Source organism: Bos grunniens, chromosome 1 (genome assembly GCF_055505025.1).
Source record: "Bos grunniens cultivar Pamir isolate PY7600 chromosome 1, Bosgru_T2T1.0, whole genome shotgun sequence".
NCBI classification, from domain to species: domain Eukaryota; kingdom Metazoa; phylum Chordata; class Mammalia; order Artiodactyla; family Bovidae; genus Bos; species Bos grunniens.
Window position 1 is genome coordinate 8,918,414 of NC_141165.1, and position 271,812 is coordinate 9,190,225.

General features: G+C 45.9%; 5 protein-coding genes, 1 long non-coding RNA gene and 1 pseudogene across 30 annotated transcripts; 2 read left to right on the top strand and 5 right to left on the bottom strand.

The window, feature by feature from the left end:
* Window positions 1–7,877: 7,877 nt before the first annotated feature.
* On the bottom strand, window positions 7,878–33,968 carry CHAF1B (chromatin assembly factor 1 subunit B). 6 transcript variants are annotated; one of them, XM_086412829.1, is made up of 14 exons: window positions 33,902–33,968; window positions 33,063–33,277; window positions 32,034–32,166; window positions 31,211–31,328; window positions 30,102–30,205; window positions 25,795–25,891; window positions 23,901–23,985; window positions 22,505–22,598; window positions 14,752–14,821; window positions 14,559–14,650; window positions 10,954–11,101; window positions 9,768–10,199; window positions 9,089–9,183; window positions 7,878–8,211 (listed from the first exon to the last, which is right to left on the bottom strand). In XM_086412829.1, exons 2-14 carry the CDS (start codon window positions 33,186–33,188, stop codon window positions 8,111–8,113), a joined length of 1,695 nt encoding a protein of 564 aa, XP_086268955.1. In that variant the 5' UTR covers window positions 33,189–33,277; window positions 33,902–33,968; the 3' UTR covers window positions 7,878–8,110. The 6 variants fall into 6 exon arrangements, with proteins under 6 accessions (XP_086268955.1, XP_086268824.1, XP_086269016.1 ...); XM_086412698.1 differs by having other exon boundaries at window positions 14,526–14,650; XM_086412890.1 differs by having other exon boundaries at window positions 33,362–33,968.
* Window positions 33,969–42,472: 8,504 nt separating this feature from the next.
* On the bottom strand, window positions 42,473–86,584 carry MORC3 (MORC family CW-type zinc finger 3). 5 transcript variants are annotated; one of them, XM_086412394.1, is made up of 17 exons: window positions 86,520–86,584; window positions 73,630–73,702; window positions 70,956–71,088; window positions 69,800–70,014; window positions 69,119–69,266; window positions 67,519–67,666; window positions 65,371–65,499; window positions 65,036–65,158; window positions 61,834–61,931; window positions 60,377–60,478; window positions 58,658–58,780; window positions 58,476–58,550; window positions 57,563–57,608; window positions 56,228–56,394; window positions 51,935–52,823; window positions 48,535–48,692; window positions 42,473–45,646 (listed from the first exon to the last, which is right to left on the bottom strand). In XM_086412394.1, exons 1-17 carry the CDS (start codon window positions 86,556–86,558, stop codon window positions 45,493–45,495), a joined length of 2,820 nt encoding a protein of 939 aa, XP_086268520.1. In that variant the 5' UTR covers window positions 86,559–86,584; the 3' UTR covers window positions 42,473–45,492. The 5 variants fall into 5 exon arrangements, 3 of the variants coding, with proteins under 3 accessions (XP_086268520.1, XP_086268600.1, XP_086268673.1); XM_086412474.1 differs by lacking the exon at window positions 86,520–86,584 and adding an exon at window positions 85,626–85,768; XR_015167835.1 differs by lacking the exon at window positions 57,563–57,608.
* LOC147378929 (uncharacterized) lies at window positions 85,997–89,010 on the top strand. Its single transcript, XM_086413147.1, has 3 exons — window positions 85,997–86,713; window positions 86,893–87,071; window positions 88,080–89,010. Exon 1 carries the CDS (start codon window positions 86,003–86,005, stop codon window positions 86,525–86,527), a length of 525 nt encoding a protein of 174 aa, XP_086269273.1. The 5' UTR covers window positions 85,997–86,002; the 3' UTR covers window positions 86,528–86,713; window positions 86,893–87,071; window positions 88,080–89,010.
* An 11,532-nt stretch (window positions 89,011–100,542) lies between these two features.
* DOP1B (DOP1 leucine zipper like protein B) lies at window positions 100,543–233,366 on the bottom strand. Of its 11 annotated transcripts, XM_086413334.1 has the most exons (38): window positions 233,013–233,366; window positions 226,997–227,166; window positions 226,542–226,706; window positions 196,088–196,269; window positions 195,400–195,570; window positions 189,400–189,589; window positions 187,988–188,086; window positions 187,537–187,660; window positions 185,198–185,307; window positions 181,562–181,676; window positions 176,359–176,479; window positions 174,304–174,423; window positions 171,871–171,973; window positions 170,489–170,680; window positions 166,939–167,596; window positions 164,001–164,272; window positions 152,234–152,386; window positions 151,085–151,185; window positions 149,696–149,886; window positions 142,890–144,492; window positions 142,061–142,172; window positions 141,053–141,241; window positions 137,722–137,844; window positions 136,157–136,312; window positions 131,337–131,392; window positions 128,523–128,627; window positions 128,345–128,411; window positions 125,857–126,001; window positions 119,302–119,387; window positions 119,001–119,110; window positions 118,709–118,855; window positions 117,074–117,135; window positions 116,435–116,563; window positions 107,547–107,683; window positions 104,364–104,419; window positions 103,922–104,083; window positions 101,980–102,109; window positions 100,543–101,101 (listed from the first exon to the last, which is right to left on the bottom strand). In XM_086413334.1, exons 3-38 carry the CDS (start codon window positions 226,677–226,679, stop codon window positions 100,847–100,849), a joined length of 6,870 nt encoding a protein of 2,289 aa, XP_086269460.1. In that variant the 5' UTR covers window positions 226,680–226,706; window positions 226,997–227,166; window positions 233,013–233,366; the 3' UTR covers window positions 100,543–100,846. The 11 variants fall into 11 exon arrangements, 8 of the variants coding, with proteins under 8 accessions (XP_086269460.1, XP_086269642.1, XP_086269586.1 ...); XR_015168492.1 differs by lacking the exon at window positions 226,997–227,166 and having other exon boundaries at window positions 107,547–107,613; window positions 119,302–119,384; window positions 136,157–136,291; window positions 233,013–233,271; XR_015168486.1 differs by lacking the exon at window positions 226,997–227,166 and having other exon boundaries at window positions 107,547–107,613; window positions 119,302–119,384; window positions 233,013–233,271.
* On the bottom strand, window positions 217,904–226,680 carry LOC147378931 (small ribosomal subunit protein eS24 pseudogene; annotated as a pseudogene). The gene is made up of 2 exons (XR_015168657.1): window positions 226,542–226,680; window positions 217,904–218,432 (listed from the first exon to the last, which is right to left on the bottom strand). The product of XR_015168657.1 is annotated as a small ribosomal subunit protein eS24 pseudogene (transcript).
* Window positions 233,367–242,712: 9,346 nt separating the features above from the next.
* On the bottom strand, window positions 242,713–254,552 carry LOC147378932 (carbonyl reductase [NADPH] 3). Of its 5 annotated transcripts, none has more exons than XM_086414876.1 (3): window positions 252,102–254,552; window positions 250,159–250,266; window positions 242,713–243,199 (listed from the first exon to the last, which is right to left on the bottom strand). In XM_086414876.1, the coding sequence occupies exons 1-3, from the start codon at window positions 252,388–252,390 to the stop codon at window positions 242,763–242,765; spliced, it is 834 nt and encodes a 277-aa protein (XP_086271002.1). In that variant the 5' UTR covers window positions 252,391–254,552; the 3' UTR covers window positions 242,713–242,762. The 5 variants fall into 5 exon arrangements, with proteins under 5 accessions (XP_086271002.1, XP_086271220.1, XP_086271062.1 ...); XM_086415094.1 differs by lacking the exon at window positions 252,102–254,552 and adding an exon at window positions 251,626–252,015; XM_086414936.1 differs by lacking the exon at window positions 252,102–254,552 and adding an exon at window positions 250,628–251,038.
* On the top strand, window positions 253,876–256,745 carry LOC147378933 (uncharacterized). Its single transcript, XR_015169758.1, has 2 exons — window positions 253,876–253,956; window positions 256,632–256,745. It is a non-coding gene; the product is annotated as an uncharacterized LOC147378933 (long non-coding RNA).
* The last annotated feature ends 15,067 nt before the right edge of the window (window positions 256,746–271,812 follow it).

Genomic DNA, 271,812 nt, shown 5'->3' on the forward strand with positions numbered 1-271,812 from the left:
CCCCAGAGCCCATGACCTTCAAACCCTGCGATTGCTGAGAACCTGGGTTCTGCTGGGTCCAGCTGCCACAGGTTAACTCACAGGTGCTTCCGCTTGTACCTCTCATAGTAAACCAGCTCCATGCTATTTTAATAGCTCCTGAATTGCTCTTCGAGGAGCTGTCAGAATATCGTGTAGTCTCATAGATTAGTTATTTGGGTGGAGAGAAGGCATTCTACCTAAATATCTAAGATATATTGAACTAACCATGAATTAGGGACCCAGATCTCCTACTCTCGAGTCCAGTCTGCTGGTCTGCTCGCCAGACCATGAGCATTCTCAATTTCCAAGGTTAGCCAAAACTGGTGGTTGTGGTGGTGAATATTTTTTATGCGAATTTTTTAGGGAAGTGGAGTTGACTTGTAATGTTGTGTTGGCTTCAGATCTACAGAGAGTTGATTCAGTTGTCATTTTTTTTTCAGATTCTTTTCATTATATGGAGCTTCCCCTGTGGCTCAGATAAGAATCTGCCTGCAGTGCAGGAGACCCAGGTTTGATCCCTAATATATAGATATCAAATATAGTTCCCTGAGCTATACAGTAGGCCCTTGTCATTTACGTGATGGCTAATTTTAAGTGTGCATTTAGAGAGTGTTTTGGGGTGAGAGTAACATTTAAATTTGTGAACTCTGAGTAAGTGGATTGTTCTCCCTAACTTGGGGGTGGGGCTCGTCCAATCAGTTGAAGAGCTGAATAGAACAAAAAGTCCAGCCTCACTAAGCAAGAGGGAGCTCTCCCGGGTTTCCACTTGCCAGCCTTTGGACTGGAACTTCAGCATCAGCTTTCCTGGGTCTCTAGGCGGCTGGCCCACACTGCAGATTCGGTACTTGCCAGCCTCCATAATCGTGTGAGCCAATTCTTATAGTGAATCTCTCTCCCTCTCACTTGTGTATTTATACGTATGTATAAATTCACATATTTGTATATTTATATACACATACGTGTGTATAGTTATATACATACATGTGTGTATACTTGTGTACATATATATGTGTGCATATTTACGTGAATGCATGCTCAGTCAACTAAGTCATTTCCAACTCTTTGCGACCCCATGGACTGTAGCGCACCAGGATCCTCTGTCCATAGCATTTTTCAGGCAAGAATACTAGAGTGGGTTGCCATTTCCTTCTCCAGGAGATCTTCCCGACCCGGGAATCGAACCTGCATCTACTGAGTCTCCTGCATTGGTAGGTGGATTCTTTAGCACCAGTGCCACCCGGGAAGCGTGTGTATATTTATATGTACATATATAGAGATACGTGCATATTTATGTATACACACATATCCTATCGTGTACTTGTCCGGAGAACCCTAGTATAGTGATTAAATATGTCCCCAGGGATCACAAAATTTCTCCCCTGAGAAAATGCAAGTCTCAGTTTAAGAGGAAAGTACATGTCCCACTCAATCCTTTCAACCACCGTATGAGGCAAAGGCTGGATTCCTGTTTTACAGATGGGAAAACTGAGGCCTAGGGAGATGACGTAAAACATGCCAAGTCATACAGCAGTTTAGCAGTTGAGCCTGAATGGAAACCCTACCCTTTCTAGACCCAAAGTCCATGCCTGGTCATGCTCCCCCGGACCCTCTTCACACCGCCTCATACACTTGGCAGCCCCATTTGTGGTGAGAACCCCACAGTCACTTGGCTTGCTGGCCTAAGCTCCCCCGCCACCATCTAGGACCACGCCCTTGCCAGCAAGTGGAACGAGGGCTAAAATTGTTAGGTGCTGGCTTGAAGTCTAAAGCCGGAAGGGTTCATGTTGATGTACGGCAGAAACCAACACGGTAATGTAAAGCAATTATCCCCCAATTAAAAATAAATAAATTTAAATTAAAAAGGGGCTTCCCTGGTGACTCAGAAGGTAAAGAACGTGCCTGCAATGCAGGAGACCTGGGTTTGATCCCTGGATTGGGAAGATCTCCTGGAGTAGAAAATGGTAACCCACTCCAGTATTCTTGCCTGGAGAATCCCGTGGACAGAGGAGCCTGGAAAAATTTAAAAAATAAAACTGGAAGGGTCTCGAGTGTCCTAAGCAGAAGCTACCCTCTCACTCAGCTCCCGAGGAAAAGGTTCAGAGCCAAACGCTCCTCCGATCCCAGCACGGTGCCTGCTTACCCCTGAGCCTTTCGGGTCAGTCCCGTCAGCTTGCAGGGAATGTGATAAATAGAATCTCATCTTTGTTTCTGCACTTGTCATATTATTGAACAGGGGATTTTTGCAGAAACTAAAGACTGTGGCCAATGATTTATTATGTAGGTGAATACCGAAGCATTTCTGGTCAGTAACATTTGGGTAACAAAAAGCACATTACTATGGTCAGTATTAACATTTTTCCACAGCAGTAACAAGGTCCAGCTAACAGCTGCATCACATATATGCATCACATATAGCTACACTGTGACTTAATCTCCTTTTGGCAGACACTTTGTTTCCATTTCCAAACATTGTGACGAATCTTTGTGCATGTCTTTGTACAGTTGGGAGGTGTAGTGGATATTACCTTTGCTGCTAATGTAGAGAAATGTCATTATTAAGGCTGTATTTTTTGGTTTAAAAATTTTAAAACCCTTCTGAAGTTAGTGTCTTCAAGCTCATTATACTTTTGGTACGCTGACTATAAGTGCCTTTTCAACCTAACTTACATGTATGTGAAGTTCTCCTGGTGTGCTCTGAGTCAGCATGTGACTTGGATTTATAGAGCTCTTTGAGAAGACAAAATAGCATTTAATTATCTAGAAAGTAATAAACGTGAAAACTAATAGATAATATACTACTTCCATAACAACGGGATTAGAAACCCTTTCAGTGAATATTTGAAATGAGTTAATAAATTTGACAGTGGAGCTAAGACCTGGCAATATCGCCCCCTAGTGGCTTGTTGGAGCGCTCGTCCCACCCGTAACCGAGAGTTGGTTCTCGCTTTGGGGGGCGGCTCCAGCAGCACAGCATTAACTCATTCCTGTAACTTCTGGGTTAGAAGCAGAGTGACACTGGGGCGCGGGGGAAGAGCAAAGTTTTCTTCAGGATTCGGCTTCTTCTTGAGTAGTTGAATATGGAGGTTATGAAATCAGTGAGTCCAAAGAATTTTAATGCCAATCATTGGCATATCATCCGGATTTCACAACGCCTACCCATTCCCTTGGACCACAGGGATATCCAACCAGTCCATCCTAAAGGAGATCAGTCCTGAGTGTTCATTGAAAGGACTGATGTTGAAGCTGAAACTCCAATACTTTGGCCACCTGATGCGAAGGGCTGAGTCATTTGAAGACCCTGATGCTGGGAAAGACTGAAGGTGGGAGAAGGGGACAACAGAGGATGAGATGGCTGGATGGCATCACTGACTCAATGGACATGAGTTTGAGTAAACTCCGGGAGTTGGTGATGGACAGAGAGGCCTGGCGTGCTGCAGTCCATGGGGTCGCAAAGAGTCAGACACGACTGAGCGACTGAACTGAACCGAACTGATCCCATTCTCAATGCCAAGTGAGCTTGAGGCGCCAAGGGAGGCCGAGTTGGTGTTGGGCTCCTCACTGGCAGGGGACTGCATCTGTCCTCACCCCCATCACTCAGAAGCAGCCTGAGCCCAGGGGATGCCCACTGGATGCATCAGAGATGAGCTGAGAAGGGTGTCTTGCTCTTGAGAATGCCTAGAAAGCCTGATCTGCCTCCTTCCTTCCTCGCCCCCTCCTTTATTGTTTTTCCCGCCTTCCCGAGAGGCCTTCCCCACTGAAAGCTTCAACCCACCCTCCACTCAGCTCCCATAACACCCCTCACCTTTCTCTTTTTTCCCTAAGTCATCTTTTTGTATGCACTAGCTTTATGGTTGGTCTCCCCCAGGCAGAACGTAAGCTGCGGGAGGGAGGGCAGAGCTTTGTCTGTTTTGTGCTCGTGTACCCACTGGTGTCTGCATGCTGTGCTGTGCTTAGTTGCTCAGTCGTGTCCAACTCTTTGTGACCCCATAGACTGTAGCCTACCAGGCTCCTCTGTCCACAGGGATTCTCCAGGCAAGAATACTGGAGTGGGTTGCCATGCCCTTCTCCAGGGGATCTTCCCAACCCGGGGCTCGAACCCACATCTCCCACATGGCAGGCGGATTCTTCACCAGCTGAGCTATCAGGGTATCTAGGTATCCAATGAATAGATGAACCAAGTGAGCAGATGAGGACACATGGATTACTTCCATAATCCTCTCCCTTCTCCATCTGTTGCTCTGTCTGGCCAGCAGGGGCTGAAGTTGGCATCCAAGGACACTCATGTCAAGCCTGACAGGAACGTGGACCCCTCCGGGAGAGATGGAACTAAGTAGGCAGCAGAGACTCCGAGCCAGGCAGTACCAGACTCCAGTACCAGCCCAGACTCTAGTACCAGGCTGGGTCAGGGCAGAGAGCACCCTCTAGTGTGAATGAGAGTTCATACTTAGGTGACACCAGGTGTCTATTATTGAAAGTCACTCAGTCATGCAGACTCTTTGCAACCCCATGGACTGTCCATGGGATTCTCCAGGCCAGAATACTGGAGTGGGCAGCCTTTCCCTTCTCCAGGGGAATCTTCCCAATCCAGGGACTGAACCCAGGTCTCCCACATTGCAGGCGGATTCTTTACCAGCTGAGCCACCAGGGAAGCCCTTGTGCCTATGCTACTGCTACTAAGTCACTTCAGTCGTGTCCGATTCTGTGCGACCCCACAGACGGCAGCCCACCAGGCTCCCCCGTCCCTGGGATTCTCCAGGCAAGAACACTGGAGTAGGTTGCCATTTCCTTCTCCAATGCATCAAAGTGAAAAGTGAAATTGAAGTCGCTCATTCCTGTCTGACTCTTAGCGACCCCATGGACTGCAGCCTACCAGGCCCCTCTGTCCATGGGATTTTCCAGGCAAGAGTACTGGAGTGGGGTGCCATTGCCTTCTGCGCTTGTGCCTATGACCCCCATAAAAAAGGAGGAGACTGGATCTGGTTTACCCTCAGCCCTTTAATTCTGTTTCTCCTTTCTGCCCTCCTGCCTTTTCTCTGACCCTTCTCCCCTACCAAAGGACGCATAGTCTTTAGAACTGTGAAGAAACTCCCTCAGATGAAGCGGCTTGTCCGAGGTCCTGCCTCTCCCACACAGACTGACAGACACACACACATCAGGGGAGAGGGAGCTGAGACTGCAATACAGCAAAAATAACCCAAAAGGGGAGATGCAGGAGTGCTGGGAGAGTCTAGGTGGGACTGGGGGCCAGACCCGTTCATCCTGCACCCCTCACTCACCCCCAGGACTCAAGACCTTCGTTACTTAAATGGACACTGACAAATCATTTTGGTAAGAAAGGCCCATAGCATCATGATCATGCAGACAGGGGTGCTTTCAGCAAGGACGACAGTGGCTGGCAGGGGGCAGAAATGAGTCAGAGGACTAGACATTGACTCACCCTCCTGCTCCCTTCCTGCCTCTTCCCCACGGGGGGCCCTGGCCCTGGTGGGCGCCCTGACAGGCCTGGTCACCCAGGCCTGGTGTGACGAAGCCATCACCTCTGCTGCCGGCTTCCCCGAAGGCCTACAGGCCACTCCTCCCCAGACTCCAGGAAACTTGTTATCAAGTTCTCCCAGGCCTCTCTCCACCCAGCAGGCAGCCGGGATTCAGACACAAACCCCACCTGCCTACAGATCAGAACGGCGAGCAGGTCGCTGCACTCAGCAGGGATACAGCAGCAGCTCCCCCACCACCACCTGGGTGGAAGCAGGAGGCTTTGGATCAGGACGTGGGGGTGCTGCTGCTGGGGCTCTTATTGCCGAGTGTGTAATTTATAGTCAGGGTGGCAAACAGGTAATAACTGTGCCTATAAACAAGCACCCTGCCTCCTCCCCATTCCTGCTGTCGCCCCTCTGCTGCGGGTGGTCAGAGAAGCAGACCTGCTCACCAAGGCACGCAGGACCCACAGTGACTCCTGTTTGCATGGGACCAATCCCTACAAAAGATACGTCGCTCCAGCTGCAGGATATTTTTATTTTTTGGCTGAGCTGCCTATCACATGTGATCTTAGTTCCCCGAATAGAGGTTGAACCCGTGCCCTGCCCCTGCATTGGAAGCACGCCGGAGTCTTAGCCATCAGACCGCCAAGGAAGTCCCTAGCTGCAGGAAATTTAAGGTCATTTTTCCTCTGAAGAGCTGATGGCATCTCCCACACATTGTTATCCTTTCGGTTTGGATAGAAGCGCTGCTGTCCCTCAGTGATGGACCAGAGAAACAAGAGAAAGCTTTCCGTGCAGATGCATTTAACCAGCAGAGACTGCCTCCAGGGGAAGCTTCCCTCTCTTGACTTCTCAATCCTGGCTGCGCCTCAGATCGCCAGAGGGGCCTTCAAGAATCCTGAGGTTCGGCTGGCACCCCAGACCAAGAAGGCCAGACTTGGGCCGCAGGACCCGGCCATCAACGTCTGACAGCTCTTTGGGGGACCTCAAGGTGGAACCCTGGTCAAAACAGCTGCTCTTCGACCTCTCAAAACATCTTCGTATTGGATGTGACCCACACTCGTGTTACTATAACTCTTCGTCGATTCACCTGCAAGCTCTCCACGTTGTAAATCACCCCCTTTGCCTCTTTCCCGTGGAGAGGGAGGCGGGCTCTTTTTCCTGATAACTGGGTTGTGGACGGAGGTTCCCAGGTGACTCAGCGGTGAAGAATCTGCCTGATGATGCAGGAGAGGCGGGTTCGGGAAGATGCCCTGGAGCAGGACACACAACCCACTCCAGTATTCTTGCCTGGAGCATCCCATGGCCTGAGGAGGCTGTCAGGGGCTACAGTCCATGGGGTCGCAGAGAGTCGGACACAACTGAGCGCACACATGTGCACAGGCTGTGGATGAGGCAACAAAGAACCAAATTCTTTCCAACTCTCTTGCTTGCTGCTGGCCTGAGCTGAGGAGGGTCGTTCTCCCACCCTCAGGGGCTCCCCGCCAGAGGTGGGATGTGCGGGTCCTGAACTCGCCCTCTGGTCTGGCTCAGAAAGGGCAGGGGGCGCTGGTGCAGCCCCACCCGGGGGCTTCATGCGGGGTGCCGGCCTCAGGCGTCGTGGAAGCAGCTGTTAGCTCCGCTCAGCGTGAGGCAGCCGCACCGGCGCCTGGGGCTGTGCCCGTCGCCACCTCTCAGTCACGTAGCCAGCGTCTCTTGTGCTAAGAGGAGCCTCCAAATGTGTGACGCCCGCTGCAGGGACGGCACATCACACATCTCAGCCCGCAAGGCCCATTTACCCACAGGAGGAAAAGGACCACACCAGCAGCCCAGGTGCTGAGTGAGCAGAAGCACAGGCCACCAAGGATAGGTACTTCTTTTGCTTTGAAAAATCAAGAAGGTAACCTATGTGTTAACCAAACTGCATATACAGTAAAATTGCAACCCTTCCTCTTCCCAAAAATAACAGAAAAAAAAAGATTTTAAAAAGGAAATATGCTGAAACAGTAGCAAGGGTTTCCTTCAGGTGGTGAGATGGATGACTTCCACCTCCAACCCCGTTTTTTCCCCCTAATTCACTCTAGTTTACTATCTTTCTAAAAAGAGCATTATTACCTTTAAAATCTGAAAGCAAACATAACAAACTTCCAAAAGTTAATCAACTATTTAGAAGCTAAGTTGATCAAATAATCCAACACACTAAAACCCAATGGAATAAACCTCAAAGTACTGTCTCCTCTAATTCCGGCTGGAGGAGAGTCCACCGTCAACTGTCTGCGTTTTCATACAAATATTCCAAGGCAGGAGTCACTCATTTTCACATCAGGTAACACTGAAAGTGAAAGGCGCTCAGTCGTATCCAAGTCTTTGCGACCCCACAGATGATACAGGGCTCCCATCTCAGAAACTCAAGAAAAAGAGAATATAATCTATTAAGATGTTCACATCTCCGAGGGAAAAATGTATCCTAAATACAAGAGGAGACATATCTCTGGAGAAGACCAGTCCACGTGTATCTTCCGTTACAGAAATCCATTTCCGACGGACGGTGCTGCTCTCAGCTGCCTTCAGGCCCGCCCCTCCCTGGCACCCGGGTGCCCCAGAGCTAGCTGCCTTCAGGCACAGGACAGGTCTCATTGAGGGTCCATGACTCGGGGTCCTTCTCCATGCTCACCGAGTCGGGGCCGCTTCAGCTCCAGGGGGCTGACCTGAGGGTCTGCAGGCGTCTCTGAGGCTTAAACACACACAAGGTTGGCAGGTGAGTGAAGACGTCTCTAAGTTAAGAGCTGAAGTTTACGAGATAAATTTCGTGTCCAGACAAAGGAACTGGACTGCCTGGCCTGGTCCTTCGTGGATCTGAGGGGGAGATCTGACCCAGCGGTTTGCAGCCAGGGGTGGCTGTGCCCCTCGAGGGACAGTGGGCAGAGTCTGGTGACACTGCAGAATGTCACCAGCAGGGGGAAGGGATGAGAGTGCCCAGGGGTGCTGCTACGCCACCTGCATCCACAGGACAGCCCCACAGCGAGGACTGACACCCACAGCGCCAACAGGGCTGAACTGAGAACCAGCTCTACACCATCTCCCCACCTCAGGTTTAAACGACAAGCCTGGTAAGATGCATCCTTTTTTAAAGCCAGGTTTTATTTATTTTTATTTATATGGCTGTGTGGGGTCTCAGTGGAGACACACAGGATCTAGTTCCCCAACCAGGGATTGAACCCAGACCCCATGCACTGGGAGAGTGGAGTCTTAGCCACTGGACCACCAGGAAGTCCCAAGATGCATCCTTCTTTCTCAGAAGTGACTTAAAGTCACGCACTGTTCATTTCCAAAAGAGACAATATTCTCGTTAATTATATTAGACCAGTAACAGTGTCACTTGAAAGTGAAAGTGTTAAGTCACTCAGTCGTGTCTGACTCTTTGTGACCCCATGGACTGCAGCCCACCAGGCTCCTCTGTCCACGGGATTTTCCAGGCAACAATACTGGAGTAGGTGGCCATTCCCTTCTCCAGGGGATCTTCCCGACCCAGGGATCAAACCTGGGTCTCCCGCATTGCAGGCAGATTCTTTACCAGCTGAGCCACCAGGGAAGCCCACAGTGTCACTTACCTGATTGAATTTCCTCTGTGGAAGGGCTGGAAGTTATAGGGGTTGATATGGAGTTCAGTGGAGAATCTGTCTTTAAGGGTATTAAGTTTATTCTCCTGGATTAAAAAGAGAAGTAAAAGGTCGTGAGCATCACAGAGGTTGACCGTATATGGTACCAAGTTTCCGAGGAAACAAGGAAACCAAGGCCTCCTTACTCAGTAAATAAGGATCATGTACTCAGTTAAATCGTCACATAAATAATAGTCAACCAGTCATCTAAAAGCTTCAAAATCCATGCTTTGTTAATTTCCAATGACACACTAACCACCCTGCTAGGTGCTTCATATAAAGCCTATCGGACGTGGCTTCCAGTATGAAAGCTCTAAGACATGGATGGTTCTTTTTAAAAAAATCCAGTCTCAATTCTCAACAGTTACTTTTTTAAAATTCTAACTGCAAGAAGCTCACAGGAAATTAAGGGGGGACTTTAATATCAAAAAGACTTCAAACACCGTCCCACTCCCCTCCACCACCAGAAGCGAGGTGGACGGAGGTCTGAGCAAGGACAGGGCCCCTCGGACGTCAGGAAACGTTTCTCTGGCCGCCGTGTGGGAGCTCACACAGTACAAGGCGGGGGGCTTTCAGCTCTTGCTGTTTTTCCAACCGCAAGGACGCGTTCTTTCTGCGTCTGCGTGCTTACCGGGGTGTGGGCTTGCTCCAGGCCTGCAGGGTGTTCAGGGTGACCCTCCGGGACGGCTGGGCCTTGGCGTTCTGACCGCTGGGCTGCAGGGGCTTCTCCTTGGGAGGCCCTGCTGGGGAGCCTCTGGCACCAAGAGCGGCCGTGGGGGTGTCCTTGGCCGCCGGGGGGGCCTGAGACTGTTTCGCCTGTGGAGGGGTGGTGGAAGGGCTGCTGGGGTCCTGGACTCTGCCGGTGGGGGTCCCTTCCCCAAGCCTGGGTCCTGGCGAAGATCCAGAGGGGGTCTGACCCTTGGTTTTCTTCGCTGTATCGGGAGTTCGCAGGCTCAGAACCGGCTTCTCTTTCAGGGGGATTCCAAGCTCATCTTTCTCGAACGTCACGAAGGAGCAATAACCGTCTGTGGAAGAGATGGCCAGGAAGGCCCCATCGCTGGACCTTCGTTCCCAAAAAGAAGCAGAAGGGAGGAAGTTTACCGAACGCTGTTGGCCACTCTGGGTGCGCTCATCACCAGGCAGGAAAATGGAAGTGCGAGCACCGTCCCCAGCTTTGTTTGAAGACAAGAGTCGTTGTGGGGAGGGGGCCCGGCTGAGAAAGGGCTAGTGTGACCCCTTCCCCGCCCCCCGCTCCACCCGCCTCGAGCTTCTCAGGGCCCCAGCATCTCTGCCTCGTCATGAACTTCACCAGGGAATCTAGGTGAGACGGCCTCCTCTCGCCCACCAAGATCAGAAGAGGACTAAAAGAAGATCAAGAGTTACAAAGAGCAAGAACCGGGTGTGGGGCGGCCAGGCCCAGGCTGGGCCCCAGCGGGCGGGGAGACGGAGGAAGGCGCCCAGGGTGCTGAGAACCCCAAGCAGGAAGGCCAGGGCGGCGACCCCCCAGGACAGGCCCACTTCTGGGGCCCCCTCTGTGTCTGGGGTTCCTTCCTCCCGGGGGCCTGGCAAGTCCCTGGACGACCAGGGAGCCCAGGCGTCTTCCCTTCAGTTTATGAGAATGAGAAGAATCCACAGGGCGATCCGTGTGGCATCAACACCCACTGAGATGACCACCAGAAGCAGTATTGTAGCAAGTGAGACACAGCTTTCCTTGTTAATACTTTTTTTCAAAAAAAAAAAAGCTGGTAAATAAGAGCCAACCAAGCCAACTGCAGGGCTACCCCAGGGGAGGGTACGTGTCCTCACTGTCCACTCACCAGGAAATATCACTCAGGGTGTGGTAATGGATGTTGGACACGTAACCGAACGGGAACAGCTGCTGGGTGTCGTACAGAAGCACCGAGTCCTCGGAAGCGACGGCGAACACCAGGCGGTACGGCAGGCTGACCAGCTCCATGCCTGGTTCTGGTGACGGGCGAACACAGGGGCAGAGAAGGTCAAACAAGCCAAGCTCTCAGATCAAACACATCTCCACCCCTCCCCCACAAAGCCCCGCCCCTGGGGACATAAGTGACATAATTTCATAAAAGACTAGTTTGCTGTATGCCTTACAGAATTCACTTTTGTCTTATTTTATATATGAATATCAGAATCCAGGGCTTCCCAGGTGGCTCAGATAGTAAAGAATCTGCCTGCAGTGTGGGAGACCAGGCTTTGATCTCTGGGTTGGGAAGATCCCCTGGAGAAGGAAATGGCAACCTACTCCAGTATTCTTGCCTGGAGAATCCCAGGGACAGGGGAGCCTGGTGGGCTGCCATCTATGGGGTCACAGAGTCGGACACGACTGAAGCGACTTAGCAGCAACAGCAGACTAAGATAACAACATCTGGAGAGGACAATGGCACCCCACTCCAGCACTCTTGCCTGGAGAATCCCATGGACAGTGGAGCCCGGTGGGCTACAGTCCATGGGGTCACAAAGAGTTGGGTGTGACTGAGCGACTAACACACATGTAAGAATCAAGGAGAACCATGCATGAACCAATGAGGACACCATGTTCTGATCTGAGACTCACGGGCACCTGAGACCTGAAAAGAAGGGAAGGAAGGTGTGTGGATGAGGCAAGTCACCCTGTGGTCAGCACCTGACGAGGAAAAATCAGGGTCACATAGAAACGCCTTATCAAGGGATGTTTTCATGCTGTCTGCGCTGTGCTAAGTTGCTCAGTCATGGCCGACTTTTTGCGACCCCATGGACTGTAGCCCACCAGACTGCTCTGTCCGTGGGGATTCTCCAGGCAAGAATACTGGAGTGAGTTCCCATTTCCTATTCCAGGGGATCTTCCCAACCCAGGGATTGAACTCAGGTCTCCCGAATTGCAGGCGGATTCTTTACCAGCTGAGCCACCAGGGAAGCCCAGGAGTACTGGAGTGGGTGGCCTATCCCTTCTCCAGAGGATCTTTCCGACCCAGGAATCAAACCGAGATATCCTACATTGCAAGCGGATTCTTTTACCAGCTGAGCTAGCAGGAAAGTCATTCATGTAAAGGTTTAGAAAGTTGAAAATAGCTTCTGCATCTAGCCTTGGAGTAACAGGGACCAACTGACCCTTCCCCTGAAAGAATTAAAATACCTGGCAGAACACTGAAACCAGGGTCCGGGGGACACTGTCCACGAGCCCATGAAGGACAGCAATCTCACAGAGATGGGAAGCAAGAGACCCGAGCCCCGCCACTGCCCCCGCTTTCTGCCTGTAGGTTCCAGGCCCCGCAAAGGTGGAGGAGACCCAGGCAGCGCCCAGCAGACGCCCCGAGCTGGGAGCCAAGAGGCCTGGTGGAGCATGCGGTGGCGGGGCAGAGAGAGAACTGCGGGGGCCTCCAGAGTCTTCAGCCTACGCTGGCAGTAAACACACGTGAGAAAACTATGGGAAAGAAAGAGCCATCCCTAAGGAGGCCAGCAATCAGACAGACAATCAGGAAGTATCTGCAACTGATGCTACGGACAAGGGCTTGATTTCCCAAATACACAAACAGCTCATGCAACTCAACAACAACAACAAAACAACCCTATCAGAAACGGCCAGGAGACCTGAATAGGCATTTCTGCAAAGAAGACATCCAGATGGCCCAGATGAAAAGCTGCTCAACGTCGCTAATTAATAGAGAAATGCAAATCTAAACTACCACCTCACACTGGTCAGAGCGGCAACTGTTAAAAGGCTACAGACAACAAATGCTGAAGCCAGGGAGCACAGCCAAAATTTAGAAAGAAAAAAAAAAGAATGAAAATACACCTGTATCCACTAAGGTAAAATCCCCACAATGTCTAATAAAAAATTATCAGGCACGCCAAGAAGCAGAAAAATATCCATAATGAGGAGAAAAAAAGTCAATCGAAACCAACCCTTTGTACACAAAGCCATTAAAAGAGTTGTTTTAAAAACTGTAGTCCAAAAAAAAAGAAAAAAACACTGTAGTCCACGTGTTCTAGAAGCAAAAGGAAAGCAGATATGCATAAGGAAGAACCAACTTGAACTCTGGAGATGAAAACCACACTGTCACAGGAATACACTGGATGGCACCAAGGGCAGGTGACAGAGAAGAAAAGGTGCGTGAACTCAAAACACGGCTGTAGAAACTATCCAAAATAAAACGCTGGCAGGCAGGGGGCGGAGGTGGGGGAGTCCAGTAACAGAGCATCAGTGAGCCGTGGGTGGCTTCAAGCAGCGGGATACATGTGTGGCTGGAGTCCCTGAAGGAGAGGGGAGAGAGGATGATAGCAGAAAGTCTCTGAAGAAGTAACTGGCGAAGTTCCCCACATCCGGGACTTTCCTGAAGGTCTAGTGCCTTAAATTCTGTGTTCCCAACACCGGGGGCCTGGGATTCAATCCCTGGTCAGGGAACTAGTTCCCTCGTGCCGCAACTAAAGATCCCGTTGCCCACAGCTAAGACTGGGTGAAGTTGCTCAGTCGTGTCTGACTCTTTGCAACCCCATGGACGGTAGCCTACCAGGCTCCTCCGTCCATGGGATTCTCCAGGCAAGAACACTGGAGTGGGTTGCCATTTCCTTCCCCAGGGGATCTTCCCAACCCAGGGATCAAACCCAGGTCTCCTGCACTGCAGGCAGATGCTTTACCATCTGAGTCACCAGGGAAGCCGCTGATCAGGTACAACCAAATAAATAAATATATTCTTTTTAGAAGCTCCTCTAATTTGATGGAAACTATAAACTTGTAGATCTAAGCCAGTCAATGAACCCCAAGCACAGGAAACACAAAGAAAACTGCGGCAGGCACACTGGGATAGGACTACTTACAGCCACCGACAAACAGAAAAATCTTAAAAGCAGCCAGTGGAGGGAAAACAGTTACACAGAAATCCAGTTCATGTATCAGTTTTACTGCACAGGGAACTGATGATGAATGACAGTCAGCCAAGCAGCAGAGAGACAAAGCTCCTACTTTCATTCCTTTACAGATGCTAGTAGCAAAAGAAAAAGAGTGTATTCTAGACAATGCGTAGGCTGACACGTATTTTGATAACATCAATCTTTGCTCCTGCTGCTGCTGCTGCTGCTGCTGCTAAGTCGATTCAGTTGTGTCCGACTCTGTGCGACCCCATAGATGGCAGCCCACCAGGCTCCCCTGTCCCTGGGATTCTCCAGGCAAGAACACTGGAGTGGGTTGCCATTTCCTTCTCCAATGCATGAAAGTGAAAAGTCAAAGTGAAGTCGCTCACTTGTGTCCGACTCTTAGCGACCTCACGGACTGCAGCCTATGAGGCTCCTCCGTCCATGGGATTTTCCAGGCAAGAGTACTGGAGTGGGGTGCCACTGCCTTCTCCATCTTTGCTCCTAAGATTGGTCAAATGGAACTAACCCCCATACTCACCTCTTCCCTCCCTGCCCTGGTCACTTAACACACCTGCTTCTGCCACCGGCCTGAGCTCAAAGTAGACGGGGCAGCAGCGGACAGCGAGCGTCGCCTTCGCAGGACACGGAAGGTGGGCGATGGGCCTGGAAGATGAATTGCGGTTTTGCAAAAAGGCACTGTCACTTAACAAAAGCAAAAAAAAAAAGAATGGGTAAACGTTTCATATATTTCTTTAACTGCCTACCTTTTAAGATTTTTCCTGGAGAAAACGTAAGTCGTGTTTGTCACATTTTCACCGGATTCCACGCACCCAGCTGAAGAAGCAGGAGAGGAAGGTGAGGCCTGTGTTATTATCAGACTGTTCACCAGCAGAGACGCAAGAGCATCAGTTCTGGTTTATATAAGATTCCCCAGAAAGATTATTTCCTGTACAATGTTTGATGTCTGAGGATAAATGCAAACATCTCGTCCCTGTCTGGGCTCAGCCCTTACTGCGGTTCTAGCCACCTGTCACCCCCCTGAGTGTCACCTCCCAAGGGGCTCAGCCACCTGGGAGCCCCTACCAGGCCTGGGCAGGAAGAACAGAAAGCAGGGACCCTGGCCTCAGCGGACCTCTGCTTGGGAATCCAGCTAATCCCTGTGGTGAAGCGCTGTGATCAGACCCTCGGCTTGCTGTCCCCCTCGATTCTGACCCCAGCTGCCACGCAAAGCCTGAGATGCCGGGAGTCGGCATATCGCATATTGAGTGCATATTGCATATTGCATATTGAGTGCAGCACTTTCCACAGCATCATCTTTCAGGATCTGGAATAGCTCAACTGGAATTCTATCACTGCCGGGAGCCAGTGTGAGGAACTCCGCCCATGACAAAGGTCATGAGGAAGGAGGCTCGGCATACGCAAAGGCGGGATCGAGCTTCAGGAGTCCCCCTGGAAATTCTCGAGCATATATCCTCAAAACCACAATCTGCCTACTTTCTGCTTTGTGCCTTCACCTACACCTCTGACTTTACGGGGGGCTGTCCCCCACTACCTCTCTCTGAAAAAAGAGTTAGCTTACAGTTCCAGTTAATAATTCCTGGGTGTGACAGTGTTTAACCTACAAACTCCTTTGGAAATCCTCTAGCCTGCCTGAATAGGTTTTTCCGGCCACATGTGATTGTTCAGAGCCTCCCAACTGTGAGAGGCAGGAGATGTTCTAAACTGTCTAAACACAGATTCCTTTGAGTAGTTAAAAGATTGATTAGAAATTGTATTGGTGAAGGGATTTTCACTTGTTGGGCCAATGTTTGCTGCTAAGTTTCCATATCCCTTACCTGCTGTGTCCCTGGCAGTGTAGTGATTAATATAATTGGTGTAAGTAGTAGCTTTAATGTTTGCAACCTGGGACCCTTGAGTTAATTCTTTTTCATGTTATAGCCCACCACACCTTTGCTCTGTAGGAATGCAACTTTATCTAACGCTTTTGGAGGGTGGCTCCTGACCAATCACCTTTAGAGAAAAATAAGTTTTCTGAAGAAAGGGTCTTAAAATGTTAACAGGCCTCCGGGCCAGAAGATGATGCAAATCACCTAAGCTTTTGCATATGATAAGTCTGCAGGAAGAAAGCCTGGCTTGCTGCATGACTCTATCCCTTCCCCCATTATCCTCTATGCATAACTTAAGGTATAAAAACTACTTTGGAAAATAAAGTGCGGGCCTTGTTCACCGAAACTTGGTCTCACCATGTCGTTCTTTCTCTTACCTTCTGGCTGAATTATTCAGCCTCTTTTCTCCACTGAATTTCCTCACTGAGCTATCCTTATTTCAGCCTCTTTTCTCCACTGAATTTCCTCACTGAGCTATCCTCATTTTATTAGTCTTTATATCCTTAATTAACGTTTAATTAAGCAATTGTTTCCTGATCTTCGCCTATGCCGTCTCTCCTTTGAATACCCTGGATCAGCCGGGGCTTGTCCCCGGCACTGAGACTTGGGTTTCTTCAATCTGCCTGATGGCGCCCTGAGGCTGCCAGGAGACCAGCCCTCTGCTGACATCTCTAGCCCCCGCAGAAGCTGCATTTGCCCTGGGGAGCAGTCCACATCTGAGAGCTCACCTCAAGCTATACTCAAAACCAGGTCAGACCTTGTTGGAGAATGCCAGTCACACACAGCTACTCTTGGGAACATCTCCCTGTTTTATACTAACATTTCCACACACCTATACAACCACACAGTCTTCCACATGACCATTCCATACCCCCAGGGGAGGGCAGCAGACAGACCCAGTGTCTCCCTACCCTCTCCCGCTCACCCATCCTTCCATCCCTAAATAATCCATCTTAACAAACCATTGGGTCACTGCTAATTTCCTCCATGCTCACATAATCATCACAACCAGTTATAACTCAACTGCAGGTATATTATACAGTGGCTTTTTAAAATCTGTTTTACAAAATGAGATGTTATTCACACTTGTGCTCATTACCTGCATGGCACCAATGGATCCTTTCGTTAGTAGCTGCCTGCTGTGCACTGGTATGAAAATACCGTAATTCATCCTCTCTAAGTGAGTACTGCTTTTTGTTTTTTTTTTAACAACTACAAACCATGTTTGCAATAAACACGCTTGGACATATACCCTATGAACTGTTTTCATTTCTTAACGAAGTGAATCTCAGACGACTCAGCAAAGCAGATGCACTGAACGGTTATTAGACTGCTTTCCAGAAAGGCTCTGATAATCCACACTCCCTCCAGCAATAGCCACACCCACACCCTTCAGCCATAGGTATTTTCACTGTTTTTCAGTGTGACATGAATAGAGCCATACCTAACTTATATCAAGGTAACCGGCACTGCCTTGACTGTTGCTGGGTTTCTGAACATTCTCCTGTGTGTGCTGGTATCACATGAAGATCTGCTTTTCTACAAACTGCCTTTTGTATCTGGCTCTCATTTCTCTCTTCCAGATTTTTTCCCTTTGTTTTTCTGTTCTTCTTGCCAATTGGAAGAGCGCTCACATACGGTATCATTTAGCACTTTCTTTCCTGTTCCATGAACATTATTTTCCAGCTCCATCATGACTACTGATATTGTCTACTGCATCTCTTGCCTATAGGCAAGATCTACATTCTACAGCCAAGTAGGTCTGTCATTTAAGAGCTTCTGGGTCTCCAGTCTTTTGCTTGGTCCTTCCCAGTCCTAGAAAGGCCTTCTAGATTTTCTTCTAAGAGTTTTACATTTTCACTTTTTATATTTAAGTACGGAGTTCACCTGAGATTTATTTTTATATATAAGCTAGGAATCCAATTTCATTTTCTTCCATACATCTAGACATTCCAGCATTCTTCACTCACTAACCCATTCTTCCCACTGAAATACCCTCAGGTTACCTACTAAATTTCCTTTTGTCCCAAGATCTATTTCTGGATTCTGCTCTGGTCCACTAATCTATATGCTTATTCCTATACCAATACGGGTACAGAGGAGCCTGGTGAGCTAGTCCATAGGGTGGCAGAGTCGGACATGACTGAAGTGACTGAGCACCCATACCAATACCATACTGATTTGATAACAGTTATTGTTGTTCAGTCACTCAGTTCTGTCCAACTCTTTGTGACCCCACGGACAGCAGCACACCAGAATTCGCTGTTGTTCTTCAATATCTCCCTGAGTTTGCTCAAACTCATGTCCATTGAGTTGGTGATGCCACCCAACCATCTCATTCTCTATCATCCCCTTCTCCCCCTGCCTTCAATCTTTCCCAAGATCAGGGTCTCTTCCAATGAGTCGACTCTGCATCAGGTGGCCAAAGTATTGGAACTTCAGCATCAGTCCTTCCAATGAATATCCAGGATTGATTTCCTTTAGGATTGACTGGTTTGATCTCCTTGCAGTCCAAGGGACTCTCAAGAGTCTTCTCCAACACCACAGTTCAAAAGCATCAATTCTTAAGCATTCAGCTTTCTTTATGGTCCAACTCTCACATCCATGTGACTACTGGAAAAAACCATAGCTTTGACTAGACAGATCTTTGCCAGCAAAATAATCTCTCTGCTTTTTAACGTGCTGTCTAGGTTGGTCATAGCTTTTCATCCAAGGAGTAAGTGTCTTTTAATTTCCTAGCTGCAGTGATCATTCACAGTGATTTTGGAGCCCAGAAAAATGAAGTCTGTCACTGTTTCCATTATTTCCCCAACTATTTGCCATGAAGTGATGGAATCGGATGCCATGATCTTCGTTTTTTAAATGTTGAGTTTTAAGCCAGCTTTCTCATTCTTCTCTTTCACCTTCATCAAGAGGCTCTTTAGTTTCTCTTGGCTTTCTGCCATAAGGGTGGTGTGATCTGCGTATCTGAGGTTATTGATATTTCTCCTCGCAATCTTGATTCCAGCTTGAACTTCATCCAGCCCGGCATTTCACATGATGTACTCTGCATATAAGTGAAATAAGCAAGGTGACAATATACAGCCTTGACGTACTCCTTTCCCAATTTGGAAACCAGTCCATTGTTCTCTGTCTGGTTCTAACTGTTGCTTCTTGACCTGCATAACAGGTTTCCTAGGAGGCAGGTAAGGTGGTCTGGTATTCCCATCTCTTTAAGAATATTCCAGTTTGTTGTGATCCATACAGTCAAAGGCTTTGGCGTAGTCAGTGAAGCAGATGTTTTTCTGGAATCCTTTTGCCTTTTCTATGATCCAATGGATGTTGGCAATTTGATCTCTGGTTCCTCTGCCTTTTCTAAATCCAACTTGAACATCTGGAATTTCTTGTTTCACGTATTGTTGAAGCCTAGCTTGGATAATTTTGAGCATTACTTTACTAGCGTGTGAGATGAGTGCAACTGTATGGCAGTCTGAATATTCTTTGGCATTATCTTCCTTTGGGATTGGAATGAAAACTGACCTTTTCCAGTCCTGTGGCCACTGCTGAGTTTTCCAAATTTGCTGGCATATTGAATGCAGCACTTTCACAGCATCATCTTTTAGGATTTGAAACAGCTCAACTGGAATTCCATCACCTCCACTAGCTTTGTTTGTAGAGATGCTTCCTAAGGCCCACTTGACTTCACATTCCAGGATGTCTGGCTCTAGGTGAGTGATCACATCATTGTGGTTATCTGGGTCATGAAGATCTTTTTTGTATGGTTCTTCTGTGTATTCTTGCCACTTCTTCTTAATATCTTCTGCTTCTGTTACGTCCATACCATTTCTGTCTATTGTACCCTTGTTTGTGTGAAATGCTTCCTTGGTATCTCTCATTTTCTTGAAAAGATCTCTAGTTTTCCCCATTCTATTGTTTTCTCTAATTCTTTGCATTGTTCACTGAGGAAGGCTTTCTTATCTCTCCTTGCTATTCTTTGGAACTCTTCAGATGCGTATATCTTTCAGCATTCAAATAGACATATCTTTCCTTTTCTCCTTTGCCTTTCGCTTCTCTTCTTTTCTCAACTACTTGTAAGTCCTCCTCAGACAACCATTTTGCCTTTTTGCATTTCTTTTTCTTGGGGATGGTTTTGATCACCACCTCTTGTACAATGTTACGAACCTCCATCCATAGTTCTTCAGGCACTCTATCATATCTAATCCCTTGAATCTATTTCTTACTTCCACTGTATAATTGTAAGGGCTGGGATTTAGGTCATACCTGAATGGCCCAGTGGTTTTCCCTACTTTTTTCATTTTAAGTCTGACTTTGGCAATAAGGAGTTCATGATCTGAGCGACAGTCAGCTCCTGGTCTTGTTTTTGCTGACTGTATAGAGCGTCTCCATCTTCAGCTGCAAAGAATATAATCAATCTGATTTCAGTATTAACCATCTGGTGATGCACGTTTATAGTCTTTTCTTGTGTTGCTGGAAAGAGAGTGTTTGCTATGACCAGTGTGTTCTCTTGGCAAAAGTCCGTTAGCCTTTGTCCTGCTTCATTTGGTATCCCAAGATCAAACTTGCCTGTCCCCAGGTGTCTCTTGACTTCCTACTTTTGCATTCTAGTCCCCTATGATGAAAAGCACATCTTTTTTTGCACTATAAAATCTCTGACATTCAGACAAGGAGATGCTGCTCAAGTGTTATTCTTCTTTCATATGTGCTACATTCTCAGTCGCTCAGTCATGTTTGACTCTTTGTGACCCCATAGACTGTAACCTGCCAGGCTCCTCTGTGCATGGAATTTTCCAGGCAAGAATACTGGAGTGGGTTACCATTTCCTTCTCCAGGGGATCTTCCAGACTCCCTGGATGAGGACTCCCAGGATTGAACCTGCATCTCCTGCATTGCAGGTGGATTCTTTACCACTGAGCCACATGGGAAGCTGGTTGCATTATTCTTTGCATTTACTCAACTAAACAAATCTGAGATGTCATCCAATTAAAACAGAAAACCAAAAGAAACAACCAAAAAAACCTTAAATGGGATCCTAAATGGAAAACAATGAGTATGTTAATTTTTAGAACACGAAATATCTATTTGTTCAGAACTTGTTTTATAACCATCAATAAGACTTTCTAGTCTTCTTCATCAAGGCTCTGTGCCTTATTAAATTTTTTCCTATGTAGTCCCATGTCTTCTGGACTTTGCACTATTATGAATGGAACAACTGTCCTTTTCACATTTCTAAGTACTTATTCTAGTGTAGCAGATACAGAATTTATGTATTTTTACAATATTTAGCCACTTTATCAAATTCTTTTTTTGATCCCAATAGTATTTTTTTAATCTCTTGGATTTTCTAGAAACATAATCCTATCACAACGTTTTCTCTCTTCTTTTCCAATCTCTGTCATTGCATTTCCTGCATTTATTAACACCACTGAGAATCGTTAACAGTGACAGTAGAAACCCATCTGGTATCCGATTTGAACTGAAAATGTCTTTAGAGCTGCCCTTTAGAAAAAGGATTTGATACTGAGTTTAGTAAGTAACTTTTAATATACTTAAGCAACTATTTACTCTTGGTCCTGGGACCACCCCCAAGCCAATGTCATTCCCACATGTTCTCTGTTGTCCTTTTACAGTCTGATCCACACGTCTGTGTGATTCACACACTCCTGGGGCCCCCACCCAGCCTGGCTGGAACACGTAGTGGCAAACCTGACCCACGCCTTCCCGTTTGGCTGAGCCCGGGGTTCACATCACTGAATCACACACAGGATGGTACCTGAGCAGTGGAGCGCAGGGGTTGGTCTCTGAGACCACGCTGGCCATAGCACTGTCCTGGCTGATTCTGCTAGGCTCACCCTCTTGCCCTCCTGCAGGCAACGAGCCTGACATGTCCTCACTGATTCTGCTGACCTGTCAGACTTAACCACTACACTGCCACAAGTTATTCCGACCTGACATGTCTGTGTCTAGACCCTGTCACAATAGGATGCTTCATTACTCAGAATAAACACGATAAGGGCACTTTCTCATTAGTTTTAGAACTATGACCTCGGTATACATGTCTAGGGAAAAGGAATTTGTTAAAAAATTTTTTTTAATTGAATTTATCTAAGAGAATACATTTATCACTCTAGTCTAGTGGCTCCCAAATTGTCTGTGTGTTAATACCACTGGGGATCTTTTTGAAATTCCAAAACCCAGACCACACCCTCCAAACCAGTTAAAATACAATCTCTAGCGGGGTGGGACCCAAGTACCAGGACTTTTGGAAGCTCCCTGGAGGTTTTGGAAGTGCTTCCCAGGTCGCGCTAGTGGTAAAGAACCCATCTGCCAATGGAGGAGACCTAAGAGACGTGGGTTCAATCCCTGGGTCAGGAAGACCCCTTGGAGGGCATGGCAACCCACTCCAGTATTCTTTTCTGGAGAATCCTGTGGACAGAGGGGTCTGGCGGGCTACATGGGGTTGCAAAGAGTCAGATACAACTGAAGCGACTTAACAGAGTTCAGTGTGTGGACAAGTTGGGATCAGTGCTTTCATCAGAATTCCCTGAGCTGCAAAAAGCAGCCCAGAATGAGGAGCACAGACCCCAGCACTGCTGCCCTCCTGCCCTCAAATCCAAAGCTTCGTGAAACACACCTGGCGTGAGGAGCAAAGATCCATCAGGAGTGAAACTCAGTCTTCGGAAGAACGACTTCATGCTGTCGTCGTGGAACATCCGGTAACTTCTCGCCTGCAGCACATGAAGTTTACATGTTATCCCGAATCTTCACATTCACAATAAAGGCTTACCAATTCCTATCTCTTCACTACATATTGTCATCTATTACTGACATAATAATAAGTATGAAATTGAAACACATTACAACTCAAATAATCACACAGGACTGCAAAGGCCATCAGTCTTGAACTCATCTCCCACTGTTGGTAAGGAAAGCCGTGTGCGTGTGTGTGTGTATCTACGTGTTTGAAAGTGAAAGTGTAAATTTGTTCAGTTGTGTCTGACTCTGCGACCTGCCGGGCTCTTCTGTCCCTGGGATTCCCCAGGCAAGAATACCGAAGTGGGTCTACGTGTTTGTGTCGTTTAACAATTATTAAATGATATACCTCTGTAAGAACACACCACGCTGTGAACAGTGCTTTGCCTGGGAAATGAGACTGGGAAAAGGCAGGAAGGTAACTAGGAGCCCTTTTGTTTGTTATCTGTGTGTATATATTTAGAATCTCCCACTGAATGAACCCTTTTTAAAAAGAAAACAGGAACCCCATCATCTTCCCAGACAACACTGCTTGAACACCTATGTGGAACAGTTTTTGCTGCCATGCACCTAACACTTTACAAACACTAAGCTTTTAACCCTCCAGACCCAGCCCAGCCCGCAGCTCACTCTGCCTTATTAACCTGCTGCCCAGGACTGCTTTGCAGTCATCCCTCCTCTGCTCCAGTAACCAGCTCGCTCCCTTTCAGCTCCTTGTCTGCCTTAGTACTCCGTCATCTGACATCTCAAGGACCAGGGTGCTACCTTTATTTGCCGCTTCTTCCCAAAGATCAGAACACTTCCCATTCCTGGGTACCAGCCCAGTGGCCCGAGTTGCCCCTCTACCTGCCTGGAAGGTGCTGGACCCACCTGCCTTCCTGTTGCCTAGGGCTGGGATGCTCCTGGTCAGTGGTTCCTGGCCCTCACTGCACATCAGACCTGGGGCCCTGGCTGCCTCCAGCCACGTGAAACGCGTCTCTGGGGGTGAGGCCCAGGCACCTGTACTTTTACATGCTGCCCAGGTGACTCCATAGCTCATGCAGGACTGGAAACCACTGAGCTTCACCACCTACTCTTCCCCTGGCCCCCAGAGGTCCCCACTCCCACTCAGGTCAGCCCAGCACCCCCACACTGAGACTCGGCAGTCTGAGAGGAAGTCACACTGCAGTTCAGGTGTGGGGGCCTGGCCGCCAGGGGCTTAGCCGCAGGATACAGAGGTGCTCACGGCTTCCTGGGTCCCAACTTAAGCACAGGTGGGATGAATGTCAATCCTGTACCTCTCCTTCGGCCCCCACTCCAGACAGCATCTTTGAGACGTTAAAAGCCACACGTTTCTTCTGCGTGCTGTACACCCTCAGGATCCTAAACAAAGAAGACAAGTCTGACCTATCTCTTCTAGTAAGTGAATTACGTTTTCCATAGAAACAATCTAGTACCAGAACTAAAGACTGCTTCAACAACTTGCAGCCTGCAAAACCACTGACCAAAGACTTTCACACTTAACTGAATGACTCGGGCAAATATTAACAATTGAAAGGCTACTGCTAATGAAGGGGGGAAATACGCTGTAATTTCACTTTTTTATGGAATGTTTCAACTTGTCAAGGGAGATGAACTTCGGGTCTTGGACGTGTGGCCCAATGGCCATCTGCACGACTGTTGTGAAGTTGATTTTGTGTGGAAGGGTCTTGGCCTCAGGGATTTGCAAGAGTAAGGAAAACACTAGCAGGTAAACTGGTTGTTGGTAATATATTATTCCCCAAGCCAATCAGACTGTTTCACTCCTGAGTGTTGAATAAAACACATACACCACGGGATTACCCTGGCAGTCCAGTGGTTATAACTCAGCCCTTCCACTGCAGAGGGCATGGGTTCAATCCCTGGTTGGGGAACTAAGATCCCACATGTCACTGGGGCAAAGCCAAAGAATTCCCCCACATATACCAGAAAATAAATGACAACTGAAATGTTAACAGGAGATTCTTCAAAAGATAAACACTAATTCTTCCTTAGTGTTTTCATTCCAGGGTTATCTGAAATCCAGTTTGTTATACTTAAAATTAGCTGTATGTGCTTAGTCACTCAGTTGTGTCTGATTCTGAGACCCCATGGACTGTAGCCCACCAGGCTCCTTTGTCCATGGAATTCTGCAGGCAAGAACATTGGAGTGGGTTGCCATTTCCTACCCCAGGGGATCTTCCCGACCCAGAGATTGAACCTGGGTTTCCTGTACTGCAGGCAGATTCTTAACCATTGGAGTCACCAGGGGAGGCACTTCTCAATTATGGCAGTAATAAACCTAACAAAAGACTTTAGTATAATTTGGCTCTATATGCTCTATATTAAAAATGTCATTATGTACTTTTTTTCTGGTGATAATTTTCAATCTAAAACAAATCTGCAAATGGCTAGAGCAGGACCATTATAAATCTGAGAAGCAAAGCTGAAGAGACGTGAAAAAGGACTGTTATGACTGGTGAGCAATGACTGGTGCCTCCGTTGTTGCTGTTGTTTTTAATTTGGCCACACCAGGCCTTGTTGCAGCTGTAGGATCTAGTTCCCTGACCAGGAATTGAACCCAGGTCCCCTGCAGTGGGAGCACAGAGTCTTAACTACTGGACCACCAGGGAAATCCTCCTGGCTTTTTAAAAAATTCTTTGTTCCAAGAACACAATTAAATTACTGTATTTAATTACACCAGTAAATACAGCAACAGGACCTCTTTGAAACAAGGAGGAAAACAAGACAAAATATCTTCTTTTCAAATTAATTTAAACGGAGTTGTTAAAATCACTGTAGCAGTAAACACTAATCAAAAAAATGAAATAAATATCCAACCTTACCACTAGGTATCTCTTCTTTCCTAAGTCATATTTATAAAAGACTTTTTCTTTAAAAAAGTTCAGATTTAACTCAGAGCCATTTCTGCATTCACTCACCCATTCAATAAAGACTTAAGTACTAACTTTGTGTAAGGCTTTTGTCCTAATCAGTTTCCAATTTCTTACTCTGTTTTAAGAATAACAGTAAAATAAAACGCTTTCTATGAAATCAGGAACAAAAGAATCAAAGCTAGATTGTGGTTTATATTGGTTAAGCTGTAATAAAAATACCTCTGAAGAAAATTTAAAGCTAACAGAGATGAGGACAACTCATCAAATACTAACTTACCTGTCACAGCTCAGGGTAGCAACATATTGACCCAAAGGATCCCAGGTTACTCCTTGTACGTAACTTTTATGTTCATTAAAAATTGAGATCTTCTGGCCTATGGATAAAGCATACAACACATTACTAAAACCCGCTAATGCACAAATGGTATAAACCACAATTTAAGTATTATTCCTTTGCTGTTCCATCATTCAGCACCGGGCGATTGAGCCTCTGTACCAAATCCCACGTCAGGCTCTGGGGTCAAAGATAACTTCACGTGGTGCCCGCTCCCAGGGAGCTCAGAGCTCCCGGTGGCAGCTATGCACACACAATCCCCTTGGAGAGCAAGCTGGAGAGAAAGAATACGAGTGGCAGGGTCAGTGGGAGGGGGGAACAGACCACCACAGGGCACACACAGACACCATGGGGAGGACGAGGGGCAGCCGCAAGAAAGCAGGGGGCAAGGGTGAAGGCGTGAGCTCAGAGTTCAGGTCTCCAGGTAAGGCAGGACATGCGGGGCCAGCGGGGAGAGAAGGCAGCATTCTGAGCAAACCCATGGGGTGAAAGCCAGCTTGGCATTCGGGGAAATGACAGGCAGCTGAGACCGCTGGTGTGTGCAACACCCTCATGTGCGAGAGAAAGGTTCTGGGGGCTCACAGTGCGGCTCGGCGCAACGCTGAGCTGGGAAGTGACCTGCATCTCAAGGATGAAGCTGAGGGTTGAAGAGAGCACGCACAGGAAGTGTCATTAGTAGGAAGGGGACAGGAGACTGGGTGAGAGCCAAGGGTCTGCCCCAAAGCAAGGCGGGCCAGGATGGGAAAGGGCTTTGGGGGAGAAACGTGGAGGATAAAACCAGTCGCACACAAAGACAACCTGGAAGAACCGAGGAGGGGGTTAGGAAGCCTTGGCCAGTCTTTGAGAAACAAAACCCTCTTTTGGGGGGAGCACTCTACACCTGGCCACTCACTCTGGCGATTTCCTCGCCTCTCACTTACTCAATCTTCTGCCAGGGGCACCCGCTCCCCACACCCACCACTGCCCCCTAAAACCGCAGGCCTCGAGGTCGCCAGGGACCTTCGTGTGCACACCACAGATGTCAGAGTAACTGTCCGTCCCCCTCCCCTTCATGAGGCTCTTCTCTGGGAGTCTGCTGAGATTAAGGTGGCTGGGGGTGAAGAAGTAGTTTCAGGAGATCTTCGGAGGTTTGTGGGGGAGGCTATTGAGGAAACAGGGGTGGGACTGGACCTCACAAGCAAAAGGGGCAGGGACCTTGGGACCACCCACCCGCCCCCGGAGGCTGCTGGGGACGCATTTGCAGGGGCTCGGGGTGCAGCGTGTGGGTCTGTGACCAGCTGTGCTCAGCCCGGGACCAGGACCACAGCCGATCCTGGGCTGGGGTTTGTCTTGGTGGGGCAGGTGGACGAAGACGGTCTGTGTTCGTACATGATCCCCTTGGGAAACAAGCTGGACAGGGAGAATACAAGAGGCCGGAGGGGCCGACAGACCAGGAAGCAGAGGGCTCAGTGGACTGCGGGGCTCCTGGAAGGAGACGAGCAAGAAGTGGAGGTGCTGAGGGACCAGCCGCAGATGTGCTGATGTGGGGGGCAGGCCGCCTGGCCTGAGGTGTCCCTATCAGAGCTGTCAGAGGACAGGTCTTCAGAGACAGATGCCCAGCTCTGGGACAGCGGACAGCAGACAAGACAAGTGCGGACCAAGTGGGCATTTTTCAGCTCTGGAGTCAAAATCACTGCAGATGGTGACTGCAGCCATGAAATTAAAAGACACTTGCTCCTTGGAAGAAAAGTTATGACAAACCTAGACAGCATATTAAAAAGCAGAGACATTACTTTGCCAACAAAGGTCCATCTAGTCAAAGCTATGGTTTTTCCAGTGGTCATGTATGGATGTGAGAGTTGGACTGTAAATAAAGCTAAGAGCCAAAGAATTGATGCTTTTGAGCTGTGGTGTTGGAGAAGACTCTTGAGAGTCCCTTGGACTGTAAGGAGATCCAACCAGTCCATCCTAAAGGAGATCAGTCCTGAATATTCATTGGAAGGACTGATGCAGAAGCTGAAACGCCAATACTTTGGCACCTGATGCAAAGAACTGACTCATTTGAAAAGACCCTGATGCTGGTAAGGGTTGAAGGCGGGAGGAGAAGGGGATGACAGAGGATGAGATGGTTGGATGGCCTCACTGGCTCAATGGACATGAGTTTGAGCAAACTGGGAGTTGGTGATGGACAGGGAGGCCCGGCCTGCTGCAGTCTGTGGGGTCACAAAGAGTAGGACAGGACTGAGCGACTGAACTGAACTGAAGGTGATGGGCAGTAGATAGAATCACAGCACGTGCAAATCCACAAATACAAAAACTTACTGACTTTGAATAACCTTGCCCATGTTACACGTTTAAAACAAAGGCTTACAATAAAGTCTCTATTTCCACACTCCTTAAAAACTGTTCCTCCCCCTGCCCCCTTCTCTGTTGTCCCAGGATCAGCATGCCACGTGCTAATAAGTAAAATCAGGTTGCTCTATTGCTCAAAGCCCTTTGGCAGCTCACGATCACACCTAGGATAACCTGAGACCTGACCCGGGTGGCCGGGCCCACCACCACCCTCCAGCCTCAGGTCCTCCTTCCCCCTCCTGCTCCTGCACACCCTCAATTTCCTGTTGCCTGGACACAACAAGCCGTTCCAGCCACAGGGCCTCCACACTTGCTGTTCCCACATGCAGGAACACCGTTCCCCGAAACAATGCACACAGCTCACTCCCCAACTTCATTCCAGTTTCTTTTCAAACTCCACGTGTTCAGAGAAGCCTTCTTGATCACCCGACCACTCTCTGACCCCCTCAGGGCGCTATCACTTCCTAACATTGGATGGACGTTTGCGTACTTATTCACAACCTGCTAGAACTTGACCATCATATTTGGGTATTTTCCAGCACCTGCAAGAGTGCCCAGAGTGCTGGCAGTGTTCAAGGTCATTACAGCTGGTTTCAGAGGTGCTGGATGGAGTGTCCGCAGACACCAAAATATCAAGGTTTGGGAAAAAGAAGATGAGGATGCTGGTCACGCTGGTCCTCCCCTCGGCAGAAATGTCGCGGACTGATTAGAAAGAGTGTGTGTGACACAGAGGAGGCAAGAGAAGCTGCTTCAGTGGACAGCACGGAACTATTAACACAAGAGAGGCTTTTACAGCGTGGACGGAAACTGGGCGGATGCAGCACTGAGACTGCAGAGGATGCCAACAGCCACAGCCTGACCCCTGACCTGGGTATCTGGGCTGGTGGAGAATGACCAGATAAAGGAGAGGAGAGGAAGAGGTTTGGGAGAAAACACCAAGCTTGACTGCAGGACTGCGGCGGGGAAAAGTGGTTAGGCACTGGCCACCACTGCTACTTTCAAATTGTAGTTAACTTCTCACATGTTTACCTCCCACTTCCTCCCACACCCCTCCAAAACAGGTTCTTTCAAAGCAGCAAGGTATCCTTTGCTTTATTTGATGTCCTGAAATGTAAACCTGACCATGAAGTGAAGTGAAAGTCACTCAGTCGTGTCCGAGTCTTTGTGACCCCAAAGACTATACAGTCCATGGTATTCTCCAGGCCTGAATACTGGGGTGGGTAGCCTTTCCCTTCTCCAGGGGGTCTTCCCAACCCAGGGATCAAACCCAGGTCTCCCACATTGCAGGTGAATTCTTTACCAGCTGAGCTACAAGGGAAACCTGATCACAGCTACCACTACATCGAGCAGGCAATGCCCCACTGATGATGATGACCTGATAACCTTCCAAGATCCTCAGGTCCGTGAAGGCTGGGATCAGCCCTGTCCCTCCCCACCTGCTCCCTCGTCATGTCTGCACCCCCAGGCGCTCGGTGTCTACCTTGCTTTGGCATCAGCAACTCATGACTCATAACACCACTGCTAAACCTCATACATTCCGACTGCATCCCTGGCATACGGGGATAATCCCTAAGCTGTCCAGCTAAACTTCTGTTTCAGTTCGCTAAAGAAACTCTTCTGAAGCGTTTCATGGTTCAGCTTTTCAGCCACTTGGAATATTGCTCCCCTAATAATGGGCTTTCCTGGTGGCTCAGACAGCAAAGACCCTGCCTGCAATGCAGAAGACCTGGTTCCAACCCTAGGTCAGGAAGATCCCCTGGAGGAGGAAATGGCAACCCACTTCAGTACTCTTGCCTGGGAAATTCCATGGGTAGAGGAGTCTGGCAGGCTGTAGTACACGGGGTTGCAGAGAATCGGACATGACTGAACGACTAACACTTGCATTTTCCCCCCAACAATAGCAAAAACACATCAGCTACCTTTACTAACGTCCCACATGATGGCCGTGTTGTCCACAGAGGCAGAAGCCATTAAATTCCCGTCAGTTGCCCAGCAAATATCATACACGTCTTCTAAGTGGCCCCTAGAATCCAAAGAGGAAAAAGAAAAGAAAAAGCAATTCTTGTCTTGAGGAGAGGAAAAAAAACAAATGTCAAAAATTTAAAGGCAAACTCAAGGCCCATGCAATGGGATTGTAGAATTCCCACTAGAGCTACATAGCTATATTAGCTGTAGCTATAAAGTACTACCTTCAAGGATACTTGTATCTTTAAAATTGATTCAAGTTTACTAAAGAAAATTTTATAAGAGAAACTAGGAAAACCTATTTTAATGGCTTTTAATGGAAAATCCATTTTAATCCATATTTTTATCTTTTTAAGCCAGGGGTCCCCAACCCCTGGACTGGTACCAGCCCGTGGCCTGTTAGGAACTGAGCTGGCCGGCAGGAGGCTAGGAGGAGGCCTGAGGAGGCAGGAGGAGCCGAGTGAAGCTTCCTGTGTATTTCCAGCCACTCCCTGGCGATCGTATTACTGCCTGAGCCCCGCCTCCTCTCAGGTCAGAGGTGGCTCTGGATTCTCACAGGGCCTCGAGCCCTGATGGTGCTTGAGAGGTACCCAGGTGGTAGGCTCCTTGTGAGAATTTAATGCCTGATGATCCGAGGTGGAGCTCAGGCCATGATGTGAGCTCTGGGGAGTGGCTTGGGGAGGAGGACTGCGGGAGACCATGAAGAATCAACTGCCTGCAGACTCATATGCAAACTCTATCACTGAGCAGCAAGTGACAACTGTATAATTATTTCATTATATATTATAATGTCATAATAATAACAGAAATAAAGTGCACAAAAAATGTAATGCACTTGAATCAGCCTGAAATCACCCCTCACCCCTAGTCTGTGGAAAAACTGTCTTCCACAAAACCTGTCCCTGGTGCCAAAAATATTGGGGGGCTGCTGTTTTAAACTATGCCTGCATTACTGTCTTGCACAAGTAAAAGCTTTAAGTGAGATATGAAAGTCTAAATGCCTATCAGCTGAATGCATTCAGGTCCTAAAGCTAACCCCTCCGCAGGTCCCTCCCAAGGTTACCTCAGGGTTTTTACGACAGTCCAGTTCTCCTTGTTCAGCTGAGCCTCATCCTCGTCCTGAAAAGCAACCTGTTCCGGCTCCTTGTTATCATTCACCTTCCAGAGCAGAATGACAGCATCTGCAGAGTGAGTCGATTAAACGCAAGTCATGCTTTCCTGTGTGGCCTCTTCACTTCTGGATTTTTAGGACATTAAACAATATCTACAATATCTACAGACACTATGGCCATGGGGATTTACCTCTAAGAATTCGGGCAGGAACAGCAAGTTTCCCTTCTGAACAAAACTTTCTACTAATTTACTGTGTTCTTAAATTGTTTTTTTCAGTATCAGATATTTTAAGCTCTATAATGGAAATTTTGGGGTTTTTTTGGGGGTGCATACTGGGTGGCTTATGGGATCTTAGTTTCCTGACCAGCAATGGAACCAGGGCCCCCAGCAGTGGAAGCACTGGGTCCTAACCACTGGACCACCAGGGAATTCCCTCTATAATGGGAATTTTCAAACGTATACAAAAGTACAGAAACTGTTCACTGCAGCCCTGTTTACAATAGCGAGGACAAGGAAGCAACCTAAATGTCCATCAACAGAAGAATGGATAAAGAAGATGTGGTACATAAATCCAATGGAATATTACTGAGCTATAAAAAAAGAATGAAATACTCCCCATAACATATCCCCGTAACTCCCCTAAATTATCTAAATGACAGATTCAGAGGGTCAAGCAACCTCTGAAATGAGAAAGTATATCTAGCTCAAATCTCAGTATTGACTATGAGACATGTGTGTATCTGGTTTCTAAAGATTCAAAGTAAAATACTCACCATCCCCTCCCGATGCTAAAATTTCCCCATTTGGAGAAAAACGTACGACATTGACCGCTTTGGTATGGCGAGCAAGATTGGACAAAAATTCAACGATGGCCTTTCCATCTGGTCCTTTTTCTACCTTCCAGACCTGTTGATACAAAAACACTCATTCAGAGAAACATGTAGTGAGCAGGCTTCATACTGCACCTACTAAAACAACCCTGTACTGATTTTCAGAAAGAAAATTTAGTTTCTGTTTCGAAACGTAAGAGGAAGTAACTCCTATCTGAAACATAAACCTCCTGTGCCACTGCCTCCCACTTCCTCCTTGTGCAAACTCTTCCCCTAGAGGAAACTGGCCTCAGGGTTCTGAAATAATAACATCACCACATCCAGTGACATCAGTCTATGTAACAGGACCCTAGGAAGAAAGTTGCTCTCTATTGCCTCACTGTTGACTCAAGGTCCTGACAAATTATCCATCTGGGCTGGACACACATATACATACACTTTGTTGCTCAGTTGTGTCCGACTCTTTGAGACCCCCATGGACTGTAGTCCACCAGGTTCCTCTGTCCATGGGATTCTCCAGGCCAAAATACTGGAGTGGATTTGCCATTTCCTCTTCCAGGAGATCTTCCCCACCCAGGGATCCAACTGGCACCTCCTGCCTTTAGCAAGCGAATTCTTTACCGCTAGTGCCACCTGGGAAGCCCCTGGGCTAGGTAACTTAGTACAATAATTTGTGATGATTGCCTGCAGTGTGCATGCTCAGTCCTGTCCGACTCTTTGCAACCCCAGACTCCTGTGTCCATGGGATTTCCCAGGGGAAAAAAATACTGCAGTGGGCTGCCATTCCCTCCTCCAGAGGGATCTTCCAGACTCAGAGATCGAACCTGCGTCTCCTGCATTGGCAGATTCTTTACCGCCGAGCCGGCCACCTGGGAAGCCCTGCGTTTAATAGTCATTATAAAAACACAAGAATGGAGAACGCCACTTCAACGTTGCTTCCTGGGCCCTTCCCATTCCCCGTGCCCCACTTACCCTGACAGCCGTGTCCACCCCAGCGGAGGCTAGCCGGTGGATCCTCCCGGCGGCTCCATACTGGAAATCCAGGCTGTACACCGGCTCCTTGTTGTGCCAGGCGATCTCGCAAGTGATGACTTTCATCCTCCGGGGTCTTCAAGGAGCGAAACACAGTTCCTCAGGGGGTGGTGGGGAGTGCCCCCGTTGGTTCTCCAAAGACGGAGGAGAGAGAGCTGCAAATGGTTAGTGATGAGATGAATCTTCGAGCCGAGGACTAGGCACTGAACGCTCAAGCCTGAGCCAGGAGCCCTGCCTACCATTAAAGACGCTGCCCTGGGAGAGGATGTCAGTGCGGCCCTCTGACGCAACCCTCGCAGCTCCTCCTTAAGTGGTTCGCGGAGTCCTCGGCTGTTTTCAGTTTATTCTCCGGGAACGTCCGGAAAAGCAACGAGGGACGGACACCCAGGGAGGGGAAAGCAAGGCCCGGGCCGGGCCAGGCCAAGCTGAGAGGGGGGCGAGCCCAGGGATCAGGGGGTGGGCGCCCCGGGGCGACGGGTACCGGGGGTGAGGGAGGGCCGGGGCCGCGGGGGAAGGGCTGCTCGGCGAGCCGACCGAGGCCGGAGACGAGGGGGCAGCCGGAACCGGACCTGAGACCTGGCTGAGAGGAGGCCGCCGGGGGCACTGAGGCCGGGCCGGGGGCCAGCCGCGCACACGCGCGCTTCTCCGAAGCTCTCCCGGGTCCTTGCGGCTGGCCCTCGGCGAGGGCCGCTCGCCACCCTAACCTGGCCCCTCACCCCTCACCCAGGCCCGGCCTGGAAAGCGTGGGGACGCGAGAGTCCGCGCGGGAGAACCAGTACCTGAAGAGAAACGCTCAGGCCGCTGGGCCACCAGCTCCCGCCGCCGCGCGCGCACCGCTTCCCGCGCGCCGCAGGCCCGGCCTTCTTGTGGGCGGGGCCTCGGGACTCCCCGCCTCCGCGTGGGCGGGGCTCTAAAGACTGAGTGTTCACCTCCTCGTGGGCGGGGCTCCACAGAGGCCCTGTCCCGCCGCGGAGGCGTGACCAGCGCCCTCAGACACTGGGCTGGCTCCCGCCGGTTTATTTCCCTGCGGACCGACGCATCGGTGGAAGAATGAGGGAGTCCAATCACTTCTTCCCTTGTTAATTTAGCAAACATTCTTAGCAAACATTTACTGAGCATCTGCTATATGCTGGACCCTATGCTGGACCTGGATACACAGTGGAGAGCGAAGCTGACACAGACTTCAGTTCAGTTCAGTAGCTCAGTCGTGTCCGACTCTTTGCGACCCTTTGGACGGCCGCACCGCCAGGCCTCGCTGTCCATCACCAACTCCCGGAGCTTACTCAAACTTATGTCCATTGAGTCGGTGATACCATCCAAACATCTCATGCTCTGTCGTCCCCTCTCCTCCGGCCTTCAATCTTTCCCAGCATCAGGGTCTTTTCCAATGAGTCAGTTCTTCGCATCAGGTAGCCAAAGTACTGGAGTTTCAGCTTCAGCATCAGTCCTTCCAATGAATATTCAGGACTGATTTCCTTTAGGATGGACTGGTTGGAACTCCTTGCAGTCCAAGGGACTCTCAAGAGTCTTCTCCAACACCACAGTTCAAAAGCAGACTTACCCTCAGGAGAATTTGCAGTCTGGTAAAACAAAAAGGAGGGCCCTCCTCTAGGACAGGTGGCGACACTGTAACTCTGAGACTCACCCAAGACTACCACGACTTTCACTAGTGCAGTGACTATCTGACAGCTATAACCTGTTTTGGTCACTAGTGTTTCAAAATAAATAAACCACAGAAATGGTCTTCAGGCCTCCTGTCATGTATCCAAATAATTATAATTAAAAAATAAAGTGAAAAGGAGTATGTCAAGGTTGTGTATTGCCACCCTGCTTATTTAACTTATATGCAGAGTACATCATTCGAAATACTGGGCTGGAGGAATCACAAGCTGGAATCCAGATTGCTGGGAGAAATATCAGCAACCTCAGATGTGCAGATGATACCACTCAAATGGCAGAGAGAGAAGAGGAACTAACGAGTCTCTTGATGAGCGTGAAAGAGGAGAGTGGAAAAGCTGGCTTAAAATTCAACGTTCAAAAAACAAAGATTATGGCATCTGGTCCCATAACTTCATGGCAAATAGATGGGGAAAAAGTGGAATCAGTGACAGATTTTATTTTCTTGGTCTCCAAGATCACTGTGGACAGTGACTGCAGGCATGATTAAAAGATGCTTGCTCCTTGGAAGAAAAGCTGTGACCAACCTAGACAGCATATTTAAAAGCAGAGACATCACTTTGCCAACAAATGTCCATATAGTCAAAGATATGCTTTTTCCAGTAGTCGTGTATGGATGTGAGAGTTGGACCATAAAGAAGGCTGAGCGCCGAAGAACTGATTTTTTGAATTGTGGTTGGAGACGACTCTTGAGAGTCCCTTAGACTGCAAGGAGATCCAATCAGTCCATCCTAAAGGAAATCAGTCCTGAATAGTCATTGGAAGGACTGATGCTGAAACTGAAGTTTCAATACTTGGACAACTTGATGCACAGAGCCAACTTATTGGAAAAGACCCTGATGCTGGAATAGATTGATGGCAAAAGAAGGGGGTGACAGAGGATGAAATGGTTGGATGGCATCAACAACTCAATGGACATGAGTCTGAGCAAACTGGGAGATAGTGAAGGACAGGGAAGCCTGGCAGGCAGCAGTCCATGGGGTTGCAGAGTCAGACATGACTTAGCAACTGAACAAAAGCAGCAACAAAATACAGTGAAAAGGAACATGAAAGGAAGAATGTGCTTTTACAGTCCTGAATGTGAGCTTACTTTAGATTTGAAGGATCAAAGAAAGTTTGAAAAGGAGACACTTAAAGTGGGTTTCAAGTGATAAGAGTTTTGGAATGAGCAGCTCTGGGAAATGAGAATTGAAGGTAAAGAAACTCACTGTCAACAATAGAGATACAAAGAGGAAGTGGGACCTGGCCGTGGGAAAGGACGGGTGGATCAATGACCCAGAAGTCTCTGGACATAAACAAGCAGGTCGTGTGGACATGTGTGTTTCATGTGCGAGCATGTGTGCTCAGTTGCTTCAGTTGTGTCTGACTCTTTGTGACCCTATGGACTGTGGCCCACCAGGCTCTTCTGTCCATGGGATTCTCCAGGCAAGAATACTGGAGTGGGTTGCCATGCCCTCTTCAAGGGGTTTCATTTCTCCTTCTAAATTAATTGGAATCCTGATTCCATACATTAGTCTGGGAGCTTGGTTGAAATGACATTGGTCTAGATAAACAGACAATCTCCTTGTGCTGACTGACAGGTTTCTGGGCCTTCAAATCCAAGGGGTTTTGTAAAGCAAGTCCTATCCTGTGCAACCTTGCAGAAGACGGCTTGCCAGCCTCCCCCCGTGACTCTCCCACTCCCCAGCTTTCCCCTCTTCTCTCTCTGGATGTCTTGGCCCTGAATTCAATCAGGTCTCTTGCTCCTTTGGCAAACAAAAATTGGGATTTTGCTTTTTTCTAGATAATTTTGGAGAATTCAAAACTATGTGATTGTTCAGTACCTGGATTGCTTACAGTATACCTCAATTAACAGATGTGCTTATGAACACTTCCTAAAAATAGAATTTAACATTTTAAAGTGAGGTTGTTAATCAGAAGGCAGAAATGGATGTAGCATGGCCTTTTGAAATGGGTTAATTTTCCGAATGTGACATTTTACCTGTGAGTTTCCTGGAAGGCAAGGAAACAAATACCCTGTGATGCAAAGCCTTGATGAAAAGAAATACAAGTTTATCTGAGCAGCCAACTTGTGATGACTTTTTAAAAAATTTTTCTTTTCTGGCATTTTTAGTCAAGAGTTGTCATGGATTCTTACATAAATGCTAGTCAAACGCTTTTAGCCAGTTTCACAAAAGGTATACAAATTGTCTACAAACGATGTCTCATGTTGATGAATACGACTGGATGGTCCTTAAGTCTACAGGAAGCTAGGACAATGTAGTTTTTAGATGTTCTCTTGAGTTATGGCTAGAATTTAGAGGACTTGGGAGTGGGAATGACTAATATGTGCTGTAGATAATCTAGTTGTTTGAAAAGCACAGATAAGAGGAGGGAAAAAAAGGAAGATGCCACTCCTAGGTATGTACCCAAAAGAATTAAAAGCAAAGACAACAATAGATATTTATACAATAGTGTCCATAGCAGCATTCTTAATAGCAAAAAGTGGAACCAACTTAAATGTCCATGGATGGATGAATGGATAAAATATGGTACATCCATACAATGTAGTATCATTCAGCCTTAAAAAGGAATCAAACTGATATTTGCAACAATATAGATGAACCTTAAAAATGTTATGCAAAGTGAAATAAGCCAGACACAAAAGAACAAATACGTTATGATTCCACTTAGATATCTAGAATAAGCAAATTTGTAGAGACAGAAAGCAGAGGCCACCAGGGGACAGGTGGGAATGGGGAGTTATTGTTTACAGGATACAGTTTATTCGAAATGATGAAAAAGTTCTGGAAATGGATGGTGTAGGTAGTTGCCCAATGATATGAATATACTGCATGCCTCTGAATCATACACTTAAAAATGGTATATACTTCCACAATAAAAAATTAGTCAATATTTACAATCACACACACAAATTATTACCAGAGGGATGTTAATGGGAATACAGGTAAAACAAGATTGACCATGAGTTGGAAACTGTTGAAGTGATGGGTGCACATGAGTTCATTGTAACAGTTTTTCTACTTTCCTTTTTATTGGAGTATAGTTGATTTACAATGTTTTTAGTTTCAGGTGTACAGCCAAGTGAATGTTACACATACACCCACTTTTTTAGATTCTTCTCCCCATAGGCCATTACAGAGTACTGAAGAGTTCCCCATGCTATACAGTAAGTCCTTGGTTATCTATTTTATATATAGTGGTGTGTATATATCAATCCCAATCTCCCAATTTATCCCTCCCTCTTCCTTTTACCCCGTTAACCATAAATTTGTTTTCTACATCTATAAATCTATTTGTTCTGCAGATAAGTTCATTTGTATCTTTTTTAGGTTCCACATATAACCAATATCATATATTTGTCTTTCTCTTAGTTCGCAATGACACTCTCTAGGTCCCATCCACATTGCTCTACATGGCATTATTTCATTCTTTTTTTATAGCTCAGTAATATTCCATTGGATTTATGTACCACATCTTCTTTATCCATTCTTCTGTTGATGGACATTTAGGTTGCTTCCATGTCCTCGCTATTGTAAACAGGGCTGCAGTGAACAGTTTCTGTACTTTTGTATACGTTTGAAAATTCCCATTATAGAGGGAATTCCCTGGTGGTCCAGTGGTTAGGACCCAGTGCTTCCACTGCTGGGGGCCCTGGTTCCATTGCTGGTCAGGAAACTAAGATCCCATAAGCCACCCAGTATGCACCCCCCAAAAAACCCCCAAAATTTCCATTATAGAGCTTAAAATATCTGATACTGAAAAAAACAATTTAAGAACACAGTAAACTAGTAGAAAATGAGAAACTACTGGTTAAGTGATTACAGTGAATATTATCATATAGTTTACATAATGTAATTATAGATAATATGTAATGATATACAGTAAGTATTTATTATTGCCCTGCTGCTACTAAGTCGCTTCAGTTGTGTCTGACTCTGTGTGACCCCATAGACGGCAGCCCACCAGGCTCCCCTGTCCCTGGGATTCTCCAGGCAAGAATACTGGAGTGGGCTGCCATTTCCTTCTCCAATGCATGAAAGAGAAAAGTGAAAGGGAAGTCGCTCAGTCTTGTCTCTTAGCGACTCCATGGACCCTCGGTTCAGTCACTTCAGTTCAGTAGCTCAGTCATGTCCGACTCTTTGCGACCCCATGAATCGCAGCACGCCAGGCCTCCCTGTCCATCACCAACTCCCGGAGTTCACTCAAACTCACGTCCATCGAGTCAGTGATGCCATCCAGCCATCTCATCCTCCATCATCCCCTTCTCCTCCTGCCCCCAATCCCTCCCAGCATCGGAGTCTTTTCCAATGAGTCAACTCTTCTCAGGAGGTGGCCAAAGCATTGGAGTTTCAGCTTTAACATCAGTCCTTACAATGAACACCCAGGATTGATCTCCTTTAGAATGGACTGGTTGGATCTCCTTGCAGTCCAAGGGACTCTCAAGAGTCTTCTCCAACATCACAGTTCAAAAGCATCAATTCTTCGGCACTCAGCTTTCTTCACAGTCCAACTCTCACATCCATACATGACCACTGGAAAAACCATAGCCTTGACTAGACAGACCTTTGTTGGCAAAGTAATGTCTCTGCTTTTCAATATGCTATCTAGGTTGGTCATAACTTTCCTTCCAAGGAGTAAGCATCTTTTAATTTCATGGCTGCAGTCACCATCTGCAGTGATTTTGGAGCCTAAAAAAATAAAGTCTGATACTGTTTCCACTGGGACCAGATGCCATGATCTTCGTTTTCTGAATGTTGAGCTTTAAGCCGAACTTTTCATTCTCTTTCACTTTCATCAAGAGGCTTTTCAGTTCCTCTTCGCTTTCTGCCATAAGGGTGGTGTCATTTGCATATCTGAGGTTATTGATATTTCTCCTGGCAATCTTGATTCCAGCTTGTGCTTCTTCCAGCCCAGCGTTTCTCATGATGTACTCTGCATAGAAGTTGAATAAGCAGGGTGACAATATGCAGCCTTGACGTACTCCTTTTCCTATTTGGAACCAGTCTGTTGTTCCATGTCCAGTTCTAACTGTTGCCTCCTGACCTGCATATAGGTTTCTCAAGAGGCAGGTCAGGTGGTCTGGTGTTCCCATCTCTTTCAGAATTTTCCACAGTTTATTGTGATCCACACAAAGGCTTTGGCATAGTCAATAAAGCAGAAATAGATCTTTTTCTGGAACTCTCTTGCTTTTTCGATGATCCAGTGGATACTGGCAATTTGATCTCTGGTTCCTCTGCCTTTTCTAAAACCAGCTTGGACATCTGCAAGTTCATGGTTCACGTATTGCTGAAGCCTGGCTTGGAGAATTTTGAGCATTACTTTACTAGCGTGTGAGATGAGTGCAATTGTACGGTAGTTTGAACATTCTTTGGCATTGCCTTTCTTTGGGATTGGAATGAAAACTGACCTTTTCCAGTCCTGTGGCCACTGCTGAGTTGGACCCTAGACCCCTCTAATTCTATGCCCAGGAAAAGGTCAGACTGTGAGCTACTCAGACAACTCACAAGTTACACAGCAAGTTGGGAAGAGCCCCCTCTAGTGTCTCAGCTGTCTGCACAGAGAGACACTCCACCAAGGGACTCGAAAAAACATGGGACAACTGTCTATTCAAAAAAAGAAGACAAAAAGCTCAAACTTCCTTTCAGTCAGCCCTGGTTCAGATCACAGCAAACACTTTGAAAACCGGCCACATAGTTGAAAACACAGGCCAAAATTTTCAACACTATTTAACAAGAAACCCATAGGTAAGACTGTTGACTCATGTACTCAATACTTTGTGAATATAAAGCACCATTACACTGTTATGAGGATACGAGTTCTGGATAACACCTACCTATTGAAGACACTCAACCTAAGGATTAGCCAGGTTGTGGTACAAAGTTCTTTTGAGTCTATGTATTGTTACCGTAATACTGAGTCCTGACAGCTTTGCAAGAAATTAACACTGAACTTTCAACTTGTTCTATCTGTTTGAAATAGCTAATTAAATTTACTCAGCCCATTCTTAGTAGAATGCTTGTGCAGGAAATTCAACTTGTGATTCACACATTGTAATAGCTAATTCATTCTCTATGACTCCACTCACCTGAAAACTTCACCTGCATTTGAATGGCTTGAATTTACCAGGACTAGACGTCTTCTCTGGTCTTGAATTTCTCTCTAGAGGCCAGTATATGTAAATTAACTTTGTGATCACAAAATTAATCCTGGAAAACAGTATATATTTTCCTCTATGCCAAATGGAAGGATATTAACGGCATTCTTTGTGAGCTGTGACCAATGTCCGAAAGACAAATACTGTTGACCTTTGAACACAGGCTTGAACTGCCTGGGTTCACTTATATGCGGATTTTTTTCAATATACTGAAAATTTGGGGGCGAGATTACAATTTAAAAATACAGTTGAGCTGCACGACCCAGAAATATCTAAAAATTTGAGAAAAAGTTGGAGGAGAGGGCTGAATTAGTTGGCTGGCATCAATATATACTTATTACTAACCAAAAGAGACCTACTGTATAGCACAGGGAACTATACTCAGTATTTTGTAATAACCTATAAGAGAAAAGAATCTAAAAATATACATATATAACTGAATCACTGTGCTGTACTCCTGAAATTAACATGTTGTAAATCATTTATACTTCAGAATTCATATATAACAGTGCATGATTTATTTAATAAGGAAAATTTAGGTATGTCATAAAAGTATAAAATATACATAGATACTATAGGGTGAGTGAAACTTAATATAAAATTAATGTGTTGTTTCCTATTTTATAACTTTGCTCTCAAAGAATTATATTACCATACAGTATGGTAGAACTGCGTATCATCACAGGTAAGTTTCAAAAAAAAAAAAAAATTGCAACATTTCCAATGCTGTATTAAGAATATGACTATAATACTGTATGCCATAAAAATTTGATAATAATTAGTGTACAGAATAGGCTACCAGGAAGCAATTATATCAGTTACACTAGGCTGCCATAAAGCAATCATGTTATTGCTTCTTCATTATCGGTGCATGAATCATTATACCTGTAAATAAATATGAATTCTTCACATTACCTTCCCATTTTCAGTATCTATCACACAAGACAATACTGACGTACACACTGAGATGGTCCATCTTTTTGTAAACAAATGACAAGTTCTGGTAGTACAGTACTTTAAACATTTTCCTTATGACTCTTTCTCTAGCTTACTTTAAGAATACAGTAAATGATCCACATAACATACACTACTTGACTATTCATCAGTAAGTCTTCTGATCAAGTTATTAGTAACTTTGGGGGGTCAAAAGTATGTGGATTTTTTTACTAAATGGGGGTCAGCACCCATAAGGCCACATGCTATTCAAGGGCCAGAAAAACACGACTCCAGTGAGTCTCTCATTCCATCCCAATGAATCTGTGTAACACCGTGCAAAGTAAGATTTAACCAACAGCAGCTTTTCTGAAAGCTTGGAGCCATTTGTGGCCACATTAACAGACACTCAGCTTCTTTAAAAAAATAAACCGAAGAATCCAAAAGAGGTGGCAGAGAGTTATGATGGAGAACACAGAAAAAGGAATTAAAGTGGCCAATAAAACATGAAAACATGTTCAACCTGGGACAAAGAAATGCAAGCTGCCATTTTCCAACATACTATTAGTAAGTTTGATGGAGATAGGAAGAAGCACACTCGTACATTTATTTTTCATAGGAGTTTAAGTACAACGATTTCTGGATGGCAACATTTATTAAAATTAACATACCATATACTCTTTGACCAATCAGTATTCATGACAAGGAATTTACATTCTGGATACGCTTGAAAAAGTATGTGTGGTGGGTATTTATTTTCACAGTAGTGTTTTTTCCAGAAAGAAAGAAAAGGAACACTGGGAGCGTATTCATGTCATTTTAAAATGCTACTAAAGCTGTTCAAAGAGTAATATGGAAATGTTACCAATTACATGGTATAATACCTGTGTAGATTTGATACAAATATATAATCAAATATAAAGATATAAAATTTAATAGAAACTGAATGCATATATATGAATGTGTATATGTATGCAGCTAATATTTTCTGGAAGGACATACAAAAAAATACTGGTCACCTTCAGGGAGGCAGTGGGGAAGTCTTTTCACAGTATACCATTCTGTTGTTATTTATATTTCTAACTTGGGCACCAGCTCTGCTTCCCTTTCCCTGACCTCGTACCCCAGTGAGAAAGTGGCCATGCAGATTCTGGGTTGGTTTCAGGAACCACTTGACTTCAACACTCACACTCATCACTAGAGGGTGTAGCTCAATGGCTCTTGGCTCTGATAGTGCACTGGGAGGCCTTAAAAAAAGTCTTGACAATTGGTTCAACCCTCAAAACTCTTATAGTACGGGGAGCATCCTCACACTGGGATTCCTAAGAACCCCACAAGTGATTCTAAAATGCAGCCAGTGGAGAACCACCAGTACGTATCACCTTTGATTATTCCTCCATGTCAAATAATGACCTAATGGGTCATGCAATAGCACAAGTCAAGTGTCGGAGACTGTGGGCAGTCACCAGCGCCTCCTGCTCACAGTAGGAATTGAGGCCAAATAAAGGCAACAGCGATGTGCCACACTGGCCTTGCTGTGAGAACATTTAGCGTTCGCTGAGTCTGTAGTCTCTGTTGAGGTCTTGTCTGTAGGGACTGTGGGCAATTCTAGTTTACGTCCTCATACTGTTTTTGTTTTAAAGCTTTAAACAAGTGGTTTAAGCGGCACACTCCTCCCACACTAGCCTTTTAAAAAATTTAACAACAACAAAAAAGAAGTAGAGGTACCTCAATATATGCGATGTGGGTCCATGTTGTTCTCTTAAATCTGCTAGCCACATTTTCAGTCTTATCTTGGCAATATTTTCTTAAAGAGTGAATATTAGGTTAAATATAGTCAAAGAATCAACTTAGCAAGCAAGTTTCTCTTACTAATTCTATGATTAATTTTCCCATTAAGCCAGTTAACAGCCATATAATATGGATTTCTGCAAGAATATAGCTGACCAAAAGGAAAGGGAAAATTGCAAATTCCAGAAATAAGTGCTACATAAATATTCACAAACTTAGACATGCTATACACAGCTGCTCTCATTTAGGCAAGGTTTTTTAAAATGATTTATACAAAGAAAGTTTCTTTTTCAGTGTAAAATGCACACACACACTCTCAAGGTGAGCCCAGTCTGAGAATCTTAATGGAAACAAACAATATTAGTCTTCTAAATGTAACTTCTAATGAATATAATGAGCTCAACTTGAGGGTCTTAACAGACACAATCTTAGTTTTCAAAATATAACTTGAATATAGAATTCCTTAAAAGTAATATCTGAAATGTTAGCCATCATATATATTTTTATTTTATTACAAGATTTTTAAATTCTGAGGAGATACAATTGTGACAGAAAACCAGCTTCATACCAAAAATACACTTTCAATTACCTTATCAAGCAAATAAAATTTCACTTATTTGCTTTTTCTAGAAGTTAATGTACAATAAAAATTTAACATTGTACCTGACAGACATGTAATTAAGCATATAAAAGGAACATGTATTCAATGTTCAGAAACAAAAGTAAAAATAAATAGCAATGATAAAACTTTGAAAAAAATAATGCACATTTTAGTTGTGGAAAATACGATTCTTAATTATATACACAGTTATACTTAATAGAAAGCCATCTTTTTATAATTGCACAAAACATGGGACCAATAAAGCATAATTTTTAGGGCATGTAATACTATAATCCTAGGTTGTTTGCTGCTTAACTCCAGGATACAAAACACTTAGGTTTGCAATATAATAAAAAGTATGCAGTACTGCTGGAGAAAGATTGTCTTCCTCAACTCATATTAACCTGTAGTAATTCTACAAAAGGCTGTACAGGAAATTTCACAAAAAGAAATATTAAACAATTATTGTGCCCACTCCATGCGAACTAAGCAGCCAAAAATGGGCTTCAAGGTAAATGTGGTGTGACGTTTAATATTTTTGATACTTTTATACTAAAAATCGTTGCTTTTTTCTGTAAAAAACACTTTGCGTTTGATCATGATTGGCAATCTCAACACACAAAACATCCCGGCAAAAATGGAGTTTCTGCTTTACTTTCTTTTCATGAATAAAATACTTCAGGAAATAAGAATTTATAAAAAAAGAAACATTAATGCTCAATTCACTTCAAACTTATCAGGAATGTTATTCCATTTTAAAAAACCCTGTTTTAAACTTTTCTGTAAGAAAATCAAAGGTAACATTTCCATTTGTATTATGGCACAGCCCCCAAGTCAGAGAAAAATACACTTTAGGGAACCAGAAAAGATTGCACAAAGGTTAGGGGCAACCTGAAAACCTCTTGGTGAAAAACACTTGAGTCCATTAGGGTGATTAAAAAAATATGTGCAGACTTAATTATAAGTATTTACATTTCAAAGCAGAATCATGAGTTAGCTGTGTAGCTGCTCAATATCAATGATTCACAGGCATTTCAAAAGGTGTGATAATGTGTACACAGTATTTGTGTCCACACTTGAATGCATAGAATACAGCAAAGAATATGGTTCTTCAGTCTGTTACCTATCATACTTATAACAAAATTGTTTACATTTTGAAAGCTGTACAACCCGAAGACTGAGCAAATATTTTTCATTATCTCAAATACACTTTAAGTACTACTGATTTCACTCATTTGTTCCACAACTTGTCCTAAGATCTCATCAACTACATCAACATCGTAATTCACTTGCTGAAGATCGAGATCAGGTACAATCATGGCCAGGAGCTGTCCTACGTTAACTCGAAGAGATCGAAGTTTGAGGCTGAAAATACAAATATTACACCTATTAGATGAACATTATAATAATACAGCTTAATATTCACGTAGGGCTTAAAATTTAAGAGAAATATTAAAATGGAATCTCTAGAATGGCACACAAACTAAATGAAAAGCAAAACTTCCTCAAGAGAACTGGATTTAATAATTCACTTAATAATTTATTATTTAACAACTAAATATTTATCTGTTGGTAAATAGAATGTTTCGTAAAACTAGTGGCTCTGTTTGGTTCCAACTAATATAATTTTAATTCGAGACTGGAAAAAATGTGGACTGGTAAATACATAAATAACAAGATGCTATTTACAACTGAAAATCTTGTTATTACCTGGAAAAGAGTATTGATATACTAGTGAGAACACTGGTCTAAGAATAAGACGTAGCTCTTTGAGTTTCAGCTTCCTTCTGAGGAAAGTAAACTCAACTGTTCCCTAAACCATGTTCTGGTTACGGTATGAGATATCTGGTTATGAGATATCCATAGTTGTATAAATGGATTTGTGCTTAACTAAGCTTAATAAACTTTGGGTTAAATAATGTTAAACAAGATCTTTTTTAAATGCAGGATTTCTCTGAACCTATCACATACTAAAGTTCACTATTAATTGTACTATGAATTCATTATAAACACTGGGAAACTCTAGATTAAATGATCATTATCATTCCTTCCTGATTTCCATACATGTAGCTATCTGAATATCAACATTCTGGATTTTAGATACATACCTACAACTATTCAGCAAGTGGTCTTTCCTTGAAGATTGAGTGAAACACATGGATTAAGAGAATGTTACAGTTGTTTCTATTCTGTCTCCTCCAAAGTATAAGAAGCAAAGACTCTGATGCTGGGAGGCATTGGGGGCAGGAGGAGAAGGGGACGACAGAGGATGAGATGGCTGGATGGCATCACTGACTCAATGGACGTAAGTCTCAGTGAACTCCGGGAGTTGGTGATAGACAGGGAGGCCTGGCGTGCTGCGATTCATGGGGTCGCAAAGAGTCAGACATGACTGAGCGACTGATCTGATCTCATCTTTAGTTTAGACACTGATCTTTCTAGGGTAGAAATCTCTGAAGGAACAAGATGCTCATCTTTAGGTTGACAACACACAAAAATGAGATTTTACATTTGGTTTGTGAGCTTATCTTAGGATTCCATTGGATCTTGGATAAAATTTTATACCATTCCCATAACAGTTGCTTTCTGTCCAAGCTTACCCACTCATCTTCAATCAGATGCCTAATTTCTATATAAAAAACAGACAAAGTCCCAGGATGACCCTACAGCCATTTCTGACCTTCCTATCCTTTAAGTCTTTGGACTGTCCTGGCTAACTCCCCTTCTCTACAGGACACATCACAAGACCCTATTTCAGTGTATGTAACGGCACTGAGAGAAAGCACTGTGAGCTCCACATGCAATTTTAAAGAATGTAGCCACATTAAAAACTAAAATGAAGCAATAAATTTAAGTTACATATGAAATATCATTTCATCATATAATCAAAATATTGAGGCGTTTTCTTCTCCTTTTTTTGAATATGAGGGCATCAAAATCCAGCATGTATTTCATATTTAAAGCACATCTCAACTCAGACTAGCTACATGTCAAGTGCCAGTGGCCAAATGTGGCTATACTGTCTTGGAAAGCACAAATCTAAGTGATCATCAATGACTCAAAGTTCAGTGTGCAAGTGGATCATCTGGAAAACTGTTTAAAAGTTTCCAATTCAATAACCCATACTTTGGCCCAAGGATCTGTATTTTACAAGTACTACAGATGTTTGTGGTTAACGTTTTCCGAAACACCAGTTGGGAGTTTATTTTCCGAACTTTTGGCCCCATAGTTATATGTACTATTCTATTCATTCCATTTCCATAAACAGGTTTAGTGAAATCCTTCAAAAACTTAAATGTCAGGTAAGGATGGTAAACTATTTCCCAACAACAGTATGTTTTAGGTACCAAGTCTTATTACATTAGTAGGAAGGGTTATACAATTTTATCCCTTACTGACTTTTCTTTTTTCTTAATGAATATTTTTGAATAATAACCACCAACACTGTCAGAACCCCAAGTCCATTTAATACCTTACTGAGAGTAATCATTCATTTATTGTTTTCTTATTTTCACAGAACTTCTTCCTTATTATCACCTGTAATGGCAATTTTCAGTAATTATGGATTTCCTAAGTTAAAATTGCAGAAGGCATGTAGTTAAATGAGATAGCAAACCATAAATAAGTATTGCCAAGTAAATACAGAAAGAAATCAAGGTAAAAAACTAAGTTTCATGAAATGGACCCTTATCCTCTAGTCACTGCCTAATTCTTTAACATCTGGGATAATTTTCAGTTTCTCACCCCAAAATATTCCTAACCACTCTGACCAATCAAAGCTTTATTCCTTTCAATTCCTATTTTACTTAGGTTCACTAAACTGTTAGTTCCCTGAAGGAAAGGATGATGACATGTACTTCTTTTCGTATCTATCGTAATGCTGGGATAACAGCAGTGAGCAACTTCTTTTGATAGAACAAGCTTTGAGGAGTACTAGGGAGAAGACAATGGCACCCCACTCCAGTACTCTTGCCTGGAAAATCCCATGGATGGAGGAGCCTGGTAGGCTGCAGTCCCTGGGGTCGCGAAGAGTCAGACATGACCGAGTGACTTCACTTTCACTTTCATGCATTGGAGAAGGAAATGGCAACCCACTCCAGTGTTCTTGCCTGGAGAATGCCAGGGACGGGGGAGCCTGGTGGGCTGCCGCCTGTGGGGTTGTGCAGTCGGACACGACTGAAGCGACTTAGCAGCAGCAAATATCATGCTAACCAGAACTGCAGCCCCAGCCAAACTGCCTCATCTCATATTACCTTTCCCCATCAGTGTAATTTACAGACTCCTCGATGTTACTTGAAGTTGATACATCAGCTCCTACTTGTCCACTTGCAGATTTTAATTGTTCAATTTCAGCTTTCAGTTCTTCACACTGCGAACGGATTTGTGATTTTTCCACTTCCAATAATTCAATCTGACAAAAAATTAATTTTATAACTGTAAAATTTTAAAATACTACTATCAAAGTGCAAATTTAAGCTAAGAAATGTACAAAACCCTGCTTGATGAAAATCTCCATCAAAAAATTAAGACACTACCCTAGTGGCTCAGACAGTAAAGAATCTGCCTGCAATCCAAGAGACCTGGTCTGGAAAGAACCCCTGGAGACAGGAATGGCAACCCACTCCAGTATTCTTGCCCAGAGAATTCTATGGACACAAGAGCCTGGCAAGCTACAGTCTACGGGATCGCAAAGAGTCGGATATGACTGAGCGATTAACACTTTCACTTTACACTCAAAAAGAAAACCAAGAAAACGTAGACAAAAAACAGCATGCTATAAATAAAGTTTCACTTGTTTAGTTTCACTTAAAGGAAGACCTACAAGACCTTTTAGAACCAACACCATAAAAGATGTCCTTTTCATCATAGGGCACTGGAATGCAAAAGTAGGAAGTCAAGAGCCTGGAGTAACAGGCAAATTTGGCCTTGGAGTATAAAATGAAGCAGGGAAAAGGCTAATAGAATTTTGCCAAGAGAATGCACTGGTCATAGCAAACACCCTCTTCCAACAACACAAGAGACGACTCTACACATGGACGTCACCAGATGGTCAACACTGAAATCAGATTGATTATATTCTTTGCAGCCGAAGATGGAGAAGCTCTACACATTCAACAAAAACAAGACCGAAAGCTAATTGTGGCTCAAATCACGAACTCCTTATTGCAAAATTCAGACCTGAATTGAAGAAAGTAGGGGAAACCCACTAGACCATTCAGGTACGACCTAAATCAAATCCCTTATGCATATACAATGGAAGTGACAAATAGATTCAAGGGATTAGATCGGATAGACAGAGTGCCTGAAGAACTATGGATGGAGGTTTGTGACATTCTACAGGAGGTGGTGATGAAAACCATCCCCAAGAAAAAGAAATGCAAGAAAGCAAAATGGCTGTCTGAGGAGGCCTTACAAATAGTTGGGAAAAGAGAAGCTAAAGGCAAAGAAGAAAAGGAAAGATATACCCATATGAATGCGGAGTTCCAAAGAATAGCAAGGAGAGATAAGAAAGCCTTCCTCGGTGAACAATGCAAAGAAACAGAGGAAAACAATAGAATGGGAAAGACTAGAGATCTTTTCAAGAAAATAAGAGATATCAAGGGAATATTTCAAGCAAAGATGGGCACAATAAAAGACAGAAACAGTATGGACCTAACAGAAGCAGAAGATATCATGAAGAGGTGGCAAGAAAACAGAACTGTACAAAAAAAGATCCTCACGACCCAGATAATCACAATGTGTGATCACTGACCTAGAGCCAGACATCCTGGAATGTGAAGTCAAGTGGGCCTCAGGAAGCATCACTACAAACAAAGCTAGTAGTGGTGACAGAATTTCAACTGAGGCATTCCAAATCCTCAAAGGTGATGCTGTGAAAGTGCCGCACTCAATATGCCAGCACATTTGGAGAACTCAGCAGTGGCCACAGGACTGGAGAAGGTTAATTTTCATTCCAATCCCAAAGAAGGGCAATGCCAAAGAATGTTCAAACTACTGTACAATTGCACTAATTTCACATGCTAGCAAAGTAATGCTCGAAATCCTTCAAGCTAGGCTTCAAAAGTTTGTGAGCCAAGAACTTTCAGATGTACAAGCTGGATTTAGAAAAGGGAGAGGAACCAGACATCAAACTGCCAACATCCAATGGACCAGAGAAAAAGCAAGAGAATTTCAGAAAAATATTTACTTCTGCTTCACTGACTATGCTAAAGCCTTTGACTGTGTGGATCACAACAAACTGTGGAAAATTCTTAAAGAGGTGGGAATACCAGACAGACTACCTTACCTACCTCCTGAGAAACCTGTATGCAGGTCAAGAAGCAAAGAGTTAAAAACAGACATGAAACAATGGACTGGTTCAAAACTGGAAAAGAAGTACGTCAAGGGTATATATTGTCACCCTGCTTATTTAACTTACATGCAGAGTAATGCAAAATGCCAGGCTGGATGAAACTCAAGACTGCGGGGAGAAATATCACGAAGCTCAGATATGCAGATGAAACCACCCTAATGGCGGAAAACTAAACAGCCTCTTGATGACGGTGAAAAAGGAGAGAGAAAAAGCTGGTTTAAAACTCATCATTCAAAAAACAGAAGATTATGGCATCTGGTCCTGTTACTTCATGGCAAATAGATGGGGAAAAAGTGGAAACAGTGACAGATTTTATTTTCCTGGGCTCCAAAATCACCAGGGATGGTGACTGCAGCCATGAAATTAAAACACACTTTCTTCTTGGAAGAAAGTTATGACAAACCTAGACAGCCTATTAAAAAGCAGAGACATCACTTTGCCAAAAAAGGTCCAAGGAGTCAGAGCTATGGTTTTTCTAGTAGTCACGTACGGATGTAAGAGTTGGCCCATAATGAAGGCTGAGTGCTAAAGAACTGATGCTTTTAAATTGTGGTGCTGGAGAAATCTCTAGAGAGTCCCTTGGACTGCAAGGAGATCCAATCAGTCCACCCTAAAGGAAATCAGTCCTGAATATTCATTGGAAGGACTGATGCTGAAGCTGAAACTCCCATCCTTTGGCCACCTCATGTGAAGAACCGACTCATTTGAAAACACCCTGATGCTGAGAAAGATTGAGGACAGGAGAAGGGGATGATAGAGGATGAGATGGTTGGATAACATCATCAACTTGATGGACATGAGTTTCAGCAAGGTCAGGAGTTGGTGACGGACAGGGAAGCCTGGTGTGCTGCAGTCCATGGGGTCACAAAGAGTCGGACACGACTTAGTGGCTGAACAACAATAACAAACATCATCATCTACCTCATATGGTTATTTTCAAGCTTACAAATAACATGGAACTCCCAGCGTATTAGTAACTGACTGTCTCAGGGCCAATCAGCAGGATGATCCCTTGTGGTACAGCAGGGTCCTGTATATACAGGACATTTACCAGACGTGGTCCCCACCCTTTCAATTCCATCACTGCCCATGCCTTCAAGATGCTGAAAGAACCACAATGACCTTATGCATTTCCAGATGCCCACATCAGGACCACTCCCAGTCGAGAACCAGTGGATTAGCAGGTAGTCGAGAAATGGAAATATTATGCAGCGATTTATTGCAATCTAGCAACTGGGGAGTTAAGGCTGGGATGCCCCTGGACACCTACACCTCTCCTTACGCTGAGGGATAGAACTCACCTCACTTTTATACTGGTCCCTCTCAACACTGCATTTGTCCAGCTGTCTAAACACGTCATCAAGCTGCACAACCATTTCGTCCACCTCACTTTTACTCTCACTACTGGAACACTGACTGCATTCAGCCTTTACATGTTGCAAAGCACTACACTGCTTTTTCAGCCTTTCGATTTCTTCCAAGGCTTGACGATACTGAGACACCACATGGTCTGGACTTTCAGGTTTACCGTTAATACTTTCCAGTAAAAATACAGCATCAGTTTCAGTAGACTGATGGCAAGTTTCCTTCTTCACGTATTTGTTATTCATTTCCAGTATCCTCTGCTGTAACACGTTGATTTGTTCAGTGAACATGTGGCACTGTCTTTTATAATTTTCTTTTTCTTGGGTAACGAGAAGCAGCTCATTTCTTAGTTCATTTAACTGGCAACTAGCGTCACTAGCAGATTTATCAAAGGTTCCCTGGGTTTCATGTGTCTTTCCTTCAGTTTCCACACAGGCTGGCAGTGCGGCTGCGTCATTTCTTACATCTATCGCATCTTCAACAGTCTCTTCCTTTTTAACGACTAAACTTGGCACTTCAGTCTGGGTGGCTGTGGTAGTTCCCTGATCACACTGGGATGTCGAAGTACCTGTGGAGCCAGTCTGGCCACAAGGTTCACTGTCACCCACAGGCTCCACTTCCACACCACTCTGCTCCATGGGGCTCTGCTGCAATTTCACTTCAGTATCGTCATCTCCTGCAGGCTTGGGAGTGCTGTTTTCTTCTAAGATGATGACATCTTCATCATCATCATCATCTTGATGAGAATTTTCAAATACTTGATTACTCAATCTCCGATTCTTTGCATTCAAAATTGAGGAGCGAGTAGGGAGTCTTCGTTTCAGGCTGGAAAAAATTTCATATATGAAATATAGGATTATAAAATGTAGATATGGAAAAAAATAAGATGACCTTGAAGTAATCTATCTTGAATTCTAAGAAATGCCCACGTTCATTTTTTTAAACAATATATTTGCAGAATATTTTGAATATCAAAATATCAAAAGAAAAATATCAATGATTTAATAAAGCAGAGATTATTGTCTCCTTTTACAGATGAGGAAACAAGACTATTAAGACCTCTTCAAAGTACCACATCCTTATACTGCCAATTTATCTCATTTGATGTCTTCTGGCATTTCAATTTAACATCTTGAAACAGAATACCACCACTCACCCCAGGAGTACTGTCTGTAACCTAGAGGTCACTGAATGGCACTGCCATTCCCATCTGTCCATCGTAATTCCATCAACATTCAGGGATCAAAGGTGGGTCACAAGGTAAACCAGCATGCCCTACCCTTTCATGGAAAACAATTTCCCCTGCATTAAAAACTGCCTTGTTTTCTTCATCTGATTAGTTTTCTGTGAATTTATCACCAATTGATCACTTTTTGTCCCACCTAAGAGGGATATTTGTACTGATTTGCCACTTGGGTCTTAGGTGTTAAGACCTCATTTCTCGAGAAAGATCTCCCCTTTCCTTAGGCTTACTCTCTCGTATGGGGGTGGGGCATAATCTTCAATAAGAACTTGAGAAAGGGTACACATGACATAAAAAATGTAAAATATTGCACAGTGAAAATATTCTTTTCACCTCTCAAGTTCACTAATGGTTTGGTTTTTATACAGACTTCCAGGTTGGGAATTACTTTCTCGAAACTCTAAAAGCATCATCCCATCATTATCTTCCAGTCACTGTTCCTGCCACTCTGATTCCTGATCTTTTGAATACAGCCTGCGTTCTCTCTTAAACAAAAAATTCTTTTCCCCAAGTGCTTTAAAACTTCATGATGATATTTCTTCTCTTTCCCCAGACATTACACTGTGGAAATGAAGCCTTTCTTCCATCATTTCCTCCCTTCTCTGATGTCCCATTTTGGAATACCCTTATTCAGGGGTTGGTCCCTCCAGTACCTGTCTTCTGCTTCCTGTCTTCCATTTATCTCCTCCTTCTGGGAGAGTTACCTGTTAAACGTCTGCCCAGCTCTAAGTTAGTTCCGCATGGTCTCTTCTGCTCCCTTTGTTTGAGCTATGTGCCTCTGGGGACCCTCGGCTATATCTCTATTTCGGACTGGAAGCAGTGAGGGCTGGGTGTGGGAGCCCAAGGAAGCCATCATCACCACCTAGGGCCTTCCTCTTGGGAGCCAGGGAGGGGAGGAGGGGAGACAGGCTCCTCACCATTCAGTATTCAAACACTCCCCGACTCCTTCTGCTTCCAAAACAGTGGCAGTGAAAGCTGCTCCAGAGAGTAAGCTCCCTACCTTCTGACAGAGGAAGAGCAGCAGCACTTCTGGCCTTTGCAGGCTGTGAAAAGGCCCAGGGAACTACCCTCCCCTGAACTCTCATAGTAGCCTCCTGGTCTTACCCCCAGTTTCCCACCTTCAGAAATGTCCAGTGCTTCCAAGTTCTGAGACAGTCTAGTGATCCAAGCAGTTGAGCATTTAATTAGAAGTTGCCCTGTTCTTTTTCTTACCAGGCTAATTCCTATTTGTTTGTCAAGACTTAGTTTAGGGACCATCTCCCCATAGACTTTGGCTCTATGAATTTAGGAACAGAGGTTTACAAATGAAAAATCTCGCTCTGTTCTCTTCTACCATTTTGGTGGCTATGTGTGTGCACTCAAGTCGCTTCAGTCCTGTCTGACTCTTTGCGACCCCATGGACTGCAGCCTGCCAGGCTCCTCTGTCCACCGGATTCTCCAGGCAAGAATACTGGAGTGGGTTGTCATACCCTCCTCTAGTGATGGTAGTCACTTTTAAAGATAAATTCTATTACCTTGTCTGTAAACATTACAAAAAATTTACTTTTTTCTTACTTTGTCTGGAACCAGCTTTATGAAGAAAAGCCAAGAATATCATGGAGACTAGTTTAAAAAAATTCACACATGTTCTCAGTTAAGCAGCAATCCAGCCACAAAACAAGATCTCAAAATGCAGGCTATATATAAACAGCAAACTATTTCAAAACATGCCCTCCATGATGTATATATGCATAAAGGCAGTTATTTTGAATCTTTTCTCAACTTTCAAAAATTCTTTTGAAGGCCTTCCCTGGCGGCTCAGTGGTAAAGAATCCACCTGCGAGTACAGGAGACGTGGGTTCAATTCCTAACCCAGGAGGATCCCACATGCCTTGGGGCAGCGGGGCCCACACACAACTGCTGGGTCCACATGCTATGACTACCGAAGCCCGCCAGCCCTGGAGCCTGCTCCACAAGTAGAGGGGCCACTGCACGACGAGAGGCTCGTGCGCCGCAACTAGAGAAAAAGCCCTCGCAGTGGCGAAGACCCAGCACAGACAAAAAGAAATTAACAAATTAAAGAAAAACCTCTCAGAACGTCTGGTATCACTATTTCAGAGAATCTCGTTTCAGTGTTTCTCTTCAAACAACAAATCCACACAGAGTCTGATGCGTTAGTTAACTGGCATCACAGTCTTCACTCTTCACCTGTGTGCCTTCTGTTCACTTTGTCAAGGCAACCTGTGCAGAGTACTGCTTTTAGAATTTCAGGAACCAACCTAGCACCGCCTCCTCATAAAGCATTCCCTGACCATTCCGGTCAAGAGCGCTAACTGTTCACTTCAGGTTATCATACATCTTTCTCTCCTTCTTCATTCCACTCATCCAAGTACATAACATGTCACGGGCTATGCTGAGAACGTATGGGTCACAGCTGACATTATACTGTTGCACTGTGAGCTGCCATTGCTTCGTGTTCTTCTTTACTCAGATACCGATAATCTTAAAAGCAGGAATTTCCTCACTATACAGAACTGCAAAGAAGTGACAATACGATCAATTTCCACAATGAAAAAAAATATTCTTTTAATTGATTTAAACAGTAACATAAGTAGGGTAGAGGTAAGTTTAGACAATAAAAGCAAAATACCTCATCCTTATGGCTTCCCTTGTGGCGCAGCAGTAAAGAATCCGCCTGCCCACCCAGGAGACATGGGTTTGATTCCTGGATCGGGAAGATCCCCTGGTTTAGGAAATGGCAACCCACTCCAGTATCCTTGCCTGAGAAATCCCATGGACAGAAGGAGCCTGGCGCGCTACAATCCATGGGGTTGCAAAAGAGTCGGACATGACTTAGCAACTGAACAAAAACCAACTCATCCGTAAGAATTGTTTAATATGCGTATAAACTACACTTTCTTAGCAGTGCATTATTGCCATAAAAGTGTCAAGTAAAGGCTGTCTCATACTTGTTTCCCAAGTCGAAAAACACATTTTAGCCACTGACCTGTTATTCTCAGGTTCAGACTGGGGTGAACCCCGATGATGATTTATAAGCCTTGTTGAGTAAGTATTTGCTACTTCTGAAAGATGTCCTCGTGGAACACCTTCCTTAACGGGAGTAAAGGTTTGACTTGACACAGGGGTTTTTGGAAACAGGAGTTCGGCATGAATCTGTTGAAGGAAAAAAAAACTGATCTTAAGAAGAGATTTTAAAATGTGTCCTGTCCCAAACACAAAGTACTTTTTCCCCGTTCCCTAAACCAGAGGCACTGAGAACTATCCTAACCACGTGAGCTTGTGCTGTGTACACTGCACCAGGGAGCGACAAAGAGCCAAGTCCAGCCTGCAAGTCAGTCAAGACTGGTTTCGCATTTTTAAACGCATGAACAAAACAAAGAATGAATACGCCACGGAGACTGTATGTGGGGTCCACAGAGCCTAAAATACCACCTGGACTTTTACAGAAAGATCTGTTGACCTCGGATTATATAGAGAGCTTACACAGATACGTAATAAAAACATTTTTCCAAGAGAAAGAAACATAAATATAAAGGAAGATAAAGTCACAAAGACACTGCCTTTAAAAAACCTAAGCCCACTATTCTTTTTCTCCCAGTTCTGTTCTCACTCTCAAACCCTCAGCCTTTATATAAGAAAACATTTCAATGTATTGATAAGCATACATATACCAATGCAGCAGCCCACAACTTCCTATATAAGAAGTACAACTACCTACTTAACACACCAAAAAAAAGCTCACCACCATTAAGCAAGATAGGGCTATGGGATTAAGAGAGGCAAATTACTATATATAAAAGAGACAAGCAATAAGGATATATTATTGAACAGCACAGGAAACTATAGCCATTGTTTTGTAGTCACTTTTATTGGAGTATTATCTGTAAAAATTCTGAATCACATGCTGCACACCAGAAACTAATATTACAAAATAAACTATACTTTCAATTAAAAAAAGAGAGAGAACAGGAGGGAGGGTCAATGATGTAGCTTTGGTCTAAGTCAGTACTAGAATGCAGCCCCCTGGGTGTTCCTATTAATTTTTCCTTGACTGTCTACCTAACGAGAAGATTCTTAAAAGAACATCTGTCTTTCCCCAGATGCCCAACTTAAGAATAAATTGAACCATCTGAGTGAAGTTGTTGGGTTAGGAAGGCAGGGTTGGGAAAGAGGGTAAGAAGTGGGTACAAGAAGAGAGAGAATGTGAACTCAATGAACAAGATTGCTTCAATCTGCTATATAACTCCTAAGTTTAAAGTTGAGTACTAAGTTAATCACCACCCAATCCAGGACACAGCTGTAACATGGAAGGCCTCATTACCCGAGGGGCTGTTTCCAGTTGTCTGATCCTGAACTTTTCCCTGTCTCTTAAAAAAAAAAAGAGAGAGAGAAAAAAGAAAAAGAAAAATGAACAAATTTAAATTTACTTCATTTTCCAGTTGTTTTCCAATGACATACTTGCCACTTCTACTAAGTCACTAAGACAGGTAGGTACACTGAACTCTGCTTCAGTGTCCTTATAATCAGGGCTGAGCCCTAGGCAGGTAGGTGCTTTCTACCTCTTATCTCAGTAACACCCTAATGTCTTCCAATCTTGCTTCAAACTTTATCTTCAAGAATAGTGCACTATAAATCTTCATGAACTCGACCTTCCACGAGCAGTACATAAGCCTAATGTTCCCCGTGGCTCACTGCTGTTCCCAGCTTCTCTCTGCACCTCTATTCTCCATTAGGTCCATTCACATTATTTACTCTGGTTAAGCTGAACAAACCATTGCTCTCCACCCAACAAATCCCATTGCTCTCCACCCAACAAATTCCACCCATCAGGAATTTTCCTGATCCATGTCCCCAGCCAAAGGAATTTATCCTTATGGGCTTCTTCACAGGACAGAGTCAGGCCTTTTACAGGAGTCGTCAACTTCACACTGGTAACGACACACGTTTCACCTTCTCTGTTAAAAGGGCTGTATTCACTTCTGATTCATTGGTGTTTCGCCCAAAAAGACAAAACTATACCACATATGCAAAGTATCTTGTAGACAGGACAGCAATAACCAGCAGGTATCCACAGCATAAACTTAAAAAGCACTTGATGGTATACACTCCACACCTTGGAGTCATCTTTTGTGGCTATACTGCTGTCTCTCAGAGACGCACTGACTGATGCTGCAGACAAAGCACTGCGGATGATCTGGGTTTTATCCTCCCACATACATTAATATAACACTCACTTCTTTTTGTAGGTTTTCTCGTAAGTGGGATGCACCACATCTTCATCTTCAGGTTCTTCTGGAACGTCACAATTTCTAGTCAGAAAAATCACATGGGAATAACACGTCACCAGTGCCTATTCATACATCTTGAACAGTAGTTTCTGCCTTTCCAAAAAAGGGTACTACCAACTATATGGTACCTGAACTGTGGGTCAGGGTTATTGGAGCAATACCATTTTTCTGGAAGTTGATCTATCCCATCTGGTAATTTTCGCCACTTTAGACAGGAATCACATTGAACCCATGTCTGATCAGGACGTTTCCTGTAACAAAATAACAGCTCAATGTTAACATGGAAATACGGACCTAAGTATTAGGGCCTCCTTAGTGGCTCAGACGGTAAAGTGTCTGTCTGCAGTGCAGGAGACCTGGGTTTGACCCCTGGGTTGGGAAGATCCACTGGAGAAGGAAATGGCAGCCCACTTCAGTAATGCCTGGAAAATCCCATGGACCAGGAGCCTGGTAGGTTATCGTCCATGGGGTCACAAAGAGTAGGACATGACTGAACGACTTCACTTTCACCGACCTAAGTACTTCACTGGACTTTCCACTGGACTTTCTCCCGCAAAATTCTATTAATTCTGTCCCTGAAAATTCCGTAACATAACTACTTTGGTGGACAATTAGTTTTTAAAAACAATTCTGGCTACTATTGAAGTGACAGACTAATTTAAACAAAGTGATTTAAATGTCTTGTTTAATAGCACATTATTAATTTTTTTCTATAGTAAGAACTCAAAAACCTAAGAAAATACTACAAATGACTTACTCCGAAATTCATATTAAGTTAGCATCTGTAGTGTCAAATCCAATATACTTCTTAGCACAATAACAACTCAAGTACAGAAAACAGGCAAGTTGTGTTATTGCAGTTTAAGCAATTTTCATAACTGTATTACATTTTACCCTCTACTATAGCATATCTCTGAACAACTTAAATTTGCGTATTTCTTTAGTTCATAAAATAAGGCTTTCACATTTTTATCATTCAAAAATTACTATGATCCTGCAAAGAATTTACGTAGACTCATTTAACATACAAATAATTCACCTTAACGCTAGTAACTTTTAAAATCTAGTTTTAAAAAATACATTTAAATGGTTTTATAGAAACTTCAAACAATCCAAAATTTTATAGAGTAAATATAAACCCCTTGTTTCAGGAGGTTATTATTGCTTACTTCTTTAATCCTGGTAGAAATTTTCTATGCTTATAAAAGTATGCATATGTATGTGGACAATAAAAAACCTACACAATGGAAAAATTAAGACACTGAGTTGCATCCTTTTTGTTTTCCGTTATCTATCTTGGACATCCTTCCATCAGTACACAGAGTTATTATTCATTCAGAGGGCTTATGTGTTTCACTGTGGAGCACTATTATCTTTTCATTCTTACAACTCTACGAGGTAAAGACTATTACTGTTCCCATTTTACAAATGACAAAATAGAAGCTTGTAAGAGGTCAAATAACATGTTCAATGTCACACAGCTACTTAAGCAAGAACTACAATGTAATCTGAAATCTGGCTTTAGGCTCTCGATCCTATTACACAAGACCAGAGATTTTCAAACTATGAGATACAACCTATTAGTGGATCATGAAGTCACTTTAGTGGGTCAAGATGAGCATTTTTAAATAAAATAAGTGTTATCAACACTAATAATACAGGTAAATACTGTTTCAAGAATCTTTTGTGTATAAATGCATATGTTCATCTTACAGTATGCTGATTTGAGCTGTGGGACTTATTTCTTACCATGAATTAGATTCCAAAGTTTATGAACACTGTACAACCGCCAGCCCTCCAATACCATATCCTGATATTAAAGTCAATAATTTTTTAAATGTACTTACTGAATATCAACTGGCAAGTTTAGAGGATATTCTGCATGTTTTTTCACCTTCATTTCATTCCAGTAATCATTCAGCTTATCTCCTAGTGCTGTTATTGTTAACCTCAAAAAGAAGTAAATTATAAAATCAATTCAAGAAAAAAAAATGATAAAGATTAAATCTCTGTCAAACACAAAGAAAGCATAAGCAACCTAGTATTTATTGATCATGTGAACACTAGGGAGTGGGGAGGGCAGAGTGGAAGGTTCTCCAAAATGTTCAGTTAAGTAACACTCAGAGTCATGGCAATCTTCTAAGTATCTTTAAAAGTTCATAGAACGGAGCCAGGGTCACCAGGAATAAGACAGAAAATACTAGTACTTCAGGTCCTCTGCTGAGAAAGTATGCTGCCAACCAACCCACTAACTACTTTCTGAATCTCAACCCGGTGGCCCTTCCGGAGGAGCTCCAGCTGTGCTCTCAGGCCACCCTCTTTGCTCCAGCAGCAGAGACTGTTCCAGCCTACACACACCCCTGGGCAGAGACAGGTTTCCTCTAAGGACAACTCAGCCCCACATCTCCTGCCAACAGCAGGCCATGTCTACAGACAGAGACTGATCGGGCCTTCTGGCAAGCTCCCTGCCACGGCAGGTACTGTGTTCCTGTGTCGGTCACAACCTCTACCGGGATCTGAACCTCTGACTGCTGGGACTGGGAACCCTCTCCTAGTTCCTTTACTGTCTACTCTTTTTCAACCCAGAGGTAACAGTTGTATTTTTGCTCCTGACAGTTCTGGACAAGCTACTGTCCTTTTTAACCCTTTGAGCAATCACCTTCTACTACTGTGGTTAACAGCTCCTTATATTTTCTTTGTTTAAACAACAGAGGTAGCTGTAGTCTCAGGACTATACTCTGAATGATATAGTTACTGATTTTCTCTATCATGTGTTTCCTAATTTGCTGATTCTGCTATTATTCCTTTCCTTCCACTTTATTTGTTCTTTATTTATAAGAAGTTTGCATTCTATTCTGTAATATATGCTCATTAGGACAGCTGTTGGTGGTTCCTAAATTTACAAGTAAAATTGATGATCATATTTACTTTATGGCTTCTAATCCTTCTTAGAAGATAGGAGTATTTCTGTCTAAAGTACAGAGGACTAAACTTTCTTGATGTTCCCATCCAAGATGGAAATTTCTAGATTTTATACTACACAAAAAAATGTTACCAAGAAAGCATGAACTTCTTCTATTTAGTACAAATCTCAGAAATATTTCATTAGTAAAGACAGAGGAGAATATATTTCTATTTGCGATGGAGTAGAATATAATTCCTAGGGTGGAAAACAATGATTACATGTGTTTTCTAGGTAAGCCTCCCACAAAAGAAAAACAAATTTAGCTTAGAAAAAGTTAAGGAAGTATTTCCAAAATAAATTGTAAAAGTCAGTCATCAATCATTTTAATAGGTAACATACCTGTATTCATTAGTATAATCGAAATCTTGTTTATTATGAGTTGGTTTTAGGAAATAGCAGTCTATAATCCCCACTACTCCAACACCCATGTTGTTTGCCTGAAAAAGAAAATGAAATTGGCATTTTAAACATTAGATATGATACTCCTGCACTGCAGGCGGATTCTTTACCACCTGAGCCACAAGGGAAGCGCTTCATGATGCTCAAAACAATTATTCCTTCACCAAAATTTAAGAACTTTATGAAACATTTTCCTATATAATCTCATGATTCTTATGACATTTAGACTGAATAACAGTATCTGGAGTGTAACTTACTTCTGGGGGAGATAATTCCTAAAAATGTAATAGCTTTCCTCCAAAACCACTTCCACTGTCAAGCATTCACTTAAGACAAGTATTATCATTCCCAGTTTTATACAAGGGGAAAAAACCCCTCTCTACTGGGATGCAGTATCTTAGCAGGCAGAAACCACAACTAACTCCTTCCTATATCAGGGCCTAGCAAAGGCTCTGGCACATTAATATTCCATACGTTTGCTAGATAGAAATTAAAGTCATTTATCCAAAGTTACATATTCAGTTGCTAATTGTGATGAAATAAAAACTTTAAATTCAACTGACATAATTTATTTTTTAAACCTGCTAGCTAAAATATTGAACTCAACATATCTGAATCATATTCTGATTATCTATATGTGATCAACATGTGTATTTTATTCGTAAGTGTAGCTGAGTCTAAGTACAATGATAAAAAGTAAAATACTGACACATAAAAAGAAAATTTTCATAGATACAGCTATAGTCAAAACCATAAAAACCTAATCACAATGTGACTCTACTAAAAGCCATCTGTGGTTCCTCATTTCATACAAGTTGTAAATCACAGCACCCTTCACTTATAGTTCTTTTTTTTTTTTTCACTTATAGTTCTTTTCATGTTGTTTCTGGCCTTACCTTCCTCTCTCCCCATTACTGCATTCCCAATTACCATCTGGTCCAAAGTGAAGTGAAAGTCACTCAGTCGTGTCTGACTCTTCGAGACCCCATGGATTATACAGTCTATGGAAGTCTCCAGGCCAGAATACTGGAGTGGATAGCCTATCCCTTCTCCAGGAGATCTTTCTAACCCAGGGATCGAACCCAGGTCTCTCACACTGCAGGGGATTCTTTAACATTGCTGGGTAGATTCTTTAACAGCTGAACCACCAGGGAAGCCCATCTGGTCCAAATAATCCCTTTAAGGTTGCCATTCTCTCAGAAGCCTCTTTCTTTTCCTTTGCAGACCTTCTTTTCTGGACCTAGAAAACTCTTGTTAGACCTTCCAAAACAGTAAATTAACTCAGTCTCCTCTCAATCACCACTTTCTCCAAGAAGCCCATTCTGATGCTCCAAGTGAAAGTGAAAGTTGGTCAGTCATGTCCAACTCTTTGTGACCCCATGGACTATACAGTCCCTGGAATTCTCCAGGCCAGAATACTGGAGTGGATAGCCTATCCCTTCTCCAATGGATCTTCCAGACCCAGGAATCAAACCGGGGTCTCCTGCACTGCAGGCGGATTCTTTACCAACTGAGCTATCAGGGAAGCCTGATGCTCCAAGGAGATACCATATTCCCCTCAGCAAAAAGAGCTCTGGGGGCATGTGTATCTTTTCCTTTTTTTCTGCTGACATCTAGCACGGCAAATCATACCAAATACTTAATAAATTGTTTACTGAATCCAAATACTGGACCAGTTCATCTTCTGGTACAGAAAAACATTAAAAGTTGGCTGTAAAAGCTTATTTCTTTATGAGGTCAAACTTAACCAAAAATAACACAAATTTAGCTGGGCTAGAAAAATGAGCTACACATCTTACTTATGTCAAATTCATTAAAAGAAAAAAAAATGTGGATTTTGTAGCAGACCCTATTGGTTTTTTTGAATCCCAATTTGAAAAACTGAAGTATAGCTGATTAACAACACTATGCTAGTTTCAGGTATATGACACATCCAATATTTTTAATTATACTCCATTTAAAGTTACTATTAAATATTGGCTACATTTCCTCTGCTGTACAATACATCCTTATAGCTTATTTTATACATAGTAGTCTGCCTCTTAATCCCCTGCCTCATCTCTCCCCACCACCCTGTGCCCACTGGTAATCACTAGTTTCTTCTCCATATTTGAGTCTATTTCTGTTTCATCACATTTATTGAGTTGTTTATTTTTTTGATTCCACACGTAAATGATAATACAGTCTTTTGTCTTTTTCTAATACATTTCACTAAGCATAATACTCTTCAGGTCCATCTACACTGTTGCAAAGAATTCAGAGTAAAATAAAATGAGCAGAAAATGAAAATCATGGAACTGGAAAACAAAATATGCCTGGACTTAAAATCTTTTTAACACAGCTGAATTTTAGAATTTAACACTAAATTCGTAGCACACACACATCAAAAAAACCTTTCTGTGGAAACATGTAAAAGATAAACAGACTGACACAGTAGGCAATGTTCATCATCCTAAACTGAACTCTACAAAAATGAAAGTGGTTTAGGAGGAAAATTCTAACATATTTAGGAACTAACTCCAGAAAAGTAAATCACCTATCAGATACTATTTTTTAGGCTACTGCAGCAACAATGAATTAAAATCGATCAATTTTATTCTCATATAAAATAATCCAGGATCCTTATCCAAGTGTAGCGACAAGATATGAATCTGTGCCTGAGAGCCACACTCATCTTTAGATCTAAGGCAAGCTACATATGAGCCCCAATTTCCTCATCTGTAAAACAGAGAAAATGCTCTGTCCTCCTTGTAAGATTATTCAAGACCAAATTAGAAAATAATACACAAGTGCTCTACGGTCAAGCCCCACACCAATGCTGTTAAAAACACTGATATTAGAAGTTGAGGCAAAGGCAGGGGGCTTCCATGGTGGTCCAGTGGCTAAGACTCCGCACTCTCAATGCATGGGGCCTGGGTTCGATCCCTGTTCAGGGACCTGGATCCCACGTGCCGCAACTAAAGATCCTATATGCCACAACGAAGAAATCCCACAACTAAGAAACGGAGCAGCCAAATAAATACATATTTTAAGACAAATAAATAAAAATCATTAGGCAAAAAGCACATTATTTCATGTTTGACCCGAAACATGTTATCCTAACTTTTACAAAAGATTCAGACATTTTCAGATATAAGCTTACCTTTAACTGACATCCAACTTTTTCATAAGCTTTGATGAGTCTATTTCTGTGATACATCATTATTCCGTAATGATCTTTATTTCTGCAATTGAATCCAAAAGTAATTCTCACAGTTTTATTAGTCTTAAATGTTAAGGATTTCTGAACACACCATCTCACTTTCTTTAATTCATCCTCTCTATTTCATAGAGTTCAACGGTGCATAAAAAAGGGCAAAGTTGGACAGCATTAGAATCTGTTGTCAGGATAAAAAGAGAAGTGGGGAAGGGAAATACACTTGATCTCTCTCTCTCTATATATATATACACACAGCATCGTAACAAAGTAAAGGATACTAAAAACTTGGGTCGATAAATATCACGTTCAATGTAGGCAAGACTCTTCGAAACTAGCTGGGTCTTTACTTTCTGTCCACGCAAGATGATCTGCATCCGTGGCTTTAGATATAATATACTGCAGTAAGCCTGCAAAGACACACAACAACTGACTGTCGTTTCTGAATAATTACCAATGCATTTGTTCAACATTACTTAATATGTTTTTAAAAAGAAAGCTACCACAGTGCTTTGACAATAAAATACTAACTCTTCAATAAAATACTACAGACTATAAAGGTGCTGTAGTTAGTATTGGATTACTGTATTAAAAACAAGCTCAATATACTGGAGCCAGTAAAAAGGGTTTACAGAAAACAATCAACTGACCCACATAGATGCTGATAAGTTATGTGGAAAAAAGTTTAAAAAGAGCATGTATGGTATAATCTCATTTTACCAGATGACCAGTGCAAGTCCAATGCATGAAGCAGGGCACTCCAAGTCGGTGCTCTGGGACAAACCAGAGAGGGGGGTGGAGGGGGGGGGAATAAATGTGCACCCGTGGCTGATTCATGTTGATATATGGCAAAAACCAATTAAAATAAATAAATAAATTTGTAAAAAATGTCTATATATACAAAAAAGGACCTATATTTTCTGACTCTGCTGTCAAAACATATATTGTTATTGTAATTTTAAACCATCAATAAATTTTACTTGTGCAGAAATAAGCAAAAATCTAATATAAACAAAGGGGACTATTGTAAGTTTGAAAAGAAAAAGAAATGCAGCAGTATTTAACGGGAGTGGACAGACAACACTTTTTCCATATGGAACTGTAACAATCAGCAGTCATCCAAATGTGCTTTCAATTCTTTTATTTTTTAGTACCCTGACTGGGACCGAACCTGAACAATCAGTTTGAAAGCACCGAGTCCTAACCACTGCGCTGTGAGGGTACATGTGTTTTTAATTCTTAATGCATCAGAGCTTAGATACTTGAGAGTAGTAACCAAACTTAGCATCTTAAAACATGTTAGAATATGATCTCTTGTGCCTGCCTGCAAGCTATCAGAAGTCTCTAAAGGAAATGAAGTGAACAACTCAATAAGGATATATTAATATGAAAAATTCAATACGAAACTAAAATTTGAACATTTCTCTCACTTTTTTCCTCCTGACTCCTGATTTCAAAAGTAGTGTTTTGTCACTTATAAAATTTATTACCGATATTTTAAGACATTTTACTTTGTGGTATACTAAAACTATTCCATCTGCTCTGGCTGTTTCTGGATATTCTTGAGAAAGGCTTTCTTAACCACTAAGATACTTCCCTATCACACTGGGGTAAGGCAAGAAATAGGAACATCTGCCATTGTAATTGCTGAAATCTCAGAACAAGTTACATAGTAAAGCTGTCAATGTTAAATGTTAGCCTTAGCTTGGGTTGTGAGATAATTTTAATACAAAAAAAGGGAATGGGGCAAGTCTCTGGAGGTCTAGTAGTTAGGACTCTGCACTTCCACTGCAGGGGGCACGGAAGGCCTGTAGTTCCTGGCTTGGGAACGAAGATCTGACACGCCATGATGTGGTTGACCAAAAGGGAAAAAGGAGGGGGGCGGGGAGAGTCAGTATTGCATGTCTCACAGTGACTAAGAAACAGTAGTATTATCATATCAACATTATTATATTGAGATATTAATTCTTTCAATCTTAAAAGCATATTTCACTTTAAGGTCAAATCTGACATATATTTACCACAAAATTATATTAATGCACATTTTCTGTAGGCTATATGTAAAATTGCTTTAGAGTACCGATTAATGCATGTATTCTAGAATATTTTAATTTTTAAAAAGGACAATTTGGTATTTTGATTGAATTAACCAATATGGTCACCAGGGCATCTTGATTCAATATTCCCAATTCAAATAATTAATCACACAGTAAAAGAACTTTTACAACCACTGTAGACCTGATGACTTTGCAATTTAAAAACTTTTCTAAGAAAATAAAACAGCCAATGAGCATGACAAATTTAATACACTGTTTCATGTCTGAGACACTTTCATTTAGAGATTTCTGGCAGCATTTATAACACAAGTGGATAATGTAATTTCCATCATTTGATGGTTTTCTCACTTCCACAGAGAGCAGAATACGCACCCTCAGGGAATAGTCACTCTCAGGGGCAATTTGGTCCATCCTTTCCTGCTTCTTGTACCCTTTCTTCCCTGCTGTCTCATCTAAATCTTCTGGGATTCTGATGTCATATTTATCCTTATCAAAATCAAACTCTGTTGCACTTTTGTAGCTGTAAAAAAAGTTTTTAAAGAGCTAAATATTAACTCCACCATAAGAGAAGCAAGCAAGTAACCTTTAGTTAACAAAACAAAGCACAAACAAATACATGGTAAGAGTCAAGATCTGAGGAGTTGGAGGGAGGAAGGAAGACAAGGAGTCCAGGAAGGTGCAGAAACTGTATTTACTCTCATGTTACCAGTGGGAATGTCAAATGAGAGAGCCACATTCTGATAGCATCCTAAAAAACTAAACAAGCAACTGCCATATGATCCAGCAATTACACTCCTGGGCATTTATCCAATAAAATGATGACCATATTCCCACAAAAACCTCTCTGCACTTATTTCACAGCTTTATTTGTAGTAACTGAAAATCGTAAACAACTAGATTGGTAAACACACTGTGGTCCAAGCATACAATGCAATACTACTGCTCAGCTAGAAAAAGGGAGCAAGCAGACACACGCAAGAACCTGAATCTTCAGAAAATTAAGCTGAATGAAAAAAGCCAATCCTAAAAGGTTTCACACTACATGATTCCAGTTATATAATAATATTCTTTAAAATGACAAAGACATAGAAATGGAAAAACATGTTAGCAGTTGGCAGGGATTAAGGAAGGAGTGGGTGTGGATATAAAAGGGTTCTTGAGTTGATGAAAATGTCCTTACTGTATCAATGTCAGTATCAACAGTACTATCTTAGTACAGTGTTCCAAGATGTTACCACTGGGGGGAACCTGGGGAAGGAGTACCTGAGATTTCTTACAACTACACAGGAGTCTGCAAGTACCTCAAAATTCAGTTTAAAAAAAAAAATGGGGGTGAAGATGGGAGGGGTAGGGAAGAAAGGAAGAGAAAAGAAAAAGGGAATGCAAGAGGTCAGAAAAGCATAAGAATTAAAGGATTTTAAGATTATCACTTTTTCGGCTTAACTCCTATTGTTCAACAGATCAATTAGATCTCTCAATATTATACACTCACCCTAAAGTTCATAGCTTCATTTGGAAAGGATTTTATCCTCAGAAACATTTAGCAACACAGAAGTCTCATCTATATTACTTTTCTCAACAGATGCTGAATCATGCTTAGCTTTATGTAATAAACCAAAAGGATTTTTCTAACTTTACCAAGTTGGGACCTGTTGGCTGGGCTTTATCTTGTCATGTCTTTTTTTTTTGAGGAGAGGGATGGTATAACCAAGAGCAAAAAAAAAACAGTGCTATGTAGATAGAGTGGCAGGGCCAGGAAATTTATTTATAATAATATAAAATTATCTCAAATTGAAGCCAAAGAAGCCTCAATGAAACACTCTTGGGAAAAGGTAAATCATTAAATATGCCACAAAATGAGGACCTTCCAATACATTTCTACTCGGTGTAACAATGGATGAACATAATGAAATTACTCCATGCACTTTACTTCCCAAATGGTTAACCAGCTGAGGGTTACCGTTTCATTTACCTTCTGAGATTCCAAATGATGATCCTGGTTCCCTTCTTGCCTATGATAGCATCAAGTTCTGCCAGTAACTGCTGTTCCTTAGAAAATAGAGAATGTTCCAGAATTGCAGCAAGGCTTGCTTTTGATTCTGTTGAATCTAATACCTGTCGTATATCGTAAGTTAAAGACTTAGACCAATAACATTTTTCAATTACAATATGGAAATCAACTCAAACTGAAAAACTACTAAATTATCCTCTAAATTTTAAAATCACAGCGTGATTTCAAATGAACAAGCAGTATGAACAAGTATATTATGACTCCTAACAAATTTAATGATTTCAAATATTTGAATGTTTATACAGAAGACATTTTCCTAAAGATATCTTGTTTTCCATGGTTGTTGGTGAAAATTTCAAGCCAGACCATAAGTCTTACGGACCACAAAAAGACTGAAATAAAAAGGTGAGCTCTGGGAAGCTTAATAAAAATGCAATCACCTTATATTGAGTATTTCCATGGCACAATTCCAACAGAGACCAGAGAGGGACAAACATTTAGCCCAGATGCAGAGTAGAAGCAGTGGATAGGAACAAGAGCTAGAATGGAAGGTATGATTTAAAAACAAGAACCAGAGGAGGCCAAAAGGATGGGATGGTCCAGACCACTTCCTCAGTTTCCATTTCAAAATCAAAAGGATATGTTGTTTGTTGAATGACACAATTGGGACAACAACATGTTCTGCTTTTATGACTTCCAAGTACGTCTGAGACAAGAAACCCACGCTCATGCTTTCTTCATTTTTGGTAAAAACCATTGCATCTTTACCCAAACGCATAGATCCTGACTTGAAGCCATTTCCATACAATCCAACTGGGACATGATCATTCATGGTGACTTTCTCACTGAAGCCAAAGCTAAAAAGAAAAAAGTATAAATTTCATTTATTTTAATTCAAACATTGTTAATATCAAGTAAAATGCCTAAGTTTGAATGTTGGCCCTGTCCTTGCTTGCTGGAAGATCTGTACTGATGTGTTTCCCCATCTTTTAAGTGAAGGAAGCCAAATCCACACTATAGGGATGTAAGGATTGTTGCTGTTTTTAGTCGCTCAGTCATGTCCCACTCTTTGTGACCCCATCGACTAGCCCACCAGGCTCCTCTGTCCATGGGATTTCCCAGGCAAGGATACTGGAGTGGTTGCCACACACACACTAAAACAGGAGTTCATTGCCTGGCACATCCTAACTAGATGGATGAACTAATTTAGGCTTCTGGGACCTTGAGATTTCACCTCTTCCTCCTGATGGGGAGAACCTGCCTTTTCTGGTGGCATACGGAGTGCTGGAGGACAGCAGAAGGGCCTCTGCTCCAAACCCTCCCTCTATCTCAATTCTGTACTATGTATTTTAGCTTCCATGTCAGGTACACCTGGCTTCATCCTGACATCCTATTCTTTGACCCTAGAGCCCAGGGCCTTACGGCTATGCTACTTCCTCATCCTTTGAATCACTTTAAATTTACTAGTTCTCATTCCCCAAAGTGTTAGGTTTTATTGGATATGGTAGCTAAAACTATCTTTCTACTAAAGCACAAACAACAGAGGACAATGTGCCACAACTCTAAAGGGACGGTAGAATTTTAGGTTAAGTTAAGGCATGGGAGGGATGATGAGAATGGCCGGGATTGCCCAATAACGTGACAGCAGTAGAAAATGATGGAAGACAGAGAACAGAGCACACTATGGGTACAACATTTCATGTTTAAAAAGCAGGAACTACAGGCAGTAAGTATGGCGCAGGAAACACTTCAACTAGGCAGCAACAATGATTTGAAGGAGTGTGACGCTTTTACGTACCTTAGCATTTTATGTAATTTGTCTGAAGTCATACCGTTCCCATTATCAGTGAATGTCAGGCATATACAGTCATTTATTACTGTTTTGTCAATCCATATCTGTTTAGCATTCACATCAGGATCATAAGCATTATCTGGGAAACAAAAGTTTGAAAAATTTTGATTTTGGATTTTAAAGAAGAGCAATCCATTTTGAACAACCCTTTATAACCAGCAACAGAATAATATATTTTAAGGAAAATTTAAAAGCTGAAATGTTTCCAAACTCCTAAGATTTGATGACATGAAACTAACCTGTACCATGCTGTATACTGCTCACTGACTCTTAAAGAATTAACTCTATCTAAAGCCCTCCATTTGTTACATGAAGAATGGAGATGGGAACCCACTACACTAAAGAAGTGTAAAGCCAGAAGAATCACTGCAATGAAGAGATGATCAAGACAGGAAGGTCTCTGCCCAAAGAACTAGCCTAGCTATCATAAAGAAAACTGAGAGCTGAGTGTCAACAGCACTTCAAGTTGACACGGAAGGTCCACACAGGATTACTGAATGAATGAGAAAGCAGTATGCTAACGTACACACAGATGTTTACCTACAACACATTTCTTCAAATTTTAGCCCTTTTTAATCTAACATAAGCTTCTGACGACAGGTACATTTTTATCATCTTCGTGAAAGTCACAGTCGCATAGTGGTATCTACTCTGCAACACCATGAACTGTAGCCCACCAGGCTCCTTTGTACATGGAGTTCTCCAGGCAAGAATACTGGAGTTGGTAGCCATTCCTTTCTCCAGGGAATTTTCCCAACCCAGAGCTCAAAGCCGGGTCTCCAGAATTCCAGGCGGGTTCTTTACCATCTGAGCCACCAGGGAAGCCATCTCTGTACACCTCATCATTTAACATCCTTGTCTAGCATACTTGTTTCTCTCAGAACAGTTATTAAGTATTAAGGAATACAGCAAAGAAAAAGGAAAAAAATTTCAACAGTAGCAGTAATAAAATCAACTTATAAACTATCTAAAATCTATCTGAATATTTCTAACTAACTAAAAATACTTTTGAGGTATATTTTGAAGACTTTACTATAATATAAAAAGTGGCTCTCAAACTCTTGTAAGCCTTCAATTAAAACAAAATAAATCTTTTTCATCAACCACTTCAGCATCATTAAAAAAAAACACACACTTAAAATGTGATACACCACAAAGAGCATAACGGCTTTCAGTTGTCCTATCCCAAAACTAGATAAGTACTATGTACGAATGAACAATCCCAGCTGAGTAGTTCCTCTGGGTTGCCATAAAAAAGGAAAAAGAGTGACCATGAATAGCTGCAATGTTATCTCATTTACACTTCAGAGTTTACATCTCAACAGAACATGTTAGGGACTTTGGAAAATCTAACTACACCAAAGAAAAGAAGGAAGTGAAAGCCACTCAGTCATGTCCGACTCTTTGTGACCCAGGGCCTATTATAATCCATGGAATTCTCCAGGCCAGAATACTGGAGTGGGTAGCCTTTCCCTCCTCCAGGGGATTTTCCCAACCCAGGGATCAAACCCAGGTCTCCCACATTGCGGGCAGATTGTTTACCAGCTGAGCCACCAGGGAAGCCCAAGAATACTGGAATGGGTAGCCTATCCCTTCTCCAGAGGATCTTCCCAACCCAGGAATCAAACCTGGGTCTCCTGCATTGCAGGCGGATTCTTTACCAACTGAACTATCAGGAATAAAGAAAAGAAGGGTTCTCAAATTTTCTTTCTTTCCTTATTCTTGGTGCATCCACTTTAGAACCCTTCCTTGACAAATAATCTAAAGTGTATCTAAGAATTCCCAAAAATATAGTTTTCCTTTATTATCTGTTTCTTAAACACATTTAAATCAAACAGTTCATGTGTATGAATTTTACCAAAGAAAAACCATAATGCAAATCCAATCAGGACCTTGCCTCTTTTCTCATGTTCACTAGAACACTTTTAGGACTTCCCTGGAGGTCCAGTGGTTAAGAATCCGCCTTGCAACGCAAGGCACACTGGTTCGATCCCTGGTCGAGGAAGACCCCACATGCCTCAGAGCAGCTAAGCCAGTAGACCACAACTACCGAGCCGATGGAACCTGAGAGCTGCAACTGCTGAGGCCCGTGCACCGAGAGCCTGTGCTCTGCAACGAGAGAAGCCCACACACCGCAAGGAAGAGTAGCCCCTGCTCACCACCTCTAGAGAAAGCCTACGTGCAGCAACAAAGACCCACCACAGCCAAATACATATGTATGTATAAATAAAACCTCCTAATTACTAATAGCAGAAAAGTACTATAAATAATTTCCAACTTTAAACATAATTATCATTTTTTGGCAACAGACCTATTTCTTTTATGATGAGACAAAAAAATATTTTCAACATAAATGCTTCAGGAACTCTGCAAATTAAAATACTTTGCTCTGACAGTAGTATAGGGAAATACTTAAAACAATAGTATACAGGGAAACCTGGGCAACGACCGATCGGAGACTAGTCTGAATGGTTGTGATGCTAGGTAACCTTTACTAATGTTATCACTGACACACTTGGTTTTTTTCAAAAAGCACATCTTCATGTTACTTTTCAATAAAAAGCTTTCTAGAACTTCAATTGCCAGCAGGAGATTATATATGAAACATCAATTTACTTACCTATTAATTCAGCGACTGCACTAAATGGCCAAGTGTGACTTGTAGAATTTGTATGTAAAAACTTCGGGCAAAGCTGAAACAAATCAATGATTCATGTAAATTAATTAAGGTCTCACTTTTGCAAATAGAAGCCAAAATAATCTTCCATCACAGTATTAACACCAAGATCAAGCAAAAATGACTTAACTGCTTGTGCCAGGAGATACCTGGAAGATAAAACCCAGATTCGATTCCTGCAAAATGAGGCTGAAAATCAGCCAGTTTCTCATTAAGATGGGCGACAAACTCCTTGCCTCCTTGGGCCCACCAATCCAGAGTCATATCAGAAAGGGCCCAATTCCAAAGTGCCCCACCCTGCTGGACCTGCCTCAAAATTGAGAGCATTAGTTGCTCAGGTGTGTCCCACTCTCTGAGACCCCATGGGCCCTCCAGGCTCGTCTGTCTATGGGATTCTCCAGGCAAGAATACTGGAGTAGATGGCCATGTCCTCCTCCAGGGGATCTTCCAGATCCAGGGATCGAACCTACATCTCTAATGTCTCCTGCATTGACAGGTGGGTTCTTTACCACTAGAGCCACCTCAAATTTACCATGAGATAAAACTAAGACTTTGTCAAAGGGATATTTTCACCTTTTGTGCATTAAGCTTAATAAACGTATCTATAAAGTCCTCAAACAATGTCAAGTAACAGCTCAAATGCAACAAACATCCTTGACTTCCAGAGATTTTGTCTGATTCATCGTAATAAAGTATGGAAGAGTATGTTAATCATACAGGGCACTCTCTTAATCCTGACTAATGTAGATATCAAATGTGTAAAAATGCACAAATGGTTTAAAAAGGCTGAGGCTTGGATATTTCAATATGCAGAGAATTTTCATGAAATGAGGACTTTTCTGTGTTCATTTTGAACAGATTATCTCATATTTAAGGAAGAAAAAAGAGGCAATTTAAGTGTTTCATGTGAAGAGCCTAGAGATATGACTATAACCAAACATTTGTAGTGTTCAGCTGCTGCCACAAGGTGTCAGAAAAAGCTCTGCTTTTCCTCTGTCCACCCTCGATTTTAGACAATCCTCAAGCATGTTTACCATCAGGTTGAAGTACACATGTGAGAAAAGGTATTCTGTACAAGAGTGGTTTGCAAACTGGAGTATATGGAATTCTGACTTTCTACAGCATTTATCTATGTAATAACGGTGTACAAGGAATTTCAGAACTTCCTAAAACAAAGAGTTTTTACAAAGAAAATCAATTTCCAGACCTTCATCTTCTACAAGAAACCTCCTGTCAATTAGTCCACCCGAGTCCTATCCCAGGCCCTCCTCTTGTGCAACCATCACTTCTCCATTTATAAAAGAACACTCCTCAGCCATTCTAAATTCTACTATGGGGTATGGTCTTGGGGTGTCGGCTACCAAAGGAAAGAATGACTAATCGACACCAGAACCCTTAGAAGAGTTTGTCTTTGTTCTCTATTTTATGAATTTGTTAGGTGTGAAGTCTGGAGTTAGAAATTGGGTATTCTGCAGCAGATGCAGGTTTGATCCCTAGGTTGGGAGGATCCCTTGGAGTAGGAAATGGCAAAAATTCCAGTACTATTGCCTAGAAAATTCCATGGACAGAGAAACCCAGCATGCTACAGTCCACAGGGTTCAGATAGCCGGACACAACTGGGCACAAATGACACTGGGGTGAAGTCTGGAGTTAGAAACTGGGTATTTAGGTCCCTGTTGTAATACTTGGATTTTAGATATCTGGCAGACTGTGTGCAAACTGTCAACTTTCATTTAATGACTTCATTCTACACACCACCTCCAAAAGTTGGTACACATTGTTTCCTGGGTAAGAGTCCCAGTGGAACAAAGCAAAGAAGGCATCAGTGAAAAATGATGAATGCTAAACAGTGGCTTTTGGTGTATTTAAACACAAGCATTATGTATAGCTATTATTAATTCTCATCTCTAAAACAATTAGCTGGAAAGAATAACTCCCTAGAACAGCCAACACACACACACACACACACACCCCCACCCACTCCAGACAGACTATGGAGTATCTGATCACACACACACAGATGATACACACCGATCACACACACACAGAGCCCAATGGAATATCTTTAATTAGACTCATGATCCTGATCTCACACACACAGCCTCTGGAGTATCTTTTAACTAGATGTGTGATCCTGATCCCAGGTAAGCAACTGAACCTTCTGTGCCTCAGGTTTTATCGTCTGTGAAAACGAGGATGATAGTAACAGCAGCTTACCAAGATGTTAGGAGAATTAAATAACTTAATATTTGTAAATACTCAGAAGAACACCTGGGACATAATAAGCATTATAAGTGTGTGTTCTTTTTTTTTTTTTTTAAGGTAAGCATACCGTTAAAGTCCCAGGTGGAGCAGTGGTAAAGAATCCCAGTGCCAAAGCAGGAGATGCAAGAGACATGGGTTCAATCCCTGGGTCAGGAAGATTCTCCTGGAGTAGGAAATGGCAACCCATTCCAGTACTCTTGCCTGGAAAATCTATGGACTGACGAGCCTGGCAGGCTACAGTCCATGGGGTCGCAGAGAGTTGGACACGACTGAGCGACTATGAATGAACTATGAACATACCTTTAAAGGCACAACTGAGCTCACATATAAATAAAGATAATACTCAAGGGCCTCAAGTCAAGAAGAAATTAAAAACAAAAATAAGATTTGAAAATAGGGATACCCTAGGGACTAGAGTGGGGTGCTTAACTGGAATATGAAGGTTTCCATTTTAATGGTGACTGTGGATTGGAAATATGGCAGAGAAGCATGTACTTGAAGGTAGCTGCCCCCTCCTACCTCAATACAAAGGAGGGCAGGGGAAATATGCCCAATGAGAAGCTTGTCTGTTTCGGTCTGCAGTCAAGGTTAAAAAAAAAAAAGTGTACCATAAAGTTCTGTAAAGAGGCACGCCTTCACTTGGGTTAAGTGTTTCCATTTAACCTGCAGAACCACTGTGGAGACACAGCCTCAACCAGACCGCACACGATTCTCTGGGTCATTACTTGGGGAATATCTGAGTACACAGTCTAAAATAACGTTTAAGGAACAATCCGCCAGGAGAAAACATCTGCAGACAAGACACAGAAGTCCTAGTGCACCCCCAACTTCAACATTGGGAGAAAGAAATACCAGCCTATCAAACTGCTGCTGCTGCTCGCTTCAGTTGTGTCCGACTCTGTGAGACCCCATGGGCTGTAGCCTGCCAGGCTCCTCCGTCCATGGGATTTTCTAGGCAGGAGTACTGGAGTGGGTTGCCATGCCCTCCTCCAGGGGATCTTTCCAACCCAGGGATCGAACCTGGGTCTCCTGCATTGCAGGCAGATTCTTTACCACTGAGCCACCAGGGAAGCCGTATAAAATAAGAATCCCTTGAAATAGCTAGACCTTTAAAAAGTAAGACTCCCCTCCAAAAAACACACAAAAAGGGAGATGCAATGAAGACCATATATTTTAAAGAATGAACAGAATTTTTAGAATCAACAAACGGTCCCAAATTTTAAAAATCCTTTAAATATAAGACTTTAAATGTGGACGCCTGAACACACAGACAGTGTTTACCTCGGCTCCCTCTTGGAGCTGCTACCTAACGAAGGAAAGGGAGTGCGGGTGCATAAACACAGGAGAACAAAAAGAACCAAAGCAGTGATTGACAACAGTAGACAAAATAGCAGCTTGGAAACTGGAGAGTACAGAGCAGTGACAACTACTTCAATATCCTGGAAAGAGCTAAACCCAAAGCCTGCAGGAGACGGGAAAACCAACAAGTAGGTCAGAAACCTTGGCAATCCCAGGAAGATTTAGGAAATAAGACTTTTGCTCCTTTGAAGTCAAAGATACTAGATGTCATATGAAAAATGGGAAAGGCTGAAAGTATTTAAAGAAGAAAGATTCCCAGATCCTTTTACCCTGAGCAAGTCCTTCAACTACACTCAGCAAACCATGAAAAGACAAGAGGTCTGTTCTCCGGAGAAACTGATGGCCATGGACTCAGAGAAAACCAAAAACAGGTGGATTAAAAGCAAGCCAGTCAACAGTTCAGAAATAAATAGTCAAATGACTTTCCACAAGGGTGTAAAGACCATTTAATGAGGAAAAGACAGTTTTGCAACAAATAGTGCTGGGAAAACTTGATATCCATAAAAAGAATCAAGTTGTACCCTTGTTGCTGCTCAGTCACTAAGTTGTCTCTGACTCTTTGTGACCCAATGGACTGTAGCACGCCAGGATTCCGATTCCCTATCCTCCACTATTTCCCAGAGTTTGCTCAAGTTCATGTCCATTGTACCGATGATGCCATCCAACTATCTCATCCTTTGCCACCCTCTTCTCCTTTTGCCTTCAACCCCCTTCATGGATCATACCCCTCTCGTGGCGAAGGGGCTTACATAACTCAGTGAAGCTACGAGTCATGCTGTGGAGGGTCACCCAAAACAGACGGGTCACAGAGGAGAGTTCTGACAAAACACAGTCCACTGGAGGAGGGAATGGCAAACCACTCCAGTATTCTTGCCACAAGAATCCCCTGGACAGTACAAAAAGTCATACCCTTCCCCTACACCATAAACAAAAATCAACTCAAAATGAATCAAAGACCTTACCTTCAGGGCTGAAACTCTAGAATCTTTAGAAGAAAACACAGAGGAAACATTTTATGACATTGGGTTTGGCAATGATTTTGACATGACACCAAAAGCACAAGAAACAAAAGAAAAAATAAATTGAATTGTACTAAAATTTAAAACTTCTCTACATCAAGTGACACATTCTACAGAGTGAAAAGGCAACCTACAGAACAGAGGAAAAAACCCAGCAAATCAAGTAGTATGCAAAATATATAAAGAATTCTCACAACTCAATAACAAGAAGACAATCAACAGATTTAAAAATGGGCAAAGGCCTCAAGATATTTCTCCAAAGATGCTCAATATCTCTAATCATTAAGGAAATGAAAATCAAAACTACAATGAGATACCACCTCACACTCAAAGGCATGATCATTATTAAAAACAACAACAAAAAACCCCACAACAACAAAAACAGAAAATAACAAGTATTGGAGAGGCTGTAAGGCAACTGGAATTCCTGTGCACCCGACCACAGGACTAGAAAAGGTCAGTTTTCATTCCAGTCCCAAAGAAAGGCAATGCCAAAGAATGTTCAAACTACTGCACAATTGCACTCATCTCACAAGCTAACAAAGTAATACCCAAAATTTTCCAATCCAGGTTTCAATAGTATATGAACTGTGAACTTCTAGATACTCAAGCTGGATTTAGAAAAGGCAGAAGAACCAGAGATCAAATTGCCAACATCCACTGGATCACAGAAAAACAAAGGAATTCCAGAAAAACATCTGCTTCATTGACTATGTGAAAGCCTTTGTGTGGGTCACAACAAACTGTAGAAAATTCTTAAAGAGATGGGAATATCAGACAGACCATCTTACCTGCCTCCTGAGAAATCTGTATGCAGGTTAAGAAGCAACAGTTAGAACTGGACATAGAACAACAGACTGGTTATTGGGAAAAGAGTATGTCAAGACTGAAAATTGTCACCTTGGTTATTTAACTTATCACAAGCTGGAATCACGATTGCCAGGAGATACATCAACAACCTCCAACATGCAGATGATACCATTCTAACACAGAAAGCGAGGACAACTAAAGAGCCTCTTGCTGAGGGTGAAAGAGGAGAGCAAAAAAGCTGGCTTAGAACTGAACATTCAAAAAACTAAAATCATGGCATGTAGTCACATCACTTCATGGCAGATAGGCAAACAACGGAAACAGAGACAAACTTTATTTTCTTGGGCTCCAAAATCACTGCAGGCAGTGACTGCAGCCATGAAATTAAAAGATGCTTGCTCCTTGGAAGAAAAGCTATGACAAACCTAGATAGCGTATTAAAAAGCAAAGACATCACTCTGCTGACAAAAGTCCGTACAGTCAAAGCTATAGTTTTTCTAGTAGTCATGTACAGATGTGAGAATTGGACCAAAAAGAAGGCTGAGTGCCAAAGAATTGATGTTTTTGAAATGTGGTGTTGAGAAGACTCTTGAGAGTCCCTTGGAGAGCAAGGAGATCAAACCAGTCAATCCTAAAGAAAATCAACCCTGAATATTCACTGAAACGACTGAAGCTGAAACTCCAATACTCTGGCCACCTGATGCACAAAGCCGACTCACTGGAAAAGACCCTGATGCCAGGAAAGATTGAGGGCAGGAGAAGGGGACGACAGAAAGTTTAGATGGTTGGATGGCATTACCAACTCAGTGGACATGAGTGTGAACCAACTCCGGGAGATAGTGAAGGACAGGGAAACCTGGTATGCTTCAGTCTATGGAGTCAAAAGGAGTCGGACACGACTTAGCGATTGAACAACAAAAATGGTGAAGCCAGTGTGGAAAACAATATGGAAGGTCCTCAAAAAATTAAATGTAGATTTACCATATGATCTAGGAATTTGACTTCTAGGTATAAACTGAAAAGAACTGAAAGCAGGGTCTTTTTCCCCTTAACTGAAATACAGTTGATTTACAATGCTGTGATAGTCTCAGGTATACAGCAAGGTGATTCTGTCTTATATGTATTTCAAAGTGATTTTACATGTATACATATATATACACACACACATATACACTTTTTCAGATTCTTCTCCAGTATACGTTATTATAAGATATTAAATATAGCTCCCTGTGCTGCTGTACAGTAGGTAGGTCCTTACTGTTTGTTTATTTTGTGTAAAGTAGTGAGAGGAGGGTCCTGAAGAGATATTTGCACACCTGTGATCAGAGCAGCATTATCCTAACAGCCAAAGTGAAAGCAACACAAATACCGACTGATGAACAAATGAATAAATGTGGCACACTTGAATATACAGCGGAATGTTGTTCAGCCTTAAAAGGGAAGGAAACTTTAGCACACGCTACAACATGCATGAACCTCGAGGACGTTATGCCGAGTGGAATAAGTTAACCATAAAGAGACAAATGATGTATGATTCCACTTATATGATGTACCCATAGATGTCAAATTCACAGAAGGTAAAATGGTGGCTGCCAGGAGCTGGTGCAAAGTGGAACGAAGAGTTATTTTTTCATGGGTTCAGAGTTTTAGTTTTGCAAGATGAAGGGTTCTGGAGACTGGCTGTACAACAATGTGGATGTACAAAACACTACTGAGCTACAGGCTTAAAATGGTTAGGACAGTAAATTTTATGTTATGTGTAGTTTACCACAATAATAAACAAAAACCAGGTGAGCAAACTGAACAACGTGACACTCCCATCTCCTGTCCCCTGCTGAGCTACCAGAAGAGCCAGCAGCCAGGATTATCTATGCCATGGCTGGAGACCAGATGCAGAATTCCCCTCTGGGAAAAAGGAATGATTTCTAAAATTTTTATTTGGCTCTTTTACAATTGTACCATGCTACTCTGAACAGCATTTTCCCCCCTCACTTAAAAAAAAATTATTTTAAAAGTTATTTTATTGTTGTTTAGTCGCTAAGTCGTGTCCGACATTTTTGCAACCCTGCAGACTGTAGCCTGCCAGGGTCCTGGGTCCATGGAATTTTCCATGCAAGACTACTGAAGTAGGTTGCCATTTCCTTCTCCATGGGATCTTCCTGACCCAGGGATCAAACCCAGGTCTCCTGCACTGGTGCACAATTGCTCAGTCATATCCGAATCTCTGCAATACCATGGACCGTAGCCCACCAGGCTCCTGTGTCCATGGAATTTTCCAGGCAAGAATACTGGAGTGGGTTGCCATTTCCTTCTGCTGGGATCTTCCTGACCCAGGGATAGAACCTGAATCTCCTAAGCCACATGGGAAGACAGATTTGGGGAATGATAATTCCTTGCTTTTTGACTGCTTTTTTCCCCGCCCCCGTTGTCCTATTGAACTCCTGCATTGGTAGGTGGATTCATTATCACTGAGCCACCAGGGAAGCCCCAAAGTTATTCTGCTGCTGCTGCTGCTGCTAAGTCGCTTCAGTCGTGTCTGACTCTGTGCAACCCCACAGACCAGACGGCAGCCCACCAGGCTCCACCATCCCTGGGATTCTCCAGGCAAGTACGCTGGAGTGGGTTGCCATTTCCTTCTCCAATGCATGAATGTGAAAAGTTAAAGTGAAGTCGCTCAGTCATGTCTGACTCTTAGTGACCCCATGGACTGCAGCCTACCAGGCTCCTCTGTCCATGAGATTTTCCAGGCAAGAGTATTGGAGTGGGGTGCCACTGCCTTCTCCAAAAGTTATTCGAAACATCCTTATTTTCTGGTCTAACATTTTTATTATCTAGGATCAACAGACTCTGACACAGAGTACTCCAACGACAAGCTGGCTCTTCCTACCTGATCACCCAATACTGAAACCCACCAAACGACAAGCTCTATTCAGGTATGAACATCCAGCTTTTAGTGTCTCATCTGGAAACATAAGCACACTTGAGAATGTTAAAATTAGAATAAAAAACAACACACAGTAAAAAGAACATAAAGAAGACAGAGGCAATGCAGTGAACAAAAGAAAACTTCAAAAATACTATGAATAATACAGCCAGTGACAAGAATAAATATTTTGTTGAGTTTTTTAAAGATATTCGGAGAATAAGACAATGTTTCTAATAATTAAATTCATGGTAAAAGGTAGGAGATCAAATGGAGAAAATGTTTTTAAAGATATTCGGAGAACAAGACAATGTTTCTAATAATTAAATTCATGGTAAAAGGTAGATCAAATGGAGAAAACGTTTTTAAAGATATTTGGAGAATAAGACAATGTTTCTAATATACATGGTATAAGGTAGGAAATCAAATGGAGAAAATCTCCCCAAAAGAAAAGAAAAGGCAGTGAGAAAACAAAATGAACAAAAACAGAAAAACAGACAGGAAATTGCTGTCAAAAATCTGAGAAAATTTCCCTGATATTATTACAGGTTTATAGCCTAAGTACTAGAACAATGTATTGCAGGCGTGCTTAGTCACGCAGTTGTGTCTGACTCCTTGAGACCCCATGGACTGTAGCCCAGCCAGCTCCTCTGTCCATGGGGATTCTCCAGGCAAGAATCTGGAGTGGGTAGCCACGCCCTTTTCCAGGGGATCTCCCCAGCCCAGGGATGGAACCCAGGTCTCCCTCATTGCAGGTGGATTCTTTACCATCTCAGTCACCAGGGGAAGCCCAGTATAATGCATAGGACTCTATTAAACAATAAAGCATGCCTTGAAAATTCTGACAAGAAATCACTTCTAATCTAGAATTTCAAGCCCAGCCAGATTATATGTAAAGAAAAAGCAAGGGTAGCATAAACGTATTTCCAAGAAAAGACACATAAATGTTCTTCCCATGTACTCTGTTCTCAAGAAGCTACATCTGTTTTTGGAAAAACGGACAGGCTTCACTGTTAACAGTAACAAAGACAGCAAATATTTACTGAGTATTTATGGCAATCAGAGGACTGTTATAAGACTTTTATGTGTATTGGCTCAGTTTTTAAAGCAGCCCTTTTAGGTGGTAAGATGATTATTCTCTCTTCAGGTCACACATCCAGTTATCTGTCAGACTTTGAACCCAGGCACGTGGGCTCCAGAACCCATGCTCTCAGTCACTAAGCTATTGGTGGCGGCCAAGAGTAAACCCCAGAAGAGGAATATGTGATAGCAAGGAGAAACAAAGAAAAGGGGAAGGAGATGTCCATAAAAATGATAAAGGGAAGTCCCCAACTCACAACTGAGCCAGCAAAAATGACAAAATTTGGGTGTGCTTGAACACATCTGGAAAAAATTTTCCAGTTGTCTGAAAGTTTGGATGAAAGAGTAATCAGTACAGAGAAAAACTAAGCAAACAAATACAAATCAATTACTAACTTCAAGGAAAACACAAAGCTATACAGCAAAGAAAAAGCAATCACAGTTTTGGCTGGCTCATTTCTGAATAATGCTAAGAGTGATAATAAATCATATGGTAATTCAACCAAAAGAAAAAGTGAACTGAAGAGTGTGCGTATGTGTCACTTAAATCTATAGCAGGATTTCTGGAAAACAACAAAATGGTATCAGCATTTACTTAGAATCATGGAGGCAAAAAGCAAAACTTTAAGTTTCTGTCACTCTGCATTCCATTTCAGAATTTACAGACCTAATGATTTTTTTAAATTTGCACACATTATGGGTGTCACTTTATGTTCTATGATTTTTGACAAATCCATAAACAACATCTGAGAGCTATACCAAAGGGATGATCAAACCTTCAAAAATGAAACTATTTATGGGAACGGAAATATCTATTTCACATAATTTTCATGTTACGAAACATTATTCTTTGATCTTTTTTTCCCCCAACCATTTAAGGATCTTGTAGCCATACAGAAACAGGTGGCAGGCTGGATTTGGCCCATAAACTGCAGTTTGCCAACTCCTGTCCTAAAGCAACAGACCACTTGGAATACAGTCCACAAGCTGCAGATAGATTTCCAACAGTGAGCTTCAAAACAGTCCGTATTTGCCACAAAACAAAGATGTAGCACATGGGCAGCTGCTGCACCCGGAGAACCAGCTAACCGCAGTGCCAGTCTCTCAAGATGGTACTGACCCTTATCTTTGCTCTCTTTGTCTTCTCAATCCTGAAGAGACAGAGACAGCAACTTGGGAGGGGTTGGGGAGTGGGGAAGAGAATCCAAGTACAGAAACAGCAAGGGAAAGAAAACAAAAACAAAAACAACCCAGTTCACTTTTCCTCACCAGTTTTCTGGACCAAAATTTGGCCCAATCTGAGGGAAGGAGCGGGCTTCGTAATTTAACAATGCTAAAGTGGTTAGTCGCTCAGTCGTGTCCGGCTCTTTGCGATCCTATAGACCATAGCCCTCAGGCTACCTTATCCAAGGGGATTCTCCAGGCAAGAATAACTGGAGTGGGTTGCCAAGCCCTCCTCCAGGGGCTCTTCCCAGCCCAGGGATCGAACCCAGGTCTCCAGCATTGCAGGTGGATTCTTTACCATCTGAGCCACGGGGGAAGCCCGGTGATTAAACAGTGAAAGTGCAGGTAAAGTCTCTCAGTCGTGTCCGACTCTTTGTCACCCCATGGACTGTAGCCTGCCAGGCTCCTCCGTCCATGCGATTTTCCAGGCAAGAATACTGGCTGCTGCTAAGTCACTTCAGAATACTGGAGTGGGTTGCCATTTCCTTCTCCAGGGGATCCTCCAGACCCAGGGATAGAACCCGGGTCTCCCACACTGCAGACAGACTCTTTACTGTCTGAGCCACCAGGGAAGCCCAGATTAAACAGTACCTGAGGCTAACTGGAAAGCAACAGGATATGCCCAGATTCACTCCGGTGAATTAGCAACAATGTCTAAGGCCAGCGGTAAGAAAGAATAAAATTGCTCTCTGTATTCCATCTACTAAATACAAGCTCATTCAATAAACCACTTAGGAACCAAGGAGCCTTTATTAAAGATATGTAAAGAATACTCATAAACCAATTTAAAAGTTCCCCTCAAAAGAAACAGAAAATAGAAAAATGGGCAAGGAATATGCAGGGCTGTTTTTTTTTTTTCTTTATACGAAGGTTTCTTTTAACCCAAAATCAAAAGGGTGAATGAAGTGTGACAAACTTTCAGCTTCTCAGTCAAACGTAAAGCAAAATTTCACACTCATCAGGAAAAAATGTTAAAAGTCAGAAGACAGCAGGGGTCTGTTAGGAATCTCGCCAAATGGAAGTCAAAAGGCAAAAATACCATTTTAAAGCAATGCTATTACCATTCGAATAATGAGACTGGCACAGCCATTCTCTGGCCTGAGCAAACACCCTGATGAGAAGAGGTATATTTTTGCATAACAAGGCCAACTTTTTCAGGAGAATCGGGTAGGGGTTCTCTGCCACACACTCTTGAGGCAGAGAAAATTTCATTTATTGTGTGGCTGCCCCCCCGGAAAAAAACAAAAACAAAAACGCACAGGTATAAAACACGCTCAAGGATTTCCAAGAGGCCGAGAAGCTCCGGAACGAGACACCGCCAGGAGACGAGACGGGGCAAACCGGGAGAGCTCGGTGACCACCTAGGAGCGATCTGGATTCCCGATGGATGAAGTGGAGGGAAAAGTGAAGTCGCTCAGTCGTGTCCGACTCTTGGCGACCCCGTGGGCTGTACAGCCTACGAGGCTCCTCCGTCCATGGGATTTCCCAGGCGAGAGTACTGGACTGGGTTGCCATTCCCTTTCTCCAGGGGAATCTTCCCACCCAGGGATCGAACCCGGGCCTCCTGCATTGCGAGCGGACGCTCCGACCGTCTCAGCCACCCAGGGAAGCAGGAGGGAAGGCGGCAGGAATTGAAATGAATGAGGAAGACGAGTCCCAGCTCGCAGCACCCCGGGGCCAGCCGCCAGGACGTCAAGGCCGCGGGGCATTTCTGGCCGCCGACGGCCACTCCCCCCGCAGTCCGGGACGCTCCGGGGGCCCGCAGAGGCCGGGAACGGGTCAGGGGCCCCCGGGGGCCGAGGGGCGGGCTGGCCGCCGAGGCCTCGCCCTCGGACGACAGCTGCGGGGCAAACCGGGGGAGGGAGCCAAGGAGGAGGGGCCTCCCCGCCCCGAAGCCGCGGAGGCGAAACAGAAACCCAAACCCGAGGAAACGAAACGAGACGCGGCCCGGCCCTGCCCCGCCGCCGCGCGTCTCAGCCGTCGGGTGCGAGATGGCCGCCGCCGCCTGCCCCGGCCCCGCCGCGGCCCCAAGCCGCCGCGCCGGGCCGACGAGCCGCCCCCGCCCACCGCCGGCCTCTCCCCCCTCGCGCCTCGCTTGCCCGCCTGCCCGCCCTCCTGGGACATGGCCCGCTCCACCCCTCGCGGCTGCTCACCGCGCTGAGGCGGATCCCGCTGGGTGGCTGCGTCGCCATCTTGAGCGAGTTACAAAGCCAGGACCGGCCTCAGCCGCAATCAGACTGGGAGGTGGCGGCGGAGCGCCCGCCTACTTCCGGGGCGGGGCGCGCGTAGCTGACCCCGCCCCCCGACTTCCGCCTCCCGGCGCCTTGTAGTTGGGAGCGTAGGGCAGGTAAATTCCCCCGGGGGTTTAAGGAAGCAGGGACAGCTAGAGAGGTGGGTGGGCTTCAGGCTCCGGGCAGGGGCCCTGCAGAGTAAGGCGCATGCGTAAGGCTCAACCTGGTGACTGTAGTAACTGAACCTACAGGCTTTGCCAAACAGTAATCGGTATTTTGTTGTTCACTCGCTCAGTCGTATCCGACTCTTTACGACCCCATGGACTGCAGCACACCAGGCGTCCCTGTTCATCACCATCCCCTGGAGTTTGCTCAAACTCATGTCCATTGAGTCAGTGATGCCATCCAGCCATCTCATCCTCTGTCGTCCCCTTCTCCCGCCTTCAATCTTCTCCAACATCAGGATCTTTTCCAGTAAGTCGGCTCTTTGCATCAGGTGGCCAAAGGATTGGAGCTTCAGCTTCAGCATCAGTCCTTCCAATGAATAGTCAGGATTGATTTTCTTTGGGATTGACCGGTTTGATTTCCTTGCAGTCCAGGGGACTCAAACATCTTCAGCAGCACAGTTCTAAAGCATCAGTTCTTTGGTGCTCAGCCTCTCACATCCGTACCTGACTACTGGAAAAACCGTAGCTTTGACTAGACGGACCTTTGTAGGCGCAGTAACGTCTCTGTGTTTTAATATGTTGTCTAGGTTTGTCATAGCTTTTCTTCCAAGGAGCAAGCATCTTTTAATTTCTTGGCTGCAGTCACCATCCACAGTGATTTTAGAGCCCAAGAAAATAAAGTCTGTCACTGTTTCCCCATCTATTTGCCACGAAGTGATGGGATTGGATGCATGATCTTAGTTTTCTGAATGTTGAGTTTTAAGCCAGCTTTCTCACTTTCTTCTTTCACCTTCATCAAGAGGCTCTTTAATTCCTCCTTGCTTTCTGCCATAAGGGTGGTGTCTTCTGCATATCTGAGATTATATTTCTCCTGATTAATTGATATTAATCAGTATGGAGGCTGCAAATAATAAAGAGCTCTGTCTGGGGTCTTGGGGATTACAACTGGGGATACACAGGTTCTAGCAAAATAGAATGGGGAAGAGAAAGAGTCAGGGGGTTATAAAGGCAAAATCCACAAGTTTTGTTAAAGTTGTATTGCAGGAATTATGATTGACTTTGATAGTAAAAGAAAATATTCGTCCTTAAGGGATGGATTTGTCACCAGTTATTTAGGGTATGGGCCAGATAAGTGTCTTGAATTTCTGGAACCCTATGCAAATGTTCTGGATATCTTTGTTAGACGATAAGTGGTCAAAAGGTCAGATTCAGTCTGGGCAGAGACATAAGTCACTTCCTCAATGGCCTCTGGCTCCACTCTGGAGAGTTCTTTTAGCAGTACAAAACTGACTCTTTTTTGATTTTCCTTTTGCAGCTTGAGGTCCCCAAGTTTGAAGACAGGTGCCATGGGTGTTGGTGACCCAAAAAGGTGCACTTGAAGTGCTTGACTGGGCTGGACGTGAATTACACTGAAGAAAGCCGTCTCATGCCCGCCAGTGTCATCATGTTGTGAAACTTTAATGAGATGAGGTGACTCAGATGGTGACGAATCTGCCTGCAAGACAGGAGACCTGGGTTCAAACCCTGGGTAGGGAAGATCCCCTGGAGAAGAGAATGGCAACACACTCCAGTATTCTCGCCTGGAGAATCCCATGGACGGAGAAGCCTGGTGGGCTACAGTCTATGGGGTCGCAAAGAGTTGGATATGACTGAGTGACTAACACTTAATGAGATGAAGACTTGTACTTTGGGGATTTGCCTAAAAAATTATCACCCTTCATCCTGATAAACAGAATCCTTTCTCATATGCAGTTTAGTCCTTTTGCTCCTGTACATGTATCTCTATTGACCTTGAGCTGGGTCCTGGGCTAATTAGTAGGATGTCGGACACGACTGAGCATCTTCACTTTCACTTTTCACTTTGATGCATTGGAGAAGGAAATAGCAACCCACTCCAGTGTTCTTGCCTGGAGAATCCCAGGGACAGGGGAGCCTGGTGGGCTTCCGTCTATGGGGTCGCACAGAGTCGGACACGACTGAAGCGACTTAGCAGCAGAAATGAATAAGTTGGGACTTCCTTGGTGGTCCAGGGGTTAAGCCTCTGAGATTCCTCTGTAGGGGGAGATTCCTCTGTAGGGGGAGATTCCTCTGTAGGGGGAGATTCCGCTGTAGGGGGCGGGAGTTCCATCCTGGGTGGGAAACTAAGATCCTGCTTGTCAAGCAGCCAAAGAAAAATGAAAGAAATTAATAAGTCAAGGGCTGTCAGATACTGCCCTTAAATAAAGAGTTAAAAGGTTTTTCTTAAAGTATTCACTGCGTTTTTTAAAAAATACTTATTTGGCTATGTCAGGGTCTGTCTTGTGGCATGCGGGATCTTTAGTCGCAGCATGTGGGATCTAGTTCCCTGACCGGGGATGAAACCCAGGCCTCTGCATTGGGATCGCAGAGTCCTAGCCACAGGACCACCAGGGAAGTCCTCATTGCATCTTTATAATTGTAAAGGAAATACATTTGCCTTGTAAAACTCAGATAATATGGAAATATAAAACAACACTTACCCTAATCCCTTTACGGGAACATATGAATTTGGTGTACATTACTCCATATTTACTATATGCTAAATACTATTTACAGTATGGAACTAGACCTTACATACTCCTCTGCAGCTCATGTTTTTGTTTTATTTAATTATTTCAGTTTGAGATTTCTAAGTGCCCAAATAGTTTTGAATAAATGAACAAAGGAGGAAATGTTAAAAACAAACAGGACTTTCCCGGTGGTCCAGTGGTTAAGAATCTGCCTGCCAATGCAAGGGATGATCCCTGGTCCTGGAAGATCCCAAATGCCGCAAGACAGCTAGCCCATGTGGTGTCCTAATGCCCATGCTCTGAAATAAGAGAAGCCACTGCAATGAGAAGCCCAAGTACTGCAATTAGAGAGTAGCCCCTGCTCACCACAATGAGAGAAAACCTGCACACAGCAACCAAGATCCAACACGGCCAAAAATAAATAAATACAATCAAAAACAACAACAAAAAAACCTGTGCTCTGTTGTTACCCTTACTATTGACCACTGGGTTCTCAACTGAAAAAAAAATGCACAATCTAAAAGTTGAGAATTATGTTTTATTCAGTGGACATACTGAGGACTGAGGCCAAGAAGACAGCCTCTCAGACAGCTCTGAGGGACTGTTCTGAAGATGTAACGGTGGAGCTAGGATAGGGCTTTTTGCAGAACACCTAGGTAGTCAGAGTGTCAAAAGATTACAGTTAATCGACAAAGGATGAGATGGTTGGATGGCATTGCCGACTTGATGGACATGAGTTTGAGCAAGCTCTGGGAATTGGTGATGGACGGGGAAGCCTGGCATGCTGCAGTCCTTGGGGTCGCAAAGAGTCAGACACGACTGAGCGACTGAACTGAAAGAAAACCAATCATCTCAAGTTAGTGAATTTAGTGCTTTTCTTGATATGAGAAGAGGCAAGAGTCTGGGCTTATTGAAATCAACCCTTTGATGTGCACCTTAACTATTTAGAGCCAGTATCCTATTTTTCCCCATCCTGAATCCCCTCAAGGTGGGCAGTGGCTAATGATTTGATGGCCGAAACATCCTTCCTTTACTGATACAGCAGGTAACATTCTTTGTCCACAGGATAAATGGCATGTGAAACACCACCTAAGTAAGAATGCTAGTCAATACCATTTGCAATGCTCTGGACTGGGTAATTTCTCAGTTCCTTCCAAGTTTAAGATCATATTATTACATCAGAGGCTCTTTCATCAACTGTTTATTGAGAACCTACTTTGTGTCTATCAAAGTGAGGGGGCCTAGAACCCAGTGATGACTAAAACAGAGGTTTCCATTCCTGTGGAATCTACAGTCTCTTGGCTGTTTATTCAGTAAGTTGCAGCTCGTTCGTTGTGAGATCAATTTGGTGAGTCTCAACTGGCACTTTGTTTTAAAAAAAAGAAAAACTAGAATAGCATACTACAGTGTCTGCCTGGGCCCAAATCCAAGTTATTCATTTATTAACCATGTGATGTTCAGCAACGTGGATTTTGAAGTGAGATTAGCTTGGATTATCCAGATGTGCCCTAGATGCGATCACAAGTGTCTTTATAAGACAGAGGCAGAGAAAGACTTGGTCACAGAAGGCCACTTAACACTGAAGCATCTCTCTAGAGACTTGAAGATGCTATGTGGCTGGATTGGAAAGTGGAGAAGGGCCATGAACCAAAGAATGCAGGGACTGTAGCTTCAGAAGCTAGAAAGGCAAGGAAACCCCATTCTAGAGTCCCTAGAGTTTACAGAGAGAATGAGTCTCTGCAGACACCTTGGTTTCAGCTCGTTTTGGACCTCTGGCTTCCAGAACTCTAGGTTCTGAATACATTCCTGCAGTTTGAAGACACGAAATTACAGTAATTTGTTAGAACAGCAACAGGAATAGACAGTAGTCTATTCATGTAGAAGCAAATACTTACCTGTACATACAAATTGTTGCCTCCCCCCTCCCAAAAGTTTTTTAACCCAGTTGCGCATACTGCAGAGTTCTGCATTCTCAAGGCTTACTCATATGAAAGAAATGTGAGGCAGACATGTACGGACTAAACTTAAACCACATTGGTATAAAAGGGGCTTTTTCAGGAAAGTAAATGCTTTTGCTTATGTCAGATGAACTCAGCTGACATTTTAAAAAATGTCAAAGCTGAGGTTGATATGATTTTAATGGTTAAAAACTACCTTCTTTGGGGAGTGCTGAATGTTTGTATCCCCCATCTCTGCAAAAAAATCCATGTTACCTAGCCCCGCCATGTGATGGCATTTGGAGGTGGGGCCTTTGGGAGGATAATTAGGTCAAGAGGGTGGGTCCCTCATTAATGGGATTAAAGTGTGAAAGTGTTAGTCACTCAGTCCCGTGGAGTCCAACTCTTTGCAATCCCATAGACTGTAGCCCCCCAGGCTCCTCTGTCCATGGAATTCTCCAGGTGAGAATACTGGAGAGGATTGCCATTCCCTTCTCCAGGGCATCTTCCCGACCTAAGGATTGAACCTACATCTCCTGCATTGCAGGTAGATTCTTTACCGCTGAGCCACCAGAGAAGCCCATGAATGGAATTAGAGTCTTTGTAAAAGAGACTCTATAGAGATGCCTCAACCAACCCTCTGTTATGTGAAGACACAGCAGGTAGAACCAAGAAAGTGCTGGGTTTTTTTGGCTGCACCACACAGCTTGTGGGAGCTTAGTTCTGTGACCAGGGATTGAACCCAGACCCTGGGCAGATGAGAGTGCCACGTCCTAACCACTGGACCACTGGGAAATTTCCAAGGTGCTTTGACCTTGGACTTCCCAATTACAGAATTGTGAGAAATTAGTTTATTGTTTAAGCCACCCAATCTGTGGTGTCAGCAGCCCAAAATAAGAAAAGAGAAATTTTAAAATTCCATACAAGAGTAAGAATATCAGAATAGAGTAAAATTTCCCACTGACCTAAATCAAACACAATATGAAAACTGGTTGCTTTCAAAAACCTACACAGCTATGCATCTTGACTTCCATGGACTATCTCTCAGAGATCCTTCAGTGCTGTGCATGAAAAATTTCATCACATTATTTTACTGTTTCCTAACATTTTATTATATTGTGTTGTCATTCATGTAGCCAATCTCCTACTGGTGGACACTGAGGTTGTTGCCAAACTTCCTGCTGTTATCAATATTTACAATGAATAACTTGTACATAAGTCATTTTGCACATATGCATGTATATCGTAAATTCCTGGCAGTAGAATTGTGAAATCAAAAATATACATGTGGCTTGTGTGATAGTAGTCCCCTGACCAGGGATTGAACCTGCCCCCTACAGTAGAAGCCCAGAGTCTTAACCACTGGACCACCAGGGAAGTCTCCATCCGTTTTTACTTTTGGTAGAAATTGCCCCCACTTTCTCCACAGAACTTGTACCAATTTATATTCTATAGCAATGGAGGAGAGATGCTGTTCACCTATAATTGATGTTGGCTGCCATGGTCAGTGACTAATATCTCAGAGCAATGTTTTTCTCGTGTTGTAAGTATGGGTATCATTTTACATTTGTAAAAGCCAATTGTGTGTGTGTGTATACATACCCTCTATTTATATCTTCTGCCCCTATTTCTATTCTATTTCTTTTCATTGTTCTTTCAGTACTGAAGAAATCAGTCCTTTGTAATATGTCTCAAATATTTTTGTCTGCTGTCTTTTACATTGCTTCTGATGATTTTGTGTTGTGCAGTTTTAAAAAGGAAATTTACATAGCCAAAACTTACAGAACTTTCTCTTAGGCTCCTAGAATTTATGTTCATCTAAGAAAGATCATCTCCATTGTTGGCTTATTTTTTATAAATACCTTTTCTTCAGTTCTTCTAGCGTCTTCATGTTTTATTCATGGTTTCCAATCTTTGATCTGTTTGGGATTTATTTTGGTGAAAGATGTGAGAGATGAATACAACTTATTTTCCCCCTGTTGGGTACCTGGTTCTCCCAAAACCATTTGTTGAATAAGATACCTTTCTTTCCCGCTCCAGTTTGAAGTTCTACTTTTATTACATGTTAAACTTTTCTATGTGTTTTGGTCCACTGATAGAATTACTAGTTTATCCTATTGATCTCTTGTCCATTTCTGCACTGGTACCAATTATTTTAGCTTTATAATATAAAGATCTGAGGTTAGTTCTCTCAACTCTTCAGTAAGTTAACATTTATAACTTGATGATGTTGAATTTTCCTCTCCAAGATCTAGTAAATCTTCCCTTTAGCTCCAAGTCTTCTTGTCTGCTTTCGTAGGGTTGTCTTCAAGGAGCTCTTATAAAGTTTTTTTTCCCCCTGTTTTATTATTGTTGTTATTGGAAGATAGATTTTATCTATTTCATAACGGGTCACATATATATATTACATTGATATCAAAAAACTATATTGATGTGTACATATTAACTTTTTTTTTCTGGCTGTGCCACAGAGCATGTGAGATCTTCATTCTCTGACCAAGGATCGAACCCGTGCTCCCCGTAGTCCAAGTGTGGAGTCTTAACTACTGGACCACCAGGGAAGTCCCCATGTTAACTTTCTGTTGAATTTATCGCGTTTAGGCCATTCATACTGTTCATCTGGCCACAAGCTCTACTGCCGCCCCCCCACAACAGTTTTAAACAACTTGTCTTTTTCCTGATGGAATGTATATTGATAGCCTGGCTTAGCTTCAGAAACAAACAGAAAATAATTGGAAGGAAAATATGGGAGAATATGCAATCAAGGGCTTGTCAGTTACAGTGGTGCCTTTACTACAACACAAAGCTCCCCGAGCATGCAGTTAGTGCACAGTCACGTGCTCCCCCTCCATATGGTATGGAAGCGTTTGGTTGTCCAAGGGTCCAGGAAGAATTCAGCATGAGCCTGGTGAAGTCAGAGTGGGTGGTCCTCACAGAGATGCTGCAGCTGGGTTGGGCTGACTTATGTCATCGGGCAGTGCTGGGACCAGCAGGATGCGGTGGGAAATCCCACCAAGCAGAGCACCCTCCTGTATCCACAGAGGGAAGTCACAGGAATCCCAGCAAGGGGATTCTTAGAGGGATGGAGAGGCCAAGATCGGGGCAGAAAACCCAGTTTCCGGAGCCCACACTCTCTATAGTCCCACAGACTGATTCATTCAAACTTAGTTTTACTTCCCGTTCTTCTTCTTCCTTCCAGCAGCACCTTGGGCAGATAAGTCAACCTTTCTGTTCTTCATTTAGATCTCTGCCGTCTGCCCGTAGATGCCAGACAGCAAAGGAACCGAAGAGACAGGCTCTGTCTTTTCCACAAAAGGGCGCTTGCCTTGGACCAATTATGGGCTCTGCGTTATTGGGTGTTTTCATAGGGTCCCTCTGGGAAGGTGCCTTGCTGAGCCTGAGGAGGTGTAGAAAGAACCAGGCCTGGGGAGTTTGGATCTCAAAGACGGGTTCCTCTATATCCGTTGAATAAACCAATAAATGACTTGAGCTGGTCTTTGCCAGGTGAAAAGAAGAAAACAGTATCGAGTGGATGAAACAACATATGTAAGAAATGCAGCAGATGAGAAATCCTGAGTGGTTGGAGGAGACAGGAGAGAGAGCTAAGGCCTTCAGGAGGCTAGAAACCCCATCAGGCATCAAGAGTCATTACTTTAAAACAAAATTTTTTTTTTCAATGTGGGCCATTTTTCAACTCATTATTGAATTTGTTACAATATTGCTTCTGTTTTATGTTTTTGGTTTTTTTGGCCACAAGGTATGTGGGATATCAGCTTCCCAACAGGGATTGAACCTCCACGCCCTGTAGTAGAAGGCAAAGTCTTAACTACTGGACCGCCAGAGAAGTCCCAACAATCATTATTATAATTTCAATTTAGGGTAAAACGTGAAGCAACTTCTTTTTCTAAAGCTGAAACACTGAAGGGCAAGTTTGTTCTTATTATTCCCCCTCCCACTTGCTTCTGGTTGACTTTGGGTGGGGGGAAACTTGGGCTGGTACAAATGCTTGTTCGCCAGATAAGGTGGGGCCTGGGCTATCTCCCCTGCTCTCACTTTAAATTCACAGTATTTTAAAACTTTTATTGTGGTATTATATACAAAGCATAACATTTATCATTTTAGCCCTTGGGTGGACAATTCAGCAACATTAATTACATTCACATTGTTATGCAACTGTCAACAGCATCCATCTCCAGGACTTTCTCAACCCTAACTGAAATTCTGTGCCCATTGAACACTAACTCCTTAGTCCTTTCTCCTCCAGCCTGTGGCAACCACCATTCTGTTTCCTTTTTCTATGAATTTGACTAGTTCAGGTAGCTCATGTACGTGGAATCATATTTGTCCTTTTGTGACTGGTTTATTTCACTTAGCACATGGGCTCAAGGTTCATCCACGTTGTAGCTCGTGTCCGAATTTCACTCCTTTTTAAGGCTGAATAATCTTCCACCGTATGTCTACACCACGTTTATCCATTCATCCATTGATGGACATGCAGGTTATTTCCACCTCAGCTGTTGTGGATAATGCTGCCACGGATGTGGGTGTACAAGTATCTGTTTGTGACTCTGCTTTCAGTTTTTACTGGAATTGCTGGATCACAGGGTACTTCTATCTTAAATTCTTTAGGGGACTCTCTTCCTAGACCCGATTTTAAAGTCCATTTCCCCCTTGGCTTGAAGGTAGGCATACTGATTTAGATAGAGGACCACTTGGAAAGAGCTACCAGTTTAGGATGAAAAGTAACCAGACAAGCTTCAGCCTTGCGGCTTCTTCTTTGTTTCCATAAGAGCCATCATCTCTGTGAACTCATTGCTCTGCAAACTAGTGTTTCTCCAAGAGTGGTCCAGGAAGCACTGGCATCAAAAACAACTTATAATACAGACTCCCCCGTGGTTCAGTGGATAGGAGTCTCCCTGCCCGTGCAGGGGTCCCTGGTTCAATCCCTGGTCTGAGAAGATTCCACATGCTGTGGAGCAACTAAACCTGTGCACCACGACTCCTGAACCTGTGTGCTGCAAATACTGAAGCCCACGTGCCTAGAGCCCATGCTCTGCAACGAGAAGCCCCCGCAGTGAGAAGCCTGCACAGCACAACTAGAGAGGAGCCCCCGATCGCCAAGATACCACTGTAGTGATTGTCACAACATCCAGTTGGCCCTTGGTGTAGAATGGACTCCTTGGCTGGTCCAGGTCCACATGACCAGTCTCTCCTTTGATGGTGCTACTTTTCCATGTTTGTGGGTTCATGTAGTCAAAGGTATGGTTTTTCGAGTAGTCATGTACAGATGTGAGAGTTGGACCATAAAGAAAAGCTGAACACTGAACAATTGATGCTTTTGAATTGTGATGCTAGAGAAAACTCTTGGAAGAGTCCCTTGGACAGCAAGGAGATCCTTAGCTAGTCAATCCTAAAGGAAATCAACACTGAGTGTTCATTGCAAGGACTGATGTTGAAGCTCCAATACTTTGGTCACCTGATTCAAAGAGCTGACTCATTGGAAAAGAACTTGGTGCTGGGAAAGACTGAAGGCAGAGGAGGGGCAGGGGATGACAGAGGATGAGATGGTTGGATGGTATCACTGGCTCAATGGACATGAATTTGAGCAAACTCCAGGAGATGGTGAAGGACATTAAAGCCTGGTGTGCTACAGCCCATGGGTCGCAAAGAGTTGGACAGGACTTAGTGACTGAACAACAATTAAACTGCAAATAATACCTAGTAGAAGGCATTGTCTTACATGAGAATTTTATTCCAAAGACCAGATTCTGTCTGGTCTCCCAGGTTGTTGTTCAAAGCTTTTAATTAGAGGCTTCATCAACTGTCTGGACCCATCCAGCTCCTTCTAATTTTGCTGGGCATACACACATACTGGGAAATAAGGCTTGTTCTCCTTTAAGATACTCCTCACCACACCTTGGGAGCCACCCGCTCTGCCATGACCCCAGGGTGGCCAGGTTTGGCAGGAAGCCCACTGGGCAGGGTGCCCTCAGAAGTGGTCTTCCATACCTCGCCACGCAGCAGCAGCCCTCCCGGGGTTTTCCTGTTGAACTCTTCTTGGCACTGGGCTTGAGGACATAGTGCTCTAGACCAAGATGAACACAGACTCTGTTGACTTTGTAGAATTGGGTAACACTGCTTACCTCCTCCGCAGCTTAGGAAACAACCCAGATGACACAGCGCCACGCCCAGCCCCTGGAAAGCACCCCAGTGGTAACGACCATGTCATTCCCATACATATGGGCTCTGTTCTCACCACACCCCGCTGCAGCCGCGTGTGTTCCAAACCCTGCTTTCTTAGAACAGGGGTTCCAGCTCACTGCTTGCCCCCAGAGCAGTGGCACTTTGGTCCTTGGGCTGGACACCTGGTTTACCTTCTAGGAGGAACTGAGTCAAAACAGTCGTCTTCAAAATGGGGTGGAGAAGAGCCTCCATGAGGAAGGAAAAAAAAAACTGGTAATTTTGTTTTTCCTCATACTTAAACAAAAACAACAAATGCGGGGACTTCCCTGGCTGCCCAGGGATTAAGTTCCTATTCTTCCACTGCAGGGGCCACAGGTTTGATCCTTGGTCGGGGAGCTAAGATCCTACATATCGTGTGATGTGGCCAAAAAAAAAAAAAAATCTCCATTTTCTCTTTTATAAAATACACAATCTATGTGGATACTCAGGTCAATTAATGCAACACATAGGCTTGTGGATACTGAGAGTGAGCACAAGCTTCGCTTTCGCTGGTGGGGGTTTCCCAGATGGCACAGTGGTGAAGAATCCACTTGCCGGTGCAGGAGATGCAAGAGATGTGGGTTCGATCCCTGGGACAGGAAGATCCCTGGAGTCGGAAATGGAAATCCACTCCAGTATTCTTGCCTGGAAAATTCCATGAACAGAGGAGCCTGGAGGGCTACAGTCCATGGAGCTGCAGAGAGTCGGATATGACTGAGCACACACACATGCATGATTAAAACTATACAGACCACTGAAGCAACATGGGATGAGTCCAGAGATTGTCATACTTAGTGAAGTCAGATAAAGACATCATATGATATTGCTTATATGTGGTATAAAAAAAAGATACAAAGGAACTTATAAAACAGAAACAGACTCATAGGCTTATGAGAACAAACTTATGGTTACAGGTAGGGGCAAGGGTGGGGGTTGGGGGGAGGTATAGTTAGGGAGTTTGGGGTTGACATGTACACCTTGGTATATTTAAAATGGATAATCAACAAGGATCTACTGTGTAGCATGTGGAACTCTGCTCAATGTTATGTAACAACCTAAATGGGAAAAGAATTGGAGAAAGAATAGATACATGTATAACTGAATCACTTTGCTATACACCTGAAATTAACACAACATTGTTAATAGTATGCTCCAATATAAAATAAAAAGTCAAAAAAATAAGACACAAAAGAGCCCCAAAAAAAGTGAAAAAAAATATATAGGTCACTGAGGGAATACAGAGAGGATTAGTTCCTACAACTCTGAGGGGTAATTACCATTGATAATTCCACTTTGTAGTTGAGAAGACTGAGGCACAAAGTATATGGCCAGTCTAGCATGTGGGTAAAACTGAGTCCTCAAACTCATGTCCATCGAGTCAGTGATGCCATCCAACCATCTCATCCTCTGTTGTCCCCTTCTCCTTCTGCCTTCCATCTTTCCCAACGTCAGGGTCTTTTCCAATGAGTTGCTTTTCACATCAGGTGGCCAAAGTATTGGAGCTTCAGCCATCACATTTACAAGACTTCTTTTTTACTGTTTTATGCTAAACAGAGATGTATTATTAACTCCCTTTAAGATTTCTACTTAATAAAAAAGGATTAAATTACATATGGTATTGAGTTGTTTTAGACACTGGAGAGAAAAAAAAAGGAAAAAACAAAATTTGTAAATCTAAGTACAGACACGAGAACTATCTTTCATACCATAATAGCTACTGGTGATATAAATAAGCTCTCAGATTTGTTGTCAGTTTGGGGGGTGCTGTACCATGTGGCATGCGAGATCTTCGTTCCTCCACCAGGAATCCAAACTGGGATTCTTGCACTGGGAACACCGAGTCTTCGCTGCTGGACCAACACGAAGTCCCTGCGTGTAATTTTTAACACATATTTGTATGAATACCCATATATGTGATGGTGCTTTTCGACTCTTTTAGCACCCCACTCCAGTACTCTTGCCTGGAAAATCCCATGGATGGAGGAGCCTGGAAGGCTGCAGTCCATGGGTTCGCTAAGAGTCGGGCACAACAGAGCGACTTCACTTTCACTTTTCACTTTCATGCATTGGAGAAGGAAATGGCAACCCACTCCAGTGTTCTTGCCTGGAGAATCCCAGGGATGGGGGAGCCTGGTGGGCTGCCATCTATAGGGTCGCACAGAGTCGGACACGACTGAAGAGACTTAGCAGCAGCAGCAGGGAACCAAGTGGTTCTGTGTTCCCCACATCCTCTCTTGGGGCCAGTGACACAAATTGCTTCTGCCCTGCTCACAGACTTATACATGGTAGGATGTTACAAGAAACGAAACCAATAGTGTTTGTCAAGTCCCCAGACACCCTTGTCTGTAAGAAAGGATGTATCTGAGAGCCCAGATCAGAGCAGTCAGCATCGTCTGACCTGGAAAGTGATGTCATGGAATGCCCTGGTGGCTGAAAAGGGAACATGAGACAGACAGGTCTGGGAGGCAAGCCTGGAGCACAGGCAGAGAGTGTGCAGGACGCGTGCCAAGTGGACTCTAAATAGGGAAGCTGGGGTAAGACAAAGAGGCTTGAAAAGAGTGAGACGGCATGCTGCCAGCCCCAAGGAGTCTGTGCTGAGGAACCTAGGAATTATTTTCACGAACAGCGATGTCTGCAGAGGTTCAGAGTTCCCAGAGAGGACAGAGTAATAAGAAGAGTCCAGAGTGAATTTCCCTGACAGTAGTTTCAGGCATTAAAGCCTCTGCGACCATGATGATTGATTTATGTCAAGTGGAAAGTGCTGGTTAGGCACATTGCACTGTATAACTGAGGTGACAGCTGTCGGAGGGTTGAAAACGGTGTATTTCTTACCCAGCAGAAGGTGCGAACGCATGATTTTAATTCGGCAAGAGTTAAATACACTGAGATTGTCTTCACGCTTACACCTCTGCTGAATAGTCAAAGGTAACGGGCTATTACTATTTTCAGAAAATAATGTATTTTCATTTTAAAATGTGGTACCAAAATAAACATTTAAAGGGACACATGTATGAAAGGTTAAAAATAATATTCAACGAGTTAAAAACGTTTAGAGAGATGTACTGACACATCTGCAACAAAAAACCCCAACTTTTCAATCTCTTCATGGTTTACTTTATATTACAAATTTTGTGCCACCATTAGATGATATATTAATTTCACTTCTTTACATACATTGAGGAAGAAACACAAAATCAGACCTAAATATATTACAAGGCATTTCAGGGAGGTGTGTTTTGTTGGCCACCAAAAAAAAAAAAAAGATTTGAAATTTACTTTTGAAATTGAGATAGACTTGTTTAGAACCACTATCCTGGCTCCTTTTCCATTTTCAGTATATCCTGGCTTTTCTCAAGGTCTCAGTAAATGGCTTACAGAAATTCTCCGGTCCAAGGTTAACATTCCAGATGTTCCAAAAAGTCATGTTCAACACATTCTTCCAGTTGTTTCAAGACCCTTGGGTTATCTGCGACAGGAAACTCCATGAGTGGAGGAGGGCCTTGGGTATCGGTGGACAGTCGACTCTGGGTTTTAAAAGCACAGTTTAGAGTCTCAAAGAAGGGCATCAGTTGCCTAACGCTGGAAAGAGAATGCTGGCGCAGCAGAGGGAACTCGCTCTTCAAGGCGATCTCATCTGAGCTGCTGATTTCCTGCAAAAAACCAACGACGACATGCTAAAGATTAGAGAGGCTCATGCAGGTGGTGAAAGCTAAGACATGAGTCCTCTAGGAAAACTCCCTGTCTGCCCTGACGGCAGCAGCGTTAACTCGAATCCCAAGTCCCCACTGCCGTCTTCCACCAGATTTCGCTGTGAGCCATCCTGCTGGGGCCCCTGCCACCCCTCCTGCAGGCCCTTCCTCTGAGTCACAGAGGAACTCTGCAGGCACGTCTCCTTCTACAGCAGGGGTCCCCAGCCTGTGGTCTATTCAGGAACCGAGCTGCAAAGCAGAAGGTGAGCAGTTGAACAAGATGAGATTACAGAGTAGACTGGACATTAGCAACATACTTCGGGTGTCCCTGTCTCCCATGACTCCCAGCTGGGACCATCAGGTTGCAGGAAAACAAGCTCAGGGCTCCCAGTGATGCTGCATTATGGTGAGTTGGATCATTATTTCATTATCACAATGTAACGATGAAAGAAAGAAAGTGCACAATAAAGGTAATGAAACCACCCTGAAACCACGCCCCCAACCCATCCCAGCTCCCTGGTCTGTGGAAAGAGTGCCTTCCACAAAACCACCTCCTGATGCCGAGGACGTTGGGGACCGCTGTTCTGTAGGACTGTGTCTACCCAGGACACTTTGCTAAGAGGATGCTTCGCCTCTTAGCATCCAGGATGAGAAAGTGACATACAAAAGCTAAGACAAAGATGAAATGTATAACCCTCTTCAAGTCTGAACACTTTAGAGGCAATTTGAACCCCGTTCAAAGTCATTGAAATCAAATGGCATATGAAGTACTTCACTCACCCCCTGAGCCCGTTCCCCTCCACCACAAATACAAATTTTGTAAAAAGGAAAACAATTACCCCATATTTTAATTTTAGAAGTTCAAGAATCCTGACAGTGTGGGGCTTGCGTTCTTGGTGATCCTCTTCTAAATCTGAGGAGAAGGCAGGGCTTTCTGTGTCCACTTCGGGAACAAATGCCCACCTGTAACTGGAGGAAGAGAATCCGAGGTCAGGCACATGGGCTCACAGCCCACCCAGAGGTTTTCAAATAGCTTCTCTGAGACGTAATTCACGTACTGTACAGTTCAGTCGTTTAAAGTGTACTATTCAGGATTCTCTGGTGGTTCAGTGGCTAAGACTCCACGCTCCCAGTGTAGGGAATGTGGGTTCAATGCCTGGTCGGGGAACTAGATCCCACATGCCACAACTTAAGAGTTCACACGCTGCAAATAAATACTTTGCATGCTGCAACTAAGACCCAGGACAGCCCAAAATACAATAAAAAATAGACTGCACCATTCCATAGCTTTTGGTATATTCACAGAATTGTACGTCCATCACCATCCATCGTGATCAATTTTAGGGTATTTTAAAACCCCAAATAGAATTGCTGCTCTCTTTAGCACTCACCCCTCAATCCACTCCAGTCATCCCTCAGTCTCATCCCTCAATCCGCTCCTCAATCGAGGCCACCACTGAACTACTTTCTGTCTGTACAGGTCTTTTTTATTCTAGACATTTCATATAAATTAGAATCATGGTTGTACACGATTACATTCCAACTGATGTACTACATGGCTGTTTGTACCTGGCTTTTCTCACTTAACCTACTATTGTCAAGGCTCGCCCATGCTGTTACCACGTGCTGACACTTCCATCTCTTTGTGTTGTAGACTATTGCATTGTCCGGACACACCATATGTTATTTATCTGCTTGTCAATGGATGGACATTTAGGTTTTCTCTACTTTTTGCCTATTATGATTAGTGAATATGCTATGCATATTCACGTACATTGGAACTCACTTAAAGAAAAAAAAAAAAACTTTCTTTTTATTTATTTATTTATTTAATTTTTTTTATTTTTTTTTAACAACTTTCTTTTTTAGAGCAGTTTTAGGTTCATCCAAAATTGAGCAGCAGGTATGGAGGTTTCCCATTTGCCCCCTGCCCCTTCTCTACTAGGCTGAGCCTCCCTGTCAACACTCCCACCGGAAGGGTACATGTTACAATCGATGAACTGACACTGGCTCACCACCATCACCCCATGTCCAGAGTTAAGCTTAGGGTTCACTCTTGGAGCTGCATCTTCCATCGGCTTGGACAAGTGTGTAACGACATGTGTTCACAGTATAGTAGACACACAATCGCACACAATCATCTCACTGCCCTGAAAATCCTGTGCCCCACCTCCCTGTCCACTCCTGGGACACGCTCATCTGTTCACTGTCTTTACAGTTTTGTCCTTTACAGATCATCATATAGTTGAAAACATATGGTATGTAGCCATTTCAGACTGGCTTCTTTCATTCTGTGTTTCTAACCACAAACATTTCTACACGATTCCTCTCTTTAGGGCGACAGGACAGAGAGAAGTGGCATCTGGGGCCAGGCATGAAATGAAACATACGAGCGGCCGTGTTAAGCCCACAGGAATGTGAGCCAATAGTGGCAGAGTGAACTGGAGACAGCGTGTTCCATTTAGTTAATTAAAAACAAAGAGACCAAGAAAAGAAAATACGTAAATGCAGTGAGGATCACCAGCTCGGGCCTCTGTTTTATAACCACCCAATAGCAAAACCCACTGAAACACACACACGAACAGAAACCCATCCATAAATACTACTGTGAGCCAAATTCACCAAACCACAGATGTTGCGAGTAATCTGAAACTCGGTACTCTGAGCAGGCTCCTCGGCCACTGGTAACCCACATGCTGTACAGGAAAGAACAAGTGAAAGTGCTGACGAGGAAAGAAAGTCACCTCCTTCAAAGAGGACACGTGGTCCCCTGTGACTTACATCTGAAACAGTGGCATCTTGTCAGGTGGAAAAGAGAGTGCTGTGTCTAGGAATTTGCAAGCTGATAAACAGAGGACCAGCTCGCTCTGGGGTATCTCCCCCACCGACGGCCCATTTCCATCAGAGGCTGCAACTTTCATTCTGTTGATTTTGTTGCTGTTTCTATAAATTGGCAAAGAAACTCTTGTTAGAAATTCATTCACATCCAATGTAGTCCTTTTGCCTATGAAATGTCCACAAGAAGGTTTTTTCCTTTTGAAAAATGGTCAGAATATCTGGTCCCTTCACAACTACTTCAAGAAAATGGTGTTTAGGATGAGCTAACCCTACATCATAAATTGATGTTCACAGTCTGGATCTAAAAAAAAAAAAATCAAAACAAAAAAAATACAGTGATGTCCATTAACCTTCACACATGTGCACAGACTCATACACTACTTACCTCAATGATTCATTGTCCTTTTTCAGCTCTTCTTCAAGCTGTATGAATGCCTGAATCTTAAAAAAAAAAAAAGTCAATTCAAGTTACTCTTTGAGAGAGGTTAAATCTAGCTTAATGTTTAAAATTTGTATGTCCATAAAAATTAGCAAATAAAACAAAAGGAATCAAAAATATGAAAAGACAACCTATGAAATGGGAAAAAAAATTTGCAAACCAAATGCAGTAAGGGATAAATCCAAAATACATAAAGAACTCATATAACTCAATAACGAAAAAGCAAATAATCAAATAAAAAATGGGCAGAGGACTTGAATTGACATTTTTCCAAAGAAGCTATAAGAATGGCCAACAGGCACATGAAAAGATGCTCAATATCACTAATCATCAAGGAAACGCAAATCAAAACCACGATGAGACATCACCTCACACCCGTTAGAACTGCTGTCATCCAACGGGCGAGATTACAAATGTTGGTGAGGATGTGGAGAAAAGGGAGCCCTCGTGCACTGCTGGTGGGATGATAAACTGGTATAGTCACTATGGAAAACAGTATAACAGCTCCTCAAAAAATTAAAAATAGAACTACCGTATGATCCACGAAACCTACTTCTGGGACTATACTCCAAGGAAATGAAAATATTCTCAAAGAGATATGTGCACCCCCATATTCAAGGCAGCATTATTTACTAGGTTGGCCAAAAAGTTTGTTCAGGTTTTTCTGTGACGTGGGAAGAACCTGAATGAACCTTTTGGTCAACCAGATACAGTAGCCAAGACATGGAAACATTCTAAGTGTCTATCAACAAATAAATGGATTAAGTTTCATATATATATATATGAATATATACACATGCACATATATGTGTATGTACACACACGCATATGTATATATGTTTACACACATACACATATGTATATGCATGTGTGCGTATACACACATACATGCATATGTATATATGTTTACACACATATGCATATGTATGTATATGAGAATACACACACACAGTAGAATGCTATTCAGCATGAAAAGGAGGAATCTTGCCATTGGCACATCTGTAGTAATTTGGAAGGACTCTGAGGACATTACACTACATAAAATAAGTCAGGAGAGAAAGACAAATACTGTATAATCTCACTTATAAGGGGAACCTAAGAAACAAAACAAAGCAAAACCAAACCGAACTCACAGAAGAGATCAGAGGCGGGGGTGGGAAGAGGGAAGATTGAATGAAGGTGGTCAAAAGATACAAACGTTGATTTATAAGACATATGTTATTGCCGGGAGCCGGTGAGGCATTCCACTCGTGACAAAGGTCATGAGGAAGGAGGCTCGGCATACGCAAAGGCGGGATCGAGCCTCAGGAGTCCCCCTGGATATTCTCGAGCATCTACCCCCAAAAAACCAGAGTCTGCCTACTTTACTGCTTTGTGCTCTCACCTCTGACTTTACTGGGGGCTGTCCCCCACCACCATCTCGCTGTCTCTGTCAAAGAGTTAACTTACAGCTCCAATTAATAAAGTTCCTGGGCAATTAGGAGTGTTTAAATCCAAACCCCTCAGATGGCTCTCTAACTCGCCTGACAAGTTTACCCGGGCTCCTACAGCTATGCATACGATTGTTTACAGTCTCCCAGCCTCAAGAGGCATGGGAAGCTTAAGATATTCAAATAGCTTAGAGCCTCTCAGAGAGTTAGAAACTGTCAGAATAAAACTAGTAAAAGATTTCATTGATGAGCCAATGCTTGTTGCCAAGTTTTCACATCCCCTGAATTGTATCCTTGAATGTGTATTAATTAATATAGTTGGTATGTAGAAAAAGTAAGTAGTGGCCTTGGTGTTAGTAACTTTAGACCCTTAAGGTAATAAATTCTTTCCTTTGTTGTAAACCCATTACACATCCGCCCTATAGGAATGCAATTTTATCTTCGGAAGATGGCGCCAAACCTTAAAATAATTACTCTTAGAGAAAATAAGTCTTTGTTGATAAGTCTTTGTCAAGAGTCATAAAATGTTAATAGGCCTTCTGGCCAGAAGATGATGTAAATCACCTAAACCATTTGTATACGATACATTTGCAGGAAAGAAACCCTGGTTTTTGATAAGGATCAAAGACTGCTGACTTTGCATCCCCTGTTATCCTCTATGTGTAACTTAGGGTATAAAAGCCCCTGTTGAAAATAAAGCTATGGGCCTTGCTCACCAAAGCCTGGTCTCCCCATGTCATTCTTCCCCTCAATTTCCAGCTGAGCCTCCATCTGGAGCGCGGATATCCTCTGCGACCATTTATTTGCCTGGGCTTCTAAGACTCGCTCGAGAAGGTGTCTAAGGTGGGGCACCTTCCGCTATTCGAGAGGGCGCCTGCAGCCTCCGTGGTCAGAGCTAACCTGGTGTCACGGGTTATATTGATTTTCCGCGTAAACCGAGCTACTCAGCTTCTTTTCTCCACTGAATTTTCCTACTGAGCTATCCTCATTCTATTACTCTTTATATCTTTGATAAATAAATTAATAAATAGGTCGCCGAAGCCATCTCTCCTTCGAATACCCTGGATGAGCCGGGGCTGGACCCCGGCATGTTATTACTAGGGATAATGCAGGATGTGACAACTGCAGTCAAAGCTGCTGTAAGTCACAGGTGAAAGTAAAGACGGTAAATCCTGAGTTGTCATCACAAGGAAAAAAATTCTTTTCTTTTGGATCTGTATGAGATGATGGATGTTAACTGAATGTGATATGGGTCTCATGATATATTTCAGTCAAATCATTATGTGGTGCACTTTAAACTTATATGCTGCTGCATGACACTTATGTCTCATTAAAAGTGGGAAAAGGCCAGTTTGAAAAATAGCAAACAGGGCGCTCTATGGCAGTCCAGTGGTTAAGACTCAATGCTTTCACTGCTGGCTTCAATCTTTGGCTGGGGAAGTCAGATCCCAAAAGTCACATGGGGTGGCCAAAAAAAAAAAAGCAAATAATATCAAATTAATTTAAATAACTACAATTGAGAGGTCAACTAAGATTAGAGGATAAAATATCACTACTTAACCAAGAGCTGACCATGCACTACCAACTTGATTGAAAATTTTACAGATCAAATTATATATACACAAAAGGGTACATTATTGCTGAAACCGCATTTTAAAAAACTCCAATTTTACCTCAAGAATAAAGTACTTGCACTTACCAATTCAGAGACCATTATTGGCCACAGTGAAGTCAAATGTTGGGGAGATATTCTTAGCAGCAAAACTCTGAAAAAAAGAAACATCTGAGCAGCAACTGAGGATGTCTGTCCCACTCTGAGATTGTCTGTCAGGCGTTCTAAGGAAAGAAGATTTTCGAGATGTCACACAAATGAGGAGTTTGGAGCTTCTCACTAGACAAAGAGGAAAAACACAACTGCAATCGCTCTGACATTTGACAACAACTGTATGTGAGCTGGGTGTTGGGAGAATGGTACTGCTCTTCATGTTTGCCCACAGCCCTCTTCTTTGTGAGGCACAGCAGTTCCTGGCCTTTGCTAAAGAAGTGAGCCAAGGGCCTCTTATTCCCCTGCTACAGCTGAGTAGGGAGGAGGGCATCAACTTCCGGCTCAAGCCGGAAATCCACTGCATCATCAATGAGCATGTAAGTGATGGTGGGTTTTTTTAATTCTTAATTTTTGGTCATGCTATCTAGCTTGCGGGATCTTAGTTCCCTGACCCAGGGTCAAACCCGTGCCCCCTGCAGAAGCATGGAGTCCTAACCGTTGGACCTCCAGGGAAGTCCTGTAAATGTTCTAAGAATACCAAGTACAAGACATCAAACTATAAGATCACATAGGTTGGTTGGCAGATGACACTGTATTTTGGGGGTGAGGAATGACAAGTGAAGTTGAGTGAACACAAGAATGATTCAGTTAAGTTTAGATTTGATGACTACAACAAAAACTTCAATTCCTGCAGGAAAAAAAAAGTTGAGTGAAACTCTCTAGTCTCTAAGTCTTCCCCATTTCTCCACTGAAATAATTGCTTATAGAATGTGATTCTTCTCATAATTTAAGGTTTCTGAGGAATATGACAAATTGCCATGGCAAACAGCTGAACTATGGTCATGCTGGTTAAGATTCACTGGAATACATTAGTAATAAACTTCTCTTAAAATCATACAATATTCTTTCTTCCTGAGTAGTTAACCTATGTTGGACAGTAAAAGCAAAAAGTTTTATCTCTACCTCTTATGGTTCCAATACGAAAAGGTAGTATTTCAGACACCTATACCACATGGGAGAACAGAAGAGCATCCCAAATGATGTAAAATGTTGATACAAGTATATACATTCTATGTTCGCTGGAATCCCGATAGCCACCACTGCAAAAACTTTAAAAAGAGACACATCCCCAAACCCACTTTAAATAAATCAAAATGTAATGCTGAAAAAATGTTCAAATAACCTTAGGAAAATAGAAAAAAGGCAAACAAAGGAATTAAAAACAAGGAACAAACAGAAAATTTAAAAAAAGGCATAATATATCCTGACATGCCAGTAATTACATTAAAGGTAAACTGTCTAAATCCACCAGTTAAAAGAGAGAGACTGGTTGAATAGATGAAAGAAATGATGTACTTGTATGCTGCTGCCGACGCCAAGCCACTTCAGTCGTGTCCAACTCTGCGCAACCCCACAGACGGCAGCTCACCAGGCTTCCCTGTCCCTGGGATTCTCCAGGCAAGAACACTGGAGTGGGTTGCCATTTCCTTCTCCGATGCATGCAAGTGAAAAGTGAAAGTGAAGTCGCTCAGTCGTGTCCGACTCTAGCGACCCCATGGACTGCAGCCACCAGGCTCCTCCATCCATGGGATTTTCCAGGCAGAAGTACTGGAGTGGGGTGCCATTGCCTTCTCCAGAAAGAAGAAGTATACTATCTTACACAAAACTTGTATGCTATCTTACACAAAACTCACTTCAAATATAATTATATAAGTAGGTTAAAGGTAAACAGATGGGAAAAGACACACCATGCAAACATTTTAAGAAAGCTGGAGTGGCACTATTAACACGGAATGGACTGCAGAGCAGAGCACCAGGGTCAAAGGGGGACACTGCAGAGCGAAAGGTCAATTCAGCAGGAAGATGTAACATCCTAAATGCCTGTGTACCGAACAACAGCGGTCTAAATTACAAGAAGAAAGAACTACCAGAACTCAAAGAAGAATAACTTCTGACAACTGTAGCTGAGGTTCAACATCCCTACCGCATGACGGATAGAAGCCTTAGGAAAAAAACAGTCAAGTAAGGATATAGAAGAACCAAGCAATACCACCAGCCTGCAGGATCTAAACAACACTTGCAGACCACTCCGCTCAACACAGCAGAATTCATCTCATTAACTGCTCGTGGAACATTCACCAAGACTGCTTAATGACCCATGACAAAATCTAACTTCAACAAATTTAAATTCTACAAAGAATGTTCTCTGACCACGTGTGTGTGCTTAGTCGCTCAGTCGTGTTTGACTCTTTGTGACCCCATGGACTGTAGCCCACCAGATTCCTCTGTCCATGAGGATTCTCCAGGCAAGATTCTCCAGGGTTGCCATGCCCTCCTCCAGGGGATCTTCCCAACCCAGGGATCAAACCCAGGTCTCCCGCATTGCAGGTGGATTCTTTATCGTCTGAGCCTTCAGGGAAGCCCACTCTGACCATAATGGACTCAAACTGGAAATTAATTACAGAAGAACAAATGGAAACACTTGGAAACTAACAAACTTCTATTAATAAATAAGATATGGGCTGAGAGGAAGCATCAAAGCAAATAAAAGATATAAAGCAATGAATGAAAATTAAAAGGTTATCAGATTTTTTACATTATAAAAGAAGAAAGCACTCAATTCTATAAATTAAGCCTCTGTCTTATGAGACTTGGAGAAGGAAATGGCAACCCACTCCAGTATTCTTGCCTGGACAATCCCATGGATAGAGGAGCCTGGCAGGCTACAGTCCATGGGGTTGCAAGAGTTGGACATGACTTAGCGACTAAACCACCACCACCACCTTACGAGACTAGAAAAAGAACAGACTAAACCCAAAACAAGGATAAAGAAGGGCGTGATAAAGAGCAGAAATAAATGAAATTACAAACAAAACAAAAATAATACACATAAAAAATCAAACTAAAGTTTGGTAATTTGAAAAGAACAATAAAACCAATAAACTTCTAGAAACACTAACCCCAAAAAAGAGAAGGTAAATTGCCAATATCAAGAATGAAACAAAGGTTATCTCTATAGGCATCAAAAAGGATAATGACACTTGAATTACTGTTTAAATGAGGATGCAAAATGGTACATCCACTCTGAAAAACAGTTTGGCAATTTCATAGAGAGTTTCTTAGAGAGTTAGATGACAAAGGTCTGTCTAGTTAAAGCTATGGTTTTTCCAGTAATCATGTTTGGACGTGAGAGTTGGACCATAAAGAAAGCTGAGCACCGAAGAATCGATGCTTTTGAACTGTGGGGTTGGAGAAGACTCTTGGACTGCAAGGAGATCAAACCAGTCTATCCTAAAGGAAATCAGTCCTGAATATTCATTGGAAGGACTGACACAGAAGCTGAAACTCCAGTACTTTGGCCACCTGATTCAAAGAACTGACTCATTGGAAAAGACCCTGATGCTGGGAAAGATTGAAGGCGGGAGGAGAAGGGGACGACAGAGGATGAGATGGTTGGATGGCATCACCAACTTGATGGACATGAGTTTGAGTAAGCTCCAGGAGTTGGTGAGGGACAGGGAAGCCTGGCATGCTATAGTCCATGGGGTTGCAAAGAGTCAAACACTACCGAGTGACTGAACTGAACTAGAGAGTTAAACACATTTACCACAGGACCCTGTAATCAAACCCTTGTGTAGAGAAATGACAATTTACAACCACACAAAAATGGTACATGCATGCATCATAGAGGCTTTATTTCTAATAACCCCAAACTGGAACAACACAAATGTCCTCCAGTTAAATGGATAAATGAACTGTGAAACATCCATAAAATGGAGTATTATTACTCATTAAAAAAGAGCAAACTCTTGATACACCCATGAACCTACTTGCCTCTGGATGGATCTCAGAGGCATTGTACTGAATGAAAAAGCTATTCTCAAAAGGTGACATGCTGCATGATTCCATTTATACAATATTCTCAAAGTGAAAAATCAAAGTCATGGAGAACAGGTGAGCGGTTTCCAAGGGTTAGGCCTGGGTAGAGGGTGTGACTCTATAAAGAAGTGAGTGGCTTGATGCTGGGAAAGATTGAAGGCAGGAGGAGAAACGGACCACAGAGGATGAGATGGTTGGATGGCATCACCGACTCAGTGGACATGAGTTTGGGTAAACTCCAGGAGTTGGTGAGAGACAGGGAGGCCTGGCGTGCTGCAGTTCGTGGGGTTGCAAAGAGTCAGACACGACTGAGCGACTGAACTGAAATGAGTAGCTTGAGGGCGTTGCTTAGCGGTGAGGGAAGAGCTCTATGTCCTGGTTGTGGTGCTGTCCACAAGAATTTGTAGAGGAGATTCATTCACATAACTGGACACACACACAAACATACACAAGAAGAATGCATTGTAGAAACTGGTGAGCTCTGAACAAGTCTCTAGTTGAGTTGCGGTAACATTCCCATGTCAATTTTCGGTCTTGATGAGAGACTATGCTTATGTGAGATGTTACCACAGGGAAAGCTGAACAAATGGTACCCAGGAACACTAGGTACTACTGGTGCAACTTCTTGTGAGTCTTAATCTATTTCAAGAAAAAACAGATTTAAAAAAAGTGGTTTGTACACATAGGGCATATTTCGTATTGATATTTCAAATCAAAACTAAACTCATGAGATTATTCTTCAGTCAAGATGATCTATTTTAGAATCTCTAATACGCCTTTCTTAGCTGAGTGATAAACCTCACAGGCTTAAGGAGCCCTTGTGAGTAGACAGAGGAGACAGCCCTGAGCCAGAACCATGCACCACTGCCAAGGTTGTGGAATCTCGTTTTAGGCTGGCCAGGTAATCTCACCGAGCCTGCTTCCTATCTGTGAAACTCACCTGCCTCAAAGGGTACCGCCTGAAGACCACAGCCCACTGTTGGGAGCCAGAGAGCTCAGACTTCAGTCCAGGTTTTGCCAGGTAGTGGCAATGCAACTTTACAGAGGTGCTAATCCCTCTGAGCATCGGTATCCTGATGTAAAAAATGGAGCTAACACAGGACAACGAGGAAGACTTAAAAGATGGGAGGGACTTCAGGAGACCTGGAAGGAACCGCCCTCATCAATTAAAGGGCATGGAGTGTTGCCTCAGGGTTGCCTTTCTGATCCCTTTGTCAGGAGCCTTTGTAGGGGGTGATGACTGTCTTCCTTTAATTCTAGACAAGCAGCATTTGATCATCCTTCCCATTATAAAATAATAATAATTGCTTTGAGCTCATTTACAGATTCTTTTGAGATCAATGTAAAATTATGTCATGAGGAGCCAAGATATACGGCGTTATTTAGCTCCGCACTCCACTCACAACCATCACCCTCCACCCAGGGCTGCTTGATGGTGGTCAGTCAGGGGGAAAGGACCCTAGAGGGGACCCCAGAGGAGAAATACCAGGCCTTCCCTATTCCTACCTCTTCTGATCAGGCCTTGACTATCCACCATGGTGTACAATTATTTAGACCCTTCTGGATTGTCTACTCCCTTGACCTCATGGCTCCAGAGGCCACTCAGTGACCCAAGACTGTCAGAGAACACTCTGAAACCCACCACTCCAGCACCGCCAGGGAGTTCCACTCTATTTTTTCAAACAGGTAGTATTAAAAAAAACAAACAAACAAACAAACAAAAACAAAAAAAAACAAACCACCCTTGAGTTATCCAAAGTGGAGGGTATTTATTTGGAGAAATTCCTCTTTCTCCAAGGGCTCCCAAACATTTCCTACTTAAAGTCAGCATGAAGGTGACCTTCATATACATATAAGAAAGTAAAAGTGAAGTCGCTCAGTCGTGTCTGACTTTGCGACCCCATGGACTGCAGCCTACCAGGCTTCTCCATCCATGGGATTTTCCAGGCAAGAGTACCGGAGTGGGTTGCCATTTCCTTCTCCAGGGGAATCTTCCCAACCCTGGGATTGAACTCGGGTCTCCCGCATTGCAGGCAGACGTTTTAGCCTCTGAGCCACCAGGGAAGCCCCCATATACATATATGCCATATATAAAAGTACCATATATAATGTATATACTATTCTGTGGCCCCCTACTTCCCTCCCCATCTCATGATCTCTCAGAAATTGAATGTTTACATCCTGCCGTGGTCAGACCCTCCACGCCGCTGGTTAAGGAAAGTCACTGTCTGTGTTCTTCTCGCTCTGTACACTGAACAGTGTCTCTCCAGCCCTCTGGGGCTCGCCCCAGGCTTTAGGAGAGAGTCTGATGGGCGAGAAGGCGGACTGCCCGGTGCACTGGCCACCGCGCTCTGCTTCTGGGACAGGGGGGCTTGACGCTGCCCTTTCAGGCCCCTGTCCCGGGGCCAGGTGCATAAAGCACCATCCCAGATGCTGCCCGTGAACCACAGGAAACGTGGTTCCTGTCGCTCTTCCTCGCTCCCAAATCCTGTAAGGATGCCACAAAATTCAGCTCTGACTCTGCTCTGAGCTGAAGGCTTTGTGGGGCTGCCACCGTCTTCATGGGCATTCCTGGTCACCCTCTGATCTCATCAGCCTGTTAGTACTTCAAGTAAGGACCTGTCCTATCTGAACATTCGCTTTCACACATTGTAGGTATTCAGGATGTTATGGCATGAACATCTCCATGATGCGCTTGACGTTGCAGAAATTATGTCAGCTGAAGTATAAGATGGTATTTTTTATTATTGCCAATGTAAAACACTATCATAATTAATACCTGGGAAAGCTGTTAATGTTTTGGCCTAAAATCATTAAGACCTTTCAAATGGTTAATCAAGTAGGGACGTGGACTGAGAACTAGTAGTACTAATATTTAGGAAAAGCATATACTTCGTGAACTGACAGATATCTATATGAAAATTTTTAGGAGGGCAGCATTAAGAGATCTATTGCATAATTCTACGTGGAACAACCTGAATGCCCTTCCACTGGTGACCGGGCAAACAACTCACAGAATGGAACACTGTAGATAAACAAAAAGGAGTAACTCCGGGTAAGTACAATAGCATGAAGCCAGGCTCAAGGGCTCTACACTGTCTAATCACATTCACATTCTGGAAAAAATGAAACTACGCGAGCAGAGAGCAGATTTAGTGGTTGATGGGGTCAGGGGAGGAGATGACTTCTGAGGGGCAAGAGCAAACTTTCAGGGGTGATGGAAATGTTCTGTATCTTGACTGCAGTGGTGGTCACATGACTGTGTGTGTTTATCAAAATTCACAGAACTGTACAGCCAGAAGGGTGACTTCTACTGTACGTAAGGTGTCAGTCACTTAGCTGTTTCTGACTCTGAGCGACCCCATAGACTGTAGCCCACCAGGCTCCTCTGTTGATGGAATTCTCCAGGCAAGAATACTGGAGTGGGTAGCCATTCCATTCTCCGGGTGATCTTCTGGACTGAGGGACTGAACCTGGGCCTCCTGCACTGCAGGTGGATTCTTTACCATCTGAGCCACTGCTGCTGCTGCTGCTAAGTCGCTTCAGTCGTGTCCGACTCTGTGCGACCCCGAAGACGGCAGCCCACCAGGCTCCCCCGTCCCTGGGATTCTCCAGGCAAGAACACTGGAGTGGGTTGCCATTTCCTTCTCCAATGCATGAAAGTGAAAAGTGAAAGTGAAGTCGCTCAGTCGTGTCCGACTCTTAGTGACCCCATGAACTGGAGCCTACCAGGCTCCTCCGTCCATGGGATTTTCCAGGCAAGAGTACTGGAGTGGGGTGCCATTGCCTTCTCCGTCTGAGCCACTAGGGGAAGTCACCTTTATTGTATGTAAATTATACCTTAATAAACCTGACCCTCCCCCAAAATGACTGACATCATCATAATTCTAGTATTTATAAAACTGTTTTTACACTAGTACTCATGATATTTAACATGATCTTGAAAGGTTTTTGTTTTTTTTTTACTTCATTATATCTTGTTTAGGCTATGAGTAAAACACATTTCTATTTGAGAATTCTTTCATATCTTGGAGGAGGGTGAATTAGAATGTTCATCTTAACATTTCATAAGGAGGGGAAAAAAACCCTTCAAAGTCATGTGTAATATCCACATTCATTTTTTTAAAAAGGATTTTTGATGTTGACTGTTTTTAAAGTCTTTATTGAATCTCTTGGGCTTCCCAGGTGGCTCAGTAGGTAAAGAACCTGCCTGCAATGCAGGAGAAGCCGGAGATGTGGGATTAATTCCTGGGTCAGGAAGATCCCCAGGAGGAGGGCATGGCAACCCACTCCAGTATTCTTGCCTGGAGATTCCCCGTGGACAGAGGTGCCTGGTGGGCTGCTGTCCACAGGGTCACAAAGAGTCGGACACGACTGAAGCAACTGAGCACAGCACAGCATTGAATTTGTTACAGTATTGCTTCTGCTTTATGTTTTGGTTTTTTGGCCCAGAGAGATGTGGGATCTTAGTTCCCTAACCAAAGACTGAACCCCGAACCCCTGCTCACCACTGGACCACAAGGGAAGCCCCAGTCATTCATTTTTGAGGCAGATAAAGGATACTGATAGGGTGAAGGAGAGGAAAAAACTGCTAAGGAATAAAGGCGCTCCTCCACAGTCTTGCTCCTTGACTAGCCTCCGTTAGGACTGCACCCTCCAAGTGTCTGCACTGCAGGAGGGATCTAGCAGGAGACAGTGCTGAAGAAGTATGGCCAGACTTTAAAAAATGACCTGATAGATTAACAGCATTATAGTAACTGATTTTTAAAACAAAGTTCCTGATTTACCAAAGTTCTTCTAGGACTGCCCCTGTGGAACGCTCGTCTAACGCTGGCCCATTCTGCCAGCACGTGCTGTGGGCCCCCCTGGTCTCCAGCCGTTTTGGCCACTCTGGACCTGTCTGTGCGGGGAGGGGGCTTGGAGGGGAGGGTGGGCCTTCTTACCTTGGATTAGAGGAAGGTAAAGGTGGTATTGATCAAGTTCTCCACTGAAGACAGCAAACGCCTGGCGCTTTAGCAGCATGGCTTTCTGCTCAAAACTGGAGAACAGTTTTAAAGAACTGCTCTGCATGCCTGGAATAAATACAGCAAATACGTTTCACTTGGTGAGAAACCTACAATGAGAGGTAAGTGATGAGAAATTCACACAAGTGTTCATTCCTATCTTCCCTGGTGGAATATGGTCTTGATTAAGGGCATGTAGCTATTATCCAAATATTTAAAATTTATGGAAGTATTTATTTCTTGAGTGATGCTTAACTGTAAGGTATTTGAAGACGATATGCAGTATAGAAAAGTACTCCTAACAAATTACGGTCACTTTATCATTGCTTTCAAAAGTATTTTCTCCATTATAAAAATGCAAAAATGGTGGTGAGAGGCATTCTTGTCAACCGACTGGAACCAGAAAGGTTCATTCATGGAGTCCCGGCAAATCCTATGCATCACAGTATAGTTTGTGGCTGAAACTGCACCATAAAAAGTTTGAGCCACGTTCTGAAATGTGGTAAAAGCTCATTATGACCAAAAGGCATCGGTCCTTTAAAGTATGACTTATGTGCACATTAACACAGAAAAACTTACTCATTAGATCTTTAAACATAGTTTTCTCATGAGTCAGAAGATGGTCAATAATGGACTTCCAACTGGATATTAAAAAAAAAAAAAAAGCAAAGTTAAATATGCAAAGGGTGACAGCCCAGTCAAAAATATCAAGGAAAAATAACATGTCCCTTTAAGATTAAAGACTGCTTTCTGAAAAGTTAGTGAAAGGGATGAATAAGGAGAAACTAAGCAGAAGCTCTTCATTTATAACCTTAATATAGGGAATAAATAACAGGGAGTAATGAATAATTCCCAGACCACCATAAAAGAAAGCACTTGTGTCAAAGTCCTTTGGCTTTTGCAAAAAAAAAAAAAAAAAAAGAAGTGTTAGTCACTCCGTTGTATCTGACTCTCTGCAACCCCATGGAGTCCATCAGGCTCCTCTGTCCATGGGATTCTCCAGGCAAGAAAACTGGAGTGGGTTGCCATTCCCTTCTCTGGGGATCTTTCCAACCCAGGGATTGAACCCGGGTCTCCTGCATTGCAGGCGGAATCCTTTACCATCTGAATCAAAGGGCTTTTGCAAGGGTTGCCCTTAAATGTGTTTGCACAGAAGATGTCCTTACACTTGTGTTGAGGAAGGGCAGTTGGGGCCCTGAAGACAAATATCACTAGTTTTCATCAGACTCTCCCACGGTGCAAAAGGATTACAGGGTGAAAGTCAAAGTCGCTCAGTCGTGTCCGACTCTTTGTGACCCCATGAACTATACAGTCCACAGAATTCTCCAGGCCAGAATCCTAGAGTGGGTAGCCTTTCCCTTTTCCAGGGGATCTTCCCAACCCAGGGATTGAACCCAGGTCTCCTGCATTGCAAGCAGATTCTTTACCAGCTGAGCCACAGGGAAGCCCAAGGATACTAGAGTGGGTAGCCTATCCCGTCTCCAGCGGATCTTCCCAACCCAGGACTCAAACTGTGGTCTCCCCCGCTGCAGGCAGATTCTTTACCAACTGAGCTACCAGGGAAGCCCAGGAACACTGGAGTGGGTAGCCTGTCCGTTTTCCAATGGATCTGACCGACCCAGGGTGAAAGCTGTGGTCAAAGAAGCTGACCAGTGTCTACCCTCGACCCCTGCTGTTAATAAAGACATGTTCAGCCAAGCCACGGGCAGAGTTATGAGTGGTTCTGCTGACCTCCGAGTAGAAAGCGCAGTCAGTTCATCCTGATTCTACGCATCTCTGCTGCCCACGCAGAGGCAGGTGGCTGCACGGTCTCAGAGACGACTCGTGGAGTGTAAGCCCAGAAGTGGGGGGAAGGACCCAGGAGGGTGACCACAGAGCCCTGACGTCTCAGTGCTGGTCCATCATCTTGTGATTACAAGACAGAGCAGCACTAGGCCAAGTACAGCTGGAACCCCTTGTTATGCTCTTTAGGAATAATAACAATTCTTCTCTTGATTATTTAAAAAAAAAAAGGGCACCTGTGTCATTTTCAGAAGACTTCAATTCCTTCCCGGGAAATACACCGTTAACCTGCGAGGGATGTCCTAAGATTTGGGATGATAATACCTAGCTCTGCTCACCATTTCAGGAATGGGAACTAATTGTAGAAACCCACACACTTTGCTACTTGATGGTTCCCGGCCCGTTTTTTTTAATCAGGATGGTGTTTCTTACTGCACACAAGCCGTGTCCATCTGGAAGAAGGCTGGATCCAAGAATAACTCCAGGGCTTCTTTCTTCCAGGCCCGTTTGGTATAGGCATAACCGCTCAGAGAACTCAGCAGCTGGGCGCCCGCCCGGAAGCTGGGGGCGTTGTAGGCGCTGCAAGGGGGTGGGAAGGGCAAAGGGTCAAGGTCAGAGGCCGTGAGAGGAGCCCTGTTGGATGCGTTTCCCATTAGCCATCTTCCCACACCTGGGCAGGAGTGGACGGGTTTGGGGGGTTACAGAGAGGTGGCGGCAGCCATACCTGTGATTGCGTAGGTAAGGGAAAACATAGTGAAGCAAACGTGAGATCAAGGGCACCGCTTTCTCCTTCTCGTCACTTCGGTAAACCATGTCCAGCAGCGACGCCAGGACCTAGGAGAACAGGAATCGGAACTCAGGACTCTCCTAAAGGAAGTGGGAATGTGGCCACAGACAGCCTCGTAGGGCACCCCATGGGGCAGCCAGAGGCCCAGGCTGGCTTACCGGCTCAGCCTCTAAGAATGGACACGCCCCCGTGAAGCCTCATTCCCCCGGCGGGGATGACGAGGCAGACGCGTACTCACCTCTGCCAGGAGGGACAAGGCCTGCACGCTGTACACTGAGGGTGCAGAGGCGGACACCATCGCTGAGGTGGCGGCGGCAGCATCTGCTGAGAGAGGCATCTGTGTTTTAACCGTGACGGATGGGGAATGTGCCCACTGGCCCAGTGGTTAGGACGCTGCGACCTCACTGCTGGGGCTGGGGGTCACTCCCTAGTCAGGGAGCTAAGATCTCGCAGGCCAAACAGCCAAAAAAAAAACAAACTCAAGATGGATTGGTCACCATCCGTCCATCTTATGCCCCCAAAGCATCACGTGAACGTGAGTCACGAGTCTCCACCTTTCACGCTGATTACACGTGTAAGTATGTGTCATATATTCTTCTCTTCTCACGTGTTCAGCTTCAGCAACTGAAAACCTTTGCTTAGCACCAGCTCACCATCTTCCTCCCTGCTTCTCTTCCCATCATCATTCTTGCAACTTCAACATCCCCTTGGGTGGTGCCTGTCACCTTGGCCTCTGAGCTGCGCAAGTCTTTTCAGCGATCTTTTTATTTTGCTGCAGCTCAGCCAGCCACTGTTACCGTCACACACGTGGCTGCGCCAGCTTCCCAAATCTCCATCTCTGGCCTCCTGTAGTGACCGTGTCTTATTCCACCTGCTCACTTATTCCTGGAATGATGCTATGACAGCTTCCTCCAGCCCCTGCAATTCCCCACCTTAACTAGCCATCAATCCCCCCAAGTCTTGGCATCTCTTCCTCCCCACCCATACCTGTGGTCCATCAGCCACCTTGAGAGCATTCTTCATTCTTTTTCTCCTGTCTCCCTCCTGAAGCACTCACTCAGAGGCATGCAAAGCTTGGCTAAACCCAGCGATTGCCTAGTTCTACACAGCAAAATGCTCTGGAGAAATCAAACCACTATGAACTAGATCTCACTCTATTTCATGACCATGAACCTCAAAAAACACCTGATGCTACTATACACCTTCCCCGTGAATCTCAGCACTATGCTGGCTTCCTCACGCTCCAACCTAATCCACCTCCTCCCTCCAGAGCCACCACCATGTGTACCTTCTCAGCTGGCAGCCTCACTTCAAATCTCATTCAGAAAATGAATGTAAACAAATGCGAACTCCCTTGGTTTGGCCCCACGCGTTATTAATCTAGAACACTGATATCTGTGTTCTCTGCCTTGTCTGTTTGATAGACATGTTCCTGGCTCTTGTCAAAGAACAGTAATTCCATTTACCATGTTAACCCTGGCCCTTTGGCTGTAAAGAGCTGATGCTGGGAAAGACTGAAGGCGGGAGGAGAAGGGGACGACAGAAGATGAGACGGTTGGATGGCATCACTGACTCGATGGACATGAGTTTGAGTAAACTCCGAGAGTTGGTGATGGACCGGGAGGCCTGGTGTGATGGGGTTCATGGGGTCTCAAAGAGTCGGACATGACTGAGCGACCGGACAGATGGCCGTGAAAAACGTCGCTTTCTAACTATCCTTTCACCTTCTGGTCTTGATTCCTACCACTCTGCTGCACTGTTCCATCACCATACAAATATGCTTCGACGAACTCTAACTGAAAAATAAGCCAAATAAACGATATTCTTTGGTCCTTAGTACTACTTCATTAGGACTTCCCTGATGGCTCAAGTGGTACGGAATCTGCCTGCAGTGCAGGGAATGCAGGTTTGATCCCTGGGTCAGGATGATCCCTGGAGGAGGAAATGGCAACCCACTCCAGTATTCTTGCCTGGAGACTCCTGTGGACAGAGGAGCCTCTTGGAGACTTACGTTGGCAAGTGGGGAAGGCAGCATAGCACCGAGGGACATTTCGGGGATGGGGGCGGTTCTCTATGGGGTTCCCTGTAGCTCAGTTGGTAAAGAATCTGCCTACGATGCAGGAGACCCGGGTTCGATTCCTGGGTTGGGAAGATCCCCTGGATAGGGAAATGGCAACCCACTCCAGTATCCTTGCCTGGAGAATCCCCTGGACAGAGGAGCCTGGTGGACTATGGTCCACGGGGTCACAAAGGGTCAGACATGACTTAGCGACTACACCACCACCGCTCTGTAGTAGGGTTAGCATATGGGCTGCAGTCCATAGGGTCTCAAAGAGCCGGACACCACTGAGCATGCATTCAGTACTTCATTCCTGTCCCGCTGATGATTAAGCCTCAGTGGGTTATCAACACCCACGGCCAGGTCCTTCTCATCTCAGTCCTTTATGCCCCTTGATCCCAGCATGCCATGACCCCCAGCCGGGTCCAGAGAGCCTGCGTCCTTATCTCACACTGCTTCTCAGCAGCCTTCTCACCAACCACGCGTGTGCCTCCTCCCTCCTTCTGGAAACACTCTCCTTCATAGTTTCCATGACTCGACGTTTTCTCGGTTTCTCAACCTACCCCAGTGACCTTTCCCGACTCTTTCCCAGACCATCTCAAGATTTAATATGGCCATGCAAACTCAGGCTCCATTTCCCGCCCCCCAGATGTTCCTGCAAAACCCGCAGTCACCCTTGAGTGCCTTTCGGTGACTCCCGCGTCCCAGTCCATCAGCCGGTTCCGGGGACCCTGCCCTCCCACCGGCCCACTGAATTCTAGCGCCCATGCCTCTGATTCAGTGTCAGCTGCGCCCGAAGCACCACGAGAGCCTTCTGTCTGAACCTCTGGTTTCTGTTCTGGGTGGCTGCGGCCCACGTTGCTCCCAGCCGCCACACTGATGTTTTCTGAAAACTCAGTCTGATCCTGTCACTGCTCCAAGCGCTTGAATGGCTTCCCGCAGCAAGCGGGCAGACGGCCAAGCCCCGAGGCGAGCTCAGCCTCGAGCCCCATGGCCCTCCTCCCCCGCGCTCTCTCAGACCTCGCCTGACTCTCAGTAGGCTCCCAGAGGGCTGGTCTCGAGGTTTCTCGGTCTCAGCCCACTCCTAGCCCAAGGGTTTGCCATCCCTGCCCCCCCACCCTGGGAAGCGCCTTCTTAGGTCTCTGCATGCTCGCCTTCTTATCTTTTATTTTTGGCTGTGCTGGGTCTTTGCTGCTGTGCACGGATTTTCCCTAGCTGCAGCAACTGGGGGTTCCTCTCTGTTGTGGTGGGCTTCCCTGGTGGCTCACATGATCCAACTGCCTGCCAGGGAGGAGACCTGGGTTCGATCCCTGGGTCAGGAAGATCCCCTGGAGGAGGGCACGGCAACCCACTCCAGTGTTCTTGCCTGGAGAAATCCATGGACAGAGGAGCCTGGCGGGCTACAGCCCATGGGGTCACAAAGGGTCAGACGTGACTGAGACACTAACACTTCTCGCTTCGTTGCAGTGTGCAGGCTTCGGCAGTTGTGGTGCACAGGCTTAGTTGTCCTGAGGCAGGTGGGCTCTTAAGCTCCCTGACCAGGGATGGAATCCCTGCCCCCTGCACTGGCAGATGGACACGCAACCACTGGACCACCAAGGAAGTCCCCGCCCACCCCACTTTATCTTTCCTTTCTCTGCACAACTGTCAGTTCCGTGGGCGACATGTTCTGTAACATCTAAAGTGAACCCTGCCCCACTCCCATTAAAAAAAAAAAAAATATATATATATATATAAATTTGGAATGACTTTGCATTTCCAGAAGAACTTAAAGATACCTTTGTTAATTTACTCTGGACCATCACCTTCCATGTCACCCCCACAACAGCAGAGACCCTGTTCATTCTGTTTGCTGCTGGAGCACCAGCGTCTAGAACACGGTTCGTGGCACACACCAGACTCAGATATACGCGGAAGACCCTGCATGTCTGCTGCATGCATAAAGACTCCAAGCCGAAAAAAGCACATCATTTGAAGCCTCATTCTGTTTCATGCTTGATATGGCCAGCATCCTTAGTTTGTTAAAGACTGAAATAAAAAATAGTTATGATCCAGAGACTCTTTTGATACTCTACAGTTTGCTAATTATAATTAGTTCAGTTCAGTCGCTCTGTCGTGTCCGACTCATTGCGACCCCATGGACTGCAGCACGTCAGGCCTCCCTGTCCATTACCAACTCCCGGAGTTTACCCAAATTGCTCATTAAGAAGCCTCCAAGTCATTTCTGCTTTGAAATTCTATGATTTTTTTTTTCTTTTTATGTCGCACTGTAGGGTCTTGGTTGCCCAACCAGGCACCAGACCCATGCGTCCTGCATTGGGAGCGCCGAGTCTTAAACACTGAACCAACGGGAAGTCCTACGATTTCTTTTCTTAAATAAAAAAATCAGATAATTATTTTACTACATTACTGTCTTGAGGTTAAATCTAATGACGGCAAAAAAGTCAGGCCCAGTAACATTTGACACAGTTCAGCTGAGCTGTTGGTGGCTGTTCAGTCACTCAGTCATGTCTGACTCTCTGCGGCCCCACGGACTGCGGCACGCCAGGATTAAAGAGGCAGTTTAACCCTTACACCGCAAACTATGGCACAGTAACTGAGAGCAAAGGAGTCAAGGAGAGGCACAGACTCTCCTTCCCTAGAACCACACCTATAATCAGAGCCACAGCCTGAGAAGACATAATTGTTGGTTAACGTTAGCAAACGATAGCACACTAGCTGCAGGATCTTCAATACAGAGTAAAGTGCAATTATTTTTCTTACGTAAACCGCAGAGCTAGCTGTCAAATAAATACGGTGGAAGTGATGGAACGGGGCACCATGATTTAAACGTCTGTCCAACGCCATCCCTTCTCCTCCTGGGAAGAGATGCCCCTCTTGGGTGGGAGACCGCTTCTCGGGGCTCCAGGACACGAGCCCTTCCTGCCCGCTACTGGGCCAGCCGCAGACCAGGAAGAACCAACCAGAACGCCCGCACAAGATTTGATGAACTGCGTCTGAACACCTGGTTCCCACTCTGCCCTCAAAACCAGACACGGAGAGCACGCGTGGGCATTTCATGCGTGTGAGCCAGAACTCCCTGTGCTGCTGTGCTTCTGTCCTCCTGGAGTGGGTTTCTGCTACTTGCAAGAGAAAAGAGCCCAGATTTCTTGACACGCCGTCCTTTGTACGTTAAAACCCATGGATTCAGGTTTGTTTCTGCTGCTATAACAACTGCTAATGATAATGATCGAGGTCGCATCAGAATGGGAGGGAAAGTAAAGGTGAAAGTGAAGTGCAAGGCGCTCAGTCGTGTCCAGCTCTCAGTCGTGTCCAGTGCTCAGTCGTGTCCAGCGCTCAGTCGTGTCCAGCGCTCAGTCGTGCCCAGCTCTCAGTCGTGCCCAGCTCTCAGTCGTGTCCAGCTCTTTGCGAGCCGATGACTGTTCAGCCCATGGACTTCTCCAGGCCGGAATCCTGGAGTGGGTAGCCTTGCCCTTCTCCAGGGGATCCTCCCAACCCAGGGATCGAACCCAGGTCTCCCACATCGCAGGGGGATTCTTTACCAGCTGAGCCACCAGGGAAGCCCAAGAATACCGGAGTGGGTAGCCTATCCCTCCTCCAGTGGATCTTCCCGACCCAGGAATCGAACTGGGGTCTCCTGCATTGCAGGCGGATTCTTTGCCAGCTGAGCTCTCAGGGGAGCCCAATTTTCTTGTCTAGTGCTGAGCAATGTCGGGACTGGGCATAGTGTCTGTGTATTAAATAATACTGAGAACTTGCAACAGTAATTATTAATACTTGCTCCAAGATATGCCTAATCCTGAAAGAAAGACTAAACCAACTAAAGCAGCTCACTTATCAAAACAAGCAGCGTGTTCATGAAGATTCACTTACGGGCCCCCGCCTAGCACTGTGCACACCAGTGCAGAGGTATCTGATCACTAACTCCACCCAGTACCCACCTTGAAACATCTGCTACAGACAACTCGACCTATGCCCCACAGCCCCCGACCATCTTCCCCACGTGTCCCCTGCTGAGACACCCCTCTGACTCAGCCAAGCGTCTCCCTTGCTGCAGCGGATCCAATAACCTGAGATGTGCCTGACTGACAGATTCACCCGGTGGTCTTTAGGGCACCAGCAACTGACAGTCCACACTGTGGCATTTAATTCAGACCCCTCGGGGGTTTCTGGCTGGTCAGTGGTCCTCCAAATAAAGAGATGAGTCTCCTTTGAGAGTCTCCCGACCATTTGCCTAGGAAGTTATAACTAATGATAAGGCTGGGGTGTGCCTACTGTGTGTGACTGCCGTGATAAAATCTTAATGACCTGGGCAATGACCAAATACAAGGATTTCTGGAAGGCAGGCCAGAAATGAAATACATCAACTGCTTGACAACGGTGAGCTGGTTTACTAAGTTTTCTTTCCACGGCTCCATAAAACAAACAAACAACAACAAAAAAACACATGCATTCTCCCTATTCTTTACCTCACAAAGATTTCTACCACTGAGTCCATGCAAATTATCTTCAGAAGTTATCTCCCAGGACCCTCATCTAGGCTCATGGAAGGCTGAACACGGTAGCATGGGTCACTTGGGATCCTTCCAGTGGAATTCTACTGTTCATTTTACTACAACTTATGTTTATGATACTACAACTTATTTTGTAAGAAGCAAAGCCAGATGATTTTTAATGCAGAGAGAGACCCGCAACCTGGCAGCAGGCATTACTTTCTGGGCCATATACACCCACCGTGCAAGTCTTCCTCAGCATCGGATTCTTCTAGAGAGATCTGAGGCTGGGCCTTCACTTCCAAGTTCCTGCTCAGCCAGCTGGTTTGTTCTAAGGAAGACCCAGCAATGTTCCCAACAGCTTCCAGAACTTTTTGAGTGACTTCCTGAGAGGAACCGAGAGAAAAGAGGAAAGGAAGTTAAGAGAGTCTTAAGTGCCTAAGGTAGCAGCATCCGACAGAAGTATAATGCAAGTCACGGCTATGAAGCATACAGGTAATGAAGTCTTCGAGCAGCTACCTTAAAAGAAGAAACTAGTTCACAGTGTGCATCTTGATACATCCAAAGTAGTCTCAACATATAACCGATAAAAAATTATTAGTGAGATTCGGCACGCTTCTTTGGTCTAAGTCTTTTAAACCTGATGTGTGTTTTATGCTTACGGCACGTTCAGTTCAGGCAAGCCACATTACAAGGGCTCAGCAGCCATACGTTGAGCTGTGGCTGCTCTACGGTCAGTAGGTAAAACGGATACACAGGAAGTCACAGCGGCACAACGCATTTGGCAGGTTGGATTTCTGGTTTCTTTAGGACCACGGGTACTAGAAATGCACCTTCGACGAACACGGCCAGAAACGAAACTGAGTAAGTTCAAACTGACTTGAGGGTGAAGAGCATAGGAGTGCTCTCAGCACAGAATCCGGTCAAGAAGCCGGGACACAAGTGGAGACGCGGAGCGGGTATCATGGGGTATCATCAGCTAAGAGGGGCTACACGTCCCTGACACGTAAGCAGTCCTGGCTTCTGCTGGGAGTACAGCAGGTGTGTTCGGGCATGAAGCAAGAGTAGGTCCCTCCCTGGTGGGAGGGACGGGAGCAGCGCACCCGAGGGAACCGTCCACGGTGCACCCGGGCAGAGGGGCGGGCATGGACGCTGGCAGCAAGGGAGATCATGGAAGGACGGATGGATCTGGGGATGATCATGCTAAGTGAAGCCAGGCAGAGAAAGACACACGTCAGATGATAACACTGACATGTGGAATCTATGATACAATGCAACGGAACCTATCTAGGAAACAGAAAGCAGACTCACAGACACACAGGACAGACTTGTGGCTGCTAAGGGGGAAGGGGCGCAGGAGGGATAGAGCAGGAGGCTGGGATCAGCAGATGCAAACTATTACATATATAGGATGGACAGACGACGAGGTCCTGCTGTAGAGCAGAGGGGAGCTGTATTCAATATCCTGCAATGAACCATAATGGAAACTAAGAGGAGAAAGAATGCACATACGTGCAAACTGAGCCACTGTGCTGTACAGCAGACGTTAACACGCACTGCTTACGCTTCAGTAAAATAAATATGAAAAAAACATCAAGACAAGGGGTTGAGGGCTTAAGAGAAGCTGCCATTTCGAGGGCAGTGAGCAGATGGGGAAGTTGGGGTGCCTGGAAGCAGTAGGAAGGGGTCAGTGTCAGGAGGGCTGGGACCTTCTGGGGTGGACGCAAGGGCCCATCGAGCTCCTCCAGCCGCCTTACTGGCCACGGCCAAAGCTCGGCCTGGAGGACTGGAGGGGACGGGGCTGTGGCAGGCCACTGGCCGCACGAGATGGAGGGCTTTCAGCTTGGCGTAGGAACTGCTGACCACGGGCTGGGCTGCAGCACGTGCGCTGGGATGGAGCTTTCCCCTCCACCAGGGGAGCCAAAGGAGTCACTGGGCTTTACGCAGAGCTCCAGAGCTTCAGGGTCTCACAAACGCCAGGGGTCACAACAGGGAGCGGCAGTATGGCCAAGGCCATGAGATACACAGCACAGTTTAATGACCTTGACTCAAAGGAAGGAAATGCAAGGGACATATGTAAATGTGCAGCTGAATTCACCATGCTCTACAGCAGAAACTAACTCGACATGTTGAGGCAACCACACGCCAACAACAAAAATACATGAATAAAAGACACTGAAAAAGAAGTTAAGGCCTTGACTCAAAAAGCTCCTCACTCGATGATTATAAAGGTTATAACATACTGGTTTTTCTCACTCCATCCTACTTATTGGCTGGGTTTCTACTCAAAGGAGATTTTCCTTCTCCGGTGGCTGAGCTTTACTTTTGCTTTTCAGTGTTTTTGAAGTTTCCCATAAGTCTGAATTGCTTTAAAAAGAAGGGGGGGAAGGTTCTAAGGAAGGGAATCTGTGTATAAAGACAGATTTACTGCTCCAGCCATGCTGAAGAGTGAGCCTGCACACATCGGGGTCCAGGAGGAAGCTAGCAGGCGCCTTGAAAATTGCAAGGTGGATGGCTCAAGGCTGACATGAGAACCATCATCTGGAGACTCTATCGAGTCCTCTGAAGACAGTGATGCAGGGAGTCAGATGTGGGAACACATGCAAACCTAAGACCTGGTTCTGCCCCATGTTTAATGTTTATCATCTCCAGTGAGATTGTCTGAAGGCGGGGGGCGGGCAATGCTCTCCTGGGAGAGGAACCATCCTACTGGACACCCACATACAGACCTGCAGATCTTTTTGGTCCTTCTTGCTCTCCAGGTTTGGAGTTCTTGTCACAAAGTCATTCAGCATGCTGTTGAGAGACAATCGGCTTCAGAATGAGAATGCTAGCAGAAAGGAAAACATACATGTTCCTGGAGAAGAAAAAAAACGCGGTAACATTGAGTGGCTGGGAACACGGTACCTGAGAAGCAGAAAGTAACCGGGGGGAGCGAGATTCAACTGCACGGACTCCTTCAACACGCCCAACAGCGAGGGGAAGTTCTCTTGCAAGGCTGTTGCTGGGAGCCTATTAATAAAAACAAAGAGACAACAACAAAAAAAATAGGAGGGAAAAAAAACATCCAGCCATGAACAGGTCTAATGAAAATGTTTTTTATAAGCACGTTTTAGGCGCAGGCGGTTAGAAGGCACAGGACGATGCCTTATCTGCCTGACCTGTTTTGTTCTTCTTAAATTAAAATACATATGCGTTAAATTGTGGTATTTTGGCAAGAACTTGGAGGTTTGGATACCAACCATCTGTCTAAACAGGTCAGACGCTCCTGGTTTCCTCGTCTATAAAGTGAAAGCGTTGAACTGGATGACGGATCTCTGGGCCTGTCGGGCTCCATTTAGCATTTGGCCTCCCTAACATCACTGGAAATGCAGAGTGAGCCATCGGGAGGTCACAGAAGGTGAGGTCAGGGGTCACCCAGCAGGAGGCTGATCTTTAGTAGCTCTCAGGTCAGGCCTCATGGGGAATGAGGACTCGGGGTTGTTGCCGTGGGGTGACGCTGCACCACACAGGGAGGCAGCTGGGCCGCAGCCAGCGGGTCCCAGGGCTGAGTGCTGGTCCCTGACTCGCCGCATCCTGAGGGTCCTGGGTGGGGCCTCCTCCCTGAAAGGAGGCAGCCTCCCTGAGGCCGCTGGACGATGTCACTCAGGCCACTGCAGCAGGCACTTGCTGGGATTATGACACGTATGAGTGAGCACTAGGAAGGACATGGGGAAAAGTGGAAGCAGTGACAGACTTTATTTTCTTGGGCTCCAAAATCACTGAGGATGGTGACTGCAGCCATGAAATTAAAAAGATGCCTGCTTCTTGCAAGAAAAGCTATGATCAACCTAGACAATGTATTAAAAAGCTGAGACATTACCTGAACAACAAAGGCCCTAGAGTCAAGGCTATGGCTTTTCCTGCGGTCACATATGGACGTGAGCGTTGGACCATAAGGAAGGCTGAGCGCCGAAGGATTGATGCTTTTGAACTGTGGTGTTGGAGAAGACCCTTGAGGGTCCCTTGGACATCACACCAGTCAATCCTAAAGGAGATCAATCCTGAATATTCATTGGAAGGACTGATGCTAAAGCTGAAGCTCCAATACTTTGGTCACCTGATGTGAAGAACTGACTCATTTGAAAAGATCCTGATGCTGGGCAAGATTGAAGGCAGGAGAGAAGGGGACGACAGAGGATGAGATGGCTGGATGGCATCACCGACTCAATGGACATGAGTTTGAGTAAACTCTGGGCGATAGTGAAGGACAGGGAGGCCTGGTGTGCTGCAGTCCATGGGGTCTCAAAGAGTTGGACACGACTGAGTGACTGAACAACAGCAAAGGACCAGCTCATCTTCCCCTCCTGGAGCAAAAAAGAGCAGTGATGCTCGTGCTGGAGGGTGAATGGCTGGCCTGAACTCGATCCTGGGCCAGGGGACTCCTGGGACTAGGACCCTCCGTCTACCTTCCTATAACCCTAGGGTGTCATGGGTCAGAATAACCATGGAATGTGAACTTGTCAGCCAGGGAGTTTGGTCAAATTTACTAAAGGTGAATCCCCTGAGACACGTGAGGCTATCGAGGCATCCGTGAGATAGGGCTACACCCCCTTCACTCCCGTTACTGCAGCTCTAACCTCCCCGCACAGTGGACGCATCTGGGAGCTGTATCCAGGACCTGCCGTAAGAGCCGCAGGAGGCCAGCAAAGCGTCCTCTCTCCCTGTAGAGAGCCACTTGGGGAACCACTGCAGCTGAGACCCCTGCAGATGGGTGTTCAGCTCAGTGAACCCACGCAGAAACCTCAGTTCAGTTCAGTCGCTCAGTCGTGTCTCTTTGCAATCCCATGGACTGCAGCACGCCAGGGTCCCTGTCCATCACCAACCCCCAGAGCTTGCTCAAACTCTAGTCCATCGACATGAAGCCGCCCAGCAGAAAACATGGCAAAGCACTGAGGAGAGCATCCAAAACAGTCACTTCTTTTCCTAAAAGAGGTTCTTAAAATTCCTCTTTTTTTTTGGTTATCAAGGTAATGCAAACTGTTTCTTCTGAAGTTTACCAGGTCTCACACAAAGCTGTGCTGACAAAGTGTTCAAGATAGAGCACATAGACTTGAAGATGTCAGATTCGCTCTCTACAGAAGGAAAAAGTGAGACTGGCGGGGTGTCCGATGGCCTGAGAGGGAATTAGGACACCTCTCAGATCCCCAGGTCAGCAAGATCCCCTGGAGGAGGAGAATGGCAACGCCACTCCAGTATTCTTGCCTGGAGAATCCTACAGACAGAGGAGCTTGGCAGGCTACAGTCCATGGGGTCACACAGAGTCGTGTGTGAGTCGGACACGGCTGGGTTAGTAACACACAGATACTTTCTGAACTAAGGCTCTCCAGTAATCAAGAAACACACGGGTGGAGGCAGGGAGGGATAAAGAATAAGTTGGGATTAACATAGACACACTACTGTATACAAAACAGGTAAACAATAAGGACCCACTGTAAAGCACAGGGAACTATACGCAACATGTTATAACTTGTAATGAAAAAGCATTTGAAAGGGCACACACACACACACACACACCTATATCAAACTGAGTCACTGTGCCGTACACCTGAAACTAACACGACACTGTAAATCAATAGCACTTCAGTTAAAAGAAAAAAAGGAGGACAATCCAGAGTAGTTACTTAAAATCACTGCAACAGCATCTATAATTGAGAAATGCCTTTGAGGGAGCTGCGTTACCTTTGGATGAACGCATAGCAAAACTGCAACACGGGGACATCCACCAGGGCTGATTTCTGAAAATTAAAGCACAGCTAATTACTCCAAAGTGGGAGGAAATAAGACTAAGACAAGAATTCAAATACAGAAACCAAACAGGTTCTATCTGCTAACAAATCAAAGGTTTCCAGCTCCGGGAGTCTTCTGAATATAATAATATAAAGGATCTCAGTGAAATAAAAGCAAACGTACCCTGTGATGGCCCACATCCTTAGGTCCCTGTTCATCAGACTCCCAGTCCTTTCCCACATTTACCTACTTCTCACCCCAGACTTTCAGCAAGTATTTAAGCAATAGTTGGCATAACGACTGAATCTCCTCAGACACGAAGCTGGTGGCCTCAGGAGCCCGTGTCGAGCTACAGACAACGCCAAATGCGAATTCTTAGCTCCGGGAATTCCCCCCAGACAGCTCAGACAACTTCCCTACGTCCCAAATGGCTGGAATTACTTGGAAATAGGTTTTCAAAACACATATTTTTCCCCCTTCTATTTGTCAGTTATAGAAGTTAAGCCAATTAAACTAACCACAAAACCAACTTTGTTATTTGAAAAATCAAAAGCCAGTTGGCCAGATGATGTCTTTTGGTTTTTTATTTTTAAGCCCAGGATTTGCAGACTCTTGTAGATCAAGTACTGAAGGAACAAAGTGGGAAAGCACCTGCACTCTGCATGAAGCTGTCTGTCGCAGGGCCAGCTCCCCCATGGCTGTAGCCGGGATATCATTCGGAGGGACTGACCAGCCACGGGGAAGGCCAGTCTCCAGCCACCTCAACCTGCTTGGAGTTATAAATGCCAATCCAAGGTCTGTTATGTGAACATTCACGTTCAAGAGTAAAAGGCAGGATCTTCCTGCCAGCCATGCAGTGGTTAGGAACCTGCCTTCTAATGCAGGGGATGGGGGTTCCATCCCTGCTCAGGGAACCAAGATCCCAAGTGCTGCAGGGTGACAACGCCTCAGTGCTGTACCTAAGGTGCCTGTGCGCTGCAGTGAAAGATCCCACGTGCCGCAACTAAGACTCGATGCCCACAGGAAATAAATAAATAAATACTTTTTAAAAAAGGGTAAAAGGCAACCAGTTGCTGTGCGTGCTAAGTCACTTTGGTCGTGTCCGACTCTTTGCGACCCCGTGGACTGTAGCCCGCCTGGCTCCTCTGTCACAGGGATTTTCCAGGCAAGAATACTGGAGTGGGTTGCCGTGCCCTCCTCCAGGGGAATCTTTCTGGATCTCCTGCCTCCTGCATTGGCAGGCAGGCTCTTTACCACTAGCACCACCCGGGAAGCCCCACGGCAACAAGAGTCCTAGGCCATGAAAAGATCTGAGGGCAGATGCCATGAAGCCTCCCGTGGCCATCTTACATCTGATTCCTTAAGCCGGTTCCATGATCTGGCCTCACGGGGTTAAGCTGCAGGCTGCCTCATCTCCTTCCCCCAACTAGAATGCAGGCTGGCTGTGGGCGGGGGCGGCGTCACTCTTCAGGATTCCCCACTGTGGACGCACACACTTGATGTTCAATGAACACGTGGAATGACGGAAGGCGACCAGGGCCGAGAGTAACTGACTGGTTAGAGGCCCCTGGAGGCCTTCCTCCCAGCGCGGACATTTCTGCAGAGGGCGACCCTGAGCCACGGGCCTTTTCCGGGGAGGCGCCCCGAGTGGAGGGGTCTCCTGCAAGGCAGGCGGAGCTGTAAACACTGCTAAAGGTATTCCTGGGCAGTTTTCTCACTCTGCGGGGAAAATGGGTGAACGCTTCTCTGATTTCAAGGTTTAGCTTTTGTTCACCACCCTTTGTGCTATGACTTTAATATCTAAGAGCAAGATTTATTTGTTATAAAATTTTGGTAAAATGTATTTGACAAAATTTACCACGTAAAACATTTTTAAGGGTACAGGACAAGGGCATTCAGGACATTCACTGCTACTGTTGGGCAACTATGATCACCATTCATCAGAACTATTTCATCTTCACAGAGTGAAACTCAGTCCCCATTACACACCAAGCCCATTCCCTCCTCCCCCAGCTTCTAGTAACTATCTTTCTCTTTTCTGTCTCTGTGGACTGGACCACTCCTGGGTACCCCATATAAGTGGAATCATGCAATACTGTCCTTTTGGACTGACTTATTCCCCTTAGCATAATGCTGTTAAGGTTCACCCATGGTATAGCGTGTGTCAGAATTTCCTTCCTTTTCAAGGCTGAGTCATAATCCACTGCGTGTGTATAGACCTCCCTGTGTTTATCCACTCATCTGCTGACGGGTTATTTCTACTTTTTGGCTGCTGCTGCTGCTAAGTCGCTTCAGTCGTGTCCGACTCTGTGCGACCCCATAGACGGCAGCCCACCAGGCTCCCCCATCCCTGGGATTCTCCAGGCAAGAACACTGGAGTGGGTTGCCATTTCCTTCTCCAATGCATGAAAGTGAAAGTGAAGTTGCTCAGTCGTGTCTGACTCTTAGCGACCCCATGGACTGCAGCCTACCAGGCTCCTCCGTCCATGGGATTTTCCAGGCAAGAGCACTGGAGTAGGGTGTCATTGCCTTCTCCAACCGGCTCTGGTATACAAGTATCAGTTTGAATTAAAACTATTTTTTAGTGATCGCTTGGCCCACTCCATTAATTTTCATTTAGGGAATTATTCTTAAGAGTGTTTCTGACGATATCATCTGAAATTACCTGAGAGAGGACAATTATTTCAAGGTCAGAACAAATCCCTGGTTTCTATCAAATTAATTCAGAACAAAATAGCTCCAACACTTTCAATGAAGAAGCCTGCTTTGGTGAAATCAAAGACCTCTCAGGCGTAAAACCATAGAGTCTGTTCTATTGCAAAACCACTGTACGTAAATGAAAAGGTGTCTAAGCAGTAGAAAAGCTCCCTCAACTGCTATGCAGAAATTGGGCAGAAAAACTATAGGAGCTTTGTGGTTCAATCACGTCACCCTTCAAAGACCACTGACATCCCTACAGCCAGATGAAAGCTCTGCTTTCTCAGAATCTCCAGTATGAGTTAAGTCCTCTGGTGTGAATTTTGTACTTTGACAAAAATTATGCAAACTTTTAACTTGCCCATGGACAAAGATGCTCTTCTTGACCTAGTCTAGTCAGGCCCCTCTGCTTTTTGTATTTTTAAAATATTTGTTTGTTTGGCTGCTCCAGGTCTTAATTCTGGCATGTGGAAGCTTTAGTTGCATCCTACGGGATCTAGTTCCCTTTACTGCTGTTGTTCAGTGGCTAAGTCACGTCTAACTCTTGGTGACCTTGGATTACAGCACACCAGCCTTCCCTGTCTCCTGGAGTTTGCTCAGGGTCATGTTGAATTCAGCTCCCTGACTAGGGATCAAACCCAGGTGCCCTGCATTGGACAGCAGGGAGTCTTAAGCTGGAGAAGTCTCTGGGTTTGTTTTTTTCAGCCACACAGCACGGCTTGTGAGATCTTAGTTCCCCGACCAGGCACTGAACTGGGACCCTCAGTAGTGAAAGTGGAGAGTCCTAACCACTGGACTGCCAGGGAAGTCCTTAGCCAGGCTCCTCTGAGCCCTCATCTTGACCAAGCCTCAACCTTGATCTACAAGGTTGTACCTTCGGCACAAACGATTCCATCCACACCACAAACTAAGACTTGAGCAAACACGACTACGGTTCCCAGCAGCTCAAGGCTGTGTCCTAGGGAGATGACCTCGACCCCCTTAAAATGAGAAAGCTCACGGCCTCAGAAGGAATCTGCTGTGTGTTCGGCCAAGTCCTGATACGTTCCTGAAGACCCCTCCTTCGAGCATTTATTAGGAAAAGCTTATGGTTACAAATCCTTCCTCTGTCCCTCTGGGATGTGAATGCCTCTTCTCCAACCCAGGAATGTCTTTCCCAAGGACCTGGTAGCCATCCCTTTAAAATATCATCAAGAAAGACAGGGCCCCTATCTTCCAGGATCCCGGGGAGCATAGGAAGCAACCTTTCACAACATGGTCTGTAACTATGCTCTCATTACACTCACCAAGCCCTTTCGCGCTTGTTTGTAGCTTTCCACTCCCCTGACTCTGCTCAAGCTCTGCCCTTCACCCTTTCTATTCATCCTCCCCATAAAATACCCACTCACCTCTGCACAAGCTGGAACTGATCGCACCTCTTCCACCTACTGCCGGAGCTACTGAATGAAGTTGGTCTTTTCTACCTTTAACCAGCGTCCGGCTTTGCTTATCTTTGATGCTTTTTAGGCTGCAAGTTCCTGCAAGCCAAGTGACATTTCCTCTTTCTAGATTTATTTGATTTGGCACACAGCAGACCCTTGATAAGAACCACTACGGGGGATTTCACTGGTGGTCCAGTAGTTGAGAATGCAAGAGACGTGGGTTCAATCCCTGGTCTGGGGAACTAAGATCCCACCTGCCTCGGAGCAACTAAGCCTGTGTGCCGCAACTGCTGAGCCCAAGTGCCACAACCAGAGGGCCCGTGTGCCTGCAATGAAAGATCCTGCAAGATGCAGCTAAGACCCAGTGCAGTCAAATAAACAAAGTACATTGCAGAAAACAGAACCACTACTGGGCAGAGTGCTCTGCGGTGGGCTGTAAGGATGGAAGTCCGTCCCCTCAGGTGGTTCGCACCAAGACAGGAGTCCGTGGAGCACGTCTCATACATCTCCACAAAGTCCGGCGAGAACACCTCCCTTTTACGGCCCCTTGAATTCCCTGGTGCTCCTGCAACCTTTGTTTCCCTCCCAGATGCCATCTATACAATGTGGACTGGAAGAGTCCTGCGTTCATCCGAGGCCCCCCAGGCTCCTGACCTCATCCCCGCGGATCTGCGGCGGGTGCTTCACCACCTCCTTCACCAGGTGCAGCACCGAGTCCGTCTGCAGGGTGCTCAGCGCACAGATCAGATCCACTAGGGTCAGCTGGGACGTGCTGGCCGCCGGAACGATCTGCCGAGAAGAGGACCGTTCCTTGAGAGAGACAACAAAAATAAGCAGGACTCCCAGCAAGCACTCTGTGATACTTGCTCCTGGAGGAAGAGATGTGTTTTAATCTTTGAAACAAATATTTAAAGGAATATTAGGTAAAGGACTGTATTGGTAGGAAGAAGAGTAAGGTTAAAAAAAAAAAAAAAGCTTTTAATCACAGGAATGTAATCAGTATATGATACAGATGAGGAATAAAAGGCATAGCCAGTGACAGGCAATTGCTCTGGTCTTTATGAGTTCAAGCTGAGAAAGAGTGTTGGAAACATAGTATTAACTTGAAGGAAACAGGCTGATTATCCAGAGCCAGCCCCCAGAGTAGGAGGACAGCAAGTGAAACAGGAAAACCAGGTTCACAGAAGTTGGCCAAAGAAGGAAAGTCCTGGCATGGGAGGTGGGTTTTGATGATCAGCATGGGGGTGGGAGCCTGCCCTTGGAAGTACGAGGGTCCTCGCCAGGGAAGACCCCACAGGTGCTAAGCTGGGTGGCCTGGACCACCAGCCTCTCCTGCCTCCTCGGGTAATGGGGTCCACACTGGGGTGGGGCAGACGCTCTGAAGAGGTACCGGGCAGGAACCTACATGGACCATGGACGGAACCGAGGGTGAAGCCCGTGCTGGATTTACAGAAACAGGAGACCAAGCTCCTGGCAGGACCTTGTGATGGACCACTCGGTGGAGAACACTTAGGCAAAATGTAAACCAAAGTCTTGGCAGAGGAATGCGATGATTCCTTTACCATCACAAACGACTATTATTCTCATAAATTAAAAAAAGCCAAATGTCAACTGTGACTGTGTCAGTGGAGGTTCAGCAACTGTGACAAGCATACCTCTCTTGGTGGGGGTGGGGGGAATGTTGATGGGGGTGGGGAGGTGCATGTGTGGGGGCAGGGGAGTAGGGAAAATCTCTATACCCTTCTCTCATTCTGCTGGGAACTTAAAACTGCCCAGAAAGAGAAAGTCTTTAAAAAGATTGGTTTGAAAAAAAAAAAGAAAGCTTTTAGAAGGTACTATAACCAAGGAGGGGCCCCCAGGGGTCCTCACGGGTAGAATGAGGAACCACTTCTTAGGCTGGGGGGCAGGTCCCGCAACGGTGTTGTTCTTTGAAATGTACATGTTTGATACATTCTTGGAAGTACACTATTAGACAGTAGATTAAAATGCTAAATGAAAAGTACGATATACCCATTGTACGGTAGGAAGAGAAGAAAACAGAGGTTGGGTGGGCTCCACTCCCTCCCCCCACCTGGCTGTAACAGGCACAGCTAGACGATGACGTCACGAGTTTAACACGGTGTGGGGGGGGCCGCCTCCGAGGTCTCCCCTGGCGGCCTCTGGGGTCACCTCTAGATCCCACGGGGCCGTCCACGCGTGGCTTCGCTTTCGGGCTTTACCTTTGTCTTACTGTGGCGTTTTCCCTTCTTCCTGCTCCACACGGCTGCAACTGCTGCTGTCAGCTGAACTCCAAGAGGCGCTGTCAAGGGGTTCAAGAAGTCTAAAATTTTTTGTCGTATGGTCTTAAAAAACAAAAAACAGAAAAACGATGAGTGAGAGCACAGTCAGGGCTCCAGTGGACCGTGCACTTCACCACTAGCACCTGTGACCTTGGGAGCTTTTGTCTTAGTGTAGTGGGCATTATGCTGGGGTCTGGGGGCGGCGGGGTAGGGGGGTTAGGGAGATGGTGGTGGTGCAGAGCACCGCCTGGAGGAGTTGGACAGGACGCATGGGGGGCGGTCCAGGTGCACAAACAGCAGAGCAGCGACTCCTGGGAAGTGATGGATACCACCTTCGAGCAGATAGTAGCGGGGCAGTGCTCGGAGCAAGTCACCTGAGGCTTTGCAGACCCAGCGAGAAAGCGGAGACCCTGCAGGGCAGCCCCCAGCCGTGCTGGCCTCAACCAGCTCAGGGAGGGCTTGTAAGTACCAGGAAGGATGTGCCTCGGTTTCCAGAAATATGTGCCATTTACCTAATTTTATTATGCGGCCAACAAAAACGGACCCACGCCATGGCCAGGACGTCACTCGCCACCCTCCTCTTTGCTGTGCCTGGATTTCTCTGCATTCCCGAAACCTCTGTGTTCCCTCCTTTGTGGATGCTGTGGGTCTCCCAGCCTCTAACACACACCTGGGAAGGCACATCCTCTCATCCTGGGTCTTGGCTCAACCCCTCTGCCTCAGGAAGGCCTCCTTGACCCTCAGAGCAGGGGTCACAGGCTGGCAGAGTGCCCTGCGTTTCTTTGCAGCGCTTCTCATCATTATTTTAAAGTGGATGGTTAATGCCTGTGCCTGCCAGGAGGACAAGGACTTCCCTCTATCTTGTCCACTTGTGGACAGGCAGGGCCAGGTACAGAGCAGCAGGCACACATGTGCCCGTGCAATGAATGGATTTACCTTGGGCTTCCCTTGCTCCTTGCAAGAAAAGCTATGACCAACCTAGACAGCATATTAAAAAGCAGAGACATTACTTTGCCAACAAAGGACAATCTAGTCAAAGCTATGGTTTTTCCAGGAGTCATGTATGGACGTGAGAGTTGGACCATAAAGAAAGCTGAGTGAGGAAGAATTGATGCCTTTGAACTGTGGTGTTGGAGAAGACTCTTAAGAGTCCCTTGGACTGCAAGGAGATCCAACCAGTCCATCCTAAAGGAAATCAGTCCTGAATATTCATGGGAAGAATTGACGCTGAAGCTGAAGCTCCAATCCTTTGGCCACCTGATGAGAAGAGCCGACTCATTGGAAAAGACCCTGATGCTGGGAAAGATTGAAGGCAGGAGGAGAAGGGGACGACAGAGGATGATATAGTTGGATGGCATCACCAACTCAATGAACATGAGTTTGAGCAAGCTTTGGGAGTTGGCGATGGACAGGGAGGCCTGGCATGTTGCAGTCCATGGGGTCGCAAAGAGTCGGAGACAACTGAGGGACTGAACTGAACGTCCCTGTCCCCACTGCCTTTGTCTAGCATCACTTTAGATACAACTGAGCTGGGGATGGGGATGTCTTCTCCCTCCTACCACGGTTTCTGCTTGAGAGAGATGATTCGGGCCCCGGCTCAGGACCTTGGGTCCTTCAGGGAGGGCTTGGGTTAAGTGCTCAGTAAATGCTGCATTGTCGTTGTTCAGTCATGTCCAACTCGTCACGATCCTGTGGACTATAGCCCGCCAGGCTCCTCTGCTATGGAATTCTCCAGGAAAGAATACTGGAGTGGGTTGCCATTCCCTTTGCCAGGGGATCTTCCGAACCCAGGGACTGAACCCATGTCTCCTGGACTGCAGGCATGTTTGCTTGTTTCTTTTTTTAACCACTGAGCCACCTGGGAAGCCCCTGGAAAGCCCCCAACAAATGTCAGCCATCACCACAATGAATTCTTCCATCAGTCCAGGGGGCAGGCTACTAGTAACAGACTCATTTCACAGAGGAGGAAACGGAGGCTCAGGCTGAGTGAACCTTCTGAACCTTTTGAGAGATTAATTTTTAGGCTGAATTTAAGCAGGTTCCTGTGGCCGATTTCCCTTGGAGATCATCTCTGGAACCGACAGAAAATTTCTGGAGGCCCCACCTGTGCCTCCCAGAACCTAAAAGCCCGCTGGTCTGGGAGTCAGACTGCCAGACTGACCACAGAAAGAATCACATGCTCTCTCTACACCCCTCATCTGTCCACCTGGGAATAATAATAGCACCTGCCTTGCAGGTGAGGACTGAATAACGCCAGTAAATATAGAGTGCTCAGATGACGCCCCGCACCCTGTTTGCAGCGGAGCAAATGACAGCACACAGAGGTTGAATGCACGTGCTCAAGGTCCCACAAAGCAGCTGAGCAGGGAGCCAAATCCAGGTGACCTGGGTCCCAGGGCCCTGACCTGTTCTGCTGAACCCAGGCTGCCAGAGGCCGGCGTTAAGCCCTGAGGGCACGCGCCAGCGGTGCTCTGCGGATGGGAGACACGGCCAGACAACTGGGAGCCACTGGACATGGCGATCACACACTGAGTTACATGCCTGGGTGCCTCCCAGGGAGAGTCAAGGGTTTAACGCAGCATGGGACCCTCTGGGGACTTCCTGGGAGAGATCCCTCCACGCTTGTCCTCTGCCGGCCTCCTGTTTGTGGAAAAGCTTTCGCCTTCCAGGCCTCCCCTGAGTCACCAATGCCTGGCTCAAGAATTAATGACTGCAGGGCTTTCCTGATGGCTCAGCAGTCAAGCATCCAATGCAGGAGACACGGCTCCAGGCCCTGATCCGGGAAGATCCCATATGCAGTCAAGCAACTCATTCATTCCTTCTGCCGCAACTACTGAGCCTGTGCTCCAGATCCCGGGAGCTGCACCGACTGAAGCCTTCGAGCCCAAGATTCCGTGCTCCATGACGAGAGAAGCCACCGCAACGGGAGGCCACACACCGCGATGAAGCATAGACTCTGCTCCCCGCAACTAGAGAATGCCCTTGCTGCAACAAACACCCAGCATGGCCAAAAATAATTTTTCTAAATAGCCAAAGGGAAAAAAAACTGAAAAGTACTCACAAAAGCCTTAAGAAGGCCATGAATATAAGGCTTACTCATAAACAAACTGGAGATTTCTACTTCCGGTTTACTTATAACAGTACTTCTAACGTGGGTTTCTCTGGGCACGTTCTCTTTGAATATGTATGTATACATCCCTGTGTATTTTTATTTCTGGCAGGACAATACAAGACAAAGGAAATCGTAAGCCTGCAGAGGAAGCTCTCTCACTTTGGTGGTTTTAAAGTAAACGGAAGAGGATCCCTTCGTGGCTCCGAGGAGATCGACGGGTCTCTTCTGAGTCTCCTCCTTCCTGAGGACGTTCCAGAGAAGGGCCATGGTGTTCACAATTCGAGGGAGCTCTTCCAGAATAGCATTCTTGGCATTCTTCAGATTGGTAGGGTCAGTCACAGCAGCGGTCTGAAAAACAGAGACAAAAACTTGAGACCCGGCTGCATTTCCCTTTCCATGAGGACGCTGGGGCTGGTGAGATGGAGTCTGGGTTGGAGCACTCCCCAGGGCAAGGCCTACATGTGGTCTAGAAATAAGATCCTCCCTGAGCATTTAAACCCACGACTTCCCTTCAGAGAGAGATGTCTGTGAGTCTGAGGCTCGTTACAAACTTTGCAAATCCCTCAACCAAAGTACTAGCTCCATTCTAAAATTTAATACCAGATAGGGTAGAGTGGGCTTCCCTGGTGGCTCAGGTGGTAAAGAATCCGCCTGCAATGTGGGAGACCAGGGTTCGATCCCTGGGTTGGGAAGATGCCCTGGAGAAGGGAATGGCAACCCACTCCAGTATTCTGGCCTGGAGAATCCCATGGACAGAGGACCTTGGTGGGCTACAGTCCTTGATGTCGAAAAGTGTCCGACGTGACTGAGTTATTTTCACTTTCTAGGGCAGAGTAATCAAAACATAAAATGCCTTCAAACTCCATAAAGTAAAAAAAAAAAATACATGGAGAAAAGATCACATTCTATGCCACACTGGGCAAGGGCTGACATTGCCCACAGAGTGGCCAATGAGAACAAAACCACATGGGCGTTACTTACGTACGTACATTTGCACATATACTTGCACACAGGCTTGCGTTATTTGCATGTGTGCCACATGGCATTAATACTGACACACATGTCTGTATTACATACATACATTTCTTATTTGAAACAGACATAATCCCAAAGAAGACAAAACAATATGTGAAAACTGCCTCGAACTCGGGAAAAAAAGCAATTTACCTTTTTGCTTTGGTTGGGTTGTTCCAAAAGACAGAAATGACTAATGGTTGTTAGGCCTTCCAACAGAGTGAGTGGATAATCCGGGGAGATGTTTTCCCTCTTGGAGGTTATGCTTTGGTGAAGAAACGAGAAACTGGTTTTGAAAATCTTTAAGAATGAGGCCAGAAAAGTTTTTAATCCTAAACATAGAAACCACAGACATATCACCATCTTAAAACAAACTGGGACTCTCATAATGAAATACTGCTACAAAAATGACAGGCCTCTTTTGAACTGTTTTACATTTATCTGGTCGCTTTGGAAAAATGTTTCCAGATGTTTTAGGATTTCTGTGCAGAGGATTCACACTTTTATTTCTGTTTTGCAAAAATAATGGAGATAGATTGACTTGTCCTACAACCCAGATCTGGCCTGGGTGGTCAGATGGAATTAAAAATAAAGGAATCCACATTCAGTTCCTTGTTACCCTCTTTTGACAATTCTAGCTAGGCTTCTGACTAGGTTGAAATGACCCTCCAACTGACGAGGGCCAATAAGCCATTCGTGACAAAAAGCTCTCATTAAACCAATAGGAATATGCCTCTTCCCAGGTGGCGCTAGTGGTAAAGAACCTGCCTGCCAAGGCAAGAGACATAGGAGACGTGGGTTCCATCTCTGGGTCGGGAAGATCTCCTGGAGGAGGAAATGGTAACCCACTCCAGAATCTTTGCCTGGAGGATCCCATGGACAGAGGAAACTGGCGGGCTACAGTCCACAGGGTCTCAGGAGAGTCGGACACGACTGAAGGGACTTAGCACCCAAGCACCAGTTGCCTCAAGGCTCACTGTACCTAAAGGACAGCTTCGCTGACTCGCTCTCATACTGCTTGACCAGCTCATCCAAGTTTTTGCAGATCTGGACAAGGAAGGGTGTTACAGTCCAGCCCAGGGACCTTCCGAAGTACGGCAAGGAATGCGTGACCAGGCTGACCCAGGCTGGGTGCATGCCGTAGCCATAGGCTGGCTGCAGGCCCTTGACCACCGCGGCCACCAGCAGCCCCTGCGATGTGAGTGGGTGGGGCCACACGTACTGCAGGGCCCTGATGGCCTGCTGGAAGTTCAGGGCCCGCCGCCACTCCCGGGGCAGGTCAGGCAGCTGCTCCGCCTCCTCGGGTGCCTGGCCCAGGTGGTGCTCCAGCACAATGAGCACCTGCAGCAGCTTTAGCAGCTCGATCTGCAGTGGGTGCTCGCTCCAGACCTGGTCCTGGCCCAGGTTGATGACATGCTCCTCCAGCACGCCCTCTTCCCGCAGGGCTCCTCCCGGCGCAGCCGTGGCCAGCCCATAGCGCTTCTGGCTCGTGTGCATGGAGGCAGACAGCGAGAGCAGGACCAACTCCTGTACCCGGCATCTCTGCAGCAGGCCCTGGATGAACTCCACGTTCTTGCCCTCGGCCGCCTTGGCCACCGAGACCAGCTCCGTCATCACCCTGATCAGGACCTCCACGCTCTTGACCTGCACATCCCGGTTGCCCAGGATGTCCCGGTGCGAGACCCTCAGGGAGCAAGGGTAATAGCTGCGGAGGAAACTGAGGCACAGGTAGGTGAGGAGCTCGATGAGCAGCGAGTGCGGGCACGCGCTAGGGGGCTGGCTTGGGAGCTTGCCGTAGAAGCTCTGGCCCCCCAGGGCCTCCTGGTGGCGGGCCAGGAGGTTGGAGATGAGGTTGAGGTGCGCCGTGGCGCTGGTGTCCACGCTGGTCCTGGACACGGCCTCGATGAACTCGCGTGGGTTGGTTTTGAGCACGGCCTCCAGCACTGAGAAGGCGTAGAGCACCCGCCGCGAGTCGTAGGGTTGCAGATAGAGCAGGATGTGCGCGAACAGGGCCTCCAGCCTCGCCTGCCTCTCGCGCTGCTGCTTCCGCAGCCGGGCCACCGTCAGCGCCTGCAGCTCCGCGGCCGCCTCCTCGTCGCTGGATGGCGGCGACTCCGAGGCCTGGGTCTGGTCCGAGTCCGCGCGCACCAAGCACGTGGGGCTGCCCACCTGCGGGCTGGGGGCCCGGGCGGCCGCAGCCAGGGGCGCGCAGCACTGCTCGCCGCCGCTCAGCTCCTGCGGGTAGTGCGCCGGCGAGGAGACGGAGGACGTGTTCTCGCTGCTGTCCGTGGCGCCGGAGCTCGTGTCCGCCGACTCGGTGCGCTCGCTGCCGTCCTCCGCAGTGGCACGGGCCGGCCCGTCCAGCAGGTCCTCGAGGCGTGTGGGGCGGTCATGCTCGCGGGGCTCGCCGCCCACCAGGCACGTCTCGGGCTCCGTCTCCACCTCGGCCCAGATGGCCTCACGGTCCACCGTGGTGAGCTGGCTCAGGGGCGCGCCGTCTTCACAGCCTCCCTCTGGCAGCTCGGGTGCGTCCCACGCCTCCCCGAATGAGGCTTGCTTCCTGTTGAGCCAGCGGTGCCAGTCTTCTGCAAGGGACGGAATGACAGACAGCTTGAGAACAGAAGGGTTCGTTATGTCAGGCAGTTCCACGGTGATCTTGGTCTTAAAGGGAGGCAGCAAGATCAATATTAGTAAAACGCTCCATGGGGGCGGGGAAGGGGCAAGACAAATTCTTGGCAATATCTGGATGGGCTGGGATGATCCCCTGGAGGAGGAAATGGCAACCCACTCCAGTGTTCTTGCCTGGAGAATTTCATGGACGGCTGAGTGGCTTTCACTTTCACATAGAGAATATAACCAATATGATATAATAACTATAAATTGAGTATGCTCAGAGGCTCAGTCGTGTCTGACTCTTTAAGATCCCATGGACTGTGGTCCACCAGGTTCCTCTGTCCCTGGAATTCTCCAGGCAAGAATACTGGAGTGGGCTGCCATTTCCTTCTCCAGGGGATCTTCCCCACCCAGGGATCCATCCTGGGTCTCCCGCATTGCAGGTGGATTCTTCACCAACTGAGCTACCAGGGAAGCCCATAAATGGAGTGTAACCTTTAAAAATCATGAATCACTATGCTGGGCATGTGAAACTTGTGTAGCACCGTAAATCAACGATACTGTAATAAAAAATAAAGCATGAAAAAACAACAAAATATAGTTCCTGCATGAAACGACAACACTAGAGTCTAGGTTACATTACAGATGTAAGTTAGACAAGCAAAGTGAACAGGTCCTTTAAAACGTTCAAGAAATTGGGTAATTTAGTTATAGTATCATAGAAAATATAAATATACCAAGTTTAGGGGAAGGGTGATCTATAAAAATGCCTATGGTTTTCTCCCAGGACTTTCCTTTCAAAAAAAGGTACCCTATAGAAATGTCAACAGAAGGTTTTTCAAAACTGAAAGGGTATCGCTGAAATGTGCTGTATAAAGACAAACAAGTGAAGTGAAGTCGCTCAGTCGTGTCCGACTCTTTGTGACCCCATGGACTGTAGCCTACCAGGCTCCTCTGTCCATGGGATTTTCCAGGCAATAGTACTGGAGTGGATTGCCATTTCCTTCTCCAGGGGATCTTCCCAACCCAGGGCTTGAACCCAGGTCTCCCGCATTGTAGACAGACGCTTTACCGTCTGAGCCACCAGGGAAGTCCAAAGACAAAGCATCCGCAAAGTAAGAGCACAGAAACCTCATGGTGCAGGCCTGCAGAGGCTACTGCTGGGCTTTCTAAAGACACATCCACATGCACGGATATGGAGCGAAGTGCAGAGTACATTGAGTATTCAAAGAAAACAGCAAGCTGCAGAATCTTGCTGTTCAGAAAAAGTCCGCTTAGGGAAGAGTATCTGTCATACGCAACTATGGTAATGTCTAGAGGATATCTGCTGAGCCATTAACTGTAAAGTGCTCTACTGGCTGGCATGGCAAGGGACTTTATTTGTGCTTTTATTTCCTGATTACTCCGATTTTTAAAATAAGCACTTGTCAGTACCTCTGAGATCAGAACACAGACAACGCTTTAAAGTGCTCAGGTCTCTTTTAAAAAGGAGTAAAAAGCCAGATGTCTTCGGCACTGCCAAACATTTTTAATAGGCAGCTTTCAACAAATCTATTCCATGAACATTAAGCCAGGTTAGGAAAGAAGGAAGGATAAGATATGAGAAATATGAGCTTCCTGTTGTTCCACTTTAAACAGTATTTAAAAATGAGATTTCCGAAGGACTACCGCAGTAGCGAGGAGGGGAAGTAGAACCCTTCTGGTTGTTTCCATGGAGCGAACAGGGCAGAAGACACATTTTTTTCTTAACAGGCAGGTAGCATTAGACAGGAATTAGCAGACGCAGCAGGAAGTGCCCCGAGACTTGTAACACCTGATGGGCTGTAGAGTTTCTTGTTAAAGCAAAGAAATGCTTCAAAATTGACCTGCCATAAATGAAGACCAAACTTTTAAGAAGGTGCTTAGTTTACAGTTCTTTGTATTTTACTTTCTTATAAGTGTGGAGTAATAAAATGCCTCCTAGTTTTTAGGCAGGGAACCTCGTAAAGACAGGAAGCCACCTGGGAACCTTTGCTTTTTTGGGTGTTGGGCTGCATTCCTCTGTAAGATGAGACTGACGAACACTGAGTATTTACAACCCACTAAGCGGACACGACTGATCAACTTCACTTTCACTTTTTACTTTCATGCACTGGAGAAGGAAATGGCACCCCACTCCAGTGTTCTTGCCTGGAGAATCCCAGGGACGGGGGGAGCCTGGTGGGCTGCCGTCTATGGGGTCGCACAGAGTCGGACACGACTGAAGTGACTTAGCAACTTAGCAAGCTAAACAAACTAGTCAAAGTCTGTAAAGCCATTGCTTAGAGAACTAACTGCAGGAAGTCATAAAATACACTATTGTGGGAAGTAATGTTAGACCATAAACTATGCTAGGTATTAATCACTGAAATTCAACGAAATCATCTGTTTCATTTCAGTCTTTCTTTTCTTTTTCCTATCTCTTTTCTTTTTTTTTTTTTCTTTTTTTTTTTTTTTTTTAATATTTTTAAAAAAAAAATCACATGCTCCCCATCCTGAACCCTCCTCCCTCCCAACCTCCCCATACCATCCCCCTGGGCCTTCCCAGCGCACCAGCCCCAAGCATCCAGCATCGTGCACTGAACCTGGACTGGCATCTCGTTTCATACATGACATTTCACATGTTTCAATGACATTCTCCCAAATCTTCCCACCCTCTCCCACAGAGTCCATAAGACTGTTCTATACATCAGTGTCTCTTTTGCTGTCTCGTACACAGGGTTATCGTTACCATCTTTCTAAATTCCATATACATGCGTTAGTATACTGTATTTATATTTTTCCTTCTGGCTTACTTCACTCTGTATAATAGGCTCCAGTTTCATCCACCTCATTAGAACTGATTCAAGTGTATTCTTTTTAATGGCTGAGTAATACTCCATTGTGTATATGTACCACAGCTTTCTTATCCATTCATCTGCTGATGGACATCTAGGTTGCTTCCATGTCTTGGCTATTATAAACAGTGCTGCGATGAACATTGGGGTACACGTGTCTCTTTCCCTTCTGGTTTCCTCAGTGTGTATGCCCAGCAGTGGGATTGCTGGATCATAAGGCAGTTCTATTTCCAGTTTTTTAAGGAATCTCCACACTGTTCTCCATAGTGGCTGTACTAATTTGCATTCCCACCAACAGTGTAAGAGGGTTCCCTTTTCTCCACACCCTCTCCAGCATTTATTATTTGTAGACTTTTAGATCGCAGCCATTCTGACTGGTGTGAAATGGTACCTCATAGTGGTTTTAATTTGCATTTCTCTGATAAAGAGTGATGTTGAACATCTTTTCAAGTGTTTGTTAGCCATCTGTATGTCTTCTTTGGAGAAATGTCTATTTAGATCTTTGGCCCATTTTTTGATTGGGTCATTTATTTTTCTGGAGTTGAGCTGTAGGAGTTGCTTGTATATTTTTGAGATTAGTTGTTTGTCGGTTGCTTCATTTGCTATTATTTTCTCCCATTCTGAAGGCTGTCTTTTCACCTTGCTAATAGTTTCCTTTGATGTGCAGAAGCTTTTAAGTTTAATTAGGTCCCATTTGTTTATTTTTGCTTTTATTTCCAATATTCTGGGAGGTGGGTCATAGAGGATCCTGCTGTGATGTATGTCAGAGAGTGTTTTGCCTATGTTCTCCTCTAGGAGTTTTATAGTTTCTGGTCTTACGTTGAGATCTTTAATCCATTTTGAGTTTATTTTTGTATATGGTGTTAGAAAGTGTTCTAGTTTCATTCTTTTACAAGTGGTTGACCAGATTTCCCAGCACCACTTGTTAAAGAGATTGTCTTTAATCCACTGTATATTCTTGCCTCCTTTGTCAAAGATAAGCTGTCCATATGTGCGTGGATTTATCTCTGGGCTTTCTATTTTGTTCCATTGATCTATATTTCTGTCTTTGTGCCAGTACCATACTGTCTTGATAACTGTGGCTTTGTAGTAGAGCCTGAAGTCAGGTAGGTTGATTCCTCCAGTTCCATTTTTCTTTCTCAAGATCGCTTTGGCTATTCGAGGTTTTTTGTATTTCCATACAAATTGTGAAATTATTTGTTCTAGCTCTGTGAAGAATACTGTTGGTAGCTTGATAGGGATTGCGTTGAATCTATAAATTGCTTTGGGTAGTATACTCATTTTCACTATATTGATTCTTCCAATCCATGAACATGGTATATTTCTCCATCTATTAGTGTCCTCTTTGATTTCTTTCACCAGTGTTTTATAGTTTTCTATATATAGGTCTTTAGTTTCTTTAGGTAGATATATTCCTAAGTATTTTATTCTCTTCGTTGCAATGGTGAATGGAATTGTTTCCTTAATTTCTCTTTCTGTTTTCTCATTATTAGTGTATAGGAATGCAAGGGATTTCTGTGTGTTGATTTTATATCCTGCAACTTTACTATAATCATTGATTAGTTCTAGTAATTTTCTGGTGGAGTCTTTAGGGTATTCTTTAAAATTTAGTTAAAGATGCCTCTGAAAATTCTCAGAGCCCAGAGGTCTGTTTCTTCTACTTCTCTGATTTTAGGCTAAAGCTTGAAAGAACCTTGGAGAGCAGATAGAAACCACTTACCTTGTTGACGGTTCTTGAGCAGAAGTGATTTTTATATAGCACAACTGATTAGCTTACATGCAGGTTTCGACATGCTCGATCATTCATACCTGGGGAAAACCTCTGCTCTCCCATCCCAGGTCTGAGAAGAGCTAGCCTGGCCAGCCCAAAATGACCTTCTCACCAGACCTCAGACTTCCTTCCTAAGTGAAGAGGTGGCCTTGAAGACCTTCAGATGGATGGTCTGTTTTTCTCTTCTACTACCTTGGATGTGCTTAAAGTGCTTTCTCCAGCAAAAGAACCAAGAATCAGCTATATTTATTGGAACATGGGTTGCTAGTATTTTCCTTTTTAATATAAAAAAAAATCATATATTTTTCAGTGAAAACAACAAACCTACGACTTAGCACTTCTAAGTGCTGGTTCGTCTGATCCGGAAATTTTAGGAGGCCCCACCAAGTACCTCCCCTACCTTTCCAATCTGGCGAAACCATCCTGTCGGTCTGAGTGCCTTGACTGTGGCCCCAGGGTGGCAGGGAGGTCCCGGATGCCCCTTCCCTCCCTCTGGGCCCAGGGTCCCCGGGATGCAGGGCCGGCCTGGCCCCCACGTGGTGTGCTCACCTGCCGAATTCTCCCGCATGAGGCAGTGGATGGCGGTCCGCTGGGTCTTGGGCTGCAGCAGCAGCAGGAGCACGGGCTCCAGGATGCGGGCCGCATCACCCAGGGAGAGAGCCCGCACCAGCCAGCCCTGGGCGGCGGCCCCAATGGCCCCGTCCGAGCTGCCCAGGCTGTCCAGCACCACGAACAGGGACCTGCCATGGAGAGGGGGCAGGGGTGTGGATGCGTACCGTCAGGGCGGTCAGGACACCCTCGGGGAGTTCCACCCAGGGAGGCTGGACTTGCAGGCCCACGCAGGCGAGGACCACGAGGTCAACCCTGCTTCCAGCTAGGGTCGATGTTGCTGGTTTGTTGTTGAGTTGCTAAATCAGGGGAGCTTTTAAAAATGCTGATGCCTGGGCCTCCTCACAAATGCGGGGGCAGGTGCAGTACATTAGGACCAGCTGGAATCTCTCCAAGGCTTCGTGTCTGACCCCACATCTAGGGCTCCAGGAACAAGGTAAACAAGAAAGTGAAGTCACTCAGGCGTGTCCGACTCCTTGTGACCCCACAGACTGTAGCCCACCAGGCTCCTTCATCCATGGGATTCTCCAGGCAAGAATACTGGAGCGGGTTGCCATTTCCTTCTCCAGGGGATCATCCCCTCCCAGGGATCAAACCCAAGTCTCCTGCCTTGTAGGCAGACACTTTACCCTCTGAGACACCAGGGAAGCTTACAAGAAACAAGGTAGGGGATTTTTAAAAACCAACGTAGAACAGAACATGCCTGTAATAAAATGCATGGTTTTTGGCCTGGGATTGAGGACATTCAGCTGCACACACTCAGTGTGGCGGCCACCCCAGTTAAGACCCATGTGCGTGCATGCTCTGTTGTGTCCTACTCTTTGCAACCCCACGGATGGTAGCCTGCCAGGTCCCTCTGTCTATGGGATTTCCCAGGCAAGAATACTGGAATGGGTTGCCTTTTCCTTCTTCAGGGGATCTTCCTGACCCAGGGATCGAACCTGCATCTCCTGCACTGACTGGCAGGTGGGTTCTTTACCACTGAGCTGCTGGGGAAGCCCGGCCAAAATTTACCCCTCCTCATTTTCCTACCAAGCCCCCTCGGGGGGCTCGTTCTGCCAGCTCCTCAGGTGACTCTGAGGCATGCGGGGCTTCCTCCCTTCGTGATCAAGGCAAGAAACCCCCCACGAGGTATTCACCCGTCTGGCCTGGATTCACTGAGAGGACCCCAGGAATCTCTCTGCATCAAGAACACCCGGCGGGGGTGGGGCTGGTTTCCGTTTCACATGTCTCCCCAATCCTAGCCTGGTACGCTGACCCAGCCCCTCCCCAAAGTGTCCTTTTCCTTTAAGGGTTAAGTTATTAGAAAAAAAAAAAAGTCCCCGTCACCTGTCAAAGGAGCGATTGTGAGATGTCACTCTGCTGCCCTGGATCTCTCTGGTCAGGTGCCAGATGACAGAAAATCGAAACAGAGCTTCCAACCTGGTTCCCTTGAACAGGAGAGAAAACAGGAGTGAGGCGCCTGTTTCTTAACAGAACGGCGTTCTCAGTGGTCGTGAGCCCCATTTAAATGACAGACAAGAACTCAGCGAAAAGAGGGCAAGCAGCGTAGAGATGCCTGAGTTAAGGGGCCTGGTGTCTGGAGGGGCAGTCCGTGTTCCAGACTCCATGATGACCAGAGTCCAGGGCCACAGCTAGGCCTGCGGCTAGAGAAGAACATGAGGCATGGCCTCCTTGTGGCCCTTGGCAGTGCCATCCCCAACCTCTTTGGCACCAGCTTCATGGAAGACAACTTTTTTCCATGGACTGGGGTCAGGGCGGGGGATGGTTTCGGAAGGATTCCATGCTCGTGACAGTTATTGTGCTCTTCATTTCTCATTTAATACCACCGCTGATCTGACAGCAGGTTCCGCTCTGCAGCCCGGAGCCTGGGGACCCCCAGCTTAGTGGACAGGACCTGACTGCAGTGCAGAGCAAGGGCTCCGGGGGTGACACATTCTCCGCAGCCGCCTGCTTCACCCAGAGCTCTGGGGGCCCTGCAAGCATCACGGGAGCCTGGGCAGATGTCCCTGGTGAGCTTTGATACAACACACGGGGTGGCTCATGCTCCTGCGGGACTTCCGGTCCTGAAATTACTGATGTATTAAAATGCTGCTGATGCAACCCCCCTTCCCATTAAACAGGATGTCCGCTGAGCCCCAGAATGGCTCCTGTCGGATACAGTTGAGTCTGCCTGAGAGCTTCCCAGATAACTCAGATGGTAAAGAATCCTCCTGCGATGTGAGAGACTTGGGTTTGATCCCTGGGTTGGGAAGATCCCCTGGAGGAAGGCATGGCAACCCACTCCAGCATTCTTGCCTGGAGAATCCCACAGACAGAGGAGCCTGGTGGGCTACAGTCTGTAGGGCCGCAAAGAGTTGGACATGACTGAATGACTAACACATGCCACCACGTGACACCTGGGCCTCGGGGGCGGGGTGGGGGGTGGTAGGTGTCAGGACCGGGGTCAGACGGAGGTCGCCGGCTGCAGAGACTCACCTTGTCAGGGTTCAGGAGGGCGTGGCAGATGATGTCCTCGCAGATGTTGGCTGTGGGGGCCAGGCAGTGCAGCCGGTAGAACAACTCCACACACGTGATGTGATGCTCCCGGGTCTCCTTGTTCAGCTGATTCCAAAGCACACGAGCCACCCTCTGGACAGAGGGGAGACTGGGTGAACACCGCCAAGTCCTGCCCCTTTCCTCCTTTGGCAGGCCAGTCTGGCCCCCAGCTGCTGGTTCCTGCCTACCTTTGCTATGTGAGCATCCTTAATGCACAAAGAACCACCACCGCCAGGCGAAAAGAGCCACATCACAGTCCCCTCAGGAGCCACCAGGTGAGGGGAACGGCACAGGTGGAATGTGGGGGTCGGCCACCAGGACACTGCAGCTCTAGCCCAGACCTCTGCTTTCAGAGGGGAATCACCTGGCAGCAAGCACCTGGTGATGATGGAGACGTCCTCTCAATCAGCACACACCAAGGCTCGCTACGAGCTGGTGCTGGGGTGCCAGGGTTGTGCCCTCTAGGAAGTTTGGGGGCAGATCTGTGGTGGTCGCTGTCCTGGGGTAGATACCCCAGCACCCTAAAACCAGTGGCTGGCTCTAACTGGTGTTCAGCTTTAATCCCACAAACTTGCTTCTTCCCATTTCTATGCTCAATGCTGTAGCAGAGGCCGGGCTCATCTTCAGGCCCAAACTGTATCCCAGGATCAAGTCCTTCATCTCCTCAACTCTGATCTCAGCTCTTTAAACGTATGATGTCTGCGAGTGACTTCAGCCCCTTCCCAAGTTCCTGGGGACACCAGCAGGACCAACCAGGGTGAGACTCAAAAAGAAGGCTGGTTCCCACTCCTAGAAGGGGGAATTTCTGAAGGCACTTTTTGGGGGGTCATGGAAAAAGATGATGTCTGACAGATTATGTTTTAGAGACCTTGTACATCAAAGAACTTCTTTTGACTCATTTATTTTTGAGCTTCCCTGGTGGCTCAGACGGTAAGGAAATTGCCTACAGTGCAGGAGACACAGGTTTGATCCCTGGGTTGGGAAGATGCCCTGGAGAAGGAAATGGTTACCCATGCCAGTGTTCTCACTTGGACAGAGGTGAGATTGTCAGCAGTCTCAGATGACAGAGGAGCCTGGCAGGCTACAGTCCATGGGGTCGCAAAGAGTTGGACACTACTTGAGCAACTAATACATTTCTGTTTGACAAAACTCTTCTTTGCACAGATCAAATTAATCTCTGACTGGCTTGAGACCCTAACCATTATTTATTTTTTACTTAAGGAAATGTGATTTCCAATTATCAAGTTACACATAAACTTCATACAAACATCCTGTCAACTACAAATTGACACTTGCCAAGAGCATCGCCAGCGACAGAACAACAAGGGCATTTGCCATCTGCCTCCCGGAGACTGAACCCTGTGCTGCTGCAGCTGCTGACCAGGGTGGAGGGAGGAACCCTGTGCTCCGGGGAATCTGATGATGGGACGGGTCTTTAGATAGATAGATATTTTCAAGAACTGACTTGAACTGATCCCCATCTTTGCATCTCTTCATATCCAGAAAGGGCTTCCCTGGTAGCTCAGCTGGTAAAGAATCCGCCTGCAATGCAGGAGACCCCGGTTCGATCCCCGGGAGAAGGGATAGGCTACCCACTCCAGTATTCTAGCCTGAAGAATTCCATGGACTGTATAGTCCACAGGCTCACAAAGAGTTGGACGCGACTTTCATTTTCATATCTAGAAAAGCACTAAATCCCTTCATGGTGACATCAGCTCCTCCTGACTAGCAGAAAACCTCTTGTAAAGTAAACGCTTCACTGCACTAAACTCCTCCTTCACCGAAATCTTATACATTGACCTTCTAGGAAGGACTGATGCTGAAGCTGAAACTCTAATACTTTGGCCACCTGATGCGAAGAACTGACTCATTTGAAAAGACCCTGATGCTGGGAAAGATTGAAGGTGGGAGGAGAAGGGGACGACAGAGGATGAGATGGTTGGATGGCATCACTGACTCAATGGACATGAGTTTGAGTAAGCTCCAGGAGTTGGTGATGGACAGGGAGGCCTGGCATGCTGCAGTCCATGGGGTCGCAAAGAGTCAGACACGACTGAGTGACTGAACTGAACTGAAGGTTTAATATAAGTTAAATATTGTTATACCTTTTACAAGTTTGTCAGCAAAGAAAGAACCTCAAGTGAGGAAACTTCTAAAAAATGTAAATGAGATATGAGCTTTTAGATAAACTTTATTAAGAATAATTATGCTTCAGGAATGTCTATCTAAAATAGTCTCTCCAGATCGGGGTAAGTTATATTTCTAGGGTTTGTGCTAAACTAAGTGATGAAAGTTTATTGAGTAGCGAAGTCATTTCCAAATAAAATAAAGTAGTCCCTTTCCTGGCAGTCCCTAGGGCAAATTTACGTGTAAGATGCTCCATTTGGAAGCTTTAAAGATTTTTTGGAGGGTTTTTGAGACTTGACATTGATCACAAAAAAACACGCCTGCCCATTCATCATCTTTGCCTTCTCGGTCCCTATGCTCTGGACATTTTCTTCAGATCAGATCAGTCGCTCAGTCGTGTCCAACTCTTTGAGACCCCATGAATTGCAGCACGCCAGGCCTCCCTGTCTATCACCAACTCCCAGAGTTCACCCAGACTCACGTCCATCGAGTCAGTGATGCCATCCAGCCATCTCATCCTCTGTCGTCCCCTTCTCCTCTTGCCCCCAATCCCTCCCAGCATCAGAGTCTTTTCCAATGAGTCAACTCTTCGAATGAGGTGGCCAAAGTACTGGAGTTCCAGCTTTAGCATCATTCCTTCCAAAGAAATCCCAGGGCTGATCTCCTTCAGAATGGACTGTTTGGATCTCCTTGCAGTCCAAGGGACTCTCAAGAGTCTTCTCCAACACCACAGTTCAAAAGCATCAATTCTTCGGTGCTCAGCCTTCTTCACAGTCCAACTCTCACATCCATACATGACCACTGGAAAAACCATAGCCTTGACTAGACGGACCTTTGTTGGCAAAGTAATGTCTCTGCTTTTGAATATGCTATCTAAGTTGGTCATAACTTTCCTTCCAAGGAGTAAGCGTCTTTTAATTTCATGGCTGCAGTCACCATCTGTAGTGATTTTGGAGCCCAGAAAAATAGTTTGACACTGTTTGCACTGTTTCCCCATCTATTTGCCATGAAGTGATGGAACCGGATGCCATGATCTTTGTTTTCTGAATGTTGAGCTTTAAGCCAATTTTTTCACTTTCCACTTTCACTTTCATCAAGAGACTTTTGAGTTCCTCTTCACTTCACCACCTAAGGGTGGTGTCATCTGCATATCTGAGGTTATTGATATTTCTCCTGGCAATCTTGATTCCAGCTTGTGTTTCTTCCAGTCCAGCATTTCTCATGATGTACTCTGCATATAAGTTAAATAAACAGGGTGACAATATACAGCCTTGATGAACTCCTTTTCCTATATGGAACCAGTCTGTTGTTCCATGTCCAGTTCTAACTGTTGCTTCCTGACCTGCATACAAATTTCTCAAGAGGCAGGTCAGGTGGTCTGGTATTTCCATCTCTTTCAGAATTTCCCACAGTTTATTGTGATCCACACAGTCAAAGGCTTTGGCATAGTCAATAAAGCAGAAATAGATGTTTTTCTGGAACTCTCTTGCTTTTTCCATGATCCAGAGGATGTTGGCAATTTGATCTCTGGTTCCTCTGCCTTTTCTAAAACATTTTCTTAGTGGCTGGCAATCTGCCATTACTACTTAGAAAGGGCAGGGCACTCTTGGGACGTCTGACCTTAGTCTTGCTGGCACTGTAGGCAGAATGAACGCTGGTATGTAAGCTGTTTCATGGGAACGAGAAAAAGGCTAGAGGATCTGGGACCAGCCTGACGCCTGGAGTCTGAGAACCTGGGGCGCACCCTGGCTGAGTGTATAGGTTGCTTTACCGTCTCTAGTTCCAGCATCTCAACGTGGGCAGGCCCCAGCCCTGTCTTGTTCTTGAGAACCTGGTAACATTAAGATATAATGTATACTCCAGTGCTTGGCAAGTAGCACGTGCTCAGGTACGTACTAAATCTGAATCAAAATAAAAATCAAGGCTTCAGAAAGAACTCATAAAAGCATACCCAAACAAGAGGAAAGTACTGAGTGCTTTCCTATCATTCTTATTCTATTAATAGCCTTCCAAGAATTCATGGATGAAATTCTTTCTTCTCTTTTCCTCTCTGTGCCTATGATGTAGCTATGCCAAACTCTGTGATGTATGCGGGACCAGGGAAAAAGATCTGCCCAGTCACCACGGTTCCAAGTTCTACAGAGTCAAGAACTATACTGTGACTCAACTTTGGTAGCAAGGAAGACAGGGAGAATGAGGGGAAGAAGCTGAAGAGCAACTAAATCCATAATCTGCCAGGACCCAACATCATGAATGGGGCTAGACTGAACATACCATGGACCCTCTCCCAGTGAAAATTATAGAAAAAGAAAACAGCCAGCCATTTAGAGTTGCTGGACAGTATCCTAAGGGCATTCAAGAAATGAGGAAAAACTCATTTCATAGAGAATCCACGAAAATTCCAGCACAAGAAGCAATAAGTCGATGGCACTTCAACTACGACCCCGTCCACTTCTCAATCCAGGTTGACTTGATAGCGGGTGGCCAGGAAGATGGGACTCCTCTCCTCCCAGCTTCCCAGCTAATAATAAGGCTTTTGCATCTCCCTGGGAGGAACAGGCCACCAGTATTTTACTCCTCTGCCCTGGCTCTTGGATGGAGGCTCTGTCTAAGCATAGCAGGCTAAGAACACTCACACTCATTAGGAGAGGAAAAGAGGCACACCCAGAAGACCAGAGGCTACCACCCCGCCCAGCACCCTGCAAGGAAATCACACCAAGAGAAGCAGACAACTGACCCAGTTACAGCTCTTCCTGCACAACAGGATCCAGAGATTTTGCCCAGGGGGAGAGGTGGGCCACAAAACAGAGTTGCTCAGCTCTCTATAAGGGAGTGTAGGATAAGGTCAAGCCTAGGAGTGCTCTCAGAAATAACAAGAGATTTTAATGGTAAGTAATTAAGAGGAGGCTGTTAGCTCCATGACAGCAACAGGCTACACCAAAGGCCAGCTCATTTACCAGAAATAAACAGGGACACACCTTGTCTTATTTTATTAAAGTCACTCAGCAACCCCATGGACTCTACAGTCCATGGAATTCTCCAGGCTAGAATACTGGAGTGGGTAGCCTTTCCCTTCTCCAGGGTATCTTCCCAACCCAGGGATTGAACCCAGGTCTCCCACATTGCTTCCCTGGTGGCTCAGACGGTAAAGTGTCTGTCTACAATGCAGGAGACCGGGTTCAACCCCTGGGTTGGGAAGATCCCCTGGAGAAGGAAATGGCAATCCACTCCAGTACTATTGCCTGGAAAATCCCGTGGACAGAGGAGCCTGGTAGGCTACAGTCTATGGGGTCGCAAAGAGTCGGACACGACTGAGCGACTTCACTTTCACTCCCACATTGCAGGAGGATTCTTTATCAGCTGAGCCACAAGGGAAGCCCAAGAACACTGGAGTGGGTATCCTGTCACTTCCCCAGTGGGTCTTCCCGACCCAGGAACTGAACCAGGGTCTCCTGCATTGCAGGCGGTTTCTTTACCAACTGAGCTAATAGGAACACAGAGAGCTAGGAAAACCTCCTGTGTCAAAACAAATCTCTAAGACTGGCCTCAAAAAACTACTTGAGACAGGGACTTCCCTGGGGGCCCAGTGGTTAAGAATCTGCCTTCCAATGCAGGGGATGTGGATTCATCCCGGGGTAGGGAAGTAAAAGGCCCTACATGCCACAGGGCAACTAAGCCTGCAGCTGCAACAAAGATCCTGCATGCCACAACTAAGACCCAACACAGCCATAAAAATAATATATTTATACACACACACACATAAACAAACATTAAAAGAAAAAACCTACCTGAGTCAAGAGTATAAATCGGATCAGGCTGTGGAGTAATTTGTGCCCCAGGGCACTGTTAAAAATAATAGAGCCATCATCCAGTGATTAGTGGAGCCTAACATCTGGGTGTGATACCAACAGAGTTTAACAGAAATCAGGGAAAGTCAATGAAAACCTTGCTAAAATCACCATCATCTCAAGAGTGGCTGCACATTCCTAAGGCAGCAGCCTCCAAGGAGCAGCACCAAATGCCTCACCCTGCAGGGGAAACAAACTAAAAACAGTCAAGTCACTAAACAAACAACAGAGACAACAATAGCAACAGTCACTGGTGGGAGTTGGAGGGAGGGGCCAGAATACAGAGTCACAACAATGTATTGTCTAAAATGTTGAGTCTTCAATAAAGGTTACAAGACATGGCAAAGATACAAGAAAATATGACCCACACATAGGGATTAAAGAAGCAGACAGCAGAAGCCAAGAGAGGAACCAGATTTAACAAAGACTTCAAAGGAGCCATTACACATGTGTTCGAAGAACTAAAGGAAACCATGATCAAAGAAGAAAAAAAAAAAAGTATGATGACAACGCCTCATCAAATAGACGATAACAAGAAGAAGTCAAAAATTATTATAAAAAGGAAACTCTGGAGTTGAAAGTACAATAACAAATGAAAAATTCCCTAAAGGGGGCTCAACAGTTTATTTGAACTAGCAGAACAGTCAGTGAAAAAATATTGATAAAAATCATGAAATCTGAAGTATATAGGAAAAAAAATAATGAAAAATGAATAGAGCTTTAGAGAAACGTTCAGAATACCATTAAGGGCACCAGCATACACATACGTGGAGTGCCAGGCCAGGAGAAGGAAATGAGCCGGAAAAATATTTAAAGAAATAAGGGCTGAAAACTTCCCAAACTTGATGAAAAACCTCAATCTACATATCCAAGAAGCTCAACGTATTCCAAGAAGGATAAATACAAAGAGATCCACACCCAGACACATCCTAGTGGAATGATAAAGGACAGAGAAAATCTTGAAAGCAACAAGAGAAAATTGATTTGATAATTTACAAGCAAACCCTAGTAAGGTAACAGCCAACTTTTCATCAGAAACAAGGGAAGCCAGAAGACTGGTGGACGACATATTCAAACAATTAATTCAAATGCAGGTTCACTCAAACATTTAGCTGAGCATTTGTTATGGATTATTAAACAGGTGCTGCTTTAAATATTTTATAATCAAGTGTACGTGGAAAAGATTAAAGTGGGCTTATTCTTTGATTCAACGTGTTGAAAGACAAAAAAAAAAAAGAAACAAGATCTTATATCCCATAAATCTATCTTATATAAAAGACAGAAAAATAAAGACATTTCTAGATAAAGAAAATCTAACAGATCTTGTTGCTAGTAGCTGTACTTTACAAGACTAATGGAAAAGTTCTTTAGGGTGAAAATAATTGACCCCAGACAGTTATCTGAATCCATACAAAAAGCAAAGACCACCAGAAAAAGTAATTATGTAATTATAAAGAGACAGCATGAATGCATATTCCTTCTCTTTTCTTCTTACAAATAATTTTAAAAACCAGTTGTGTAAAACAATAGGTGCACACTGCACTGCTGTCCCATCACTTGTGGAAAAGTATTTTACAACAGTACAAGCAAAGGTGGACTGGAGTAAAGAAACAGTACCAGATGTAAACTTGAACCCACAAGTGAAGAGAGCCAGAATGGGGGACATGCAACAACAGACTGGTTCAAAATCTGGAAAGGCGTGTGTCAAGGCTGTGTATCCCACCTTGCTTATTTAACTTACATGCAGAGTGTGAAGGCATCAGTCACTAGGTTGTGTCTGACTCTGCAATCCCATGGACTGTAGCCTGCCAGGCTCCTCTGTCCACAAAATTCTCTAGGTGCAAATACTGGAGTGTGTTGTCATACCTTCCTCCAGGGGATCTTCCCAACTGAGGGACTGAACCAGGGTTTCCTACATTTCAGGCAGATTCTTTACCATCTGAGCCATCACAGAAGCCCTATATGCAGAGCACATCATATAAAATGCCAGGCTGGATGAACCTTAAGCTGGAATCAAGATTGCCAGGAGAAATATCAATAACCTCAGGTATGCGGATGACACCACCCTCATGGCAGAAAGAGAAGAGGAACTAAAGGGCCTCCTGATGAAAGTGAAAGAGAGTGAAAAAGATGGCTTAAAATTCAAAAAACGAAGATCATGGCATCCAGTCCTATCACTTCATGGCAAACAGATGGGGAAACAATGGAAACAGTGACAGACTTTATTTTCTTGGGTTTCAAAATCATTGCAAATGGTGACTGCAGCCATGAAATTAAAAGATGTTTGTTCCTTGGAAGAAAAGCTAAGACCAACCTAGACAGTATATTAAAAAGCAGAGACAAAGGTCAGTTTGCTAACAAAGGTCCATCTAGTCAAAGTTATGGTTTTTCTAGTAGTCATGTATGGATATGAGAGCTGGACTATAAAGAAAGCTGAGCGCTGAAGAATTGATGCTTTTGAACTGTGGGGTTGGAGAAGACTCTTGAGAGTCCCTTGGACAGCAAGGAGATTCAACCAGTCAATTCTAAAGGAGATCAGCCCTGGGTGTTCACTGGAATGACTGATGTTGAAGCTGAAACTCCAATACTTTGGCCAATACTCCAATACTGAGAGCCGACTCATTGGAAAAGACCCTGATGCTGGGAAAGATTGAAGGTGGGAGGAAAAGGGCACAAGAGAGGATGAAATGGTTGAACGGCATCACCAATCCAGTGGACACAAGTCTGAGCAAATTTTGGGAGATTATGAAGGACAGGGAAGCCTGGCATGCTGCAGTCCATGGGATCACAAAGAGTCGGACACAACTAAGCAACTGAACAACCAAACTCCACGAATATATGCTTGTTTTCCTTTCTTTTACCAAGTTCTTAAAATATCATAAGATTATACAGTCACATGTTGTTCAGTTTATAACATACCTAGATGTACTATGCATAATAACAACAGCACAAGGGAAAAGGAACAGAGCTGTTCAAGAGGTGAAAAAGGGTCAGTCAGTCATGTCTGACTCTCTGCGACCCCGTGGATTGTAGCCTGCCAGGAATGTTTCTGCAACTCACAGGAATTCAGAATGGAAATGAAGTCAATTCTGATAAGATGCATATGGTAAGCCTTAGAGTAGTAACCACTAAAAAAAAACAACTCCAAAAATACATTGAAAAAAATCATTAAGGGGATTAAAACATTACGCTGGAAAAGAGCACTTAATGAAAAAGAAAATAAAAAGGGGGAAACAGTGGGAAAAAAACGAAATCACATACAGAAAACAAGGAAAATGGCGTATTTCTATGAACATAGTAAAAACCACTGAATCGTGAACTTGAAATTGGTGAATTATATTTAAATAATGCTCTTAACAAAAAAAAGAAAAGAACTTCCCTGGTGGTCCAGTAGCTAAGCCTCCACATTCCCAATGCAGGGGGACCCCAGGTTTGATTCGTGGTTAGGGAAGTAGATCCTACATGCTGCAACTAAGACCTGGCAGAGCCAAATAAATTAAAAAAAAAAAGGCAGGGGGACAGAACCAAGCTGGAGATGGCTTCAGCTACACGACTTGCTTGAGGAGGGTTCAACCCAATAGGTGAAAAGCCAGGCCACTTCAAAAGCTGTTCAGAGGACGGGCTATCAAGACCCCAAAGGAGAGTTTACTTCCAGCACTTTATATAAAGCATCGAGAATCTCTCTCCTCAGGGTCTCTGGGTATGCAGGGCATCTGGAGCCCCTCCTACCCTCAGGGGAAATGGGTTCCCCCTACAGGCCCTGGTGAGTGGTCCTATCCCTGTCTACACTGCACGACCACTCCGTCCTGGCCTGGGTCTCTGCTGTGGTTGACTGGACAGCAGAAGCCACCTGACCCAGGCGTGCTCCACTGACTGCCCATTTAAGAGCCGACAGGCGAGCTCAGAACTGTGAAAAAGAGACGCCAGTGTCATTAGCTCTGACAACCAAGCTTGAGGGTCCCGAGGCTGACTGAAGGTCGAGTGACAAGCAGGTTAGGTCCTGGCTGGCAGGGAGACATGGAGAGGAAGCAGCCTTGGGCTCTGACAGCTCCCCAGGTGAGACCTGTGAGAGCCAGCGGCATTCCACTCCCAACCCTGGCCCTCCACAGGCTCCATCTTTATAATAAACCTCAGTTTGTTGTTTTTTTTTTTCATGAGCTAGCTGGAATAGTTTTCAGCTTCTTGCAGTTGACTGAGCCCTATAATACCTTATTTTCTTACTCTGTCCCCAAGAAAGATGGACAACACCTGCTCACCATCTTCAGCAACAATCTTTCTCACATTTGACAAATACTAAGCTTTTCTAAGAGGAAGAGATGGTTGGAGAGCATCACCGACTCAATGGACATGAATTAGAACAAGCTCTTAGCAGAGACATTGCTTTGTCAACAAAAGTCCGTCTAGTCAAGGCTACGGTTTTTCCAGTAGTCATGTATGGATGCGAGAGCTAGACTATAAAGAAAGCTGAGCACTGAAGAACTGATGCTTTTGAACTGTGGTGTTGGAGAAGACTCTTGAGAGTCCCTTGGACTGCAAGGAGATCCAACCAGTCCATCCTAAAGGAGATCAGTCCTGAATGTTCATTGGAAGAACTGTGTTGAAGCTGAAACTCCAATACTTTGGCCACCTGATATGAAGAGCTGACTCATTTGAAAAGACCCTGATGCTGAGAAAGACTGAAGGCAGGAGGAGAAGGGGACGACAGAGGGTGAGATGGTGGGAGGGCACCACCAACTCAATGGACATCAACTCTGGGAGTGAACTCCAGGAGTCGGTGATGGACAGGGAGACCTGGTGTGCTGCAGTCCATGGGGTTGCAGAGTCAGACATGACTGAGAAACTGAAGTCTTTCTTGAGGCTGCTGCTGCTGCTAAGTCACTTCAGTCGTGTTCGACTCTGTGTGACCCCATAGACGGCAGCCCACCAGGCTCCCCCGTCCCTGGGATTCTCCAGGCAAGAACACTGGAGTGGGTTGCCATTTCCTTCTTCAATGCATGAAAGTGAAAAGTGAAAGTGAAGTCGCTCAGTCGTGTCCGACTCTTGGCGACCCCATGGACTGCAGCCTACCAGGCCCCTCCACCCATGGGATTTTCCAGGCAAAAGTGCTGGAGTGGGGTGCCATTGCCTTCTCCGTCCTTGAGGCTAAATAACCTCAAAGCCTCAAATCTCACAAAGTGGGACAAAGTTTCTCTTTCTGTGTATTTGGGTAAGTTAACAATTCTTACTTATGGAGTCCAGTCAGCCTAACGCTGAACACAAATATTACTGAACACTTGCTGTGGGGCCAGAAACTGCCAGGAGCTAGGGTTAGAGACAGACAAAGCAGGCCCAGGTCTCCAGCCACCCTCTCTGGCTGCTACCCAAGGCACGATACTCTTTGTCACCACCACCAAAACCCTAGGCCTTCCCAGGTGGCACAGTGGTAAAGAGTCCGCCTGTCAATGCTGGAGACGCAAGACACATAGTTTTGATCGCTGGGTTGGGAAGATCCCCTAGAGAAGGAAATGGCAACCCCCTCCAGTATTCTTGCCTAGAGAATTCCATGGACAGAGGAGCCGGGGTGGGTTACAGACCATGGGATTGGCAAAGAGTTGGACATGACTGAGCAAGTGACTGCATACACACACACACATCCACCCACCCCAACCCCAAAACCTCAGGGACAGCTTCAAAGAAAGAGTCTGGGAAGAAGGTCTCAGGGTCCCAGCTTTCCTCTTCCTGGTGGGAAATACCTGATAGAAGTCCGTTTTCTCTGCAATGACTTTCAGTATTCCTGGAGCGATGGGAGGAACCGTCACCATCTGCAGCTTGCCGAAAAATGGGTTGTGTCCGGAGCTTTTATAGCGTTTCATCTTGTCTTCAATGACGAGGGCAAGGGACTGGGAGTGGTTGATCACTTCGAGTAGGGTGGAGACGGCCACATTCTGGAGGTAGCAGTCAGTCACACAGCAGCAGATGGTCATCAGCGACTTCAGCCAAGGTGGAAAACTGGAATCGCCAGCTCCTGAAAGGAAGCCAACCAGAGGATGGAGACACACAAAAACCTCTCGAGACTGGCTCACCAGCCTGCGGACTCTAAGACCTTCAGGTCCGGGAGGCCACCTGCACAGCAGTGTGATCACCTTCTGGCGGTGACACGCTCCACTGTCCCCATTCAGGGCCGGGGGACCAATGAGACCAAAGTCATGTGCTAACAGACTGTTCAAGTTCTGCAAATGTCACTCTTGGGGTTTTGAGATGATTCAAAACACGTTTCTCTTGTTTAAAAAAATTTTGTAAATGGGACTTTCCCTGTGGTCCAGTGGTTAAGGATCTGCCTGCCAGGGCAGGGGACATGGGTTGAATCCCTGGTCTGGGAAGATCCCACACGCCTCGAGGCAACTAAACCTGTATGTACCCTACAATGACTGAAGGCTTCACGCCCTAGAGCCTGTGCTCTGCAACAAGAGACGCCACCGCAATGAGAAGCCTGCTCGCCGCAACTAGAGAGTAGCCCCTACTCGCCGCAACTAGAGAAAGCCCTCTCGCGGCAATGAAGGGCCCATGCACCACAACAAACACCCGGTACAGCCACACACACACCCACAAAGTAAACACAGTAAAATCTGAATTGAAATACTTGTAAAATTTACATATAGTAAAGGTTACATTTGTTGGTGCAGAGCTCAAAACGTGTTTTCAAAGTTCTCTTGGTGGTAGGGCACATGGCATTAGCTTTACAAGAGGCTAAAATTATACCAAAGATATCAATGCTAAATGCATTTCTTCCAAGTATACTGTCATCTGCAGCTTGGGAGTCAAAAGACACATTACATGGGACGTTTAACAAAGGTGATGATGAGAGGGGAAATCTTCGCCCTCAGCTCCTACCAACTTGATCACTCTTCTCTTATACCTTCCCCTTGATCCTTTTTTCTTTAAAGTGTTCACTGCCTGCAATAGATTTAATTGCATGTGCCTGAAATTCACATGTGAACGCCCCAAGCCCCCAGGGTAACAGTATTTGGGGCGGGGGGGTGCCTATGGGAGTGACTGGGTCTAGATGAGGTCCTGAGGGGTGGCCGACATGATGGGATTGGAGCCCTTATTAGAAGACACCAGAGAGACCCCCTACACACCCCACACACGTCCCGGGATGTGAACACATGGCGAGAAGGTGGCAGTCTGTAACGCAGGGAAGAGCTCTCACCAGACGCTGACTATGCTGGCACCCTGATCGCAAACTTCTGGACCCAGAACTGTGAGAAAATACATTTCTGTGGTTTAAGCGCCCCCGCCAGCCTATGGTATTTTGTTATGGCAGCCCGGGCTTAACATGCTGCCAGTAACAGTTTGAACTGCGCCCCCATAGAAATTCTTATGTTGAAGTTTATAAACCCGCAGGGCCTCAGAATGACCCTCTTGGGAAATTGGTCGCAGATGTATTAGTTAAAATGAGGGCCTGGTAGAGAAGAGTGGGTGGGCCTCTAATCCAATATAACGGGTGCCCTGAGTGCATGCATGATCAGTCTCTTCAGTCGTGTCCAACTCTTTGCAACTCTATGGACTGCAGTCTGCCAGGCTCCTCTGTCAATGGGATTCTCCAGGCAAGAAGATTGGAGTGGCCAGCCATATGCTTCTCCAGGGGATCTTTCCGACCCAGGGATTGAACCCGCGTTTCTTATTGTCTCCTGTATTGGCAGGCGGGTTCTTTACCACTAGCACCACCTGGGAAGTCCAGTGGGTACCTTACCGAAGGGAAATTTCAACACAGACACGTACACGGGAAGGATGCCATGGAGAGATGAGGGCTAGGCTCCCACAAGCCTGGGAACCACCAGAGGCTGGAGGAGAGGCCGGAACACACCCTTCTGAAGCACCTTCAGAGGGAGTGCGGCCTTGCCAACACGCTGACCTCAGACTTCCGGCCTCCAGACCGTGTGACAACACATTTCTGTGGTTTAAGCCATTCAGTGGGTGGTACTTTGTTATGGGAGCCCTGGCACACTAACACATAAAGCTTTAGTAACAGGTCTCACGAAACAGTCTATGTACTGACTAGGATGAGGCTCCTTTTATGTCTCAGACTTTTTAACAGGCTGTGCTGGGCACCCGAAGGTTAAAAAATATAGACCCAGGGGTTTTCTTGGTGCTTCAGGGGTTAAGACTTTGTGCTTCCATTGCAGGGGGTGTGGGTTCAATACCTGGTCGGGGAACTAAGATCTCACATGCCGTGTAGTGAAGTGTTAGTTGCTCAGTCGTGTCCGACTCTGCGAACCCATGGACTGTGACCCGCCAGGCTCCTCTGTCCATGGGGATTCTCCAGGCAAGACTACTGGAGTGGATTGCCATTCCCTTCTCCAGAGGATCGTCCTGACCCAAGGATCAAACCTGGGTCTTCTGCATTGGAGGCAGATTCTTTACAGTCTGAGCTACATACAGGGAAGATCCCACATGCCAGGGGGTGCAGCCAAAAAAAAAAAGGAATTGTAAAGATACAGATGGAGCTCCGTTAGGTTCCCGTCTGGTGAAGACAAACCCAAACTGTACACAGGAATTACGAAACAAGGAAGGAAAATGGGGGTGGGCAGACAGCGCCCTCTCGGTGGCTGTGAAGTTTTAACTCGTCTATAACCCTCAGGGGCCCAAGGCTCCCGACCCCTCCCAGCACACTCCCTGGGTGCCCCTCACCTGGAGGCTGGAAGAGGACCTCACAGAGCTGCTCCATCTCCTCCTCGGACAGGTACACAGGGAAGGTGGCGCAGTCCAGCAGCAGGTGGCAGGCGGCCGCGAAGGCCTCCCGGACGCCCTCCTGGGAGCCCCCCAGGTCTAGGACCACCTGGTCCACGGCCCACCCCTCGTCCTTCTTGCGGCCGGGGCTGCGGGGTAGGGGTGAGGGCGGCTCCACACTCCTGGCCTTGAAGGGGGACCCTCGGGCCATAAAGAGGTCGGAGAGCATCTGCTTGAACTGGGGCACGCCGCCCAGGTGCCGGGCCTCCCACGAGCCCTTCCCACCTTCATCCCGCGGACCCGCAGGCTCCTCCACAGACTTGGTGTCTTCCCCGGACGCCGTCAGCTGCGCCCCGAAAACGTTCTTGTGGGCAAAGTTGGCGATCAGCTCCTGGATGCAAAGGAACGTCCTCTGCATGCTCCCGCCCTTCTTCCAGATGTCGTCTTTGTCCGGGGAAACCCGGGGCACCCGCAAGTGCTCCGAGAGCTCCGGCGAGGAGGCGCTCAGCCCGATGCCGCTGTCTTCCGATTTCAGCGGGGGAAACGGCGCATCTTCATCGCCGGCGGGCATGGCATCTGTGTCAGAAATCACTTCGGTGTTTTCACCTCTGACTGGACTCTGCAAAAAAAAAAAAGGAATCTTGTATTGTGGATCTCGTAAGACCGAGGGGTTCAAACATCAAGTGAATCAGGCTACGAATGCATCCTCCCTATTTTTCGAGACCAGTTTTCTACGCCAAGAGGATCTCCATGTGTATCACGAGAGAGCCCTCTTCTTACCATTTATTTAGACCCTTCAGAATCCAAAAAGGTTATTTAAAAACAGTTTCTGCCAGCAGGGACCTACTGTATAGCACAGGGAACGCTGCTCAGTGTTGCGTGGCAGCCTAGACGGGAGGGAAGGGAGCTGGGGAGAAAGGACGCAACGTGTACGTACAGCTGAGTCACTCTGCTGTGTACCTGAAACTATCACAACAGCGTTCATCCGCTCTCCTCCAGCATGGGCTTCCCAGGGGGCGCTAGTAGTCAAGAATCTGTCTGCCAGTGCAGGAGACACGGGTTCGATCCCTGGGTGGGGAAGATCCCCCGGAGGAGAAAACGGCACCCACCTCCAGTATCGCTGCCTTGAGAATTCCATGGGCAGAGGAGCCTGCTGCTGCTAAGTCGCTTCAGTCGTGTCTGACTCTGTGCGACCCCATAGACGGCAGCCCACCAGGCTCCCCCGTCCCTGGGATTCTCCAGGCAAGAACACTGGAGTGGGTTGCCATTTCTTTCTCCAATGCATGAAAGTGAAAAGTGAAAGTAAAATCGCTCAGTCGTGTCCGACTCTGTGTGACCCCATGGACTGCAGCCTACCAGGCTCCTCCGTCCATGGGATTTTTCAGACAAGAGTACTGGAGTGGGGTGCCATTGCCTTCTCCGAGAGGAGCCTGGTGGGCCACAAACAGTCCATGGGGTTGCAAAGAGTCAGACACGACTGAGCAACTGAGCACAATACTCCAACGTGAGATAGCCAAATTTTAAGAAAGCAAAATGAAATGAAAAAAGAAAAAGTTCCTGACATTTAAGAATATGAATAAGGAAATTGGGTTGAGCATAAAATACAGGCATAAAGGAATGAAATAAGAGGAGACAGAAAGAACAGAGTATTAACCACATACATGACTCACATATGCACACACACGTGTACATACATTCTGTGGCTTTTTCAGAAGGATGACACCTCAGTGAATCAACTTCTTATATACTATTATTCAGGGAATACTACATTAAACTGAAAACTTTTCAGCACCTGACCCACTCTCTGGGGAAGAATGAGACAGTATCATGCATATATTTGGAAACATTGTTATTTATATTTGTACACAACACATGCTTATACTTTATAGCTTACATCCTTTTGAGGATTTTTCCAACAGTTTTAACAGGTAGGGAGAAAAAAAAACTAGCTTTGAAAGTGAAGGAAGAACCGGTAACTAGTCTGCAAACTGAGCTTCAAGCCCCACGGGCAGCCCACCTGCCTCCCAGCACTAACCAACACGCACAGCTCTCCTTTCAGGAAAGGAATAAGGTGAAGTTACTCAGTCATGTCCAGCTCTTTGCGACCCCATGGACTGTAGCCTACCAGGCTCCTCCGTCCATGGAATCTTCCAGGCAAGAGTACTGGAGTGGGTTGCCATTTCCTTCTCCAGGGGATCTTCCTGACCCAGGGATGAAACCCGGGTCTCCTGCATTGCAGGCAGACGCTTTACCCTCTGAGCCACCAGGGAAGCCACCCTCCTTTCAGGAAGGGTTCCCGTTTTTAGCCTGTTCCTGTCTGCCACTGGACTGAATGGATCTCAAGGGCAGAACTTTCAAATCCCTAAACAAAGCATAAATTAAAAAATAATTCAAAGACCATGGGCCTCAAACTGCTCGTGGAACTGTATTGTTATGGTCTTTTTGGAGGACAATTTGGCAGCATCTCTTCACATTAAGAAATGGGCTTGATTCCCATTTCTAGGAACTGATTCCTCAGAGACACTGGCAGCCTTGAGAGCAGGTTGCATGAAGATGTTGACAGCGGCACTGTAGCAGTGAAAAACTAGAAATAACTGGAAAAAAAACAAAAAAAAAACAACCTCAATAGGGGAGTAGTTGAAGAAACTGTAAAGCCATACCATAAACTCTCATGCAGAAATGAGAAACCAGCAAGATATCGCTGTAAACAGATACAGATGCTCTCCAAGGAGTGTTTGGATGAAAACCAAAGCAAATCAGAGAAATAATGTCTATTATGGGTTGAATTATGTTCCCTAAAAAAAAAATGCTGAAGCCTCCCCAACACCAGTATTTGTGACTGTGATCTTATTTGGAATTAGGGTCCTTGCAGATGATCAAGTGAAATGAGGTCATTAGGGTGGGTTCTAATCCAGTATGATGGGTGTCCTTATAAAAAGGTGAAATCTGGACACACACAGACATGCACACAGGGAAGATATGGGAAGGGGGAGGCTGAGACTGGGGCAGCGGGTCTACAAGTCAAGGAACGCCAGGAACACTAGAAGACGGGGCAATGCACGGAACAGACGCTTCCTCACACCCTACAAGGAACCACCCTGCTGACACCTTAGCCTCGGACATCTGCCCTCCAGAGCTGGGAGACGGGAACCTTCTGCTGTTCTGTCACCTTACTGCAGCCCCAGGGACTACTATCTCACTTGTAGTGAGTAAAAAGTAAAAAAATAAGAAAGCGCAAAATTCCCCATATACAAACATACACATAGAAAGGTCGAGATGGTGAGCTGTGTGTAAATCATTAGCTTAGTAGGTGGGCTTCAGCAGAAAGACAGTAGGGCAGAGGGTGAAATGAACGGGGTTATTTCAACACGACAAGCTTTCACAAAGCGTATGAGGGTCTTAGAAGCCTGCTTTGGATATTACCGACATGTCTTCTAGTCTTTATTCCTATCCAGGGGGGCCCAAGAGCCCGTTAGCCTGGAAAACCATGTCGGCTCTTCCAAACACGTACCAAGCTCCCACTCGTGGGCTCCGTGTCCAGGTAGGAAGGCGGCATTTGGACCTTGCTGAGCACTTTGAAACAGGTCCTTAGGGCGTGCGTGAGTTCGGGTAAGCTCAGCATCTCCATCTCCTCGGCCAGAGGCTGTAGCAGGCAGCCAAGCACCTGTGGGAGGTACTGGGTTTGCACCTCCGAGTAAAGTTCCTGTGAAACACAGATGTGGGTTTAACTCATGTGTGATCAGCAGAAAGCAGTGCCTTGGAAAACGCAAGCATTTTCTGGGCCTAAGTTTGTTCCACATTTGTTTCCAAGTTGGAAAACAAAACAGTATTTCTTCTTGATCTAAATACATCCATGGACATTTTTTCTCTCCTTTCAGGTGCCTTCCCTCTTTCTAGCAGAAAATGACTGCCACATTCATTTCTCTATTAAGGGAATTTGTTTCCTTGGAGAAAATCAGCCAAGGATGTAACTTTTAAGAAATACGTTTACTTTCTGGGACTTCCCTGGGGGTCCAGTGGTTAAAATTCCATGCTTCCAAATGCAGGGGGTGAGGGTTTGATCTCTGGTCAGAGAACCAAGGTGCCGGGGCAGCGGGACCAAAATTTTCTTTTAAAAAATTTAAAAAAGAAATAACATTCCTTCTCTGGTGGTTCAGCTGGTAAAGAATCTGCCTGCAATGCGGGAGACCTGGGTTCCATCCCTGGGTTGGGAAGATCTCCTGGAGAAGGGAAAGGCTACCCACTCCAGCATTCTTGCCTGGAGAATCCCACGCACAGAGGAGCCTGGCAGGCTACAGTCCATGTGGTCGCAAAGAGTCAGACGTGACTGAGCGACTTTCATTCTATCTATCTATATATCATGATACTCATTCCTAAATAACTGCTGTCCAAGGATGCCACCCAGCTCCTTATCTGGTCTCCGTACCTTCGGCTCAGCCCACTTACCACTGGCTGAAGTGTTATAACTCCGTATATCACAAGGGCCTAAAAGATATGAGACCACATTCAGCTACATCTTCCACGCTGAAACAAACATTAAGTGGTGTCTATGCACAACCACTTTTTCAGTAAGATGCTGGCGGGGGTGGTGGTTCAGTCACTAAGTCGTGTCTGACTCTTTGCGACCCCAGGGACTGTAGCCCACCAGGCTCCTCTGTCCATGGGGATTCTCCAGGCAAGAATACTGGAGTAGGTTGCCATTCCCTTCTCCAGGGGATCTTCCTGACCCAGGGATCGAAGCCAGATCTCCTGCATTGCAGGTAGATTCTTTACCGACTGAGCTACACAAGAGAAGTCTGTTGGTAAGATGAGGTTTAGAAAAAGACCAACACCACTAATAAGAATCCCAATGACAGCCAGCATAGAGCCACCTCTGGAGAGCAAAGGACCTACCAGGGGGATCACGTCCAGAAGGAACACGAGGAGGGTGCAGAGCTCTGAGACTGTCGGGGGAGGGCCGATGCTTCTCCCAACAGAGGGACTCCGCTTCACGGGTCTGCGTGAACCACAGGAAAGAAAAACCACTCTCTTGTAATACTATCAAGCAATTCCTATGATTTCCAATAAAGTAATTTATTCTATTTCAACCACAGTGAAAGACAGCTTCTGTAGTTTTAATAATTCAGCCTTGATGCTCAAAATGATCTAACACAGAGAAGCGTCAGTAAGTCTTGAATCTCCGAAACAGGTTGACTCTGACCTGAACTTTATCATAGCAACTGAGAGTGGTCCATGCCCCCATGGGATTCCATACCCGGCTGATCTCAAAGTGTCAACAGCAATAATTCCAGGTCCCCAGCCCCAAACCAAAAGCGTGTTCCCAGGGAAGGAGCCTGGCTCCAGAAGGCAGGACAGCTGTTCGACTTGCTGTGGGAGCAACCGGAGATAGCTCCCCCTCCTGCTCCCACCCCGCATCATCCCCATGAGCTTAGAATCCCTCAGCTCCCAGAGAGAACTGCTACTCCACTGGGGAATTCTACTGGTAGCTGCTTATCTTATTCTCAAACTCAACACTTCCTTTTCAATAAGTAGGCAACTGGATACCTAAGTTAAAAAGTCAATATACTGGTTCTCAAAACAGTAATTTTGGATTCATCCTGCTATCACAGTACAGTTCGACCTGAGTTAGCTTTCTTCACTGTAAATGATCGCTTAGGTATCTCAGCGTTTATCTGGGTAAGAAATGGAAGAGCTGCATTCACTTCATCGAGGAGATTCTGCTCCTAGGTGCCTATTCTAAAGAGACCCCCCACGTCTGCATACAGAGACAGGATCGGTGCGGTCACCAGGGTACTACCTGCAGTGATGAAAAGACTGAAACTGGTTTATTCAGACGCTGGCTGACTGCACCCAAGGTGAACGGACTAGGGGTGTATGTTACCATACAGATAAATCTCCAGAAGTCTCTGACCTGCACCTCCCAACCAAACACACATGGGTGAAAAGTTATATGCAATTTGATACCATTGATGTAAAACTTGAAGAGGCAAAACAGACTGTATCATTTCTGGATAGTTGTTTTTATACTGGATACTTTTTTTGTATTTGTTATAAAAGTATAGACATCACTGGGACAGACATGCACTTCAGGACAGTGATTAAAGCTGGGATGAAAGAAGGGAAGCTGCTGGGAAGGTAAGGGGTTAGCTCTGTCTGGGTGGTAACGTTTTATTCCTTAAAAAAAAAAAAAAGATGTGAAAACCGAAGGTCAAATACTGTCCACAATTTTAGCAATGGGTTCAGGTGTCTGACATTATTTCCCATCTTTTCCTGTGTCTGAAATGTTTCACAGTTAATTCTCTTTTTTAAAGAAAGCGTTCCCGTAACTGTGAAATGGAACTGAGCGGACCAAAACACACTCCGGTCTCAGTATAACATGGCCTTGCTGTCACCCGTGGATCCAATTACAAGTAATTTATTCATCGTAGATTGAAGCGCCCGCTGGGTCTGGCACCAGAGGCGGCAGAGGACATGGCAGGAACAGCTGGGACGTCAGGCAGGCAGGCCTGGTTCCAGTCTCAGCTGCTGCTGATCTGCTGTGCTATATCACACAGGATCCGTCACATCTCTGCTCTCTGGCTCTCTTACATGATGGATGTGCCTGCTTTTCCTGGGGGTATGTGGAGGGGACAGCCTGAGACAAACTTTAGTAAGTTACGCTTTGATTACAGCTACAGGTACCAAAGGCGGTGTGACAACGCAGAATGTTCCAAAGGATGTGACGGGAATTAAGTTTTATACCATGAATCACAGGACAGAACTGGATCTTAGAGATTACACCTGTCCTCATTTACAGGGAAAATCTGGGAAAGGGCCCCGCGGGGAAGCTTGCAGTCCCAAGCTGGCCACTGCCCCACAGTTTGGAGTCGGTGCAATCCACCAGATTGAAAGTGACGGGAAAGCTGATTACAGCAGCTCAGAACACAACTGTTTTCATCTGAACCCATTATACACTGATTCCAGTAAGAATTTAAGATGACTGATGATTTGAAAAACTCTCTCTCTCCAGTCCCTGGGCCACAAAACCAAGCTTGTTGAATAGATCAGGCCTCTAAGGGCACAGTGGAAAGAAACCTGATTAAATTGACACCAACCAGAAAATGCATGAGTTTGACTTTAATTAGGAAGCATCAGCATCGTGTGAACCCTCTCAATGGCAGCGTTCTTAATTCTATTATGAGTTTAAGTGAATCCAATCATATACTCAGCAGAGATCATCCCAGTGTCAGCCATTGAGTATAACCTGACCACAATGAGCAGCTATGAGAAACCATGACAGCCTCAATTCCTTCCCACATGTTTATAAAGCCTGAACTGGAGGCTTACCTGAAACAGTCCTCAAAACACCTTGTCATGTAATCCCAGAGGAAGTCTGAGCTCAGGGACGTGATCAGCAAATTCACTGTCTTAACAATCTCAGAGGCATTTCTGTTTTCTTTTATTGCACTGTAAAGGAAGAGGAATACTCACATATGTATCTATGAAAAATCCTGTATTACAGGAATACCACGTCTGAAAAACACAAATTCATTGTATCATTCATTCACCTGGGGTGCAGTGTGTGAATAAACCCGTTTCAATCTTTTATGACTTATTTCCGGAGAGGCTGACAAACCTCGTCATAGATAAAATATTACTGTTCTTATATAGGGAAGAGCAAGCACGTGCCATCCTAAATAGTACGTATATTGATACATTCCCTCAGAAGTAAGCTTAAGAGCTACTGAAAAAAGAATGTGATATGGAAAACCAGCTTAAGTCCAACTGTTGGTAATTACATACTCTACTGGTAAAATAACATAGTACAGCCATTTAGGAGAAAAATTTGGCTAACATTTAAATGCACATCTATAACTCAGGGAATTTATTCTAGGGACTTATGCTATAGAAATCCTTGTACAAGCACACAAAGATGTACACATAAGGGAATTATGAGAACGTCATTATAAAATATTGAAAGAGTAGAGACCACCCAAAAGTTATTAAGAGATTGATCGATTAGTCAGGATTTCTTAAGTGACAGCTCCTTACTAAGGACTCTAAGGCAACCATTATCCTCCACAGGAGAAGACTGTAGAGCCAGTCATAACTTGCATTAAAAAAAAATAAACAGGCAACTGAACAGCTACTGTAACTTCAGCTTAAAAACAAAAGATAGGCACCTATATACTTATGCATTGAAAGTCTGGAATGTTTTATGTTTTTCTCAGAAGGGCAGTGGGATTATGGATGGTATCTTTTTTTTCTCGATACTTTCAGATATTGGTACGTTCTACAATGAACATGTATTACTTTCATATTCAGGAAAACAGTAAACCACTCTCATTCTGTGAGGAAAAAAACAAACACGGAAGACTCTTGGTATACTTACAGTTAATAACCAGGAAAATCCAACAGATTTCAATTTCCAGTACTTGTGTGTGTGTGTGCATTCAGTCGTGTCTGACTCTTCGCGACCCCATGGACTGTAGCCCGCCAGGCTCCTCTATTCCTGGGATTGTCCAGGCAAGAATACTGGAGCGGGTCATCACGCCCTCCTCCAGGGGACCTTCCCCACTCAGGGACTGAACCTGCGTCTCCTGCATTGGCAGCAGGTTCTTTACCACTGAGCCACCTGGGAATCCTAAATTTTCAGTAGACCAATGCCAAGTCAGGGGAAAAGGAATTACATTAAGAATAAAGGAAAAAGGAAGAGGTAGGAGACAGGGGTTCAATTCCTGGGTCAGGAAGATCCCCTGGAGAAGGGCTCGACCACCAACTCCAGTATTTTTGCCTGAAGAACCCCAGGGACAGAGGAGCCTGGTGGGCTGCAGTCCATAGGGGTGCATAGAGTCAGACACGGCTGAAGCGACTTAGCACGCACCCTTCCTTGAAAAGAACAAAAACAGGACAAGACACAGGGCTGACGGATAAGAACAAAAACAGGACAAGACACAGGGCTGACGGGTAACTACACACTGTGCACGTTACTGCCTTGTCTGCCGTCTCCCAAACCCCACTCGCTGTACCTTCGGGTCCTCCAGCAGGAGCCCCGGGGCCCCCCCTGCCCTCTGACTTGTCTCCTGAAGACTCACACCCACCGGCCCCACTTCCTGACCCCACGTCCTGCCTGCCCTCCTCCCGGTAACTCACACTTGTACACTAGACCCAGCTGCCTTTGTTGTGCAACTTTTCACACTCTGCCAAAAACACAGTCTGTACGTCCCAGGCTGGGGCAGAGACAAGATCAAACTCCTCGTAACCTTCTCAGCATTCAACAGGGAAAAGTTGATTCAGGTTGACTGATTTAAGAGCAGAAGTTATCTTAAGGAGTGGCTTGGCCTGCTACATCTCCAGCCTCGAGCACATCAGGAAGAGTGAATTTGAAAGCCACGCCCCTACCTTATCACCGAACTTCCGCTCTGAGTGTAGCTAAGTTTAAGATCAGAGCCAAGAGCATCTCTGCAATAAGAATAAAACGCCCGGATGACTTCAAGAAACAAATTCTCAACAACTTGAGGCCCTGCAATTATAAAGAAAATGGCCAAATGAATGAATGAGTAAATAAGAAATAAAATATCAATATTTTTTAAAAATCCATTTTTAAACCAACAAATGACAAGTGTGTAACACATATCATGAGTAACTCCATATACATAGATAATTTGTATAGTCTTAAATGTACAGAAACTTAACTTTGGTTGTGAAAATCACAACTTTAGTTGGGGGAATAACATCCATGAAGACAGTCACCATTTCTGTTGTTGTTCAGTCGCTCAGTCGTGTCCGACTCTTTGTGACCCCATGGACTACAGCACACCAGGCTATCCTGTCCTTCACTATCTTCTGGAGTTTACTTAAACTCATGTCCACTGAGTCACTGATGCCAAACAACCATCTCATCTTCTATTGTCCCCTTCTCCTCCTGCCCTCAATCTTTCCCAGCTTCAGGGTCTTTTCCAACGAGTCACCACTTCGCGTCAGGAGGCCAAAGTATTGGAGCTTCAGCATCAGATTTTCCAATGAATATTCAGGGTTGATTTCCCTTAGGATTGACTGGTTTGATCTTCCTGTCCAAGGGAACATTTTTGTAGGGCTTACTATGCGCTGGCCACTATTCTGAGCATTCTGTAACTATTAACTTATTTAATCCTTACAACAGCCAAAGAACCAGGTATGTAATGAGGTATGCTGTCCTGATTATGGATGAGGCGACTGAGGCTGAGTAACTAGCCCAGGTGGATTCTCCCAGGTGGAGGCAGGGGATGAATATTAAGAGCACAGAAACTGCCCAGCCAGAGACAGTCCCTCTACATAAACCCCAACACAGTAGGGCAATTTCCCATTGTGAATACTTTTAATGATGAGCTAGAATGACACAAGAGAAATAATCACCAACCCAGAAAAGCTTAAGATGGCACAAGAGAACTGGACCCTGCCAGATAGGCAGGTGGGAAGCAACTGGACATTTCTGCTCCTCGAGCACCAACCAGTAGGCCTCATGGAAGGTCATGGCTTCCCACCCTTGTAATCAGAGGAATGGACACAGCACGAGGCAGAGAAAACACAAGCTCTGTCAACAAAGAATAAGCAAATAATCTGATCTCTTACGCTTCCGAAGGCAAAGGCCCCCTTTTCACAATAAGCCCCAGGTTGTATTTTATCTACAGCATAAAACTGTGTGTGTGTGTGCTCAGTCTTGGTGGGTCTTTGTGACCCCCTGGACCGCAGCATGCCAGGTTCCTCTGATCATGGAATTTTACAGGCACGGATACTGGAGTGGGTTGCCATTTCCTACTCCAGAAGATCTTCCCAACCCAAATGGTTTTTACTAGTGAAGGAAAGTGGTTGACATTCAAGGAGAAATGAGGAATTGGCTAAAGCCTGGTAGCCAAAGCACAGATAAGACTGACCGTCTTGTGCCTTCCAGTCTACAGTATCAATCCTCTCCTTTGCCCTTCACAAAGAGGGGCCTTTGTGAAGAGGGGCTTGTGAACAACAAGAGGGGCTCTGTGCCTTTCAATGGGAAACTAAATTATCAGAGAGACAAATTTGACTTCTGTGATGAGGCAGAAACCCATCATTCATCCCATTCCAGAAAATACAACCTGGAGCCCAAGTTAGTTCAACACTCACTTGACCCAGGTCAAGGCCTTGACATAAAACACCCATCCCCAAGGCGGAGCCTGGAGACACACAAGCCTTGTGCTTTGAATTTGATCAGGAGCAACCAGAGATGCACCTGTCATGCACCCAAGTTCATCTGTGTCACAGGAGTTAGCATCTTGGGGATGGGCCATCCAAGGGTCATCAAGTAAGGAGCAACGTTCTGACAAACAGAGCTCAGGTTCTGCAGTCAGACAGACTCCAGAGTTTCAGTCCAGCTGAAACTCCAGCTCCTCGGTGGGCCCTGGAAAATGACTCAGACTTGTTCCGCCCTATTCTCCATCTGCAGAATGTGTGTAGTCAGAAAAGCTACTCAGGGTTTTTGAAGGTATGACATATGCGTGGATGTATATTAATGATGTGTGTGTTAGTCGCTCAGTCATATCCAACTCTTTGAGTTGGTCTGTAGCCTGCCAGGCTCCTCTGTCCATGGAATTCTTCAGGCAAGAACACTGGAGTGGGTAGCCATTCCCTTCTCCAGGGGATCTTCCAGACTGAGGGGTCAAACCTGGGTCTTCCACACTGCAGGCAGATTCTTTACTGTCTGAGCCACCAGGGATGTATGGATGCAAGAGCTGGACCATAAAGAAGGCTGATCGCTGAAGAATTGATGCTTTTGAACTGTGGTGTTGGAAAATACTCTTGAGAGTCCCTTGGACTGCAAGGAGATCCAACCAGTCCATCCTAAAGGAGATCAACCCTGGATATTCATTGGAAGGACTGATGTTGAAGCTCTAATACTTCAGCCACCTGATGCAAAGGGCCAACTCACTAGAAAAGACCCTGGTGCAGGGAAAGACTGAAGGCAGGGGGAGAAGGGGTCGACAGAGGATGAGATGGTTGGATGGCATCACTGACTCGATGGACATGAGTTTGAGCAAGCTCCGGGAGATAGTGAAGGACAGGGAAGCCTGGTGTGCTGCAGTTCATGGGGTCACAAAGAGACACGACTGAGTGACTGAACAACAACAAATATTAATGATGCACAAAATGATTGCCCCTCAAATGTCACTGTTATTATTAACAACAAGTAGGACACATTAGGACCGCAGTCTCCCTTCTAACGTGACCAGAAGCCTACGTTTCCCTTTATCTGCCTAGAGGTTAGTGCCTCCCCGGCTGCATAGATGCCTCACGCCTGTCTCTGAAAGCATCAAGGAAAGGTCCCTGTCCTGATGCCTGATGGAGAGGAACTTCGCTAACACTCTCCACTCCTGTTCTCTGCAAATAGTGCCTGAACAGCAGGCCGCCCTGAGCAGAAGGCTCAGAGGACGCCATCGAGACTGAATCCGGGGCAGAAGAAGGGCTTTCCTGGCCGGTGACGCTGTTCAAGGCGTGAGGTGCTGATTTCTCAGGGTGAATGGACACTGGAGCAGTTTATCTTTTTTAAAGCAAGGGAGAGAGAAGGCCACTTTCCTCTTTGACTCCCAGAGGACCACAGTGCGTAAAGGGGGAGCCTTCCCGACCCAGAGTCTAGTTTAACCTGAGGCCTGAGACAGCTGGGATCCAGGCGGGGGTTTACAACCAGCCTCCTATTTACATTTCTTGAGGAAAGGAGGCAGGTGGGCTGGAGGCTGGATATTTACCATCAGCCTCCTGTTTGCATTTCAAAAAAGGAATAACAGAAATAGGGTAAAGAGCCAGGCTTCCTTCCTGTTTTAATATACAGCTGTGGGCAGGGACAGGGGGGCTGAACTCCTTTTGCATAAAGGATCACGAGTTCATGTATTTCCCCTCCTTGGGGCAAGGGAGACACTGCACAGGCACAGGAAGCCTCCTTGGGGGGTCAAGAGAGGAGGGGCACCATCCCATAATAGGTAATTCTAAGCCTCCCTCCCATTGGCCTTTGGGCTGGAATCCATCTTGGGAAAAAGTTGCACACGCATGTTGGGGAGGGTCTTCAGGCTCGTCGGGTGTGGGAAAAGAAATCAGGTAACTGGCCAAAGGCAAAGACCTGGAGGAACTGCCCTACACAGATGATTTAACCGTCTCTCTGCTGCTCTCCTCACTAGATGGGACACCTACACCCTTTCTCTGCCTTACCAATGGACCGGCTGTGTGCATGCTCAGTCGTGCCCGACTCTTTATGACCCTCTGGACTGTGGCCCACCAAGCTCCTCTGTCCATGGGATTTCCAGGCAAGAATACCAGAGTGGATTGCCATTTCCTTCTCCAGGGGATCTTCCGGACCCAGGGATCGAACCTCGGTCTCCTGCATCTCCTGCACTGCAGGTGGATTCTTTACTACTGAGCCATCGGGGAGGCCCTATTTCTGCCTTTCTTCCATCTTAACAAACTATTTCTCTGTGTGCTCTCCTACTTGTTGTTCTGAGTCTCTAATAATAAACTTTGAACCTGTTTTTATAACTTTTGCCTCTTAGACAAATGTATTTTTCAATGGGGTAAAGGGCCAGTGGAATTTTGCTTCTTGCCTCTAGCCCTTGCTGGACTAGTGGCCAGGATTCCTGGCTTTCATCCAGGATACCCAGGTTCAATTCCTGGGCAGGGGTCTAAGATCTCACTTCAAGTTACCACTCACTGCTGTCTCTCCGAAATCAGACCCTCCTTCATGTGACAGAGGAAAAGACTGAGGCCTACATGGCAGAGGGAGCTTGTCTGGACTCCCAAGGCAAAAAGACGGAGGAGGGTCCCCTGTTTTCTTGAGAATACAACCAAAGCCATTTAACTGAAGACACGTTCTCATAAAGTCAGTACTGTACGTGCCCTGCAGACATGTGTGCCAATGAGCATAACAGCTCAAAGGTATTTTCCTAAAATAAAAATTCAAGTAATTGTGCAAAAAATTTAAGAAGAAACTGCCTGCAAAGGTGAGAGACCTGTGTTCGATCCCTGGGTTGGGAAGATCTCCTGGAGAAGGATATGGCAACCCACTCCAGTATTCTCGCCTGCAGAATCCCATGGACAGAGGAGCCTGGTGGGCTACAGTCCTACTGAACGTGGGATCACAGAGAGTCAGACACGACCAAAGCGACTTAGCAGCAGCAGCAATTAGTGAAAACTGAAGCACAGAGCATGACTGAAGTCCCTCAAGATTCTGAAATTCCAAAGAGTAAACTGTATTCTAAACGATGCGGTGGCTTCCCTTGTAGCTCAGTCGGCAAAGAATCCACCTGCAATGCAGAAGACTTGCTGGCAATGCAGGAGACCTGCCTTCAACGCAGGAGACCTGGGTTTGGTTCGTGGGTCAGGAAGATCCCCTGGAGAAGGCAATGGCAACCCACTCCATTGTCCTTGCCTGGAAAATCCCATGGATGGAGGAGCCTGGCGGGCTGCAGTCCACGGGGTCCCCAGAGTCGGACCCGAGTTGGCAACTAAACCACTAGCAAACAATGGGGTGACTGCACCTCACCGATATTTAACTCCCTCTCAGCAGGGCATCCACCTTCGGCGCGTGTCGGTAGAGCACATCTAGTGTTACCTATTTCCGGCTTGTCGAGCAGACTGACGAGGATGCGGAAAGGCTTTAGGTGCCCGTGGTGGCGCTCCTCTACGTCGGTGTCAGGGAACTTCTGGTGCAGGATCTCAGCCAGACCCTGTTGTTTTTTTTTAAAAAAAAGCCACACATTAGGGTATTATATACAGTATAGTGTTGATGGCTTATGGTGAACGGTGTTGGATTCGGAATTTCCAAAGGACAGGGTTTTGCTTTGGGACCAGAGACTTGGCTTCAGTCACTTAGAGCTTTGTGCGCCAAAGTTTTATTACAGTGAAAAGTGGACAGAGAAACAGTTCTGACATCAGAAGGGGGTGGAGTTCAGTTGGGGCTTTATATATACTTTTGCAGTTGCTTACTAACAGTAGAAGGAAATGGAGAAGGAAATGGCAACCCACTCCAGTATTCTTGCCTGGAAAATCCCATGGATGGAGGAGCCTGGTAGGCTACAGTCCATGGGGTCGCAGAGAGTTGGACGTGACTGAGCGACTTCACTTTACTAACAGTAGAAAGGTCTTACCAGACCCACTCCCACAACATATCTCTTAAGATAACAGGATGAGTCAGAAGGTTCTTAAGGAGGAGAAACATGTACTTGAGCAGGATACATTGTTGCTATATAATTATTAGTATAGAGTTTAAGCAAAGGAGAAAAGGAAAGATATTCCCATTTGAATGCAGAGTTCCAAAGGATAGCAAGGAGAGATAAGAAAGCCTTCCTCAGTGATCAATGCAAAGAAACAGAGGAAAACAACAGAATGGGAAAGACTAGAGATCTCTTCAAGAAAATTAGAGATACCAAGGGAACAAACATTTCATGCAAAGATGGGCTTGATAAAGGACAGAAATGATACGGACCTAACAGAAGCAGAAGATATTAAGAAGAGGTGGCAAGCATACACAGAAGAACTGTACAAAAAAGATCTTCACGACCCAGATAATCATGATGCTGTGATCACTCACCTAAAGCCAGACATCCTGGAATGTGAAGTCAAGTGGGCCTTAGAAAGCATCACTACGAACAAAGCTAGTGGAGGTGATGGAATTCCACTTGAGCTATTTCAAATCCTGAAAGATGATGCTGTGAAAGTGCTGCACTCAACATGCCAGCAAATCTGGAAAACTCAGCAGTGGCCACAGGACTGGAAAAGGTCAGTTTTCATTCCAATCCCAAAGAAAGGCAATGCCAAAGAATGCTCAAACTACCGCACAATTGTACTCATCTCACATGCTAGGAAAGTAATGCTCAAAATTCTCCAAGCCAGGCTTTAGCAATACGTGAATCATGAACTTCCAGATGTTCAAACTGGTTTTAGAAAAGGCAGAGGAACCAGAGATCAAATTGCCAACATCTGCTGGATCATCAAAAAAGCAAGAGAGTTCCAGAAAAACATCTATTTCTGCTTTATTGACTATGCCAAAGGCTTTGACTGTGTGGATCACAATAAACTGTGGAAAATTCTGAAAGAGATGGGAATACCAGACCACCTGGCCTGCCTCTTGAGAAACCTATACGCAGGTCAGGAAGCAACAGTTAGAACTGGACATGGAACAACAGACTGGTTCCAAATAGGAAAAGGAGTATGTCAAGGCTGCATATTGTCACCCTGCTTATTTAACTTCTATGCAGAGTACATCATGAGAAACTCTGGGCTGGAAGAAGCACAAGCTGGAATCAAGATTGCCAGGAGAAATATCAATAACCTCAGATATGCAGATAACACCACCTTTATGGTAGAAAATGAAGAGGAACTAAGCCTCTTGATGAAAGTGAAAGAGGAGAGTGAAAAAGTGGGCTTAAAGCTCAACATTCAGAAAACGAAGATCATGGCATCTGGTCCCATCACTTCATGGGAAATAGATGGGGAAACAGTGGAAACAGTGTCAGACTTTATTTTTCTGGGCTCCAAAATCACTGCAGATGGTGACTGCAGCCATGAAATTAAAAGACGCTTACTCCTTGGAAGGAAAGTTGTGACCAACCTACATAGCATATTCAAAAGCAGAGACATTACTTTGCCAACAAAGGTCCGTCTAGTCAAAGCTATGGTTTTTCCAGTGGTCATGTATGGATGTGAGAGTTGGACTGTGAAGAAAGCTGAGCACCAAAGAATTGATATTTTTGAACTGTGGTGTTGGAGAAGACTCTTGAGATTCCCTTGGACTGCAAGGAGATCCAACCAGTCCATCCTAAAGGAGATCAGTCCTGGGTGTTCACTGGAAGGACTGATGCTGAAGCTGAAACTCCAATACTCTGGCCACCTCATGTGAAGAGCTGACTCACGGAAAAAGACTCTGATGCTGGGAGGGATTGGGGGCAGGAGGAGAAGGGGACGACAGAGGATGAGATGGCTGGATGGCATCACTGACTCGATGGACATGAGTTTGGGTAAACTCCAGGAGTTGGTGATGGACAGGGAGGCCTGGCTTGCTGCAATTCATGGGGTTGCAATGAGTTGGACAGGACTGAGCGACTGAATTGAACTGATAGAGTTTAAGGAAAAACAGACCCTTGAGCAAGATGAGTTGTTTTGTTGTGTAATCATTAGCTCTGGGTTTAAAGAAAGTTAGTCTTAGAAAAGATAGGTTGTTGTCATAACAACTCAGAGTTTAAGGGAAAAAAAAATGTCTTATGTGACTTAAGATGAAGGAATATAGAAAAAAAAGGTTTGTCCCTCAAGGCCCTGGACTCCTTATCAACCTACTTAAGAATCAGCTGTCTCTCAAAAGAGACACAGATATAAACAACAGACTTTTGGACTCTGTGGGAGAAGGCGAGGGTGGGATGATTTGAGAATAGCATTGAAACATGTATATCACCATATGTGAAACAGATCACTAGTCCAGGTTCAATGCATGAGACAGGGTGCACCGGGATGACCCAGAGGGATGGGTGGGGAGGGAGGTGGGAGGGGGGTTCAGGATGCGGGACACATGTACACCCGTGGCTGATTCAGGTCAATGTATGGTAAAAACCACAATATTGTAAAGTAATTAGCCTCCAATTAAAAAAAAAAGAATCAGCTGTCTCAGAGTGACATCACGGGTTGTTCTAGTTGTTAAACATTCTGGGATAGAAGTAAAAGCAGTCACACGGCACGAGATGAGAACCCGTGGCCCTCCATACCATGGGTTTTGCTTCCTGGGATTCAGTCGTCCACAGATTGCAAATATTTGGGGGGAAAAAATTCCAGAAAGTTCCCAAAGGCAAAACTTGAGCTTGCCATGCACTGGCAAGTACCTATATAGCACATACACTGTGTTCTGCAACATATTTACATAGCATTTATGTCACAAATCATCTAGAGGTGGTGTCACAAGTAATGTAGAGATGAATTAAGGTACGCGAGAGGACGAGCATATGTTACATGCAAACACCAGGCTGTGTTATATACAAGGGACTTAAGCATCTGTGGATTTTGGTATCCACAGGGTGGGGGTGTGGGAAGGGCTGGAACCACTCCCTGTGGATTCCAGGGGATGACCACACATGGATTTTTCCCAACTGCATATGAAGGAACGGGCCCCATGTCTACTCTGAGGTCCCACAAGGAACCTCACTGAAAAACCACAATTAGGAAGTTCCTGATTGGGATCCCCTTTCCAGAAACGCTCCTTTACCTCAACTAAAAGATCCTTGGAGTATTTCTCAAAAAAATACATGGACTGGTCTTCATAAACATTTGAGACTTCGGATTCGGGCACGATGGTATTTCCTTTAATATCTGAACCTGTAAAAGAACAAGAAGCATGAGATGTAAAGAAATTTACACGTTCAGAGTACATCTTATCACGCAAAGGTCTTATGCTCTGGTATTTCAAAAAACAGTACGCCTCCAACAGAAAATAAAAATCAGATTCAGCAAAACCAAGTCCTGTCTTTCTGACAGTGGCGCGCCAGGAATCAGACAGGCAGAATTCCATCTCAACGGGCTTCAGTTGAGTTTACCCCAAGAATTCATCCTGTCTTTGACAAGTATGATTATGAGAATCAAACAGAATGACTATCATTTGTGAAAACCGGTGCTTACTTGTACAGCAGTATGAGAAATCAAGGTATTCTCATCTGTACACCCTCATTTTGAGCTGTGGCTAAGTCTCTAAGGTCCTTAGGGCAAGGCACAGCATCTTTCTAAGCAGAGAGTCTGGACTCCTGGGGTCATGGCTTTTACAAGTGGAAGCTGTTACTGAGCTTGGGTCCCAGGTCCTCCCTACAGACAAGGTGCTGAGCCCCCCTGGGAGGGAGCTGTGCATTTGACAAAATCATCCTTTTAACAAAAAAATGTTTAAAGAGCCTGTAAATATCCCTCTGGAGATCCTTCATAAGCTTCCAAGCTATGACTTCTGAAAGTTTTCTAACTAGCAGAAGAAAGAGTTAGGACTTTCTGACATTGATATGCCAGGTGGCACAGCGGTAAAGAATCCACCTGCCAAGCAGGAGACGCAGGTTTGATCCCTGGGTTGGGAAGATCCCCTGGAGAAGGAAATGGCAACCCACTCCAGTATTCTGGCCTGGAGAATCCCATGGACAGAGGAGGCTAGCGGGCTACAGTCCTTGGGGTCGCAAAGAGTCAGACACTACTGAGCGACTGGGCACCATGAGGGTTAAAAAGAAAAAAAGCTGAGAAGCAGAGGATTTTCAGGCCAGTGAAAACCCTCCAGGTGATACTCTAATGGGAGACATGTATTGTTATAGACTTTTGTCTAAATCCACAGAACGCACAGCACTGAATGGGAATAAATGGGGAGGGAGGGGGCGGGGCTGTGGTGATGACAACATGTCGGTGTAGGTCCCTCAACTGTGATAAAAGTGCCGTTCTGCTGGGGGATGCTGGTTAGGGGGAGGCTGCGTGCATTTTGGGGAGGAGGGCTAGATGGGAACTCTCCATACCTTCCTCTTAGTTTTGCTGTGACCCTAAAACTGCTCTAAAAAAATAAAGCCTTAAAAGAGAAGCTCTGGAGTCCTTTCACAATCACTCTGTTCACCATCTTCTCTTAGGGACATGAACTTGGGAATCTGCAACATTCAGAAAGTGCTACCTTTTAGGCCCTGTGATTTCCTGAACTTGTCCCCATGAAGCCTTTCAACTGACAGTCAAGGGCTCTTTTCCTGCAGGTGCAGAGTCTGTCCACAAAAGAAGTGCGCAGAAACATGAATCAGGGTTCTCGCGCGCTCCCAAAGCCACCCAAAGAAAGTCAAAGTGTGAGTCGCTCAGTCGTGTCTGACTTTTTGCAGCCCCATGGACTGTAGCCCTCCAGGCTCCTCTGTCCATGGGATTCTCCAGGCAAGAAGCCTGGAATAGGCAGCTATTCCCTTCTCCAGGGGAATCTTTCCGACCCAGGGATCAAACCCGGGTCATCTGCATTGCAGAAAGATTCTTTACCATCTGAGCCATCAGATGGTAAGTCATCCAAATACCTCCCCAAATGCATCAAAGCCACAGATGTTCCCATCCAGACAAAACCTTCCTTGACCATACTCCCATGTTTCTGGGTTTTCTCACACACACCCTTCTACCATGAAACTTCTCCACGGCAACAAGCTTCTACCTGAACAAGGCCTAGCCACCGTTATTTTGTGGTCTTCCAAGTTTCTTAAAATTGAATTCAGTTAACATTTTACAAATCTCATTGCTCAGTTGCTTGGTCGTATCCAATCTTTGCGACCCTATGGACGACTGTAGCCTGCCAGGCTCCTCTGTCCATGGGATTTCCCAGGCAAGAACACTGCAGTGGGTTGCCATTTCTTTCTCCAGAAAATCCAGTCACTTCCCTGTATTTTATGTACTGACTGCAAAATAACCAAAGCTGCGGGCCAGACAGCAGAACTCTGCTGACCAGTTGACAGTTCGGTCTGCATGCTGTCTTACCACACTGATGACATTCAGAAATGCATCACCAAGATTAGAACTTATTCCCCAAATCAGCACCTTCCCTCTGGCTCTCTAGCCCCTACATACCAAGTAACCATGCGTAAAGCCTTCTATTCAGAGACATATCCCGTCTCAGGAGGGTCTGAGTGGCAGCTGAGAGGATGCGCACGATGTCGGATCTGAGCAAGGGGATGGCTCTCTCATTGGAATCCTAGGAGGAGGACGAAGGAAACTTTACTGCAAGGTGGTGACATGGTGAATTGCTGGCCTTCTGACATGTGGACCCTCTTTAGCAGCCTACAAAGCTTTACCTTAAAGAGGGGGTTCTCAAAAGGGGTGGATTCTTTACACGCTGCCCAGGGGAGAAGCTACTCGATTCTGCTATGGAAACACCACCCGCACAGAAATGAGCTGAACGGGGACAGTGGTCACTGAGCGCCTGCCCTCCTCTCCTGACAAGACGGCTCGGGTCTCTCCCGCCTACCCCACGGTCTCAGGGAAGCCCAGCACTGCCCCTGGAAGAACACAGACTGCTCACCAGACAGGTATAAAATGGGAAGAAGAACAGGACAATCTCCAGGTTATTTCTTTGCACCAGCACGTTTGAGTCCAACAGGCACGCACATAAGGACTTTATCTGCAAGGGACAAAATGCCGTGAACATTTCACGCCCAAGACACTGAGCATCATTTGCAGCTATTCTTTTGAATCGTAAAAATGAAAACAACTCTTCCTGGTCATCTTGAAAGCACTGTGTTAAGGTCACGTGGAACAGAACAACACGGTGTAAATATGGGAAACTTGGTTCTAGCTCCAGACGCTAGGGGGAGCTCTGTGTCGTGGGAAAGACGGCACTGTTTGATTTCAGAAGTGGAGAGGCTTGGACCGGATGGCCAGGCTCTAAGACCTCAGATCCTACAATCCCAGAAAGAAACGTTTTTAAGTTCCAACAGGGACCTTTGACTATATTAAAACTCCAATGACATCCAGCCAAACGGACTCCAAACCAATTCAATGCGGATTTTGAGGGTCCTTTCTGAGTACAGATAGAGGTGCTACAGCTGCAGGAGAGAAAACCAGCCATAAGAAGAGTTTTAACAAAAAGCTGTGAGACGGGAAGAGGAGAGGGCGAGATCTTTCCACTGGGGGGAACAGCGAAGCTTTGTGGGGAATCTGAGCTTGAAAGACAGGCGGACAGATGCTGAGATGGGCGAGAAGAGACGGGCAGTGAGCACAGGACGAGGGAGGGACCAACTCGAGCAAAGATGGCATCACAGACGCGCCAGGCCAGGAGGGGCAGCAGCTCTGGGAGCGCAGACGGCCAGGAGGGGAGAGTCAGGCCTCTGGGCGACCGGGAGCACACCGTCAGGACACTCCTGAGGACGGACTTTATCTGCTGGCAGCAGGTAATTTTTCAGACAGAAAAGATCTAAGCAAAGCTATGCTTCAGCAAAGTGAAGTCTTGCAGCAACCAAAAAAGCACTGGATGGGAGAGGGAAGAGATGGGGAGAAACCAGTTAGAAAATTACATGGTGGTCCCAGAACAAGACCGAAGGAGCCGAAGCAGGGAGGTGAAAACGGAGGAAGAGACAAAGCGGTGCTGACGGGGCAGAGAAGGAGGGAGTGTGTCTGTGAGGGTCTCCTCTGTCCTAAGCATCGGACGATGTCCCTTCATCACTCTTTTCCTCGGAGAGCCCCACAGGGAGATCTATTACTTCCACGGTGCAAAGAGGAATGGATTCAGAGGGGTAAGGAATCGCTGCCCACTTTCTTAACGATGAAATCAGCTTTGAACGTTTCCAGTGTGAAGCGAGGTCCACCACTAGGTGGCGATAGACTGCAAGCCATTAAACAAGTGTTAAGTTGGGGAGAGTTGGTTTGACGCCCCGCCCCAGCCCCACCCCAGCCCCGCCCCCACCGGCCGCCCCCTGCCAGGCCCGGGGCACCCACCGTGAGCTGGTAGTCAGTCCCCAGCATGTACTTCTGCTCCCGGCCGGGCGCGCCCCGGTTGATGTGGCCCACCACGAAGAGCGAGGCGGGCAGGCGGATGGACGGGCTGGCCAGGACACTCCCCCAGAGGGCGGTGTAGAAGACCTCCCTGCCGACCACCAGGGACAGCCTCAGGAGCAGCGCGTCCGTCCTAGGCCGGAAGAGCACAGCGTCAGGGCGCTCCCCGCGGGCCAGGGAAACGCCACCTGCCTCATTCTGAGCCGCCGCCGTGCGCCCCTTCGGTGTCAGCTGTTACTGAAAACTGAATTTGCTAGGACAAACGTGTCACCGAGAGGGGCCGCGTCTTGGCTGAGGGGCAGCATCTGACCGGTCGTGTCCCCCTTGGGGCACCGAGACCGGTCTCCACCTCTGGCCTCACCACAGATGTCACTGTGCTTGTGGGAGGCGGGCCCACTGCCCCAAGGAGATAAGCAGACAGTCACCCTGTATAAAAGCACAAGGAGTCATTAATGTGCGGAAAAAAACACAACAAAAGCTGACACGACTGATTAAAGACCTAAGTAATGATAAAGACTTCCATAGTGGCTCAGATGGTGAAGAATCCGGCTGCAATGCAGACTTGTGTTCAATCCCTGGGTGGGGAAGATCCCCTGGAGAAGGAAATGGCAACCCACTCTAGTATTCTTGCCTGGAGAATCCCGTGGACAGAGGAGCCTGGCAGGCTACAATCCATGGGGTCACAAAGAGTCAGACACGACTTAGCGACTATCACTCACTCACTCAGTGATAAAGACATCCCTGACCTGAGCACGGCCACACACGTGCTCAGGGACACTGGAATTCAGAAATACTGGGGACAGTTGTTGCCTGGGCCTCCCACACCATGGCACATTCTAGAAGGTCTGGGGCCGTTTTCCTGACACTCTGCCCCCAGCATCTCCACACCCCAGCTGCCACTGCGGGAAGCCCTCCTGTGGACCACCCGCCTGGATTCAGGTCTTATCTTTACCCGGGATGCCGTGACACCGCATCGGCACTTGGACGGACCTCCTCAGAGAGAAGCAGCATTGGGGGGTGTAAGCTTGTTTTTCCACCAATACGGACTGAGGTGGGCCCCTCTCCGCTTGGGGAGCGCCTGTGGCTAGCGGGGCCCTTTCCCACCAACTGTGAAAACACAGCTTGTGGGCCCGGTGACGGCACTTATCAGTACGACAGTGGAGGCAGATCCCATGAAGGGATTTCACTTAAGGAGGGGGTCTGACTCGAAAGCTAAAATGATTCCATCTTTCATATGCTTCCTATTTGCATTGACCACAGCGGGGAAAAAAAAAAAAAGGACAAGCCCAGTATAAAGCAGTGGCGTTCTGGAATCCGCAATCCTCTATCTACTTCTTGGCAGTGGAGCCTGGGACAAATGAAAGCCCTGTGCATGTCATCTCAGCCGTGGCAGAGAAAAGGGGTGAAAATAACGCAAGTTGTCTCTTGAGTAGACACTCATCACGGGTCTGTTCTGCTAGCTGACCCTCCCCAGTGCCCAGATGAGCGTCTGACACACGGCTGGGCCTCCAGAAAACTGTCAGATGAATGCCACTCTCTCCACTTCACTGTGACCCACACTGTGTGCAGCTTGCTCTTGTTGTTCCACAGCTAAGTCACGTCCGACTCTTTGTGACCCCACTAACTGCAACACACCAGGCCTCCCTGTCCCTCACCGTCTCCCGGAGTTTGCCCAAGTTCAGCTTGCTCAGTGTATGTTTAAACATTTTGTACAATAAAGTCTACTACCTTTCAACATCAAAAATTAATTCTATTTTCCTTAACCCTAGCGCTTTTCAACTCATAAAATATCCGTAGCGAATGACACAGAGAAAAAAAAACAAAATGAAGCAGCATCAGTAACAGCCAAATGCTTAGAAGGACACAGAATGGTTTAGAGGCTAAAGGTATTGATCAGCCTTCTATCGGAGCTGAGCCAACAAATAGAGCTTCTCTCTGCCCAGCTCTGAAAACCACCAAAAGCCCTAGTTTGGGGTAGAAGCAGCATTCAGCAGCTGCAGTTGCGGTAAGCTGGGTAGATGGGTCCCTGTGGACACAGTGGACGCACAGGATGGTCCTGAGCTAGGAAGAGATTCCCACAGCAGCAGGTTAATCCAGGAAGCCCCCGGAGAGCTCGTCTCTCCAGGGTCCCTATCACACAAGACCAACGCCAAGCTAAAACCCATCACAAACGCTACAGCGTGGACACTGCTGTCTCCTGCCCCTTGCTTACAAAAGCGTATCCCCAAAGCACGTTTCAGGGAACACTGGCCACGGTAGAGGGGGTCCCACCATCCGAGAGCCTGGGGAATGCCACTTATGCTATCCCTTCTTCAACATTCAGAGAACACTGCCCAGTTTTCTTTATTAAAGAAACGGGCTTCCCTGGTGGCTCAGCTGGTAGAGAACCCACCTGCAATGCAAGAGACCTGGGTTCAATCTCTGGGTTGGGAAGATCCCCTGGAGAAGGCAAGGCTACCCACTCCAGTATTCTGGCCTGGAGAATTCCATGGACTGTACAGTCTCTGGGCTCATCAAGAGTCAGACAAGACTGAATGACTTTCATATTAAAGAAGCAGTTTAATATAAAAATAAAAATTTTACCTTAAAAATGAATGGATATTAAAAATTTAAATGATGTTACAGGTCAGAAAAACAAGTAATTATGAAAAGACTCTGCCATGGAGGGGGGTTTCCTAGGTGGTGCTAGTGGTAAAGAATCTGCCTGCCAATGCAGGAGAGGCAGATTTGATTCCTGGGTCAGGAAGATCCCCTGGAGAAGGGAATGACAACCCACTCCAGTATTCTTGCCTGGAGAATCTCATGGACAGGAGCATAGAGGGCTACAGTCCATGGTGTCACAAAAGTGTTAGACATGACTGAGCAACTAAACAACAAAACTTCTATGGAGAGCAAACTAAAGAGCAAGATAACTGGGGTTAAAAGCTAAAGTCAAAGTCACTCAGATAGTGAGGGACAGGAAGGCCTGGTGTGCTGCAGTCCGCGGGGCTGGAGTTGCAAAAAGTTGGACGCAACTTAGCGAATGAACAACAAGGGGGAGAAAACTCTAGGACCAGCAGGGCTTCCTCAGCGTGGTGCTGGCCTTGGCCAGAAGAGAGGCCAATGAAGATTTGCCCACTGCCATCTAAATCAGGGTTTCTCACCCTGTACCATGTGGATCCTGGGGCTGGGCCCTTCTTTGCAGTGGGGGCAATCGTGTGCATCTTGGGGTGTTCAGGCACACCCCTCACCTCTACCCACTAGATGCCAGTAGCACCCGCCCCACCCCGGTGTAACACCCAAAAAATGTACTCAGGTACTGCCAAGGGTGCCCTGGGGGCTGGAGCCACCCTAGGCTGAGAACCACTAAGTTCAAGGGTCATGTCTGGGGACCCGGGTTTTGCCTGCTTTCCAACCACTGAAAACTTCCCACCTCTCTTCCATCTCCTCGGAGCAGGGGTTTAGCATCCACCCCCAACCACGAATCCTGTCTTCCTCGTACAGCAACTCACAGCAAGCCATGTGGGCACTTCCTGTGCACTTTACAAGGGGGATCCTGGGCGGGAGTGTTTGTGGACATCAAAGAGTTATTAGAAAGCCAGGGTGAATAATGAGACGGAACGCCGGCCAAAATCTCCATTGCCTTATGGTTCACTGACAAGCAGAGACCAGGAACTGTCCCCGCCTCCATGAAACCCATGACTCAGCAGCCCCAACGCGCTCACTCACTCACCCCTCAGTATTTTCCACCGGCTCAGACATGGTGACCGGCCCACCCCCAGACCCTCTGCAGAGTATCTGCTGGGGGTGAGGGGTTGGGGGGGTGTCTGACTCAATTCCTGAGCAGGTTAGGAAGGAACCCTCTCAAACTGACCTGGATACATTTAGTCACCTGATCGCTGTGCCCACACGCCTGCGCTCAGAGACCATGCAACCCTGCCCCAGCCTTCACCTCGGAGGCCGGTCGCTCGTACCCCTGAGCACCGAAGACGCCAGATTGGGCTTTGTGTCACAGCCACGTGTACCCCGTGACTCACAGAGCTTTACTCAGCTCGCTGTTGAACACTGAGAAATCATAATATTAGGAGAAAACACTCGTGTTCATCGGCTGGAGCAACCGTTTAAATGAACATTCATTGATCAGCTGGGAGAATATATGACAACACCCTGACTACTGACAGGTTTCTGGTGTGATTCATTCTTACAGGTTAAAAAAAAATTGCCTTACACTGTGGGAGCTGAAGTGCTCATCTTTAGATGATGGGGGCACGGGGAAAGCATTTACAGTAAACATCTGTAAAACAGGAATGGACCAGAACTTCTAGAAAGAGCCTGGGGCTAGGAGTCAAGAGCAGAGTGGGATAAAAGTTGGCTTGTTAACCCCGTGTGACCCTGACTCTTCTGAACCCACAGGCCCACCTGGCTTCTCAGGGCATGGAGCTAGGTTTAAGATAGCAACAAGATGGACCCTGCCTCCAAGGGAAGTGGATGCTAGTGACTCAGCATATCACAGAGGTGGATTCCCCACGGGGAGGTAGAGGGCCACCACCCGCTCTGAGTGGAAGCCTCAAACAGCCCAAGTGCACATCAAACGCCAGGATGGATGCGTGTGACTTTAACGCACCCTTGGGTCACCAGCCACCATCCTGCAAACATTCTGATTATTTGGTTTCTTTGAGGGGCACACTCTGAGTGGGCCCTGGATGGACTCCGTGCTTCCACTCCACGCCCCCTGCCACTCCCTGCCACAGCTGACACCATAGGGCAAAGGTGGCGCGGCTGGGGTCTCTGGTGTGGGGAAGATTCGAACAGGGCTTTGGGTCATCACATGGAAACTTGTGCAAGCATGCAGGTTTCTAGACCTGCCAGCCAGCTGCACGTGGGCTCTGGAAACGGGTCCTGTGAACAGAGGCTCGTCCTGTGGCATCACTCAGAACAGTTCACACCCTGGAAGTTGAGTTTTCATACTATGATTCTCCAGAAATGATTCTCTGTGTATATGCCATGGTCCGAATGGATAAATCCTCTCTCCCATTCCTAGTGAAAGTGAAAGAGACTCTGTCATGTTTGACTCTTTGTGACCCCATGGATTATACAGTCCATGGAATTCTCCAGACTAGAATACTGGAGTGGGTAGCTGTTCCCTTCTCCAAGGGATCTTCCTAACCTAGGGATCGAACCCAGGTCTCCCACATTATTGGCAGATTCTTTACCATCCTAAGCAGTGACCAAAACCACCACAATATTGTAATTGGCCTCCATTTAAAATAAACAAAACAAACGAATACCATTGCATGAACTTCTGTGCCTGTGAGCTTGCCGAATTTCTCCAAGATGCTTGCAACTCGTCAAGCTGAGCCCTACCCATCAATGAAACCCAGGCTTGCTTTTTTATTTGGAAGCAGCCTGGTAAACAATGGGCTTCCCTGGTGGCTCAGACAGTAAAGAATCTGCCTGCAATGCTGGAGACCTGGGTTCAATCCCTGGGTCGGGAAGATCCCCTGGAGGAGGGCATGGCAAACCCCTCCAGTATTCTTGGCCTGGAGAATCCCCATGGACAGAGGAGCCAGCCAGGCTCCAGTCTGTAAGTTCCTGAAGAGTCGCACGTGACTGAGCGACGAATGCTTTCATGTTCACGAGTATACAGAAGGAGGGAGACCCTCAGAACCTGACACATAAGAGGCAGAACCCCATCCCCACTGCCCACAGACCTAGAGACTCTGGGGAACTTTCTCACCTCCTGACCCTCACCTGGAAACATGGTAAAATTCAAAGGGGCACGCGGTACTTCGTCAGGCAGAGACGCCACAGAAAGGTGAATGTCAGCCTGACGTTCTGCACCTACCCTGCTTCCGAGGTCTTCTCCGCACGTCTCCCCTTGTTTCTCACAAAGCAGCAGAATAAAACACAAGTGGGCACCCCCCACCCCGGGGCGGGCGGCCATGGGCTCTGGCCGACACCCACCTGTCATAGATCTCCGAGCCCTCCTCCAGGCCGGGCAACAGGCCGACGACAAAGGCCTGGAGGCTTGGGAGCAGCAGCTTCTGCAGCGGGAGGAAGTACTTCTCGTACAGGCCGAGCAGCACGGGTCTCACCGACATGGCTGCATGCGCCAGAAGCGGGAACAGCCCGCAGCTTTGAGGACAGAGAAAAAAGGGAGAGGAAGGAAAATGAGAGGCCTGGTCAGAAGCTCCAAGGGATCGGCCAGCCAGCCGGCCAGCCGTCTACGCTGGTGACGGAGGTGCCCAGCCGTCACGGGACAGTCACCACCCAGTGCTGGCAGGGGGCAGGCCACAGGCAGTGTGCAACAGTGCGTCTCAGCTTAAGGAGAAAAGTCAGGGAGGACTGACTCTGGAGGGTGGGCCCTGGGGGAACCTCCTGATGGATGGCTTCATGGCGAATGGACGCATCCCTTTGTATTTTGCCTTGTTCATCCTTTTCTTGGAGGAGGAAATAGCAACCCACTCCAGTATTCTTGCCTGGAGAATTCCGTGGACGGGGAGCCTGGTAGGCTTCTGTCCATGGGGTTGCAGAGTTGGACACGACCGATGCGACTTAGCACCAGCAGCAGCATACTTTTCTGAGCTGGCGAACTGAAATGTGGATTCCTTGGGGAATAGAAGAGGGAAGTGGTGGGTGAAGCTAGCATTACCTGTACAGGAACAAATCCTTGGCCAACCATTTGGTCCCCACGATCTTAAAGATGATCTCATAGGTTTCTAGGGCTTTTAAGTGCACGCCACTGGGCAAGGCGGGATGCAGGCACTGGGCTAATCTCTTGCTGATGACGAGTCGTCTGGGCAACAGGGAGTACCTCAGGTTACTCTGCAGAGCCTGGAAAACAAGAGGAGACGCATGTGAGGAAGAAGGCAGCGACACGGACAGAGGGGTACGCATCACCCATCTGGAGGCCAGGAAGACCCCAGCAAGTCGAGGCATGGGTGTAAGAGGCAGGATGTGAGCAGACAGGAAGACACAGGGACGGCTTGGGAGGGCTCAGGGTCCAGGGTCGCGAGCCAGCGTTGGGGAGACAGGGCTGGGGAAGCCCCCAGCATCGCTGGAATGGAGACAGGGTGCGGTTTCGAGAGTGAGGGTGATCCTGCGTCCCTTCAACAGAGAAGGAAATCACAACCCACGCCAGTGTTCTTGCCTAGAAAATCCCACAGACAGAGGAGCCTGGTGGGCTTCAGTCCATGGGGTCGCAAAGAGTCGGACACAACTGACCACACCGTACATGTGTTCCCTTCAAAGGGCCTCTGTCTCCATCAGGCCAGCTTCCTGTGAAGCTGCGTGCTTCTGTCCGGGGAAGCCTCCAGTCTACACCTGCGACCGAGCAGAACACAGACCTCCCCGTCCCCGAGCAGAGCCTTGTGTGTGAGCCGCGGAAGGCCTGTGTTTCCCATCAACCTCCCAGCTGCGCTTCACAGCCGCATGTTCTGAGTGCAGTTCAGGGGGTCGGTGGGGGGCACCCAGCAGAGATGGGGAGCCGTGGGCTTCTAGGCCAGGATTCCCAGCGTCTTCGCCAGGAAGTTCCACAGGAGAAGTCAGATCCCTGCTGGTGTGGAATGACAGTCCCCCTACCACCCTGCCCCGAGCAGGCCTCCTCAGGCAGGACAAGGGCCTGTGTGCGTGCTAAGTCGCTCAGTGTCCAAATCTTTGCGGCTCCAAAGATGGTAGCCCACCAGGCTCCTCTGTCCGTGGGATTCTCCAGGCAAGAATACTGGAGTGGGATGCCACGCCTTCCTCCAGGGGATCTTCCTGACCCAGGGCTCCAACTCCTGTCTCTTGCAGCTCCTGCATTGGCAGGCAAGTTCTTTACCACTAGCGCCACCTGGGAAGCCAGGACTGTGGGCCTGGTCTCTGCTAGGGCATTCCTGGGCGTTCGCTGCACCTAAGAAATACAGTGGGTGGATTTCCTCCTAACAGGGCACCTCCCTCCTGGGGCCAGGTCCATGTTGTACTTCACAGCAACGAGTAGCCACTTCGAGAGCGCTGGGTGGGTCCTCGTGACTCAGTCTTATACACCAAATGTCTGTCCTTCCTGTGGAACAATCCACATGACTCACACAAATATTTACTGAAAGCTGACAGGGTGAAGTCCATGCTTCTCACAAAGCTGCTCAAGAAGGCCTCAAAGGCAGACTCCCGCCCGATTCGCCGGACCCATATCTCAATGCTTTGGCTTCAAACTTTCTAACAACACAGGTCCACCAGAGGTCCCTGCCTGCCCCCCGCTGCCCCCCAACCAGCTCTGCCTGAATGTTCTCCTCACTGGACTCAGCTCAGCACCTACTCAGGGAGGTAGGAGCGTCCCCCGCCCAGGGCAGGGTGCCTGTGCAGCTGTGCTCCGTCGGGTTCCACGTGTCACTGACTGACAGTGTGGAGCTAAGCACCATCCTCTCCCGGGCTGAGCTGTGTGAGCCATATGGGGCTGGATCTGCCTTCTTCCTCTGCTGTTCTCAAAGGCAGACAGCTCACAGGAACATCACCTGATGTGTGTCAGAGCTGTGTGGTCTCAGGCCTGTGACAGCTTACTTTCTAGAAGCAAGGAAAACGATCTCACCTCTAAAACACACACTGAGGCTATGCAGGAAGTCAAGGGAAAAGAAGGAAAATGACATTTTCCACCAGAAGCACAGAGTAAACTGAACTCTCAAAATCAATAAAACTACCTCTAAAGGAAAAAAAAAAAAACCTCAAGATCATCAAGAATATTATTTGTAAGAGTTGGATGACTTAAAAGAAAGGGAAAGCCAACCAGTGCCTTTTAATGTGCTCGTGTCCAAAAAAAAAATTGAGGCAGTGACCTGGCAAAACGCATTGTGACAGCAGGTGAGAGCTGAGTTATTGAGGCAGAGAGAAAATGACCATGGGAAACACACAGGAAAGAGCTCATCTGATGACTTTCGAACACGCAGAAAAGCAGGTGGAATTGGAACGCACAACCCAGGTTCAACACGTGTGAGCGGGCCAATCCCGACGACAAGGCTTTCAGGAAACCATGTCTGTGACCCACTCACTGGCTAGCCTCTCGATACCTGGGTCCTGGGCTTTCTCCCCGATCCCAGAGGAGGAGAACCAGCTCTGGCCTCACCTGTTACATCCGTCAGGTAGAGCTCCTGCTGTTTAAGTCAAAATCTCACTTCTGCTCAGCACAGTCTCAGGACTTCTGCTACTTGAGGTGCAGAAGATGGGCTGCTGCTCCCAAGGGGATCCCCTGGGACCCATAAGTGTTTGTCCACCCCCCGCCACGCCCTGGGGCTGTACATCAGCAGGATCTCATTTCTCCACCCTTCTGAACACTGGTGTGGGCACCATGACCTACCCTGGCCAGTGAGCTGAGTGGCATCATGTGTCACTCCCGGTACAGGCTTTAGAAGGCAACTTCAAGGCCCAATGGATTTTCTTTCCCTGCTTCTAAGATCGTGGAGACCCTGCCACGAACTGCAGCCCCTCCCAGACTGGGCCCCTGAGAAATTACAGACAGCAGGAACCACCCGCTGACCCACAGAAGCAGAGCTCAACCATGCTGTGAAAACCACTGAGCTGTTTGTTTTGGGGAACTGTTTGTTACCATGGCATAACCTCCCCTCTCCTGACTGATACAAATCTTCCCAGGTAAATGGAATTACAAGGAAGCACAGCCATTCATTCCAAATGAACAAGGCTGGTTGCTATTGCTTTTAAAATTGTTACTCCGTTTAATTTTGTTAAAGAAACATAACTGAGAACTGCGACCTTACCAGAACATGTGAAATGGATTGTTCACTGTACTCTGCCCACGCAAATCCAAGCAAACACATCACACCCGAGTCAGGGAGTCAGGGCCTCTGAATAACAGGTACACGAAGATGAAGGAAGCTGTTTGATTTGAAGACCAGCAAGAACAAAGGGGACAACAGAGGATGAGATGGCTGTATGGCATCATCGCCTCAACAGATATGAGTTTGAGCAAACTCTGGGAGACGGTGAGGGACAGGGAAGCCTGCATGCCACAATCCATGGGGTCGCAAAGAGTCAGAAATAAATGAGCAACTGAGCGACAAAGGACAGAATCAGACATTACTTAGAAAAATGAGAAGGTACTCATCCTTTCTGATTTAAAAGAACACAAACCAAAACTTCTGGGAAGTGCTATTCTTTTCACCCATCCATCAGGCTGGCAAGTTAGACGAAAGCACACAGGTTCAGGAGCAGAGCAGAGAGGCCCAGAGATCACGAACAGGGTTCATCAAGCCACAGTCGGGATTTGGCCAGACAGTATTTGCAAGCTTGCTCCTCGGAGCGGCTACGATATAGATTGCCCTCTGTACCACTCTTATCACGAACAATGGGGCTAAAATAGTGCCTCGGTCATAGTGATTTTGTTAACACACTTCTCACAGAGGCTGGCATTTAATAAGCGCTTCAAAACTGAGGTTACACAAACAATGAGACAGAGGTTATTATAATGCCTGGTTTAAGTACGCAAGCTTAGGGGTCAGAGTCTGGAATTCCAGTTCCATCCTCTGTTAGATGAACCCCTTAACCTTTCTGGGCTGCAGTTTCACAGGAAGAAAGGGGCCTCACAAAGTTGCAAGCATCATGACATATCACACACAGGGTCTACCATAAGTAAGCAATCCACAAGCATCTCCTCTTATTATAATGACAGTTCAGTTCAGTCAGTCTTATCCGACTCCTTGAGACCCCATGGACTGCAGCACGCCAGGCCTCCTGGTCCATCACCAACTCCCGGAGTTTACTCACACTCACATCCATTGAGTTGGTGATGCCATCCAACCATCTCATCCTCTATCGTCCCCTTCTCCTTCTGCCTTCAATCTTTCCCAGCATCAGGGTCTTTTCATATGAGTCAGTTCTTCACATCAGTATTACAGTTTCAGCTTCAGCATCAGTCCTTCCAATGAATATTCAGGACTGGTTTCCTTTAGGATTGACTGGTTGGATCTCCTTGCAGTCCAGGGGACTCTTCAAGAGTCTCCTCCAACACCATAGTTCAAAAGCATCAATTCTTCAGCGCTCAGCTTTCTTTACAGTCCAACTCTCACATCCATACATGACTACTGGAAAAACCATAGCTTTGACTAGATGGATCTTTGTCGGCAAAGTAATGTCTCTGCTTTTTAATAAGCTGTCTAGGTTGGTCATAACTTTTCTTCCAAGGAGCAAGCATCTCTTAAGCTCATGGTTGCAGTCACCATCTGCAGTGATTTTGGAGCCCAAAAAATAAAGTCAGCCACTGTTTCCACTGTTTACTGATCTATTTGCCATGAAGTGATGGGACCAGATGCCATGATCTTCGTTTTCTGAATGTTGAGTTTTAAGCCAGCTTTTTCACTCTCCTCTTTCACTTTCATCAAGAGGCTCTTTCTGCCATAAGGGCAGTGTCATATGCATATCTGAGGTTATTGATATTTCTCCAGGCAATCCTGATTCCAGCTTGTGCTTCATCCAGTCCAGCATTTCTCATGATGTACTCTGCATAAAAGTTAAACAAGCAGGGTGACAATACACAGCCTTGATGTATCCTTTCCCAATCTGAAAGCAGTCTGTTGTTCCATGTCCAGTTCTAACTGGTTCTTTTTGACCTGCATACAGATTTCTCAGGACGCAGGTCAGGTGATCTAGTGTCAAAAGCTCTCCTGCTTATAAAATACTCTCTTGCTTTTTCAATGATCTAACGGATGTTGGCAATTTGATCTCTGGTTCCTCTGCCTTTTCTAAAGCCACCTTGAACATCTGGAAGTTGACAGTTCACGTACTGTTGAAGCCTGGCTTGGAGAATTTTGAGACTTATTTTGCTAGTGTGTGAGATGAGTGCAATTGTGCGGTAGTTTGAGCATTCTTTGGCATTGTCTTTCTTTGGGACTGGAATGAAAACTGACCTTTTCCAGTCCTGTGGCCACTGCTGCGTTTTCCAAATTTGCTGGCATATTGAGTACAGCACTTTCACAGCATCATCTTTCAGGATTTGAAATAGCTCAACTGGAATTCCATCACCTCCACTAGCTTTGTTCATAGTGATGCTTCCTAAGGCCCACTTGACTTCACATTCCAGGATGTCTGGCTTTAGGTGAGTGATCACAGCATCATGATTATCTGGGTCATGAAGATCTTTTTTGTACAGTTCTTCTGTGTATTCTTGCCACCTCTTCTTAATATCTTCTGCTTCTGTTAGGTCCATACCATTTCTGTCCTTTATCAAGCCCATCTTTGCATGAAATGTTCCCTTTGTATCTCTAATTTTCTTGAAGAGATCTCTAGTCTTCCCCATTCTGTTGTTTTCCTCTATTTCTTTGCACTGAGAAAGCCTTTCTTATCTCTCCTTGCTATTCCTTGAAACTCTGCATTCAAATGGGTATATCTTTGCTTTTCTCGTTTGCCTTTCACTTTTCTTCTTTTCATAGTTATTTGTAAGGTCTCTTCAGACAACCATTTTGCCTTTTTGCATGTCTTTTTCTTGGGGATGGTCTTGATCACTGCCTCCTGTACAATGTCTCGAACCTCTGTCCATAGTTCTTCAGGCGCTCTATTAGATCTAATCCCTTGAATCTATTTCTCACTTCCACTGTATAGTCGTAAGGGATTTGATTTAGGTCATACCTGAATGGTCTAGTGCTTTTCCCTACTTTCTTCAATTTAAGTCTGAATTTGGCAATAAGGAGTTCATGATCTGAGCCATAGTCAGCTAGTATTAAAAATGGAGACAAAATGCACTGCATTTTAAAAGAACTGAAATCCAATCACTTACAAATAAATGTCGTTTATTGTCACAAAAGCAAATAAGGACACTAGTTAAATGTCTTAAGAAGAAGGTTTGAGGAATTGTTGTTCAGTTACTCAGTCATGTCTGACTCTTTGTGAACCCATGGACTGCAGCAAACCAGGCTTTCCTGTTCTTCATTATCTCCTGGAATTTGCTCAAACTCATGTCTGTTGAGTCAATGACGCCATCCAACCATCTCATCCTCTGTCGCCCCCTTCTCCTCCTTCCCTCAATGTTTCCCAGCATCAGGGTCTTTTTCAATGAGTAGGGTATTCCCATCAGGTGGCCAAAGTATTAGAGCTTCAACATCAGTCCTTCCAATGAATATTCAGTATTGATTTCCTTTAGGACTGACTGATTTGATTTGCTGTCCAATGGACTCTCAAGAGTCTTCTCCATCACCCCAGTTTGAAAGCATCAATTCTTCAGCACTCAGCGCTCTCTATGGTTCAATTCTCACATCTGTACATGACTACTGGAAAAATCACCTTCCCAGGTGGCTCAGTGGTAAAGAGTCTGCCTGCAATGCAGTAAACCCAGTTTCGATCCCTGGGTAGGGAAGATCCCCTGGAGAAGGGAATGGCTACCCACTCCAGTATTCTTGCCTGGAGAATTCCATGGACAGAGGAGCCTGGTGGGCTATGGTCCATGGAGTCACACAGACACACACACCAGTGGCTAAGACTCTGCATTCCCAATGCAGGGGGCCTAGGTTCAATCCTTGGATAGGGAGCTAGATCCTAGATGTTGCAACTAAAACGCTGCAATGAAGACAGAAGAGCCCATGTGACGCCACTAAGACCTGGTGCAGCCAAATACATACATACCTGATATATTAAAAATACATATATATATAGTCTCTACTTTCATGAGACTGTCCTGCTGTCTCACTGAGGACTAATGCGTGGAGAGAATCAGCTCCATGTTTTTAAGGCAAACTTAGGACAGGAGTTATCTAAAGATGTATTCCTCGCTCTGGCTATTACATATTCTAAGCAACGAGTGCTGGTTCAGCCCTGGTGGCTTTCTTCACCCAGACACCCTCAATCCAGGCGCATCTCTGCTTGCGGGCTGTTAACTCTGGCACCAGTGCTGTCACCCTGGGGCATGAGCTAAGCATCTGGCCAGCATGGCCGGCCCACTAAGATACTTCTCAGTGGGAAGTCGGGGCTGGGGGTAGGCATTCTGCTGCAGCTCCTCTGGAAGGAGCCTGGTGGGCTCCTGATGCCCTCAGCTTCTGCTGCTCTTGAAGAAGGAGACCTTCTCCCTGGAGCAACTCTGTCCTAGGAGGTTTCAAAACAGTGCCGTGCACTGCTGCTGGGAATATAAGATGGGTCAGCTGCTGTGCTCCTCACAGTATTAAACACTTGATTTCTTTACCAAATTATTAATTCCATTTGATCCAGCAACTCCATTTTTGGGCACACACCCAGAAGAACTGAAAGCAGGGACTCAGACAGTTATGTGCACACCACGTTCACTGCATTACAATTCACAATAGCCCAAAGGTGGAAACCACCCAAGAGCCCATCAGTGGATGAATGGATGAATAAAGGTGGTTTGTATGTACGATGGAATATTATTCAGCCTTAAAAAGTAAGGAAATCCTGACATGTGCTAGAGCATGGATGAACCTTGAAGGCATAGCATGAAATAAGCCAGACACAAAAACACAAAGATATTACCTGATCCCACTTACATGAGGTTTCTAGTGTAGTCAAGTGACAGACACAGAAAGTAATTGGTGGTGAGCAGGGGCTGGGGAGATGGGGGGATGGAGGTGAGTTTAATGGGCAGGGCATTTGCAGCTCAGGAAGAGGCAAAAGTTCTGGGATGAATGGTGGTGATGGCCGCACAGCAGTGAAGGACACTGCATGTCACTGGACTGCACGCTCAGAAAGAGTTAAAACGGTAAATTTTACTCTATGTATATTTCACCACCAAAAACCAAGAAGGAAATGAATGCTGTGTTCACCCAGCTGCCCTTGCCAGACCGGTCTTGAGCTGCAAGGACCATGAACTCCTGAGTGACGTCCATGCCTTGGATTAAACTGAACACTCTTTCTTGACCAGAGAGCAAAGGGCCTCTTTTTTAACAGTCCTGAAGGGACCCAGGGATTTGCTCCAGCCCCTCAAGAGTGAGAGTTTCTTACCCTTTAATTAGCAAAATAGCTCCCCCTCACCCCAGAACCGAGTCCCACCAGCTAGAGCTTGAAAACACCCGACTCCCTCCTCCTGCCCCTCGAGCTGCTTAAGAGCTGCCAAGACTGAACCCGGTTCAGGTCAAGGAGGCCCACCCTGACTCTGCCTTGCTCTTTCCAGCCTCCATCCAGGCATTTCACTTTGGCAAGACACTTCTCCAGTGAGCTAAGCTCAGGGAACATTTCCAGGGAAGCTTCATTGTTTGGGTTGTGTTCCTTAGGAAAACAGAAACCCAAAGTGACTGGCCAATAAGCTTAATACACACACACACACACACACACACACACGAACACTGAATAAACAATGTATACTTAGAGTGAAATGCTCTTCTACAGGTGTATAATAAATATCTCAGGGAAATAGATGAATTGGGAAGGAAAACATAGCATGTTTTCAAAATTACTTTTTAACATGCTAACCAAAAAGGAAAAATATGATTAGACAGGAAATTAAACTTCCTTATTTGTTTCACCCAGGCCCTGTATTATTTTACAGTATTCCTTGAGCTATAATTAAGATATAATTACAATAGTTTTAACCTCATTGTATTCCTAGGCTCAGCAGACTGATCTTAGAACAAAATAATAAAATACAAAATATAAGTTGTAAAGGAAAGGTCTGAACCACATCCGAGCTCCATTAACAGAGACCAGGAAGCCCCACTTCACTCCACCCAAGGCAATGTCTATGTTTCCCTTTTGTCTCACTGACATTATGCAGTCTGACACTCTGATATTCTGCAGGACTCCCAGCGTGATTAAAACAGCTCTACGTAAGAAACATGATTAAAAATTCCAAAAGGGCAAGTCGTGGACTCGGAAAGTAACTCAATATACTTGGAAATGGTTAAGATGATAAATTTTATGTTATGTGCATTTTAATCACAATTTTTAAAAATGTTAGGGTAATTTAATAACATGGGCGAGGGGAGAGTTAAATTACATTTTAAAAATGCTTTAGCCTCTAAAATAAAATTTTTAAATGTTTCCTTTAAAAATTTCTAGAAGAAAACATGTCCACACTGCTATATATAAAACAGATAACTAACAAGGACCTACTGTATAGCACGGGGAACTCTGCTCAGTACTCTAATGAGCTATATGGGAAAAGGATCTAAAAGAGAGTGGATCCACGTATGTGTTTAACTGATTCACTTTGCTGTACAGAGGATACTAACACGATGTTGAAAAGCAACTATCCTCTAATACGTCTGTGTTAGTCACTCAGTCCTGTCTGACTCTTTGTGACCGTGTGAACTGCAGCCCACCAGGCTCCTCCGTCCATGGGACTCTCCAGGCAAGAACACTGGAGTGGGTTGCCACTTCCTTCTCCATACTCAATATGAATTAATCTGAAAATAAACATAAACAGAACTTCCCAAAGGAGACAGCCCAGACCTGCCCTCCCAGTGTTAGTGCTGACCTTGGAACGCCTGACACTCGTCTATAAAGGGATGCTGAGGAAGCCAATTTAAAACCCCGGATCTTGTCAAGCAGATGGTGAGGCCTGCATGTTTTCCTTCTGGAAGTCCATCATCTTTATGAGGATGTTTGTTTCACGCCACAAAAATGAAGCTGCAGGGTGAGTCACACTGGCCAGGCAGCACAAGCTTGAACACTCGCTAAATACTTGCCAGGTGACAGCAACAGTGCCCTCCAGACGGAATGAAAACAGGACAGCTGCTGAGTAGGGACAAACCGCCAGGACTTCCCGTGGTAAAGCAGGCCTCGGCAGAGAGCATCCAGCCTGCCCTCAGATGGCAGCGACCTCGCCACTGCACCAGCTTGGGAGGGGGCAGGAAACAGGTGGGGAACCTGGCATGTCACCACAGCCTCCGAGAGCCGGGGCGGGGGCCAGGATCCCAGGTAGCCAGCGAGGCCAGCTTCGGTTTTCATGGGCAGCAGGGGAGTGACACAGGTCCAACTCCATACAGGACAAGCTTCCTGCTGACAAAGGTCCTTGACTCGCGTGTCGCTGTACTGCTTTCTGATCAACGCTGAGAGCAAGCCTGCAGAGCTGCACCCTTACGGAGTCAGTTCTCATCCACGCTGCATGATCCAAGCAAAAAAGCTGCCCGCAGAGCCCGGGATGCGGAGGTTCACTCAGCTGCCTGCATCCGTTAGAGACCCAATAGGACACTTTTTTTTTCCTTTTAAAATTGTCTTAAAGATTATTTCTTTTGCATCTGGTTTACCTTATTGCTGGAGCTTGCATTCACTGGTACTTTCTGAACAAATAGCACGCTGGTGGCACAGGAAGAACGGACTGAAGGCTGAGCCTCTCCACGCCTGGAGAGACCTTACGGTGCCCAGAGAGGGGCATGGTCCAACTGTGTGTGCCAAGAACCGCCAGATCAAGCCCTGGGCCTGGGCTCTGCTCAGCAAGTCTCAGAAGCTTGTTTCTATCAGCTTGTGCGGCGGCTCGGCCGTGGAGGGAGGACCAGGCGGGCCTCACACACGGGAAAGACCAGGAAGCCAAGGGCAAGGGCGACGCGACGGGGAACCCGGGCTCCGATGGGGGCACCAGGCGGGAGCTCTCGGGCCCTCCTCTCCAGCCGTCCTGCCTGTCCCAGGCTGCCGCCCGTCATCTCACGTTATTAACAGAAAACGCACCATCACCTGCCCTCATGCTGGTTCCGCAGACCAGACTCCAAAGGGAGCCGAGGCCTCCGGGGCGTTGAGTCCACTCCCGCCCCCCAGGGCATCAGGATCTCATGCGTGTGCATGCACACGGGACACAGCACTGGGGGGCCACCCCAGGCTCCTGGCTGACGGGACTCGGGAGTCTGACACTAGGCCAGAAAACTCTTCTTGAAACATCCCAACGAACGCTTCGCTGCCTCACGGAGGGGCAGGCTACTACACGTGGGCTCACACGCGGCTCTTTGCTTCCTCTCCTCTGAATTTACGACGTGTGGGCTATAAGAGCCACTGCACTCATCACTACACCTCCTTTCCCTGTCCCCCCACCCCCCCGCCTGTTTAGGAACTTCAGGGGCTACTGTGATGCTTTCCAGAGCTTTCTGGGTTTCCAGACTTGATTCTTTGCTGACTGCAAGACAGGTCCTGGGCCCTCCCTCATGTCCACATGCCAACCACCCCACCCTGCCCTATTCCATGGACTTGGATGGGCGCTGGGGCTGAAACACCATGTGCAGAAGAGCCCGGGCTTCATTTGGTGTCTTTATCAGTAACAGGAGTGGAGAATTTTGGAGGATTCTAGGTTTGAAAAATAATGGATGAGAAGCACACAACAGGGGGTTAAAGGGAATCACCACATTGTAGTGGGGGCGGCTAGAGATGGAAAATCGTGAAGGTCAAGGCACCTGAGCTCTACAGTAAACCACATGAAAGGCAAATGAACACGAGGGGCAAACACACCCTTCAGAGTGCAGTCTAAACCCTGAAACATACATGATGCAGAGACGGCTGAAATAATTAACCTCCATGCATACGCGGATTCAGTAATAAATGCAAGCCTACCATTTAGACACAAAGATGGTGAAATGTCTGGAAACATCTTGTTTTTCTGCTCTTTAAACGTATGTTAACCCACATGCAAGTGACAGGTCTAACAGACAAACCAAAAGCCTAATAACCAACTTGTCAAAAGTTTAAGAGCAGGGAGGAAAGAAAGAAGATGTGGCAGGTAAGAGTCTCGTTATAAATTCCAAAGAGGCTTCAGACACAGACGCTTTACTGGTAGAACTCAATGTTCTTCAAACTTCACAACACCAGGGAGAACAGAACTGGCGTGCTCAAGTGAGACTCAGTGTTGGGACTGAAGTCCCAGGGGCACCTCCCGACCGCCCCCCACCCGCTGGAGCAGAACGGGACGTGCCCTCCCGGTGCTTGGGCTGCCCTGGCCCACAAGGGCCTCAGGCACCGGGAGGCACCAGGGGTGGGTGGCCAGCAGGGGCAGCCACAGCGCCGGGGACGGTAGTTCAGCCTCAGGTCAGGGCTGAAACTCTCCGCCACACACCGGCCGGCTGGAAGCCCACTCAGCCGGGCTCATCCTGGGGTATGCTCCTGCGTGGAAGCAGGCGATGCTGAACAAGGCCGCTGGGGGTGGGCGGTGCGGCTGCCAGTGGCATGCCCAGCAGTGGTGGCCAAGGCCCGAGGGCCTGGCTCACTCTCTCCAGGTCGGCTCGAGCCCGATGCCATCTCCTCCCTCCAAACCCAGCATCTACAAAGCTGCCGGGGACACTTGGGACCGAGAGGCAGAGCGCACAGCGGGCACAGGGCAGGTCCTGGAGGAACACAGTCTCCTCGGAGATGTGAGGGGGTCCGTACGCAGGATGAAGTCCATGTGGGCACGGAGATAAAATCCTCACCAGTTACTCGGTAAAGACTGATTCAGGCCAGAACCAAGCCAACGCCAGCAGCAGGGGAAAAGGTCACCACAGGACACTCTGCATCTGTGAAGGACACACACACACAGGACACTGTGCATCCACAAAGGACACACACACAGGACACTCTGCATCCATGAAGGACACACACACACCCTACTGTCAAGAAGCAACACACACACACACACAGTTATGCCATAAAGACTGATTCTGGTCAGAACCATGCCAAGGCCAGTGGTGGGGAAAAGGCCACCACAGGACACTCTGCATCCATCAAGGACACACACACACAGGACACTCTGCATCTATGAAGGACACACACACACCTACTGTCAAGAAGCAAGTGTGCCTGCATCAGCCCACAGAGGAAACAGGCTTCCATGGGCTACGGACGGTCCAAGGTTGCAGATCAGATAGGGAGCTTTTGGAATGTAAAGAGTAGGGTATCTGACTCTCCCCCTCTCAGGGAAGATATGCGGGGCTTCCTTGCTGATGCAGGAATCACAGAAGGTTAACAACGCTGGGCCAAGAAACCCTGGTCCAGATGCTTCTGTGTATGGTCAATGCAAGAGCTCAGTGACATCCTAAAGGGACCCAAACGCTTTCATGCTTATATACTCCCAACAGTAAACTGACTTCTCTTCAGTTTTCCTTCCATAACCTCAGAGGTCCACTGCATATTAGGCATTAAATTCTCACATGACTACAGAGAAAAGCAAGGAAAAAAAAAAAAAAAGGTCTGTTCCTTTCTTGTCTGTATGTATTAGAGGAAATCCTCTCCCAAAACTGGCCGGCCACATCTCACGGTCAGAGATCACGTACCTATGTCTGAATTAATCCCTGCCAAGTGCCAAGGATAATGGAACTACTAGGATTAAGTCCTCCGACAATAATATTCCACTGGGGCTGGAAGGCGGGGGCTACCATCCTGCAGTGCATCACCACCTGATCCCTAGATGTGCCTGGGTTCTCTCAACGAGGAGGAAGGGGGGTGGTCGAGTGGTTGACCAGCACGTTGGCCCCAAGCTGCAAAGTGCGGGGCCTGCCCCTGAGCCCCAGGGCTCTGCTCCTAAGCTGGGTGTTTCCTCCTTCACCCCACAACCTCTGACTCAGCACACCTTAGCACAACATGTTCACTTCCAAGGCGTATCTCAGGTGCTGGGAGGATGTGACTTAAGCCAGACAACAAGCACCGAAAGCACATGGAGTAAAACATAAGGCAGAACAGTGTTGCTTGGATGAAAGCAATCAATACCTTACAAACTGATCAGGTAATGAAATGAACACATTAATACATTTCTTGCCATATAGAGATAAGAAGTTCTTAAGGTTAGTGAATAGGGAACAAACCGGCCCTTGATGAGGCAAGCAATACAATGGACCTGCCCAGCTGAGGCACTCCCTTTAATGTTGGTGCATGCCAGGGCATGGGGTGGGGAGGTGGGCAGGGGCAGGGACTGCCCACCTGAATCAAGTCCCCTTCTGTGGTAAGGGGTATAAACCGGGCCAGGGATGCTGCGCCAGCTGAGCATTCCTCTCCCTTGAAGATATGAGTGGAAGCGCTCCAGTGTTCTTGCCTGGAGAATCCCAGGGACAGGGGAGCCTGGTGGGCTGCCATCTTTGGGGGCGCACAGAGTCGGACACGACTGAAGCGACTTAGCAGCAGCAGCAGCATGTGCCATGGGGTCACAGAGGGTCAGACGTGACTGAGCCCACACAGGGCAGCTTGTGCCATTAAAGTCCGAGCACACACCTAGATGCTCCTCCCCCTTCCGGTGGGACAGAATGTCAGCAAATGTTGGGAGCCACGTTAAGTACAGCAGGGTCCCTGGCTTTAGCCTGTGGAATGATCATGTGAACGTCAGTCGCCCAACCTGGACCCACCACTGCAGAACTGATTCATGAGCAAGAAACTTCAGTCTTAGGGTGGCACTGAAGTTTTCGACTTCTTTGCGACAGCAGCTCACGGTACTGTTACTGAAGCACTGACAGTATCATCAGTGTTCAACCCAGATCCAGAAGACGCTAACGAAAAAACACAAACAGGACTGGTTGATGGTATGATGGTACGTACAACTGTCTACCCGAAGAACTCAATACAATTAGCTGAAAAAAAACTAAGAGATAAATTCACCAAGTTGGCTAGTTTCCAAATTCTGTAAATTGATAGTTTCCAATGTGGCAACAGTCATTGCTGCTGCTGCTAAGTCGCTTCAGTCGTGTCCGACTCTGCGTGACCCCATAGATGGCAGCCCACCAGGCTCCCCCATCCCTGGGATTCTCCAGGCAAGAATACTGGCAACAGTCATTAAAACAGTGTAAAATAATCCCATTGATAATAGCAAAAAAAATACATGTATAAAATATCTTAATATATTTAAGATATAGTAAAGATTTAGGTAAGAAACACAATCCAATGCTTAGGAACCTAAGTGAACGCTTTTTAGTCACTGAGGAGACCACCACATTTTCAGGCTGGAGGAAGCCCGATTGTGTGAAGATGTCACTTCCCCTGAAATATACAATAACTGATACCTAATACCAACAGCCCCTGTAAGAGTTTCTTTAAACTTTGCAAATGATTCTGAAGTTCACCTGGAAGAAAACCACCTGGGAAAGGTAGAAAAATTCTGGAATTGAAGAGTGGTTATGAGGCTAGAGTGGAAAACATGGTCCTGCCAGATAAAGGCATAAAGCACAGGAGCTGGAAGGTGTGGCCCTGGCACCACGCAGACAATTAGTGGAGCACAATAAAGTCCACACGGACTCCTGTGTCCAAAGGTTTAACTCTACGTTCACTGACACAGCAGCTCCGCCACGGGAGACGCACCTTACACAAACAGCCACAGGAAGAAAGACACCTGTTAGAACCTGCTTTAGAATTATGAAAAATCGGAAGTGAACTAGTCTAACAATAAAGGGTTTCAAGATCTTGTCCATCCCTATACAGTGCCCCCTCACTCCCTTTTTTCCTTACACACACACACACACACACACACACACACACAGGAGACACAGCTATACACGAACTGTTCAACCCGCCTTTTTTGCCCCTCTACTTTATCTTGAGTATTTTTCACGTTAGTAACTACAAGTCCACCTCAGGTGAACGCTGCTGGTCATCACACTTGCATCAGCCCCTACTGAGGGCGGTCATTCCCAATGTTTCACTATTACATATATCGAAACGATGTAGAGTCTTAGAGTTCTCTTTGTGTTGTATTTTTATCAGGTTAAAACAAATTTACAGTGATCACATACTAACCATCTGATCATTAATCATTTGGGAAATGCAAAAGATAAAGGGAGATATGACCACGCTCCTACCGATAAGCCAAAAACAAAAAGACTGCCATATCCTGTGCTCTTAAATTGGGAGAATTAATATTGTTAAAATGGCCATCCTACCCAAAGCAACCTACAGATTTCATGCAATTGCTATTAAGATATCCATGACATTTTTTTTCACAGAACTAGAACAAATAATCCTAAAATTCACATGGAACCATAAAAGACCCTGAACTGCCAAAGCAATAGGGGAAAAAGAACAAAGCTAGAGGTTATCAGCCTCTCAAGACTTCAGGTTATACTACAAAGCTATCGTAATCAAAACAGTATGGTACTGGCACAAAGACAGACACATAGGTCGCATAGATCATAGACACATAGATCAATGGAACAGACTAGCGAGCCAGAAGTAAATCCATGCCTGTATGGTTAATTAATCTAAAAATATAGAGGAGGCAAGAGCATACAATGGGAAAAAAGTCTCCTCAACAACTGATACTGGGAAAATGAGACAGGCACATGTAAAACCATGAGATTAGAAGATCACCTCACACCATATAAAAATAAACTCAAAGGGGGTTAAAGACCAAAATGGAGTAAATGTAAGACCAGAAACCATAAAACTCCTATGAAAGAACATAGGCAGAACTCTAGGACATAACCCATAGCAATATTTTTTCTGGATCTAAGGAAATAAAACCAAAAATAAACAAATGGGACCTAATAAAAGATTTTGCAAAGCAAAGGAAACCATGGACAAAACAAAAAGAAAACCTATGGAACTGGAGAAAATATTTGGAAATGATAGATTGACAAGGTGTTAATATCCAAAGAACTCAAGACAACTCAATATCAAAAAGAAAAAAAAAAAAAAAAAAATCAATCAGAAATGGGCAGAAGACCTCAACCGATGTTTTTCCAAAAAGCACATACAGGCAGCTAACAGGCACATGGAAAAATGTTCAACATCACCAATTATTAAAGAAATGCAATCAAAAGAACAATGATATCCCCTCACAACTGTCAGAATGGCTATCATCAGTCAGATATCAATTGTTGGAGATAATGTGAAGAAAAGGGAACACTCATACACTGTTGCTGGGAAAGTAAACTGGTGCAGACACTATGGAAAACAGTATGGAGGTCCCTAAATTAAAACTAAAAGTAGAATGACCATATATGATCCAGTCATTTCTACTGCTGAATAGTCAGAAAAAATAAAAGCATTAATTTAAAAAGATACAGGCACCCCACTGTTCGCAGCAGCACTATCTACAGCAGCCAAGACACAGAAGCAGCCTGACTGCCTATCAACAGATGAATGGATAAGGAAGATGTGGCGTGTGTGTGTGCTCACATGTGCACACACACAATGCAATATTTACTCAACCATAAAAGAGAATGAAATTCTGCATCTGCAGCCATGTGGATGAACTGAGAGAATATTATGCTTAGTGAAATAAATCAGACAGAGACATCATACAATACAAATATTTTATGATATCACTTATATGTGGAATCTAAAAAATAATACAATGAATGTATATGCAAAACAGAAAGTGAAAGTCGCTCAGTCGTGTCCAACTCTTTGCAACCCCATGGACTATACAGTCCACGGAATTGTCCAGGCCAGAATACTGGAGTGGGTAGCCTTTCTCTTCTCTGGGGGATCTTCCCAACCCAGGGACTGAACCCAAGTCTCCCACTTTGTGGGTGGATTCTTTACCAGCTGAGCCACCAGGGAAGCCCCAAACAGGAACAGACTCACAGATACAGACAACAAACCACTGGAGGGGTTGGGGAAGGCGTGAGGGACAAAGTAGGGGTATTAGATTAAGAGATACAAACTATTATGCATAAAATAGATAAGCAACAAGGATATATTATATAATATAGCACAGGGAATTATAGCCATCATTGTATAACAACTTTTAATACAGCATAACCTGCAAAAATACTGAATCGCTATCCCGTACACCTGAAAATATAAATCAACTGTACTTCAATTTAAAAAAGAAAGACTGCCCATACCAAGTGTTGATAAGAATATGGAAGAACTGGAGTTATTATAAGTGCTGGTGGGGTGTAAAACGATATAGCCACTTTGGAAAACAATTTGGCAGTTTTAAAAAATATTTACCTGCCCATTGGAAGCAACCCAGTGTCCATTAATAGGCAAATGACCAAGTAAATGGTGTATATCCATAAAACTGTACTCAGCAGTAAAAAGGAATAAACTATCAATACACAGGCCTTGGATGACTCTCAGAAGAGTTTTGCTGAGTAAAAGCAGACAGACTGTGGGGTGAGGGGGAGGCGAGGCGAGGGTGAAAAAGAACATATGCTGTATGAGTCTGTTTATATAAAATTTTAGAAAATGCAAACTAGTCGAATTGTAAAGGAAAGCAGCCCAGCAGTTACCTAGGGATGGGGAGAGGGGATGGAGAAGGGACCACAGAAGGCTGTGGGGAAACTTCTGGGGACGGATGCACGCTCTCATGTGGGGAAGGTTCCGTGTGCACACGCTCAGTCCTGCCCCACTCTTTGCGGCCCCACAGACTGTAGCCTGCCAGGCTCCTCTGTCCATGAAATTTTCCAAGCAAGAAGACTGGAGCGGGTTGCCATTTCCTCCTCAGGGGATCTTCCTGACCCAGGGATTGAACCTGGGTCTCCTGCACTGCAGGCAGATTCTTTACTGTCTGAAACACCAGAGAAGCTCCCGTACTGAACTGAAGATCAGAACTCATCAATTAAGCACTTCATAAACGTATAGCTTATTGTACAACAAAGCTATTTTTTTTTTAAAAGAAAAGACCATTAAAAAAGATAAATACATGGGAACGCTTGTAATTTGGCTCAAACACAAGCTTGAGTCCTGGTGTTCATGTTCCATCGGTCATCCTTTTTGAAAAATAGCCCAGCTTAACTCATTTCCTTCTGTATAAGTTTGCCATAACAAAATACCACAGTCTGGGGGGCTTCAACAACGGAAGTTTATTTCTCACTGTTCTGGAGGCTCGAGGTCCAAGATCAAGGTGACAGCTGATTCAGTTCTCCTCCGGGTTTGCAGAGGTGTCTTCTCACTGGATCCTCGTGTGGAGGGAAGAGAGCTTGCTCTTCTGGGAAGGCCACAGTCCTACTGGATTGGGGCCCCACCCTTATGACCTCATTGAACCTTACTTATCTCCTGAAAATGCCAACTCCAGGTACAGCCACACTGGGGGTTGTGTTGACATGAATTTGGTGGCGGGAGTCAGGGTCGGGGGTGGGGGAGACACAATTCAGTCCTGGTTTCTTAGCTTTCGTGATAGTATTTAGAACATGTAAGTGAATCACAGGCCCCTTCCCTTGTCCATACATTCCATTCTGCTAGATGAGCCTTTTCTTTTTTTTTTTTTCAGATGCGCTTTCATCATTGGCTTACTGGAAGAATAATTCACCTGCCCAAATCTGGACTATTTCTATCCCTTCAGTATATCTGAAAAGAAGACTAGCCAGAAAAAGAAAAAAAAAATCCTTTGTTCAGATGTAAAAGAGAGTACCTCAGCTATAAATTATTGCAAGTGTATCAGACTCCTTTCAGCAAAGAGAAACGCTCCTTTCAGAAGAACTATGTTGTTGGCCTTATGGTGTCTGAGCGGCTCACAGCGAGGCCACGCTTTCGACCCCAAGCAGCAACATTCCTGCCAGTTCTCAGCTCCTCTGGGATACCCTGGGGTGGGAAAGAGTCAGTGATGCCACCTGGGCCCCGGGACCTCCCCCACCAGTGAGGAATGACAGAGCACTGGCATCATCTTCACGACCAGGGACGGGAGCTCTATCAGCTGTGTCTCCTAAACCCCAGAGCCGAGACCATGAGAACACTGCCAGAAGCAAACGGGCCCTCTGCTCACCACTCTCCCGCAGAGGATCCACTCTGCCGACAAGCGAAGCGTCAATAATTGCCAACATCATCAAATGTGGTCTCTTCTCAGGAGGCATTGGGGCTCAGTCTTTCCAGTATGACCTGGATACCCCACTTACCTGACCCCTTCCACCCTCAAGGTCAGCCCTCCAGACAACAGCACAGGTTGCTGGAAGATGACTAAAACAAACGCCCAAAACTGAGATGCCGTTTCTCTACAAGATGGGGTCCCAAAGGCGAGTTCACATGATGGAACCAGGCATCACAGGGCTAAGGGGGGCGGCTCCTGGCCCTACTTCCAGCTCACGTGCTAAGCAGAGTCTGGTGCAGTAGGGATCACGGGCAGCAATGCCAACTGTGTCTCAGTGGACAGAGGACAGGTTGGGGAGGAGGACTGGGAGGGCCCTCTCGGGGGGGGACACATTGGGAAGCCCAACCTGGAGGGCTGACCTTCCCTAAAAGACACCCCACGAACAGCGCCCACTAACTGGCTGGTGCAGAGCTGGTGAGGTGCTATTGGGTGGGCACAGGTTATCAGGCCCATTAGTGGTCTGGAAGTGTGTTCCCCAGAATGATGGTCTTAGGAGTGGCCTTTGGGAGGTGATGAGGTCACGAGGGTGGGGCCTTTGGGAGGTGATGAGGTCATGAAGGTGGAGCCCTTGTGAGTGGGATTAGTGCCCTTTTATTATGAAAGAGGCCCTGCAGGGCTCCCTGCCCCCTACCATGTGACGACAGACCCAAAGACGGCTAACTGTGAACCAGGAAGAGGGCACTGGCCAGACACTGAGTCTGCCTGCACCGTGACCTTGACTCCAGCCTCCAGAACAGTGAGAAATAAAATGTGTGTTGTCGATTAGCCCCCGGGCTGTGGGACGGTTACAGCAGCGTCAGTGGACTAAGGTGGTCGGGAAGGCTGAGAGACCCGGAAGTTCCGGGCATATCTTGGATCACCACACACACAGGAGAACTGCAGGTCTTCATGGTACTCCAGGGCAGGAGAAGAGATGAAATAAAGAACACTACCCTTCCATGAGGCACGTGACAAAAGCCATCTGAGCTTCCATGAGAAGCTTTCATGGAAGCTTTTTTAAAATGTTGATATGTGGAGAGATGATCTGTACTTCATTATTAAACCCTGTTACAAGCTGCACCATGTCCCTAAAATTCATGTATGAAGCCCTGACCCCTGGTACCTCAGAATGCAGACGTGCTGGAGATGGGGCCCTTAAAGAGGTGACCAGGGTAAAATGAGGTCATATACATGGTGTCCAATATGACTGGTGGCCTTATAAGAAGGGGAGATTAGGACACATAAACCACAGGGAGGAGGACACAGTGAGAAGCAGCCAGCTGAGTCAAGGAGAGACGCCTCAGAGGAAGCCAAATCTGCTGACACCCTGATCTTGGACATCTGTCTTCAGACCTGCAAGATGCTTCACCTGAACTAATACTGTTTAATAGAGAAGTAACTGATCAGGGCACAGGCAAACATCAGGATCCAGGTGACCTCATCAAGTTTTCAGCTAGAAGACGTCTCGGAGCTCATCTATAAAGAGTCAGAACGGTTCACCTGGCCTCTGAGTTCCAGCCACCTTCCTCTCATCACGACAAAGAGGTTCTGCTTTAAAAAGCAGGTACTTGTCATTAAGCAGTAAGACTTTTGAAGCTGAAACACGGAACACCCAAGACCCACATCCCTTGCTATTCATGCCACCCACTTTCAGGCCATTTTGTGAAACAGTAGGATATTGCATAAAAGCAGCCAAAAGAGAGTGGCTCATTTAGGAGCATTACAACATTTTTTTTTTTTTTTTTTTTGTAAAAGGTCTTAGTTTATTCTCTCTTTCATGAAAAACCTGCACAATCACCACAGATACAGTCACTGCAGATCTTTACTCCTTCTGTTGTCCAATCTCCAGCTCACTTTTTTTTTTTGCCAGCACCAACGCTGGCCTTTGCAGTCCCCCGGACTTTCTTCATTCTGCTCTTGCTTTCCTTTCACTGTTTTCTTGAGGTCTTTTTCTTCTCATACAGGCCATGTCTCGCAAGCCTGTGTTTGGGCTCATTCTTCTTTGCGTAATCCAAGGAATCATAAATCATGCCGAAGCCAGTTGTCTTGCCACCGCCTAAATGCGTTCTGAATCCAAATACAAAGATGACATCTGGTGTGGTCTTATACATTTTGGCCAGTTTTTCCCAAATTTCTGTTTTAGGTACTGTTGCCTTCCCAGGGTGAAGAACATCGACGACCATTTGTTTCCGCTGAAGCAGTCGGTTGGTCATGAACTTCCCAGTCCGGATGGTTACTGTGTAGTTCATGATGGCAGCTCATCTTCAAGCGGCCAGGGAGGAAAAGAGGACCTTTTTTTTTTTTTAAAAGAAGTTTTACTGCAAAGGTTTTTTAAATGTACAGAGTTTAAATAAACTATTCTTCATTTCCATAATTAAATTTACAATCCAGGCTTGGTATGGTGATTGGGTTCCTAAGGGTTCAAAATGAGCTTGATTAAAATTCACCTTAAAATGATCCGTGAAAGGTGACAGCTTGAAGTCTCAAACTATGAAGCAAAAATTACTCTATCCAGGTTGATACACATAACAACTACAAAAGATAAACTTTTCCCTAACAGAAAAAAATTTAAAAAATGGTACTGAAAGCTTAGCAGGTTTTAGAAACGATACAATTAGAACCTGTCTGTAGTCTGACAAACAAGAGACCTCTTGGGGCTCGGTTTTCTCTTGTCAAGAGTTGAGCCAGAGGCACTTCTGCTGTGAGACCATGGTTTATGTTTTAGAACCTGCGATCATTTGCTTTCATTAGAACACAACCTGACCTAACTTTGCAACCTAAAGACCACGATACTACTGCTTCTTCTTGCATCATAAAGATTTTTTTTTAATTAACTTCTCACTAATTTACTCACTGAATTTCTGTATCCATGCAAGACTCCATGCAAGAAATTTGACCGTCACTAAAGCCCTAAGAAAATTCTTTATTCACATCAACTCCTACTCCTTGAATGCAGTAGTTGTGGGTCTCCCAGAAGTGAGTGATTGCTAAGCTGCAGGAGGCTTGTTCCCTCCAGCCCCTTCCCAAACCCTCTGTGTCCAGTAACTCCAATCCACCCGGTGCTGAAGCTGCCCCCTCCCTCCTGCAGGCTCCCATGATCAGGCTCCCTCCCCGCCCATCAGCCAGAGGCATTCCTCTCTGCGGAAAAGGCAGTGATGGGTCACCCTGCTCAAAGCCTTCCTGGGAGCTCAGTGGCACCCCTCACTGCAGGATAAAGCCCCGAGACCTGCCCGGGGAGGAGGGCTCCCTCTCCTCCTCATCTCCTACCACCTCTCCTTCTCCAGCCATGCCCATCCCCTCCTGGACCTTGGACTCAGGCCCGCGCCCCAGATGGCGTCCCTGCCAGCCAGGGCGACACATCCGGGCCTCTGCTCAAAATTCAAATGTCACGTTATCAAAGAGCCGTCTCTGTCTGAGCGAGTGCCCTGTCCTCCTTCCTTGCTACCCACTCTCACGGTTGATTTCTCTTCTTAGCATTCAGCACCTGACGTCACGTGTTTATTTGCTGTTTTGTCTGCTGCCAGCAAAGCCTTATGCTCCATGGGAGCAGGAATCAGGTGTTCAACGTCAGGTCCTTAGCACCTAAGTGTTCAATATATACCTTGGTTCTACTGCTCTATCAGTTTGCCAGAGGGCTTCTGTAACAAAGCGCCAGCCACAGGGAGGCTACGGCCATGGAACTGGGAGGCCAGGGGGCTGAGATCAAGGCGCCGGGCTGAGATCAAGACGTCGGCAAGTGTCAGCAGGGCTGGTTCCCTCCGAGGCTGTGAGCGGGAAACCGCTCCAGGCTGCGCCACAGCTTCTGGCAATCTCGGCATTCCTTGGCTTCTATCCGCATCAGCCTGGTCTCTGCCTTCACCCTTGCAGGGTGCCTTCCCTGTCGGCATCTCTGTGTCTGTGTCCAACTTATCCCCTCTTACAAGGATATAGTTATCATGTTGGATAAGGACTTCGTTTTAACCTGGCTGTCTCTGTAAAGACTGGATCTCCAAATAAGGCCACACTCCGAGATACTGGGGGTGAGGACACGTCAATTTCCAAGGACACAATTCAACCCGTAAAAGCCACTTCGCTGCCACCAGACATGGAATGAGTTAGGTAATTTCACCAGCAAAAGGGGGCTGATCATCAGGTCTCCCTTATCTGGCTAACAAAGAAAGCAGAGGGGCATCTCTGTCCTCTCTGTGAGCCACAGACTCAGACGTGAGAGGAGCCAAGGGCTCTGCTCAGGGGCTGGGCCCCCCTTTGCCATCTGCTGGCTCTGATCAGGCACAGGCTGTTTAGTCTGGGTCCGGCCTCAGGCCATGCTGTGCGCCCCTGGCCCCTGGCCCACAGTGGGCTCTCTCCAGATGTCCACTGTCATCGGCAGGGCTGCAGGGGGGACAGACAGCGTCACCCTCATCTCCCCAACACTGAGCAAGTTCGTGCAGCAGGCAGCTCACCCTCATCACCCCATCATGGCAACAGAGAACAGGAAGCAGGAGTGAAGAGGACCTGAGAGTGGGGTTACACGGAATTGGGGGGAAGACTTTTAACAACAAGCTGTCTTTTCAAACTCACATCCATCCCACGGCCCATAGAGGTCACACAGGGACATCTGATGGATGCTCAAATGCACGCTTTCCAGTGGGAACCCGGGGTCTCCCCACCTGGCCCAAGGGGCCGGCTGCTCCCCAGTCTCTCTATCACAGCCTTTCAGCTCCTCGAGCCCCCAACCCGGGAGAACCTGCAAGTCATACTCGACTCCTCTTTTTCCCTCGCCTTTCCCATTTGCTCTGAGGACAAAGCCTCTTGGCCATACCTCCAAAGTATATTCAGAATCCAAGCCCTTCCCCATGGGCCTCATAACTGGTCTCCCTGTTTCTGCCTGACCCCACCCAGCAGAGCAGCTGGAGATGGTTCCAGCACCTAAACAGGAAGACAGGCCATGCCCGCTGCTGGGCAGCCGCCCCCAACTCAGGGGCCACCCTCACACGCCAGCTCCAAAGGACTGGTAAGATGAGATGCCCTCCCTACCCCTCTCCTCTGCAGCCTCCTTTCCTATCCTCTCCCCATCCCTGCTCGGTGACAACCTCCCCAGCCTTGGACACACTAGAGCCTCTGTACTTGATCCAATGGCACCATCTCAGCTACGCTCACCATGCACTGCCTTCCTTACCATTCCCACCACGCTCATCACCCACCAACAAGGTGTATCTTTCATTCCCCATCCAGCTTCCCCACCCCTACCAGAATGAAGGCAGGGTCTTGTCAGTTTGGCTCTCTGCCGCACCCTGGCGTCTGCTGGCACATTCTAGGCACTCAGACAGCCACTGAAAGAAGGAATGGCTAACACTTCCAAAGCTCCTTAAAGAAAGATGCAACTGTACTCAATATCCTGCACTTAAAAGGCAGGTTACAATGATTCAACATTTTTGAAAGCTTTTCTGGCACACTGAAACAAAGCCTGGTTCATAGGATAACTCACTGCTCAAGAACTGCATTTTTCAAGTTCATAATTTTACCTACCTCAAAATAAACATGTTCTGAGCTTGCCTGGTGGCCCAGTGGTAAAGAATCTGCCTGCTTATGCCGGACACATCGGTTTATGGATCTCTGCTCTGGGAAGATCTCACATGTCTTGGAGCAACTAAGCCCGTGCACCACAACTACTGAGCCTGTGTGCTAGAGCCAGGAGCTGCGACTCCCGACGCCCGCGCCCTAGAGCCAGGAGCTGCGACTCCCGACGCCCGCGCCCTAGAGCCCAGGAGCTGCGACTCCCGACGCCCGCGCCCTAGAGCCAGGAGCTGCGACTCCCGACGCCCGCGCCCTAGAGCCCAGGAGCTGCGACTCCCGACGCCTGCGCCCTAGAGCCTGCGCCCTGCAACAAGAGAGGCCACCGCTGTAAGAAGCCTGCACGCTGCAGCTAGACAAGAGCTCCCGTTCACTGCAACCAAAGAAAAGCCCGTGCGGCAAGGAAGACCCAGCACAGCCAAAAGTCAATAAACATATATGTGTGTGTATGTTCCTAAATGGAAAAATACTCTGTGTTCACGGATTAGAAGACAATATTGTGCACATGGCAATACTTCCCAAAGCAATCTACAGAGTCCGTGTAATCCCTATCAAAATCCCACTTGGCTTTTTTGCAGAAATTGACATGCTGATCCCAAAATTCATACAGAATGTCAAGGAATCCAGAACAACTCTGAAAAAGAACCACCAAGTTCAAGGACTCTTACTTCCCCATTTCAAAACTTACTACAAAACTACAATAAACAAAGTGGCATAAAGATAGACATAAGGATAAATGGAAAAAGAGGAAAGTCAAGAATTAAACATCTTTCTATAGATAACTGATTTTCAACAAGGATTCCAAGGCCCTTCAAAAGAACAGTCTCGTCAACAGATGGTTTTCCACATGTAAAACAACTAGATTTCCATGTGAGAAAGAATGAAGTTGGAGCCTCCTTAAGCCATGTACAAAAATTAACTTGATCAGCATGTCTATCATCAAAGAGTATAAACAATAAATGCTGGAAAGGGTGTGGAGAAAAGGGAATCCTCCTACACTGTTAGTGGGAATGTAAATTGGTGTAGCCACTATGGAGAACAGTTTAGAGGTTCCTTAAAAAACTAAAAACAAACTACCATATGATCCAGCAATCGCATTCCTGGGCATATATCCAGAGACAAACATGATTTGAAAAGAAACACGCACCCCAGCGTTCATTGCAGCACTATTTACAACAGCCAAGACATGGAAGCAACTTAAACGTCCATCAACAGATGAACGGATGGAGATAACGTGGCATGAGTACACCGTGGAGTGTTACTCAGCCGTGAAAAAGAATGAGCTGATGCCGTCTGCAGCAACATGGACGGACCTGGAGCTTACACAATTGAAGTATATAAAAGACAAGTGTCACATAATCGCTTATAGGTGGAATCTAAAAAATGATACAAATTAACTCATTTACAAAACAGAAGCAGATTCCCAGATTTCACAAACAAAGATATGGTTACTAAAGGGCAAAGGTAGGGGGAAAGATAAATTAGGGTTAGATAATCAGGGAAAGAAATTAGGATTTGGGGATTAACAGATACATGCTACTATATAGCTACTAAACAGATGATGAACAAGGACCTACTGTATGGCACAGGAAACTCTACTCAGTAATCTGTAACAACCTACATGGGGAAAGAACCTGAAAAAGAATGGGACACGTACATGTACAATGGACACACTTTGCTGTACACCTGAAACGAATATTGTAAATTGACTGTACTCTGATATAAAATAAAAAATTAGATTTAAAGAAAAAAAATATTTCCAGAACGTTAGAATGCTTGCACATGCCCAAACCTATACTCCTTCCATCTGAAACATTTAATGTCTCTGGTTATATACCATAATATGGTCAATGTTTTTATCATATACTTTTTAATTGCGTTTATCATGTATTTATTTCATATCATGTATTTGTTTATCATATTGTTTGCATTTCCCAACCATAGATTGCTTAATTTTTAATGTCTGAATTGCATATGTGCTATGAGGTAATTTTATTCTTACTACAAACTCAGTATTCATCTATGAAAAACAACAACAAAAAACACAAATTAACTCAAAATGAATCAAAGATTTAATTGCAAAAACAGAAACTAAAAACTCTTAGAAGAAGAAAACACAGGGGTAAATCTTCTTCATCGTGGAATTGGCAATGGTTTCTCAGATATGCACCAAGAGCATAATCAACAAAAGAAAAAACAAATGAGACTTCACCAAAAATTTTAAAATGGTGTGCATCAAAAGACAGCCTAAAGAATGGGGAAAAAAACAATCTGCAAATCATAAATCCTGTAAAGGACCAGAATCCAGGATATAAAAGAAACTGTTACAAATCACAACAAAAAGACAAGTAGCATAGTTAAAAAAATAAACAAAATACTTGAATAGAAATTTCTCCAAGAAAGATATACAAATGGCCAACAAGCAAGTGACAAGATGCTCAAAATTTTAGTCATTAGGGGAATGCAAATCAAAACCCTAAGGTATGTAAGATATGCCGCTTCACACCCACTAGAATGGCTATTGTCAAAAAAGAAAACCACCCTGAAAACTGAGAACGAGAAGAAATTGGAGCCCTAATACGTAGCTGGTGGGCATGTGAAATGGGGTAGCTACTGCGGAAAACATCTTGATGGTTCCTCAATAACTTCAATATAGAGTAACCACGTGACTAATCCCACTCCTAGGTATACTCCTGAAAGAAACAAAGACAGGTGTTCAAACAAAAACTTGTACACAAATATTCACACGGGACTACTCTGAAGAGCCAACTGAAGAATGGCTAAACAAAATGTGGTCTGTTCATACCCCGGAACATTATTCAGCCATAAATCAATGAAGTACTGATACAGGCTACAACGTGGATGGACCTTGGAAACACACTAAGTGAAAGAAGCCAGACACAAAAGTGCCACATTATCGTACGATCCCTTTTATATGAAATATCCACAGATACAGAAAGTAGATTAGTGACTACCAGGGCCTGGGTAAAGACAGAAATGGGGAGGGTTTCCCTCGGGGTGGTGAAAATGTCTGGGAAGTAGACACTGGTGACGGTCATACATCATGAATGCACTAAAAGCCATGTATTTTAAGATGGTTGATTGGGGCTTGGTGGCTCAGTGGGAAAGAGTCCACTGCCAAGGCAGGAGATACAGGTTCGATCCCTGGTCTGGGAAGATCCCACAAGCCACAGAGCAACTTAAACCTGTGCGCCGCAACTCCTGAGGCTGCGCTCTAGAGCCCGGGAGCCACAACTACTGAAACCCCTGGGTCCTAGACCCCGTGTTCTGCAACAAGAGAAGCCATCACCATGAGGGCCTGTGCAACTACAGAGTATCCCCTGCTCGCCGTGACTACAGAAAAGCCCACCTAGCAACAAACACCCAGCACAAACAACAAAAATAAAAAAAATGGTAAAAAAAAAAAAAGTAAATTTTATGTTGCATGAATTTTAACTCAACAGAAAAGCAGTAAGCACATCCCCCTCTCCCCAAGTATGGTATTATTAGATTCCAGGAGAGTCAAGTACTAAAATAGTAAAATACGTAGAAGAACTGGAATGTGTCCAAGTCCCACTCCAGGGCATCTCGCTTTCCCCTAAAAAAGCAGCTTACCTCTGTGCAACACAGTGAATATTACCTTCAGCCAGAAAAGTCCTAAGTCAGAGCTCTGCCACCAAAGCATTCTCAAGCTCTTATTTGCTGTTTTATTATACGTCTCCATCCCAACCCTGGGGGTTCAGACAATAAAGAATCTGCCTGCGATACAGAAGATGAGGGTTCAATCTCTGTGTTGGAACGATTCCCTAAAGAAGGGGTTGGCAACCACTCCAGTATTCAAGGGGAATTCCATGGACAGAGGAGCCTGGTGGGCCACATTTCATGGGGTCACAAAAAGTCAGACACAACTGAGTGACTTACACTTCCACTTTCCTCCCAGCCAGCACCAGCCACGGGGTTCACATGTTGTAAATACACTTTGCAGAGACCACGCAGCTTCCTGGGCACTATCTGCAATAACCGCCCATCTCCTCTCTGCCATCTGTGGGTGCTGATAGCTGCTTTCGGGCGGTTGGTGCTGGACAGCTGCTCAGGGGCCGCCCCTGTGGTCAGGCTGCCCACCTTCTCTCTCCCCCTGGCTCCTTGAAGCAGTAAATGGACAAATTCTCTCTAGTGGGGTTTGTTTGAGCCCCCCTGGTGTGTGTGACCTGGAGAGTGGGGACCCCCCCAGACTCGGTTAGCTACCTCCCAGCACCCATACGTCACTTGGGCTCCAAAGTCAGGTGTCACACCCAGGAGCCCAGGTAACCGGCAATAGAACCAGGCACAGCCTCTCTGAGCCCAGTTTATCGTCTTCCTAAAGGTCACAGTAATCACCCTCCTTCTGGGCAGGACGGAAATAAACAAAGGTCCCCATCCATGGCACACGAGCTCAAGCCCACAAGTGATCGGTTTTGGTCTCCTTAGACCCAACCCACTTTCCCTTGTCCAAACACACACACACAATTTCTGGGCAGATTTCCATAACTGCTTCATCCTTTATTCTTCTAGGAGTTACCAGTTAGCAGTAAAATGGTGGAAAAGATTAGAGAAGGGAAAAAAAAAAAAAAGCCATAAAAATTCTGAGCAGTACAGGAAGGACAATTCATCTTTGAATAAATGGATCATTTATAAATTTATCTTGTTTAGAACTAAATATTGTTGAGAAAAAAAAGAGTTCAGCTGTTCTATGGACTCTGTCCACACTGTACTGTGTGCTCAGAAAGAAAGGGCTGGAAGAGGAGGTTCATATGCTGACAGGTTAATAGCAGGTGTAACTCGGGTGACAAATTAGTGGCGGTTCTTCTTATCTGATGGCTGTAATCTGCATGCAGTGTAATATTAAAAAGACAAGTCCTTGAAACAATAAAAGGACAGCTGTGTGCCCGACCCCTGCCCCCACAGTGCAAACACTCCCAGCCCCACATACCTTGTTGAGCTTGCCCAAGGAAGATATGAGATCCGCCCATTCACTCGAGGACTCGAAATTTCTTAATGCCTTTTCGATCACGGAAGAGTAATTTCTGTATCTGTAATCATTCAACAGCTCTTGCTCCTCTGGATCCATCTTTCATTCTCGCAGCAGAAAAGGTATCTAAGAGGGAATCAGAGGACAAACAGATGCGGCAGCTCTTCAAGGATGTAAAGTGTCCCCAGCCCACTGCCCTGGAGGCCACGTGGCCGCAAACACTCTTATACCCAGACGGGCTGGGTGATCCAACTCAAATATTTAGCAAGGCTGCTGAGCCAGGCACTAGGGGACATAAAAGATAAATGGTTCTGGCGTCTCCTGGACTCTGAGGGAGACAAATGGATGAAGCTGAAAGAAGGAACACGCTAGGGTTCCACTTAATGGACAAAGTGAACTCTAGGAGCAAAACTCACCAAGTAGCTAACTGCGTGTTGTTGCCAACTGCGAATTCTGAATGCACGTGGTTCCTGCCAGCATGGGGCATCTACTAGCCCTAAGGAAAAGCAGATCTGTGTCCTAACTGAACAGTTGGTTTAGCACCCAATCCTTTACAGATAGACTCCAAGACAGGACTGTAAGTATTCTACAAGAAAATCAGGTGGGGGGAAAAAAAGTTAAAAAGCCCAAGGATCTAAGCGTGACATGTCTGACAGCAGTGGTGTCAGAAATCCACCACATGACCGTTCATTTGCGTGTGGGTGTGCTCAGTCATTGTCTGACTCCCCATGGACTGTAGCCCACCAGGCTCCCTTGTCTGTGGGATTTTCCAGGCAAGAATACTGGAGCAGGGTCTTGGTGCAGGGGATCTTCCCCAACCCAGGGATCAAACCCACATCTCCCGCATCGCAGGTGCATTCTTTACCACTGCGCCACCTGGGAAGCCTTGACTGTTTATTTTCTAAGTAGTGGTTACCTGCCTGGCCCCCGACAGGGTGCTGCCCCCATGGCGCTATGTCTCCAGGCGAGGAGTCTGGATGGAGGTGTGTTACACCAGGGCCCAGGTGCTTGCCATTTTCTTTTGGCCCTTGTATATTCTTTTTTTTTTCTCCCCTGTGGCTAGATGCATTCATTATACATGAGGACTGCAGCTACTGCAAAGCCTGAGGCAGCGGTGGTAGAGTGGACTCCTCTGGCCTTTTGCCTTCCACCTTTCCCCTATTTTATGCCTCAAAACAAAGGTTTGATGTTGGAGCTGAAGCCTCACCTTGCAACCCAGGGGAAAGAGCCATCTTTAGGGCATGACTCCCATGCATTAAGTGGAAGAAGGCGCCACACCAACCTTGGACACTCTGCCCCGGACTTACTGCTTTCTGCATGTTAAGAGTTGAGTTTAAGCTGTTAAATCAAGTGTTCTGTTACTCACAGCTAAACATGATCCTGACTTATGAGCCTACGTGGTATCTCACTAGCTCACGCTCTGGAAGGAGAGAGAAGCATGGAGTAATGGTGACGTGAGTAAATTCCCCCGAGGCAGCGTCAGTGTGCTAACCAAACTTCATGTCATCAATCAGATACAAAGGCAAATACTACTTCACAGAAGAAACTGAGCTGCAGGGACAATGTGATCTTTAAGACTCAATGTTTCGTTTCATAGCTATGGGGAAGTTTTAAGACCCTCCAGGTCTTATCCTCTTCGCTTTCTGATTGCTCCGGGCCCCCTGTGATAAGGCCAACACAACTGACTTTCAAATCATCAACGCGAGTGGACTCTGCTTCCTCATTCCGCTCACAGGAGGACGGTGTGGCAGGCCACTTCCTCCTCCTGCAGACAGCCTCCCATCAGCACACACTCCTCTGTGGCAGGCCACTTCCTCCTCCTGCAGACAGCCTCCCATCAGCACACACTCCTCTGGGCCATCCGCCCTGTGCTGGCTCCCACCCACCTCTCTGCAGACCCACCCTCATCTACACGCCTGCCAGATGCTGGCATTCCCGGGCAACATGCTTGGGCCCCTCCCACCCTCTCTCTCTCCCCTCAATGATCTATTCCTTTAAGTAATTAATACCAGCTTCATGTTCATGACTCACAGGTTTATAGCCCTCCAAACCTCCCCCTCGAAGACCCAAATTCATGCCAATGCTTCCTTGACTTCTCTACACGTCTGAAACAGCACGTCCGAAACTAGACTCTCTAGTGTCCATCAACAACATGAAGTCTAGCCATGTGATGGCATGCTCCTCGGTGATGAGAAAGAACAAAGCGCTGAACATGTGGATGCACCTGGAAGATACAAGCTTAGTGGAAGAAGCCGGTCATAAAAGGCCATGTATCGCATGACTCCATTTATATGAAATGCCCAGAAGAGGCCAGTCTGTAGAGATGGCAAGTGGATGCATGAGTGGTTGCTTAGGGTGGGGAGTAGGAACAGGGAGTAACTGCAAATGAGCACAAGGGATCTTTTTTATTGGGGGTGGGGGGGGAGTGGGGCACGGATGGGTAATGGAAATGTGCTAAAAACTGGATTATGGCCATGGCTGCATAACTCCATAAGTTTACTAAAAATCATTGAATGATATACTGAAATGAAAGAATTTTATGGTCTGTAAATTATAACTCAACAACACTGTTTTTAAAAAACCCTCCACTCCTTTTTTCTTTTCCAGTAGGTTTACTATAGAATATTGACTATAGCTCCCCATGCTATACAGTAGGACCTTGGTGTTTATCCATTCTATATACAATAGTTCGCATCTGCTAACCCCAAACTCCCAATCCATGCCTCCCCCTCCTCCCCTCTCCCTCGGCAACCACAAATCTGTTCTCTGTCTGTTTCCGTTTTATAGATAAGTTCATTCGTGTCACATTTTAGATTGCATACAGAAGTGATATCATACAATATTTGTCCTTCCCTGTCTTTCTAACTTACTTCACTTAGTATGATAATCTCCAGTTGCATCCATGTTGCTGCAAATGGTATTATTCCATTTGTTTTTTATGGCTGAGCAGTATTCTACTGTGTATATACACCTTATCTTCCTTATCCATTCATCGGTCAGTGGGCATTTAAGTTGCTTGTGCAAAAAAACCCTCCATTCTTGGAGGGGATATGTGTACACTTTCGACTGACTCAATCATTGGGCACGGCAGAAACCAACACAACACTGCAAAGCAATTATCCTCCAATTAAAAATAAACTTAAAAAAAAAAACCCTCCACTCTTAGAGGGGTATATGTACACTTTCGACTGACTCAATCGTTGCATGGCAGAAACCAACACAACATTGTAAAAAGCAATTATCCTCCAATTAAACTTAAATAAACTTAAACTTAAAAAACAAATAACTGAAAAACAAAACAAAACAAAACAAAAAAACCTCCACTCTGGATTCTACCTGCACAGCATGTTCCCTCTCCAGTCTTCCTTTCCTCAGAAAGCGGCCCCTCCACCTATGAGACCTCTGACGTCGTCCTGAACTCTTCCTTCTCTTTATCAGCCACACTGAGCCCAAGTCCTGTTAGCTCATCTTCCAACACACCCGTGGATTCTCCACTGAGTGAGTCATCTTTCTCCTGCAAGCTTGCAGAAGCCTAAGGCTTCTCCTTCAGACTCTTGTCTCTCTGCTCCTGTGCGTACTTTCACACAGCGCTCCAAGTCCTCTTAAAACATAAAACACTTCCCCACCATGTTTAAACTCTTCCCATTGGGCTTCTCTGGTGGCTCAGAGGGTAAAGCGGCTGCCTGCAATGCGGAAGACACGGGTTGGATCCCTGGGTCAGGAAGATCCTCTGGAGAAGGAAATGGCAACCCACTCCAGTACTCTTGCCTAGAAAATCCCATGGACGGAGGAGCCTGGTAGGTTACAGTTCATGGGGTTGCAAATAGTCGAGCGATTTCACTTCATTGAGTCTATATATAGTAAGCCCTCACTCCCTTCATGCCCAGCCCACTTCTGGACCTGCAAGGCTCTACCTGCCTGTCTCCTTGCAGCACTCTGCTTGTCCTAATTCATCCGTTCACGGGGCTTTTGCACATGCTGGACCTCCCTGCAAAAACACACTGCACTACGCATAGGTACGCGATAGGACTGTCGGCTCATTCCTGGAAAAGCCTGTCTTTTTTTCTGAAATAATATTTCATAGTTTTTGAAAAGAATAAGGATGGTAATGAGAGATGTAGTTTGTTTTGCTGAGTAAAGACATAAGAATTTAGTACATCACAATGGTCTACGTGTTTTTAATTCCAGGAGATTTATAAGTCTGATATCCCATATTCTGAACCACTGTAATACTCCATGCAGTCTGTTCACTCTATTAGGTGTCAAAGCACTGGGGAAAGAAACAAGAACAAGGCAGGGTTCGACTCTTACAGTTCAGAGCCTAATAAAAGAGGAAATGCCTAAACATGTAATTTCAATTTAACGTGGCATGGAACTTCCCTGGCAGTCCAGTAATTAAGACTCCTTGATGCCAATGCAGGCGGCATGGGTTCCATCCCTAGATGGGGAACAAAGAGCCCACATGCCTCAAGGTACTGCCAAAAAACTGAAAATACAATAAAAACTAAAGGATACATTTTAAAAAATTAATGTGCACACAGAGTGATGGAGGGTTGGCTGAGGTATCAGAGTGATGCTGGCAAGGAGGGCAGAGGGAGCCCAACGAACAGCAGAGAAGTCCTCAAGTCCACAGGTGTGGGCACTTGCTAGAAGGAAGAGAGCCTTGTCAGTGACAGCATGTGTGTTTAGGAGATGGGACAGCCAAGGGGCACCACTGCTCATGGGAAGCAAGGTGTGAGCCCAGTAAAAGCGGGTAACTGGAACAGTTCAATGTTATGGTTGGTTGTAAGAAGAAAGCCTCCTTGATGTCACTAACAGCACAGGTGAGAAGTTTGGAAACAGTCAAGCAAGCTCTTTTATTTCAAAATATGGGGCACCTGCTGCTATGCTTGTAAGTGAGACTCCTAGGTGGGCTTGGTAAACCCATCATTTCTGCATGTATTTCTCTCATGCTACACACAAGAGTCCTAGTAGATGGGTATCATCAACTTCCAGATAAGGATGCTGGGATTGAGGCCTTCCAAAAAAGGTGCCAGGGTCCCACTGGGGCAAACAACTGGCAGAATCAGGATTCCAGTTCAGGCCAGCCAGATGCCACAGAGCCTCAACCATATTACGCCACAGGTAAAACTCAAGAGTACAACCTTTATAGAGCTCCCCTGACAATGATTTTGCAATCTCCTCCGGATACCTTTTCTGTGAGAGACTCAATAACTCAGTATACTGACTGAGTATGACAACCTAGTAACAATTACACTCAAAGGAGCAGTCCTATAAACAAGCACATGGGGCCAGATGAATCCGCCGGAAAAAAATGGAAAACTCTCAGCTGGGAATCTCTCACCTTAACCACGCTTAATTTCTTAGAAAAGCAAGCTGAAGTGAAAAATCAAACTCCTAGATCCAAAAGAAGTTAGTTTAGAAATGTTGACATGAAAGACCTGTTTCTGAGATGAAAATATAAAAGTGAAAAAAATGTCAAAAAGTCACATCTCTCATGAGAGAGACCCACTTATCGATAAATAATGATCCTCTGCCACAGCACAGAAAAAACACTCATCTGCAAGCCGTTTAATCGACTCTAGGCCACACATGATTTTGAATGGGGTCTTTCAGAGTGGTAATTAGATTGTAGTGGAAAAACGTGAGGCGTACAATGGGCGCCAGCTTTGGCGGGGGAAAGGCGCCTCTACTTTCTTACCAAAAAAAATCCTACCAGGGTTCTCCCGAGGGTAGGGCAGCTGTCCCAGATCAGGGGAAACACCTGAGGGTAACAGCCTCCATAAGCAGGGCACAGAGATGCTTTATGGACCATTTAGGGCGTCAGCAGCCGGCGGCGAGACTGCAAGACGACGCAGGCGGGCCGAGCGCGCACTGCGGCTCAGATTCCCTTCTCCAGAGGGCAGTCTGGAAGGCTTGGGGTGGTGGCGGGGGGTGGTCTTTCCTCCACGGGGAAAACCTTCATCTCACAAAAGATTTCAATTCCTAGACCAGCTTCCCGAGTAGGACTGGGAACCAAAACAAAGCCGCGCGCGGCTCCAGCATCCGCCGGCCGGCTGGCGGGCCGTGACCCACCTGACCTCCACCTGCCGGACTAGAAGGCCGCGCGCGCGGGCCGGACCTGCCTGCCTTCGCCGCCTGGAGCCGGGGGGACCTGGGGGTGGGGGTTGGCGGCCCCTGGGGGTAGGGTCGGAGGGTCCCGGGCCGGCGCCCCCACGCCCACTGGCGGGGGCTCGTTAGGGCCGCCCCCGCGCTGCTGCAGTGCGCGCTCCGCCGAGCCACCTGCATGCAGCCCAGGCGCGCCCCCGAGGCACCGCCCAAACTCCTGGGCACCGGGCGAGGACGCCCCCGCCGCTCGCGGGCCCGTGGGAGGAGACGCCGCCCGGCTCCCTTGGCTTCCATCTGGCAGACGAGCGCGCGGGCTCCACTTACCGGCGGCGTCGGCTTCTTCCGCGGCGGGCGCGCCCACGAGGGAGGCGCGGAGGAACCGGCCTGGACGCCACGGGTCGAGCGGGTCGGCCGGGACCGCGGGGGAAACGCCGCGCCCGAACCCCAGCGGCAGCGGCTCGGAGAGACTGGGGCTGGCCGGGAGGCGGGTCTTCGGCGGCGCCTGGGGAGGGCGTGACCAAGGGCGGGTCCTCCCCGGGGCGTGGTTTGTGAGGGCGTGGTCTATGGGGGCGGGTCCTCAAACGGGTAGGGGTGGGGCTACGGGCGGAGATCCTCTGAGGACGGGACGGGGCCAGCGTCGGGAGGTGGGGCCCTCGAGGAGTGTGGGCGGGGCCAAGGAAAGAGCCCTCGGCTCGTGAGGGCAGGGCCGAAGGCGTGTCCTCGACGCTGGGGGCGGGGCTTCAGGGCGGTCCCTGGACTCGGGGGCGGGGGCAGAAGGCGGTCCCGGTGGGTGGGGCGGGCTCAGGGAGGCGGGTCCTCTGCGCGCGGGGGCGGGGCCTGAACCCGGGCCTGGCAAGTGCAGCGCTTCCACCCGGTGTTCCCCAGGGTCAGGGAATCAGCCGGGGCCAGGTGGGGTTTGGAGTGACAGGCAAGGAGAAACCGTTGCACCCGAGACCGGTGGGGGTCCGTGGCACCTGGCCATCGGGACCACACCCCAGAGCCTCGGGGAGGAAGCGGAGCAAATCCTTCCATACATGCTCGGGCCACAGGAGGTTTGGGGGACCCTGGCTAAGGTGCCCCACCCCAGCCCCACAGGCTTCACTTTTCCTATCCTTGGCATCAGAGGAGGTGAGGGAGATAATTCCTACAATTAGCTTATTTACGTAGCTCTGGCTCAGGAAGGAGACCTCACATCAAGCCTAAAGGGCATTAATATTTTCAGATGAACCCCTAACCGCTTTCAGGTGCCTTCGGGACCCACACAGTCCAGACCTACCCGGCCTGGCCTGACAGCCTCAGGGCAAGAGGCACCTGATAACCGGGCTCAGGCAGAGTTCACCTGAGCACCTGATGACACCAGCTTGGGGCTCCCAGCCAACCAGAGCAGTGGCACCTGTTGATTGAGGTTGTGGTTTTTGCAGAATCACATCTAATCTGGGGCTCATAAATACTAGGCCATCCGTGAAAGAGTCTGAGGGGATGGGAGTGGGGAGTCTATGAACACGCTGCAATTGGGTAGAACATGTTGTGTTTATCTGTGTTTCTGGAGAAAGGGTATAGAATTTGTATCACATTCCCAGGGGCTCTATCTCCTCACCCAAAATACCAATAATATCTTTTAATAGTTTGAGATGCTGGACCTCTGGCCCAGCCAGGCTTATGGTTCTGATCTCCCATCTCCATTCCATCCATACCAAGTGTCCCAGATGTAAGCCCTCTAATAGTCAGTTCTAGAAATGGTCTTCAAGTGAAAATAGAAGAAAACTAAAGGATTGAGCATTTGGCAAGACAAAGAATGAATGAAAATTGATTTCCTAATGAAGATGTGATAAACTCCATTTTTACAGAAACAAAGTTGACAAACATATGAGTTTCTTTTCTTTTTTCCTTTTTTTTTTTTTTTTAGGTTCCTCAAATCCTACCACTTTCCACATTATGTTGAACTAACAGAGATAAGGTGGCTTCCCCAGTGGCTCAGTGGTAAAGAATCCGCCTGCAGTGCAGGTGACATGGGTTCAATCCCTGGGAAGATCTCCTGGAGAAAGAAATGGCAACCCACTCCAGTATTCTTGCTTGGGAAATCTCATGGACAGAAGGAGCCTGGCTGACCCTAGTCCATGGGCTTGCAAAAGAATTGGATGCAACTTGGCGACTAAACAATAGCAATAGAGATAGAAGAATTGCTTGTATCCACTGTTAAGAATAATCAGTCTGTCAGTGCCAAGACCACCTTGTACAATTTTGTCTTAATGCATTTATATAAAATAATACATGTGTCTTGTAGTTCAGTCACCTAGCGCTGAAGAATGCCAGGGGTGTGGGAACTTAATTTAAATGAACTTTAACACGTCAGGATAGTATAAACCCTTAAAGGAAGAACTGCATTCATAATCAGGTTGGATGGTAAATGTACAGCACTAAGATTTGAACCTTTCTTCTTTTAAGGGTCTGTTTCCCTGGTTCCGGTTGTCTTGTCACCCTTGATCTACTACTGAGCTATGTTCATCTGTTTCAGTTCAGTTCAGTTCAGTCTCTCAGTCGTGTCTGATTCTTTTCGGAATCGAAGCATGAATCGCAGCACGCCAGGCCTCCCTGTCCATCACCAACTCCCGGAGTTCACTCAGACTCACGTCCATCGAGTCGGTGATGCCATCCAGCCATCTCATCCTCTGTCGTCCCCTTCTCCTCCTGCCCCCAATCCCTCCCAGCATCAGAGTCCTTTCCAATGAGTCAACTCTTCACATCAGGTGGCCAAAGTACTGGAGTTTCAGCTTTAGCATCATTCCTTCCAAAGAAATCCCAGGGCTGATCTCCTTTAGAATGGACTGGTTGGATCTCCTTGCAGTCCAAGAGACTCTCAAGAGTCTTCTCCAACACCGCAGTTCAAAAGCATGAATTCTTCGGCACTCAGCTTTCTTCACAGTCCAACTCTCACATCCATACATGACTACTACAAAAACCATAGCCTTGACTACATGGACCTTTGTTGGCAAAGTAATGTCTCTGCTTTTCAATATTCTATCTAGGTTGGTCATAACTTTTCTTCCAAGGAGTAAGCGTCTTTTAATTTCATGGCTGCAGTCACCATCTGCAGTGATTTTGGAGCCCTAAAAAATAAAGTCTGACTCTGTTTCCCCATCTATTTCTCATGAAGTGATGGGACCAGATGCCCTGTTGAGTTCATCTGTTTAAGATATGTAAATAGCCTAGGTGCCTTGCATAATAATACTTTAATTAGGGCACTTCAGATTTAATTTAAATCAGAACTGTAAGCCTTTTGACAATAAAGAAGGCTCTATAAATCAGAGGAAATGACATTTTCTGGCTCAGGCTTAGTGTTTAGTGTTAGTCGCTCAGTGGTATCTGACTCTTTTCGACCCTGTGGACTGTAGCCTGCCAGGCTCCTCTATCCATGGGATTCTCCCGGTAAGAATACTGGAGTGGGTAGCCATTCCCTTCTCCAGGGGATCTGCCTGACCCCAGGCTCAGGCTGGTCCCCCCTATTAGGGAGATCGGCCAGGGAAACACATTCTGAGTCTCCAGGAGCAGATACTGGTGACTCCCTAAGCCAGTCTCTTCTCCACCCACCTGGGTAGGAGCCTTGCATAGTTCTGTAGTTGATGCTGTGCCCACGTTGTGTTGACTTGCAGGAACAAATAAACCTTTGTCGGGATCATCATTATCACCTATTTCATCTCCGCTGCATCACTGTTTGGGCTCTTGAGCTGTCACAATCCTGTTGCAGTTCAGTAGGTGAGGGTAAAGGTGATGCTGTGTTTGGGTTCCCCACACAGGTGTCAACCTAGAAAACTGAAAACGTGTGACAACCTGAAAAGTGTGTCACAGAGCAGCTGATGTGGATGGGATCTCTGGCTCCATTCGGTGCCTAAAAACACATTGTATGAGATAGTTTATTTAAAATATGCCACTTCAGGGAATTCCCTACTGGTCCTGTGGTTAGTTTGCCACAGGGGAACAGATCGCTCTCTGGTTGGAGAACTAAGATCCTGCAGCATGCCCAAACAAATAAAAAATATAATATGCCACTTTGTTTTCCTGCCTTTTATTTCTATTCTATGCATTTCTTTTTTCCCCCCCTTTTTTAAGAAAAAAAGCTTTTTATTTTGTATTTGTGGGCGGGGGGAGGTGGGGGGGGCTTCCCTGGTGACTCAGCAGTAAAGAATCCACTTACAATGTAGGAGACACAGGTTCAATCCCTGGGTCAGGAAGATCCCCTGGAGGAGGGCATGGCAACCCACTCCAGTATTCTTGCTTAGAGGATCCCATGGACAGAGGAGCCTGGTGGGCTACAGTCCCTGGGGTGGCAAAGAGTCAGACACGACTGAAGCAACTCAGCACTCATGCAGGCACATAGCCTATTAACAATGCTGGGATAGTTCCAGGTGAACTGCAAAGGGACTCAGCCATACATTCACATGTATCCATTCTCCCCTAAACTCTCCTCCCATCCAGGCTGCCACATGACAGTGAGAAAAGTTCCCTGTGCTATACAGCAGGCCCTTGTTAGTTATCCATTTTAAATACAGCAGTCCATCCCCAACTTCCTAACTATCCCTTCCCCCTATCCTCCCGCTCAGCAACCACAATCTCATTCTGAAGTCTGTGAGTGTGTTTCTGTTTTGTAAGTAAGTTCATTCATATCATTTCTTTTTAGATTCCACATATAAGGGACGTCATACAGTATTTCTCCTTCTCTATCTGACTTACTTCACTCAGTATGACAATCTCTAGGTCCATCCATTTTGCTAAAAATATGCCAATTTAAAACCATATTTCATTTGTCTAGTTCATGGAAAAGTTCACACAGAGGCTGGATTGGGGATCTAATAATCATATAGCTTACAAATCCTTTAGATTTGGTGTATCATTTCCTCTAATTTTTACACCAAAGGAATTGCCTGTGATCTTTAGACTCATAATAGTGAAGTTGAACGTACCAAGTGCTAGGCATCAAGGAATTTTGTGGTCAAACAGTCCTGGATACAATTCTGACTTTTGGCTCTTGCGATCTTGGAAAGTTAATCACCCTCTCCAAACCTTTATTTATTTGAGAAATGACATTAAGAGCTACCTCAGGGACTTCCCTGGTGGTCCAGTGGTTAAGACTCTCCGATCCCAATGCAGGGGGCCTGGTTCCATCGCTGGTCAGGGAACTAGATCCCACACGCTACAGCTAAGAGTCAAATGCCACAGCAAAGATTGAGGATCCTGTGTACTGCAACTAAGACCTGGTGCAGCCCAATAAAAAAAATATTTAAAAAGAAAATCTACCTCAAAGGACTGTGGTGAGAATTATATGAAAAATGTTGGGAAAGCATTAAGCATGACTTATGGCCTAGCATCGGAGAAGGCAATGGCACCCCACTCCAGTACTCTTGCCCGGAAAATCCCATGGATGGAGGAGCCTGGTAGGCTGCAGTCCATGGGGTCGTGAAGACTCAGACATGACTGAACGACTTCACTTTCACTTTTCACTTTCATGCACTGGAGAAGGAAATGGCACCCCATGGGGGAGCCTGGTGGGCTGCCGTCTCTGGGGTCGCACAGAGTAGGACACGACTGAAGCGACTTAGCAGCAGCAGCAGCAGCAGCAGCATGGCCTAGCATGCCATGGGTTCTCAATTCATGATTTTTTCCCCTTTCTGAGTCCAAGCCTAAATATTGTTCTTTTTCCTTTACAGCATACTATGAAACGTTTTCATGCACTACTATTCGTTAGATTCCTTTTGGTTGTAAGCAACAATAAGCCATTTCAAACTATCTTAAGGAAAAGGGCAGCTTCTTTTAAGGGTACAAGAGTTTCTTAGGGCATCGCTTAGAATCCAGAATATCAGGGATGATCTGAAGCTGGGGAATGGATGCCCCTGTGAGGAGAGGGGCCTCTTTTAGGGGGAGGGGCAGTCTGTAGCTGCTTTTTAAAGTTTATTTGTGCTGGGTCTTCGTTGTAGCATGCAGGCTCCAGAGCACACGTGCTCAGTATCCCCATGGGATTTTAGTTCCCCAACCAGAGGTTGAACCCACGTCCCCTGCTTGAAAGGCAGATTCTTAACCACTGGACCACAAGGGAAGTTCCTGTAGCTGCTTAATTTTATTTTTTTTAACTGAAGTATTGTTTTTTAATCGAAGGATAATTGCTTTACAATATTATGTTGGTTTCTGCCTTACAGCATGAATCAGCTGTAAGTATACATATGTTCCCTCCCTCTTGGTGGCGCTAGAGGTAAAGAATCTGCCTGCCAATGCGGGATATGCAAGAAACTGAGTTTGATCCCCGCGCGGGGAGGAGCCCCTGGAGGAGGAAAAGGCAATCCACTCCAGTATTCTTGCCTGGAGAATCCCGTGGACAGAGGAGCCTGGAGAGCTACAGTTCATGGGGGTCCCAAAGAGTCGAACATGACTGAGCACGCACACAGCCTCCCTCTGGAAGCCCCCTCCCACCCCTCGCCACATCCCATCTATGTCGGTTGCGCGGGTTGGGCTCCCAGCAGCCGGTTATTTCACATGCGGTAGTGCACGTGTTTCAGCGGTACTCTCTCTGTCCCACCTCTCCTTCCCACCCTGTGTCCACAAGTCTGCTCCCTGAAGCTGCTTTCCTTCGCTGCGTCCTTCTCTGACTGTGCCTGGCTCCCCAGGCTCCTTAGGCAACAGGAGGTGGGGCGCGGTCACTCACAGGAGCAGCTGCGCTCACTCCCTGATCCAGCCCAGCTGGTCAGGCTCTTCAGAGGAAAGGCCTGCAACTGGCGCAGTAAACAGAGGCTGGCAGGACAGTCACCTTGCAGCTGCTGCAGCTACTCACATGGGAACAAGCAGGGCAAATGGGGCCAGGAGAGAATTCTCAGGAAGAGGCTGCTGGGACGATCTTCAGTAAGAGCCCCCTCTGACCTCTACATGAGAATGAGGAATGCCACTCTGATCAGCAGCTTACAATTAGGGGTCTTTTGAGTGTGCTACATGCTGATCCAAAAAATACCAAGTCAGGACATGGCCAGAGACCAAAAAAACAAAAAAAAGGAGAAGAAAGGGATTGGCCTGTTTAGGCGTGCATTTCCTGTCTAACCCCATCAGACAGAGCCTACAAGTGCTCCATGGTTCCTGTGCTCCTGCCCATCATCGGCAGGAGTCTGGAGGCTGGCTGCAGAAAGGCCAGAGTAGGAAAGGTATTCAGGAAACTTATTGAAAGCTATTAGAATGTTTTTAGAACCAGGCAAGCTGACATTAAAATGTCTTAGGAGCTATGGTCTGAGACGAATATTTGATCACGCAGTGTAGGGAAGGTTAGAGGAAGTGATTCAGACTTCCCTCTACACAAAGTGGATGGAAAAGTGACGTGAGGGTTGTGAGAAGCCAGGCTGCCATTGCAAGTCATAGAATCGAGAATCATAAATACCTTGCCCCCTGTCATGGATCAGAAATACCAGTGTCACCTGGTTAGTCCTGGTCCTCCACGTACACGAAAGCTTGAACATTTCCATACTTCACGATTTCCCCGAATGGAAAGCAGGGTTACGCCTTACGTCTGCAGTGCTATTGTCAGGAATTGGGATGTGATCCTCGTGGTCATAAGCAAGGAGAACGTTGCTGTTTCTTACTGTGCACAGTCCATCACAAACTTGAGGTAAATCTGTGGTTACTTTCCTTTGTATTTTGTCCATCCTGTACATGTTGGGTTTTTCTTGTTTGGCTAGCCATTCTTTCTAAAGTCTTGACTCTCTTGAAAGCTTTCATTTTTTCTAAATATTAACTTATTTTTGGCTGCATTGGGTCTTAGTTGAGACACTAAGGATCTTCGTTGTGGCGCTTGGGCTTAGTTGCCCCACGGCACGTGGGATCTTAGTTCCCTGACCAGGGATCGAACCTGCGTCCCCTGCATTACAAGGCAGATTCTTAACCACTGAACCACCAGGGAAGTCATGAAAAGTGACTTCTGAGTGGGCTACATGCTGATCCAAAAAATACCAAGTCGGGACATGGCCAGAGACCAAAAAAAAAAAAAAAGAAGAAACAGATTGGGCTACTTTGCAAAGTCACTACTTTCTTTGCAAGTATATTTCTTGTCTTTTGTAACATCCTTTAGTCACCAAGGCTTTTTTTTTTTTTTTAATCTACAGGGTATAACCAGAACTGAGGAGGCTGGTTGCAAAACCAATTCTGTTTGAAAGTGGTGGAGTTGCCTGTTGTTAGAGATGATGATAGAGGCTCAGGGAGGCCTCTGAAGCATCACCCTGGGCTGGAGCTCACAGGGGAGCAGAACAGGTTAAGAAGACAGTATCCACATCTGTCGGAGCAAAGAAATGGCCCGGACAAAGTTGCTCAGGATGAATGAGATGAGGGGAGTGGCACACATCCTGGGAAGAACAGAGAATGCAAAATCTGGATGGGAAACCCACTGTGGAGGAAACCAGAACCCAACAAGTAAGGACATCCCTCCCAAGTCCTTCAAGCCGTACTTCATATGTGTTGGAACGAGTTTCAGTGTACTCAAATACAGGAAACCAGAATGAGCTATAAAGCTGGGTGGCAGAACTAAGGAAACAGGATGCATTTATAGAAACAGCCAGGGAGGGACTTTCCCGGTGGTCCGGTGGTTAAGACTCTGCGCTTCCCATGCAGGAGGTCTGGGTTCAATCTGCGGTCGGGGAAACTAGATCCCACATGCTGCAACTAAGACCTGGTGCAGCCAAATAAATTAAAAAGAAAAAAAAAAGAGCCTGATAAAAAAGAAAGAAATAGGAAGGGACAGCTGAACACGGATGGGACCCGCTCTGCAGCCCTGGGGCCACTCGGGAGACTTGTGGTTCTCTCAGTGCCATCCCCACACCCGCAGCCCCTGGGAACTTGTTAGAAATGCACGCCCTTGGGCCCCGATGCTGGGCAGTGCTTTATCACACCCTTGGGGTGGCTCTGCTGCCCTCTAATATTTGGTGACCACTGGGCTAGTTTGTACGTCAAGGCTGTATATTGTCACGCTGCTTATTTAACTTATATGCAGAGTACATCATGAGAAACGCTGGGCTGGATGAAGCACAAGCTGGAATCAAGATTGCCGGGAGAAATATCAATAACCTCAGATATGCAGATGACACCACCCTTATGGCAGAAAGTGAAGAACTAAAGAGCCTCTTGATGAAAGTGAAAGAGGAGAGTGAAAAAGTTGGCTTAAAGCTCAACATTCAGAAAACTAAGTTCCTGGCATCCGGTCCCATCACGTCATGGCAAATAGATGGGGAAACCGTGGAAACAGTGGCAGACTTTATTTTGGGGGGCTCCAAAATTACTGCAGATGGTAACTGCAGCCATGCAATTAAAAGACACTTGCTCCTTGGAAGAAAAGCTATGACCAACCTAGACAGCATATTAAAAAGCAGAGACATTACTTTGCCAACAAAGGTCCATCTAGTTAAGGCTATGGTTTTTGTAGTAGTTATGTATGGATGTGAGATTTGGACTATAAAGAAAGCTGAGCGCTGAAGAATTGATGCTTTTGAATTGTGGTGTTGTAGAAGACTCTTGAGAGTCCCTTGGATTGCAAAGAGATTCAACCAGTCAATTCTCAAGGAAATCAGTCCTGGATATTCATTTTAAGGACTGATGCTGAAGTTGAAATTCCAATACTTTGGCCACCTGATGCGAAGAACTGACTCAATTGAAAAGACCCTGATGCTGGGAAAGATTGAAGGCAGGAGGAGAAGAGGACGACAGAGGATGAGATGGTTGGATGGCATCACCGACTCAACGGACATGAGTTTGAACAAGGTCAGGAGTTGGTGATGGACAAGGAAGCCTGGTGTGCTGCAGTCCATGGGGTCGCAAAGAGTCAGACGTGACTGAGCAACTGAACTTAACTGAACTGGACTGGACTAGGTTTGTCTGCCTCTCAGGGCTAGAGTTTGGGCAGAACAAAATTGCTCGGCTCCCTTCCAGAACCAGACGCTTTCTCACGAGGAGACTGTCATCGAGGCTCCCCAAGGACAGAAACAGAATCAAACTACCATGCCACAACTCCTTCATTCACTCCTCAGACATTTATTAAGCCTCGAGGGCTGCAGCAGACATTCACCAGTTTTGGACAACTTTGTCCCGAACTAGCTGACCATGGGGCTCGGTGGCATCTGGCGGCAGGAGGGCCAGGTAGACGGGAGTCTCAGCCCCCTCCTCCACTGTCCTGGAGGCATGAGCGCCCCCCAAGTCCGTCTTCACCCACCCGGGGCAGCATGCGTTCAGCAGAATCCTGTCGGCTTTCCTCTTCTCCTCCAGGCGCCGGGCCAGGATTCTCGATAAGACTGTGACCCCCAGTTTGGACACCCCATAAGCCGAGTTGGGCCAGCCCTCCCTCTCATGCACCTCGTTTTTCGTATCCTCCACAAACTTCTTCATGAGGTCCACCAGGTCTTCCTCTGTGAGCGTCTCACACCGGAACTTCTCTTGCAGATCTTCGCTGCAGTTTTCAAGGGCTTGGGAGCCCTGTGAACTACTGACGTTCACCACTCTGCCTGAAACAGGATAACGAAACATGGAAGCGTGTCACAAATACACCATCACTGGTTGATTGCTGACAAACATGTGATTCAGTCATGGGGCAGGCTTAATTTCTGATTTAAGAAATGATTCTAGCAGTCATTACAAAAAGCTCCAAAAGGCATTTGAAAAAGACGCAAGAAGGCACCTGTGGATTTTAACTTTTTGCACTTTGTTCTCCCAAAAAGAACATAATGAGAACATAATTCCATTGATAACATGGGCTAAAGAGCAGTGATTTTCCATTAGGTGAACAGGAGGCAGGTCTGCAGTAGGATCACCAGGCAGTTTGGTGAAACACACCCCCTACACACACACACACACACACACACACACACACAATTCCAGATGTTTGTGAACTTGCTTTCCTGGAGTCAGCGCCCTCACCTTTAGATTATTTCCTAGGGCCAAGGGGCCACCTCGGCATACCTGAGTGCCAAAGTCAGAGTCAAGCCATCCCTTGCCGATGACCCTTGTCTGTCCTTAATGATGGATACTCTGTCTGTCCTTAATGATGGATACTCTCACATGCGGAAGGGGTTGCGTCTCCAACCCGGATTTGATTTTCATCACTATTTTTTTAGCCCGTAGTTAACAAATAATTAAATATAGTTTAATGAGTTCATCTTCATATTAGCAACTATTCACGGCTACTAAACAGACAGTTCTGTCCATAACATAAAATAGGCCAAAAACTAGAAAGCAATCTGAAGCATTGGTGGAAATCCCCAAACCAGTAAATGTGTGACTTTACACATTTTGTCCAACATCAAGAAACACCAGATTTGGGGAGTTCTTTTCTCCCATGTTATCCTGGATCCATGTTCACTGCATCCAACAGAATAACTGGATTTTATTTCACTTTGTAAGCGGCATTCGCCAGAGGTGCACATTTGTGGGGTGGGATGTGAGCTTGCTGGGGTGTCCTTGAGGGCCCAGCCCCATATGGAGACACCCTCACTCTGGCCTTGTGCCTGAGCATCCCATGTCATCCCCAGCACCTAAAACTCTTCAGTGTTTTCTTTTCTTTTCCTTCATTCCTTCCTTCCTTTTCTCTCTCTCTTGTAATACCTATTTCTTTCCAAACTCTTAACTTTGAAAAACTTTGGAGCCTACACAGGATTTGCAAGAATACTTTAGTAGACATCCATAAAACCTGTAGGCTTCCCTGGTGGCTCAGACGGTAAAGCGTCTGCCTCCAATGCGGGAGACCTGGGTTCAATCCCTGGGTTGGGAAGATCCCCTGGAGAAGGAAATGGCAACCCACTCCAGCACTCTTGCCTGGAAAATCCCATAGATGGCGGAGCCTGGTAGGCTACAGTCCATGTGGTCGCAAAAAGTCGGACATGACTGAGCGACTTCACTTCCACTTCCATATAACCTGCAGCTGAGTTCACTAACTGTTAAGCTTTTTGCCACATTCTCTTTCACTCTTTCTGTTAATTGTAGACAGGTAGCATAAAGTAGGGCTTCCCTGGTGGCTCAGATGGTAAAGCATCTACCTGCAATGAGGAAGACCCAGGTTTGATCCCTGGGTTGGGAAGATCCCCTGGAGAAGGAAATGGCAACCCACTCCAGTACTCTTGCCTGGAAAATTCCATGGATGGAGGAACGTGGTAGGCTACAGTCCATGGGGTTGCAAAGAGTTGGACACGACTTAGCAACTTCACTTCACCCTGCATAAAGTGAAAGTCAGTCATTTGTGTCTGACTCTTTGTGACTTCATGGACTATAGAATCCATGGAATTCTCCAGACCAGAATACTGGAGTGGGTAGCCTTTCGTTCCCTTCTCCAGAGGTAGTGTAAGGCTTCACCTTAAACACTTTAGTATACATAAGTAAGGACACTCCCTTCCATAACCACAAAGGTGATCATACTCAAGCTATTTATCAGGGTACAACAGTATTATCTAAATATAGTCCATATTCAAGTCTCCCGGATTGTCTCAATAATCTTCCTTTACAAGTTTTTGTTTTTTTTTCATCCAGGGTCCAATGTGGAATCACCGATTGCGTTTAGTTGTCCTTTTTAGTCTGTTTTAGTCTAGAGCAGTTGACAGTGAGCTTGAAGCCTCTAAGCCATTGTTTTATAGTATTTCCCCCAGTTTGAATTGGCAAGATTCTTTTTTTATTTTAATGATTATATTCATCTCAATATTTTGATCAGGAATTCTGCTTTGCTGAAGTTACGTTCTTCATTACTTGCTAAGCAGCTTTGTTCTCAAATGCTTGGCTGCTACAAGGAATTAAATTCAAACAGGAAAGCAGGAAAGAAAAGAAAAAAAATTGCAGGAACTGCTCTATGCCTTTGGTGGAAATAACCTTCTAAGAGGAAGAGGCATCTACTTTGATCTCAGGGCACACCTCTGTGTGGCAGCGGTTAAGTTGGCCCAATCAGCCCTGAGAAGGACTGAGACGCACCCTCATCGCCACCACCCTTTGCTGAGGGTCAGGTGGACCCACCTGTCTGCAAACGCTATAGCATCCTGGAAAGAGTGGGCATATAGCTCCCCCTAGTGGCTCAACATATTAAAAAGCAGAGACATGCCAACAATGTCTTGAGAGTCCCTTGGATTGCAAGGAGATCCAACCAGTCCATCCTGAAGGAAATTTAAAAGTAATAACAAGTCCTGAATATCCATTGGAAGGACTGATGCTGAAGCTGAAACTCCAGTACTTTGGCCACCTGATGCGAAAAACTGACTCATTTGAAAAGACCCTGCTGCTGGGAAAGACTGAAGGCTGGGAGGAGAAGGGGACCACAGAGGATGAGATGGTTAGATGGCATCACCGACTCAACGGACATGCGTTTGAGCAAGCTTTGGGAGTTGGTGATGGACAGGGAAGCCTGGCATGCTGCAGTCCATGGGGTCGCAAAGAGTCGGACACAACTGAGCGACGGAACTGAACTGAAGTGGCTCTACAGTTGCTTGACCTATTCACTCGATCTTGAACCAACAAGCGAGCTGGATAGCTTTCTTTAAAGTGCTATTATAAAGCTAAAAAAAGAGTGGCTTTTAAATCACTTTTGAATGGGGAGAAAGTGATTCCCTATAAACCAAGGGGCTATGATGTTCAGCGTTTTGCCCTCCAGGTGAACAGGAGGTTTGTCAAAAAGTCACAATTATTCTCAATGTGTTACAAACTGAAGATTCCTGCTTTGATAATTACTGTTACAGAAAACTGGTTGAAGACCGTGATTGACCAGCTTTGGGTTGATCCCTGGGCCCCACCCTCCACAAAGCTTCCTTTTATGTTTCAAAATGGCTTGTTCACAGTTGTTTGACATACTGTGATCCTTCCCTCACTAGAACTAATTATCCTGATGTGATTGAAATCAGGAAACGGGGATACTGTTTCCAGTTCTATTACTACCTGACTGTATTTACTTTTCTGGGCCTCAATATCCTTTTCTATAAACTGAAGGTGTAGGAACATAAATGTTCATCAGTACCTCGCGGCTTTCAAATTCTATGATTCTAAAGTCCGTAGGGAGAGGACTTCCTGATACTTGGTAAAAGACACAACTGCAGTGAAGTACTACACAGCTATAAAAAAGATTAAGAAAGCTTTCTGTCCTGACCCAGAATGAGTCCCAGATACAGTAAGTGAAGAAAGCCAGGTGGCAAACATAATGTCTTTTTTTTTTTAAAGGGAGAGCAAAAATTTATATACATTTATTTTTGCTTAGAAAATAAATAAATGCTTGCATTTATTTAATTTTATTTTTGGCCATGCCCCACGGCTGTGGGATCTTGGTTTCCCACCAGAGATTGAATCCTGGCTCTTGGCAGTGAGAGCAGTCTTAGCCACTGGACCACCAGGGAATTCCCTAGATTTGCCTTTAAAAACTTCATCCCCAGGCTTTCCCTGCTGGCTCAGTGACATAGAATCCACCTGCCAATGCAGGAGACACCGGTTCGATCCCTGGTCCAGGCAGATCCCACAGGCCTTGGAACAACGAAGCCCATTGCCACAAATACTGAGCTGTGCTCCAGAGCCCAGGAACAACAACTATTGAAGCTCTCGCCCTAGAACCCGCATTCCCCACAAGAGGCGTCACTGCGAGGAAAAGGCTGCACACCACAGTGAAGAATAGCCTCTCCTCAGTGTGACTCCAGAAGAGCCCGAGCAACAGCCAGCACAGCCAGAAATCAATCAACCAATCGATCAAATTATAAATACTCCATCCCCCGGGCCCTGGGCACTCACCAACTCCATGCCTCTGGCCCCAAAGCTTCCTTCAACCAGCACTTGCAACTCTTACCTGTGAGCTTTCTACGATCCCATCCCACTAAAGAAACCAGTAAAGAGAATTACCTGTGGAAACTGGGGATGGGCAGGCAGGTGGATCTCTTACCATGCATCTTTTTAGATTTAAATATCTGCACCTGAGATCATCTTTATTCAAAACGTTCAGTTAAGGAAAGCACATTTCCAAGAAAAAAAACTACAGAGCTCTTCTTTTCCTAAGAATCATGATTGATTTCTTGGAAAGAAAGTCCTCGGGGAAGCCAGCCCTCTGTCCCCATCTTGCAGCACAATTGTAATTTACACAGTTAGTGTTCTTTGTCAGTGACAGTCTCCCCGACTGGACTCTGTGCTCCATGAACAGGACTGTCTGTGCCCACAACACTCACCACTGTAACCCAGGTGCCAGAGTAATGTTCAAGCTGGTTTTAAAAAAGGCAGAGGAACCAGAGACCAAATTGCCAACATCTGCTGGATCATGGAAAAAGCAAGAGAGTTCCAGAAAAACATCTATTTCTGCTTTATTGACTATGCCAAAGCCTTTGACTGTGTGGATCACAATAAACTGTGGAAAATTCTGAAAGGGATGGGAATACCAGAACACCTGATCTGCCTCTTGAGAAATTTGTATGCAGGTCAGGAAGCAACAGTTAAAACTGGACATGGAACAACAGACTGGTTCCAAATAGGAAAAGGAGTACGTCAAGGCTGTATATTGTCACCCTGTTTATTTAACTTATATGCAGAGTACATCATGAGAAATGCTGGACTGGAAGAAGCACAAGCTGGAATCAAGATTGCTGGGAGAAATCTCAATAACCTCAGATATGCAGATGACACCACCCTTATGGCAGAAAGTGAAGAGGAACTCAAAAGCCCCTTGATGAAAGTGAAAGTGGAAAGTGAAAAAGTTGGCTTAAAGCTCAACATTCAGAAAACGAAGATCATGGCATCTGGTCCCATCACTTCATGGGACATAGATGGGGAAAGAGTGGAAACAGTGTCAGACTTTATTTTTCTGGGCTCCAAAATCACTACAGATGGTGACTGCAGCCATGAAATTAAAAGACGCTTACTCCTTGGAAGGAAAATTATGACCAACCTAGATAGCATATTCAAAAGCAGAGACATTACTTTGCCAACAAAAGTTCGTCTAGTCAAGGCTATGGTTTTTCCTGTGGTCATGTATGGATGTGAGAGTTGGACTGTGAAGAAGGCTGAGTGCCGAAGAATTGATGCTTTGGAACTGTGGTGTTGGAGAAGACTCTTGAGAGTCCCTTGGACTGCAAGGAGATCCAACCAGTCCATTCCGAAGATCAGCCCTGGGATTTCTTTGGAAGGAATGATGCTAAAGCTGAAACTCCAGTACTTTGGCCACCTGATGTGAAGAGTTGACTCATTGGAAAAGACTCTGATGCTGGGAGGGATTGGGGGCAGGAGGAGAAGGGGAGGACAGAGGATGAGATGGCTGGATGGCATCACCGACTCGATGGACGTGAGTCTGGGTGAACTCCGGGAGTTGGTGATGGACAGGGAGGCCTGGCGTGCTTCGATTCATGGGGTTGCAGAGTCAGACACGACTGAGCGACTGATCTGATCTGATCTGATGGTAGGTGCTCAATACATGCTTGTGGAAACAGTAATAAATGTTATTTAGTGAATATGTGAAGGTGTGGGTAAGATATTTCCTAATAAAGAAAAGTTTCCTCTGGATGTTCTGAATCAGCTTGGCAAAGGTTGGTACAAGAAGAAAAGAATACAGACAAATTCATAATCATGCAAGAACAGACCCTTTCCCCAGGCCCCAGGTGAGCTGGGTGAGGATGGTCACCTTGGGGAGTTGAGAAGAACTCACTGAGGTTGCTCAAAGGCAAGATGCCTTATGGGACTTGGCAACACCTTCTCCTTCTAGGGTTGAGTTAATGACTTGGGACCCAAGATTGCTATGGATCATACATATCTTTTATTGTTGTTGTTTTGCAGGAGGTGGGAGTTGAGCCTTTAAAAAATGGTGATGGGACAATTGGGTAGCCATTTGCAAAATGGTACATTTAGATCCCCTCTCCTTCCTTCAGTTCAGTTCAATTGCTCAGGCATGTCCGACTCTCTGCGACCCCGTGGACTACAGGACGCCAGGCTTCCCTGTCCATCACCAACTCCCAGAGCTTACTCAAACTCAAGTCCATTGCGTCAGTGATGCCATCCAACCATCCCATCTTCTGTCATCCCCTTCTCCTCAATGAATCGGGTATCTACACATGTACGTATCTAGACTTGGCTAAGGGAACTCATGCCTACCAACACACAAGTCAGGAAGGAAAAGTGAAATAATTCTTCCCTAAATTTGGTACGGGATGAGATGGTTGGATGGCATCACCGATTCAATGGGCATGAACCTGGGCAGACTCCGGGAGATGGTGAGGGACACGGAAACCTGGCGATCTGCAGTCCATGGAGTCTCGAAGAGTTGGACACAACTTGGCAACTGAACAGTAAAGTACCTGACTTTCAATAAAGCTGAAATGTTCAGATGAGAAGCCAGGTACTGTGAGAAGATAACACAGCTTTCTATTTTTTTCCCCTACGGAGAAATAGCCCACCTGGAAGACTCCTGGGGGACGGGTCCCTGTGGCTCACTCCTTGCTAAGGGAGACAACCTGACGGTCAGCAAAGCTGGACTCACCATGAGGTTTGACTATAGGCAGTAATTCGGTGCAGACGTTTCTCGTGGCAAAGAAGTTTGTCTTCAGCGTCATCTCAGCTTGAATGTCAAAGGGTGTTGGGTCATCAGCTTTTCAAAAAGAGGAGGAAACAAAGTCACACATTTCCCCCCTGAAATTCTCAAGACAAAGTGGATCTTACCTCAGATTAAAAGCAAAGCAAGGTAACTAAAACAATTTCAAGGGCTCCCCTGGTGGCTCAGTGGTAAGGAATCTGCCTGCCAATGCAGGGGACATGTGTTCCATCCCTGATCCGGGAAGATCCCACGTGCTGCAGAACAGCTAAGCCCGTGGGCCACAACCATTGAGCCTGTGCTCTAGGGCCCTGGAGCCGCAACTACTGAGACCCTGTGCCACAACTACTGAAGCCCGAGCACCCTAGAGCCCTTGCTCTGCGACAAGAGAAGCCACTGCAGTGAGAAGCCTGCATACAACTAGACAGCCGTCCCGACTTGCCACAGCTAGAGAAAAGCCGGCACAACAACGGAGATCCAGCCCAGCCAAAGATGTTTAAATAAATTAAAAGCAGGAGGCTGATGGTTCTCAGACGTCCAGCCTCTATCTGAAGCATCCGCAGGGCCTGTTAGAACACAGCTTTCTGGGCCCTGCCCCCAGAGTTTGGGATTAAGGAGTTCCGGGGTGGGGCTTCATAATTTGCATTTCTAATTCAGTTCCCAGGTGACGCTCCAACTACCAGTTTGTGAGCTACACTTGGAGCAGCAGTGGTCAAACCCATCTTGAAAGGGCATAGGAGGAGGCACCTGGCGATTCTGCTAAAATGCAGATTACAGTTCAGCAGGTGTCCGTCTGAGGCTGGCCGTTCTGCGATTCCCGCAGTTCCCAGGGTCGCAGGTACTGCTGGTCGAGGGTCCAAACGCTGAGGGGCGAGGGTTGCCAGATGAGGTCAGTATGCCCCCCATGTGTTGTCCACCCATCCCTCAGCTGTGGGCTCCGAGGGGGTGTCCGCCAACTCCCCGCCTGAGCGCGCAGAAAGCCCGGCAGACTGAGTTGCCCCAACGGGTGCCCCGGGCGGTCCAACGCCCAAGGCCGAGGGAAATGAAGACAGGCTTCACAATGCTTCGTTTTCCTCCGCTCGGCCTCTTAGAGTTCTCTTTGCCATTAGGTTGTAAGTGAGGCCGGCCTTTTATTTCTACCCGCAGCACAAGGCAGATCAATAACTTTCTTATTCGAGTCATGGAGCAAGTAATCTCCATCTCCCTGCCCCTCTCCAAAGAAAGATGCTACTTAAAACCACCCTTAAAAAAGAAAAACCCAGAACAAACCGTCTATGTTTGATAACAAGCCGAGCTTCCCTGGGGGTGGGAACCACACTCGCTTCCTTTTTGCCAGAGCCTATCAAAGCCCTGCGTTAAAGAGACCCAAGTCCACTAGCGTGCATATGCGCGCTAATCCGTGTCTCTGAGACTCACTTCCTGTCCCGAGCAGATGCCTCCTGGTGTCTATGAATGCGCCCTTTGAGGGAAAGCGAAAGCCCAAAGAGAGCTTGGAGACCCTTCGCAGAGCAAATGTTTCTGGCATTAGAAAGCTGATGAGCTTAGCAGGGCGTGGTCCCCTCCTCGGAGACCGACTCTCTTGCAAAACTCAGCAGCTGATGGTTCTGGGAGGGTCCCGGGTGGAGCACTGTGGCGCACAGGCCCGCACAGGCCGGCGGGCAGGCGGGGCACGCTGTGCCCGGCACCGCGGCTGCTCTCGAGCGAAACGAACCGCTCCCAAGACTCCGTGGGAAGCGAGAACCAGCCGTGGGAGGCGAGAGCTGAGCGCATCCCGAGGGGCGGGCGCTGCCTTTCCGATCACTCCAGTGGACTGGTGGGGGCGGGGGGCGCGTGCAATTCGTCGCGGGGCGCCCTCGGAGAGCCGGAGACCTCCCACCACCCCCTTCACCTACTCTTGAAGGCGATGCCCGCGTTGTTGACCAGCACGTTGAGCCCCCCGTACTCCTTGCGCAGGAAGTCGCGCAGGGCGCGGATGCTCTGCAGGTCGTCGATGTCCAGCTGGTGGAAACGGGGGCTCAGGCCCTCCGCCTGCAGCTGCTGCACGGCCGCCCGACCCCGCTCCTTGTCCCGCGCCGTGAGCACCACGTCCCCCGGGAACTCCCGGCACAGGTCGCGCGCGATGGCAAAGCCGATCCCCTTGTTGGCCCCGGTGACCAGCGCCACGCGGGTGTAGGACGACATGGCCGGTGTGGAGGGAGCGCGGGGCCCTTGGGTGGAGAGCGATCCGGGCCGTGGGCCACCTGCGGCGCGCGCTGCGGAGGCCGGTCCACAGTCTGAGAAGCCAGGAAGAACTGGGTTCTAGGCTCCAGCGCTGTGACTTGTAGAGAAAGAGGCTCCGGTCCTCGATCCCTCCCCTCCTGGGAGGGGCGGTCTGTTCCTGAATGTTTTGTAACGCCCCATTCCCGGGTCCGCCCCCTCCCCGCGTAGCGCCCACTGTTGATCCCGCCTCTGAGCCACAACTGAGCCAAGCAGTGGTCTACGGGGGTGGAGAGGGGCTTCCCCTAAAGCAGAACCCAGACAGTGGTGAGTCGAAAGGGTCTGAAGATTTACTGCAGTTTGAATGAAGAAACTAGCGCAGGAGAAACCCCAAAGGAGAAAAACAAGTGTTGACAGTTTTCTTGGGCGTGCGCCTGCCATCCTCTACGAAATGAGGATGCTTGCTTTTTTCTTGACTACAGTGAAATGATTTCGACACGGTACCTCCTTCTCAGGACCTCGATCCCGTTCCTTGCTTCAAAGAAACTCAAAAGAGGGAATGAGAGAAAAAAGGTCCCAAGAACAGATTTCCAGGTGTGGGCCGGGTACCCAGCTCTGTGGGATCCCAGTGCGCCCCCACGTGAGCAAGAGTGTTTATGAAACTCCCATTGTGTGTCAAGCGTCTTGCCGGAATGTTTTTATTCATCTTGCATAACTCCTGTGGGTGCCAAGTGTCTCCCCTGGAGAAAGAAATGGCAACCCACTCCAATATTCTTGCTAGGAAATCCCGCGGACAAAGGAGCCCGGCGGGCTACAGTCCTGTGGACTCTCAAAGAGTCGGACAAGGCTTGGCAACTAAATAAGTAGAATATACATTTGTGTGTGTGTGTATATATATATATATATATATTAATGGGAGAGGGCAATGGCACCCCACTCCAGTACTGTTGCCCGGAAAATCCCATGGATGGAGGAGCCTGATAGGCTGCAGTCCATGGGGTTGCTAAGAGTCAGACGAGACTGAGCGACTTCACTTTCGCTTTCCACTTTCATGCATTGGAGAAGGAAATGGCAACCCACTCCAGTGTTCTTGCCTGAAGAATCCCAGGGACGGTGAGGCCTGGTAGGCTGCAGTCCTTGGGGTCGCACAGAGTCGGACACGACTGAAGCGACTTAGCAGCAGCAGCATATATATTAATATAGATATATATATATAATTTCTCCCAGTGAAATCTCTGTGCCCACAAAATTTAACTGAAAATGAATCCCTAAAGATGTGTCACAGTGTGGACAAGCAATTAGAACTCTTCAACCCACTCTTTTTAGTGTGATCCGAGTGTGTTTGATTGGTGACTTTCAGGTTTATGGAGAGCAGTGATTTCATGACTGAGCTTTTCCCAAGCACAGCTTGGCTCAGCTTCCCAAGCCTGTCACCTTGACAGCACTTTCTTCATCAGATCAACAAGTGAGGTCAGAAGGTGGGCACCTGCTGTGGCTCAGCAATTATTTTCATTTTCCCCTAAAGATTATTTGGATCTCTCTTTTCAAAAGGTAGGGCTACTCAGGTTTTCTACTTCTTCTTGAGAGCTTAATTCATGTTTTCCAAAACGTTTGTATATTTTATCTAGGTTATTGATTCTGTCATGAAGTCATTCATAATATGCCTTTATTAATCTTGTAATATCCATAGAAATGCCACTTCTCTCACTCCTGATATTGGCAGTTTCTGTCTTTCGTATTTTTTTTTTCCTGATCTATCTGGTTAGAACTATTCATTTACTTAAGGAAGAAGCTTTTGATTTCATTGATTTTTTCTCTATTTTTTCTGGTTATGTTTCTTTTCTAATGTCTATTTCTTCTCTTCTCATTTGGGGTTTTATTGGCTCGTTTTCCTAGTTGGTTTGTGTTGTGCTTCTTTTTGTTTGTTTTGGTTTTTGAGTTTTAACTATGGAAGCTGAGATCATGGATTTGAAATCTTTCTTCTTTTATAATATAGACATTAAGGGTTATTAATTTCCCTTTTAATACTATGTTAGTGCCATCCCATAAACACAGATACATTGTGCTTTCACTTTCAACCAGTTTAAAATAATTCTAGAGTTCCCTGGCAGTCCAGTGGTTAGGACTCTGTGCTTTCACTACCAAGGGCCCAGGTTCAATCCCTGGTTGGGGAACTAAGATTCCATAAACTATGCAGTGCAGCCAAAAAAATAAAAATAAAATAGGTAACTTCTAATTTACTTTTTGATATATTCTTTGACCAAGGGTATTTAGAAGTATTTTTTTTTAGCTTCCAACTACTTGGGGATTTTCCAGATACCTTGCTGTTACTGATTTCTTAATTCTGTTGTAGATGGAGAACATGTTTTGTATGACTTGAATTCTTTTAAAGGAGTTTTTTTTAAGCTAGGAGAGAGAGAGAAAAGCATTTTTATGCAATAGGAATTATCTCGAAAAGAGGTAAAAATAGGTGACAGAGACAAAGTGAATAATTCAAGAACAAACTGTGTGGGAAGGTGAGTGCAGATGGGTCCTAGGGCTCAGACGGGGACTTGGCCTTGGAATCAGGACACCTCCTGTGACAGGGAAGGCCGTGTGTGGGGGTCTAGTTGTAGGATGTTGGGTGGCTCTCCTGGGGGCACTATTTTCCCTTTGAAGGATGAACGATTTGAGGTTGTTAACAAGCAAAATTCTTTGGGGAGACTTGAGGGAAGTGTAGCCATCTTGCAGAACAGGAAAGTAAATTTATTAGGGAATTAGGCAGCGTTGGTGAGCAGAGTTGGGGGCCCATTTGAGACCTGCAGTCATAAATGTCAAGACAGCCCAACCAGCCCCTTCCAATTTCCTCCCAGCATCATCCACCCACTAGTGCAGCTGCAAAGTTGGAGAGTGGTGTTTCGTCAGGCCCCCATAACACAGGGAGAGATGTTTGCAAGGCAAGAAGCATAGTGTAGGGCTATGGCCTCCGAGGACAGAGGAGAGGACACCAGAGGTTTGGAGACTCTGGTGAAGAACAGTAGGGCTGACGGAACAGAGGCCTCTGAGGACAGGACCTCCTTGGAGGCAAGCTTGTAGCCTGGAGCCAAGTTGGGTCCTGGGGGTCAGCGTGGGGTGCTTTGAGATCGAGATCTCAGGGGCTGTACAGATGAACCAGGTGAAGAGGGCACAGGGACTTGTGTTGGTGTTTAGAAGTCAAGGAACTGAGAAGCCAGATACTGGATGGAACCGTCACATGTCTACTGAGCTCCTCAGAGAGAAGAAGTGTGGAGGGAAGAAAATACTCAATAATGTGCTGGTCTCAAGGTCTGTGCCTTTGGCTGTTTCTGTCCTAAGACTTTTTTTTTTTTTTAAAGAAACAAGAGTTCCCACATCTTCATTTCGCACTAGCCCTCAAATTATGTAGCAGGTCAATGAAAGGGGGTCTGGGGTGGTTTGGAGAGAGTTTGTTGCTCATAGTAGGGGCTTCCCAGGTGGCACAGTGGTAAGGAAGCTGCCTGCCAGTGCAGGAGATGTAAGATGAGTGGGTTCGATCCCTGGGTCAGGAAGATCCCATGAAATGGCATGCCACTCCTGTATTCAGACTGGAAAATTCCATGGAGAGAGAAGCCTGGTGGGCTACAGTCCATGGAGTCACAAAGAGTCAGACACTTCTGAGCACGCATGCACACATACACACACGTTATTTACAGCAGTCATTTCCAATTTTTCATGTTAGAATTCCCTGGGGATATTATTTAAAAAAAAATGCTCATGTTTGGCTCTTTTCCCATTGTGATTTAATTGTGCTTGGGTGTAACCCAAGCACTGGGAGTTTCGAAAGCTGATTCCAATGTGTAGCAAACTTTAGGAATCACTGGGTTACATAATAAGGAGTTTCAATTGGTTAAAAGTGACATAATCTTCAAAAAACGGCTGAAGATTTTGAGAAAAAAGAGGAGACAGGGTTTGGAAATGGCACAGGTGATTGTCCCCTCCCCCTTCCTAGACATCAGGTCCTAATCACAGAACCTGTGGATGTCCCTTTGTATGGAAAAAGGGACTTTGCAAATGTGATTAAACTGAGGATCTTGAGATGAGATGATATTCCTTCTTGGTGGGCCCAATGTAATCCCAAATCTCTTTATGAGAGGTAAGCAGGAAGGTCAGAGGCACAATGAGATGTGAGATAAAAGCCAAGAGAGGCATGGAGAAAGACTGAGACTGATTTGACGATGCTTGCATTGCAGACATGACTGTAGTGACTTAGCAGCAGCAGCAGCATTGCTGGCTTTGAAGATGGTGAAGACTCAGGGACGCAGGTAACCTCCAGAACTTGTAAAAAGCAAGGAGATGGGTTCTCCTCTAGAGCCTTCAGACAGAACACAGCACTGTTGACATGTTGATTTTTAGGGCTACCAACCTCCAAAATTGTAAGTTGATTAATTTGTGTTGCTTTAAAACATTAAATGTGTGGCAATTTGTTATAGCAGCAATCAGAAAATACACACTTAAAATGGACGATTCTTCCCTTATCTTCTGGGTGGGGTGAAAACACCCTTCACTTACACCTAGTGAAGGATTTAAATTGTGACAAATCTTAAGAAAAAGCCTGGTTTGAAAAAAGAAAAACTTGGATACCTTCCTAAGGGTGGAGGAGAAATGAATTAAAGGGAAAAGGCTGCAGGACACCCTCTGACTCATGACCTGGTTGGCGGATCTGAGGAAAAGTGATGCGTAGGCTATTGTGCCGGATCCAAATTCCCACCATCTAAACCACCCTGCACACTGGGTCAGAAGTTATAGGTTCTGGGTTTTTTTATGTATAATTGTGATTCCATTTAAACTGATTTTGCTCTTGCTTGGTGGGTTCTTCTGTATTTCCTAAATCATTAGGGTTCAAACCAAAGTGACATGATATGCCAGCAGCGTGATATGCTCAGGGTTCTTGTCCTTCGCAAGGTGTGTCGTCACCTGGGCACTGACTGTCTGCAGCATTCATTCATCTGCATCCGCCAGTGAATATGCGAGCACCTGTTAGGCCCCAGACATGTGAACTGGAGTCAACAGGCAGGGGGAGCCTGCATGGAGCTGCTCCTGGTTCAGCTCCTTAGTGGCTCCTTGGGGTAGGCTCTCTATGTCTTCATGCCTCAGTTTGCTTGTTTGTAAAATGGGAATAATTATCGTGCTTTCCTCTTATAACTGTGGTGAGGATGACATGAGTTAATACTACAAAAGTGCTTAGAGCAGTCGTGGCAAGTGGGGACACTGAATGTCTGCTGTTATTATATTCTCTATCGGGGAGACAGATGGTCATCTTACACCATTATTGAGGTCCTCCTGTATGACAAGATTGGAGCTAGACAGTCATGTCTCAACCAACGTTTCTTTACGGGAGGCAGATGATCTCATAGGCAGAGATGGAGACAGGAAACCCAGTCTCTCATCCTTCCTTAGAGGAAGTGCTATTGACCCTGTAATGCTCAGAGTATCTGGCTTGCTGACAGCCAACCCCGGGCAGGAACGGGGCCCGTTTTCTTTTTAGAAGCAAGAATGAGTTGCTACTTCAAGCAACCTGTACTGCAGGTTCTGCAATACAGCGTGGCGGACCATAGGCAGCCCTTAGATGTGGCCATAGTTGCACTCCATTAAGCCCCCAAACCTGTTACCAGGTTAGGTGACCCCGAGACCCTTACTAGTCGCTCCCCATTGGTTGGCTGCCACAGTGGGCCCCTCCCCCCAAGTGAGCAACCGTCAGTGGGCAACAGTTAGTGGGCCTACTCAGCCGTTGGTGGCCCCACAGTGCACCCCCCTCCCCCAACAAGCAACGGCCAATGGGTGACCGTGAGTGGGCCTGCTCAGCCATTGGTTGGCTGCCACAGTGGGCCCCGCCCCCAAGTGAGCAACTGTCAATGGGTGACCGTTAGTGGGCCTCCTCAGCCATTGGTTGGCTGCCACAGTGGGCCACTCACTCCAAGCAAGCAACCGTCAAGGAAGCACCTGTTGCGTGCCTTCAGCCAACAGTCTGTGGTTTTCCCAGCGGTGGTCCTCAGGTGGAGAGTGAGGTAAGAGGGGAATCCTGGTCTTCTCTCCAGGACCCACCAGCTCACCTGGCCAGTGGGTGAGCTGGGGGGCCCAGGGAACAGGCTAGGGGCTGTTTCCTGCAGGGTTCCAGAGCCCTCGCCAAGGCCACTCTCTGGCCGGGCCCAGACCTTGAGTGGTTCATAAACCTCTTCCTTATTGCCCCCTTGTGATGTAATGGCAGCAGCAGGACTCATAGGATGCAGTTTGAGGGGCTTGGCCTGAGGAGCCTGAGGGCCAGTTGGGTCCTGGGCTCTTGGCTCCCTCAGAGATGATGGCTGGGCAGGGTTGGGAACCTGGCCCTGAGGGAGCTGCCCACGGAGCTCTGCCTCCTTTTAGCCAGGACCGGGACTTCAGAGGGTGACGGTTGTGTGGTGGGACCTGGTCCTTTCTTGTCAGGACAGAGGCAGGTCTGGGCTTTCTCCCCGGGGCTCTCCAGGCCCCCTGACCTCGGGGCAGTGGGGACAGCCTTAGGGCTGTGTCCTACAGAGCTCACTGGCTGGGCACAGACCTTGAAGAAGCAGAGAACCTCTCCGCCATCTCCACATCTGTGACCTCATGGTGGGGGGCCATCTCCGCGGGTCACAGACGTGGAGACCTCACAACTGGAGTAAATGCCACGGCCAAGAAGGTGACAGCTTCAAACAGTTTCAGTCTCTCCATTCAGTTTCAAAACCTGTGACAGCTTAGCTCAGTGTCTACCCCAGGAGGCCAGAGGTCAGGGTTATGTTGCAAGGACTTTGCACATCATTACTTCAGGTCCACCTCTGTGGTTGGGGCTATTCTCTAGGAAGGGCAGTTGTTGTGAGCAGGAAACCAACCTGACTGGTATTTGCTGCAATGTGTGTTTGTTCCTATTGATCGTGTACAATTGCTTCTTTCCAGTTTCAGTGAACAGCTGAGGGCACCTGTCCCTTCTGTAATGACAGCTGTTCAGGGTCTGGGGACCCATTCTGAGGGCACTGCCATCTGAGATCTGCCTCCTAGCTGGGCCTGGGCACTGGTAGGAAGACCCAGACTGGGTACTGGGCCAGGGACCCCCACCTCTTAGCCAGGCCTATACCCAGGAGGGCAAAGGTTGAGCCTTGAGGCCTTGCCCCTTCTTGTCAGGACAGAGAATGACATTTGTTTTGGTGGAGGTTTACAGGTACATTGTGACCTGACCCTTACCTGACATCAAGGACAAAGATCCAAGAAGTTTGCAATCAGGCCCCTCCCTCAACTTTCCTATAAAAGGCCTTTGCTGAAACCTTTCAGAAGTTCAGAGATATCAGGATGTGAGACACCCATCTCCTTGCATGGCCCTGCCGTTATCCTTTCTTGGCTCCAGACTCTGATGTTTTGGTGCTGTTTTGTGTCACTGTGCGTTGGGCACACACACTTGGGCTGGATAACGCAGGCAATGCTCCTCGACTTCCCTGCAACCTCACCCTCCTCTCCCCTGTGCTGGGTGTCTGAGTGCTGAGCCATCGTAGTCCCTGCAGGGCTTGACCAGCAGGGAGAAGGCAGGGCAAGCAGGTGTGGGACGCCTATTCTTTATGGCGGTGAGGAACACAGAACATAAAATATACCATCTTCACCATTTAAATGTCCAGTCCAGCAGTGTTAACTATATGCCGATTACTGTGGAACAGATTACTGTGGAACAGATTCTAGCACTTTTTCAAGGTGCGTAACTGGAAGAAATCTATACCCCTTAGCCAACAACTTCCTATTCCCCTTCTTTCCAAACTCTGGTAACCACATTCTACTTGTTTTTATGAATTTGACCACTTTAGATACTTCACAAAGTGGAATCTAAGTATTTCTTTGTATGACTGGCTTATTTCATTTAACCTAGTGCCCTCAAGGATCACCCAGGTTTTAGTGTATGATAGGATTTCCTTTTTTAAGGCTGAGTAATATTCCACAGTATGTAGAGACCACACTTTCTTTATCTGTTTAACTGTCAGTGGATACTTAGGTTGATTCCAACTCTTGGTTTTTGTGAATAACCCTGCAATGAACATGGATGTGCTCATTATATTTTGTTCTTGAAGTAGAATACTTGCTAGGATCTAGAAATCACTTGGTCCAAACCAGTTTTTTGCACATGAGGAAATTAAGGCCTCTGAATGTTGACACTGCTTGTATCTCCCTGAACTGGAAGCAAGTCTTCAAATTACCAGTTTAATGATTTCTCCACTACATTACTGTCTTGACTGGTACCAATGTCAGAGCCACCAGGAGATCCATTCCTGTCATATTCCTATTAAACCATTTTGGAGGGTCATGATTTTTTCCCAGCTGTATTGAGATATAATGGAGATATAGTGTAAGTTTAAGGTTTCCTGCAAGATCTGATATATGTATATTGAAAATGATCACCACACTAAATATGGTTAACAGCTTATCACTTTATATAGCTACAAAGTTTTTCTATTGATGAGAACTTCTAAGATGTACTCTCCTTGCAACTTTCAGATGCATAGCACAATGTTGACTGTAGTCATCAATGCAATACATTCCATGACTTGGTTATCTTTTAACTGGAACTTTGTACCTTTTTGACCCTCCTCACCTTTCCCCCCAACCATCGGGCAACCTCCAGTCTCTATTCTGAGTCTGTGAGATGTGAGATCCTACAGTATTTTTCTTTCTCCTTGTGATTTATTTCACTTAGCCTAACTCCCTCAAGTTCATCCGTGTTGTCGCAAATCACAGGATTTCCTTCTTTTTTTGTGGCTGAATGGTCTTCCACAATATATGCACCACATCTTTATCCGTTCATCTATTAGTAGACACTTAGGTTGTTCCCATGCCTTTGCTACTATACACAGTGCTGCCATGAACATGGGAGGGCACATATCTATTTGAGATGGTGTTTTCATTTCCTTTGGATGAATACCCAGAAGTAGAATTGCTGAATCATATGCTAGAGCTATTTTTAATTTAAAGGAAACTTTATACTTTTTTCCATAGTTGTACCAGTAGGGTATGAGTTCCCTCTTCTCCACAGCCTCTCGGGCTTTTGTTATCTCTTGTCTTTTTGATAACAGTCATCCTAACAGGTGAGAGGCAATATTTCATGGTTTTGAGTTGTAGTTTCCTGGTAATTCATGTTGTTGAGCACCTCCCATGAACCTGTTGGTTATTTGTATGTCTTAAAAAAAAAAAAAAAAGAGGTCCATTCAGGTCTTTTAACCATTTAAACCTTGAATTGTTTTTTGCTATTGAGTTGTATGAATTCTTTATATATTTTTGGATATTAATCCCTTATAAGCTACATGATTTCCAAATCTTTTTTTTTCTATTTAGTAGGTTTTCCTTTTATTTTGTTGATGGTTTATTTTGCTGTGCAAAAGCTTTTCAGTTTGAAACAAGTCCACTTGTTGTTTTCTTTTTTTGGTTGTTGTTGCTTTGTGATTTTGGTTTCAAATCCAACAAAATCATTGTCAAGACCCATTTTAAGGAGGTTTTTCCTGTGTTTTGTCCTAGCAGTTTTATGGTTACTAGTCTAACATTTAAGTCTTTAATTCATTTGAGTTAATGTTTGAGTGGTAGAAGATAAGAGTATAGTTTCATTTCTTTAAACATGTGATAATCAATTTTCCCAGCACCATATATAGAAGAGACTGTTTTCTCTGGTGAAGATTCCTGTCAGATATTAGTCAAATGCGTGTGCATGGTGAGAGGGCTGTTCTTGAGTCACCACCACGGTGCCTGTCCCTTTGGTGCCCTGGCATTGGCTTCTGGCCTCTGTGTTCACAGTGAACCAGGGAGAAGGGTGATGTTTATTGTAAACATCGTTAATTTGGAGCAACACCATCTCCCCGCAGGGGTGTGTGAGCCAGTCCTGCGTGGTGTTGGAAAGGCTGAGCTGTAGGCCTTTCTCCAAAAGAAATCAGTTGTGCCAATGCCTGGCTGGAGAAGCGTTTAGGGGAGGCTGGGGATCTTTAGTACCATCAGGCTGGTGAAGTACCAGAGCTGAGAAATGTGGGTCTCAGGCCCTTAGTCCTGTTCTTGGGGTGCATGTCACTGCTGGTTCTAGATCAGTATTGCCGAGGAAATACTGGAAAATATTGGAAATACTGGAAAACCAGTCAATTTTGTGCAATTCTAGTGAGTATGTAATTTAGTGTTCTTTCTTGGAGAAGAATTAGACCCTGTCTATGGAAATTTAAAATACGCATCTCTTCCTGAAAGGGAAATTATTGGTGAAATTTGTCCTACAGATAACCTCCTGGGGACATGAAATGACTGCCAAACAAGGATGTTCTTGAAAAGCAGCTCCCAGTCAAGTTCTTGGAAAGGTCACAGGCTATCCAGAAAGTTGATTAAAGTTGTAAATTATTTAAAGAATACATTTTAATTTGCTTACCATTATTGGAAAGGTACAAGTGTTCAAGTTAACACTTTATGTGTTTCTCTATAAACCTGGTGAAGTATGTTGGGTCCACGTTTGGTGGTAGACAGTGCCCTCTGGTGCTCTGGTGGCTACACTTCATGGCAACTGTATCTGTTCCCTGTGGTCTCATAATGAAGCACCACCAACTGCGTGGCTTTAAACAACAGGAATTAATTTTATCACGTTTATGGAGGCCAGAAGACCTGTCTCAAGGTGTTGTCAGGGCCCTAGTCCCTCCCAAGCTGTAGTAAAGAATCCTTCCTGGTCTCTTCCAGCTTCTGGTAGTTGGCAGCAGTCCTTAGAATTCCTTGGCTTGTGGCCTGGATCGCTCTCATCCCTGTCCCCATCCTCACATGGCCTTCTTTCCCACGTATCTCTGTGTGTCCTGTCCTCTTCTTCTGAGGACTCCACTCATGGGATTTAGGATATGCCCTAACCCAGTCTGACCTCACTGAAACTAATTACATCTGTAAAAACACTAGTTACAAATAGAGTCACATTCTGAAGTGGAGGGTGGACATGAGTTTTGTGCAGCCACTATCCAACCTACCACAGTATCTTTAACCTTTCTGTGGATTCAATTAGTATAATCAGTGCCTTAGTTTTGATCAACCCTTATCACAAATAAGGATTCTTGCCTACAATTTACACATTGAGTTTTGCTGTAATTTGCTTTTATAGTCATACTTTTTTCTATCATAGAAAGTGTATGTAATATCTTTTGTTATTTGTTACCTGATATTAAATGTCTCAAACTAGAGCTTCATTGGTTTGTTAGAACATTTTTTCCTTCCCTCCCTTCTTGGCTTTTAAAAAAATGATAGCTAATCTTTAATGGAGTTCCTGCTCTCAGCATTTAACAATGCAACTGATTTTATTATAACAGGCAGTTTGCTATATTGTAGAGCTAAGCTTGGGGGCCCCTTTTGAAAGATGACTTGAAAGCATCTTGGGAGCCACACTGATGTGCGTTCACAGCTGTCTCACTGCTTTCTGCTCCTCTCTGTTTTAGCTGGTGATGGGTATTCCCAGTTACCAGAGGTCTACAGAAGAGAAGATTCTTTAGCAATCATTTTCCAGAGACTTTATATTCCTTGAGAAAGAATCTTTGTGCTGCTGTCAAAAGATGTATTTATCTTCTGCTATTTGGCATCTCATCCTTTGAATCTTCCCTTTAAAAAACCCCCAGCTTTATTAAGTGGTAATTCACATACTGAACAATGCACCCATATAAAGCATACAATTCAATGGTTTTAATGTGTTCAAGGAATTGTGCAACCATCACCACAGTTTTGTAACAGCTTCATGACCCCCCCAATATCCCATACCCATTAGGAATTACATCCTTTCCCCCCAGCCCTAGGCAACCACTGACCTATTTTCTGTCTGTAGTTGTGCTTATGTGGAACATTTCATATGAATGGAATAATAAGGTATGTGCTCTTTTGTGAGTAACTTCTTCCACTTAACATTATGTTTCAAGGTTTATTTGTATTGTAGTATCTTATTGGGTTTTGAACTTTACATTTAGCAAGAGTGGTTTTTGATGGGATTTTATAATGAATTTTTTGTTCATAGAAATGTTCATTCCTAAAGGTATTGAGCGTAATAAAATTGATGCAATAGGTATTATAGACTATGACTTTAGAAGTCAGTTTTTAAAAATTATAAACAGTTATAAAAATTGTCAAACTTTCAGAATTTTAACCAAGTAAAACATTTCAACATTCTATTTTTTCATATGTTTAATTAAAAAATTTGTTTTACAGTGCTAAGAAATGATTGATGTGAACTATGTTTTGAATATCCAATTTGTGAAGCTGTGAAAATCTTCAATTCCTCAAGTAATTTATTTTTGTTGTTATTTAGTCACTAAGTCGTGTCCAACTGTTTTGCAACCTCATGGACTGTAGCCCGCCAGTGTCCTCTGTTCATAAGATTTCCCAGGCAAGAATGCTGGAGTGGGTTGCCGTTTTATTCTCCAGGGGATCTTCCCGACTCGGGGATCGAACCCAGGTCTCCTGCTTGGCAGGTGGATTCTTTAATACTGAGCCACCTGTGAAGCTCATCTAAACAGATGTCTTCAGATACAGATCCCCGTAGCCAATTTCGTTTTTAAAATTAAAGCTGTGTATTAGTAACTTTTTGCTCTGTAACAAATTACTCAAACCTAGTGATTAAATCAAGACACATTTGTGTTCCCATAGTTTCCATAGTTGAGGAATTTGGTAATGGCTTAGCTGGGTAGTTCTGGCTCAAGGCTCATGAGGTTGCAGTCAAGATGCAGTCAAGATGGGGTGCATCTTCTAAAGGCCTGACCTCAGCTGGAGGATCCCTCCCAAGGTTGTTGGCTCATATGGTTCTTAGTTGGAGGCTTCACTTCTTAGCCAAGTAGACCTTTCTGCAGGCTCCTTGGGCATCCTCAAGATGTAGCTGCTGGCTTCCTCCAGAGTGACTGATCCAGGGGACGGTGAGAAAGACAGAAGCCTAAGTATCTTTTGTTGTTGTTCAGCTGCTCAGTTGTGTCCAACTCTTTGCAACCCCATGGACTACAGCTCACCAGGCTTCCTTGGTCCTTCACCATCTCCCGGAGTTTGCACACACTCTTGTCCATTTTGTTGGTCATGCCATCCAACCATCTCACCCTCTGCTGCCCCCAACTCAACCATCTCACCCTCTGCTGCCCCCAACTCCTGCCTTCAATCTTTCCCAGCATCAGGGTCTTATCCAGTGAGTCAGTTCTTCACATTAGGTGGCCAGAGTTTTGGAGCTTCAGCTTCAGCCTTAGTCCTTCCAATGAATATTCAAGTTTAATTTCCTTTAGGATGGACTGGTTTGATCTCCTTGCTGTCCAAGGGACTCTCAAGAGTCTTCTCCAGCACCTCTGTTCAAAAGCATCAGTTCTTTGGTGCCCAACCTTCTTTATGGTCTGAATCTCACATCCATACATGACTACTGAAAAAACCAGAGCTTGGACTATACAAACCTTTGTTGGCAAAGTTATGTCTCTGCTTTTTAATATGCTGCCTAGATTTGTCATAGCTTTTCTTCCAAGGAGCAATCATCTTTTAATTTTGTGGCTGTAGTCACTGTCCGTAGGGATTTTGGAGCCCAAGAAAATAAAGTCTGTCACTGTTTCCATTGTTTCTCCCCCATTTATTTGCTATGAAGTGAGGTCTTTTATGACCTAGTTTCATAAATTACATAATTTTACTTTGCCATGGCTATTGGTCACACAGACCAGTTCTGGTCCTGTGTGGAAGGAGACTACAAAGAGTATGAATAGGGGTCAGGGATCATGGAACAGGCTTGGCTCAGTACTACCAGGGGGAAAGTTATCTGACTCCCCAGACTGACAGTCCCAAAATAATTTGAGTCGATCATTAGTTAAAGATTAGGTGAACTCTGCTCCCCCTGCACCTTTTTAAACATTTGAACACTAAACCTGAAGAATTTTTTTTTTCTCCTGCGTGGCATGTGGAACTTCCTCAACAAGGGATTACTTGAACCCATGCCCTCCACATGGGAAGCTTGGAGTCCTCACGGCTGGACCACCAGGGAAGTACTGAAAATACATCTATATCTATTTGTTGATGACAGATGGGAGTCGTAGTGGAGAAATCACAGTTCACGCAACCAAAATGGGGTTGGGCAACCTTTGAGCATCTGGGCTCAAACATATCACTGCAACACTGAGAAATGAAACTTTCTGAACAGCATCAAATCACGGGTACATCTGCTAGCTGCAGTTTTGTCTCAAGGTTTCCCCTTGCATTTTTGTAACCATTTCAGACCCAAACCAATCCTTGATTAACAAGCACCTGTATTTTTTTTTCCCAGCTCCAATCATAATTCTTAATGAATGACTTATGTAACTGCAGCCTTACAATTTTTGCCTTTATAAGCACACAAGTCAAGTACTTCTTGAGTCTATATCTCCTGGCTGCAGTCCTAACAAATCCCAAATCAATGCCTCTTCCTTTCAATCAGATCTTTGTTTCGGAGATTTTGGTTTACTTTGCATGTATACATATATTTTAAAAGTTTGTGCATTTAAGGCAAAAATTCAACTTTTGAAAAGGAGTTTAGCAATTGTATACTAGCAATCACTAGTCAGTCTTATAACTTGAATCCTGAAGAATTACACAGTTACAGGGTAATATCTACACATGCTTTAAGAATGACTGCATCATTATTTTGAAACAAAATTATACTGACTAGTATGGAATAAGCTGTATAGAAGTTCTATACAGTCAGCAAAAACAAGACTAGGAGCTGACTGTGGCTCAGATCATGAACTCCTTATTGGCAAATTCAGACTTAAATTGAAGAAAGTAAGGAAAACCACTAAGACCATTCAGGTATGACCTAAATCAAATCCCTTAATGACTATACAGTAGAAGTGACAAATAGATTCAAGGGATTAGATCTGATAGACAGAGTGCCTGAAGAACTATGGATGGAGGTTTGTGACATTGTACAGGAGGCAGTGATCAAGACCATCCCCAAGAAAAAGAAATGCAAAAAGGCAAAATGGTTGTCTGAGGAGGCCTTACAAATAGCTGAGAAAGAAGAGAATCGAAAGGCAAAGGATAAAAGGAACGATATACCCATCTGAATGCGGAGTTCCAAAGAATAGCAAGGAGAAATAAGAAAGCCTTCCTCAGTGATCAACACAAAGAAACAGAGGAAAACAATAGAATGGGAAAGACTAGAGATCTCTTCAAGAAAATTAGAGATACCAAGGGAACATTTCATGCAAAGATGGGCTGAATAAATGACAGAAATGATATAGACCTAACAGAAGCAGAAGATATTAAGAAGAGGTGGCAAGAATACACAGAAGAACTGTACAAAAAAGATCTTTATGACCCAGATAGTTGTGATGGTGTGATCACTCACCTAGAGCCAGACATCCTAGAATGCGAAGTCAAGTGGGCCTCAGGGAAACAATGGAAACAGTGACAGACTTTATTTTTGGGGGCTCCAAAATCACTGTAGATGGTGACTGCAGCCATGAAATGAAAAGACGCTTGTTCCTTGGAAGAAAAGCTATGACCAACTTAGACAACATATTGAAAAGCAGAGACATTACTTTGCTGACGAATGTCCATCTAGTCAAAACTGTGGTTTTTCCAGTAGTCACGTATGGATGTGAGAGTTGGACTTTAAAGAAATCTGAGTGCTGAAGAATTGATGCTTTTGAATCGTGGTGTTGGAGAAGACTCTTGAGAGTCCCTTGGACTGCAAGGAAATCCAACCAGTCCATCCTAAAGGAGATCAGTCCTGGGTTTTCATTGGAAGGACTGATGTTGAAGCTAAAGCTCCAATACTTTGGTCACCTAATGGGAAGAACAGACTCATTGAAAACGACCCTGATTTTGGCAAAGATTAAAGGCAGGAGGAGAAGGGGATGGCAGAGGGGATAAGATGGTTGGATGGTATCACCAATTCTATGGACATGAGTTTGAGCAAGCTCCAGGAGTTAGTGATGGACAGGGAGGCCTGGTGTACTGCAGTCCATGGGGTCACAAAGAGTCAGACACGACCGAGCAACTGAACTGATCTGAACTGAAAAAGAAATATGTGGAATTCTCCAGGCAAGAGTACTGGAGTGGTTTGTCATTTCTTTCTCCAGGGGATCTTCCTGACCCAGGGATAGAACCGGGGTCTCCTGCGTTACAGGCAGATTCCTTACCATCTGAGTCAGCAGGGAATGTCTCAAAAAGAATACAGCAGCTTTAAAGGTAGTAAAAGAGAAGAGACTTCAATATATTTTAAACGAGAAAAGTAATTCTGGCAATGAAAAGCTGGAAGAAGGACTCAGTTCTTGTCTCCTCTGAAGAAGGAATTCAACAAAGAGACCAAGATTGTGAAAAAGATAAAAGTGTTTGTTATAAGAAAAATACATGTAGAAAAAACAAAATCCATGTGAAAGAGCACATAGGCAAACCTGGAATGAGTTGTGTTGCATAGGGGTGGCTTAGGTTGCATACTTTAGGGCAGATCAGATCACATCAGATCAGTGGCTCAGTCGTGTCCGACTCTTTGCCACCCCATGAATTGCAGCACGCCAGGCCTCCCTGTCCATCACCAACTCCCAGAGTTCACCCAGACTCACGTCCATTGAGTCAGTGATGCCATCCAGCCATCTCATCCTCTCTCATCCCCTTCTCCTCTTGCTCCCAATCCCTCCCAGCATCAGAGTCTTTTCCAATGAGTCAACTCTTCACATCAGGTGGCCAAAGTACCGGAGTTTCAGCTTTAGCATCATTCCTTCCAAAGAAATCCCAGGGCTGATCTCCTTCAGAATGGACTGGTTGGATCTCCTTGAAGTCCAAGGGACTCTCAAGAGTCTTCTCCAACACCACAGTTCCAAAGCATCAATTCTTCGGCACTCAGCCTTCTTCACAGTCCAACTCTCACATCCATACATGACCACAGGAAAAACCATAGCCTTGACTAGCCGGACCTTTGCTGGCAAAGTAATGTCTCTGCTTTTGAATATGCTATCTAGGTTGGTCATAACTTTCCTTCCAAGGAGTAAGCATCTTTTAATTTCATGGCTGCAGTCACCATCTGCAGTGATTTTGGAGCCCAAAAAAATAAAGTTTGACACTGTTTGCACTGTTTCCCCATCTATTTCCCATGAAGTGATGGGACCGGATGCCATGATCTTCGTTTTCTGAACGTTGAGCTTTAAGCCAACTTTTTCACTCTCCACTTTCACTTTCATCAAGAGGCTTTTGAGTTCCTCTTCACTTTCTGCCATAAGGGTGGTGTCATCTGCATATCTGAGTTTATTGATATTTCTCCCAGCAATCTTGATTCCAGCTTGTGTTTCTTCCAGTCCAGCGTTTCTCATGATGTACTCTGCATAGAAGTTAAATAAGCAGGGTGACAATATACAGCCCTGACATACTCCTTTTCCTATTTGGAACCAGTCTGTTGTTCCATGTCCAGTTCTAACTGTTGCTTCCTGACCTGCATACAAATTTCTCAAGAGGCAGATCAGGTGGTCTGGTATTCCCATCTCTTTCAGAATTGTCCACGGTTTATTGTGATCCACACAGTCAAAGGCTTTGGCATAGTCAATAAAGCAGAAATAGATGTTTTTCTGGAACTGTCTTGCTTTTTCGATGATCCAGCGGATGTTGGCAATTTGATCTCTGGTTCCTCTGCCTTTTCTAAAACCAGCTTGAACATCAGGAAGTTGACAGTTCACATATTGCTGAAGCCTGGCTTGGAGAATTTTGAGCATTACTTACTAGTGTGTGAGATGAGTGCAATTGTGCGGTAGTTTGAGCATTCTTTGGCATTGCCTTTCTTTGGGATTGGAATGAAAACTGACCTTTTCCAGTCCTGTGGCCACTGCTGAGTTTTCCAAATTTCCTGGCATATTGAGTGCAGCACTTTCACAGCATCATCTTTCAGGATTTGGAATAGCTCAACTGGAATTCCATCACCTCCACTAGCTTTGTTTGTAGTGATGCTTTCTAAGGCCCACTTGACTTCACATTCCAGGATGTCTGGCTTTAGGTGAGTGATCACACCATCGTGATTATCTGGGTCGTGAAGATCTTTTTTGTACAGTTCTTCCATGTATTCTTGCCATCTCTTCTTAATATCTTCTGCTTCTGTTAGGTCCATACCATTTCTGTCCTTTATCGAGCCCATCTTTGCATGAAATGTTCCTTTGCTATCTCTAATTTTCTTGAAGAGATCTCTAGTCTTTCCCATTCTGTTGTTTTCCTCTATTTCTTTGCATTGATCGCTGAAGAAGGCTTTCCTATCTCTTCTTGCTATTCTTTGGAACTCTGCATTCAGATGTTTATATCTTTCCTTTTCTCCTTTGCTTTTTGCTTCTCTTCTTTTCACAGCCATTTTGCTTTTTTGCATTTCTTTTCCATGGATATGGTCTTGACCCCTGTCTCCTGTACAATGTCACGAACCTCATTCCATAGTTCATCAGGCACTCTGTCTATCAGATCTAGGCCCTTAAATCTATTTCTCACTTCCACTGTATAATTATAAGGGATTTGATTTAGGTCATACCTGAATGGTCTAGTGGTTTTCCCTACTTTCTTCAATTTCAGTCTGAATTTGGCAATAAGGAGTTCATGGTCTGAGCCACAGTCAGCTCCTGGTCTTGTTTTTGCTGACTGTATAGAGCTTCTCCATCTTTGGCTGCAAAGAATATAATCAATCTGATTTCAGTGTTGACCATCTGGTGATGTCCATGTATAGAGTCTTCTCTTGTGTTGGAAGAGGGTGTTTGCTGTGACCAGTGCATTTTCTTGGCAAAACTCTATTAGTCTTTGCCCTGCTTCATTCCATATTTCAAGGCCAAATTTGCCTGTTACTCCAGGTGTTTCTTGACTTCCTACTTTTGCATTCCAGTCCCCTATAATGAAAAGGACATCTTTTTTGGGTGTTAGTTCTAAAAGGTCTTGTAGGTCTTCATAGAACCATTCAACTTCAGCTTCTTCAGCGTTACTGGTTGGGGCGTAGACTTGGATTATTGTGATATTGAATGGTTTGCCTTGGAAATGAACAGAGATCATTCTGTCGTTTTTGAGATTGCATCCAAGTACTGCATTTCAGACTCTTTTGTTGACCATGATGGCTACTCCATTTCTTCTGAGGGATTCCTGCCCGCAGTAGTAGATATAATGGTCATCTGAGTTAAATTCACCCATTCCAGTCCATTTCAGTTCGCTGATTCCTAGAATGTCGACATTCACTCTTGCCATCTCTTGTTTGACCACTTCCAATTTGCCTTGATTCAGGGACCTAACATTCTAGGTTCTGGAGAAGGCAATGGCACCCCACTCCAGTACTCTTGCCTGGAAAGTCCCATGGACGGAGGAGCCTGGTGGGCTGCAGTCCATGGGGTCGCTAAGTCGGACACGACTGAGCAAATTCACTTTCACTTTTCACTTTCATGCATTGGAGAAAGAAAT

Excerpts from the sequence above, each read along its gene's own strand:
- CHAF1B (XM_086412698.1), bottom strand. The coding sequence starts at position 33,188 with ATGAAAGTCATCACTTGCGAGATCGCCTGGCACAACAAGGAGCCGGTG. Across the intron at positions 25,892-30,101 it reads CATGTGGGACGTTAGTAAAG|GCCAGAAGATCTCAATTTTT; the intron begins GTAGCTGATGTG and ends CTTTATCCATAG. Across the intron at positions 8,212-9,088 it reads CACAGAGGAAATTCAATCAG|CCTCAGAGACGCCTGCAGAC; the intron begins GTAAGTGACACT and ends TGTGTGTTTAAG.
- LOC147378929 (XM_086413147.1), top strand. The coding sequence starts at position 86,003 with ATGAATGAGGAAGACGAGTCCCAGCTCGCAGCACCCCGGGGCCAGCCG.
- MORC3 (XM_086412394.1), bottom strand. The coding sequence starts at position 86,558 with ATGGCGACGCAGCCACCCAGCGGGATCCGCCTCAGCGCG. Across the intron at positions 71,089-73,629 it reads TGCAGTCGCTGAATTAATAG|ATAATGCTTATGATCCTGAT; the intron begins GTAAGTAAATTG and ends TTTGTTTCCCAG. Across the intron at positions 58,551-58,657 it reads AACCCTGACCCACAGTTCAG|AAATTGTGACGTTCCAGAAG; the intron begins GTACCATATAGT and ends TTTTCTGACTAG.
- DOP1B (XM_086413334.1), bottom strand. The coding sequence starts at position 226,679 with ATGGATCCAGAGGAGCAAGAGCTGTTGAATGATTACAGATACAGAAAT. Across the intron at positions 189,590-195,399 it reads GGCTCGGAGATCTATGACAG|GACGGACGCGCTGCTCCTGA; the intron begins GTGGGTGTCGGC and ends CTTCCGGCCTAG. Across the intron at positions 104,420-107,546 it reads CAATAATGGTCTCTGAATTG|ATTCAGGCATTCATACAGCT; the intron begins GTAAGTGCAAGT and ends TTTTTTTTTAAG.
- LOC147378932 (XM_086414876.1), bottom strand. The coding sequence starts at position 252,390 with ATGTCGTCCTACACCCGCGTGGCGCTGGTCACCGGGGCCAACAAGGGG. Across the intron at positions 250,267-252,101 it reads CGCGGGCATCGCCTTCAAGA|CTGATGACCCAACACCCTTT; the intron begins GTAGGTGAAGGG and ends CTTTTTGAAAAG. Across the intron at positions 243,200-250,158 it reads GCCTATAGTCAAACCTCATG|GCAGAGTGGTGAACGTCAGT; the intron begins GTGAGTCCAGCT and ends ATCCTGTTTCAG.